The 288,358-nt window shown below is 45.3% G+C and overlaps 5 protein-coding genes and 1 long non-coding RNA gene across 18 annotated transcripts; 3 read left to right on the forward strand and 3 right to left on the reverse strand.

The window, feature by feature from the left end:
* Nucleotides 1–2,419: 2,419 nt before the first annotated feature.
* On the reverse strand, nucleotides 2,420–64,897 carry LOC135908303 (zinc finger protein 319-like). Of its 6 annotated transcripts, none has more exons than XM_070541269.1 (5): nucleotides 64,534–64,897; nucleotides 43,874–43,946; nucleotides 38,545–38,638; nucleotides 37,565–37,720; nucleotides 2,420–3,957 (listed from the first exon to the last, which is right to left on the reverse strand). In XM_070541269.1, the coding sequence occupies exons 1-5, from the start codon at nucleotides 64,792–64,794 to the stop codon at nucleotides 3,936–3,938; spliced, it is 606 nt and encodes a 201-aa protein (XP_070397370.1). In that variant the 5' UTR covers nucleotides 64,795–64,897; the 3' UTR covers nucleotides 2,420–3,935. The 6 variants fall into 6 exon arrangements, with proteins under 6 accessions (XP_070397370.1, XP_070397368.1, XP_065296130.1 ...); XM_070541267.1 differs by lacking the exon at nucleotides 64,534–64,897 and adding an exon at nucleotides 63,663–64,490 and having other exon boundaries at nucleotides 2,424–3,957; XM_070541268.1 differs by lacking the exons at nucleotides 2,420–3,957; nucleotides 64,534–64,897 and adding exons at nucleotides 33,093–33,138; nucleotides 63,663–64,489.
* Nucleotides 64,898–68,385: 3,488 nt separating this feature from the next.
* Nucleotides 68,386–94,827, reverse strand: LOC135908302 (protein krueppel-like). Of its 7 annotated transcripts, none has more exons than XR_010566279.2 (4): nucleotides 94,653–94,827; nucleotides 93,430–94,564; nucleotides 80,265–80,383; nucleotides 68,386–74,034 (listed from the first exon to the last, which is right to left on the reverse strand). XR_010566279.2 is itself a non-coding variant. In XM_070541270.1 (4 exons), the coding sequence occupies exons 1-4, from the start codon at nucleotides 93,372–93,374 to the stop codon at nucleotides 71,811–71,813; spliced, it is 486 nt and encodes a 161-aa protein (XP_070397371.1). In that variant the 5' UTR covers nucleotides 93,375–93,613; the 3' UTR covers nucleotides 68,386–71,810. The 7 variants fall into 7 exon arrangements, 2 of the variants coding, with proteins under 2 accessions (XP_070397371.1, XP_065296127.1); XR_010566277.2 differs by having other exon boundaries at nucleotides 93,289–94,564; XR_010566275.2 differs by having other exon boundaries at nucleotides 93,178–94,564.
* On the forward strand, nucleotides 93,947–105,756 carry LOC135908301 (uncharacterized). The gene is made up of 2 exons (XM_065440054.1): nucleotides 93,947–94,555; nucleotides 104,414–105,756. The coding sequence occupies exons 1-2, from the start codon at nucleotides 93,947–93,949 to the stop codon at nucleotides 104,711–104,713; spliced, it is 909 nt and encodes a 302-aa protein (XP_065296126.1). The 3' UTR covers nucleotides 104,714–105,756.
* Nucleotides 105,757–110,313: 4,557 nt separating this feature from the next.
* On the forward strand, nucleotides 110,314–124,964 carry LOC135908299 (THAP domain-containing protein 1-like). Of its 2 annotated transcripts, XM_065440052.1 has the most exons (7): nucleotides 110,314–110,706; nucleotides 112,322–112,478; nucleotides 112,579–112,659; nucleotides 112,737–112,766; nucleotides 112,856–112,936; nucleotides 113,016–113,075; nucleotides 124,738–124,964. In XM_065440052.1, exons 1-7 carry the CDS (start codon nucleotides 110,545–110,547, stop codon nucleotides 124,815–124,817), a joined length of 651 nt encoding a protein of 216 aa, XP_065296124.1. In that variant the 5' UTR covers nucleotides 110,314–110,544; the 3' UTR covers nucleotides 124,818–124,964. The 2 variants fall into 2 exon arrangements, with proteins under 2 accessions (XP_065296124.1, XP_065296125.1); XM_065440053.1 differs by lacking the exon at nucleotides 113,016–113,075.
* On the reverse strand, nucleotides 124,334–127,767 carry LOC135908300 (uncharacterized). Its single transcript, XR_010566274.1, has 2 exons — nucleotides 126,143–127,767; nucleotides 124,334–124,977 (listed from the first exon to the last, which is right to left on the reverse strand). It is a non-coding gene; the product is annotated as an uncharacterized lncRNA (long non-coding RNA).
* A 90,140-nt stretch (nucleotides 127,768–217,907) lies between these two features.
* LOC135908341 (uncharacterized) lies at nucleotides 217,908–218,818 on the forward strand (the record flags this gene model as incomplete). The annotated part of the gene is made up of 1 exon (XM_065440094.1): nucleotides 217,908–218,818. A coding segment is annotated over one exon (798 nt), but the record flags the coding sequence as incomplete, so codon positions are not given.
* Between the last annotated feature and the right edge of the window lie 69,540 nt (nucleotides 218,819–288,358).

Genomic DNA, 288,358 nt, shown 5'->3' on the forward strand with positions numbered 1-288,358 from the left:
TCAAAGCGGTACAAAAGCGCCTCTAGTGAATGCGGTGTTGCCTTAGGAACGAGCTGTTTAGGCTCAGGCGTGCGTCGCTTGCTCAGGCGCACATTTCATAGCCGCGCCGAACGCTGCGTTGCTCGACGCTCACCGCGTCCAATGCGGGGCGCGTAGTCGCTGCGCCGTAGCCCATTGTCTTACACCCCTTGGCGGGTCGACGGGAACGCTGTCGCGTTCCACTCTTGAAGGCGAAGCAGAGTAACGCATGAGTTGTTTCTTCGTCTAGCCGAACCAAATATAGCCAAGCAACAGCAGTTCACCAGGCTAAACAGTGGTTCAACAACTAAAATAAAGGCTAGTATGCTTCGCATCCTGGGCTTAACCTTAGCTAAGCCACAGCCATTTTTAGCTGCCACGGAAATATTCAAAAACTTCATCCGAGTTTCTAGTCAAGAAAGGGTCATTGAGTTGAAGAAGCTGCAGGGATTTTAGCAAAAGACTACTGACTTGATATTGCCACGTGTCCCGTTCACTAATAATCGTTCGGAACGGGACGCCAACCTTATGGGTCTTGGCACTGAAGAAAGCTCTAAGAGAATCTTTTTTACTCTTTCTGATCTGTTTAGCTAATCTTTCACAGCCAATTTTTTCACAGAACGAAGTAATGGTTTTCTTAATTTTTGATAAGCTGACTTTCACAGGCTGAAAATTCTTTTTGATTGCCTCTAAAGCTTTTTCGTTGAAGGCTTGCCTAGGAAGAGCTACAAGAGCGCCTACCTTATCGGACTGCATTAGACAGAGTTCATTGTGTTTGAAAAAAGACACCACACGTTGCAACATTCGCACCTGTCGACCCGTTCCGGCCTTGGGGGCAGCTCTCTGTAGGCTGTCTACAACATCTAGCAGGCAACGCTCACGCTGTTCCTGAAGCGCTTTTCTTGCGACTTGCCGATTCCATGTCAGAAGCTCTTGTGCTGGAACCTGGGGCTCAATCCGTATTTCGGTCCCTTGTTGAGAAGGTTGACTATATAGTTTGGAATATTGGTTTCACCAATAACCATCAGTCTCTCTGTCCGCTTCTTCTTTGTGGTGGTTGCCACGTTCACACTCCTCAGTAGGCAAGATAGCATACTGTTCCATGTGGTTTCTATGGCAGTACTCACTACGTTCCGGTAGTCTCTTAGTTTTCTTGTAGCAACCCACGCAGGGAAGTTAGTGTAGCACATGCATCTGAGAAGATCGTTGAAAAGCCGGATCTGACGGCCCAGCTCCGAACGTAGAATCCTGCAAATCCTGTGCGTACCTCCCTCGAGGTAAAAAAGAATTGCTACCATATAGACTCAGCGCACTCTAAGACTGTGCGGCGTGGAATCGCCTTACTTTGCCTGGAATCGGCTATGCGCAAGTCATGTGTGCATGTGATGCAGGCGAGTTTTTGCCATCAACTTGAGAGACTTCTAAAAGCAGGCTACCCTCAGTCTGCCTTAAATGCCGCGGTCGAGTCCCTCCTACAGAAGCTAAAAACTACCGCTGCGAGTGGGAAAACGCACTCGAAGGAAAGGGAGCGAGTAAAACCAGAAGTAGTATCTCATGTGCACCGTGTGAGCCATAACCTCAAGAAGGTAGCTACCAGATATGGCATTCCGGTTGTCTTTTCGGCTCCCAACAAGTTAGCTCAATTGTGCCACCGGATCACACGCGAGGGGCCGCGGGGCTGCCAGAAGCAGCACGCCAAACATTTCAGGGACTGTGTTGAAGGGGTAGTCTACGAAATACCCCTAGATTGCGGCAAGTCATACGTCGGGCAAACGGGACGTTGTATTAATGACAGACTGAGGGAGCACGCTAATAGCATCGGTAAGCGTGACAAGGCGCATCCTCCTGCGCACTGTAAAGCCTGTCGTTGTACGCCATGCTTTGAACAAGTATTGATTCTTGGCAGAAGTAGGGACCAAACTAACCCGCCGTGGTTGCTCAGTGGCTATGGTGTTAGGCTGCTGAGCACGAGGTCGCGGGATCGAATCCCGGCCACGGCGGCCGCATTTCGATGGGGGCGAAATGCGAAAACACCCGTGTACTTAGATTTAGGTGCACGTTAAAGAACCCCAGGTGGTCGAAATTTCCGGAGCCCCCCACTACGGCGTGCCTCATAATCAGAAAGTGGTTTTGGCACGTAAGACCCCATATATTATTAGGGACCAAACTACAAGGGAGTTGTTGGAAACGTTTTATATTAAAAAGAAAGGGTCTGATTGTGTCAGCGATACATCTATCGCATTATATTCGCAGAAATGTGCTTTATCCAAAGTATGTTATCACGACCATGTTGTTCAGTGACACCTTGGCTCCCTGCGCATGAGCGGAAGTTGTCTTTTCTTCTATACGTTTGCTTAGGCTGTCATTAAACAGTTGGTAGTTTGGCGCTTCACTGTCTTCCTTTCTTCTGTCCATTTTCAAAAAATGTATTTTGCGCCACAAGGTATACCTAGGAAACCTAAGCACCAACTTGCCCAAGAAGAAGTCCTTTTGGAACATCTGGGTTACATTTAACAGGTGGACTTTCGGAATGAGTAGTATAGTGAATCAGCTGCTAACTGACAAAATCGTGCCAACTATCTTCTTAATAACTTTAATGCACATGTTGCAATGGTGGAAGTGAGTCCGCTAACGTACAGGGCCTATTCAGTTGGAGCCAACCAGTTTCAACATATACGTCAAAGTATACGTGAAGAAAATGCATTGGTGTCATAGCTATTTTCTTGTTGCACTGCCAATATATGTAATGCTTGTGGAAAATAATCAAGACACCGACTCATTTTGCTGACTGTGACTTCGTATATCTTGAAACTGGTGCTAGTTACACAATTGGTTCCGAGTGAATAGTTCCTGCACGTTCACTGCCTCTAATTCCGCCATTACAGCATTTGTCTTAAAGCGATTGTTTAAATATATAGTTAGCGCGATCTTTTTCAGTTAGATGCTTCTGCACTTGCGACTTATTCAGAATGTATTGTCCACCACATACATGTTTAAGAAGCGGAACACGCTGGTATCTGTGACAAAAGGCCTCACAAAATCGACATAAGAAAAAGCACCCCGTATACATGACTCAAAAAAGAATAATGCAGAATGCATAAAAAAAAATGGCGGCAAAGGAACGCTGGCCGCGGACAAGCCATGCCATTGCCGTAGTGGGAAAGTCGCCGGCCCGTGTGTTGGCCGAACGCGGTCACGATGATTTAACCGGCGGTCATCACGCCGGCGTGGGCTGTCCACGTGCAAAAAGCGAGCTCGGTGCGACCCAGATGGTCGAGACCGGGCCGCCTACTTTTTAACAGGCCATGGGCGTCGGCCCTATCTTCTGCCGAGCTCATATTCTTGCTTGGGCAATTGACGGTGGGCTGCTTTGATGAACACCCACAATCGCTAGTACAGCTATACACTAGCACAGCTACGACTCCATGTGCTGCTGCATGTGGTTTTTTAAGTTATGCTTTCGGCGAAAACCAAGTGAGCAGACGCTGCACTTGAAAGGTGCATCACCTCCGTGCATGAGCTTATGTCTACGCAGGTTTGCCTTGCTTTTAGCTCGGAATGGGCATACGGTGCAGGCAAAGGGCTTGGCGTTTGAGTGAGTTCCTCTGTGCTCCAACAGGCACTTCCAGTAAACTGTCCAATATGGGCAAAGGTGGCATTGAAATAGCTTTTCCCCTGTGTGTTTGCACATGTGGGCTTTATAGCACTTCAAGCTCTTATACGCCGCTGGACAGACTTCGCACTTGAACGGTTTCTCTGTGCTGTGCGATACCAGGTGCGACTGTAACTTGCCAAGCCTAGGTGATGTGTACGGGCAGAGATGACACAGAAACAGCTTCTCACTTCCCTTTTCATGCACGCACAGCTCTTGGTTCACTTTTCTAGCCTCGTTCCAACTTGTTCCTTTGTCAGTGTTGTCACCAGCTGTCGCTGATGGAACTGCAATTTGTAAAGGAAAAGATAACACACTGAGTTTACTATGAAATTTTCATTTCTTAAAGCAATTTTGTCTTTAGAAACAAAAGAATCTACAGCTGTACTTTTTAGCGATATTAGACAGTTCTAGATTAACGTTAGCGTAATCGCGGAGTTGAGGTAAATAGCGCTACTCTTCCGCTAAAGAACTTTGCATAGTATAGCGTAGTTTACGTGCAGGACGCTATTCCATTACGCTTTGGAGTTCGCATACATAGTGCACATAATTTTACCTGCGTGTACGTCTGGAAAGTGCGAGGCAGCGCAATGGAAGTCAGGGGCACATTGTATTTGTACTTTCCATGTCCAGCGATCTGCGGCAAATAGTACAAGCAGTACCAGCTGCCTACCATAGCCTCTGTGATATTCCAATCTTAGAGGCCATATTCCGTCGTCGCACCTATTTCCCGACATCACCAATAGGTGGCGAAGGCATCTCTAAGGCTTTCATCAGCAGCAGCAGCAATAGCCTGTTCTTTGTCCACTGCAGGACGAAGGCCTCATCCTGCGTTCTCCAACTACCCCTGTCCTGCACCAACCGATTCAAACTAGCGCCCGCGAATTTCCTATTTTCATCGCTCCACCTAACCTTTTGTCGTCCTCGATTGCGTTTCCCTTCTCTTGGTACCCATTCTGTAACCCTAATGGTCCAACGGTTATCTAACCGGCGCATTGCATGACCTGCCCAGCTTCATTTTTTCCTCTTGATGTCAATTAGAATATCGTCTACACCCGTTTGCTTTCTGATCCAAACCGCTCTATTTCTGTCTCTTGGCGTTATGCCAAGCAATCTTCGTTCCATCGCTCTTTGCGCGGTCCTTAACGTGTTCTCAAGCTTCTTTGTCAGTCTCCAAGTCTCTGCCTCATATGTCAGCACTGGTAAAATGCACTGATTGTACACCTTCCTTTTCAATTATAATGGTAAGCTTCCAGTCAGGCGCTGGCAATGTCTGCCGTATGCGATCCAACCCATTTTTATTCTCCTATGAATTTCCTTCTCATGATCAGGGTTCCCTGTGATTAATTGACCTATAGGTAAACGTAGTCCTTCACAGACTAGAGGCCGACTGGCAATCCTGAACTCTTGTTCCTTCGCCCGCCTATTTATCATTATCTTTGTCTTCTGCATATTAATCTTCTACCCCACTCTTGCACTCTCTCTGTTAAGGTCCTCAATCATTTGTTGTAATTGGTCTGCATTGTTTCTGAATAAAACAATGTCATCGGCAAGCCGAAGGTTGCTGAGATATTAGCCATCGATCTTTACTCCTAAGCCTTCCCAGTTTAATAGCTTGTATACTTCTAAGCACGCAGTGAAAGCATTGGAGAGATTGTCTCCCTGTCTGACCCCTTTCTTTACAGGTATGTTCCTGCTTTTCTTGTGTAGAATTAACGTAGCTGTGGAACCTCTGTAGATATTTTCCAAGGTATTTAGGTAAGCGTTCTGTACTCCTTGATTACGTAATGCCTCTAAGACTACTGGTATCTCTACTGAATCAAATGCCTTTTTGTAATCTATGAAAGCCATATAGAGAGGCTTATTGTACTCTGCGCATTTCTCGATAACCTGATTGATGACATGGATGTGACCCATTGTAGTCTCTCCCTTCCTGAAGCAAGCCTGTTCCCTTGGTGGACTAAAGCCCAGTGTTGCCCTTATTCTATTGGAGGTTATTTTGGTAAATATTTTATATATTACTGGGAGTAAGCTAACGGGCCTATAATTTTTCGATTCTTTAACGTCTCTCTTTTTGTGGATTAGTATAATGTTGGCATCTTATCAGTTTTCTGGGGCCCTTGCAGTCAATAGACACTTCGTATAAAGAGCCGCCAGTTTTTCAAGCATTACGTCTCTTCCATCTTTGATTAAATCGACTGTTATTCCATCTTCTTCTGCCGCTCTTCCTCGTTTCATGTCTTGTAAGGCCCTTCTGATCTCATCGCTAGTTATAAGAGGAGTTCCTGTATCCTGTTGATTACTGTTTTAGGAGGTTTCTTTCGTTAGGCTCGGACGCGATCAAAATGAGAAGTGATCTCGAAAGCCCCGCAAGATTATCCAGAATACTCTGCCGTCAGAACGGCCTGAAACTAAGAGAAAGCCATATACGCAGTCACTTGCTACGAACGAAGTGAATTCTACAAAACAACGCCAAATTCAGCTCAAAGCGGGCAGCCGGGACTGCCGCCATGTTTTACGTAAACCACGCAAATACGGTAACGTTAACCCTGAGAAATAGCATGTGTACACCAAACGGTATGGGTCGGTTAGCATTCTGTGCATGCGCATTTCAATTCCGCTAAGCCGGCTATTACGCTAAACACGCTAAACAAACACTCAATTACCACCTCCATCATGATTTCGTGTGCGCGAATTAACCATGTCTTTCCTTCCACTCTCTCTCTCCCTCTCCTCTCTCTATGCCATCTTTCTATTCCCCTATTTCCGTCTGCCAGAGCAGGATAGCCAACCCAGGGTGTCTACCAAGTTGACATTCCCAAATTCTCTGAGTTTTCCAGGTTTTCCCTTAGTGCCTTTGCAATATTCCCTGAGTGATACAGAACTATGTTTTATGTCAAGACGGGCTGAAACCATACCGCCCGATGCTGTCACTCTCTAGCAAGCATATGAAAAAAAAATTTTAAAGACGACTCAATCCAATATGAATGCTAACGAGTAGTGTTTATGTTATTCAAAAAGAGAATAGAAGGGAGCGGTTAGTAAAATGCACAGCAAATAAAATGTCCTCAAAAAACTTGCAAATGGGGTCAGACATTCTCAAATACGAATGAAAAGAAGATGCATAAAGAAGCAAATATTTTCGAATGTGAGCTATTTCTGTCAACTGATAGCAAGCTCAGTGGTATAACGCCCGAACTTTGTCACAACTGAGATTCTCTCTCAACAGGTCGTAAGTCAACCTCAACTGTCCTAACATACTCTCAGCCTGCAGACGACGCCTGAGTGTTGTGTTTCACTGCTTTAACGAGTTTACTTTGGTTTGGATAAGGTACACCTACACCTAGGCATCAGCCAACACTTTTTTTCTTAGCTCAAGCTCCTTGAAAACGGCGGCAGCACGCTTCCTTTCCCGTTCATTCCTCAATGCGTAGGTCCTTTCTGTTCTTGTCCTCCTTCCGCCACTCGTTCTCCCCACGAATAATTTGAAGCATCTTCTTGGTCAGTTGCACAGTCCACGTCCGATTTTTTCGAACTCCCTAAGGGTCGCGAAAAGTTCCAAAAAAATCGGCCAGTTGGAAAAAATAAGTGCATGTGATTTACTGCCCTTAGGGGCTCAAACCGCCACAGGCACATTGAAAACGCTCTGAAGGCATGTGAGTACACGTATTAGGCATATCGGTGCTCGTACTGTGACAGGAAATACCGGGTGCACGCGTGTATAATTAAGAAATACATACTGTGTGCCGTGGCGATAGCCCCTTCCCACGCTTGTTATGTTTCACTGCAATACTTTTACGTATGCTTCACCAAGTAACATTTCTGTAAAACGGCGAAGCTAACTTTCGGGAACCGGAATTATGCAACGCACCACGCTTTCCAAGCTTCTAAGCCAATCGCGAGGACTACAAGGGCGGAGTTCGTGCCATTCTGACAGCAGAGAATTATTTCAATAAAAAACACGGCACCCAACGACAAGAAGCTCCAAAGCTAACGTTTAAGCAGCTAGGCCTAGCGTTGCCGCCGTGGTGGGTACGGCTGCCAGCGCATGTACGTGCGTGAGCGCCGTTTTGAGGCGGCGGGGTAATAAAAATGGCAGCGGTGGTGGCTTTGATTAGTGCCGTTTCGGACCTGCTGTCACGGCAAAACGTTCGGAAAATCCGACGGCGAAGAGTTCTTGCGTCCGTAATTTCAGACGTCCTGATACATTGACTCTGTGGAGTACGTGGTGGTGCCGCGAAGCCGTCCAAATTATCGGGAATCCAGAAAGTCGGTCGTTGACTGCACACTGGCAACTCCTCCAGCCGACGACATGGCGTCAAAGAGAATTGATTACGATTCCTGTCTGTTACTCGAGCCAGCATTACCGCGACTTTCAACCCTTTCAATAAAATTACAGCTAATTTTCCCTGATAGAGGCACAAATTCCCTGAGTTTTCCCTGAGTTTTTCCAGAATACTCAAAATCCCTGAGAATTCCCGGTTTTCCCGGTTGGTAGACACCATGCAACCAGACGCTTTTCCGACTAAAATCCCTTCCTCGTCCCATTCTCGCCTCCTTCTGCTCCTTGATGCCCATAGCTGGGCAAAAACCTCTGGCTAAGTATTAGTTACGCTATAAGAAGGCCTCCACGAATTTTTAATTTTCACTACAGCAGTGTTGCTCATAAATTACAACAATAGAAGATCGACATCTCAGCTTGTGTTGCATCAACCGTCTTTACGTGCTAGGCCGTAACTGATGACATCTCTCACGACTTAGCACATGCATGCTTGAGTATAGTAAATATCAGAGGACAACCCTTAGAAAAGTTTCCAATTTACACCAAGGTTACACTGAGGAATGGTAGACACAGCTGTCTAAAAGATTTCGACTCCATGAATTCCAGTTTCAGCGAACTGACTTTATAACAAGTATGCATTTTCTTTCTATTTAGACACTGCTAGACGGAATCTCTAGTCTCGAAAGGAACAGAAAATACAAAGACTGCAATTACAGTTTACCGAAGCCCCCGAAAGCTGAGTGAGAAACAACACATTCAAGAATATAAAAGACACATGAGTTAAGCATAACTGCCATGCCGGTTACACCTTTCCGGGACAAGACAAAAAAGGAGAGAACAAGAACCAAAGGAGCGATCTGCCTCGAGGAGAAATCACTTTGAAACGAAAACGGTCTCTCTCTGAATAAGCCACCCAGATTGCATTATCATGCGAGTAATACAACTTTTATGTACCTAGTCATATTGGCTCCAAGTAGACACATTAGACTCTACCTGCGTCAATGTTACTAGAACAATGCCTAAACGACAAGAAAGGGGGTTAACCGAGGGGCCCGATCTTTATAGTCACATCATAAGAAGCCAACAAACGCTGACACCAAGGACAACATAGGGGAAATTACTTGTGCTTATTAAATGAAATAAAGAAACGATAAATTAATGGAAATTAAAGTGGATGCAAAAACAACTTGCCGCAGGTGGAGAACAATCCCGCAACCTTCGCATTTCGCGTGCGATGCTCTACCGATTGAGCTACCGCGGCGCCGTTTCACCATCCACCTTCTTGGGTATTTGTTTCGTAGTAGAACCCCCGGGTGTTAGCGAGCGCCACCCCTCACAGACCTTGGCGGCGGATGTACAACATCCTTTCTGTCGCAGGCGTCACGACAACGTGATATTTTTGGGTGAAGGCAACCGGTCAATAAACCCACACATGCTACCTGAAGGCGTCATTGTTGCCGGATTCCAGACCCTGGTTATGTAATAAACGAGAAGAAAGGGGGTTAACCGAGGGGCCCGATTTTTATTAGTCATATCATAAAAAGCCAACAAACACTCACACCAAGGACAACACAGGGGGATCGTTGTGGGATCGTTCCACAGCTGCAAAAAGTTGTTTTTTCATCCACTTTCATTTCCATTAATTTAACGTTTCTGTACTTCATTTATTACACACAATTTCCCCTATGTTGTCCTTGGTGTCAGGGTTTATGGGCTTCTTAGGATATGACTAATAAATGTCGGGCCCCACGGTTAACCCCCTTTTTCCTCGTTCATTACATAACGAGGGTCTCGAATCCGGCAACATTGACGGCTTCAGGTAGCATGTGTGGGTTTATTGACCGGTTGCCTTCACCCAAAAATATCAGGTTGTCGTGACGCCTGCGACAGAAAGGATGTTGTACATCCGCCGCCAAGGTCTGTGAGGGGTGGCGCTGGCTAACACTCCCAGGGTTCTACTAGGAAACGTAAATACCCAAGAAAGTGGATGGGGAAACGACACCGCCGTAGCTCAATCGGTAGAGCATCGCACGCGAAATGCGAAGGTTGTTGGATCGTTCCCCACCTGCGGCAAGTTGTTTTTTCATCCACTTTCATTTCCATTAATTTAACGTTTCTTTACTTCATTTATTACACACAAGTAATTTCCCCTATGTTGTCCTTGGTGTCAGGGTTTATTGGCTTCTTATGATATGACTAATAAAAATCGAGCCCCTCGGTTAACCCCCTTTCTTTTCGTTTATTGCATAACGAGGGTCTCGAATCCGGCAACATTGACGCCTTCAGGTAGCATGTGTGGGTTTATTGACCGGTTGCCTTCACCCAAAAAGATCACGTTGTCGTGACGCCTGCGGCAGAAAGAATGTTCTACATTCGCCGCCAAGGTCTGTCAGTGGTGGCGCTGGCTAACAGTCCCCAGGGTTTTACTAGGAAACCTAAATATCGAAGAAAGTGGATGGGGAAACGACGCCGCGGTAGCTCAATCGGTAGAGCATCGCAGGTGAAATGCGAAGGTTGTGGGATCGTTCCCCCCCCCCCCCTGCGGCAAGTTGTTTTTTCATCCTCTCATTTCCATTAATTTATCGTTTCTTTACTTCATTTATTACACACAAGTAATTTCCCCTAAGTTGTCCTTGGTGTCAGTGTTCGTTGGCTTCTTATGATAGAACACTGCATAACATGCTCCAAATATGGGGTGAATGCAACAAGGCTTACCTGTTCTAGTGGTTAAAGTATTGGGAAAGTGAATACAAGGACCCGAGTTTCAATCCTTCCAGGGGAGCTCCCCTGGAAGGACCTAAACTCGGGTCCTTGTATCCTTGTATTTTCGGAAACAAAAGGCATGAAGATAAAAAAAATACGCTAGCGTATTTTTTCTATTTTCATGCCTTTTGTTTCCGATAAAATCAATGACCGTTACAGTTAAAACTGACATAAATTACGAGCAGTAAACAGCGAAAACAACAGGACGGAGAGAGAGACACAGACCACAGCGCTAACAACGAAGTGTCTTTATTCTTTCAATCAGCATACATTGACACGTGTACTTGTTTATCTTTATCGGATGACCACGTTTCACCGCCTAACAAATGTTATCGCACAGCGCAGGACGCGCCTGCATGTACCGGAAGTTTCTGAAATGTTATCGATGGTTCCATCCGCTGTCTGTCACCGAATCTTGTGTAATCTGATTGCATGTATACGCGATGCGAATAGTGTAGGTCTTTGTGGAAGACACGCGGGTCCCAGCGATTACACTGGAACGTTCGACGACTGATGTATAAAATCCAACACGCTTGACCCACTGATCAGATTTTCGACGATCGACGACTGTGTTCGCCGCTTTCGTTGAGCTCTGCGTGTAGCCTACTTTTTGTTGGCACAGGTTCGCCCAATAAAGAGTTAGTTTCGCCATTCAGTTTTGTTGCTGTGTCCTCGACCGTCACTATACCACGTGACATCTGGTGGAGGTGCTAGTTCGTTCATGTACCGGACGCCCCCTACAAGCCGCGATCCAAGCCCAGACCGCAATCATAACACCAACATCGTCCCGAAATATCGAGCAAGCCGCCAACTGCAACAGCTGCCCCCGGAGCACGGGGGCAGCTGATGACCAAGAGCGTGGCCAAGACAACACCAATGGCTGCCCCAGCATCCCCCATTCTGCTGCAACATCCTCGGGACCCACCTTCTTTCCGTGGCTCATCGACTGAAGACCCGGAATCCTGGCTATAGCGAGCTACGAGCGAAGCGCGTCTTTCAACAACTGAGACTCCGAAGACAAGCTGCGGCATGTATACTTCGCCTTAGAAGACGCCGCCAGAATGTGGTTCGAGAAACGAGAGTCGACCCTGACAACGTAGAACCTATTCTGTAGCGGCTTGCGGACTTTTACGACCATGGTGCGCAAGGAAAGGGCCGAAGCTATGCTAGAAGCCCGAGTATAATTACCCAACGAGACCATAGCGATCTCCACTGAGATGACGCGCGTGTTCCCCCACGCCCACCTGAATATGCCTGAGGTGAAGAAAATTCGGTTCCTCATGGGTTGGGTAAAACAGGAGCTCTTCAACAGTTTAATACACAACCTGCCCAGGACGGTTGCTGAATTTGTTTCCGAAGCAACAGCCATTGAGAAGACGCTCGATATGCGGACAAGGCAGTATAATCGCCGAAACTACACCGATGTTCAATCACTCGGCCGTGAAAACATGCGAGAAACCACCAAAGCGGTCGTTCGCGAGGAACTGCAGAAGCTATTCCCTAGGTCGCAGCGTCAAGTGGCCTCAATAGCCGACATCATCAAAGAGGAGGTTCAGCGATAATAGGGGTTACTGAAGTGCAAACGTCATCGCCACAGCCCCAGTCGGAAACGATGACTTATGTCGCCATCGCTCGCCGTCAAGGTCGCGCCAGGACCCTGTAACGCCGCAATTCCGTCGTCCACCGCGGCCAGCACACCCACCCGTCGCCAAGCGCAGCTACCCGAGGAACACAGACATTTGAGGAACCCCTGACCACCGCCCGGCTACTCTGCTATCACTGCGGAGAATCCGGCCATGTGTACCACCGATGCCCATACCGCGACTTGGGACTCCGAGGGTTCGCCGTCAACGCGCCGCGTCCACACCATGGGGAGCGAACTAGGGTGGCTTGGGGAGCGCCCACGTGACATTGCCGACTACCTCGCCGCCACTCAGTGGAGTTATCGACGACCGTCCCGTTCGCCATCACCAGGCCGCGCTACCTGCCGCCGCAGCGCCGTCCAAACACTGGCCCAGCCCGGGACCGCTCTGCAAGCACATATCCGGAAAACTAAAAGCAGCAACCGATGAAGGGCGGTTGCAGTTCGTTGAACTGACGGAGATCCTCCTACGCCGCCGAAGACGCCGATGAGACTAGCTCGACGACATAACAACACGCTGCCGTCCCGACGAAGTCTGGAAGCAAAGAATACACCGACGAAAGAGGACCTGATAATGCTACGTATCTGCCACAGGTCAACGCGACGCAGCCGTGGTGCGATGCCAAAACCTAACTATAATGCAAGACAAAGAACCACCGACCTGGTAGTGCTTCTCGACGGCCATGCAACCACCGCCTTAGTGGACACAGGAGCTGCCCAGTTGAAGAAAGACTGCATGGGAAGGCCCTCAAATTTGTACTTCTGGAGGGCACCTCATTACGCCAACTGGAATCTGCACGGCAAGAATTACCATTCATGACCGGACTTATACCCTGCCACCTTCGTTATCCTCCAAGAGTGTTCACGAGACATCATTTTTGCCATGGGCTTCCTAAACCAACACGGCGCAATCATCGACCTGAAGACGAAATCAATAATGCTGTCGGAAGATCAAGCGATATTGCCGGGAGAGCTCTCGTAGTCACCACACCTTGAGTGTGCTCGAAGGTCAAGTGGGCATCCCGCCGCGCTCCGGCATCATTATTTCCGTCGGCACCGAAAGACTCGCTGACGTTGAAGGCGTCATCGAGGGCTACCAACGTCCAGTGCTCAACTGTGAAATGTGCGTCGCAAGAGGGATCGCTAGACTCCACGGTCGAACTAAGAGGATGAAACCACCTTGGTCATTCGTGAGCCTCGATTTTTCGCTGACAATTCCTCACGTTCGTGCTAAGCGGAGTTCACCTTTGGCGGCAACGCATTCGCTGGGACTGGACCATCTTGAGACTGAATATGCACGTCGTCAGTGGCGTAGCTAGGTCGTCTGGCACCCGGGGCCGATAGCTCTTCTGTCACCCCCCCCCCCCCCCGAGTGTAGTCGAGGAAGGCGAGGATATAGACAATTTGCGGGTGTCGTCAGACACATATGACACCCCCCCCCCCTACTGGCCCCATGCACCCGGGGCCCATGGCCCCCCGGCCCCCTCTGTTGCTACGCCACTGCACGTCGTCTTCAAATTTTTACTGATGGCTTTGTGGACAAGGTCAGAGTATCTAGTGCAGCTGCTTTTCACATTCCCTCTTTGAAGTACGATTGGCCTATTCGCTTCACTGCAGTCGTGTCCTCCACAATGGCCGAAAGCATTGCCATTGAGGCAGCTCTAAAGAAGCTACGGTTTTGTACGCCTCAACCTGTTGTCATTCTTACAGATTCAAAATCTACCCTTCAAAGGTTAGAGCACGGGTTCCCTACTGATGCCTTATGTCTTAGCTCCCTACACTCGGTGCACAATCTCCATATCAAAGGCTTCTCCATACGTTTCCAAAGGGTGCCCTCGCATATAGGTATCATAGGCAACGAGATGGCAGACAGCCTCGTCCATAGAGCACTGTCTGGGAATCCATTGAGGAAAGTGCCTCATGAGGACAAGAGACTCTTCAGGGAAGCAGTGTTGTGCCACTTCAGTTCATTGTGGAGCTTACCTCACAGGCCATGTGTGATCAACGGTCTCAAAAGAAACCAAGCCACTTTACTGCTCCGCATTCGCACGGGCTCTGCTTGTACCCCTGCGTGGATGTATAAGACTGGCCTGGCGTTGTCTCCATTATGCTCAACGTGTGGTGTGTGCAGTGATATAGAACATTACCTAATGTGCTGTACTCTGTATAACGCGGAAAGGAGTGTGTTATTCGGGTCCCTCAAGAAGACAGGAGTTCCTCACAGTTCTCTTCAGGACATTGCTTTCCTGCGCGGGAACCAGTTGTGTAGGAAGGAGGTTTTTCACCTTCCTTTGAATTACCTGCAGGACACGGATTTGGCCTCCGCATGGTAACCTTAGGAGTGACCATTTGTAATTGCGAGGTTTTGTATGATTTATGTGATTTATTTATTTGAAGTGTTGCTACGGTGGAGAAATTGCCGGCAGCAACTGCAAGGCTAATCCCACCAGTAGCCTACAACCACTCAACTCAACTCAACTCCAAGGCGGGAAAGCGGAAGTGATGCTAGCTTCAGCCAGGAGTTCAAGCACATCGACAATGGCATGACAATCACGTACATCGCGGAAATCGTGGAGACTAGCAATGCGTTTGTCCTCTCGGATTCTGCCGCATCTACCTCAACGACCGTAGTTCCCGAACCAGACTTTGACATAAGTCTGGTTCGGGACTTCAAAGTCAAAGTCAAAGTCTCCCCATTAGTAAGCAGCAACAGCTCGGAACTCTTCTCAGATGATACAAAGACTGCTTTTCGACGTCATCGAGTATTCGACAAACACCAGTTGCAAAGCATCACATAATAACCGAAGAGTGCAGTCAAACATTCCGCCACAGCCCTTCCCCAGTTTCGACACGAGAACGTGAAAGCTATTAGGCAACAAGTCAACGAAATGCTGCGCAACGACATGATCCAGCCGTTGAAAAGCCCGTGGGCATCTCCTGTAGTCTTGGTAAAGAAAAAGGATGGAACCTTACGTTTCTGTGTCGATTATCGTCGACTGAACATGATCACGAAGAAGGACATATACCCCTTCCCACAGATATACGACGCATTGGATCAGCTTTGCAACACTAAATACTTCTCCTCGATGGACCTCAAGTCTGGCTACTGGCAAAAAGAAGTCAACGAACGAGATCGCAAAAAGATCGCCTTCATCACGCCAGACGGCCTCTATGAGTTCAAGGTTACGCCATTTTGACTGTGATCGGCGCCTGCAACATTCCAGCGCATGATGGACACAGTTTCAGCAGTACTGAAGTGCCAGATCTGTCTTGTGTCTTGTGTGTGTAAGATGATGTCATCATCTTCACCGGAAATTTTGACAATCACCTTAGAGAATTTGTGACAGTACTAGAGGCCATCAAGTCATCAGGGCTCACTCTTAAGCCGGAAAAGTGCCACTTCGCTTACGATGAGGTTCTGTTTCTAGGCCCCGTCATCAGCAAATCTGGAGTCCGCCCTGACCCGTAGAAGACAGTTGCAATCGCAAAGTTCCCGCAGCCCATCGACAAGAAGGTAGTGCGTAGATTCCTTGGCACATGTGCCTACTACAGGCACTTTGTGGTCATGGGCTTTTCACGCATCGCTGACCTGCTGACACATCTAACCAAAAGTGATGTCGAGTTCAAGTGGGAAATGCTGCAGGCCGACGCCGCCAGTACTTGCGCACTTTGACGAGGACGCCGATACCGAAATCCACGCTGACACCAGTAGCCTAGGCCTCGGTGCTGTTCAAGTCCAGAGGAAAGGCGGACTTGAATAGGTGATAGTTTACGCTAGCCCATCACTGTCAAAAGCGGAAGGCAATTATTCTATGACTGAAAAGGAATGCCTCGCCATCATTTGGGCTGCAGAAAAATTCCGCCCTTACCTATATGGCAGGCCATTCAAAGTCATCAGCGACCATCACGCGCTGTGTTGGCTGGCTAACTTAAAGGACCCATCAGGACGGCAAGCACGGTGGAGCCTCAGGCTGCAAGAATATGACATCACTGTAATCTACAAGCCCGCACGAAAACACTCTGATGCTGATTGCCTATCACGCGCCCCCCATTGACCCGCCATCACAAGACGACGAGGACGACAATGCCTTCCTTGGAATAATAAGTGCGGAAGACTTCGTTGAACAGCAATGAGCAGACCCAGAGCTAGAAGGCCTCGTCGAGTATTTAAAAGGGAATACCAACATTGTCCCTAGGTCATTTAAGCTTGAATTGTGTTCGTTCACGCTTCAAAACAATCTGCTCGGGAAGAAGAACTTCTCACCAGACCGCGCCAACTACCTTCTTGTTCCATCAGCGCTGCATGCAGAAGTACTGCATGCCCTACATGACGATCCGACCACTGGGCACCTCGGATTCTACCGGACGCTATCAAGGATACAGGAAAGGTATTATTGGCCGCGCCTGACCGCCGATGTCGCCCGTTACGTCAAGACATGCCGAGACTGTCAGCGACGCAAGACACCACCGACAAGGCCAACGGGATTACTACAGCCGATCAAGCCTCCTTACCGACCTTTTCAGCAGATCGCGATGGACTTGTTGGGACTTTTTTCCGACATCAACTTCCGGAAATAAGTGGTTCGTCGTGGCGATGGACTACCTCACCCGCTTCGCTGAAACTAAAGCACTGCCGAAAGGTAGCACAGCCGAATTGGTGAAATTCTTCGTCGAGAAGGTCCTGCTGCGGCATGGTGCCCCAGAAGTCCTGATCACCGACAGAGGAACGGCCTTTACAGCAGAGCTCACCCAAGCCATTCTGCAATACAGCCAGACAAGCCATGGGAGGACAACTGCCTACCACTCACAGACAAATGGTCTTATGGAGCGCCTGAATAAGACCCTCTCCGACATGCTAGTAAGGTATTTTGACATCGAACACAAGACCTCGGTTGCCATGCTGCATGGATGCTGCACCGCCGTTTTGTAACCTTCGCTTACAAAACGGCGGTGCAAGAAACAACACAGATCACGCCGTTCAAGCTGGTTTACGGCAGGAACCCGACGACGACCCTCGATGCCATGCTACCGCACGTCACCAACGAAGAAAATATTGACGTCGGCACCTATATCCAGCGCGCCGAAGCCCGACAGCTCGCCCGCCTATGAATCAAGAACCAGCAGCGTACCGACAGCCGACACTACAACCTCTGACGACGCTACGTCGAGTACCAGCCCGGCGACCGTGTTTGGGTTTGGATCCTGATACGCCGACGAGGACTCAGTGAGAAACTATTGTGACGCTATTTCAGACCCTACAATATCATCCAACGTATTGGCGAACTGGACTATGAGGTCATGCCAGATAGCATTTTGCATTCACAGCGGTGCTGCGCAAGATATGAAGTGGTCCACGTGGTGCATCCTAAGCCCTTTTACACACACTGACGAACTTCCTTATTTTATTGCTTCTTTGCTACGGGTTGTTTTGTTTCTTACTTTGGTTTGTTTGCAGCATTGGGTCACTGCTTTTTAAGAGAGGGGTGTTGACACGTGGACTTGTTTATCTTTATCGGATGACCACGTTTCACCACCTAACAAATGTTATTGCACAGCGCAGGACATGCCTGCATATATCGGAAGTTTCTGAAATGTTATTGATGGTTCCATCTGCTGTCCGAAACCGAACCTTGCGTAATCTGATTGTATGTATGTGCGATGCGAATAGTGTAGGTCTTTGTGGAAGACGTGGGTCCCAGCGATTACTCTGGAACATTCGACAACTGATGTGTAAAAGCCAACGCGCTTGACCTGCTGATCAGATTTTCGACAATCGCCAACTGTGTTCGCCGCTTTCGTTCAGCTCCGAGTGAAGCCTGTTCTTGTGGGCACAGGTTCACCCAATAGAGTTAGTTTCGCCATTCAGTTTTGTTGCAGTATCCTCGACCGTCATTACCATGTGACAATATATACTGTTCTACCGCTATCTCAAAGCACAAAAGTAACAGAAATTCAGCATGTGCAGGGACAATAAATCGCATAACCTCTAAAGTTAAACCTCGAATAATAAACCTCTCTTCGTACTGTTGTTTAGCGCTGTTTGCTGCTCGTAATCAACCAACCAGCCAAAATACGTACTCTTCTGCCGATATAAATTAATTGCAACTATTGGTACGGACTTCAAGAAGTTACTAGGTGTCTTGTAACGTGATGTGAGCACGGCTACAGCAGTTTTTCAAGAAATTCACATTCAAATATTGTTTAAAGTGAGACTTCCTGCAGACATTGTGATTATCCATTAAAGGGCCCCTGAAACGGTTCGGACAAATTTTGTAGACGCGTAGCGTACAGCTTAAGTAGAACATTCGCACCACAATTTAAGTGAAGCGTTACATATTAATGGAGCTACAAGCGATTAGAAGTTACCCTCCTCCCCAGCCATGCTTCTCCTCCTCAACTCGTTCGCCAAGCGAGCGGGGCTAAGCTCCGCCTTCACTGGTCCTGCGTCACAATGCGACGTCACATCGTCCACTTCCGGTGGTTTTGGAGCCCGCCCCCGCCCGCGCGAAACCTCTCCGCTAGCCGCTCGACCCCAAGCGAGAGCCATCGAAGCAGCGTGCGTTGCGAGCATTCTGTCGTAGCGCCGAACATGTCTGGTATTCCGTTAACCACAGGCAAGCTGGTCATTTCGGCAAATGACTGGAGGCATAAACTCAAGCTGATGAAGAAACTTTGACGTAGACGTACGTGAGCGGCCTGATCGGTCTGCACGGCGCAGCGCTTAACCAGCCAAACAAAGCGCTAATATTGCTCTAACCAAGTGTAAAACATTTTAAATATTTATAAAAACAACGTGTTGATGATTACACTCCTACGAAAAATAGGCACCAGCAGCAAAGAAGAATACGCTTCGTTGCTGCGACTGTGTATGGTTGAGCTCTATGCCACCAAGTGGCTGCACCGTGCAGACCATTCACATTTGCCCATCTGCTCATCTCGGCTCATCCCGTTACGGCACAGTTAAGCGGCCAGATCCTGTCCCCTTGCGCTTACGTTTGCCCTAATACGGGACTCGCGAAACGCTATTGCGTTAGTAATCTTCCGGTGTAAAGTGACGGCCACAAACGCGCAAATCCTGGCGCCGATCGGATAGCGGCAGTCCGATGCGCAGCAGCCAGTTCGTTCGTACGCTGCCTTGCAGAGGGACACGATGTCACAGCTTCACATATTGTTAGTCGCTACGTTTGCAGTCCACAAGGCAACAAAGTCGAATCATAGTGCTCGCGAAAAGAATGAGACCAACTCTGACCGCGGAGCTCTCGTCAAAATGTAGTACGTTGTAACACAAGCAGACGACACTTGCTGTGTGCCGGAAGTGCTTAAGTGTACTGAAAAATTGTTCTTGTGCATTCTCTTTATGCTACATTCTTTCTATAAAAACAAATTAACTAACATTCCAACTATTACGAAGATCATTTGTTTACCATAAAGTTGGAAAAATTATTGATCACGCGCCCTGGTCAGCCAATCGGATAGCTCGCCCCACTGACGTCATATGGGTGATTTCGATCATATGGGTAGGGGCGGCTAAAAATTCCGCTGAGCAGTGCGCTGCGATCGGCAGCGATGTGCATTTTTAAAACCTTGTAATAAATTACACGCTTTATGCAGAGCACTTAGATGTGTCAATTAATGATCAGAAGGACCTACTCTAACGACTCAGTACGTTTGTAGAAAATCGTCAAAAGCGTTTCAGGATCCCTTTAACTATGTTCTTGCCACTCGGAATGCGCTCATTTTCAGTGCTGTGGTTTTAAAATCTAATTTCAAGATGTAATATTAGTCTCAACATACACCGCGATACATAAAATAGCATCCGATCGGTGTTCTGAATGGATGCGACATGACATGACAAGAACTTTATTTGAGGACTGAGATCTAGGGTAGCCGGAGGCTTCCAAGATCGAGTTGATAGCTTCACCCACGATAAGACCGGGAGACGAAGTCCCACCTTAATGTTGTGGGCCCTCTGGACCGCCTGGAGTTGAATGTGGAGATTGCTGCTCTTTATAGATTCCTCCCATTGTTGTTTCGTGATGGGTGGACAGGCGTTAAGGGCTGTGTTCAAAATAGCATGAACTATGACCACATTTGGGGCACGACTGAGTAATCAGGGTCTATATCGTTAGATCGAAGAGTGGGATACAAACAGGTTTGCAGAAGTCCGAGTGTGCTAGCCTGAGGTTTGTTCAATTAAGGGCGGGAGGGTGGAAATGTCCTCTAGCCCAGTCAATAATGGGAAACAATTTTGTGGAAAGCACATAATGGATCTTCGTGGATGTTGACCTCGTTGCAAGCCTGGCTACCCGCGACAGCATGGTACGTGAAATCACGTGCTCTCCGGTAGGCCTGCTTGTTAGGATTACGTTCGCGCGGGTTAACTGAGCCATCTCGATTGGGTGGGAACCACGAGATGTGGTATCCTTTTTCACTGCTCTCCTGAGTTCTTTGAAGTGCTTTGTTCACAATAGCATTCGCATGTTGAGACACGAGGGTGGAAGAGAATGATCTAAGTGCCTTGCGCGAGTTCGAGAAGACGATAGGGAGAGCTTTTGAGTTGTGAAAAGCCAAAATGATCGCCGCTTCCTGTGCCACATGGGCAAACTTCGTATAGACAGAGGCTGCATTAACCAGGTTGCCCCTAGGTCTCGAACCGAGACAGTGAACTTATCCCCACTGTCATACCTGGCAGCATCGACATGGAGAGCATTTAGTTTCTGCTGATTGATATTTTTAAGGATGGACTTGGCTCTAACGAATCTTCTACTCTCGTTATGCACTGGGTGGATGTGTCGAGGGACGGGGTCAACCATGATGCGAGTTCTGGTTTCCCCGGTCAAGCCAGCTTTGGTCGCCTTTTCATGTCTGGATTGGATACCCGCTTCTCCTAAAATCTTGATTTCAGGCTTAGTGGATGATAGCTTCATTATTTGAGTCGCTGTGTGAGCTTCTATTAGCTCATCGATGGCGTTGTGAAGTCCTAGCTGCAGCAGCTTCTCGGTGCTCGTGGACTGCGAAAGGCCAAGCATGCGCTTGAGGCCAGTTCTGATTAGGGAGTCGAGTTTCACCTTTTCTGCATTACCCCAATTAAGGGACAGTGCGATGTAGGTAACATGACTTAGTGAAGAATGTCTGATAAGTTCTGAGCAGACTGTCCTCTTTGAGACTGGCTCTTCGATTTGAGATGCGGGCTACAAGTCTTAGGACATTACTAGCCTGTCCAGTGAGCCTGCTGAGGGCCGTCGAGTTACAGCCCCTAATTGATTGTAGGGTTTTTGGAAATGCTAAATGTTATGTGGAACTTCGATGGAATGCCTCACGAAGCAGGAAAGCAGGAATGAAACTAATAATGTGCCATTTTTAGCATGAGCACTGTAATTTAAAAAATTGAAAATATCCAAAAAAGTTGACAGCCACTTTAGCATACGCTAAAGAGGATGAAGATGAAAGCCTGCCTGCTCATGAGACATTTATTAAATTACTTGACTGTTGTCAGGACAGCGTTGCCCTGTCCGTTTCTTCTTACTTGTGCTTGCGTCCATACTTACTGGAACCCCTTATACGTTCATCATGCACCAACTGGCCCAGCAAACCACACTACTAAATTACTTGACATTTTCATTTGAATGCATTGTAACTTCCTAATGTTTTCTTCCACCAAAGGTCGTGGGCTCAAGTGCCTTAACTTTGCCCTAATTAAGACCAAATGTCATGGGTTTGATGCCTACAAGTTGTGGGTTCGAATGTGTTAATTAACTATATCTTAATTAATTTCACCTTAACACTAGCAGCCGTGGGTTGGACTCCCATCAGAGGTTGTTGGTTCAAGTGCCTTAACTATAGCTTAACCAATTTTGCCATACCACCAAAGATCATGGGTCCGACTCCCACCAAAGATCCTGGATTCGAGTGCCTTAATATACTCTATCTTAATTAACAGTGCCTTAATTAACACCAAAAGTTGTAGGTTCGAATCCCACCAATGATTGTGGACATGGGTGCCACTTCTTGGTGGCACACAATTTTGGTGTCATAACACTAGACATCAGATTTTTCGTCCATCTAAGGCTTACACTTTAATATGCGACTTCCTTCTAGTTTCCAACTTCTTGAATTTAGACCACGCGCAAAAAAATTACGGCAGAAACTTCACTGGAGTTGTCTAAGTATGCATAAGCATTGTGCCATTTGCTCATCTCCACGCAGCTCAGTGCCATTATAAATATCAAGCTTGATCCGACCAGCATGAATTCGTAGCGGTCGTTATTAACCTTAGCGGGCTAGAGCCCGACCCTTGCCAACCCTTATTGCTTGTTCTCAACCTTGTCAAATTCAAGCTGACCCTTATTAACCCTTATCGGTTCTTATGAACCTTATCAGACTTGATCCGACCTTTACCAACCGCATCAGAATTGTTCCGAGCATTATAAGCCCTTATCGCTCTTCGGCACCTTATTCATCCACGTCTAACCACTATCAACCGCGATCAGACCCACATTACCCCTCATCACTCCTTACCATCGTTATCAATTTGCTCAATTCTTATCAGTGTTGCGTAATGCAAAGCGCATGAGCCCTCAGAGATCGGTGGCATTTCAGTCAGCAGAGAAACACGCCAATGAAAGGCGTATCTCGCGACCACTAAAATGCACCGAGGATGTGGCATGTTTGGCATTTCCGCAATTCAACTAGGCCAAACTGAAGTTCTGACGCAAAATCTGAATTTTCCTAAAATCTACAATGCTCCAAGTCGGGTCTGTGTAGGGCCTCAGACATGGCTTTTATTGCCCAATGACCAAATTTTTCAAGAAAGCCTTTGTAGAAACTGTTCTTTCTTTACATTTTTGTACCGCCTGTGCAACACATTCGTATGGTTCAAATATATTGACCTTCTGCAAGCGTGGGTGCTTAGCCCACTGGGTAAAACACTCGGCTTCTGAGTGTGGGGTGGTAGGTTTAAAACTCACCAAATTTCTTTTCTAATTTGTTGTGTTTTACACTTTACACAAATAGAAGTGTTTCCTTGTTGGGTAGGCACTGAAATTCTTACACATTTAAATATATTATCTAGATTTGCTGATGTGAATATTACCCACAGTGATGTCTGTGCTACACAGGAAAGCCTTGGCATCGCAAATGTGAAAACAGATATGCACCTAATGTGCAGGTGCATTTGTGCAGGAAGCTTGCTACAACTTTTTACAGCAAGCATACAATTCATTTTTTACTGCACTCTTTAGACTCTCGAAGCAAACATTGTCACGTTGAGGAGCATCTACAAGCAAGTCTCCTTATACTTTACAAGTTTGAACAGCTTTTCTATGCAAGCAAGCTGGTTTAGTCATGCACCTTGAACTGATGCTGGAGCATTCACATGCTTCGCGCAGTACTAGTACAGCACATAGTGTGCCGTCAACATTTCATACCATGCATGGTGTTGCTCGTTAAAGAATTGCAACGGCAATGTTTGTCAACATGTTGAAAACTCTTGCTCAAAGTGATCTATTTATTTGCACCCGGCATGGAAAGAGTTGAAGTATTAAAGATCGTTTTTAGTTATTTTTATATTACGTGGGCTGTGAATGTCTATCCGAACAGACCCACCAGAGTGTCCGCACAATTCAGCGTGCTTTACAACTTTGGAGCTGCGTGCATTGGGGACACACAGCCGACAAAAGTAGTGCAGCAGAGCATGGTGGCTAGAAACGACTTTTTGTCATCACTGCTTAGGTGTCATTCTCATGATTCCGAGCATTCTTTTTTTTTTTTCACTAGACCACGATTGCCACTCAAAGCTTTGTGTTAGAGCTTGTTTTCCTCCTCTACACTTATAATATTAGGCTAGTCCTTGTGTAGGCTATCTCCACTGTTTACTTGCAAGGCACTCAAAGGTGCAGGTGAACACTGGCTGTACTGAGAGTTAACACATCGTCTCCTAGTACTGCCATGGCCTCCAAGATTCATAGCACCTGAATGTTGCCCGATCGCTACAACGTCCTCTTTCCATGATCTCCTCACAGCACACTGCATCTCATCTCCTAAGGTATGCAGTGGTATTACGAATTCGACAGCTCCAGTGCCACTGGCATTGTTCACCAGGGCACGGTATAGTTACTGTATACAGAAAGCCTTGGGCAAGAGAAGCTGCATAGAACAACCACCCCACAGGTATAGGCAACACAAAAAGCGAGAAAAATACATGTTTCAGTTGGCCTGCTTTTATTATGCTTCAAATCACGCCCAAAATCCCCCACTCTTCCTGTGTGCAACTAGTGATTAGACAACACACAGATCTCAATGCTATGACTGCCACACAAAACCATGATGGCAAAATGCTGTAATGTGGTGAAGGCAAAAGGTGGATGAAGTTCACATCACCGGTAGTACCAATCACAGGTGGCTGAAAATTGCAGCAGAGGGCAACAACAAAACCCCAGGATAGCACAGGATCAATAGCACCATCACTGTGTGGACAACTCTCTCTTATAGCCAAGGTCCTTCACTGCGAAAAGTTGAGCTCGGTGGTGATGCGTGACTAGACGCAAAAGCAGCGTACATGATGCACAGGAGTAAAAAATACCTGGCGCAATGTCTCTCCACTCCTGTTGCAACTGTATCCCTGCACAGTACACTTCTCTTGCAGAACCCATGTTGGTGGATGCCGCTTGCATGGCCATCCACAATTTTTAGTGCAGCTTTAGTCCGTGTGCTGCTGCTGCATGTGTTTTCGTAAATTATGCTTTCGCCGAAAACCAAGTGAGCAGACCTTGCACTTGAAAGGATAATCGTCTGTGTGCATGCGCTTGTGTTTAGCCAGGTTTGAACGGCTTTTAGATTTGTATGGACACATGTTGCAGGCAAAAGGCTTGGCATTTGAGTGACCTCTTGTGTGCTGCACCAGACACCTCCTGTAAACAGTCGAATATGGACAAAGGTGGCACTGATAGAGCTTCTCCCCTGTATGCTTGCACATATGGGCTTTATAACAGTCCAAGTTCTTATACGCCGCTGGGCAGACCTCGCACTTGAAAGGTTTTTCGTTGCTGTGTGACACCAGGTGCGATCTTAACTTGCTATGTCTAGGTGATGTGTATGGGCAGAGATGACACCGGAACAGCTGCACATTTTCCACGGCCTTGTCTGTACCATGGAAAGTTTGCTCCTCGATGGTGCGACCAGCTGTCGCTGATGGAACTGCAATTTGCAAAGGAAAACAATACGCTCTGAATTTACTACGAAAGTCACCTTTAGAAACAAAATGATCTGTCGTGGTTCTTGTCTAGTTCTATCACAACCACCATCCTGATTATATTTAGCCTATTTATATGGCAGTGGCTGACCAACAATGGCTTCTCGCAAGGTATGTGCTGCGAGATAACAAAGGAGGAGTCATGGCAATTTTTGTTTTTCATTACAGCATTGTTGCTAAAAAATTCCAACATCATCTTGTGTTCCATCATCAACAAAACTGATACGCAGCCATAGGCCATCACTAATTTGTCTCACGACTTAGCATATACAAACTCGAGTTTGGTAAAAACCAGAGGACATCCTGACTGAGGAAATGTTTCTGCATGACAGCAAACTAGCATTCATGAATAGTCGACACCGCTGCCCATATTTCGACTTCGAGAATTCCAGGTTCAGTGCAGTGATCTTACAATTATTAAAGATCACTGCACTGAAACGGGAATTCTTGGAATCGGAGTGTGCATTTTCAATGACTATGGACACGGCTTGACGGCAGCTGCAGTCTCGAAAAGTAACAAATATACACAAACTGTGATTACCGAGTACCCATGCAATTCAAATCTCGAGTTAGAGAGAATATAGGGGATGAAAAACAGAGAAGTTAACCACAATAGCTGCCCAGTTGTGCCCGCTGTTCTGGGGAGAAGGCAAAATAGTGGTAAACATAAGTGGAAAAAACAAAGGATCTGTGCCAAGGCCAAATCTGTCCAGAACGAAAAATATATCTGAATGTGTCTCCCAAATTTTTTGATCATACAAGTAATATGACGTCGGTCTTTTCGCAGTCTTGCATATAATCAAAAGTACATGCAACATTAGACTCTTCTCTCATTGCAAATGAAAAGTCTGCACCTCCATAACGCTGCATAACTTGCTTCAAGTATGGCGTGTATTTAAAGAGCTACTGTAGTGCAGTGGTTGAAGTGTTCAGCTCGTGAACCAGGGGAAACATGTTCAAGTCTTTCTAGGGGGACACTCTTTTAATGCGTAACTTCAGGTTAAGTATGTAGCGACCGTCTGTCACTTCACTGTGCCATGCCATGAGAGTCCTTACCCATTGCTCAGGAAATCCAGTTTGCACTGCCATGAGTCGTCGTGGGGGTCATTGCCCCCTGCTAGTTCTTGGAACCGAAGCAGCTGCCCGATTCGCACGCCACCACAGCCACTCGGCAAACCTGCTTTTACTTCTGAATAAAGCCAGTCAACCCACCGTTCTCAAGCTGTCAAAACGTGTAGTCCTTGCCTCCACCAAACCGAGCTCACAAAAAGCGATGACCCAGGAAATTTATGTTCTTTTTAACATTAGCAATGGACGACGCTGCTCCTACACCTGCTCACAGAGACAATGCTGCGATTACATCTCCTGTCATCACCGTAGAGCTTCAGCTTCCCAGCTTCTGGCCCAAAAATCCTCGAGTTTGGTTTATGCAAGTAGAGGCCCATTTTCAACTCTGGCGCATCACTTCGAAGACAGAAAAGTACCTGCACGTCATCGCCATGCTACCCTCTGATATTGCCAATGCCATAGACGACTTGCTACCACGTATGCCTTGGGCCACAGCATACGATGACCTGAAACACACAGTCCTGCAGCATCTCAAGCCACCCCAGCAGAGTAGGCTCCAACAGCTCCTCTCTGAGGAACTTCGCAACCAACGACTGTCGCAACTCCTACACCGGTTGCGTCAATTATTGGGTGAGCACTCCGTAAACAAGAACCAGCTTCCAATTTTGCACGAACTCTTCTTGCAACGCCTCCCACACTCTGAACGCATGGTATTGGCTGGTTACGACGGACTCCGACGCTTGCACGGATAGGTGTTTGCGGTTGCCGACATCAGCTTCGACATACTGGGAGTGGCCTTCATCAGCCATTTCAACCTAGATGTGAGTGTTCGCGATTGGCGCCTAAAGGATAATGCCATATCCCTTGATGTACTTGGCCTGCAATACAACCTCACCTCAACTGGCATCCGTACATTTGGCCAGTCTAAGCATATGACAACACACTTGCCGAGTACCCGCAGCTCACAAAGCCCCTAAACAATGCGCTGCCCATGAAGCACAAGGTGACGCATCATATCACCACCACTGGCCCACATGTCGCTGCCCCGCCACAGAGGTTGGCTGGACGCAAGTTGGAAGTCGCCCGCCATGAGTTCAAAAATGTGCTTCAGGTAGGCATTATTCTTCCTTCCTCCTGCAATTGGTCTTCTCTTCTCCATCTGGTTCCAAAGCAGGACAGTGGCGACTGGCAGCCTAGTGGTGATTACCGAGCTTTGAATGCCATCACTACTCCGGATCAATATCCCCTTCCCCACATACATGATTTCGGCACCCTTTCCACAGGAACCAAATTACATCAATCACTACTCTATTTGGCCTACTTGAGTTTGTCCGTATGCTTTACGATTTGAAGAATGCAGTACAGACTTTTTGGAGGTTCATGGACGAGGTTACACATGGACTCTCATTCATTTTCATCTACCTTGACGACATTCTCATTGCAAGTTGCACAGATGAAAAGCACAAAAGGTACCATCACCTTCTATTTGAGCAAATGGATAAACACAGCCTAGTCCTACAGCCTCAGAACTGCATTTTCAGAGTTGAAACCCTGGATTTTCTCAGCTATTGCATTTCAACCCAAGGCATCAAGCCACTGGAATCATGGGTGAGAGTAATCGAGGTCTTCCCCTCTCCAACCTCCTTACAAAAGTTGCACGTGTTTCTGGGGCTCACAATTTTTCAAAGGTGCTTCATACTACCCTGTAAGCAAATTCTTCAGCCGCTTACCGACTTGCTGTGTCGCGACCCCCCCCCCCCCCCCCAAAAATACGTCTTTCATTTTTCATTGCTGAGTTACAGAAATGTAAACTTGATAGGTTCGTTTTCTGGAAATTAGGGATTTTTGCCAATTTTTGTAAAAATTGACGACCTAAATCAAAAATTCGAAATGAACAGTCACTAGATATTAAGTGTTTCTTTTAAATGCAACAAACCTTGTTGAAGGAAGTCGCGAAAACACAGTGCAGCACGGACTTTGTACCCATTGCAGATGGCTTTCAAGATCAAGCGGCCTGGCCAGGTGCACGCGGCCACCCAGGTCGCCCAGAGTAGAATGCATCCCCCCCGTCTCACCCTCCCCCCAAAGCCTTGCGCATGACAGAAGGCAGCACACTTCCTCCCCGCCTTCCTCCATTGGGTGCAGAAGATTGAGCTGTGAACGCCGGCTCACCCTTGCTCGTTTTCTTTCATACAGCATTTGGCACGCAGCAACAATTTTATCGCCTTTGTACTTCATACAGAACCTTACGGCAACACCTACGCCGATGGCAGAAATGCCTGGAGCGTCCATATAATTGCTACCTGAATAAAAATGCAAAATAGGGCAAAACTGTGCCTCACCGCTGATCCTCACTTGGCAGCAGCGGCTGTGCCGTCCGGTTCACTAGATCTGCGCATTTTATACACAGGTTTGTGCAATCATTTGTAGCCAATTTTTTATTTCTTTTTTCCCTGCCGCTGCTGCCGAGCTCTTGTACAAGTGTTTGCTGAAGTGCTAATTTGAAATGCCTTCTGAAATGACAAAACTGTAAATATTTTAAACAAGAAATGCAAGATATGCACAGTGCACTAGAGAAAGAACTTCGAAAAGAATATAAAGACCTGAAAAAATCCGTAGATTTCGTTAGTGAGCAGTTTGATGCTATGGCTGAGCGCAGTGCAAAATTAGAGAAGGAAAACTCAGTGCTAAAGAAAGAAAATGCCGCACTATCACAGGAATGCAAAAGACTGAAACAACAACTATCTGACCTTGAAGACCGGATGACAAACCAATAACAGTACTCGAGGAACCGGAACATTGAGATTAAAGGTGTTCCAGTAAGCGACAACGAGAACTTGCCTTCAATCTTGAGCAAACTAGGCGACGTCATAAGTGAACCCATTTCTGATTTCGATGTAGACATATGCCACCGTGTGCCAAGGAAAGACAAAGGACGTCCTAACATTGTCGTGCAGTTCCGCTCTCGTACGAAACGGGAAGCGGTGATTGAAAAGGCCAGGAACAATAGAATTTTAACCTCTGATTTTGGTTACCAGAGTGCTGATGGTTCCAGTTCCGGTATTTATAAATGAGCACCTTTGCCCCGCCTTGAAGAAATTTCTTCGACAAGTTGTTGAGCGAAAGAAGGAAAACGCATGGAAGTACGCGTGGACAAAGGGCGACAAAATTTTCATGTGCAAAACAGACACTTCGAATGTACTGCGCATATCTTGCGCTGCGAACATCAATAAGGTGAAATGAGGATCCAGGAATTGGAGAATTTTTCCAACTGCCATTCACATTGATGGCTAGTAAATCACTGAACCCTGCGGATGTGACTAAAATTTATCGTAAGAAGCCGTGCACATCTTTCTTCTTGTTAAACACTCAGTCAGCGCGCAATAAGTCTGATGAGCCTTGCTTTCAAGTTTTGGCTTTCCATTTGATGTTATTGTGCTTTGTGAAACATGGTACCGACACGAACACGAAGTAATAACAGATCCCGGGTTACACAAGACACTACTTAAGTCGCTCAGTCAAGAATGGTGGAGGAGTACTTTTCATGGCCAGAGAAAGTTTTCAGTGTGATAAAATCGACGACTTTACGGCGGTCACGCCGGACTTTGAAATTTCGACTACCATTCATAACAAAAGTATATTTTCTGTTTTATATCGCCCTCCAGGCGGGAACGTGGCAAAGTTTTTTACATATATGGAAAACTTCTTATCCTGGATAAATGAACACAGTTATGAACTCGTCCTGGGAGGTGATATAAATATTAACATGTTGAACGAAACATAGCTACGTACCGATTTCAGTCGACTATTAGAAGCTAATGCATGTTTTAACACAATTACTGCTCCAACTCGCATTAGCAACGACTGTGAAAGTTTGCTTGATGTTTTTATTACAAACATTGAATCTCGGACTATTAACTCCGGAGTAATCAGCGCTCATATTAGTGATCATTTGCTAGTATTTCTTCTCTTGGAATCGTATGTCTCGGCTAAAGAACCGAAGCAGTGTCCCCCATTGACTATTCAAGATATTAATCCGTCTACACTTGAGAAGTTCGGTACAAAAATGCCAAAAATAAATTGGCTCGAGGTGTACAATCAGTCTGACGTAGATGCCGCGTACAAGACATTTCTGCGTCTTTTCAAAAAGGCTTACTCTGAATCTTTTCATCCTAAAACACTGAAGCCTAGAAAAGCTAGAAAACTTTGGATAACCAATGCACTTCTGAAACTAATCAAACAAAAAGATGCTCTATTCAAACGTTTTTTGGACACAAAAGACACATGCCATCTATCCAAATTTAAGATATTTCGAAATAAGTTAACTGTTACTCTCAGACAAGCCAAGAAAGATTACCTTCATAGTTTGTTTAATCCTGAAGCTATAAAGCGAACGGATATCACGATGAGAAACCTTAGCACAGTGCTTAACATTGGATGTCAGCATTTATAATTAATGGGGAACGTTCATCAGGCGTGCATTTAGCATGCGCTTTTAATAATTATCTTGTGTCTCTTGTATATAGTTTGCATGATCCACGCTCCGCTGAGTACCTCAATTCCAGAAATTGTGATAGTGCTTTTTTACTTCCAACTAGTGCCAAAGAAATTTATCTCACGTTCTCTGCTCTGCGAAATAGTAAAAACTGTGATATTGATGACCTGGAAATACGCCCCGTAAAACCCGTTTTAGATCTGACATTCCCAGTTCTTGAGCATGTGTATAATTTGTTCTTTGTAAACGGTATGTTTCCCAAGCGCATGCAGCTCGCAAAGGTTACAGTGCTCTTCAAAGCCGGTGATAAAAACAACCTGTCTAACTACAGACCAATATCCATTTTTCCTGTATTTTCAATATGCCTAGAAAAATTAATAACACTGAGAATGACCGCTTTCTGCGAAAAACACAATATTATTACTGACTGTCAGTTCGGTTTCCGAAAGAGTCGCTCGATAAAGTTAGCTCTACTAACACAAAAGGAACTAATACTACAAGCATTTGAGCAAAATTTAGTGACACTAGGCATTTTCATCGATTTTTCAAAGGCCTTTGACACAATTAACCACACCACTCTGCTAACAAAACTTGAAATTTACAGTTTCAGGGGCCCATTCCTTGGCTTAATCAAAAGCTATCTGCAGTTCAGGTGTCAGAGGATTTCAATAAATAACTCTATTTCCGACAACTTACCCATTCATTCTGGTGTACCTCAAGGAAGCATTCTTGGACCTTTGTTTTTTAATATTTACGTAAACGACATAATGAATATTGACACCACTGCTTGATTCATCATATACGCTGATGACACAAGTCTGTTCTTTACATCTGGTTGTGCAAGGGACCTGTTGGCTCTTGCGAACGCTGCTTTAAGTGAACTTAATCAATGGAGTTCATTGAATTCACTGTCTATAAATAAAAACAAGACAAAGGCTGTACTTTTTCAAAGTAAAAACAAAAATGCCCACATTGACGGCCATTTGCAAAGGGGTTCCTCGATTATTAACTTTGTGCCATCCATTAAATGCCTTGGGGTCGTATTTCAAGAAAACTTACTTTGGAATCTTTATACAGACTCAGTTGCTAACAAAATCGCTCGTGTTGTGGGAATACTAACGAAACTTCGATTTTTTCTTCCTTTAGGATCAAGAAACTGCTTTATAACTCTCTCTTCCTGTCCCATCTGAATTACTGTCATTTAGTCTGGGGAAACACCGCAATGTCTAACATCACAAAACTTCTTCTATTGCAGAAGAAGGCAGTGCGCGCTATCGCCGATTCTTCATATGACGCTCATACACAGCCTCTTTTCAACGCCCTTAATTTACAACTGGTCACCTCCATATATCATAGTATTTTACTCAAGCGTTTCACTACTGCGAAAACACAGAACACGAAATTTTTTTAGCATTTCTCTCTATTGACAATGAATTCTAACATTTACAACACACGTCACAGAGAAACATGGTACGTTCCTAAAGCACGCACTAACTACGGTCAACAAATGTTGCGCCACGCACTGCCATCTTTGTTAAACTCTTTAGAAACTCAATAGACACCTATCTCTCCTTTTAATGGGCTCATTGTGGATTCTTTTTTTTTTTTTTGCTCTGGTATACACTGACGCCATGAATGCTTAGCCAATTTTCTCTGCTTGTAAATAACTTATTATTTATAGATGTGAATTCCAAGGCTGTATTATTTGTATCATTTTATACTATTCATTTTCTGTAATATAATTTCTTGCAGCATTCTATTGTTGGTTTTTTTACCCTTATGCATTTCTGTTAAACAATGTTCACTGTAAACTGTATGTTTTCTGTAAACAAACAAACGTTCACTTTTTTTCTCGTTTATCCATTATTGTATGTTTGTGTTCTCTTTATTGTGCACAGTGCCATTTCTGTAGGGGGTACATACCCTGTCAAGCCGAATTCACTTGGCTTTTTGTCTGTACTCCTGTCATCTGCACATGTATAGATGCAAATAAACTTGAATTGAATTGAACTGAAAAGTTGTGAGATAACTATAATGGTGGGAAAGCTAGTTCCCCTCCCGACAACCTTCCTCCATCCGACTGCTGACTGTGTTGAGCTGTTTAACTGTTTAAATCTGCTTCCCCCACACTCCAATCGCATCTAACAAGCCGTGGATGTTGGCATTCAACAATGGCACTTCTATAACAAATTCAAAAAGGCAACACAGGCGACAAACGATACGCAAGCTCCACCAAGGCATCGCTTTGGTGGCCCCAAAAGGGGCCTTTTAAGTAATGCGAGAAGGTTGTCATGGCAGCCTCTCAGCTTGAGAAATCCAGAAGAAACACTGGGGCAAGATTGCCACAGGTATCTCGCCACATAAATCTCACTGGCTTGCACAAAAAAAAAACAAGTTCATTAACCTTGCTTGCTTTACACGAAGCTTGCCAGCATCCTTCTCCAAGGCATTCAGGTGCTCCACATACTGCAGCAGAAGGTCCCTCATGAAAACAAAGCCCCAGAGGGAAATTACCTGCATGGCCAGGCCCCTGCGAGGACAACCATGAGGCAGCCTGCCCTATCGCGTCATAGCTGCCATCATCGCCGTCGCTATCCGATGCAAGCACATTCATGATAATCACCTCATCATTTAGAAGTTATAATCATCAGTTAGAAGTTATATGTTTCTAATGTGTCGTCTGCATGTACAAACACTTCTGAACCCTGAAGCATCCTACTTGACTGCAGACAAAATTTCAGGCATCACTTCACCGGTGGGAGCTTCGCAGACTTTGCATAAGCCTGCCTCGGTGAAAGTATGCTTTCCTAAAGCAGTTCTATACCATATAAGCACTTACTTTGGACCGCACAAGAAATATAAACGGCACGGCTATCAATAGATTGATCTTCAAGCCTCATTCCTACCTGCTTGTCTGCGTGGCCATGTCCATCAACAAGACTAACTCATTCAGGAAGCAGCCACGATACATGACCTTAAAATTGGCAATCATGCTGGCGTCAATAGGCTGCAAGCCTGCCGTGCTGTTCGACGGCAGGAAAAAAACTTCCACACTTGAGAGCTTAGGCATGGAGTCGTGGGCACTACAATTATCAAGGATGAGTGCCACCTTCCTCTTAGATCACTCGATACGTTGATTGAACTCCAAGAGCCACTCACGAAAAAGTTCTTGTGTCAATTATGCCTTGTGGTTGTGATGGTAGCATAATGGTATCCTGGCAGCACCGCGGAAGCAGCGGCGATTTTTTTAATTTCCGAATGACGCCGTTCCCATCCATGTTGGCACACCAAAACACAGTGAGGCAAAGCTTGCTGTTTTTGCCACTTTTACACGTCTTCATTTGAGTACATGCATATTGGACAGCAACATCTGAAACAACAGTTCTGTTTCGTTGCCATTATATACACCAGTGTCCGTGTAGTTGTTGAGGATGTGGGGCAGCCTTTCCTCCACCCACTTCTGCTTCACCTCCACATCAAGCGAAGCTAGCTCGCCGGTGACGGTTTTGTAAACAATGCCGTGCCTCTCTTTGAAGCACTGTACCCAGCCGCTACACCTGACTATAAATCCACACTGTTGATGAGTTGAGTAAAGTGCTTCCCTTTTCTGGCCAGAATGGGCCCAGTGATGGGCAAGTTCATGGCACGTGTACTGAGAAACCACTCGTAGAAGGCCTCTTCCACTTCTTATAGGCACCTTGTCGAATTCGTTTGCGTCGGTTGCCTATCAAGCAGTTTTCTTTGTTGAACTTCTCTGCCAGGCAGATGATCGTCGATAATGTTGGTTACGATAGTCCATAATTCTTCATCAAGTCACACATTTTTTACCGTCCTTGTAGCCCTTCATAATACTGCACTCCCTTTCCCAATCTGGAGCAGTGCACTTTCTTTTCACGGGCAACATTGTGCATTGCCAATGATCAGCGGGCAAATCAGCCATCTCCCATTTCGGCGATGAGTCAAACGAGGCGGAGAAGCCATGTGGCCATGAACGACTTCAATGCAACCAACAAAGACAAGCACGAGCAGCCTAATCCGTTGGCACAACTGAGCAGAATGATCGGTTAGCGAGCAATCTGGCAGAGCAGTGATGTCAGCGCAGTTGGCGCGGTCCATTCGTGTTTAGGAGGGTGGTGTGGCATAGAGGAGTGGGCGCTATTAATGTTCGGAGGGGCGGAAAGCCAACAAGAGAGAGCTGTGCGAGGCTGGCGATGTGGAGAAGGCTGGAAAACAGGATCTATACTTTGAGCGCGTGGTGGCCATTGGGGTGGTGGGCAAGGGTGCAGCAACTTGAATTTCTCTTTTCTTTTCAAGGATTTTGTATTCCATTATGTTTTGACATGGACACCCAGCAGCCAGACTTCACCATTATAACCGCTAATACTGAATGAGGGCATTGTAGTAAGCGGGTCATTTCAGCAGAGAAAACATACAAAAGTTTACAGTGCAGCAGCTTCTAATTGCTATAACCAACATACTATTAAAATTGATATCATTATCCAAGGGTTCGACTGCAGCACTTTTTTTATCAAAAGCATAGGATGAAATGCATAGGTATAGTGGTAACATCCATCATAAATTGCAGATTGCCTGCAAGATTTTTACAAGTACTGGGTCACACTTGAACATGCATCACAGTAATGGATTGCAAGTTACTTTATGCCAAATGATATGTATAGATGGGTGCATAGCAAACATATGGCAAGTTCCCATGGTTAGGCCACAAGGACAGGCATTGCAGTAGTCGACTGGTCCATTGGACCCATACTCCCTAGTCTACCCAAAAGCATTCCTGTTGCAGTTTGGACTAGCAACTGCCTCCTGCTCCCTTTTGTTGTGCTAAGTGATGGGTTCTCAAAATGGGTTCTGCAGAACCCAGGGGTTCCACAGGCCCCTCCTGGGCTTCCAGGCGTGTTCAATTAAAGGAACATCCATTACACATGCCCGAGTGTCAAAATGCACATCACAGTGCGTAACCGAAACGCACGAACCACACAATAAATCCACCAGCAGCTTGTAGCCATCCAGCCTACGAAAATGGGCAGCACACTTAAGTTTTTGAATCTGAATCTTGGAGGCCGTAACTTACCACCATGCACATTTCTGCCATGTGTAGATAGGTGCCACTAGCTTGCGCGCTGACGTATTTGTCTGAGGATAAAAAAATAAATGCGCAGAGCAGCACAACCTAGTTGGTTCTCATATGGTAGATCAATGAGCGTGGAGTACCACAAATACGAGGTGCAAAAGAGCAAAATAGGCGCTTGCGCCCAACCAAAATTAAGCAGTGGAGTCCGCAACACGATAGTCATCAACGGAAATCGTACATGATATGTGACTGGCAGGAATGCCGGAATGCTTCGTGCCTAACTGTGCCCTTTTTATTTTTGCATTTATCCCCATGCATAACACCGCTTTGGCAACTGGCAGCTTGCCTTCATAACTGCGTAGTCACCATCCATACCGCAGTTTTGTCAACATTTCTTGCAGCAAATGGTAGTTTCACTTTAACTTGCAAGCAGGCATCGGCCGCATGCCTTCAGGACCTTCTGAACCGTCAGGTCACCGTCCATGAACACACCAACGGCAACTGCGTTTTGTCTCCAGCAGTTGTGACAAACAGTAGTTCCGCTTTGACTCAGTGCAAAGCCATTGAAGATTAAAGCACTGGCTATATCATGATGGACAGGCGATTTGTTGGCGGCCAGCTCACTGGCGCAAAAATAATCGAGATTTGCATGTGGTAGTGAAAAGCCCGTCTCAGATGAAGATATACATTGCGAAGGAACTCTCAAGACGACAAGAATTGCAGCTTTCAAACCACTCTTGTGCAAAATAGAAACATGCTTTGCTGATTCATTCAGTAAATAAAAGCGTGTTGACGTAATTAGCATTTGTTCATTGTTTTCTTGATACCCTTGATAATTCAACATTTGGTTAATTCTGATATTTTTTTTTTTCAGTCCCATCAAATCTAAATTAACAATGCTTTATGGTAGTCAAAGTAAAGTCGACACTAATTGTAAGACCTCTTGTCATGAAATGTTTAATTGTCCCAGTGTGATAAGCACTTAAAACTGTCATTCTTTCTTGGCATGTCTTGGCTGCGATGCTCTCGTCTTGGCTCATAATGATTACACCCAGTTTGTACCACGTTAGTTGCATGTTGCTGTCAAAATAGCCTGCCCAACTACACCATTGGCCCCAAATATGTTGCATGTTACGCCTAGCCTCTCTATTCGAGGGGGGTGGGGGGTGGGGGGGGTGATTTCTTGGCGCTTCATGGAGCTTAGCAGGCTTCCCTGGGAGCAACATGCTTGAGAACTGCTGCACTAAGTGAAACCCTCACCATTCATAACCCTGTGCCTGCTGCCCTGACTAAACATGGTACGTACAGATTTCCATTGCAAGGGGTAGAGGGGGCATCCATTGTAAGCCGCACTGGATGGACACCTCCCTGCGCACTTTCCAACCTGGAGCCTGGCTTCCCACATCCGTGCTGACCACTTGTCCACAAAGACAGCTCCTCTGCAGCACTCCTGGAGCAGCCACTGCAGGTCATTTTCATTAACACAATTAGATTGGTGTAGGAAGACATGAGAAACTTATGCCAAGATTACAACGGCAAAATCTAGCACATAGTGAGTTCAAGTAGAGCTGTTTATCAAACAGCAGAGTTAAGGATCTAAGCTTCACCCTCCTGGTTTTAAACGATACTGGGGCTTATTTAAATCTCCATGAAGCTAACCTGCATCCTAATCTCTATCTCTATCATAAGGCTCATTCAGCCTGTAATTGCTACCTTTTGACAGTTTTAAAAACACTACAGGAATCATAACGTAAAAAAACTATTCGCTTAGGGCAAGTATTGCTATGCAAATGTAAACACTAAAACATTGAAATCTATGCTACAATGTCAGTAAAACTTTGAGTAAACTTCTCCGCTGTATTGGATCCCCAGATACAAGTAGCCTATTCACAGCAGATTTTTACATCATTAGTGACATTAACCCTGTAGTACCAAGCACAGTTCCACAATCATTCCAGGAGAATTGGAACAACTTCACCATTATTTCCAGCCATGGAGAGAAAATTTCTTATTTGAGCTATACTTATTTAGTATGGTAATTCGAAACTTTGTTTATAACTATTATCAACTGAAATTTGATTCCTGCATATAAATATTTTTTAAATGTTACTTGAACTTTGTGTTAAGTTTTCCATGTGTAAATTATCATTTTGAGGCACCAAACTCAGCGTAGCATATATAATATGTTCGCCATTACAGGATTAAAATATGTATGTAGGCTGCTATGTTGTACACAAAGCGAGATTGCAAAATAGCTCTTCATATGACAGTACGTGGTTTGCTCACTTCAATGCAGCATCAGGAGCACAGGACCGATTTTTGCCACGTTGCCCATGAACCAGTGGGGAAAGCGGAATAAGCAAGTCCAACGAATCACCGCCTGTTCATCAAATGACGAGAATTCAAGCAAAGCTTCAGAGCTGCCTATCCGTGACCATCAGGTCCACATGGCCATCACACATGCTGCTAGTGCCAGAGCGCCAACAGTGCTGAGCCTGAACTATTAAAGCTTGTAATTGCACAATGCAAAGCAGCCAGACAGTAGAGGACAGGCGCTACGATCTACACATTTCAATTCTGTTATTACCAGCATTGAGGAAAAGGGTCCTATTCAGAACCACGCTAGGTCGCAGCACTAAGGCAACAATGGAGGATCATACTGCAACAACTACATCCACCCTTAAGGCTGCTCACCTGCTGCCAAAATAGACCACTTCACCACATCAATATATCCATATGTATGTTCAATACCTCATCTGGACTAGAGAATAGTTAGCCATCGTCAGCTTGGATGAAGGCTTCAATAAAAGGGAGCACTCAAATCTTGCGCCAAATGAAGGCTTTAATTACTTTTAATATTAATATGGCTCATGAGGCAGAAAATCCAGTGTAATTGTCGGCGTTGGCATGACCACTAATGGTCCAAAAGTAATTGAACCCTCGACTTTTGGTGGGAGGCCAATCCATGACCTTTGGCATTAATTTTGGCAAAGTTAATTAAGTTAGAGTTAAGGCATTTGGACCCACGACCTTTGGTGGGAGTCGAACCCACAAGCTCGCATTGTGCCATAATGTCTAAGCATCATCCGGTGGTCGCAATGCTTTCGTATTCATTCAAGTAGGGATAACCAAGTGCCCCTTGAATTTTTATGTATGTATGCTCTATCACAAATCATCACATACATTTAAAAAAACAGCATGATCTCACAGCATAATTAAGTTGAAAAAATAGTAGCGAATAGGAAGCAGTGTGCAGTAGCAGAAAGCTGCTTGAGCACCATGTGTTAAATACAGAGCACACAATATCCAACCTTGCACTTCTTCCAGGTTTTCAACAAAGTGCCTAGAAAGCTCTGTAAGATGGTGAATGTATGGGTACCTCTGTCATGTGCTTCACTAAAGCTGGCCTTCAGCTGCACCAAAAAGTGTAGCTTCATTAACACGAGAGCATCAAAGTGCTGGGCCACCTTGTCAGCAAAGAGGCCATTCAACCAAACTCTGACAAAGTTTCCACGGTACTCACCTTTCCTCGCACGCAATACTAAAGAAAGCGACAGAATCCATCTCACAATGACTGTCGACGGTAATGTGTTTGCACTGAATCAATATAGCGACCCAATGTACTGCCACTGCTGGAACAAGTTATGTACAAGGCGTGTCCAAGGTGTGACTACCCAGTGACCCAGGTAGGTGGGAAAACGGTTAGATACAAACACACATACAGACATACGCACACACATTATATACATAGCCCCAGAAAGTATGTGAAATAGCCTAACAATGCTAATGCATTAAAAAGTTGTGCAGCTTCCTGGGTATCACTTCTTATTTTTATTGCTTCATCAGGAACATAGCGACCATTGCAGCATCTCTTCACAAGCTGCTAACTTCTAGCATTCACTTCATGTAATCAGCCGAACGTAAAACTGCCTTTCAAGACGTTCAGTGGGGCCTGGCATCAGACCCTGTCCTGTGTCACTTTGATGAGCTTGCATCAATACTTCCACATACCAATGATAGAGGCCGCAGAATCAGCAGTGTCCTCTTGCAGTGCGACAGTTCTTCTGAGGAGAAAGCTGCTGCCTATGCTAGCCACACCTTGACCGCAGCGGAGCAACACTACACCCTCACTGAACCAGGATGCTTTTCTCTTGTTTGGTCAGTAGGGAAATTTCAGGCCCTACCCAGCACCTCCACCAGTTATGTAGGACTGTTGTTGAACTGGCAACTAGCGCTCTTGATTCTCTAAGCACACACAGCACACACCAAAGAAATCAACGAGAAGAATTGATGAGTGTGCAAAGATGTAAAGAGTGGTGGCATGGTGCAGAGTTAGAACACCGAGCTTCTAATCAGACAGGATGAATCCTGTTTTTGCAAAATATTTTTTTTCATTGATTATGCTTATTTTCAGCGTGTTTTGTGCATTTAGATAAAAACTTTAAAAATGCTGTTATTCGTATGTGCTGTTATTAAAGGGCGAATATCTGGTTCCCGTAGCTCTCGTTCATATTATGGAAACACAATTTGAATACAGTTGAACTAACGCATGAACCCACAATGCCATTTTTTTACCACTTATGAATGACCCGAATAAAAATTGCACATTAGCTTAGTAAACTTGAGGCAGTACATCCAACATACATGGCCGCTCAGAAATGATAGCTTTAGATTTAAATATTGCAGTTCACTATCTTATGAGGCTTCACATGTTAATTTCAGGTAGAGGCCTCTTTCTCTGAATTTCTTTTTGTCTATCCTATTTCTAGTTGGCTCTGCAGTATCAATGAACACTAAGTAATTATCAACGTAACAGAAAAAGCACTTTAGAACACTACTTGCATATTGGTGAATCAACCAGTCTACTAGGCTAAGCAAAATATCACTAAGAACTCGCGTTGGTTTGGGTCAATACATACACCAGATTTTTTTATAAAACGTTCTCATTCGAAGTAACGACTGTTGATTGCAGATAGAATTCCGAAAGCTCTAGAAACCCTTCCACCGAAGTCTTGCATTTGTTGGCAAGCTTATGTTCATCAATGTCCTTAATATAGCACTTTTTAACATACCTTAACATGGATTTATGTGGAAGAGAATAAGAAAGAGCAACATTTACACTGAAAACAAAACAGCCTTCACAGTTCTGCTTCATGAAAAATCTCTACAACTACTGTACCTAAGAACAGGGGAAAATGAACAGATACACTGCTTGTAAGTCATCCAAGTGTTTTTGTAAGAAACTAAATACAGCCCATTGCCAGGTTGACCTTAAAAATGGTTAAAATTGTGTAAATGGCATATTTATGACTCTTAATAATGAAAAACAGTTGCAATCTATATTTCTCGGCCATTTTTTACAGTTAGCACCAAGCCTCACATATTCAGGCAATTCAAAAGGTATAGAGCTGCAGCCTCCACATGCAAAGCATCTAAACTAGCATGCTTACTGTTTGTTCTGACGGACATTAGGAGTGTGGGAGGCAGCGCAATGAGGTAGCTACCATGGCCACGGTTTATTTAGGCCAGCCATCCATGGTGCCATGGGATCTCTGGAGCGGCCAACATCCAGCTGCTCAGGTCAAGCACACTGGCGTGTTCTATCTCGCGCTACATTCACGTGAGCCAACTTCTTTGTCGGCTGTGGAGGATATAGTCATGCCGCTACAAGAGCACCCTGATTCAATGCAATGGACTCATTGTCTGAGATGACCGCACACAGTCCTTGTGTGCACACGCAAAGAACTGCACAGTCCATTATTGGCAAGGTAATCCCCTTTTGTGGCAATGCATTCCACAAAGCGTGGTTGCAGTCCCTTTATCGAAAAATATCTGTTCATCACAAAGTTAAAAGTGCATCTTTGTAATGGAGGCACGAAAATGGAGGCATAAAAAAGAACAAGCACATCAGAATTACCTTTGAGTTGCCCTCCATCAAAAAAAACTTGGGTATCTTGAATGCCAATATTGTTATCCATGCATTGTAAGATGTGTTTCTCTTTGTTTTTGATATGTTGGCACTATTTGGATACTTCATGCAATTTCTGGGGGGCTATCTATGTGTGTATGTATCTAACCATTTTCCCGCCTACCTTAGTCACTAGGTAGTACATGGTCAAATGGTTACTGCAATGCATGAAACTGCTGTGCTGAGGCAACAAGAGTTCAAAAGCAACCATCGGACCAGCTTGGGTCACTGAGTATGGGCAGTGTCCGCATACATGCTGATCTTCAATGAAGCTCTTTCAGGTTGACTTGGGTCACTGTTTATGCGGGTCTGGGTAAGCACTGCTGTTGGAAGAAACTGAGTATGTGCCACTCAGTCAGCGCTGGTCTTCAATAAAAAAAGATAAATCAATTATGAGGTTTTGCGTGCCAAAACCACGATCTGATTATGAGGCACAATGTAGTGGGGGGGCTCCAGAATAATTTGGACCACCTGGGGTTCTATAATGTACACCTAAATCTAGGTAAGGTACACAGATGTTCTTACTTTACATCCCCATTGAAATGCAGCCGTCGTGGCTGGGATTTGATCCCGCGATCTCATACTTAGCAGCCCAACACAAAAGCCACTAAGCAACCATGGGTGGCCTTCAACAAACCTCTTTGATGCCAACTTCAGGAACTCGGTATGTCCCACTGGGAATGTGCCACTCTACAATGATGAAAAAGACCTCTTAGGTTTCTCCAATGCTGAATGGGACTGAACCAAAGTCACAAAGGTTCCTCAAGGACAGGAATTTGATGCACGAAGAGGCTGTCACACGAATACAGTGGGTATGTGCAGCTTTTCAATGAACGCCTTTCATGCCAAGGCTCTAGAGAGCTTCGCCATGAATGCACTGGGTATGTCCTGCTCTTCAATGAACCTCTCACCAACTTTGGTCACTCTGTATGTGCCACTAGGTGTGCGACAAACAAGGGAATACTTCCCAGCGTTTACATGCACCAGCGCTCTATGCACTCAGAGGAAATGCACAGACTTCTCAACAGCGCCACTAGATGGCTCAGCATGTGCAAAAAGAAGCGCGAGAGAGGAGCCCGTTTGCCGCACGACACGTTTCTCAGGCTTTGCGTGCACAGGTGTGCCATGATTTCTGAGACCACGCGCGAGCCTTGCAGTGGCAGCGCTAGATGGCGTCGAGTGTTCTTAGGGAAGTGTAAAAGAGGAGTCCCACTGCAGTACACACCTCCTTCGTTACTTATTTCAACAGTGGCAATACAATGATTCACTATAGTGATTCAATGCTAATGCATAATCATTGACATTCACCATGAGATGGGTTCTGCCACTATTTTTTCTGGCTCCCCTTATTTTCTCTTTCATTCCAGCTCATAGCGCACATGCACGATTTCTTGTGTTATGCAGCCACTGTTCTTCCAAGTAAACTTTAGTCTCAAGTAAATGCTGCTTGATGTCGTCTTCCACTACCCCTTGTCGCTTGTGCAGTTCATTTTTCTGTAAGGCTGTATCAACTTGCCCCGTTAGCAATTCCAATGCAAGACTAGTGCGGATTTTAGGATTCTTGTTGATAAGTTGCTGCATACAAGCATGGCTGATGAAATAAAAACAAGCGCACTGGTTGACCGAAACAAAAAAAAAATCACCAACCTGTGTCTGGAGGTGTGTCAGCGACCTCGCGTTTCAGTCCGATACTGTCACCTGCCGTGGAACCAGCACACACCTGTCAAACAAAAACATCAAGAAAGGCTAAACTTAAAATCAGCCTGACACCCTGTCCTTACAACCACTGAACAATATATGCAGTTACTCTGCATTACTGCAAAGGCTTCTAGATTGTATGTGAAAGGCTATGCAGATGCAGCAGCTCTTTTTCACTTCACAGCAACACGGGACACCCCAGCCACACAAAAGTAGACTATCGGCAACCTCAGAGTCTATTACTTGTGCTGGCAACGCTGACGAAACAAACAAAGATGGCTATGACATCCAGGCTCACGGCGGCTTTCACTTGATGCTGCACTCACACGTTTCTCATTCGTGGCGTCGAATCGAGGTGTTTCGTCGAAGTCAAAAGGGTATTTGCTGCTAATTACCTTATTTTGATCAGTCTCGAGGATTTCACCTTTCTGTATGATTTCACTGACGAAACCATGGTAATTATAGCGCTGTGCATGCCAACATCCGGCCTGCTCAACGAGCCACATCATATTTTTATTTTTAATGACAAAGCCTTTTAAGCGAGCCAGAGATTAAAAACGGGAGATGTTTGTGCGTAGCAGGCCTATGAAAGGTGCAAGCACTTTTTTGCAGCATTGCTCCAGTGCTACAGGTACGATACTTGACTGTTTTCGATCCTCATTGGCAACTCTGCGCTGAGACTCGTGTTGCAGTATATCGTATATAGACCTTTTCATCGGGTGAGGAGGAAGGGGTGTGCAGCAAGGCTTTCCTCTTCTCTGGCTTGTGTGAACCTGCACAGCGCTACTAGAAAGCATTGCTGTAGTGTACTACGGAACGATTTCAAGATGTTCTAGATCGTACTGTGAAACTTACGCAATGTCCGTTCATATAAGGTTATCAGGGAAGCCTTTCGATGCATCGGTAACTACAGTATGCAGAACTATCTCTTGGGGCCACAAAGACGCGACACGCATTATCAGCCGCAGTGTGTGTATGTGTTGCAAACTACTTTGCGTATATCGGTTTTAATTCAACGAAATTAACCGAAATGAATGTCTCTGTATTGCCAGTATGAAATGGTAAATCTGCTCACTATCTGATCGCTTGGCACAGGGACTAAAACATAAGAGCGCATGCTCGTGTACAGCTAACCTAAGGCAACCACAATACATCTAAGCGACAGGCGCTATCAAATATTTGGGATACATCGGCATCATTCTCACGCATTTCAAATCTAGTAGGCTTGAAATCACTATATGTCTACATTAGCCTCCTGCATGAGGCTGATGGCGGTGCTCAACACAACGATCACTGCGGGTGGTGAACAAGCATCATACATATATAAGCTATGTGCTTCGGCATTGCCTTTTTGCCCTGTAAAGCCATAATATCCGAGAAGGATCGCATAAAAAGAATGTGATGGCTATTTTTAAGGACAAGATTTTCGTAATATGTGTGAGTGTGTCGTAGAGAATGAAACGAACACAACCGAAAAAAAATTTGGTTATCATCCTCTTTTTCGAAAAAAGAAAGAAAAAACGGACTAACGCCGCAGTACGACCTCACATAGTCACCCCGCACAATGTTCATATATCTTTAAACGTTGATGCCGCATGCTTGGACCATGCACTATATAGAACAAAGATATCTGTAATCCAGCACCTACTACTGCTTAGGATGCCTGCGCAGTTCATAAACGGTCACTTTGCTGAACAAGTATAGTTCACACTGTAAGGTATGCTGTTATTACTACCCAAACTCTTTTATTCATGGGTGGAAACCTCATCCACCTAACCAAATAGTCACGTAATGTAATCTGCAGCTAACAGTTTGGACGATTGTCAAAGCACAACAGCACAGCTCCTATCGCAGCAGAACGGTACCCGTGCTGTTACGATGGTCAAGTATGTTTCATTGCTCCTAAACCGCAGCTTAGAACTAGAGGATAATACTGCAATAAGGTCACATTAGTGACTGGTAATTTCGAAAATACACAATTGCTCTCCGAGGCTGATTGTAGGCTCAAACATGAGCTCACACATCGCGCTACGTGCTCCGTCTGCCTCAGCGCCAGCAGAAAGTCCGGCCGTGCTGACTTGAAGCACCGCAGTATGTCTCACAGAACCATTTTCCATGTAGAAGATGCCACGTCATACTAAATAGACTGCACAAGTGCGAAAACAACACCGTTCCGCCAAGCGTATATCTGCCATGGAAAAAGGAGCGCTCACCCAAACCAGCATGCTGACTGTCCATAGATGGTGCCACTGTATAGCACTATGGTGGTGCCCATGAAAGAACTGTCTATAGCATCTCACAATATATAGGCAGTAATGTCTGTCTAGCTTTCGGAAGCTAAATACAGATATCTTGCACTGAGGCTAAAAACTGCAATGTTACCTGGTCAGTATGTCTTGAGATATAAACAAATGAGAGTTATGTTTGTGAGTTGGGGCCACAACTTTCTTTTGATAGCTGATACGCGTGAATAGGCCATCTGCGTCCGATGACTTGTGCTGTCAGTGGTTGTAGTACACAGTGTTTAAGGTAGGATTTGGTATTGTATATTATATTTTAGTACTTTGTTCTTTTGGATGGCACCAGGGGGCACCCCCTTGTAGATATATAAACACCCTCGATGCAGCCGAGGGGTAAGTTGGGCGTGGTTTGGAACTAGTGTGTGTGTTGTTCTTTTGGAGCCACCAACGGTGCTCGGTGCCTCCCTTCGCAAACACTACAATGGCGCAGCTGACATGTGTCCCAATTGCCTTTCACTTTTTGCCGCTCATCAACTGCAGCCAGCAGCCACAAAGCAGCTCATCGCCACCACCAGCTGCGACAATACCCATTTGGCTCATTTTCAGCGCAACAAACACCACTTGCTAAAGCAACCCCTCATCCTCCATAGCCATTTATGTCGCACATCACCGGGAAGCTCAGCAAAATGCCTGGTGGTGTAAAAAACGCACAACCATACAGCCCCAACTATACCAGCTTTATAGGAAGGCCCCCCTTGTTTTGGAACCATCCAGGAACACCAGCAGTACCGTGGAACCGGTGCCTTCAAGAGTTTGAACCATATTTGCTTGTCGCTGGCGCCGAAAGTTTTTCTGTGGAACGCAAAGCTTTCCAAGAGCACAGTGAAGGGTCCCACAAAACAATCACTACAACGGTATGATTATTCATGCCCTATTCCGCTACCCCAAACACACCGCGTCACCCATACCATCGCATTCAAGTCTGCCAGAATTTCAATCCACTCAAGATGCACAGCCTCAGCAACAAGTGGAGTCACTCGAGTCACTCCAACAGACGTCGTCCCTCACATCACAACCTAAACCACCCCAGCAATCAGTACGGCCTCAACAAGAGTGCCGAACGAGGCACCTGGATGATTACGTGTAGTGTAATACTGTTTATGTTAAAGGGAGGAGAAATGTAATTATATTTTAGTACTTTGTTCTGTTGGACGGCCCCAGAGAGTGCCCCACGGTGGATATATAAACACCCTCGCTGCAGCCGAGGATAAGTTGGGCGTGTTTTGGAACTAGTGCGTGTGTCGTTCTTTTGGAGCCACCAACGGTGCTCAGTGCCTCCTTTCACAAAAGCTACACTCGGGCTTTCAAGGACAACAGATAACTGCCACTATTGAGATTCTCAAACCCAAGTGAAATGCAAGAAGTGAATAACCACCAATCAGACCAAGTTGAGTTTCTTACAACAGATTCCCAAATTTAAGTCAAGGTTTTCTTTTGGGCAAAGTCACTTGGATTAGTGCAAATGCATTCTGAAAGCTGGACATCTGCGGCTTAGGTGGGAAGGCATATGGTGTTCGGTTTGACTCAATGCAGTGGTTGGCATATTGCCAATGCCTCAACGGTGTGCTGCTGTATGTTGCATAAATGCAAGCAAAAGAAGAAAATGGGCGCAAGCTATCTGCTGCGTGAGCATGGACGGTTCACCGTGGAAGCCGACAGCCAAGTCACCTGTGTGTAGTGGTCACTTTTGTCATTATACGCCTCAGTGATCTTTTGGCCAGATTTGGTGAAGGGGCACTTGACCTCTAATAAGCCAACTTCTTCACAGTCTCTGACCGGCTGATCCAGTGAAGCAGCAATGAAGGGATAATCTTCGAGAGTATGAAGGCCTGTCTCATATACTTCGACGTCCTTGACAGAGTACTGAAGGAATTCAACATATATTTCAACAGTTATACCCTCACTTTCAAGGCCATATAATCTTGGGTCTTCTGCTTAAAATGGGAGCTGTTTGCAGGGATATAAAATATTTCTGATGAGCCCCTCAAGTTTCACACAGTGAAGTATTCTTCAAGAAGTCGAAGCTGTGAGATGACCAATTCTCACAGTGGTCTGCAACTGGTCATTGCATTAGCCTGCGGTCCACTGACGCAGCTTGACTTTGGGTAGCTGTGAGTGGAAGTTGCTGATACTGCTGATGTTTCAGATAGGCACTGGCTTTGAGTTGCAGTATCAATTCCAAGATAGAGAATCTGCAGCCATGTTATAAACGGCGAAAGCGATACGGGCAAGACATAGCTGCTGCTTTCTGTGAATGAACACATGGCGCGAGATGTCGCCGAGTGTTCTTCGAGTAGTGCAAAAGAAGAATCTCGCTGCTGTACATGCCTCACACACAACTTGTTTTGATGAGGGAAATGCATTATGTAACTAACTATATTGATTGAATGCTAAAAGCATTACCGTTGACAGTCATTGTGAGGCGATTTCCCTCAAAGTTATTTATTTATTTATTTCACATGCTTTCAGGGCCCGAGGGTATTACATAAATGAGTGTGGGTAAAAAACAAAATGCAGTAAGAATATTAACAAAAGGCACTCTGTGCAGCAGCCTTTAAGTTATTTGTGTCAGTGATGAGTGCGACTGATGCGGAAAAGCGATTCTATTCCACACTTTTCTTAGGGTTGAAGGAGTCACTGTAAAGGCTTGTATGGCATGTTAGCACCCCGTCAGGTTGTGGTCAGTGTGGACGAAATGTGAGACGAAGGGGCAAACAGAGTTTCTTTAAAAGAAAGTTGAAATGAAAAACTTCATAAGAAAAGGTGTGGACGGAGAGGTACTGAAAGGTGTACCAGAGATACCATAGTCTACAGCAGATGGCGCCACTCCGATTTTGTCTTTTTTTTCCTTTACAAAAGCTCTGTTTTTGGAATGAATGACATTCGTTATTACAGAAACCTAACTGTCAACCTACCTCAGCTTCATATTTTTGTTCGAGTGTCCCTTTAAATTTGCACTGCATTCCGGAGCGTCCAGGTGCACGTCTTTGCTTACTCCTTATACCTCTGTGCTTAATTTTTGGTGCACCTATGTTTGTTATGTTATGGACTGTTACCGACTTTCTCAAATCACCACTTGGTTATGTGCTTTTATTGTTAAGCAATCAGTACACCTACCTTGTGATGGCGCTATCCATCCACAAGGGATATTGTTGCATGATGATGTTTTAGCGCCGCAAAGAGGGAAAAGGAAGGCAGCGGTATGCTGGCTGTCTGGCTCAACCTACAATAGACACACACTATTTCCTTTTTGTAGCGGTGTTTCAAGTGCAGCCTATTACGAAGTGCTCCGTGCTTGACTGAAACCAGACCTCTTATGTACTATGCATTGCATAAATGTTCTGTTATGCATGCCTCCTACTTCGCTGTGTACTACTTTAAGGTAACACTGCTTACTATGTGTAATGGAGAACAACTGTATCAATACTGCAAACTCTATTTTGCATAGACTCTGCCACACTTTACCACTGAAATGCCAAGCGTCGCACACTATGCACACATGTCGTGTGTGCCCGGGTTTGCTTTATGCTACTCTTATAATTAACTGTCTTTGCCATGAGCATTGCAAAAGCATAAAGCAGCTGCACCTGTGCAGCTCTTCCCATGCCACCATTTACATTTGGTAAAACGCCACCGAGAATTATGTTTACTGCGCACTTATATTTATAGGTTTAGGCATGAACCTACATCTAACATGGAAAAAATAATACAAGTACAAAATGTTAGGTCAGCACTTTTTTAACCCCTTAACCGTTTGATTTTTTTGACAATTTCTAGGCATGAACTGATTATTCCTTAAGAATTTGATATTGACTATTTTTCTTCTAAAAAGCAAGTTTTTGATGTTGAAAAAAAAATTTAAAGCTGATACTAAGTAAAATAAACAAAATAAAATTTATTAGTGCTCATGCTAAATGAGGCCAGCTCTCTGCTGGTAATCAACAATAAAAGAACAGAGCAAGAGTGCAGTTCAGAAAGCTTTATCATTCTGACAGTGCTTTACCAGGCATGCCTAAACATGGAAACCGAGGAGGCTTCATGGGAATGTAATTCATGTCGATGCGCCACCAATGATGCACACTGGCAATAGTATCTTCTGAGCAGTCTTCTTCATCTGATGAATTGTTATTTCGAAGTCATCGGCTATCGCTTTCGCTTCCAGAAATAAAGTAAACTTCGGTGCCTGAATCATTGTCTGAAAAGCTGGACGACAGTGAAAAGCATTTTTTCCGCAACAATGGACCAGCAATACGTGCGTCGCATCCACCAGATGCCATTTTTTGAAACTTGAGTTGCCTTCCTAAGAAGTTTGAAACAGTGGTTGAAAAAGAAATTACCTGCCAAGTGTTGCCATCTCCGAAGTGACACACTAACTAACCTGCAAACGAGTGTGTCTCATTCGAGACGCTCAAAAGGAGATATTATCTCGAGTGGAAAAATGTAGGTCGTCCACTCGAGACAGTTTTGGAACAATTTGGCAAAGGTGAGCTGTGCTCGTTCAAAATGGCCCTTTGCAGCTATGTGTTAGGCCCCTCCCAACATATGAGAATATGTTCCGGTAAGATGTCAAGAAGCACCCGAGACGCATGTGTGCTTTCATTTGCTGGTTATTTGTGTTAGTAGCACCAGTGTTTGGGAACTTTTTCAACTAATAAGTGCACTTTGCAACATCTCCAGGCGACGACGGCGCTTATTTTCCTCCTCGGTGCTGGAAGGGATGTTCGTGCAACGTATGGCATGAAGTGCTGTCAGGATGGCAATGTTTTCTGTGCTTGCATTTTATGGATGAAATTAATGTGAGTTCAGTGAATCAAGATGATTTTAATGGCGTGGATGAATATAACTTGCCTTCAGATGTTCAGCTAATGTCCTCGGATGAGAGCACTTTAGAAGAAAGCGGCATTATGGAGCATGAGACTCGCTGCAAATCCTAGCCTTCACCCAGGAGACTGCTTTGAGTGCTACGATGCAGTGTGCAGCTACTGTTGAGAGCCTGTACAATAAATTTTATGAAATAAATGATTTGACATGTACTTATTCAGATGAGCATGCTTTCTAGTTGGTGTCTAAGTGCAAAACAACCCCTCACTAGAGCCATAAATTATGTAAGTGTGCATGGCTGCAAAGGGTTAAAGGTTGCATGAGTTTCTTGACACTTCGGGAGTTAAGATGTCTTCAAGTATGTGCTGATGACTGCTCATACAGTCGGCATACATGAAGGGAGTTTCAGATTGCTGTTTCCAGTAATTGAGTTAGATTAAAATAGTAATGTGGTATCTACTGGAAAATGATTTATTAAGATGCTATAAGCAGAGCTTCTCACAAAAATCTAATGGCGTAATCTAGTGGTGACTCCAACTAAATTCTCGCCCCCTAGCTGCTGTGCCAAGAAAGAGCTCATCCAGGTTCAAGCTTGAAGTGAAAGAGGGCCTCCTATCACGGCATGCGCTGAATGCCTTGTAGTTCTCAAATCATTGTGAAGGCACCCCACAGAAGCCCGAAAATGAAAAAAAAGAACACGAATGTCAAAGGACTTTTTGTGTAGCATTATGCGGGTTATCATGGTGGAAAGACAGAAGTAGAAGTTTATTTCATGTACAATACAGAGCAGCAATGTACAATTTCATGTTTTTGTGAAAAAAGCTGACGACATGTATCGAAGAGCGACTTGGATAAGAAACTTCACATTTGGAGAAAGTGACGACTGATACTGTACCTTTTTTTTTTTTTTGAAACACTAAACTCAGGTCGACTTCTTTATCCGGGCGAGTAGGCCATTGCTTTTTTTGTTTGTTTGTTTAAGTATCTTGCTGGCGTTTCAAATCACCGAGTGTGTTTTGTTTAGGCAGGCGATTTGCTAAATTATAGTGATTTACATATAAGCTTCATTTGGTTGTGCTTGTTTATAGCTTTCTGCCCCAACATTAGTGTCATTACTAATGCACTTTTGTCTGCAGGCATGGTAGCAGGAATGCTAACTGCCTTGGAAGGTCAAAAGTTGATCATGACACATGTTGTGCTGTGAGCTGACATCGTTTCCATAGCATGCTTTACCTTTGCGGTGCAAACAGAAGATGCTTTTTTCTCATTTAATATGTTGAGTTGTCAGTTTATTTGCTCATAAGAAATTTATAAGCAACAGCAAACAGTGCTTGTTCCAGCTTTGGAGCGTTTTACCGGTGCAAAGTGCTGCTAGTTTGCTCTCTGACACTGTTAACACACCTAATTCCATTACAACTTGTTCAGTTCGTCTACAACTCGTTCAGTTCAATGCCAACCACTGCATTGAGTCAAACCAAACACCATATGCCTCCCCGCCTAAGCCGCAGATGTCCAGCTTTCAGAACTGTACGGAGAAAGCCGCCAAAAGGCATGGCACGCATGTTGTCTCCCCACATGCACAGATGACCCCCTTGGGAAAAGTCCACTCCCGAAACACAGAAACTTTTAAAAATGTCTGGAAACGACAACAAATTTCTATAGAAGTCTTGGTCCATGGGAAGACTCAAAGAGATGTTCTAAACACAACCTAGGAGCCCAAAGTATATTAGTATATCTTTATCTGTGGTAACAACCCACTACTCGTGTCACCAGAATCCATTTAGGGAAACCCATTCAGAACGTCTAACTCAAGAACTTTTAACCTTAAAGTGCATGGAGCTCCAAAAGGCATGTTAAAGGTAGGGTGACCGATGGTGTTAATGAACAAAAGTTGCCATGGACAAAATGACCTCACGAGAAGCAACATAATAAGCTGGAAACACCAGAACCTAATTGGATCAACAATCTTGTATCAACAATCAATGGTAAGCTATTGTTTTCAGCCCAGGGCACACACACGAAACCTCACAACCATTATCCCATGCTCGCCCAGCACAGTCTGACAGCAGTGGATGAGCGCCATGAGATAAGGAACAAGCAAGCAAGCAATGCTTTCTTTCGAATATTTGCCTTTACCTCTTTCGGTATTTTGATGGGGGTGTTCAATTATTCCAGTCTGACCAATCCCCCTCGTGAGTACTAGTCATGTTTCGAGGCAACAACAAGCGAAACACCGGTGGCACACAGTGCCAGTGTGCTGCAATTAGCTACGTTAGTCAAGCAGACACACTCTAAATTTGTCAGGCACTTCATTTAATTCTGGAAACACTGGGGCATGCAACGTTCCAGTCGGGGGCATGGTTAAGTATCTGATACTATAGTAGGATACAACTTAAAACAGCAGCTGGCAACCAAGGCACACAGACCGTCTGGGGGTTGTGTTATTCCACCAGCCAATCACAGAAGCAAACAAAAGCGTCATCATGCGACCTTTTCAAAAAATGGTGCCGTACTTGATGCCACCGGAGTGTCTGCTGTTCTTGAAGAGCCTTTCATCGGCGATAGCAATGAAGTGTGCAACAGACATGGACAAAATGTATGGAGTCTGAGAATTTCACTCTTCAAAAGTCCATGGCACAGTTCATTTCATTGCTAAACCTGTTTTGCACATGGAACTTCACTGCCAACTGAAGTGAAACTTGACAATAAATACTTGCAGTGAAGCAAGCGTTTTATTTCACTTCAGTAAAGAATTCAGCTTTCACCATTCTACTATAATAGACGAGTGAAAACGTATAAAATTACGAGCTAATAATTTTATTTTTGTGGTTACTGCCGTATTTAGGTAACAGGGAAAGTTTGACGTACAAACTATTTGTGTCCTCGTGGAGGAACAGTGGCTGGCGGTTATGAGGGCATGGGTGGGGCTTCACTGCAGACATAAGTTATATCCGACTATAGTTGCGTTCCGTTCTCATCTGTTCTGTACAGTTTACAGATATTAACTGGCATCATTTAGCTTTGTGCATGTTGTTTGCCATGTGTTTTGCTTCAGTGCTTCATGTAATAGGCTCTGTTGTGTGTTTTCACCAACAGCTTACTATCACAAAGGCAGGATCTGGATTCACTGCCACCATTGGCCTTGATACCTCTCTGTACGTTGTATGTTCAGACAACACTTTTTTTCAATAAATGAAGTTCCTCGTACTTGATTTTTCATCAGTAATGGCTGAATATTTTAGCTGTCTCATAACTAAAACGTTAACCATGACAATTATTGATCACCAGGCTTCTGTACCCTACCAGTTTTAGTCATCCTTATCTTTCGCCCGAAGATTCCACTTGTTTATGTTTAACCTGAAACCACCAGAGGGAGTGAATTCAGCCGTAATCCTGAACCAGACTGAACTTGCCCTGCGTTGTCTTTTCTTCTTTTTTCATGGGTTACAGCTTTGCATGCAGGCATATTGCAGCGTTCGCGCTTCATAGCAAAAAAAAAAATTACTGGAATGCCGAGTTGTGTCATACCACATCAAATGCATTGGTCATTTACCTAAAAATTGCATTGGTGCTTTGGTCTAAATAAGCTACACTAGTAGTAAGTGTGTCATCTGTAATCTGTTTATTAATGAATGTGTTTCATTTGTGTATGCAAGTCTGTCTTTCAACCGACTCAATGCTCTCTTGTTTTATTCTTTTCACTGTACAAACAACTCATGCAGCCAATCTTTTCTGCTGGTGCTACCAGGATGACGGGGCCTCATCATGATCAGCGTAAGTCAAAGTACTGCACCCTGTCTGGTCTTCACAGTGCTCTATATATGGGTTAAAATTGGGGATCACATTAAGATGATATAGCTAGTTGGTATCTTACAAACAGGCACTTTTTTGCACTGATTCCTAATAAGCTGCGACGATTATTCTATTTTTCAGCACCACAGTGGAGAGATGGTTTACTTCTACTACTACTAGTTAGTTTCCGAAAGCCCTAACAAACTTAAAAACTGTCACTAGTCAATATTTTGTAAGAACTCACAAATTAACTCTGTTTTGTCACCACTTGCAGTATTCCATACATGCACAAAAAGTCGCTATAACAGAGCATGTTATACCTGGCTTCCATGAAGCACAAATGTATTCCAGTCAGCATGTAATAAGTTCTTTATTCTAAAATTCACTGTGTGGTCTAGTTTAAAACATGGGCCAAGGCCTCCATACAATAATGAACTTTGATTTTGGCTCTACCGTTACTGCCACTATGTTGGCACATGCCAAATGAATCACCTCAGGTAGGTTGTGCAGATCGCTTTTTGCCCTTACTGGAGACTAACTCAATTTGCGTGCGTCCTTGTGAACCATTTCAGAGCAGTGCACGATAAGTTAAGAAATTGTGTAGCTCAATTTCTGTGGTGCAGGCACAATGCGACACTCAAAACGGAGGCCGCGATGCAGGCGTTATGTTTTGTCCAACTAATGTGCACCGGGTGCATAAGTTTGAGGTTTCCCGAAGCAGAGGTATGATCAGCTCCCGAGGCATAAATAGACCCCGCGGTTGTGCAAGCAAGTAGGGTTTCAGTGGAGCTTTTGCTCAATCATATGCTGTGCCACCTGCTGCGGTGCTGCTTCGCACTTGTATGTGTACACCAAGTCAGCACCAACAGAAGAGGGGGCGCAGCAAAATCGTGCACATGTCATGCACCTTTCCTGCACCTTTTGAAACAAATGCAGTGGTTCAGGGAGCACCACTGCTGCACCACTGAAACAAATAGCAAAGTGCAGTACCTCGTGAACTGGTTCAAGTGGTGCACACAAATGGAACAGACCTTGTGAGGATATTATACAATGATATGCGGAGGTGCATACGTCTGGCATACAGATTGTCTTATGTCACATGTGCATGCAGAACAGGCATAATGCTGCTGATTCCAGCAATATGGAGGGGTGCTTTTCAAGTTCTGTCATAACTAACTTCCCTGTGCATAGGATAACTTCTTGCACTAGTTGGCTGCTACTTGATAAAACCATAGTAGCACAAATAAAAACAAACACAAAGAGCACAAAACAAGACTGCAGCAGTCCCAGGGTGTCTGGTCTTGTGTTCTTTACGTTTCTTTTTACGTGTCCCGCAATGGCTTCATAAAGCTTGCAAGTGCAGTTTTTTGTCATGTATTTCAACAATATCAGAACTTAGCAACTTATTTGCTTTGGCCCTCTGATTAGGCTGCCACATTTGACACTTTGCTAGGTGTGCCTCTGTGTGCAATTGTTCAGCATGGGCCACAACTTGAATACAGTTTTTGGTGTTTAGTGGTTTCTCAGTAGCTATATAGTCAATACAGGTGCTCAGAATTACCAAGCTATAGATGCACTGATGAGCTTGCAACCTCTACAAGCCACTTTGCACTTTCTGGCCCAACCAGCAAGTAATCACTGCCCAGACAGAAGGCAAAATTATTTTTTGATCATGTCACGAGATAGTTTCAATTTTTGTATTACGTATCATCTAGTGTGACACCTTACTGGTGATGGTCTTAAGCAAATTAGCGCCAACACGAAATGACATCGACAAAAGTGACTGACCAAGAATACAGCCCAAGAAGTATTGCTTTGTTATACTTTGCCGTAAATCCTATGTATGGTACCTGCATACTCTATATTGTAAGAAGCGACAACTGGACAGTGGAAAATGTCAAAATAATGAAGTACAACTCATAAAACTTCCACAATGTGATTGCAGAGTTAAAAGACTAGTGTACCGAAAATCAACAAAATCTATCTGGTAGGCTTTTCTTGGGCCTTAATGGGTTAAAAGGAAGTAGTGCTTAAATTTATTTGTAATGTGAGCCTACCCTCTTGCTTGGCACATATTGCTAACTGAAGTTCCGATTTGGACATCTTCGTTTTCTCTCTTACTTTTTTCTCTTGTGTGCAGATTTTTCTTGCCTGTGTATGAACCTTCACACATAGCCAATGAGAGCAAACCTTCGTGGGCAGCCACTGCTCTCCTAGTTAAAGGGAAATTTTCCTGCGCAGCCTGTCCTGCTATGGAAGCAGCAGCTATCTTCAAAATGCATGTGTTCTCACCTTTGCTGCTATTTGTCACTTTTCTTAATTACATGTTCTCCATCTTTTCTAATTTATTATGCAATAAAATTTGAATATGTCACATGGGGTGAAGTAGATGTCTTGCTCCATTTTAGGCCTGCATTCATGCTTTATGCACTGCACTTCATGAGGAGCTCATCTGTACGAAGAGTGTCAAAAAATTTATAGCATATTCTGACTTACTTTTCAGTCTCTATAAGGTGTCCTATGCTATGGAATTTACTAATGGGTGGTATGGCGACGAACTGGTTATTTTTGCATGATTCTATGCAAGCTTAAGGCAATATTTTACAAGGGGCACCCACAGAGTAAGTTAAAATTCACTTTTAAATGCACGAAAATCAGAAAAACTAAATTTATATTGGCAGATAGAGTGATGCATAGACTCTTTGTCCAGATGTGAACCATCTACATTTTTAGGAATTCATGGTAAAACAACATTTTGTTTTATCTATGCTGGTGTCATGCTTATTTTCCATATGTAACTGAAATGAGGATGTCCTTTCTGCTCGAGTTGCAGCATCATTGACAAAATGTCTCCTTGCTAGAAACTATTTCAATTCTCAGGATACCCAGCAGAGCAACGTTTTGCAAAGAAAGATGCGTTTCATGCAGAGGTGACATCCTTGTTTCGATCAATACATGCACATTATCATATCATCAGTACACAAAACAGATACTTTTATTTCAGAAATAATTCATTGCTACAGCTGACATTCAATTAACTGGTCTAAGCAATATGTGCTTGTTGACCAGTCAGGCTATGCTACAATACTGCCTTGCTACACCTACTTGCTAAAAAAAGTATGGTTCACACCTGTGTGTGCATTACTATCCAACAGTACAAACATTTTTTCTGATGTCTGTGCCTCATTTACCAATTTGCAATGTTAGCAAGGCTTACTGAAGTACATGAACCTCTAGACGTTCACAGCTAAAAAATGTACTGATAAAGACGGCTACTATAATTTTGAACTATCCGTTCAAGAGATCTCCATAATACTAATAATAATAATAATAATAATAATAATAATAATAACAATACCACCACTAATACAATATTGGCTGAGGTTAAACTTTCGTAAACCTAATTATCACGAGCAAAAGCTCTGTTTGGCTTGGTTTTACAAAGACTATGTGCATAGTGGGCATAGTCTGCTCCGAGGCCTCAGAAGGTGTTCTGGTTGCCAGAGCCAGCCAGAGCGCCTTCGTTTTTCATGGGTTGCTCCGCCCACCACGCCACGCACTTCCGTCAGGCATTTGTTTTACTCGGGCTGGACAGTTCTGGCTACCTGCAGGCTGCCAGAACCAGCCAGGGCGATTTTGGTGTGGCTGCTCTCTGGAAGTGCTCTGGCAAGCGGACGACTAAAAGAGGCGATGATCGCTCGCCGCCATCTTTGTGGGGACTTGACAGACTGCAACGTGGGCGCTTGATGACTTATTTATTTCCAATACCCTCAGGGTATAAATACATTACAGAGGGGAGGGGCATACATAATAAAAGTGAACACGATAAATAATAACGCAAGGAACGAAGCATTATACAGAATATTTACATACTGCCGTAAACTACACACGAGAAAGTAATGTATGGTACTACAATAAGTTTGATAGAGCATTTTTAAAGGCAGTTGAATTAGCTATGCTTGTTATGAAGTCATGTAATTGATTCCAGTCCCTTGCGGTTAAGGGGACAAATGATTGCGAGCCTGCAGCAGCTGAAAAATATGGTATGTTAACCTTATGGGGATGATCAAGCCGGTGTGAGTGAAATGGTTCTCGTAGGATGAACAAGGATCGAAGAGCAGGGTTGTGGTAGTACATTTTGTGAAAAAAACAAATGCGTGACTGCTTTCTATGGCTGGCTGTGGAAGATCAAGAGTAACTTTCATTTCCGTTACGCTGGCACTACGCTGGCATTGCTCAGCCAACTGGCTATGGTCATATTCAGATTTCGTTACTTCTAGCGTTATCTTCTTGGATTCTAACGCACTGTTCCACATTGCAAAGTGCTGTAATATGACTTGCAGTGAACCATTTGAAGCTTTTGTGTGTCCCATGAAGGCTTCTCCCAGCAAACAGCATGCTGCGCTCTCATGCACGCATGTTATCTGCATCGTGTTCCACGTAAGTTTTAGATGCTCGTTCACACCCATTGCAGTACATTTTTGGTTCTTTCTCTGGTGGTGCTCCTTTTCACATATCTTGCATATGTATGTGACGATATCTCTTTTTTCTGCAGTTAGAAAACGCGTTGCAGCTAGCCAGTGTTTGCTCAGTATCTCCGTTGTATGCTAGGGTGGCAGCTCGAAACCGTTATGTGTTCGAGCTGCAGGCAGTTGACATTAAGAATAATCTGGTGGAGAATAGGCACACAAACATTAGCTTATTGCTCTCATGATCGCAACCAATATTGTTTTTCATGTGAAACTTTTTCAGTCGTCACAGGCAGTGTGCATTGTTATGCACCACCCACATCCCCAGCTCCTTCATCATCATCATCATCACCCTGTTTACGCCCACTGCAGGGCAAAGGCCTCTCCCATACTTCACCAACCACCCCGGCCATGTACTAATTGTGGCCATGTTGTCCCTCCAAACTTCCTAATCTCATCTGCCTACCTAACTTTCTGTCATCCCCTGCTATGCTTCCCTTCCCTTGAAATCCAGTCCGTAACCCTTAATGACCATCAGTTATCTTCCGTCCTCATTACATGTCCTGCCCATTTTTTTTTCTTGATTTCAACTAAGATGTCTTTAACGCGCGTTTGTTCCCTCACCTAATCTGCTTTTTTCTTATCCCTCAACGTTACACCTATCATTCTTCTTTCCAGAGCTCGTTGCGTGGTCCTCAATTTAAGTACAACCCTTTTCGTAAGCCTCCGGGTTTCTGCCCCGTACGTGAGTACTGGTAAGACACAGCTGTTATACACTTTTCTCTTGAGGGATAATGGCAACCTGCTGTTCATGATCTCAGAATGCCTGCCAAATGCACCCCAGCCCATTCTTATTCTTCTGATCGTTTCACTCTCATGATCCGGATCAGCAGTCACTACCTGTCCTAAGTAGATGTATTCCCTTACCACTTCCAGTGCCTCGCTACCTATCGTAAACTGCTGTTCCCTTCCGAGACTTAAACATTACTTTAGTTTTCTGCAGATTGATTTTTAGTCCCACCTTTCTGCTTTGCCTCTCCAAGTCAGTGAGCATGCATTGCAGTTGGTCCCCTGAGTTACTAAGCAAGGCAATATCATCAGCAAAGCGCAAGTTACTAAGGTATTCTCCGTTTACTCTTATCCCCAATTCTTCCCAATCCAGGTCTCTGAATACCTCCTGTAAACACGCTGTGAATAGCATTGGAGAGATCGTATCTCCCTGCCTGACACCTTTCTTTATTGGGACTTTGTTGCTTTCTTCATGGAGTACTACACTGGCTGTGGAGCCGCTATAGATATCTTTCAGTATTTTTACATACGGCTCGTCTACACCCGGATTCCGCAATGCCTCCTTGACTGCTGAGGTTTCGACTGAATCCAACGCTTTCTCGTAATCAATGAAAGCTATATATAATGGTTGGTTAAATTCTGCACATTTCTTTATCACCTGATTGATAGTGTGAATATGATCTATTGTTGAGTAGCCTTTACGGAATCCTGCCTGATCCTTTGGTTGACGGAAGTCTAAGGTGTCCCTGATTCTATTTGCAATTACCTTAGTAAATACTTTGTAGGCAACGGACAGTAAGCTGATCAGTCTATAATTTTTCAAGTCTTTAGCGTCCCCTTTCTTATGGATTAGGATTATGTTAGTGTTCTTCCAAGATTCCGGTATGCTCGAGGTCATGAGGCATTGCGTGTACAGGGTGGCCAGTTTCTCTAGAACAATCTGCCCACCGTCCTTCAACAAATCTGCTGTTACCTGATCCTCCCCAGCTGCCTTCCCCCTTTGCATAGCTCCCAAGGCTTTCCTTACTTCTTCCGGCGTTACTTGTGGGATTTTGAATTCCTCTAGACTATTTCCTCTTCCATTATAGTTGTGGGTGCCACTGGTACTGTATAAATCTCTACAGAACTCCTCAGCCACTTCAACTATCTCATCCATATTAGTAATGATATTGCTGGCTTTGTCTCATAATGCATACATCTGACTCTTGCCAATTCATAGTTTCTTCTTCACTGCTTTCAGGCTTCCTCCATTCCTGAGAGCTTGTTCAATTCTATCCATATTATACTTCCTTATGTCAGCTGTCTTACCCCTGTTGATTAACTTCGAAAGTTCTGCAAGTTCTATTCTAGCTGTAAGGTTAGAGGCTTTCATACATTGGCATTTCTTGATCAGATCTTTCGTCTCCTGCGATAGCTTACTGGTATCCTGTCTAACTGAGTTACGGCCGACTTCTATTGCACACTCCTTAATGATGCCCACAAGATTGTCGTTCATTGCTTCAACACTAAGGTCCTCTTCATGAGTTAAAGCCGAATACTTGTTCTGTAGCTTGATCTGGAATCCCTCTATTTTCCCTCTTTCCGCTAACTCATTGATCGGTTTCTTATGCACCAGTTTCTTACATTCCCTCCTCAGGTCTAGGCTAATTCGAGTTCTTACCATCCTATGGTCACTGCAGTGCGCTTTACCGAGCATGTCCACATCTTGTATGATGCCAGGGTTAGCACAGAGTATGAAGTCTATTTCTGGTCTCGCCGTTCGGGCTCCTCCACGTCCACTTTCGGCTATCCCGCTTGCGGAAGGTATTCATTATCCACATGTTATTCTGTTTCGCAAACTCTACCAATAACTCTCCCCTGCTATTCCTAGTGCCTATGCCATATTCCCCCACTGCCTTGTCTCCAGCCTGCTTCTTGCCTACCTTGACATTGAAGTCGCCCATCAGTATAGTGTATTTTGTTTTGACTTTACCCATCGCCGATTCCACGTTTTCATAGAAGCTTTCGACTTCCTGGTCATCATGACTGGATGTAGGGGCGTAGACCTGTACAACCTTCATTTTGTACGTCTTATTGAGTTTCACAGGAAGACCTGCCACCCTCTCGTTAATGCTATAGAATTCCTGTATGTTACCAGCTATATCTCTCTGCTAAGCCCCGGTAGCAAAGGACGTGCCCGCTTTTTAGCACTATATATGCTTCTTTTGGCCTCCTAACTTCAATGAGCCCTGTTATATACCATTTACTGCCCTCTAATTCCTCCAATAGCACTGCTAGACCCGCCTCACTAGATAACATTCTAGCGTTAAACGTTGCCAGGTTCATATTCCAATGGCGGCTCAGCTCCTTAGGATCAAAATAAGATACACCATCAGCCGAAACAAACTTTCTGAAATCAAAGCCCAAGCAGGTCAGCACAAAATTTTACGCATATAAAACGTGCCGATATCCCGCTTTTTCACGTCTTGTCAAGTGACGACACAACGCCAACTCATCCCTCTCGCCGGCAGGCGACATGATCGCTGCAAGCACAGATCCTCGAGCGATCATTTTCGGGGATAGAATCACTTACGCGCTATTTCGCGTCGGTTGCGCTGTCTAAACTGAGGTGCCCAGTGCGCGTCCTGTGCCGAGTCGTGCGAAATCTCGCGAAAGTGATCGTATCCCTGAATGCAACTATATATTTTCAAGCTGACAACACATAAATGGACAGTCTACGCCGAGCGCGAGCCAGCCTCGCCTGGTGCTGCCATGCTTGTTTACATTTATCCCACGGCCAGCTTCCCCAGCGTTCGACTTTGCAAACTTCGGGCAGCTCCGCGTTGACTTGGGATCCCAGCCCACGACTTCCTATAAGGACCGGAACTAGTTGGCTGCGGTCTGGCTGCCAGAACTGCGAAAATCGAAGAGGCCCTGTAGTTTCATTAAAGTTAGGCTTTCTTGCAAATTTGACGGTGTGTCATGGTGTGTTTGTTTCTTGACCGAGGCCACAGCAGTTATTCGGCCACATCGTTCAACACAGGCAAGCCGGCAAGCATAGGCGGGTAGCCATTGCTAACGCTGATGAGAGGCACTTTCTGCTTGACAAGAAATTGCCTACACGTGCGACACATTGGCTGAATGGACAGTCTCTGGCTCCCATTCGGGGAATGCCATCTCTAGCGTAGGATTTCGATTTTGCAAACTTCGGGCAGCTTCGCGTTGACTTGGGATCCAAGCCCACATGACTTCCTATCAGGACCGGAACTATTTGGCTGCGGTCTGGCTGCCAGAACTGCGAAAATCGAAGAGGCCCAGTAGTTTCATTAAAGTTAGGCTTTCTTGCAAATCTGGTGGTGTGTCATGGTGTCTGAGTTTCTTGACCGAGGCCACAGCAGATATTCGGCCACATCGTCCAACACAGGCAAGCCGGCAAGCATAAGCGGGTAGCCGTTGCTTACGCTGACGAGAGGCACTTTCTGCTTGACAAGAAATTGCCTACACGTGCGACACATTGGTTGAACGGGCAGTCTCTGGCTCCCACTCGGGGAATGCCATCTCAAGCATAGGATACATCGGCTCACTCACCGCAGTCAAGTCATTGGCGGGCCGCGTCCTTTCACCCATGTTACCCACGCTGCCCAACGGGTTGTCCGTGAAGTCGCGGTGAGACCTGGCCGTCGCAGTCGAGCCTGCCGCCAGCCGAAATGTGTTGTGGGTGCCGTTGCTTGTATCAATGGGTTCGTCTCTTTGTTGTTCGTGTTGCTGACCGACGGCGGCGGTTGCAGTAGCTTCGGTCTTGCCACGCTTCCGCGCTTGGTAATATACCCTATAACGTGCTAATCTGGCCTCCCTCTGCTCCGGTGTTTCAGCAAGCAACTTTGCCTTTGCTTGAGATTTTGCAGCCTGCCGTCTAGCTACATCTGCTGGATGGGCGGATTCAGCCTGTCGCTTGCGCTGAAGCGCACGCACGGATAGCCCAAGTGACGCGCTATCCATGGCGGGACTGAGCACATAAAGAAGGCCGGCGTTGCGCGCACCCGGTCATTACGAGCGGCTGTCTTGCGTTCATTGCTGTTCTCGCCATGTTATTTCCTCGTTCGTGGTCGTCATAGTGGTCGTGCTCCTCGCTGCGTTAATTGCCAAAAAAATGATTTGGCTTGGCTTCCTTTGGATTCTTAAAAGACTGTAGCGTGGGCGCTATTTCCATAGAGTTTCCCATAGAGTTTATGGAGTTTTCTATGGAGTTTCCTACAAAAATTGTAGAAAACTCAATGGCTATTTCTCACGAGACGTTCATGTGAGGAATAGCCAGCAATTTATGCGCAGGCGCGAGTAAAAGCGGACGCGAAAGAGAAAAATTAGCAGAGGCTTAGCTAGGCTGTAGCGTGATCTAAGGTTCAACTGATTATTCTTAGCTTTCCTGGTTGTCTACGATTAGCCTGATTATCATGCTTACTCGGCGAGCCTTGACGTCATCGATGGCGTCTTGTTGTTGTTGCTGCTGAGATGGTCGGGCACGTCGCTGAGCCTCCTGGCGACGCCGCTTTGCTAGACGTTCCTCCCTTTGCTCCGGTGTCTCCGCAGTACGTTTAGCCTTCTTCTGCTCGTTCTTCCTACGCTCAACCGCTAATTGCCAGGCAACTACTTCGGGATCCGATGAGTTAAGCTTCTCCGCTCTTCTGCGCCGCTGAGCAGCAAGTTCGCTCTCCTTCTCCATGGCTATGCCACACTGGCAAGCGTCCCGCTATATGTATACCCCCACTGATACCTCTGCGCATGCGCACAAAATGAGAGACGCTCTCAAGCGGCACCGGCGTAGCGTCAGACCTGGCTACTGCGCAACGGAGGCGCACAGCTGCGCACGCGCCGGCGCCAGCGCGTCTGTGACGTCACTCTTCTGGAATGCGCAGACCAGCGAGGCGCGCGCGGCGGCGGTTGTATGCCGTGTGACGTCACTGCTCCTCGCGCATGCGCAGCACGGCTCTCCAGGAGCCACGCGAAACTGCTCAACCTCGGCCAGTGTAGCTCACGCTACAATATCTGTGGGCTTTTGCTTTTGCTCCTTGACTCTGCCTAGGCACTACGGCGGAGGTTTCTTATCGTGTGTTGTAGGCGTTTGTCCCTAGCATTGCGGAATGGGGTCGAGTTGTTTAACGCTTGGACGGCTCGGACTCTGGCTGCCGGCGCGGTAAAATAAGTGAAGCAGCGGGCACTGACGACCGCTATGGTGACCGCTTTGGCGACCGCTATGTAGGACAGACTGTCTCGCGCCTGCAGTGCATAGACGCATAGAGTTTCTTACAATAATTGCTGTATGAAACTCTATGGTCCGATGTATACCTGCAGAGGCAAAGTTCTAACTGGTGTTGCAGAAATCGCGGAGCGCGGTAGTGCTGCACTTAGAGTCACAAGTTGGAGGCTAGACATAATTATGTTTATTCAATCGTGTTTTACTAATCGTGACGTGTCATTTCGCATTATTGGCGGTGCCTCCACGACAAAAAAGCTAGAACCCGGACGCGTATTAACCCAGACTAGTCTGAGGGTTGGGGCTCACCGAGGCCTGCACGTGCCTGGGGTGTATAAGATGGTATGTCCACTATTGCGGACAGACAATTTTTTATGCAAACGCCCTGGCACGCTTCGGCCTCCGTGGCCCCAAACCACAGGCTTGACAGGACATGACATACATGACAGGAGGGAGTAAGAAAGGAAAGACGAAGCTAAAAACTTGTTTTCACCCCACCGCGTCGAATGTGCACAATGCCCTCTAAAGCTCCTTGGCCTTCACCACAGCTTTAATTATCCATGACTCCCCTCAGAACCATTGCAGAAACCACAGTGCTTCCCTTTCTACTAAGGTGAGAGTCCAGAGGGGATATAGACAAAGCTTAGGAAGGAGGGAGGAGAAGAGGCAGTTCCTACACGAGGGAGGGGGTGGGGGGAGGTGACCAGAGAAAAGGCAAGCAAACCCTACTGCTATACGACAGACATTTTGGGGGAAACTGGATAAGCTTAAGTTCAAGGTACGGTATAGTACACTGCTGCTATTTCTGAAAAATAAACACCATGGAAATACGTGAAGTGGACAAACCACGCAAGGCGTACAGAATTAGAGCCGCATTAATTAAAGCGCACCACAGGGTCCAGGCTACACTACGGAAGCGGTCGACCGTCAACACTTCTGACAAGACGTTCAGCGCTAGAGAGAAAAATCTGGGGCTCCTTGAATATATGACTCTGCCTAGTCACTACAAAGGAGGTTTCTCAGCGCCTGTTGTAGGCGTTTGTCCCTAGGCATGCTGGTATTGCGGAGCGGGGTTGAGTTTGTTTTGCTCGGATGCAGGCTGCCAGAGCAGTAAAATAGGTGAAGCAGCGGGCACTAACGCCCGATTTGGCGACCGCTGTGTCAGACAGACTGTCTCGCACCTGCAGCACTCATGCTAAGACAGTCGTGGTGGATCATTGCTTTCTCGCACCTTACGCCAATATACCTTGTCAATAACATCACAGATGTTTCTGTGGGAGCAGTACAGCAACCGTGGTAGAGGCCGGGTCGCATATATTGAAAATCTAGAAGCAGTGACCCTCTGCAACTGTGCTTGAATGTAAGTGGCTGAAAGGTCGTCGGCAACGATGACTCAGCACCAGCGCTGCAGGCGTGAGGAAGTCTGTCTGACATACCTTCAGAGGCAAAGTTCTGACTGGTGTTGCAGAAGTCGCGGTAGCGCTGAACTTAACATCACATGGTGGCAGCTGGATGAATTATACTTATTCAATCGTGTTTTTTTACTAATTGTAACCACGTTATTACGCATTATTGGTGGCCCCTCCAGGATACTAAAGCAGCAATGGGGACACCAAAGCTTGAACCCAGACTGGTCCGTGGGTTAGGGCTCGCCGAGGCCTGTGCGTGCCAGAGGAGTATATGATCAGCTGTCCGCTATCATGGAGAGCCACTTTTTTATGCGAACACCCTTTGGCATGCTTCGGCTTCCACGGCTCCAACCCATGGGCCGCCCTGCTTCCAGCTTTGATCCCCCCCGTTACCCCTTGGGTGCCCTGAAGATCCTACGCTGCCTGCTTTATTATAACCTCAGGTGCTCTCCTGAGGCCGCCGTTTGCCACTTACATGTGCCCTCATGGTGCAGTGCTTGTAATAAATCCAATCTATCATTGTGACGAAAAAAGCAACCCGCGACTTATACAACATCAGTCAGAACCTTGCCCCTTGAAACACAGCAATCACATAATGGGGCATCCGTGCCCACTGCCTTGCCACGCGGGCAGCCAGCGGCAGAGCGCAAGCAAACTCAACCACACTCTGCAATGCTAGCATGTCTAGGGGACAAATGCATACAACACCTGCTAAGGAACCTCCTCTGTAGTGCCTAGGCAGAGTCATATATTCAAGGAGCAAAAGGGTAAAAGTCCCCAGATTTTCTCTCTCACACCCGCTCTTGCGCATAAACGGCTGGCAATCCCTCAAATGAATGTCTCGTACATTTCTGTGCCCGCTGCATTAGCTTTGCGGTTATGGCATTGCTAGAGGCCGTGGATTTGATCCCAACCACGGCAGCTGCATTTCGACGATGAAGTAGAAAACACACCTGCACTTGGCTTTTGAGACACGTTAAAGAACATCACGGTGTGAAAATTAATGCGGAGTTCACCAGAGCGGCTTGCCTCATAATCCGATTGTGGTTTTCGCACGTACAGCCCCATAATCGTTTAATACTGCTGCCACAATGTAATGTGCCATGTGAGGCAATGACTATGCTCAACCCTCTCCGAGGTTATGAAATATGCGCACAACGACGCCTCAAGCCAACACCTCTCCCTGTGTGTTTCATGTACTACACAGACAAACAGCAGTGGTGCTTGCAAGGTAACGTCTAACATCAACTCGCTCTCGTGTTAGACTAAATGTTGAAGAAATTGAGCTTCAGCCGTCGACGTCACATCGTTAATTATTGTCAATCAAAGCATCCAGCATGGAATGCTTCATTTACATTGATTCCCAGAGTTTGTGGGATCTGCATAATGTTTTCCTTGTTCTCATTATGCTGACCCACTCTGCTCATTCCCCCACTCCCTCCTCCAATCCCATGCCGTGCGCACAGTTTACCGTGTTGCGGTTGCCTGCGCGCAGCACATTTTTTTTTTTTTTCTCGTGCTACGCTGCGCGCTGGCATTGTTTGTGTACTCGCGTGTGGTGCACTGTGCATTCTTCGTGTGTTAGCATACATGTAGTCTTGTCCACTACTGCGATCGTTTCAGCATGTGTCTGAACATTAAAAAATATCAATTCCACTTGCAGCACACCAAACATACGGTGTCGTTTTATTGACTTCGTTTCCGAAAACAAAGACTTTTATATAACATGGTTTGATACATGCTGAGAAAATGAACAGAAGTGAAGATGCATGACGTGGTCATGACTACTAAACAACAGAAGTTCAATGTAAGGTTTAGAAATTAAAGCAGTGAAATACAAAAATCGAACACAATAAAATGCAAAGGCCATTTCATGTGTACACATATAAAAAACAAGATCTTTATAACATGTCCTAATTACCAAAGAACAGAAGAGTTTCTTATATATGCACTCAGATATAGCACAATACTGCAAGACGTGCATTACATAGTCGTAACAATTAACTATAAAGAACTCGAAAATTTACTGGCAATGGCAAAAACAACAAAGACATGCAAAATACCTAAAATATATAATAAAGCAAACATCGTTTTATGGACAGCCATACCAAATGAATATAGAAAATAATTATATGATGGCTCAGATATTGTACAAAAGTACATCAAATGCATGGCATGTTCATTATTATAAACGAAATGAAAAAGCAGACCTGGCAGAATAAAAATAACATTGTACTAAAAATGGAAGGACACATTATTTTGCACTTTGCCTCAACTTGAGTACTAGTGGCAAGGGAGAGCAGAAGAGCAGCACCCGGCTAGGCCAACACAAGCACTGCCCTGGTCACTGCACCTCCAATGCATCTGTCGCAACCCACATTTCTTTCCTCCATGGCTGCAACTGCTGCTGCAGCTACTCTGGCAACTCCAACACACATGACGTCACAACCACAGAAGCACGGGCCACGTGCACAGGCGCTGCCGTCACGCTCTTTCCCCTCTCCCCTACCCATCTCCATTACTATCCACATGATGTGTCCCCAATACGGACGTAAGCCACCCAAGGCATCCCCTCTGGCAACGCACGTGATGTATGCATACGGCAGCTAGAGGTAAACAGCTTTGCTGTAAAATTTCAGGGGGGGTGCACAATCCCAATGTGCCACCGACTATGTCACTGCCACGGCGTACTGCGGCCTCACCTCATCTGTTCGTCTCAGCTGTGGCGACGGTGTTAGCAAACCGCTCGAGAAGTGTACCCGATGACGACAAAGTAGCAGTGTACGTACTTTGTAATGTATTTAAAAGGAATACATTACTACTATGGATTTCTTTGAACTCAAATGTGTATATATGTATTTATGTATGTATGTAGGTAGCTGACTCGTACCTTCATGGCAGCCATGTTTGGCAGCAGCGTAGGCAAGGGGGCATGGCACCCCCTTCCTCCCCGAAATTCCTGTTCCTATGCAGCCTGTGCAGCGACACTATTACCCTGCCCAGCTCTCCAAGTGCGTGCCTTCTTCGCTTAAAAAAATATATTCCACTGCACTGCCTATCAGGGATGTTTTATCCTTATGTACAAAAAGTGTTTGAGTGCCCCTTTAAGAAAGGTGAAAATGATTGCTTTTTCTTTGTTTTCTTTCATAATAAACACTACAGGGCATATTCAGTTCTGGCTGAGAGCAAAATACCTCTGCAGGATGTCCAGAGCTTCTTGCTTATGTACAGTGAGGTCCGGTAATCACTCGCATGGGGTTTATGAACGCGGTACTCAAACTGCACGTGGTGGCTGTGGTGGCCCACGATTTTTGCTCCACCAGTGAGTGCCAGGCAACATCATTAGCTGGGTGCTCATTGGGGGACCCCAAATGTAATCATAAGGTCCTAATGCATGTCACAAAGGCCTTCACTTTGATTGCATACAATACACCAGCTCGGTGTCCTGGCTGATGTAGCCTGCGAGCGTAAAAAGTGATTACAGCTATGAGCTCCAAGAATGATGTTTAAAAAGCTGAGCACTGCACACCCTTACAATTATTTAATTGAGCATCAACAGTATGGTGCATCAGTGGCCGCAGAGTCGTGGCAAAATATCAGCAACAGCCCTGCGTGGACACACAAGGCGATTTACAGTCCGAATGGCTACTTGCTGCACTTTAACTTCAGGAAAGCCACTCACCATAACAAGGCCGCTGACACAAGGGCACATGTAGGTGTGTTCACTTCGTTGGTGTGCACCGACGATTAATGACAACCACGGTGTGGGTGCGCATACCCTAGCTGCTACGAGCAATGCACGCTTCTTTTGTCCAACATATGTGATGCCACTGATTTCTAAGAAAGCTTCTAACAGCACTTGATTTGCCGACGACTCGTCTGTAGCTTCTTCAAACTGTGACAAGCTGTGCATCTAGCCAGGGCTTCCAAGGGCACAACCAATAGGATGGGCTCATCCCATCCTCGTTGCCACCAAAACGACCATGCACTTCAAGCAGATAGCTAGGGGAGGGGGCATGCCGAGCGTAACCCATTGTCTTAATGTTGTTGTCGTCCCACTGTCGTCATTTCACAATCGTCATCTCACTGTTGTCCCTTCGACATCATTCCAGCATCACCGCATCACCATTATACCATCACGGTCAAGTTTGACCCTGGCCAGTGAGTGTCATAGCAAAGCGGGCCAATCTCAAATACAGTGTATTGTGCCTATAACCAAAGGAATAAAAATCTCAGGGTGACCAATATAGATTCTAAATAAGGGATTCTAAGTACAGATTCTAAATAAATAAATCCTTCTGTTATATAATATGTCACTACATTGCTCAAATTTTAATCTCCTAAACTTCGACAGTTGCTGCGAGGTGGACTCAGCTGCAATCTTTATTTTACAGAGGAGCTGTCTTAGGCTCGTTTCCAGCATTTCATGACATGCGTAAGCAAAAACGATGGCAGCGTCTATTGAGCTAAAATAGCTTAAGCATAACACAAAATCATATCATTGTATGTGTCCCAGCTGCATTTGAGGCCAGACGTGTCAAAACCGGTGATGGATGATGGTTTGATGCGTTACGATCTACGCAAACAATGAGCCACTGCACCCTATGCTTTACCGACGATGGGCAAGAGCCTTGCCATGGAATGTGCCGACGCGTGTGCCTTACAGACTGGGGACAGAATCGTCGCCACTGTATACGTTCATCCTGGAACGTCAAAGAGGGACCTTGAAAACCTTATGATCTACACATTTAGGTGAATCCTCCCAATGGACCCCAATCCCATCATCATTGTGGGCGACTTTAACGTCAATGTGTGTCATCCCAATGGAAAGTGTTTCTTGGTGTTTCTCTTGGAAAGGTTCGGCCTTTAATGTTAAACCAAGACCAATGTCTCGACGACGTGCCATCGGTTGTGCATAGACCTAATGCTTACTAAGAACATCTCAAGTGCCATCACAGAGCTCATGGCCATCTATCATAGCGACCATAACGCCATAATTAGTGTGGTCACAAGATAAACGTAACTACAGATAAACATAATGTGCACATTCAAGTTATATTGTTTCATTGTTTTATTTTATTTATATACAGCTCCACTGGTCATCCACATGAATGGCTCTGAATTTTTAAAATTCTTCAGTCTGGTGTGGTGCACTGCACAAAACAGAAAAGACGAGAACGAGTGCCACATTTAATGGTGCCGATAGGAATGATGTAGCCAATTGTAGACTTATTTCTGTTATTCCAGTGTTTTCCGAGGGTTGGGAAAATATAATTTTTTCTTTTATATCAGGATTTTTTGAAGCTAAGAACATTTTAACTGCACAGCAGTTTGGATTTATGAAGGGCCACTCTATGGAATCAGCTGCCAGCAGTTGATATTTTCAGTGGGAGAAGTTCAATGGTTTCGACTTGTGCCTCAAGCATGACTAAGTGAGTTGAACTGATTCCAGTTGGTGTAAATTGTCAAAGACAAAAACTAGTTGACTCCACTCAGCCTTATCAGTGGCCCTCTTCCACTCACAAGTTCATTTGATAAGCCACATTACAACGGTAAACTCTCACTGCTACTACCTTTGTTTCAGAACTTGCAAATGTGGGAGAGTAGAACAGCTTTATGCCTCCAATGTTCATTTTTAGGCCATCTCCTGAACATGACTACCTACGTTTGCCATATCAGCTGGTGTATTCTTCTAGATGAGTTTGGCATAGATAGTGAAAGGAAAAAAGAAATGAGATAAAAAGAATGAAAGAAACACCCATAGCTATGTCCTTACTTATATTTAATGTAACACCTTACATTACAGGCTCATTAAAAGGCATTTAAGGAAGAAAGGTTAAAATGCATTAGTTTTAGGAGCAAGTAATGTGTACCACTTTCAAAGCACACAGAAAAAAAATTACTGTTGCATTTAGTAAGTTGCGACATGGGCAAGGGAGCCCGTGGTCCAAAATCAGAGAATGTTCAACCGCACCAACATACAAAAATTAAACTCGACGCCATACCAGTTACTGGTAGCGTTCCTTTCTACAGCCATAATCGTAGGTTTAGATATCCTTCGGGCTTTCAGACTGACTCCAACCAAATAAGTGAATTTTATTAGCCTGACATTTCAGAGCCTATTCGGCTCCTTCTTCAGGGGTTGTTTTTCGGGGTGACGGTGTGCAGCTTTTATAGGGTCTTTTGTAAATAAGGCAGGGAGAGTACGGAAGGTGGGGAGACACTTCAAAGACGCGAAGGGGGGGAAGCGAAAGGGTGAGATGACTGCAGTGGTGCTGGTCGGCCGGGATGACCGGTGCTGGGGGAGCTTGGCTCGCAAGTGCTGTTGGTGAGAGGTGGGGGGGGTGTTACAGGGGAGCGCAGACGTTGTAGTGTTGGTGACTCGAGTGGGAATCTACCTGGCTGGACACCCTTTTCTTCTTTTCGTCATGCCACCAAGGCCATGGATATACACTGAGGGTAGGTTGCCCTTCACGTGGTTTGTGTTACCCCCCGTATTCTGGAATGTCAGGCTAATAAAATTAATTTATTTTGTTGGAGTCAGTCTGAAAGTCCTAATCATTTTCCCAACCAGTACATGCAAACATTTACACATTAGCTGCCTGTAATAATAGGAAAGAAAGCTAAATAGAGCAAGGAAAACATGACAAGTTAATGTAGAAAATTATGCAACATACTATTTCACACTGTTTAATACTTGGACTTTTTGTTTTTTTGTCGAATGACCCACTACCAACTTGTAAGAAACCGCTGCGATCCCAAGACCAGGCTAGAAACCCCAAGATCCCATTTCAGGACGACGTGTTCCCCACGTAAGTAATCTGGAGTGACGAACCTCCCTTGACATCTCCACCGTTATGCTTAACGATCATGTGGTCACGGAGTTTACATTTACTGAAATATTTACGAGAGCACACATTGCACTGGAATGGCGCCACGCCTGTGTGGGTCCGCATGTGCTCCCTCGCATGGTGCTTCTGGGTAAAGGTGCGCGGGCAGACGCCGCACTTGAACGGCTTTTCACCTGTGTGTGTCCGCATGTGCCGCACCATGCTGTTGGTGAAGATGGTTGTGTATGGACACAAGGTGCAGAACTGCAGCTGCCTTTTGCTAGCGTACAACGCGACGTTCGCCCCAGGTTGCACGGAGGCGTGGGCAGCTTGGTTGATGCCTGCCACTGCTGCCTGTGCGCCGTTGGCACTGCCCGAAGTGTTGCCATCGTCGGGGGATTGGTGGGGCCAGCCTGGTGGCAGCTGAACGGCTTGGAGCACTGCAACTTTGTCTGAAACGAAAACTATGCCTGCGAGAAAAGCACAGGCGTGGCAGCCATCAGAGGAACAGCACTAGTAGAATACTAGGCAATAACCTACCACACTTATCAAATGAATTTAATATATTGGATAAGGCTACTTCACTGTTTAGACTAGCTGATTTGGCTGCACCAATATTCTACGAGTGCTATCTAGGCACTTTATGTTGGCACCCTGTGAATTTGTTTCTTTGAAGTGTTAAAGAATTTGTCAAACTTGGAGCTTTATATGGTTGTTGTTGCCATTGCTCAGCTCATGTTGATACGTGTGCACAGTATGCTTTAAATAAGTTTGAGCAATCATTAAGCACATGTGTCTGTGGTGATTACCTTATGTGTGGTGACATGCGACACCTTTATATTGGCCTATTTTTTTTAGTTGACCGAGTGCGTTTTTCTGCTCTCCCTCACTGTCGTATGCTGTCAGGGGGTTGAGGGTATTTCAAGCCTTCTTTCTGTGGCTGCTTGCTCGCTTTCCTCCATGGTTAAATGGGAAAATAAAGATTTATTCATTCATTCATTCTTTTGGGCGACTCATCAAAGTACATTTAGCAACGATGAAGCACAAAACATGGGACCAAAGAAAGATGGGACAAATGGAACAAGCTGCATAAACTGAAAACAGTACGAACATATGGTACAAAATTTAAGATGCCCGTTGATGCCTGTAACATTGTTGTCTTTGCATAACAGTGTTCACAGCGCTTGTCCTGCCCATATCATCTTGCTTTCGTCCCATGTTTTGTGCTTTATCATCGTAAAAAAGAGGTAATAATCCAGCCCAGAGAGGTGAGACATTCCAAATAATAGATGGCATTTCCTTGAAGCCCAATGTCAATTTAGTGATGTGGGTGACGATGATAAAAACAACAAGCAATTGATAATAATGGCCATTAGGTCAGTCATTCTCTTACACCTATGTAGATGTGAAGTACATAATTTTTTTGTAAAGGCACAACAGAAACAAAAACTACTGAAGTCTTTAGTGAACAGCGTTATAATGCTGGTGGTATAACAGACTAACAATAGACTAACAAGAAAAAAACGTTTACCAATTGTTACTTTTATTTTGTTTTTTAGTATAGCCAACTTAACACAAGGATGTACAAGTGGGAAGCAATGCAGGACTTTCGCAGCTGGTCAAGGAAAGTTTCTTTAACCGAGATTCAGATTTGCAATTAACAACAAGCAAAAGGCTGTAGTCCACTTGCACTACTTAAGAACATATTTTTATGTGTGCTATATGTGATCACAGTTCAATAGAAAAGGTACAAGTGTGTCTGTTACTGCCATGCTTTTGAACATGCTATAAAGCATGTACAATTTGAAATGTTGCAGTACATACAAAATGCCATGCACTCAAGTCTAGCTCCATTTGCTGCTAAACTCAATATCCAACTCGTATCTGCTATACCTAAGTCTTTTTGCTTTGGAGAGTTCAGTTAAGCTATAATTTCAGTTCACTAACAAAAACTGAAGCGTTCCAGGCAACATTAAATGGTTTTTGCTTTATTGTGAGACGTGGTGCACATTACGGGCTGTCAAGTAGCACACTTCACACACTGCTAACAGTACATCAATTATTGTGTGGAAACTGTTCTTGTATTAAGCGATTGTGTGTTTAAAGTGACAGAACCAAACAGACTCAGTGCTGCAACAAAACCAAAATGACAAATGTTTAGCCTTGGCACACGACAAAGCGAAGCCAGCATTTCAGCGATATTGCTGCCACTGAATACAAGTTGAGCAGTGCACTGAAATCTCCAAACTATTTCACAACTTGGTCTTAACATTATTTCAGGTTTTCACACTTTTACACTAATATCTGTACTGAGTGCGAGAGTAACATGTGGATCTGATAAAAGCAAAGAATAAGCTCAGATTAAATTAAAGAAAACAAAAATAAGTGCATGTAAAACTGTGCAAGTCACTAAAGAAACAGTTATACCACTCACTGCAGGAAGACAAACCCTTAGTAACACCTCAATTTGTGCTAGTTCACAGGATAGTAAAATGACTAGCAGAGCACAGGCAATTATTTTATTGTGCTGTTGCCCACATGTGTGGGTTTAATATTAAAGACGGTCTTGAGTTTATTATTGGGCTCCCCTGGTTCGTATCTCATGATGCCATCAGATAGTTCCTACACACAAGCAGTGAATAATTAAAGTGTTAGCCACGAGAGATAAAGAGGCAGTTGAACATTTGCGTGCACAGGTTCAATAATTAATCAGAGGTGTTTGCTCACCGATATATACAGTGTGTCCCACTTAACGTGCATCATAGGCTTTCTTTGTTCACATTAGAAGAAGAACACACAGCCATGCAAAAATAACCTTCTGCAGTTAATTTTGCACCGTGAAAAGCAGTTCAAAACTCATGCTTAAGAAGTTTCAGATCAATGCTAAAATCTCAGTTATCATTGTCAAGAAGGGTTTAAGTGAAACCATCTCCTCTTTAAACACTTATTATTCAGACAAAGGGCAAGAACATGGAAAGGCCAATGACAACATGGAAAATGCTGCCACCTTGACGTTACACAAGTATTGGTAGCATCATCTTGTGGTGGCCCTGCCAAGCTGATCATCAATATACAAAAAATTAAAGCAACCTGAATATCAAACATGGGCATTTTGGCAACTCTTGCCTTACAGATTCACTCCTATCAATGGTTATTGGTGGCACTGTTATGTACCCAAGAAGCTAAGTCATTTGAATTAATTAATCTGTGTTCAAATTCAATTACTTGGAAATAAATAAACACATACTGGGTCCTAACATTGTTACAATTACTTGACTTTTGAACTTCCTGAATTTGAACTATTGAGACAGGAGTGTGTATGAAAATGGGAAGGCTGCACACAGTTTTCCAGAACATCTGGCAGCAGCAAATAAGGGGCAAAATCATTTAGGACTGGCAGCAAGACAATCAACAAATATGGAACACTGCAGCTTCCACGAAATAGTTATCTTGAGTGACATAAAATATATACACAGGAAAGGATGGTGGTACTACAGGGCAGAGAAGAGTAGACTCTCAAAATAAAAAGGTTTCTGGCTCTCCTTGATTCTATAAAATGCCCCACTTTTTACTGATCACCTAAACAAGCCCATTTGTAGCACAATAGGCCTTCAGTGATGGGTGGGTTGTCTTCCCTCTTAACAAAGCCTATCAAACATTAAAAACAAACAGGCAGCATAAGACAAAGCAAAAATGAGATCTGCCAGAGATGAGGCCGGCATGATCCTCTAGCAACCTGTATCACCAAAACTGTGTCATATATTCTTCCATAAAAATTGAACAACTCCGCAGGGATATGCACGCTTGCCGCAAAAGGTAAGCCTAAAACGACACATTTCAGTTTGTTCTGCATGCGTGATAGTTTCAACAGACATGCTGTCGTCCTACACTTCACAATTTCATTTGAAGGCTGACTTCCACGCTCCGCTGCATATGTTACATTCAACTTGTGACGCACACTTTCTGCTAACTTTTCAAGGAACATGACTGCAAATGAATGTTTGAAGATGGAGATGTATTTGGACTAGATGGTTAAAGATTATCAATGCAAACAACACTCAACACAGGTGAGAAGCACAGCACAAGTATAAGCCACAGGGATTTCATTACATTGAAACAAGAAATGCAGAACAGGGGATGATGAACACCACAGAGAAATTGCACCGCCAGGCTTACACATAGGATGGGACGAGGCTGAGGTGAGCTTTATTTAAGACTAGACTTTTTTTTTTGTAAGTAATCTGAGCAGACTTTTTTTTTTGTAAGTAATCTGAGCAGGACTGTAGTCTACACCAGTGGTTCAACTTTCAACACACTTTGAGACTTTCTCCCAGATTGTTCAGAGATACTTTTCAAACACTCTTTTCGACGCAACAGTAAATCAATAAAATGCATCAACCTGGAGCAATATTAACTAGAAACACATATTTGCAGCTACCAAAGTCAAGTTTCCGGGTGCTTTGTATGTCCTCACATTGACACAAAGTGCAACAGTACCTGATGGAAACAATAACTCACTCACATTCTGCCGAAGGTGTTTGATATAGCAACTATAAAGCTATCATAATTCTGTTTGTTGTTTACGATCCTGTCAGGTGCAATAGCAAGAATGCACCTCCATAAAGCCACGTTAAAAATCTCTCTAGATGCAGCGACGGCTTTTTCTAAGAAATGGTTGCGCATGATGCACCATTGGAAGGGCGCCCACAAACCCCCAATGAGCTCTCCTAGTGACTCCATGGGGTCCACAAACTACAGCCTTGTAGAACACTGCCCCATACAATGCCTAATGGAAATGGACAATATCTGACCTTTCATTCTTTTTTCCTTCATGTCTTTTGTTGCTCATGTAAGGTAATTTTTAATAGTGCCACACTAACACATCATGTTATAGCACCTTCACAATTCTTTCATGATTCAGATTACAGAAAGGCTTGTGGTAATGAAAACTTAATGATGGACATTTTTGAAATGAACTACAATTTTTCCTCATAGATGATGTTATTGCCAAGCACCTGTCTGTACGTGTGCATGCGTGTGCGCGCATGTACACATGTGGATAATTTTAAATTATCCCATACTGCAGCTCACTCAGCAATCAAAGCAGCACACATGGCAGGCTACAAGGAAAAAGTTGATTTTGGCAGGTCATGTGGTTAAAAACAGATAACCGGTGGCCTACGACAGTAACAAAATGGTAAAGGGTGTCAAGTGAAATGGTACAGAGTCAAAGGCAACAAGGAATTAAGCGGCACAATGAGGTTAGACAAAGCACACGGTGGGGTTTGGGGACACAAGAGAGATCTCTTGAAAGCCTTTGTCCAAAAGTCAAAATGGGTTGGTGGTGGTAGTAATTATGCAAGTATTAATTCTCTTGAAATAACATTAAACAGTGTTAATGCTAACAAAATAAAACACAGGCAGAATGCATTGACTAGCATGTGAGTCTGCGGGCATAAGTAGAAGCCATCATGCTGTTTCTATTACATGCAGCCAACCACTGATAATGCAACAGTGACAGTCACAGGACTGAACAAAAGTGGGACTAACTTGCAGCTATAGCTGGACTGTCAATTAGTGAATTGAAATAATTGGTGAGACAGTGAAGTGTCAAATGGGTGATGACGCTGGTAATTCTGTGGTACCCAGTTGGCACAACCGACTAGTAGCTGCATGTATTACAAAGGAGGCTTCACTCACACTCACTATGCCAAAGCCTGACAACTAGCACCAGTGTCAATACATCAGAATGACATATTAGTTTCCTTTAAAATGAGATTCAAATCTCGCACATGTCAATGTGTAATTGAAAGCATATATTTGTGCACCACAGATTCACATCATAAAAAATAACAAGACAGACACACATACGCGCACACATAAAAAGGCTGTATCTTAATTCTGTCAAGGCAAATGAATTTACTTATGAAACTCTCTAGGTAGTGGGACTTGAAGAATGATTGAAGGGGCTGTGGTATCAATGATGCAACCGTGGAAAAAAGTGTTTAGCTCACTTTCAACATTTCCAATGATTAAAGGCTTTTCTCAAGGCCAACATAATTCACAACAACGCAGACACTTCAACTTGCCGCAGAGATATGTGACATCACTCAGATCCCCGCAGAGAGCTGCATTCTACAGTTGTGCATTGGTGTGCTCTCTTCAACAGAGAGGTTCTCTCCTGCACCGATTACCAAAACCTCAAGAGCCGAGGCAAGCAAAGTGATGTTCTGCCTCAGCTGTCTTTCCCTTGCTTATGCACCTGCAACCTGTGACGCACCATGGCAGACTTCTGAGTGAACTGACGCAGGCAGATGCTGCGCCAAAAGGGTCTCTCTCCCGTATGGGTCCGCATGTGGTCGGCCAGGTGCACACTCTTGTAAAACGCTTTCGCACAGACGGTGCACCTGAAACACCTCTGGTCATGGTGCTTCTGAAAGTGCTGCAATAAATGGAACTTGCTGGTTGCCGAGAATGGAGACAGATCACAGCGCGGCGGCCGCTTGTCATGACTAGCTGTTAGCCATCCCTGGCCTTTGCCATGCACGGAGCTGTCCAAGTATTCAGGTCTCTCATCTGCACCCTCATCGATGCCACCATCAACCATGGCATTTTCCAGCTTGGTTGCTGTGCTCAGACTAGGAACAGCCATGTCACACTTTCGGCGAGCAAGATCTGTACATTGTGTGTCACCTGCTACCTGATGACTTGCCACATAAGCTGTATTGCATGCCACCGCAGCTTGAAGGCCCCGTGCATAAAGGTTGGTGCAGTGGTAAGACTTCTCCACTTGAAGACTTGCCATACTTGGAAATGACACTAAAGAGAGGAAGAACACAAAGAATCGGTCAATATTTGCAGGCATAAGTCTTTTCTCATGCACAATCTCTTCGCATCTTGAGTACAAAACTCACCGCACCATAGAATTAGGCTGGTGAAATGAGAGGCAAAAACTGGTTAGAGTATATGTTGACATATAGTGAAGCACACAGCTTTAGCACATGAAACAGCCCCATTTGACCGCTGAATATTCAGCTAAGAAAAACAGTTGCTTGCTAACATCGTTTCATTAGTGAAAATTATCTAAACTTCTAAAGCGTCACGACGACTAATAGTATACATTACGCCTTTGTATTACATAGGGTTCCTACAGGCAAGGCACATGCCCAGATGACAATAATGCATTCCATCAGTTTTTTTCTTTTGACTACTGGTGCTGGAAGAGCAAGTGTTTTAAGCAAAGCTTTACCCCTGTGGACTGATTCTTGTTTTGACTGGGCAGTGGTAACCAGAACCAGCTAAAGCATAATTCTTTGAGTAAGCGACTAGTCCCAAAACACGTCCACAACAGCAACTGGTAGCACTGCCATCTTGTGTTTACCTTACCTCAAGGAATGCTTGATCTAGTAATATTAGTCAAAATGAAGACAGCAGCTTGCAAAAGTCTATGCTTTGCTCACACTATGACAAAGCACTATGGAGAGCTACTGAATAATTTCAATCACTTCAGTGGTTCTCTAGCTAGCACCAAGCTCTGCCTACATGTGTGCTTTAGCACTTCAGACCCATCAAAATGCAAAAAAAGCTACCAAGTGAACGAGCAACTTTGCAATACAAGCACTTAGCCATCAGGCTATCATGACAGGTCAGCTGTCTGTAAGCAGATTTTCTTCATTTCTTGCATGTTCGAAACAAGCAAAAGTAGCAGAGGAAAACTGCACAGGAACTGTGGTGCCACAGTTAGCAAATTATCTGACAGTGGCAAAAATTTTGCATGACATATCCACTATTCCAAAGTGTAAGTGTACTGGAAATCCAAATAGGAAATCTGTGCTTCTCCCTTGAATCAAGTATTCTATGCAATTATATTATGTTCAATTTCTTTAAAGTGGTTGACAAGATGTATGGCTACTGCATTTATGGGAGCCTTCCTGATGTGGCAAGGAGACCACACATAGTGTCCACCAGCTGCTTCAAGTGCCTGTTCAGAAACAGTACCTAGTGAAACTGCATAGAGCTAATAGAGTATTTCCTCATTTACAAACATACCACAGTTCAGCAGTATTCCAATGGCATTGCATGTTTTGAAGGAAACAAACTAGATTTTGGTAACATGCTTTTCCTTCCCATTTCTTTATGGTTTCATACGAAGTCTGCCTCAAAATTCACGCATTAAGTAAGCAAGAAAGTGGCAACATGTTGCGGCCCTGCTCTCTACCACTAAAAGTATGTTGTTGACCTCTAGTACAAGCTATGCTGCTATACGACAATGCATAATTTCGTGCACACACTTTTTTGCCGGAATGGAGACCAACAAATAGATGGAGCGATAGATCAATATCAAATTCCTTGTGAAATAGAAAAAGAATGATGCAGAAATTCATAAAATGTTGCAAAATGCCTATTGAGAGGATGCCCTAAAGGAAAGAACTGTGTTCAAGTGGGTCCAGCATTTTCTGGAAGGCTGTGGAGACCCTAAGCACGATGCAAGATAGGGCACCCCCGCACCTCATGCGAAGATGAAAACATCAATCGTATGGATTTTCTTGTGGCCTGTGACCACTGAATGACTCTTAATGTGATAACAAGAGCATTTGGTTTGGAAAAGTCGTCTATCAGACTTTGACTGTAATTTTGGAGATGAAAGTCTGAGTCAAGATGGTGCTGAAACTGTTGACTCCTAAACAAAAGTTGTGAGGTAAAGAATGTCGCATTGATTGGAAAACTCTAGACCATAGCGATGAATTTATCCAGAGGGTCGTCATAGGCAACGAAACTTGGATTTATGAATACATCGAGCAGAAGTTGCAGAGCAATGAGTAGAAAAACAAAGATGATTCAAAGCCAAAAAAGAAAGCACAGAAAAACAAAGCAAAAAACAGTCATGTTGATTGTGTTTGTTGACTGCCGTGAGGGATTGTGCACTACGAATTTGTACCCAAAGGTCAGACTAAATTCAGCTTTCTTTGTGGAGGTTCTGAAGCTTCTGAGAGAACATGTGCACTGCGTGCAACCAAATTTTGAGAGACTGGCAACACATTTTGCATGCCCATAATGCCCCTGTGCGCTCTGCATTGATAGTATGCGAGTTTTTGGCATGCAATTCTATCCTTATACTGAATAAACCTCCCTACATGGCAGATTTCACCCCTTGCAGCTTTCGTTCCTCAAATGTGAACTGGTGCTCAAAAGGAAAGGAAACATTGATGCAGAAGTGCTCAACAGACGACGGCTTCAAAGGGAGCTTTCAGCAGTGGAAGGAGGAAACCAGCATATTTTGTCTATTGAGGAGTATTTCGAAGGTGGCCACATTGATGTATCTGAAGTTTGTGAAATTAATTTGTTTAAACATACTGCCCAATCTTCTCGGGCAGACCTTGTGTACGCATACATTATATGTATTAGGCCCATATCGTTCTGGAATCTTGGTATTCAATTCAATGAAAATGTTTAAACTTTCACATACACCTACTAACAAAATACAGCTAAACCTCGATATAAGGAAGCGGGTAAAATTGGCAATTTGCTTCTATTAAAAGTCAACCTTTTATGCAACTAAGAAAACTCACTGATGGATTTTTTTCGCTTCGAAGGGGCCCAAAATTTTCCAAAAGCAAGAATGGTTTCCAGAAGAATGCACTGATACGGACAGAAAGGCATGATGACACACACTGGACTAGCAACTGAACATGAAAAGGACGTGTGTCGTCATCTCTCTCTGTCTGTGCATTCTGCTGGAAACTACTTGTGCTATGTGTAATCAACAAGCTCAGGCAAAAACTGCTCGGAAAAAGCAAATTTGAATGAGAAATCAATTTCACTTTGCTGAATTTGAGAGTCGGTGATGAGCTTTCATGCATGTCAACGATATCTGCACATTGGCAGTACAGAAGCGAAGCCAGCCATGCTTTCACGTCCGCTCCGCCACCGCGGCTGATAGCGTCTCCTGCAGTGGGGCAACACTATCATGAAGAGCACCGGCAGTGGGGAGCGAATACTATGTCTGCCTCTCACTTCAGTGCGTCTTTTAAACTCAAGATAACACAAACTCCAGTAATAAGTGTGCGGGAGGACAATGCACATGATGCCACGCCATCTGGGCATGCCCTCTCTTTGCACACACAGGCTGTGAATGTGCGCCCACAGTCATGTGCGGCCATGGTTGCACCAGAAAAGGGGATGCACCCCCAACCTGCCCCCTCGCGCACACGTAATCGTGTTGCTGCGAGCTCGCTCTGCTCTCCCCTTTCTCCTTGCTCGCACAGGAAGACTGCGCTCATCAAGCCATTCTCGTTCTTGGCTCACCTTTACACACTTGCACTGACACCCAAAGCATACAGCGTATGGAGCGCAATAGTAATCTTATCGCGCTTGGACTTCACAAGAACATGACTCTGCTCTGCTTTGGCATGGTTCGCCAGGTTTTAAAGGTGCGCTCACAAGCGGCCGCTTGTAATTCAACCATTTGACTATCTACGTCAGTGGAGGTTGCTACTTATTGTCTCAGTATTCCTTTGCGGCGGCAGTGACATTTCGTTATATTCAAATCATGTATAGACACACTTTATTATACTGAGGTTCTAAATACATGTTCTATAGACAAGAACTTATAAAAAGTTGAATAATTCATTATATCGAGAATTTCGTTATATTAAAGTCATCATTCCCATGTTTAACTGTAATAATGAAAGAGTATGCACAACGTTGTCAACATGTGATAAACAAAATTGAAATACACTGAACATGAGAATAATAGGAGCACAACACAAATGTGATGCAAGCCAGTGCAGAGCAGCACATGCCACAACGTCCGCTCAATAATTTCACAACTGCTTAATAGCACATCAGCTGGAAGTTTCAAGTGAAAATGCACAAGAAAGCAAATCTGGGCAATCGCGCACATTGACATTTGTGTTGAGTGAACACAACTGCAAAATTTCATTGAGCATGCGTCTGAATGCCAAGAGTTTGCTACAGCATAAGAGTGTGTCAGTACGCTTTCATCAGCATGAACATACATATTATTTCAAGTGCGATTAGCACATTTGAAATTATGTTTGACACATCTTGTGTTATTGTAGCTAAAGAGGAAGCACAGGTAATACATATTCAACCTATGTTGTTATCCAAGTACCATGGGTTTAAGTAAGGTGTAGCTTTAGGCGAGCAGATCCTGCATTGCAACGACCAGCACGCAACACAAAGGACACCGGGAGGAACACATCAGTCATCTTTTTTCATCCCGTGTCTGTTGTCACGCGCTGGTCGTCACAGTATTGTGTTAAATCATACCTGCACGGACAAAACTAACCCTAGCTGCAAGAAATTTTAAAAAAAGCGAAAGAAAGAAAATTGTGCATTATTCCACTGCTGTGAAGTGGATTACTAACGAAGCTGTTTAGCACATGACATCAAGGTGACACATAATTTAGATCAAAGCTATGAGGAAATTTTATTTCTCTAGAGCAGTGATGGCAGTCAACCCGAAGAAAGGCACCTGCACACGCACTTTTATTTTGATCGGCGGGACATGAACATGCACGTATTTCCTCATCACCGGCACATACACACATTTATTCTAAACCGGCAGCACATAAATGCGCGCACAAGTTCTCTTGATCGCTGTGCCTTGGTCAGTGGTCTTAATAGGACCGTGTTCATATAATTCGCTTCATTCTATGCAAAAGTTTATACGTCTTATCACTTGGATATGCATTTAGTGTCCTGATCAGTGGCCATCGTGACGACAGGCACACACGCACATTCTCATATCACCTCTGTTATTAAATGCATAACCATTTCTATGCCCACTGAACTGAATGAGAAGTCTGTCATGTGAGAGAATGAATGGCTCATAACCCCTTAAGCAATGGCTCATACCCCCATAAGCAAGAGAGAGAGAGAGAGAAACGTTTATTAGACGAAACAGTGTCCCGAGCGAGGCCGGGTATCACCAGCAAAATTATTTACCAGAGAGTCTACTGACTTTGAATATGGTGCCTATTGATAAGTAATCTACTGAAAATGGATATCCAAGTGATGAGATGTATAAGCTTTTGCATAGAATGAAGCGACTTGAAGGGAGCTGAATTTTTACACATGCAGACTTGATGACAGACACAATAAATCCATGGAACCCTAGCCATGGACAGCTTCGCTGTAAAAGGTGTGTTTGAAAACAAATAAGCTTACAGGCAAGGTCACATATTCTTTCTAAATCATGCTATGCACATGGAAAAAAAAATGTCCTAATGACTACCAAGGTAACATATTCTTCCTAAACCAAGCAAGAATAGAGGGAGCACATGGCAAAAAAGCATATAATAGCTTGTGTAGGAGCAAAGAGAGAATCAAACCATATGCAATGATAATCAACTGGTCTTTAATTAGCTTAGTGCTACCACTTGTGATAAGTTTAAACCATGAAAAATGTGGCACGAAATAAACCAGCTGCACAAGCTTGAAAATTGACAGTAGACCAGCTGAATTGGTCAGTTATGTTAACCAGGAAATGCATTGAAGACACCAGAGCCCTTAGCCACGAATACTATGATGATAAATACAAGAAGCCCTTCATCACATGAAATCCACCAGTGGATGGAGGTTTGCTGGCAGCTCTACCAACACGTTAGAAAAATGAATATGTGAATGCACAAACACTGGTATTTTGCTACAGCTACTAAATAAAACTATTAAGCAGCTGTTAGAATGAGCAAGGACTCTGGAGATTGTAAATGAGGTTCCATTTCATGTATTTTAAATATGTACTGCATAGAGCTCTATCAGCATGATATTTGATTATAAACCAGTACGAGTGGTACACTGCTGGAACTTTAATTGCGCCTGCTTGCATTCCATTCAGTGCATTACATTCACATTATAAGGCATGTTCAGACTTCAACATGCTGATAAGAAAACAAAAATGGGCATTAACGCTCAGCCAAGTCAAAACATGTAAACACAAGTTAATGAAAACAATTTATGTAACATCGTTAATTAAAACTGCAACCATAATAAACAAGCCCCAAATCAATGTCATGATGGCATTGTATTAAGGTAAGGCAAGGTGATCCCACAAAAGCTTTCAGAACAGGAAATGATGGCACTGTTAAATGCAATGAAACAATGTTGCAAGAAAATGTGCAGAAAAAAACAGCCAGCCATAAAAACAATGATGCACTAACATCCATTAAATGCAAGTAAAATACAGAAATTCAGAATGTCCAAGAAAGACATTAGAAATATGTACTTGTCCAATCGTAAATAAAAATTGAAATGCTTTTAGTATAGGAATTGAAGCCAGAAGCTTCCCCCATAATATAGAGATGCTCAATCATACTGATTGTCTTCAAATTGCACAGTCACCTCCAAATTGCAAATTACAGAAGCTACACATTACATTTTGTTGCAATATGAAGGTGCTGCATATGGAATTGCAATTCATCATACACACAAGCAAGGCAACATTCCAACACAAATTAACACTGCTCAAACATATAACCATCTGATGAGCATCTTCTTGATAGTGACAAGGAACACTAAATGGTAACAAGGAATCCTGTTATCTTTTCTTCTCATGGCTGTAGTTTTTGCTCGTAGTCTTTGCATCCTTAAATTTAGAATTCTACAACTTGCTTCTTGGGGACTTTTGTGTTTCATGGGTTACATCTCTTTGTTGTACGGACATCTTGTGATCACATAGCCCCAAGATGCACGAGTTTCATTTTTGTTTGCAGAAAACAAAGAAACCTCCCATGAAGATGCTTTCTTTCACTTTGCAGTGCGGAGGACATTTAGTGACAATCTGTAGCTCTTATATCACCAGCGTGTGCATTGGAATGTCCAAGAATAATCTCGGAGAGCATATGAGTGGATAGGTTTAGTTCGATTTGTCGCCGATAGCCCTGCCAATGCGGTGATTGACTGAGTGTATTAAATGTGCTAAAGCAACACTGGGACTAAGAGAGATGCTACAGTGGAGGGCGCTTAAGTTTTCAGCATGCATCTGAATCCAAGTGCACCAGCGTGTCCCCATTCCGTTGCATCAAAATGTGGCCACCACAGTCGGGAATCAAAGCTGCAACCTCATGCGCAGCAGCAAAACACTAAAGCCACAGATCCACCACAGTGGGTCTGCTAATAAACTAAGGAATGCCATCCTCCGTGAAGAACGCTTGGGATTTTTCTAGTGCTTTCCAAATGTCTTGCCACTGCTTGGAGGAATTGAGAAAAACTAGGCCAGAACTTGGAACACTAACTTCCCAAGTATGCGACAGCATATTTAGAATGTGACGACTGCAACGTCTCCCATATACATGTGCACAATAGGAGGACTCACGCTCTCTTATTTATCAAAGTGATATTTCTGTACCTTGCATCTCTTAGACTTGTGATTTCATGTGCAGTGTGACCTGCTCGTGTACGTTCAATACACCTCGAGTTTTCTGTCAGGTACTTCCAAACTGAGTGAAGTCCACCCATAATGCTATAAGGAAAGGTGTGTACAATGGTGGAATTGAACTTGTCTCCCAGCACAGCAGGCCATGATCGCACACACGCTTCTGTCGTGCCAAGGTGGCTTTTTCAAATGTCCAGCATGTGCGTTATGCGCCAGTTTTTAACATTCCTTCTTCGTGAAAGCTAGTGCTTTGAGATGCTTTGTTAGGCGGCACTGTCCTCAGGATCAGCCCACATTTCTCGTCAGGAATGCAATACCTCCAAAGTGTGATCATTTATGGAACTCGCAATTATCCCACCTCTGTAAAAGGCTGCGCGCAATCTCCTGTGTATTGTATAATATGTGATGTCTTATGCCAATCTCCATTCGAAAAATTATTGTCTGTGCTTTAGTCTACAGTGTGCTACGTTATGGCTTGACTGTGTATGCCTATTGTACTCTTTGGTGAAGCTCAAGAATTCATTCAATTTTACATTCACTGCTGTCAACAGTGGCTTATGATTTGTGTCCAAAGCAAGATGCAGACGTCTTAAGGTTGTTGAATTTGCCAAACTTCACATCCCTGATTGTCGAAAGTGTTGTAATTAAACACTTCTGGAATAATGATTTTAAAAACACGATATGCGCCTGTCCGCTCCTTAAGACCGAAGGAACCCTACGTCATCCCCAAGACTGCGACAAAGTACGGAAGGAGAAAGCGACAATACTATGTTTCAGCCATATTTAATAAATTGCCAACGCCTGTGTTAGAAGCAAATACAAGACGTGGGGTTAAGAAACTACTTAGAATTTTCGATGTTTAATGTAACATTTTGTATAACTGTTCAACATTTTGCTCCGACCCGCTAACAGTTAACTCCGCTATTAACCCCGTGCACTTTTCTGTGACCCGACTGTCAGGCACTGCCAGTCAAGCCCTCCGAGGCTTTGGTAGGCCCGCTATATATACTTTGTTTTCTTTATGCACAATAAAGATTGTATTGTATTGTGGGAGAAGACTGCCTATTATGTTGAGGCATTAAAAATACACACATCATTTCACTAATACGAGCGTTGTTTTCTTCATTTGTCTACTTCAATTGAATTAGAGGCTTGCCGGCTGACCACGGTTGTTCGTATCAGGGCCATGGAAGTGCCAGTGTTGTTTCCTCTCTCGTGTGTGTGTGTGGCCTTGGCACAAAACTCATTATGTTGGATAACCAACTAGCCCTGAGGTTCACTATTCTAAAGCTATGGATATGCTGGCTTTGCAGCACCCATACAATGAAAGGCAAATGCACAAGTGCGCAGACTCTGGCAGAACTTGGATGGCTGAAGCGCAATATCTGAAAATGAAGCGAGAAGAAAAAGAAAGCAAGGCTGCATTAAATTCCAACTGCAATACTATATTATGAGTGAAAAAAATAAGAATTGACAGATTTAATGTTTTAGTTAGTAAAAACCACGTGAAGCCAACGAACAGTGAAGTCAGGGAAAGCATAAACAAAGTTAACAGCAATTTTAACGGACATGTAGAAATAATTACAAAAAATAAAACTGAAGTGGAAACACTTGGCGGCAGGAACTGAACCCAAAACCTCCACATCATCGAGTCTTTTACAAATATGGCTAGCGGGAACTCCAGTGCTGCAGTCATTTAGCAAGCATGGAAAAGTACATGGATTTATTATGCAAAAAAGAGGCGAGGCGTGCAGACAGGACACAAGAGTAAAGAAGTGGACAACACAAGGTTCCGAAGAGGGTGGTTGTTGATACGTGTTGTCCACTTTTTACTCTTGTGTCCTGTCTGCACGCCTCACCTCTTTTTTGCATAATGAATCCTTACCAACTAGCTCAACTTTGTCGTTCTGCATGGATTTACATTAATCTTTCAGATTGTGGCTTCAGACATTCTTGTGGAATTACTTAATATACTTTACTTTTTTTTAAATTTCTAAGCAACTAATTTATTTTAAATGCCCAAAGGAAATAAGTTTCTGCACACATGCATGATCCCTGCAAATTTTTACAAGTATAACACAATATCTTGTTGAAAATCATCAAGTTGCAAAGTCATAAAGCCGTTTAATTGCGCAAAACCAGGAGCAGGGCTTCTTCGCTGCCAGCCCCCAATCACTCTCTGCCAACTAAATGAAAGCGCCATAAAGAATTAGTAGCACGCAAAGGGCAAGCCAGTTCTAGTTACATAGTGGCTATCATTCCTCATTGGCTGACCAATTGACAGCTTTCACCTTGGTTTCACCGGACCCTGCTGGCCAGCAGGGTCCGGAATTTTTTTTCACTTTGTGGCCACTCCACTGCACGCAACACTGCCATGGTCGCAAAAGATGATCATTGTGATGTACTACACTTGATGTGTGTGTTTACTAAAATGTGTCAAAAATATCAGGGGTGGCTTAGGACATTTTATTCAACAAAACAAATTAATGCAGACAGGTTGCCTCTGCTACAATCTGTGTCTGACCCAAGTTTTGCAAAAACATTTGACACTTGGCTTGCTTAGTGCTCTAACAATGTTTTTCACTATTCTGTAAGGTAGGCAGCTTTTCCTGTCATGTAATTTTTTGCAATGGGTCACTGTCACAATGAATGCAGAAGTGCATTGATGACAGCAGTGCCATGATACGGCATGCAAAAGCAGTGTGCCTGCCAAAAGCACAAGCTCAGCTGTCAAACAAAGAGAAAGAGGCAAAAATGAACTCTGGAAGAACTTGCAGGCGGGAGGACGATTAACAAAGCAGAAAGCTCGCACCAACTACACGTTTTAATGACATTTCGGCAGATACCAGCATCACCTATCAAGAAAGAAAACAAGAGGTGGCACAGTTGATGTAACCTTGGGTCAACTGGGAGTTGGTTCCAGTGGTGTCCTAGAGGAGATGGACTGCTGGCATTGCAGCTCAACACTTAAAGGGGCGAGGACATGGTCGTCCATCTATTCTCAGTTTATCACTTCGTCCAAGTAGAGGGGCCAATATGGTTACACACACAGAAAGGAAACTGGGCCCTCACAGCATGTTTAACCCAAAATTTAACCCTGTGCAGCAATGACTTCACTGTTGCATTGCACCCCCAATTCATTTACTTGCACGGTAAAAAGAGCACAAATCATGGAATGCCAGCAGAAATCATTGTGAGTTGACTGCGGAAATGCGCATGCAAGAATGAAGCCACATGTATAATGTAGACACAAGAAAACTACTTTCTCACAGGAACTACAATTTGATTTATGAGGCATGCTGTAGTGGGAAGCTACGATTTATTTTTACCGCCTGGAATTTTTTATGTGTGCCCAATGCACATAAACTGCAAAAATGCTCGTGTAACATATGAGCATTTTTGTATTTCGTCACCAATAGAATGTTGCCACCACGGCTGGGATTGAATCCACAACCTTGAGCTCAGAAGCACAGTGCCATAGCCACTGGGCTACTGTGGCAAGTGGATATAATGTGGACACTGACCATGGAGAACACACTCTATTTTGCCACCCATCAGTGTTGCCAGTCTGCCAGTTCCAGTGTGATACATTATACATTTCAAATACAAATTTTCCACAGCAGCAACTGTGCTTAAATTTTGTCAGCTTACTCTGGGATGTGCACACTTTAACAAGCAATGCATAATTCAAGCTCAAAAATTTGTTGTCATGGCCCCTTTAAGGCATTGAGGTGAGCCAGCTCCAACAAACCCTCCTGGACTGTTTCTTTGCATTCTGCAGCTCTGTGTCATGGACTCCAGCATCGAAGCTACTTCCGCAGTCAGTGGCGCCATCTTGTGCTATGGATGCAACCTCCTGGCCTGTATTTGAAGAATCAACAGGTCCCATCCCATGCTACGACCGCTATCTTTGCTAAACAACCTGAATGTGCCAACTGTCAAATGCTAGCACCTCTCTGAACTGTAGCACCTGAGCTAACAAGAATTGCATCAGCAAATCCCTTGCATTCTGAGTTATCTATTTTTATAGTTAAAAGGGGTGTGTGAACATTCAATGCTTTCAAATAACAAATTAAATATTGTCCTATTCATTTCAGGCCTCAAAACGAACAGTGACTAGTCGATTTGGTCCTTGAGTAGAATGGCAACTATTAAAGGATAAGGATATTTTTTAAAATTGTTTAATCTGCAACCTGAAGTCTAGCAGTGCAACACCATTGCCAATGGGCTACTGTGGCATGTAACCGTCATGCAGTGTATGAAATTGGTATTTGCATTTCGAAAGCAAAGGTTCAGCACAGGTCTGTGTGAGCATATCAGCTTTATATCAGATTAATGCAATACCTATAACCTAACCCAAACCCTAAATTGTAGGGCTTAACATCCACAAACTTACACATCAGCTAATTAATTGAGGGCTCTAGATTATCTTGACCACCTGCAGTTCTTTAATGTGCACCCAAAGCGCAGTATACATGTACTTTCGCATTCCACCCTCTTCGGGATGCAGCCACTGCAGAATGTGCGAGTCATGTATTAGATTCCCCATTTGAAACAACCTGAAACCCTGTTCAACTAACGCAATATACCTATATGGCTTACACATAATGCCAATAAACAAATTCGAATTCATATTTGTACAACTGTTATCGTTACGGCACATGCTGAGCACATGATCAAAACAAGTTGCTTTGTAACAAGCAGTTGAAGCAAGGTGGTTTGAAACCAAGGCTTTTTGCCTCTTGCCAACTGCGAGAGCCTGGTACTGGCTCTAGTCGCGGATTCACATAGACCTACCCAGATCTGAACAAAAGCAGTGCACGAGCAAAGTTGCTTCTTATTACCAACCGTTAGCAGTTGGTATATGCCCACTCTTGAATTCACAACATTGCACCACGTAAGGATGGGCTACTAATCCTGACAGACCAGTCCGTTTCCACCTAATTATTTCGAATATGGCATGCACGCACATTCTAGCAAAGACCACTCGTTGAACAGGCGCTACGCAATCATTAAAGCACGTAATATTTTTTTGAAGTTGCCGCTCTTTAGACTTGGCGTTCAACAGGCGCTACGCAATCATTAGAGCACGCAATATCTTTTTGAAGTTACCGCTCTTTAGACCGAGTCAATTTCAGTGATATAGATATCACAGAAGCAGAAATCGGCGCGTAAGCAACAGAAAGCGCAAGGAGTGCTTGATGCTGCATATTACTGGAAAGGAAGCCCACGATGTGTCACATAGTCAATAGTTCTCTGTTTAAACGTGCATTAAATGCTCCAACAGCATGTCAGACCGTGCAGGCAGCGCTTCTAATAGTCGCACCCGCTTTTTGTCAGACACGTAAGGTCCCACGCAGTAGTTTACTTTTACTCTGATGAAAGCACTCGTGCGCACCACACAGGAAGCATTGTCCTTTCGTCGAGAGACTTCTCCGCTGAGTCAGAGCTTGGTCTCTGCTCTTACATTTTACAGACGATTCAGCATACGTGCTCCATCAGGGAAGCGCTGCTTCAGGTCACCCAGCACACAGCATTTCCTTGGTTTGCGGCGTTGCACATAACGATTGGTTTCACTACAGAAGTTGCACCGGTTGCACGATGCACCTCAGGACGTTGCACGGCAGAGTTCTGAACGAGACGTTCATTTGAGGCAGATTTGAGGGATCGCCAGTCGTTTGTGCGCAGGCGCGAGTAAGAGCGGGCGCAAGAGAGAAAATTTGGGGGCTTTTAGGGCACCTCGATGCCAGCGCCGCCACCGCCACCCGATTCAAAGGGTTGAGCCTCAATCATCCATCCATCTATCCATCCATTGCGCCTTCTAAAAAATCCTTAAATGATCGTGTCCCTAGGCACCTAGGGTCAGGTCACGTGAAGGATTTTTGTACGACCAATTTGGTACGACATTTAAAATTTAGACGCACGCCAGCGCACGCGGTGAGAAAGGTTATGCATCAGGTTCTTTGTATACCGCCCAAATAACGATGACGACAGTCGACCTGACGCTTTTGAAGTCGTGGCTCGAAGAGTTGACCATGGCCCAACTTTACTCCCTGGAGGATGCCGGCCTTCCTTGGCTACCGCCGCTGCAGAATAAGAGACGTCGTCGTGCTGTGAACGATATCATTCGTGCTTTGCAAGATGTGACGGACCGGAGCCAGCGTCTGCGCTGCGTTGCTTGGCTACACTGCTGGCTGCTACCGCGAAGAAGCAACCGGCCGTGGCATGTCATTCGCTTCGAGACAGCTTCGGTTCTTTCCAACTTTTGGAGGCTGCTGTCACGCACGGCGACGGTACTTCAAGTTCACGGCGGCGAGGTGACGCTAGCGTGGACTGTAGACGATGGCACCGTGTTCGCCTGTCTGCTCGTCCAGAACCTGGCGGATCTGTCTCTTGACCACGAGGCGTCGTACATGGTCCTGTGGCCCGGGCTGCCGATTATGGCGTTGTTTGCTCCGGATCAACGTGGAATACGCCGCTTGCTGCTGGCACTTGACAGGGCAATGGCAGGCGCACCGGTGCAGAAGCTGGACGTGCCGTGTGGAGACCTCGAGACGGTATTCCGCTCATGCTTCTCGCAGCTACCAGTGCAGGTATGGTGTCTGTAGTCGAAGGTAACACAGTAGAACGTACTTCAGCTTTATATAGGAGATCGTGGGTCTTGTACGTGGCGCGACCGCCAAGACTCACCTACGGTATGGGGGACGCCTTGAAACGCCACGGGAATGCCGCTGTAGTCTCGTAGCGCTGCATCGCATTCTACAGTGATGCTTTCTTTGCCAATTCCTTCAAATTTCCCACTACTGCTACTGCTGTCGCCGTCTTGCACGCCGCGTCGGGAGTTGTTTCGGAGCGTGCATGTACGTACGTGGCTGGAGCGCGGCACAAATGGAAGGCGACGCCAGGAACTCGTTTGGGCCTTTCTATCGCGTCGCATGTGCACGGTGCCCTCTGGAGCTCCCTTGGAGTTGCCACAATACCCTACAGAAACGGCGTCGCTTACCTTTCTTCCAACGTGCAACCGTCCGGGGGGAAGTAGATAGAATGGTAGAGAAGAGGCAGGAAGAGGAGGCAAAGAATGGGTTAAACCGACACAGCCACAAAACGATTGAATGGCAGCCTTGCCACTCTTCGCTTGTAGTTCCTATACATAAGGGGAAGGCAGGTGAGGGAAAATGCGGCATGAGAAGGCAAGGAAACGTTTCAACTAGACACGACAGCGGTTGTGGACGAACTGGATAAATTTAAGTTCAAAGTGCAGTACATTTCCGCTATTTCTGAAAAATAAGCGCCATGCAAATTTGTAAGCAGACAATTGATGCACCGCATGCTGACACAAAGCCGCATTAAGGCACCATAGCGTCTAGGCAATACTACGGAAGCAGATGCATCTCAAATCAATACTTCTGTGCCCGCGTGGTAGTATTGTGGCAACAGCATTCCTTGAGGTCGCAGTTTCGATACTGACCGCAGCAACCACATTTTGACGAGGGCACAATGCAAAGACACTCGTGTACTTAGATTTATATGCTCGTTAAAGAACTCAAGGGGTCAAAACTAATCCATAGACCATTACTATGGTGTGCCTCATATCTAGTCGTCATTTTGGCACATATAACTCCATAATACAATTAACACTTCTGCCACGATGTGATGTGCCGTGCGAGGCAATGACAATTCTAACCTTCTCGGAGGTGATAAACAATGGCACCCAACTCCTCAAGCAAACATGTCTCGCTGTGTGTTCTTCGTACTACACAAACAGGAGTGGTGCACTCAAGGTAACATTTACCATCAACTCGCCACTCTCGTATTGGACTAAATGCTGAAGAAATTCACCGTTAACATCATCCCTAATTACTGCCAGAGCAAACAGCACAAAGTTTCGCTCATGTTGATTCTTGCAGGGCGCGGGATCTGCATAATTTTTATAGTGGCGCTGCTTTGGAATTACAGAATCGAACCATTTGTGCCTTTCATGCCCAATGCAAACAAGTCAAAGTGGGACGTTGTGCTCAAGTCAGCTGGTAACTTTTAGTTTCCAGTACTAGTGGTACAAAGCAAGACTTCCCACTTAGGCTCTCTCCTGGGCCGGTGTAACATAAAAATATTCCAATATGTTTTTATTCCAAATCTGCCATCAGCTCTACCAGATCAATAAAAATGGCTCCAGTTGTGCCCATAGGGGCGTGTAGCGCCTGCCCACATGGGCTGGACCCCTACCATTCTGGCTTATCAGTGAGGGCTCAAGGTGGATTTGGAAATACAACAGATTGGAATAGCTTTACATTATGCTGACCTTGGTTTCATGACATAGGATGATATGAGACCAAGGATGGATGTCACCATGGCTTGATAGTGCGTCAATTGATACAAGACCAAAAGAAAAAAAGGAAATTGGTGGAGTGCTTCATTCATATCCACCACTTCATCCTTGTGTCTAATCACATCATAGCTGGTTACGATGTGTGAAGGTGACTGGCTGTTTGCCACCAGGAGGGGTGTTCTGAATTCTCTCCAGACTACCGATATTAGTTTTTGTGTACGATCCCAAACTATGCATGCATATTCAAGCTTAGTTCTAATTAGGAAGAGGTAGCATAACATTCTAATGTTAGAAGGGGCTTTCTTAAGTTGGGGTATCAAAAAGCATATTTTCTGAAGGCTGAAGCACAAGTGTTAGTAATGTAATCATTTCATGATAGGGTATTGTTAAGGGTCACTCCTTGGTATTTATGACTAGTGACTTATGAAGAGGTGATGAATGTAACTGATACATATAAAGCAGGGGTGATTTCTTTAGTTATTCACAGTACTACAGTTTTATCTTTATTTAGTGTCATTCCCCAGCACCTGTGCCATCAGAGAATATTATTTAAACTACAACATGAACTAGTATGGCCATGGATAGAAACAATATCTTTTTGCATCGACTCTCCAGCTGTGAGCACGGCGCCTGCGAGAAGGGCAAAATGGCATTCGGTTTAAAATTTCAGCTCTTTCTGCAGCGCATAGCGATGTAATACTTTGCAGACATGTTCGTTAGCGCGCATTGTATGCATGGTGCTTGACAGCTCAAAATGGCCAGAGCTGGTGAGGGGCCCTAAAAAAGGTAAGTTAGAATAAATAGGCACATTCGTGCACCGCCAAGCGACAGAAAAACACTACACATCAGACAAGGCATTAAGACGAACAAGCTGAAGTTGTGTTTGGTTAAATAATCATAGAATAAATAGAATTACTGATAAATTGTATTGCCTCATGGATATCCTGCCTGAAATTTTTTTCGAATCCTTCAAGCACAAGTGAAGTTAGTAGTTATTAGACCAATAAGCAGTTTTCTGTCTCCTTTCATTTGCACTGGTGCACTAGAAGCTACACAGGTGAGACGGCAAGGAAGCAACACACTGGTGGCGCCACCCATTGGTTGAGCACAAGTCAGCTCGTGGCGATACCCATGGCTGCAGTATCTACGCTGTTCTTTTCATATCGGAAGCCACATGTAGCAGACACAGCAATGCGCATCTGTCATGTTTAGATGGGCCCTGCAAAAATGAAAGATTTTTTTCCTTTTTGATGTCATGCACATATATTTTTAACTCAAATGAACACTAATTTTATTACTAGGATTGTTCTCACAATCACGAAATCAGCCAATGGCTGTTTGCCGAGTCCAGCAGCATGTGATGATGCTGCATGACAACATTGTGAGATTGTAAATTTCCTGCTGCGTGCAGTGCAGTAATATTTGGCTCGCATGTTAACAGGAGCATTCTTCATTAACAGATCGGCAATTTTTTCTTACTATCTCTAAAAAGCGTCTTGGGGCACCTTTATAGGGGCAGTGCACTGAAGTGAAAAAGCAATTCAGATGTTATGGTAAGTTACCCTTCCATAATACCAAAAAAAGCCACTCTTTCCATGAAAGAAGCTTGGTAGGCCTAAAAAGAAGCAGCAATAAACAGAAAAAGTGGCTATGCCGCCTTGAAATGCCTACACGAGCTAGCCCTGACGTCGGGGATGTTGAAAACGCTTGCTCCAGCTTATTGAACTTTTCGATGATAGAGCTTGGCTATATTTTCTTCCAAATGAGGGAAATGATTTATGAGTTTAAAAAACATTTGAGCCAAAATGGCTCAAACACGAAAAGGTACCTTAATGTCCATGATGTTGTACTGCCCTATTGGAACTGGGATTTTGGCATGAAATTCGAAAAAATTTAACATCTACCTTAAGTTCTTTTCTGCTGCTCAACCTCTTTCCCAAAATGAGTGAAAATTGTTCTGAAAGAATTCCTTATCACTCTAAGCTGATTTCTGTAGTGTCCTATAATGCAAACCTACCAACTCACTTGAATTTTTCATAATGTTTACCACTTCGGGCTCATTCGGTGATTTTATGTACATTCCATGAAGTTTTACAAAAAATAAGTTTTATTTGCAAATATGGTCTTAAGCTATGGCACGTCCTGAACCCTTGCGGGTGATGGACACGCGCTGCCAGGACCTTGACAGCATGGATTTTCATGACTCCGCTGCTCACAACCTCACGACACCAAAAGGACCTAGCAACCAGAACGCCGGGACATAGAGCCAAAGTCAAACAGATGGGGATTGACAGGTGGTCCTCACGCTTTGGCAGAGAAAAAAAACAATGCGAAAAAAAAGACCAGAGCACTGAAATATTTGGGGACCTTGAAGAATCAACAAGTTTCCGCTGGTCAAGCAACTGTAAAATCTAAACACAAACCAGCATACAGGCGGTTACCTCCCCCCCCCCCCTGCTGAAGAACAATTTCAAGATAGTGGTGCGACCGCATCAAGGGCTACCGATCAAGAACCTGGCTAGTCTACTACTGGCGAATGCCGTGATTGCTGCATGCAACGGGCAACTATCGAGTGAGCATTTTCTGCTCAGAATCAAGCCGGGCTCCAACATCTTTATCGTGTCCATGCCGCACCAGACAGTGGCGGTCTGTGTTAGACGTATTCAATGCTAAACATCAACGGCAGGCCTCACTCAGTCAATGCCTACATAGCGACAGGTGATGGGACAACCAAGGGTCATTCACGGCTTGGACCCGCATACGCACGCAAGGGGCTCAAATTCTCCAAGCGTGCATGTTCCGTAACACTAAAACGGCCATTATCACCTTTTTTGGAGGTATTACGCTGCGGTACGTCTACTACAATGGCGGAGCACTTGCTTGCTATCCCTACAAAATTACCACTCAGGTGTGCAAAGTGCGTCACCAAATGGGTCACCGATCGGACGTCTGTCCCCAGCCGGACACTCCAGTATGTGGTATATGTGGACAACGGGACCCTGTAGCCGGACATGAGTGTGCTCCCAAGTGTGCAGCCTGTGGGGAGAGTCACATGATAGGAGACCGAAGTTGTAAAAAACGACTCAAACCCCAAAGCAAAAGAAGGCCGTGGACTGGTGTTCAACGGACTACCCGGAAGGACAGCTCAATGAAGCCACCTCAACGCCTACTTTGGTTCAGTTCCGATGATGGAGAATCCGCATCGGATCCCTTGCCGGAGGTATCAGGGACTCGCCGTCGATCCAGGTCAAGATCGCAGACCCAAAAGAACCCCAATGCCAAAAACCCACCTCATTCCCAATCACCAAAGTCGCCTAAATCGGGAGCTCTCGGCACTGTGACCAACCAAGTGCCACAAGATAACGCAGTAAGCTGGGCACGAGTCGTTTCTCCTACTGCTCCTGTAAACGAAAATCCTGAATATCGGAAGATCATTAACAAAAACAAGCTTCTCCGTGAGAGCTTGGCAGAAATTAAGTGAGAGTTGGCCTCCCTCAAAGCTAGTCGCTGTACCGAACTGAACAAAACAGCACATACTAAAGCAGCAGGCACGCCTCTCGAGGTTATAACGACACCGAATTCCATGGAGGTCACACTCCACCAAGTTGTGCATCAATCACAAACTATGCAAAGTTTTCAGCAGCAAATGTACACAGAATTTCAAAGTCTAAAAACTTAAGGCGATGAATCCGTGGCCAGTCTAAATAGCGCGGTTCGTAAGTAAGCCAGCATTAGCCCCAGTGCTCAATCTAACCGCTGTCCGCAACCCATACCAACCTCGGACAGTGAAAGCACTATTCATGGTGAGTAGAACGCGAGCACATCACGAATATCTTGAAATTTGATAATGGAACTGCCGCACCTTCCACAAACGGGCAGCAGCTCTACAGAAATACATTAACACAGTGCCAGTCAAACCTGATGTTATTTCTTTGCAAGAGATTGGTAACAAGTCGGTTAGATTGACTGGCTACTACACGATATCCCACCCAGACTACCCTAAGGTTGCAATGATGGTGCTCAAGGACATAGCAACCAGTATAGATTATCTGGAGACTAGCAGCATCAACCACCAAATCATAACAATACTACCGCAGAAGTGTAGCAAGGCAAAAACCATAATCACGAACATGTATAGCCCTCCTAAAGAAAGGAGGGCCGATTTTGAGGCCCTCATTTGGTACGTCATGTGCCACTCCGGCACCCAGGATATACTACTGCTTCTTGGGGACTTCAATGCCCCTCACACCAACTGGGGTTACCAAACAGACACCCCCAAAGGCCGGGAGCTCAAGCGAGCGGCCGAAGCATATGATCTCCAACTCGTCATTCTCCCTCAAAACCTGACGAGATTGGGTAACAGTGTCAGTGCGGACACCTTTCCAGATCTCAAATTCACAAATAATGTTGACGAGGTATTCTGGACCAATCTAGGAGAGAATCTAGGCAGTGACCATTTCATCATCAGCGTGTCGATAGGCTCCCCGAAAATTCGGCGACCCTGTGGCCAGGTGGTAATCGTGAACTGGGTAAATTATCGCAATATCCCCATGCTGGAGATATCACCTGAGAACGTGGAAGAATGGGCAACGCACATACGAGACGCTCATAAAGCAACATCGAAGAAGCTAGCGCTCACAGCTAAAACGCCGGTAGTGGACAACCATCTGCTACATATGTGGGAAGCCAGAAGGGGGCTAACTAAACGATGGAAAAAACAGCGACATAACGCAAACTGTGCCACAGAATTGCTGAAGTATCCGAGCGGGCAAACGCTTACGCACAGCAGTTAGAGGCAGCGAGTTGGGCGAGTTGTTGTGACCCACTTCGCGAAACCTTACACACCTCCAAGACATGGGTAATACGTCGCAGCACAATGGAACCAGGAAAAACAAAAATTGTCAATAACCGCACCCTTCAAAAACTTGCCGGAGAATTTTCATGAACAGATCAGGCCCTCCTCACTAAGCTGAAAGAGAAGTACATGGGAGCAGTAATCACTCCCCCATGCACCTTGCCATACCAAGGGTAAGAAAACGCGGTACTAGACGCCCCGATAACTAAGGCAGAACTCTTCGCGGCAGTGCAAGCTACGAAGAGAAATACTGCTCCAGGACCAGATCAGCTCACAAATGCTATGATCCAGAACCTGAGCGACGAGCACCTAGAACAGCTTACTCGATATTTTAATGAACAGATATGGGAGAGGAGCATAGTTCCACAACAGTGGAAGGAGGCCAAAATCGTTCTTATTCCAAAAGCAGGAAAACCTCATGATCTACAAAATCTCGGACCGATATCACTAACCTCCTGTCTTGCCAAATTATTTCAGAAGGTGATCTACACACTTCTCGCGTCTTACATTGAAGACCGCAGCCTATTTCCCAAAAACATATTCGGCTTTTGTCAACATTTGTCGACACAAGATGTTTTCCTGCTACTTCGCAAAGAAGTTCTTTGCAACATCACGGTTGGCGCTGAACATCTTGTCCTAGCTCTTGATTTGAAAAGCGCATTCGACACGATTTCACAGGAACTTATCTGAGCTAAATGACATCATTTGTGGACAAAGAATCTATGACTACACCCGCCCTTTCCTGACCTCTCGCATCGCGACAATAGGCATCGGCACTACGCGCTCAGAGGTACACCGCAAGGGGTGATACTCTCCCCCCTTCTTTTCAATATCGGCATGAGATGCTTAGCCAAAACACTCGACGTCATACCCGAGCTGGGGTACGCGTTATATGCAGACGATATTACCCTATGGGCAACTAGTGGCTCGTTAGGACAAAAAGAACAAATCCTGTAAGAAGCAGCGACTGTTGAAACCTTCGCTCGCAGCAGCGGAATGAGCTGCACTCCCGATAAATCAGAATTTATCAGGATCCAAGGTCGAGGCCATCAAACTCGCGAGCCGGTCAACCTCTTTCTACAAGACAGCCAGATAAGGGAGGTCCAGAAAATGCGAGTCCTCGGACTGTGCCTGCAAAGCAACAAACGAGTAGACCACACTATTAAAACCCTTAGAAATACGGTGAAACAGATTTCCCGTATGATTCGTAGAGTAACTTATCACCGAAAAGGTTTCAAGGAAACGGACAATCCGGCTCGTTCAGGCTTTTGTGCTAAGTCGTCTCGCATATAGCCTCCCTTTCCAGGACGCCACGAAAATGGAACTAAAGGCCCTAGATGCGTTGATCAGAACGTCGTACAAGGTGGCTCTCGGCCTACCACAGGGAACCTCTACTGAACGCCTGCTGGCCCTCGGGATTCACAATAACTACGAAGAGCTACGGACAGCGACGCTCATATCTAAACGGGAGAGGCTTAGCTTAACCTCCTCTGGCAGAAAATTACTTTGCGTGTAGATTACCGTACTCATCCACAGTATGCAGGAGAAGAACTCGAATCTCTGCCCAAAGTCCTTCGTGAAAGGATCATAGTAGCCCCAATCCTTAAGAACATGAGTCCAAAATACCACCGGGGTCGTAGAAGGTTCGAACTTGAAAGTTAATGCAGCAATTCGGTGGAAACCCGAATACAGTCTACACAGATATCGCTCGACGTGGTGCTTACAAGTACGCCCTCGCAGTAGTAGGAGCGGCCGCAGATCAAGGGCTTGTGATTTGCGCCATGGCTAGAGTTGCATCTGTGAATACCGCAGAAGCTTCAGCCATCGCGCTAGCTATTAAATCTAAGGACGCTCTGGGACAATCATCGATAACTCTTAAGATTCCCAAGTCGCATGTAGACTCTTCCTCACCGGGAGGCTACCACACAGCACCACTCACCTATTAGGATCCAACCTAACGCAGAAACACATGATCATCTGGTGCCTGGGCCACGCAGGACTCGAGAGAGCAGACGGCGCAGCTCGTGTTTTTGTCCACCGAGCGGCCGATCGCTCTGATGAAAACCCCTTCTTACCATTCTTACCACGAGACATCCTTGAGCACCAACGGCGCGAGCGAAGAGTGTACAGTCCACCACACCTTGACCTATCCAGGCGGGGCTCTTATGATTGGCGCCGAATAAAGACGCACACATTTCCAAACCTTTATTCGAAACATGCCATTCACCCAACGCTGTACAGCGTTTGCTGTCCTTGGTGCGGAGGCTGGCCAACTCTCGCCCACATTACGTGGGATTGCCAGAACAGGCCACCCAAAATTAATACACCAAAAATAGCCGGCAAACGTTCCGGAGGGGAGCAGTGGGAGACGGCTCGCCAGTGAGGATCGGGAGATGCAACTAGCACTCCTTGACCAGGCACGGCGGACCGCTCAAGCCAGTGGGGCCCTGGACTAGGGGCCACTCACTCACTTTCTGCACTACTTTTTAATAAACATTTTGATATATATATATTCTTAAGCTATTAAAAGATGGGGAGGCACCATATTGCAAGAATGCATGCAACAAAGTTGTGATGCACAAACTAATATACAAGAGTATTTGCTTCTACCACGTTTATTCAGATAGGTTCCTGAAGCAGGCGAATTCAGCAGCAGTAAACGTGCTGAAAAAACTGACTAATAGTCAAAACAATGGTTAAAAGGGTAAACAAAAACCCGGGGCACTTCGCCGACCAAATAAAGATGTAAAAGAAAAGAAGACGTTTCGGCTCCCACACGAGAGCCTTGTTCACAGGTAAAATTTAAAAAAAAAAATTTTTTTTTTTTTATTTTACCTGTGAACAAGGCTCTCGTGTGGGAGCCGAAACGTCTTCTTTTCTCTTAAATCTTTATTTGGTCGGCGAAGTGCCCCAGGTTTTTGTTTACCCTTTTAAGCATGTTTCATCCCGACCAGACGGGCTTCCGTCAAACACTGAAAGTCAAAACAATGTTGACAGTACCTGGTATTCCAAGTTTGCTTACTTCTATGCTGCAGCTATACAGGTACACCATCGTTATTAAAGTTTTTACTTATCCAACAATGTGTGTGCTTGACATAAACATTTAAAATATGCATGTTGTACTCCCCCAACATAAGATTTCATGTCTGTGCGATGCTCATGAAGTATAAATTTCACAGGTTAGCAGGTATGCTGTAATGTATCCTTGTCAGTTGAATGTGTTGCTTGCCTACATGACTCCTCAGCGTTAATTTCTACATTCTCATGCAGGTTGAGCCTGGTACCCTCAATGTTCCAAAAGTGACAAAAGATCTGCGTGACCCACCAGCAGGCAACAAGGATTCAGAAGAGCGTCTTAACATGTGGAGTGCCGCTCTAGCCGAACTTGGGCCTTCTTTACGACCTGTGGACAGCTCGTACACTCTCACTGATGGGAAGGGGACATGGGTGCGCTTTGAAGGCCCTCAATTGCTAGACAAGCTACGTGATCTCTACGTACGTGGTTTCGATGCAATTATCAGCAAACACATGCTGCCGGCTTTTCTGGGAAGTGACCATCACATTGTATGAAGTGCCAATGGTACGGATTCCGATTGGATCTGCTTTGTATATATTTCCATTTGTTATGTTCTTCATACAGTGCTGTTTCCTCGTTTGGTGGTTGCTCCTCTGGTTTGCACTGCATAGCTTCTCATTGCAAATAAATGTCATCACTTGTTATCAATGTTATCATGCAAAGCACTAGGCATAATGATGGCCAGTTGTCTACCGCATAATTATTTTATTTTGTGTTATGACGTATAGAAAAATTATGCAGAGACTGTATGGGCCTTTTAGCTGTATTTACATTTTAAGTTGATCTCCTTTATTCGTGCTAGTAATTGCTAGCACTTGCTATTATTTCATTATCGGTGTGCTGATCTTAGAACTACTGCTGAGGCAGTTTTTACTACTGTATTTGTCAATAAGTTGTGCATTTTCCTGATGTTATTGTACCACACAGTACAAGGTGGATGTGTGAAATTTGAGCATAAGACAAGCCAGCCGGATATGTTATGTTCCATTTTTACGTTTTAATAATTGTGACATATCTGTAATGGCAGCAAGAATCTGCAGGTTTTAAGGGGGGACGCAGCTTTCGCATCGCGATAAATAGCTGAGAAATCGATTTCTTGAAAATCACATTTTTAGTTTCTTTAACTCTTTTTCTATCTTATTTCCAAATGTCATTGCTGTAAACCATGTAGAAGTGCTCTAAAGAATTTGTTTTATCAGCCATGGTGGCGAAAAATCTCACGCAAGTCAAAAAAGCTATCTCCTCCTCGTGTTATTAAAGAATGAACATGCTGCCTGATTCCATTGTAAATATTCACTCCCTCGATGCCTTTCTAGAATGTCTGAAATCTTACCTGGATCGTAGTACACCAATGTAATAGTTGTACCTCAGCACTTGCATGCGTTTTCTTATCTACTGTTTGATTTTTCCTTTGTCTTTTGTGTCGATATCGTAGTTGTGAAATGTACCTTGTTTCGAATGTGAATTTATTGGATTTCCCACTCCTGTAATAACCTGAGAAAGGCTGACAGTATCAATAAATGAATGAATAAATGAATGAATGAAAGAACAGCATTTTTCAAGCCATAACATCTCCGGAACGGCGCCTCTGAACGCCGCCATTTTGGTCTTGTTGGAAAGTGCATTTATCCGTATTCAAATTTGCCACTTCAGCTATCTCCTCCTTACAGATACAAGCACACAAAAAGCAAATGATTAAAGGTTGTGCCAGAGTTTGCAATTAGCCGCGCCTGCCATGTGACTCCAGTACGGTTCGCCATTGGTCCAGTGCTCGCGTCTGCTCGGCTCCTTGCACCTCGTGTCATTGCTTGTGCGAACATGCCAGATTCGACGTGTGAAAACAGGCGCTAAGCAGACATCGCAGTAGCGGGGCCGATCTCTACGTTTTTGGGGGTCTCAGACCCGCGGCGGAGCATTCTGAGCATCGGCAACGCAGATATAGTGACCGAGATTCGCGTCCGGAATCCTCGGACCCGCAGCTAAGCATATTGCGCATAGCAGTCTCTGAGTCGGCGATCAAGCACATCGCGCACGGACATCTCGGACCCTTGCCTAAGCATATTGTGCATCGGCGCCTTCGACTGCGCGACTAAGTACATCGAGCGTCGACTCCTGGGCCTGTATTCTGAAACATTCACCTTCCGTGAAACTATCGCCTTGGCCACGCCTCCGCCAACTACGCGCGCTGATTGGCAGTTTTAGCAAAACCGGAAAATTAACAGCGCCATCTAGTAGTTCTGGCCTGCGTCATTTTAGCATCATGGTGTCTATGGGTGCTCTTGACATTTATTGAATAAACGAACATGTCTTTTGGCGTTCAGTTGGTGGTGGAGGGTAGTAGAGATAAGATAGGATGTAGTCTGTAGTAACCTTTTTGGTGGAGTCTTACACACATTCTTTCGCGTCACTATTTGTTGATTCATTTAAAATAAAACCTTTCACACTTCCTTATTCAGTTTATTTTACTTAATGCGGCTGTAACCAGCCGTAGTCAGTGTGCAGAACCTGAAGAGCAATAACCTTATTATAGTTTTCCACTTTGAAAAAAAAAAATGACTACAGGAATCTGTTTTATCCTCCTCGCAACCAAAGAAATTCAAAGTTGAAAATTCGAAGCAGTGTTTTTTTTTACTCACCGGTGGAGACAGCCAGAGGCTGCAAGGTTAATCCGTTTTCTTGGATAGTTTCCAAACAGACTGTGCTTGGTTCCAGCAACGAGTTTTCACACTAGCTAGCAAATTTTTTTGAAGCTACCCGTCATTACGTGGCCAGACGCAGCAGATCACTGACGACGGAAGCCGTGTATGTAGCCATTAAGCCAGTAAAACGCCAGTAAAATGCAATTAATCTAACTTTATCAAAGGAAGTATGTCTGCCACTAGTGTGCAGTGAATTTATCACAGTGTATGATTTATGCAGAAATAGTCAAAACTATTTATTATTTATGCTGTACTCTGTGTTAGGAATTTTAGCAACGTGACAAAATAACAAGAACCTCATTTGAATTGCCATTGAAGAACAGTAACCTCATAATAATTATTACTTTCCACTTTTACGAAACGATTACAGGAATCTTTTATCCCCCTCGCACGCAAAGAAATTCAAAGTTGAGAATGCGAAGCCATGCTTTGTTACTCGCCGGTGCACAAGCCCAGAGGCTGCAAAGTGAATCCGCATTTGTGGGTGGCCTCCAAGCAGACTGTACTTTGTTCTAGTGATGAATTTTTGCGCTACCTAGCACGTTTTTGTTTTTTTTTATGCAACATGTCATTACATGGCCAGATGCAGCAAATTGCTAATGATAGCAGCCGTGCATCCATAATGCCTGTAAAATGCAGCAGCTGATGAAGTTCCGTCTAAACAGATTCGTTTGGTGGCAGCTATCAAACATCGGACGTATAAGCTGGCTGAGATATTATTGTTATCTAATTAAAACAAACCTGTGTGACGCTGCTCGAAGGAAATGAGCACCCCGTTCGCGAAAATTACCACAGAACGCCTATGATATTAGAGAAGGGAAACTGTACTTTTCACAGTGCAATGGAAATAAGAGTAGCGGTGGCATGGTGAATTAAAGTATGCGACCGAAAGATGGTGCTGGCAAAATCAAAATTAACATCATCATTACGTAATGAGAAATGTGGCTGCCACAATAGCAACTGGTGGGGCTCGTTACGCTGCTCGCTCGCTGTTTTGGGGCGTTTTGCTACTGCTTTCCGGGAGGTGTTCGTGTGTAGGGTACTACAAAATGACTACAGATACCTTTATTATATCACCAGGTGACCGACAGGCCTCAACTGGCAAAAAAGCACGTCAGACAAGTAAGCTTACATTGTTTATTGTCAGTCGTGAATAAAGCAATACATGGGCACATTTTTGGTACAGGACAGGTGGAGCTAATGCTCTGTCACCGAGTTTACAACACACAGATAATAATCTATTTAACGGAATTTAAAGCTAACATCGAGCAAAGTTTTCTCATCGTGTTTGACGTGCCGCTAAACTAAGGAGGAGGAAGCTTCAGACAACGATATTTGTGCTTGGCTGCACTCGTACTTGTATTGTGTACAGTGCTGTTTGACGCATTTCTTACTAGACGTATATTGTTCGCCTTTGACGATTTCAGCTAGATTTAAAAAAAGAAACATAAGAAGTGCTCGGCAAAGATGTACTATCAGTAAGGCAAGCTCGAGCTGCAATGTCGCATTGTTTTCATAACATATTTGTGATAGGCACAAAGTGTAGAGAAATAAACAACAACGTTATGCTAAATTTTAGATTACATATTGCGTGTTCTTGATATTTCTACTGCACAGTTAGGGTTCAGGTGCAGCAGTAAAGGCTTTGACACAAGTGGGGTACTCATAGGGAAGCGAGGAACGTTATGGAGATCGCAGTGCTTCCAAGGACCTCTGCAAATTTTGTGTCTAAACAAGGACACTAAATAAACATCTAAGTATACCCAATTAATGCTCACGGATCCTTGGAGAGTGCAATTTACGGTTTAATTTTGAAAAAACATCTCGGTTTGGGTCTTCGAACAAGTCAAAGAGGTTGCAAGGAGACGAACACTTCATATGAGCAACAGAGGTGAGCAAGGGAAGCCTCAGCTTGTAGCCAACATTTCAACCATCAAACATATTTGTGAGGGCTATGACGAAGACAGTTCCCACGTGGAGGTGTCCCTTGCTCGTAGACTGTTGATTGGCTGAATGTTAAGCCAAACTTCGGGTATATTTCAAAAACTTTTCGCGAATACACTGTCCTCAGGTGTGTCATCTGCTGTTTGAAGAGAAAGAAAAATTTATTTTATTGGTTTGTCATGTTTGAAAAGTGTGGAGTAGGCCGGTTGTGTGAAGTTGCCTTCTTTAGCTACCTCTTTCAGTGCAGAGCTAGCCTAGTTACTGATTTTATGCAAGCTGCACAGGCGCCGACAAAAGTGGTATACTCCGCGCAGTAGGAGCCGGAGCAACGGCAAACTAGTGTTCCTGTATATGCTCCCGCAGGGAGCATATACAGGAACACTACGGCAAACTGCATAGCAACGCCATCTACAGGCAGCATCTGGGATTGAGACAGCCAATGAGTGCCCTTTATTATCTGCAGGCATGTCGCTTGACTCGTGTCAATGTAGATGGCGTCGCGATGCAGTGTGCCGCAGAGTTACTGTATATGCTACCAAAGGTATATGTGTTACCTTTGGTGGCATATACAGTAACTCTAGTGTGCCGCTGCTCCGGCTCCCGCTGCGTGGAGTATACCACTTTTGTCGGCGCCTGTACATGAGCCTTTTGTATTTAACAACTGAAAAATAATGCAATATGCAGATCTAATTGTAATCCAGCACTTTCCAAACGACAGGCACTTAATTGTGAACTGTCTCGCTCTTTCGATTCTGATCGAACGTCTCCAAGTATTTTAAGTACACATATACATCCGCGCTGCACTGTTAGCAGGGATGCTTGAGGCCTCCTACGATTATGCTTCATTTTATTTTATGTTGACGTACCGCTTCAGAAGCGTTACGGCGTGGCTTTGCACTTACCCATTTTGCGACATCAGACTACAGCCAGGAAGCAGCAACCTTTCCTGCCACAAGCAAGTTTGTGTTCGCAAAGTCCTAAAACACGCATTTCAATGAGCACGTAAGCGAGCAATGCACAATGAAGCCCTCAATAAAATTTGATTGCAAAGTCACTAGAAGTGCAACTATCTATGTCTTGTATCAGTAGTACGTTCTTTTTCCTATTGTGAAGTTTCATAAAGCACATAACGCTACAGTGCCAACCTGACACACATAACAAACCAAGATCCGAACGGTCAAAACATGTTCTTCCAACGTTTACGATGCCGTCGCTTTCTCGTCAGGGCTTCGACACCACCCCGCGACACAAACATCGTCCCAGCCGCTGGCTCAGCGCGCTATCGCCACTTCGAGCAACAGAACAAAGGCAGAGAGCTTTGCGTTGCACTGTCCCACTGCAGATTATAGCAATTGCGCTTGGAGCGAAACCGAAACTGCTAAAAATATTTGTAGACTAGTTCGCCAGTCAACAGAATGCCTATCCGTAGCCGGTATTTTCCATCATTCCCATCCCATAATGGTTGAACGGTCGCAGCGCCAGATTTCCCTCTAGTTATACGAATACGAAACCCTATGGTCAAACCTGGTCTGGACATAATCTCCTAATATAGGAGGCTATGGTTGGAGAGTACTAGAGGCTTGTTTCGCTTGTGTTTTTCTTTTTAGTGAGCGCCATTTTTCTCCTTAGCTTGGCTGGGTCGGCGTTGTGGACGCTGTGGCTGTAGTTCCTGCGCTATCGCTATGCCGTGCTGTTGCGCATATAACTGCAGCAACAAGCCTGAAGATGGTTGTGCAGTTTTTATGATACCCACAGGAAAGCGTGATGGTTTGCGCAGGAAGCAGTGGCTGCTCAACATTGGCCGAAAAGACTTTGTTCCGACAAGGAACAGTGTTCTTTGCGAGGTAAGACGTCTTACTTATTGCTCGTATTAAAGCATCCCCGAATGCTGTATTTCTGCATCAGCTCTTTTGCTGCGCCAATTTTGCTGAATGTTCTGCTGGGACTCTATCACCTCGCACGTCCCAAACTCCACGAGAGCGATTTTGTGCGCGTCAGCGACGAACGACGAAACGGGCCATCGGGCCTTCGAAGAAGTCGCTCGTTCACAGCGTTACCCGCTCGTTCTTGTCGCACGATCGCTCTGTTCTAGAAATCTAGAATTTGTCGCTCGTCTCCCGGAAGTGCCATGAGCGGCTAGCCAATAGCGTGAAGCCGAAACAGGGTGTACACCCTTGCAATTTCGCGCGAACGTGCGAAATGCACCCCTAAGCGAACAGCGCCGCCGAATACATTCGAACTAGAATTCGCCTTCACGACGGCACAGGAAGTTGCCAATCGCGCCGTCCCTCGCCGCTACAAGGCCGCTGACATGTTGTGCGGTCGACACTCGCGTGATGTTCAAAAATTGTAAGGGTGTACATCAGTCAAGTACTACCGATTCTCGCACGGTACGAGAAAACACGTGCAAGGATAAGAACCTACTGCAAGGCCTTCAGAAATATTTTACGCTGCTCCTTACAGTAAAACACAACTACTTAAATTAATAAAGCACGCGCCACGCCAGTTTCGCGCGCAAGGTCGGTTCGGAAATGCAGCACTATATAGATTCTGCTTTCCGTTGTGAGCAATTGTGTGCGAAGGTACAGCCTCTCGATCGCACTTTTCGGGATTGTTAGGATCCATTGCCTGTTTCACTGAAAATAGAAATAGTGGCGCATAGAGGAGCCATTCTTTCCATTACTTCGATGTGTGCGTCACTCACTTAAGGTTTGCGTCACTCAATAAGGTTTTCTTATTCAGAAAAAAGGTGCACGGCACCTCAAACGAAAAAATGCAGGTGGTGCCGGGCTGCACTCATTCGCTGCAAGGTTCAAGGGTGCAGTGCACCGTGGCGGCACCTTGCCTTACACCCCTTTGAATCGAGCACGGGGGTGCAGGGTGCACTGCTGCACCTCGGGGAATCGAGGGTCTAGGTGCAGTGCACCCTGAATAGGTGCAGAAGGTGCAGAGAAACTTGGCTGAATCGAATAGACCGTTAGATACAATGAATGGAAGCCCGGAAAAAATTAATGGCAAGTATGCCCGCTGTATTGTGGGTGATGAGCGCTAGCTAGTCCACATTGCCATTTTTCAGTTCTTGAATTTGCTTTGAATTGGGCTGCCACATATGCATGAGTGGACGATGATTATCATTTGGTTTTCTCATGGATAAAGGCAATGAGCAGGGGGTATTTATATGGTAATGCACGCTTGCACTTCATACCGACTTCTTAGAGCCACCTTTCTGTGATTTTGTTCCGTGGGAAAACTTTTCCCATTGATGTAATACAAGCCGATTGCATCAATGCACTTTGATTACGAAGGTTGAGCACTCAATAATGATTACGGTTATGATGTAATGCAGGGAACATTCTGTAGGCAATAATGTTTAGCATTGCAATGTATTAGCCATTTGTAGTTGTATAAAACACGTTTTATTCATCCTGCCTGATTGATTAACTCTGATAAATGTTCTAGATACATTTCACTGAAGACCAATTTGAGCCGCTAATATTACGAGAACTTGGGAAGAAAAAGCTGAAGCCCAACGCAGTTCCAACAATTTTCTGCCGCCAACCTGTCGTGAAGCACAGGAAGCCCCCTCGACAGCGACATGAACCTCGAACTGACAGTGGTAAGTGAATCCTGCTGCTTGTCCTGCCTCAAATAATTTCAGCAATAATGTTCTCGGTGGCTTAACAACGCAGTCAACGACACTATGATCCTTTATGCAGAGCCTGTCACTGTCACATGTTTGCCTGCAAACTACGATACGTCTGCAATAATGCCTGCCACTTCTTCAAGTGAACCCTGCTGTAAGTCAGTGTCTCTTTTCATACACGAATTTAGTGTGGGGCCGTTCACTCATGAAATAACTTCATTCCTCCATCAGCACCATCTCAGGACTGCTGTGACTTATCTGGTATGTGCCACAAACCAGTTTTGATCAACGGTAGATGGTACCTTTTATTCATTCAATTCCATCTAATGGCATTGCGCTCTTTTACACAGCACCTGCGGCCACTGCATGGTTGCCCGAAAGCAGCAATGCGTCAGCGATAGGGCCCGCCGCTTCTCCAAGTGAACCTTGCTGTAAGCTATTGTTTCTTTAGGTCTTAACGAAGTCAGTGAGCGGCCGTTTGCTCATGCAATAATTTCATTCCTCCATTAGCATCATCTCAAGACTGCAATGACCTTCATGTTGCTTTCCATGAGCCGGTTTTGACCAATGGTAAATGGTACCTTTTATTCATTATGTTGTGGTAGCCAATGGCACAGTGATCTTCAAAGCAGTCTCCACTGTCACCAGACCTTTCTTGTAAGGGTGTGCAAATATTGAATCGAATATTCTTGTATTTGACCCTGTAAACCAATCAAATAGTGAATGTTCAAAGTTATTCAAAACGAATCTAATTCTTTCTCAAGTTTTTAAACAATTGCCATGAAGTGAGAATAGGGTGTTGCCCAGTTTTCCCGATGACTGTTAAAAAAAAGGGGGGGCCCACTTCGATGTCGCACGACATTCTGTCACAATCTGGCAGAAAGGGGCGTTAAGTACTGCAATGCTGTCCGGTCACCTCAAAGCTCCTTTTGCATCAGTTTGTCCCATTCACATGGCTTAAAGAAAACAAAACAATCTCCTCATAAACATTACCTTCAGCATTCTCGATGCTGTTCCCACCATTTTAAAAAATTTTCTACACCATTAGGGCATGCAACTGGCCTAAAATTACGTGCCTCTATTTGATGCTGCGGCCCATCTGGGGGAGCCAAGGAGAAAAAGCGTGCTGTGAGCAGCTGGCGCGCTAGCAGAATCGAGAAGGAAAGCGCTGCGGGGAGGAGAGTGTCACTACATTCAAATCATTAAGGGGCTTTATTTATCACATCAGGCTGACAGTGATGCAACCGACGAGCGCAAGTTGTTGTACTGCGACAGGCTTTCATGTCGGAGGCACCAATAATATCAGCGTGCTGACCTTTTGACTGAACCTTGCGTGATTGGCCGTTGAACCGACAATGCGACAGCCACAGCATGTTCGCTTGTATATATAATTAATCTCACTCAAACTGAGTCAAAGCATCCTTACGAAGTTGAAATGCAAATGCTTCAACCCACTCAAGCTTTGCACATGAGGTTTGAGCCAATGTTGATCCTGTTCGGCAGAGGTTAGGCCTGGCGCCATTGAGTTCGCTACCGGCAGACCTGAACTGAAAAGTAAGTGGTTAAGACGAAGGAAACTGCCCTATTAGTTCAATTGCGGCCCTACAACAATTTGATATCAACTAGTCTTCACTTGGCAAGGGACGTACAATGTAAGCGGCGACACAGAGCAGTGCCAATATCTGTATGTCACTGTTTTTGCATAGCTGCGGGTCGCATTCGCTACGTAGATGGGTGTGTCTGTACGTGCTGTCATGCTGACACATTTCTTAGTTCTATAGATGCACTGTTTACCTCTGCGTCAAAAACGAAACAAGAGACAGTGCATTTGGTACAGCAACATAAACAACTGCCTTGCCCAGTTACACCAATGGTGTGTCAGCGATTGCATCTGCATTTTTCGCTAGAGAACAACATGGCCTATCTATGAGCAATTATGCGAGCACAGTTTTCTCTAATAATGCTTTATGGCATGCGCAAACTGCAAGTATGATGAAATTCAAGAAACACGAGAATAAACAGCCTGTAATATATGTATCTGGATCATAGTTGCCGTTGTTTAAGTGGCTCGGCTACTCATATTGACTCGTCTCAGGCTGGAACAATGAGTCTCATATGCACAGATATTTATGGTTGGCTACGTTTTGACATTATTTCATATTTGCGATGCACCTTCTTCCCACTATTTGATGCTAACAACGACCTGTGGCAGTGGATATCTATGTACGCAAGTGCACCCCTTTTGTAGATTTGACACAAAAGGCTGCACTCGAAGACTTCTTGAATATGGAATGTGTCGAAAGAATGTGTAAAAAGAATACAAAAAGTGAGGCGCAAATGCAGAAAACCGCGACAACAAACTCCAAAGCAGCCGCATTGGCAGACAAAGCTCGGCGTGCCTTTATCAGCCAGTGTTAACAAAATGCACTGTGTGAGGAGGCCGCATTCAGACCTCCTCACGTAGTAGTCGGTGAGTGCTACATGTATAGGCACCGGCTACGGGCCCCCTCCTCCCCCCTTTCCTCCTCAAATGGCATTACCAGAGTTGTGTTGCCCACACCATTCGAGGTTTTTTTTAGTTGCCTCAGCCTTCTCAGCTAAAATTTTATTGTGACTAGAAGCTTACTGGCTGATTGGTGGCACGAACATGCATGGCTTTTAATTCACATTTTTGCTTTATTTCTGCAAATCCTGACAATAGGAGGATAAGCACATTAAAGCACCAGCAGTGGCTACCTCATATGAATTTTTTTCACTTCAACCTTTTTCCATTTTCACTGTGGGCACCATGCACAGACACAATATATGTAAATATAAACAGGACAAAGTTTATTATATTTTTCAAAGAGAAGGAACTAGCCTACTAACTGTATTTTTAATGGTATGGATAGCCTATGCCTAGCGAATTAATAGTTTGCTGTATGGTAACCCAGCTTCAAATTGCCTTGCGTGCTTTGTTGACCCTGAAAAAAAAAAAGAACCCTGCAGATTCTAGTGACCCCTTTGGAAGAGTCTTCTCAACAGCATGGGAAACACGTGAATGATATGTGTCTCAGTATTGCTTGTGTTTCCAGTAGGCAATGCTAACGGCTCATGAAAAAACAGAAACCTACTGATTCACAACAGTTATCAGGGATGGAAACATCGGCACTTGCATGCGGATGTTATAAATATGTCCAATTCTCTTACTAACTGAAATGGGGCCAAGCCGGATTCACTCGAAATTAGAAGCAATAGCAGTCATGTGCAGTAGCGCTTATACTCGTACTCGCAGTAAAACAAAGAAAATTAGAGAAATAAAAGAGGCTACAGTTTTGCCGGAAAGGCGAAGCAGTATTAATGATAGCTTCGTATAAGACAATTACACAAAGGAAGCATACACCACCGAGAGACGCCAGTCTCTTGATGATGCGAGGGGCCTCAGATTGTGAAATAGACCTCTCCTGGCGTAGGTCACACCGCCCCAGTGATATCACAGTGTGGCGTCACCGGCACATGTGCAGTGACCCTGGTTGGCAAAACACAGCTGCCAGCGGCTTGCTGTGTAGTGCAGTTGCGCAGTGCTTGGTGTAGGTGGGCGCCACGTGGACATGCGTTTCTCTTTTCTGTTTTTATGTGAACCTCCACGATTCTTTCGCCAGCTGGATTAGCAGTATTGTGTGTCGGAGAACACCAGCTTGTCGTAAAATGCGTGATGAAAATCTGGCGCTGCTGGCCTATTTACTTGCGAACTTGAACCACATGGTGGTCTTTGATGGATTGTGCAATGAAGAGTGTCTGCTTTTCCATGGAGATGTGCCACATTTGTTATGCTGTGGTAAAGCATGTGGCGAAAAACAGTGATGATATCGGCTCATCTTTGCGTAGAGAAATGGACCACAGTGCGTGTGCGTGTGTGGCGCCTATAGAGCTTCAGGACCCATAATTATTGATCTGGTGAGAATGAACGAGACGCGATGATTAGTGAGCGCGTGTGTATCGGTGCCATCTCTACTGTGCGCAGAAAAAAAGAGAAGAAAACACTGAAAAATAATCTATCGACTGAATGATAAAGCTATAAATGAGCTCCTAGCACGTTTTGACCACTGCCGAAGCTGCATGTATACATTTTATTACTGGGAATGACAATATGGCAAACCACTGAAATAATCGCGTTTTAATGCAGATCTCATGTGACTTAAGTAAAACAGAACTGTCTTCTTTTTATTTATTGTTATACTCACCTTTATCTAGTTTATAGTTTATCTATAGCTTATCTTTGTCATGTACAAGATGAGGTGACCACACAATTGACACATATTCAAGAACAGGACTGACCAGCGATTCATAGGCTGTTAGCTTGTATTCTTTAGTCGTGCCATTTAAAGTGCCTAAGTAACCTATTTTGTTAAACGAATTTGCACAAATAAGGTCAACATCAAGGTGCCTTAATTCCTGGACTCTTTCTAGTATGTACTTTGCATTGCCATACTTGAATTGCAAGGGTCGTTGCTTATTAGTGAATTTCATTATCACCAGTTTCTTAAAGTTACTCTCAATTTGCCAAGTTCTGCTAGTCATAAGAAGAAAACGCATAATTTAGTCAAACCTGATCAGTGACACTACAGACATTAGAATACAAAAAGCAGTCATCCACGTATAGACAAAGCTTAAGTGGAGTGTTAGTAACAATTTGAACGACATGATTGATATAGATAACTAATAAGAGGGGTCCCAATACAGAACCCTGTGGGACACACGAAGAAATGTGAACCAGTGATGACTGCTGGCGATTGTAGTTAACAAACTGAGTCCTAAGGCACAAGTAATCTGTAATCCAGCCAAGTAACTTGTCAGCATTCGGCCTATGGCTACATGACTTCCAGGAATGACATGCTCTCCTGGAGAAGCCATTAATAATTATTTGCAATCGATGAAACGCACAACTGATGAGCACACAACATGGGTGCAAGTTCACAAATCAGCTGACGAAAGCCCTGCACCCTTCCAAAACATTTTCATGCAGAGTGAGGCAGAGGGCAGCACAGCAGAAATAAAAATGCAGATTGTTGGACGTGTATGTTGCTCGCAGTGGCAGTTGAAGGTCAGTCAGCTTGCTTGTTTGCTGTAACCGCAATGTTCATCTGGTGTTTTACATGCCAGTATGCACTGATGTGTACGGTTTTGCTTTTCTAGCCAGCAAAATAGTCGTTTATCGTCATTTCTCGACTTACCCTCAGACCCAAAGCTACAGGAATAAGAAATAGGAGCCAAACTCGAATTCAAATAACTTGGCCGTGTCCAGCCTTCATTTTCTCCAAACTGACTTTGTTTTGACACTTAGCAATTAATGTGCTGGCCTTCTCATGAACATAATTAAGTTTGAAGAAATACTGGTACCCCTTTTGTCAGCTTGGCACATCCATTCTAGGGTATTGGCCACGAATGTGCACATACCAGCATCACATTAGCAGTGGCAATGTTGCCTGTTTGAGAACATATGCTATGACTCAAGTTGTCTAATAGGCCAGATGGAAGCCAGCCGCAATTACCATAAAAACCCGCATATAATACGAACCCATATATAGTATGAATTGAAATTTCTGGGACGCGAAACAGAAAAAGAAGTTTAATCCGCATATAATACGAGTGAGGAAAACTCAACGAAAAAATTTATTTAAATTGCACTCCGCACTTCAATCACTGTCTTCCTCAGCTGTGCTCCCTTTGGATAGTTCGTTGTCGGACATATCCTCCCAGAGGTACTCACCCTCTGTGCCATCGAGTGCATTCGAGATGCCGCACTTCTTGAATGCGCGACGCACAAGGTCCTCTGGTATGCTGGCCCACGCGTCCACAATCCGCTTGCATAGCGCGGCTGGCGAAGCCCGCTTCAGCTGCATGGTTGGTGTACCTGCAGGCTCACCTGCAGGTTCATGCAAACATCTGCTCACCTGCAGGACTTGTTCATGCAAACATCTAAAGGCTGCAGCTGAGATGTCATCCCACCCGGGATAACGACGAGTTCAGGGCCAGATTCATGCAGCAGCCTCTTCACTGAGTCGGCCAAATGGCAGTGAAATGTGTCCAGCGCGAGTATGGACGGGAACGACAACAGTGCTCCGGGCCGCCTACACCAGACGGATTTTATCCAGTCGAGTACGACAAGATTCTCGTTCATCCAGCCTTTCTCATGGCATCTCACGACCACATTTTTTTGGCAGCTCCTCACCTTTAGGCACTTTCTTGTGCTCAAAGATGACATAGGGCGAAGCTTGCCTCTGTCTGCCGTGCATGACAACATGACGGTAACTCACATTTTCTCGTTGCCAGTGGACCAGACATAAACTTGCTTAGAGCCCTTTTCGTGCATGATGAGGGCCGATGGCATGTCCAGATAAACCGTCATTTGGTCTGCATTGCTAATTTGCCCTAGCTGGAAGTTCTTGGACTTGCTAAGCGAAATAATGTGGTGCTGGGAAGCCACAAGCAGCTCTTCGAACGATTCAGGCAGCTTTTGCGAAATCGAAGTTCAGCGGTGTAAGGAAAAACCAGCACGGCACACGGAGCGATAAATCCAGTGCTTGCTCGCTTTGAAGGCAGCGCTCGGTAGCCTTTTTCTCTTGCAAACTCCTTAGCTTTTGTTTGTATAAGCTCCACCCTCGCACCTAGATGCGCAGGTTGCTGTTGGCGTACGAACTCCGTCAGGGTGAGTTCGATTTCTGGGAATGTCCCACTCTTCAGGCCGTGAAAGCTTCTTCGCGTTCCGCTGCATGCGAGAAGGGCTTCTTTTTGTTGACGACGTCCACGAATGCACCCCTCCTTGACGCCAAACTGCCTCCCGGCCGCACTGTTGCCGATGTCCTGTGTAGCTAAAATAACCTTTTTCTTGAAAGCAGCCGAGTATTGTTTTTGTGGTCCAGACATCTTGGACCTTCAATGTGGAATAAAAAAAGATGCACTTCGCGAAGCGTGATTTGCACGTGCGCTGCCAAGGTGCACACTCAACAATAAAGAAACGATATAACAAATACAAGTCGTAGCCATGCAGCAATAACGAAACCAAAACTTCTAGCCCAAATTTCTGACTGAAATTTTCATTTGGATCCGCATATGGTACGAGGTGAAAATTTGTGACGCTAATAATAGGAAAAGAACCTCATATTATATGCGTGTTTTTACAGTAAGTTGCCTATTTGTACACACATACAGTGGCACATAGGTAATGGCACAGGATATTCTGCAGTAGACAACTTGGGTCACTGGTTAGCCTATATGAAAGAGGTTATATGCATACTGCAAATTGGGTGAAGCTCCCAAAGAATACTAATGGCATAAAAAATAGGTGAGTGCCGCGTGTGATTTTTTTAAGGTGTGCTCACATCTGGAAGCTGCGCTCACATCTGGCAGCCACGGACATCACGGCAACATTGTGAGCCTGTGAGCAATGGCGTCCTGTGAATCCACCTCCTGGGTACACCAAAACTGGTTCGAAGAAAGAAATGTTATAGTAGTAAATTACTCGGGACACTCTGGTGTTCGCCAGTATTTCATTGCGATTAGCATTCTTTGGGAACTTAACCGAGATTACAGTGTGTGCGTGTGCCAAGGTTCTTAATAATAGAGAGTTCTAGATAGGGGCCCCAAACCTTTTGGGGCCCCAAAGAAATAGCGTCGAAGCCACTGCGCATGCGCGAGACGCGAACTGCGTTTGTGTTTTGCGTTGGGAACACTATTTCACCGATTTAGCGGGAGTCCAAATAGCGGCCCCAAAAGCTTTGCGTCGGCAAACATAGTGGCACCCATCGAAGTGACGGCTCTAACCTAGCACTAAACTGGGTTCGATTTGTGGTAATGCGTGTAGTTCGCAAGCTAGGAAAATTGACTGCGGTTATCGCTTTCTCTCAACTAGCATGTGTTATGAAGATTGATTCATTAGACGCCGCTGATTCCGAATTCGATTGTGGATTTTATGGTTCGTAGGCCTAACATGGCTAAGCTTGGCACGTAAAGACACGTGCTTGGCACGTGAAGGCACTTAAAGTTGGTTTGCTCAAAACTAAGCGCAACTAATTGTTTGCTACTTACAGAATAACCTCTAAATTGTAATTAAACGTGAATACATGCAAGTCAGAATTACTATTCCTATCATAAAATGGTATATTTTTAAAAATTATTTCTAATAGCTTTTCTTTGACACCGTAGTGGCACTGTCAGCGCAAGATGCTATCCGCAAACGTAAAACCTTATTCTAAAACTCTTCACTTCTGCGTGCCCCAACGTGAACACCCGCAAAGCTCTTTGGGGCCCCAAACTATTGGGGCCCCTATTCTAAAACTCTCTTATAATCATAACATATAGAACATATTGCCACGAGCATAACAGTTAGCTGTGTGGTGAGTTTTTCACTTCTGCAGAAGCTGAGGCCAACGACGATGAAGACGCATTCTCGGTGAAAGTGTCAGATGGGAACTGCCTGCTTCTGTTAGATTAAACCTAATAGTTTTTATCGTATATATATAGTAATGTGACTAGTAGAGGTGCGGGGTAAACTGTTTCATGCACTGCAAACAATAGGAAGCTCCCAACTTCGATCGCGACACTTTCGAAGCTGACCTTTGGCGAAGCCAGTGACAACTAGGACTACCACCAGAACTAGGCCCTCTCTCAGTAAAGTGTACAACCATGACAACCAGTTCGAGTAGTCAGACTGGAAAGACCACCACTCTGCCTGCTCCGTGGATTTTCAACACACCGCGAACCCCAAGGTCACTTCAGGGTGACGCATTCGAGGATGTTGAAGGCCTGGCTGGACCACTACAGTCGCGTTGCCAGTGTCAATGAATAGGATGACCACTGGAAGCTCCAGTATATCTACTACGCCCACGAGGATTCGGTGTGCATCTGGTTGGAAAACTACGAAGCGATTTTGGCAACCTGGCAAGAATTCTGTAGCCAGCTGCGCAATACCTATGGAAGTGCAGACCGGAAGGAGCAAGCAGAACATACTCTCAATTCCAGGAATCAAAGACCAAATGAGAGTGTCGCCATGTTTGTTGAGGACATGTCACGACTGTTTCGGCACACTGATCCTGGAATGACAGAAGAAAGTATGCTTGTTGATGCGGGGCATGAAAGAGAAGTTGTTTGCAGGTCTAGTGTGCAACCAACCAGGTACTGTAGCTGAATTATTCGATGCCACAACAATGATGGAGTGTATGTTACGGTAGCAGTCGTCGCAGTACGAGTGCCCAAGCAACTTCACATCTCTCTCTTCTCGTCCATGGCCACGCCTGATTTGACAGCACTAAGGGAGCTCGTGTGCAGTATTGTATGCGAGGAGCTGCAACAAATTCACGCAACATTTCCTCAATCCCACTTGACCGCTTTAAGTGATGAGCAAAACAAGTACTAGGTGAAAGCAGGAGCCAACGTTTCGACAAGTGGACTTGTCTTCTTCAAGGCGGTATATGCTTTTCTCACCAGTTTATATAGGTGGTGTTCTTCTAAAGGGGAGAGGGCGAAAGGCGGGTGGGTGTGGCAACGAGTGAGGGTGTGTTAGCGGCGAGGGTGTAGAATTGAGAATAAAGGAGTGCTGTGTACAAGGACTGTGACACGGTCGCCTGTCAATCACATGTCAGCGGCCGTGTGTCAGCCGGCGTGTGAACAGCATGCACAGCACCCCTCTATTACCTGTTTCGCTGGTGGTCATGGGCTATCATGTCTCTGAAAGAGATAATAGGAGGAGTGGCAGAAACCAATGCTCTTGATAAAAGAAAATTAAAAGAAAATACTGAAATGGAATAAATAAACAAATAAAAGAAAAAAACATGTAAAGGAAAAAAACACTAGGCAACCAAACTAAGTGTTGTTGCCTATAGCTTGAAATTTAGCCTAGCCAATAGATTCTAAAGCCTTCTTCGAAATGTTTATGCTTATTGGTTGCAATGTCTTGAACTTATGGATAAGGTATGATTCTCTACATTTTCTTTATCGTTCAGAATGGAAATTTCACTGTAAGATGTAGAGTTCATCAAAGTTATGACATGGTTGGCTGAAATGCTTAGCGACGGCTTTAGAAAGCTTTTTAGCTGTGTCTGTGTGATGACCGTTTAATCTGACATTCATTGATTGTCCCGTTTCCCCGATATATTGTTCTTACGGAAGGAACAAGTAAACCTAGATTTGACTTTGTGTGTATAACTATTTGCGGTGCTTTTAATTTTAATGTCACTTTGAAGGTGCCTGCAGGTTTTGCACCTGGGACGACAACATGCTTTTATTACGGGAAAATGATGTTGGCTGACTTTTGCATACACTAACATGTCTTTGAGGTTCCTGTTGCGGCGATAGGTAACCCTTGTCACATCCGGCAATGCTTTTCTCAGACGCTCGTTGCTTGATAATATTGGGCGGTATTTTCGTAGGATGTTGTTTATATTTGGGAGTGCATTAGAATATTTTGTTATAAAGGCTGACTGTCTATCAGATTCTGGTGTAGACTGTTTCTTCGCTAATTCCGACGGTTTCCCCAATTTTGACACGACATCATAAGCTCTATCGAGAGCAACTTGTGGAAAATTTTTTTTCTGCTAGCATTGCTTTAAGGTCATTTAGGTGGTGGATATAATCGTGGTCTTCACTGCAGATTCTTCTTATTCATTTCGCTTGTCCAACAATAATTCCTTGCTTGCAGTGTCGTGGGTGATCACTGTTGTAGTCTAAATATTGCTGGCTATCCATCGGCTTCCAGTTAAAGTGTCGTTCTCAGTTTTTAATTTTCTGTGTAGACCGTCGTGTCGAAGAAGTTGATTTAAACAGGAGAGTGGTGAGCAGTAAATTTAATACTCCGGTGAAAGTGATTGAAATGGCTAATTAAGTCGGTTAACAAGTCACAACTATTATAGCAGAGTATTGAATTTTCAGTAATTATTTTTGGTAAAAAGCGGCGTAATTAGATTCTGTGGCCTTTTTTGGCTTTTTATATGGCCGATTGGTCTCGTATTTGATAAAAATATAAAAATCTGACATTCAAAGTTAAAACTATGAATAAAAAAGATGGTTTTATTGTGGTTTGTAGGTAGCACATGGCACCATTTGGCAAGCCGCACACGAGCTGAGGCTTTTCTTATTCCGCAGATTCACATCTGAGCGAAAAGTAATGATTAGACAAGAACTTCCAAGTGCGTCTCCTGAATTGCTTTTGCAGAAGCTATCTTTTTAAAAAAAGTTATGGGGTTTTACGTGCCAAAACTGATTATGAGGCACACCGTAGTGGAGGACTCCGGAAATTTCTACCACCTGGGCTTCTTTAACATGCACCTAAATCAAAGTACACGGGTGTTTTCGCATTTCGCCCCCATCGAAATGCGGCTGCCATGGCCGGGATTCGATCTTGCAACCTCGTGCTCAGCAGCCCAACACCATAGCCACTGAGCAACCATGGCGGGTAAATTATCTCTTGCTTACCAACATACACATTGTTACGAAGGTTATGGGAAGCAAAGGACATGGACATGGCAAGATCACTTCCATGTCTGCACAGTGTTGCATGTGGTGAGCCTGTTAACATGTTTCTTGGTGTAGTGAGGTGGCAAGGTCGGTGCTGGAAAGTCCTCCACCCCCACCCCTGGCTACAGGCCTGATTCTACTGTAGATCAGGGATCAGGACCCAAGCATGACTGCAACTATGCACAGAAAGAAGGATCAAAGATGTGCACACTTTCTTTATTTTACAAGTTTTCCCAAAACTTTAAATGATTATACATACAAATGCAGGCTGGCTTCTGCAATATAGTGTGTCAGTAGTGCTTAGTGGCAGAGCCCATGAAGCTAGAAATCATAAAAGCACTTTTAAAATGTTAATTTTTATTTCGACGTATCACTCGGAATGTTTCACACAGAAAACGAAAGAAGCTCGAGTTAGTGTCACCGAAGTCGCAATTTTTAGTTGAAGGAAGCACAGGTTTTACATGTTATCAGGGCCTGTATAACATTTCATTTTCCATTCTTTCATAAGATCAGCACATGTAAAATAGCCTGAGGATCTAGCGATGAACTGCCCAAAGATGGAAAATTGGTGAGTTGGAACTTATCTATGACAATAGCGCACAGAAAAATGAAAATGCAGGAAGAGAAAACGACATTATAAGAACTTGCAGTGCCACTGTGTACTTCTAAGCTTGTTCTCAGCCCATTTCTTTTGTGTTGTGTTTTTTGTGCTCATTTACTGTGTCCTTTTCTTACGATGCAGCATGCCGAATGGCCGATCCGTGCGATGACAGCGGCGTGTCGATCCATCTGATGACGAAGGCTAAAAAGAATAAAAAATGAAACAATGTTTCAAAACACAGCCCAAGGTGGCGTCACCACTCCTGCTGTGCATCTGGAGCACATAAGGGTGTTGGTTTCACAGGCTTTTTCTCTTCCTCATGCCAGTGGTGATGTCTTCAGCTGTCAGCAGAGAAAACCTCACGACCATCTTCAATGGGACCTGCGACCAAAAAAAGCATGCAGCTATAAAATTATAGCCACTTCCACCCAGATGCTTTGGTAGAAATGTGAATTTTTCAGGCAAATTATTGTCACCGTTGTCGCAGTGCCCGTGATATCTTGTAAAAAGTGAAAAGTGAGGCAACATCCCATCAGCATATGCTGTGAGTGCGAGGGTGAGCTACAAAGGATGGCGGCTTGATGTATGCAGTCTTCCTGCATGCCCAATGTTCGAGGTCATGTGGTCAAGTACACTCTAGCCTCGCACTCAAGCATACACTAGTATGTTGACATTCCTTACTAATCTTGCTGGATAAGTATCTTGGCATTCCATTATGATGGGCTGAGTTGTTTCCCAACTTTTGTTGCATCTGACACATGCCTGATCCCCTTTATTTCTTGCCATACCATACAGACTCGTGCAATTTTTTTCCACAATTATGACGAGATGTGGCCCTTGCACAGGTCCGAACCTCTTGGTCAAAATGCTGCCGGCGCAGCTGATGGCTTGTGCACACTGTGGCTTTAGCCATCTAGTAGCATCACGGTATGTGCGCAGTGCATAAAAATTCGCCACTGCATGCGTGCGGCATCAGTACATCGAACATGATTGCTTCTCCAATAGAAATTTTTCCCCCCAAATCTTGGGCTGCCAAGTTGGGGGTGCGGTCCTTACATGAGTTTATAGGGTATTTGTGAATTGCCACGGTCTTTGTTTCTATCCTTTGGATCCAACTGACCTGTTTCCCTGACTTTTTTTCCGATTACTCTGGTGTCAGTTGCCTCTTTTCCAAGAAGTGCCCTGTAGTAGCAGAGCATCATATCACTCTCTATTGAGGCAGGGCAGCATTATTCTGAGTGCTTAATACACAGGCTAACTGCTTATGATTCTGAATAATAATATGGCTAGTTATAACAATCTTTCAATTATGAGGGCCACATATGAGTTGTAGTGAGAATTTGAGACGGCAAGCTAAGCCCAGATATAGCTGCAGACTACTCAACATTTTCTGAAATTATTGCATTAGTTATCAGTTGATTTGTCTGTATACAAAGTTCAAGCTTAATTTAACAGGGCTACGCGCTTGCTGCTGGGATAAGTGCAAGCAGTCGCACCAGCTTTATGGTAAACTCTGCTCACTACACCAGTGCAATGGTGCACTGACCTTTGTTTTCTCTGTTCACATTAGTTCCACACTGTGAACAACATGGAGCAGGCACATCTTGAGGGCTTGCAGGGCAAATCGCATCCCAATGTAGTTCCAGGGACCAGCACCAAACGGCTGGTACGAGTAGTGTTGCATGGAGCCAATGTTCTCGTCACTGAATCTGCGTTTGGCAGAGGTCGGATTCACTTTGGTGGTTCAGAGAAATGTGACCCACAAGGAAAGAAATGGCTAAAGATTTACTTGTTTACTTATACATTACTGATAACCAGAAAAAGACCAAAGTAGTTTGTATAATGCGACAACACATAAATGCATTTAAGGGACCAAGGTTAGGTCCACAAAGAGCAAGTTGGCGAGTGAAAGACTCGAGAACCGTTTAAACCAATAGCAGGAGCAGAAGCAGCTCTCTTATTCCCTTTTTCTTCTAGGCTCGCAGCACGAGGTACGAGACACATGCCGGAGTGTGCCATATATAGAAGGCAGCCGAGAAAGATGATGACTGCTGTAGAAGGCTCCCCCTCATTTTAGGAAAAGAGCAGTGGTGGCCAAGAAACTGCCTTTGATGCCAGATGGGTAGATGGTAGGTAGGTGGTAGAAACTGCCTTTGATGCAAGATGGGTTAATACGGTAGGTAGGATTGGGTAGAGTCGTCATTTAAGCAGTTGTAAAGTCGTTGAAAATGAACAATGATGGTGAGGTTGTGCTGGCTTGACCCTGTCTATCGCCACAGCTTCTTCACGTCCGTTGAGGTCGGTGGTAACAGCTTTTTCTGTCTGCTTAGTATCTTGAAAGGGCCGTCATAGGGAGGCATAAAAAAATGATTGCATGCTTTCACGCTGTATGAAAATGTGGCTCGCTTTAGACATGTCTATGCTGACAAAAACATTACTAGAGGATGAAACTCTGCTACGGCAAGGACGCAAGCATGTAATCTGGAAGCAGAGCTGGTGAGCATAGCTGCTTGGGTCGGGCGTGGCAGCAGTAGCTGGTTCGAAAATTCACCCGGCAACCACAGTGTTGTGCCATAGACCACACCGCAGCTGTGCAGCCAAGGTCTTCTGAGAAAGAGGAATGCACGCCTAGCAGGACGAGAAGAAGGCCTTCAGCCTAAGAAGAGTGAGCCTGATGGGCCATCAAGGCAGCTTTAAGTTGATGGTGAAGGCGTTCAGCCATTTCATTTGCTGATGGGTGATGCACGGTAGTAGGAATATGGCACACGCCAAGCAGTTACATGAGTTCGCTTAAGAGATCACATTTGAACTGTCGGCTTCGATGGGTTGTAACAACGCTGCAGCATCCGAAGCACGAGATCCAACCAGTGGCAAAGCCGCAGCCACTGTAAGAGAGCGAGGCATTCACGAGCCCAGCGGCACATGTCAGAGTTCACATTCGGCCACATAAAGTGGGAAGTAATTAGGCGCTCGTTGGCATGAACTTCGGGATGACTTGTGCGGTGTAGCTTGTCAAATAATTGAGGGCGGACTCTGGATGGAACAAATGAGTGTGTTCGACCACCTGATACGTCGCAAATGATAGTGCCTGAAGAAAATGAGAAGGGGCCGGAGATGACCTGCAAGTGAGCTTTAAATCTGCCAGTTTATCCTTATGCGAGCGTCAAGTTCACCTAAGTGTATATAGACTGACGAAATGGGCAAGTGAGAATGGTTTCCAGTTTAATACGGAAAGAACAACATGCATACTGTATACAAGAAAGGCCTGTGCCATCCATCCATCCATCCATTGAATTAAATGAACACCAAGTTAGGGTGTCTAGATAGGGGAGGTGTGATGACCGCGGCGCCCATAGAGTTAGTAGAACAACTCTAGAGGAAAAGCTGGGCCGGAAAAGTGGGAACCTCTAGGGCGCCGCCCTGTTGCTACTGGTCAATGTGGCCAGCGCAATTACTATTGAAAGAGCTGAGAACAAGTACAGGTCACCTTATGCTTTGTCACCTAAAAACGCATACCTGATGGCTTTATGAAGGTGCTACGTTAATATTAAGTTTACAGAAAGCGATCGCTAAGTCCGTGACTTATGTAAATCACGATGTACGCATTCATGCAATAAAGGATGACGCGAATTTCGGTTTCGAATCTGTTTTTTGGATGCGTAGTAGTTTCGTTTGACATGCGATCGCGCGTCGACATCGGACGCTATGACACACTCGTGCCTTATGTGCCACCGAAGCCCCGAAGTGGTCTGGCATATACCTTCACATGTAAGTAAACGAATTTATCTCCTTGTTGAGAATATCACGCGAGTAGGCAGATCTTGTGGTACATCACAATCGTTCGAGAAGCGTCACAATAGAGCATTTTTCTGCATGCGGAGCGGTGTTTTTATTTGCAGGTTTCCCTTCAGTAGGAAATTGCTGGACAGGCGGACCAGCGCACCGGAATTGTACTGGCGAAGCCACAAGCAACTCAAAGAATCTGTTTAATTGTTGCACTTTGAACAATCATGCTTCTACAAAGGCCACAGCAGAAAAACAGCCTGATGACCGAGTATTTCTGTGCCACGAAGTAATCAAGAGGCGAGTGCCTAATGCGGACGAAATAGAGTGCATCGAGACTTAGAACGACAGAAAGCTGAGCTAGTTCGTAAGGATTCATTATGCAAAACAGAGGTGAGGCGTGCAGACAGGACACAAGAGTAGAGAAGTGGGCGGCGCGCGTGTTGTTTGCTTGTAAATACTCTACTCTTGTTTCCTGTCTGCACGCCTCACCTCCGTTTTGCATAACGGGTGCATCGAGCCACATATTAATAGCTTAGGCGTTTTATTAACTGTGCAATATTTTCAACACTTCCTTGCATGCCATTTCATGTGGCATATCTTTTCTGGTCACAAATTTGTGCAGCGAATCTATTTGCATGATCGACTCCGGGCCTTTGGGACCGTTCACTTGCACTTGATGCTGAGTCTTTTACATGTACCCATAAACTGCAGATATGCACGTCAGATCCCTGCGAGCACTTTCAAAATTCAATTATTTTCGACAGCAGGCACATATGCAATACTGACATAATCCGGAATACCACTAAGCAGCTGGGACACATTTTTGTTGACCATACTCGCAGGTAAAATAAGTACATCATGTGGACAGCTCCAGCTCATTTTCCTTAAGTCAGTGTGTACAAGGGTTATGCAAAAATAATTTTTTTCTCGCGCACCGATTATTTTGCTTTATAAGCAAGAGAACCCACCACGTTAGTGTAACGTATCTTGTGCATCACACTAATATGTGCTTTCATTTACCAAGTGAGATGAGTTACTTTTATGGCTCATTCAGTCATATCACACTGCAAGCTGCATTCATCAATCTTCAATGGGATTTTGCAAATGTTTAATGAAACATGTTTCCCTTTTATGCAGATATGCAATGGCAAGCCCTTCCGTGTGTTCCAAAGGTAAAATTTAAGCTCTAAATTAAAGAAGACATTTCTAGTCAGAAACAAGCAAAAATAGTGAATGCAGAGTATCAGAAGCCCAAGGTACAGAAATTATGAGAAGTGTCGAATGATTTTAAGGAAAGAGTCGTATTTAAAAATGCAAGACCCTTTAGTGGAGGTCAAGCAAGTCAATATAGGTAGAATACTCTGCAAAATTATGCGAGTGAGGGGATGTCAAACAATGGGTCAGGAAATGCATTGTTTTTCTGCAAAACAAAAGCTGATTGCCATTACATAAGTCACTTTAGCATCATGATAAATTCAGAAATAAACCAAAAAACAAGACACGCAAAAATAAACAAAACATTTAATGATATTTCAGCAGAACTTTTTGTTGGGCTAGTTGGTGCATATTACTGAAGTACTATAGCGCCAAACAGACGACAGAAGAAGAGACACGGACATAAGCGCTCGTCCGTGTCTCTTCTTGTGTCGTCTGTTTGGCGCTATAGTACTTCAGCCATTTAATGATGCTCTCTCCACACTGGGATAAATAAAAACAAACACATCACATCTAATGTGGACATATCAGATGCCTTGTGAAACAATAAAGGAACAATTCAGTTTCGAGCTATGGCACTTGCCGCATAGATGTGGGGGGGCCTTGCACCAATAGTGATAGTTACCACTGCATTTAGAAATTGAAAGCATTCGTGCAGACAAGGATGATTCTTTATATTTTTGGCTACCACTTCAAATGCCTCCACCAAGTGTTACAATGCTGCACGCAGCCATACTAAGGATCTCGCAACAACACCTGCAGGTAAAAAGCAGAAGCAGTCAAAGTGCTGGTGTGTTCTGGACACTATGTTTGAAAACTTTTAGGCAAGAAGAGTGCAAGAAGCAGACATAACTGCATTTATTTCCATAATTCCCCATTTAAATGGCCTTTTCTTTTTGCTTAGACAATGCCTACGCCTAGCCACAGCAGCTCCCTCATACAGACTCTGCAAACCAAGAGGCCGTGGAGGCAAATGCAGTTAAGAGGCAATAAGCAATAGCACTGGTATCGACATTCGTCTAATTTCTTTTTATTTCATTTAGGCAGCCAGCACACCTCGAACAGCCACCTTGACTGCAGGTGTGTCACCCTAGTCGCCAAGGAAACATTTGAGGGAAAGTGACAGGCAATGTGAACAGCCACTCCTCCATGTAAACAATACTCTTTCTCTCGGATGACTCCTATGCCTCACCACGCCAGCACACTTGTGCACAAAGATGCCGCAGAGGCACGTGCAGGTCAGAGGCAAGAAGCAGTGGCACTGGTGTCGACATTTACCCAATTTCTTTTTCTTACACTGAGGCAGCCAGCACACCTCGAACAGCCACCTCGACTGCGGGTGTGTTAGTTGATCCCTGTTGTACATATGCTCATAATAAACTTCAGTAAACTTGAACTTCATAATAAACTTGAAGGCAAATGGTACATTGATGCATTGTATTTTTGAACATTTATTGTACACATACAATATATGTTATACTTTGCAGTGCTACAGAGCGTATTTTGAAGCTTCCCCCTATATTTTGCACCTTTAATTACGTATGTGTTGTGTGGCCCTCAATGCAGTTCATGTTGTAGCAGCTGCTTTGTCTGTGTATCGCACATTGGCTTAAGCTCGTGATATCCACATACTTCTCTCACATATACAAAATAAAGTTCTATGTAGTCCTCAGTGTTACAACAAAAAATGAAAGTAAACAATCCGATCGTGGAATTATGTTTATTACAGTGATTCCTACGACAGTTACTGACAAGTTGACAAATTGAACTGGTCAATCGGTCCATAGCCGCCTCTATTTTTCAAAAATAAAGGAGGCTATGATCCGTCATGGCAAGGAATTGTATGTATACATAAAAAAAGGGGGGTATGTATGTGTGTGTTTGTAGTGGGGGTATAGGATTAGGGCTGTACGAAAAAATGTACCAACACCGTCCTCTAGACCCATTCCGTTGAGGTACCGTAACAAAACGTATTATGCATAAAGTTCATACAACCAACTCTGATATTACTACAGACGCCAGGCGACGCGAGCTACATTTGTCATGATGCATTCGCGACTGCACCGGATGCCCTCCACATTATTCTCGTTAATCGTGCTCACTGCGCCGAGGCAAAAGAAAGACCATGGGCGCAGGTGCCTTTAAAGTATCTCGACCTTGCGAGGCACGGCTGCGCGTGCCAGGGGAGCTGTCCGTGCGAACACTCCCTGGCACACACCTGCCTTGGCGGCCCCAACCTACGTACCGTTCTGCTTCGAGCTTTGATCCCCCCACTGTCCCTCGGGTGCCCTGGAGTTCCTGCGCCGCCTGCTCTACTACCATCTCAGGTGCTCTCCTGAGACTTCCGTTTGTCGGTTACATGTGCCCTACAGCTGGATCATTACTTATAATAATAAAAAACCCGATCTATCGTCACGACGATAGATCGCGAAAGCGGCTTTTGCAACATACCGCGCCCGTGCGAAGATAATTACGGAACGCCAACGAGGAATCTGACCACAGCTTCCAACTCGTAACGTCGTCGAGTGACACTCCTGCAACAGGCGTGACCGCTGAAAACCGCATACCGCCAGAAGCTTGAACAGGATCATCCCTCGGTTGCATAACTGCCAGCTCTACGGCCAACATGGACCACACCCACACCATCCCGCAACATAGAATAAAGAACCGACTTATGAAGCCCAAACACACGGCTGCACGCACACATCACAACACTTCAAGCGAGACGCCGGATGGATGGATGGATGGATGGATGGCGGCTATACCCTTTGTAACGGGCGGCGGCTGGCGCCACCTAGCCTTTTGCTCCCCCCTCCTATTTTATTATTATTCTTTTTTTTTCTATCTTTATATCCTCTTTTTTTTTCAACCTAGTTTTTACTCCCCCCCAAGATAACTATCTAAAACAGTAGAGGAAACATTTTGTCCCCGATTTATGTTATTATCTATCCCTTGACTTCCTCCACCAATCCTCTAGCCTCCCCTTCGTTACTGCCACTCTTTTCTCGTCTATTTGCCCTCGTTCCCCGGGAAAACCTAATGCCCCTTCCATATCTGCCTCTGTTCCCTCTGCCAGGGTCGGGCGAAGGGCTGTGCATCTCAGCACTATATGTTCAGTGGTCTCCATTTCGGCTCCGCAAGCTGCGCACCCAAGGTCCACGTCTTCAAATTTATCCCTGTATGTTTTCGTCCTCAAAACCCCCGTCCTAGCCTCGAATAATAGTGAGCTGCCCCGCGAGTTATCAAATAAGAGCTCTCTCTTAATCTCCTGTTTTTGTGACCTATACATTGATAGCGATGGCTTTCCGAGAATTCTTTCTTCCCACATTTTTCTTTCCGTCTCCTTCACCTCCTTTCCCACACTAGAACCACTTTGGATCCCCTCCCTCGGCTGTAGGTATCTATTCCTCAGCTTCCTCGTTCGGAGTGTCCACTTTGTGTTCAAACTTTTCATGTACAGATATTTGTACACTTTTCCTGCCCACCTTTTTTCCTCCAGTGCTGAGAGTCTCTGTTCAAATTTTATTTTACTTATTGCCTCTCTACCTTCAAATGACGTCCATCCCATGTCCCCCTGCACTCCCTCATTAGGGGTGTTCCCGTGTGCTCCTAAGGCCAACCTGCCTACACTTCTCTGTCTCGTTTCCATGCATGCCTGAACTTCCGATTTCATGCACAGTACTGAATTTCCGAATGTGAGGCCAGGTACCATAACCCCTTTCCATACGCCCCTAACCACCTCGTACCTATTATAGTTCCAAAGTGCCTTGTGTTTCATTACAGCCGAGTTCCTTTTCACTTTTTCAATCATAGTCCTTTCCTGTTCTTCCAAGTACTTTTTGCCCTCGTTTAGCCATATGCCCAAATACTTGTATTTTTGAACATGATCAATCTTAGTGCTTTGTATTTCCAATGGTTCCCCCCTTTCTGCATTGTATACTAATACCCCAGACTTCTCTCTACTGCTACGCTGCTACTGTTGCCGGATTAAAACTGACTACTGTCACCAAGTCTAGCAAGCGTCTCAGGAGCTGGCAACCTCGGCGCGTAGCAACATGGCGGCGCTCTTGAGGTTCCGATTTTAATGCATGGGCCCTATGGGTAGCTTGTCCTCTAGAGTCAGTATAGTAACTCTATGGCGGCGCCCTTCCCATAGAGAGGGGTGATCCCCTTGCGCGTGACTGCCGCTAGGGCAATACAGAGCGCTGCGGCCCGGGGCGCCGTGTGCATTTCCGCGGAGACAGCGCAGAGAAGGCAGCGAGTCCGGCTAGACAGCGCCTGGGCGCCGGATGTTCACGGTGTGTTTTGCTGCAGATTGTTGCGTGTGCTGCTTATTTATAACTGCTGTGAGCTGACGAAGATGTCTTCAATTCAAAGAAAAAAACTCAGAGGTGGTGCTTCGTGCCAGGGTGCGATTCCGGTTATAAATCTTGTTCGGAAAAAGTGTCCCTTTTCCGTGCGCCGACTTGCCAAGAACTGTTTTTGAAGTGGGCGCATGCCATTCCAAGGGCCGACAAACCGCTACGTGTTTCAATGCATTCCACAAAGGCCCTCCTAAAGTACTTAACCAAAAAGGTCGGCTTCAGATACCTGATGACGTCGCACCTGAGCCAAGACTGCCTTGAGCGCTCGTTTGGGATAGTACGGCAGGCAAGTGGTGCAAATGATCACCCCACCCCGGCTCAGTTCATCCTTTTCATCAGGTACTTGTATATCTTTGGCTGTAAAAATAATTTTGCTGAACAGCTTCCTGTAATTTCAACATTTGCAGGTGCTTGAGCTTTTACAGTCTTGCAAAGAGCCCTAGAGGTGGAAGAGTGTCGCCAGGACTTCTGGACTCCGTTCTTTCTGCGGAAGAGGCACTCCTGGAAAATCAGAAACAAGATGATGTATTACCCATGGAGGCTGTTGAAGTGGCCGTGGACCATGTGGACTATGTTGAAAAACGAAGCGATGCTCGCTTGGTATACTACATTGCAGGCTACGTGGCCAGGAAGCGTGTGCTCTCAACTAGCTGTGCAGCATGCAGGGATGCCTGCCTTGTGCCGAGGGACTGTGTCCCAAAAGAACTCCCAGCTGATGCCTCCAAAGAGTGGGACTTGGGTGGGCTTCTCTACCCGTCGGAGTCATTGTATCGTCTGATTCAAGCTCTTGAAAGCAGGCTAACACATGAATTTAGCAGAACGCGTCTGCATTCTAAAGCTGCCTTCAGCATACTCAAGAAAGCGAGTACAAATGTGCCACAAATTGGTTGTGTGGAGCATTGCCTGGCACTTACAGAATCGGTGGTCAGGTTTTTCTGCCTTACCAGAATCCACTTTCATTTGAAGAGCCTCAACCAGGAAATGGATGAGAAAAAAGGCAAAAGAACGAAGCCTTGCCTGATGTGAAACAAGCAGCAGAATTGGAAGAACATTCTGCTGTATGCAATAAAGTTTGCTCGTCCAGAAACATGTTGCTTTTGTTTATCTGGTTTTTGAATTGCAGTGAGAATGAAATGACTCCAGGACGTTGCACTACAAGGTATGTCATAGTTTAATGCTGATTTGGCAGGTGTAAACAAACTTAAACGCTTTCGTACGTAATAACGCCCACAACTAAAAAAAAAAAAACGGGTGGCGAAAATGAACATTCCGGGGGATCCTAGCAGTTATCGCGTTGACCTCGGAGAAGAAAGAATACGATTGCATATAAATCGTGCAAATAGCATTCTACGATAGATAAGCTCCCCGCTGATTTAGTGGCTTTAATATGGAATTTCTAAAATGCGTGCTCGCTTTCTGCCAGCAGAAAACTCGGTTGTGTTACCCCGTATTCGAAAACCGCATGATAACGGTAGCGCAATACCATCTTTGCGATGTCTAAGGGACTGCAGTATTAGCTAAAATTTCTAAAACTCAGTCAAATGCGTTTCCACTACAGCATTCCCTCTAAACACGCAGCGGACGGCCGCGCGTGCTGACGGCGCCCCTGACAACAGCGCCGCCCCGCGGCATTCACGCGAACGGGGGTCAGGTTTTCCTGGCCGGTCATCACACCTCCCCTATCTAGACACCATAACCAAGTGACAGTGAAAAGCCAACATAAATTTCTCGGTGTCATTTTTGATAGCAAACTTGCATTTACTCTGCACGAGGAGTTTAAGACTAAAGTGCTTAAAATCGATAAATATTGTAAAGATCCTTGCCCATTATTCCTGGAAAACGGACACACAATGTCTGCTAGGACTCTTGCAATAGTCTTGTGAGGTCCCAAATAGACTGGCAGCATAGTATTTCAGTCAGCGTCTAAAACAACGTTAAAGATGCTCTACCCCATATACCATTTAGGCATTTGGGTAGCCACTGTTGCTTTTTGGACCAGCCCCATTTAAAGCCTCCATTCAAAGTCCAATCAATGGCCCTTGGTGTATCAGAGAACATATGCCCTCAACATACTAGCTCAGAGGGAACACTAATGAGTTATTGAACATTGGAACAGCTGTATGCGAATAGGCCATCATTACCTCAGTTGTTTCCTTTGGCTATCACAACTGTTGCCGAAAAAGTAAAGTTTAATTTCTCAAATCTCCACGAAACTAGGTGTAGTTATCTTATTGCTCCTTGGTACCTCTGCCCATTTCTGTGTGACATGTCCTTTAAAGTGCTTGACGTGAAAAACTTGCCGCGCAAGATTTTTATGCAACAATCTTTATCACTGAAAGACAAGTACATCGCGACGTCCTTTTTTAAAATTTTCATTCGCCCCAAAGACGGATAAGGCAGTCCCATGTGCTGCTGCACATAGTCTCTGCTATAGTAACTCAGAAACTTGCAATATAAACTGCAGCACATTCACTGCAGAAGCATATGGCATTCGACTGACTGTGGACCATATACAACAACATAGCATACAAAAAGCTATCTACCCACACATAGTCTCTGCTATAGTAACTCAGAAACTTGCAATATAAACTGCAGCACATTCACTGCAGAAGCATATGGCATTCGACTGACTGTGGACCATATACAACAACATAGCATACAAAAAGCTATCTACCCAGGTGCACTTAGTGTCATAACTGCACTAGCAGTGAGAGAGGGGGTGGGCGAAAACCCTGTTTTTAATTACCTGCTAAAATCTATCTATGACGCCTGCAAAGAAAAACTTTCCCTCATGGTATGCTGGGTACCGGGGCATTGCAACATAACACGAAACGAGGCGGCAGATGAAAATGTTAAAGAAGCTGGTGTACGTAGTGACATTGAAGTTACTAAAGTCCCTAGTCAAGATACTAAACGTTCCGTTCGTAACTGACTACGCCAGCACTGGCAGTCCCAGTGGGATCAAGAAACGGAAAACAAATTACATGCAATAAAACTACAGCTAGGCAAATTTTTCCAGCAAAATGTCACAGACTGACAGAAACCACTCTCTGTAGGCTATGTACAGGACGTGAATGCGCAACACACATATGCCTGTTAACAGGCACACCACCTGTACACGCTAAATGTGGAGAACAACTTGTAGTCCGGCACAATTTAACTGAATGTCCAAGACTTCTACAAGTAAGAGCACAGCATTTTAAAGAACTTTACACACAAAATATACCATCTCGCCATGCATTATTTTTATCCCATGACTGTTATGTTTAGTGTTAACAGAGATTTAAGTACGTTGTCGATGTCCAGTCATTAAACACTACTAAAATCTAAACCACCATGCTCCATCACATACGTAAAGAACCTGAGGTATTCGTATGCCCCGAGGTCTCGCAGCATTTCGCTTTGTAACAAACTTGGTGGACGGCTTTGAGGAAATAAGTTATTGCTTATAATCACTGAAATCTACAAATAACCTGTATAACATATACATAGCACATAACATAACAAGTTATCATTCATAATCACCTAAAGCTCTATATAACCCATACACAGTTGAGATGTCTGACATAACAGTAGCACCATTGTTTACACCCATACCATATACCCTACTACACCCTTGTCACTTGAGATTTTTGCATCTTTATGTAGCACAACACAACATACCTAATATTCTTGTCCGACCCTTGTATTTAATTTATAAGTCATTGAATGTAATGGTAGTTTTAGCACTCTTTGGTCAAAGATTTCCTTTCGCCATTGAAACCTATCAATTACATAATACAGTTAGTGAAGTTAGAGGAAAGACGGTGTGCTAAATGTGTAGGAGAAGCGATGGTGAGCAGAGAAAGAATGGTAAAAAACTAAGGACATTTTTTTTGTTGAGACATCATGTTGATGCGACAAATGCACCACAAGATCGGTGATTTGGCACTCCTGTTCATAATTGCCAGGTTTTACTATTTTGTGCCATACTGGCTAATTACGAATCCTTCCGGCTACTAAAATTTTTGTCTCTCTGGCTGACTGTGCCTAGTTCCCAAAGCCAGCGCCCACAAATCACAAACAAAAGTGTAAGATGCGGATATTCGTTCAGAGTTCAGAGTTGGCAGACCAGCTCTGGGCCATCCGGTAAGCCAAAGATGCCGCCCGAGTCCAAGGACTTCGAGCCGCCACCTGAGGCCACCACAACGAAACTGCCGGACCATTCATTAATAAAGTTTCTTCTCTCTCTCTCCGCTCTATTTGACTATGTTTTGGCTACACATTGTATCGATAACATCAAGTGTCACAACATTGTCAATGCCAAGTCCCGCTTTAAAGAGGTGCCTCACTTTTTTATTTTATTTTGCCCTGGGTTGCCACATGGCATAATTTCGGAATGAGTGAAATATAAAGTCAAACGTGGATATAACAAAGGTGTACTTGCAGTTTTTCACTGCAAGTACACCTTTTCATTAATCTCATTAAATTTCATTAATCCAAGGTTTTGAAGTAGTTTTAGCACTAAAAGCAACTTAAGTTCCCAGAGAATTCCTCTTGGATATTACCTTGTCAGTAAGCACTTATAACCAAATCTCGAGAAGCTCGGGCCATAATTGTGTGGTTAAGAGAGCCAGTGTGTGCGTTGCTGATTAAGCCGAGAGCAATGCATTGGCGTCGCTCGCAATGCCCGAAATTTTAGAGTGTTGCTTCGCACAATGGCATGGCTGACTGTGCCTAGTTCCCAAAGCCAGCGCCCACAAATCCCAAACAAAAGTGTAAGAAGATGCGGATATTCGTCCTGAAAAAAAAAAAGCATTGATCACCTCTGTCTCTAACAAACCGTATGACCAATGTATTATTGTCTACTTCCCCGCAGTGAGTTAACAGAATCAAACCATGTAATCAAACCATAAAATCCATGTAAGCTTCGTCCTGAGCAGCGTTGCTTGTGTTGGCCTCCCAAATACACGCACAGACGCCACTGCTCTCAGAATTTGTGTAGAGCGCAGATCTTTTGCAGTGACTGCACAGCGCTGTTGTTTCGCAAGTGCTTACGCGTCGTCGGACCTTTGTTTCCGTTCCCGAGCGGCTTACGCTTCCGGACACGGGCCTTTTTTTCCCCCCGAATGTTGAAGAAGTTTCCCTCGACTCTTTATATTTGCGTCAGCTTTTCTTTCCATGCGTGTATGTACAAGTGTGCTATCGTAAGAGGCAAACAAACAGTGACAGCAAGGACAATGTAGGGGAAATTACTTGTGCTTAATAAATGAAATAAAGAAACCATAAATTAATGGAAATGAAAGTGGATGAAAAAACTTGCCGCAGGTGCGCAAGGATCGCACAACCTTCGCATTTCGCGTCCGTTAACCCCCTTTTCTTCTCGTTTACTGGTGTGCTAATGAAATATAAATAGTGTTCGCCATAAGTTAGATACATAATTTTGTGCAGTAAGGTAAAAAAAAAGAGGGTTGCGTGATAGTCCACCGGCTAGGGTACTCGACTCCCAAGTGCCCTTTGCTTCAGTGACGGTGAAGGTTCTAATGGGCATACTTTCTTTTTCTCATCACTTTGTGGGAATGGCGAAGCTATTGGCGGCGAGGAGTTACGGAGTCGCCATCTATCGGAAGCGCCTCGCTGGCGTAGTATGAGGGATCACGCGGCGCGCTCCTCATAGGTTTTGTTGTCAGCGCTCACTGAAAACACCACGCGCGAGCTCTCCCGGACATTTCTGTAAGTACTTTCGAAACGAGAGAAGTTTCTTACTGTCTGAATAATAACCTTGGGCAAACTGAACGCACACAATCGTTTACAGACGCTATCTCTTTACCGAATACGTACAGTGAACGCCACTGCGCGCGGTCGCCGTGATGGAGTCTCCCGAACCGGCTTCTTGCGTGAAAGGTAGGTAAACGCTGAGAGCAAACTATGTGAAATATGTTCTTATAGTGTTTGTATTGGCCTCGAGCTCCACCACTGGAAAAGCTGGCGCCACCGTCGGCGTGACGTGCTAGGAGGGATCACGTGGACATAGCGGCCGCGTCGGCTGCTTCGGGAGCGCCGAAGCGAGCTGAAAACGAGAGTTTCAATTCCCTCGTACGCAGCGGTCCTCATTTCGTGGCGAAATTTTCCCGCTTCGAGTGTCTCCTTTACAACGCTTGAAAGCACTACAATAGGTAGTGGCTACCTTTGAAGGCGCGCAACATGGTAGGCTACTGCTCGGTGCCACAATGCCGGATGTACGCAACGGAGCGCGCAGTCAGCCTTATTCGCACGTAGCCGCAGGACAAGCTGCGTGAAGTTTGGCTCGCGAAACATAAAACCGGCAAACATCGGCTACAACTCGGGTATGCAGCAAGCACAGACGCGAGTAAGATTTCTGCTACGGCGCGCGCCCGGTCTGCGATGCGATGCTACAAAAAAAGAGCAGCGGGAAACTGCACGCTGAGAACACCGATAAACATACAGTGCGACGCAACCCGAGAAATATTGAAAGGTCAAAGAATTTAGAATAAAAAAAAGATTGAATCGTCGCGATGGAACATCACAGTCCCCGTAGGCGTCAAAGTCTCTACAATGAAGTTATTTTTGAACAGCTCTGATAGCACCCACGCAACAATGGTTGCTTGTATACTGTCAAATGCTCATATTCTGCGACCTAAAGCTCATGGCACGGTGCGAAAACGCGCGCGCGGAGAAAGCGAAACAGTGCGCGGAAGCATCCAGACGCCCCGGTCGCTGCATTGAGGCTTAGTTCTATTACGCTCCATTTAGTTATACAAACACTATAAGGACATATTTCACATAGCTTGCTCTCAGCGTTTACCTATCTTTCACGCAAGAAGCAGGTTCGGGAGACTCCATCGCGGCGACCGCGCGCAGTGGCGTTCACTGTACGTATTCGGTAAAGAGATAGCGTCTGTAAACGATTGTGTGCTTTCAGTTTGCCCAAGATTATTATTTAGACAGTAAAATACTTCTCTCGTTTCGAAAGTACTTACAGAAATGTCCGGGAGAGCTCGCGCGTGGTGTTTTCAGTGAACGCTGACAGCAAAACCTATGAGGAGCGCGCCGCGTGATCCCTCATACTACGCCAGCGAGGCGCTTCCGCTAGATGGCGACTCCGTAACTCCTCGCCGCCAATAACTAAATGGAGCGTAATAGAACGAAGCCTCAATGCAGCGAACGCGCAGATTCGCAGCGACCGACTGCGCGTCTGCATGCTTGTCCGCGCACTGTTTCGCTTTCTCCGCGCGCGCGTTTTCACACCGTGCCATGAGCTTTAGGCCGCAGAATATGAGCATTTGACAGTATACAAGCAACCATTGTTGCGTGGGCGCTATCAGAGCTGTTCAAAATAATTTCATTGTAGAGTCTTCCACGCCTACGGGGACTGTGATGTGCCGTCGCGACGATTAATTCAATCTTTTTTTTTCTTATAAATTCTTAGACCTTTCAATATTAATTCCCGAGTTGCGTCGCACTATCGGTGTTCTCAGCGTGCAATTTTCCGCTGCTCGTTTTTTGTAATCCAGTGCATTAATTCATAACAGAAACGTGACCATATGCCATGATTTTTTTAAATGTGCTTCTTACCGCTGCCTTTCCACTCCACTGAACTAGCCAGTATCTATAGCATCGACAAGTTCATAGACCAAACCGTCATGACAGTCAGGTTGCGGACTCGGGCGAGCGTCTCAGTGCGCGTTTTCAGAACATCGCAGACCGGGCGCCGTAGCAGAAATCTTCCTCGCGTCTGTGCTTGCTGCATACCCGAGTTGTAGCCGATGACTGTTTGCCGGTTTTATGTTTCGCGAGCCAAGATTCACGCAGCTTCTTGTCCTGCGGCTACGTGCGAATAAGGCTGTCACCGGCTTCCGTTACGTGCGTCAGGCCCTGCGGCACCGAGCAGTTGCCTACCATGTTGCGCGCCATCAAAGGCAGCCGCTACCTATTGTAGTGCTTTGAAGCGTTGTGAAGGAGTCACTCGAAGCGGGAAAATTTCGCCACTAAATGAGGACCGCAGCGTATACGAGGGAATTGATTAACTCGTTTTCAGCTCGCTTCGGCGCTCCCGAAGCTGCCGACGCGGCCGCTATGTCCACGTGATCCCTCCTAGCACGTCACGCCGACGGTGGCGCCAGCTTTTCCAGTGGTGGAGCTCGAGGCCAATAGGGACGAAGAGGTGGCCTAACCACACACACACACACAAAAAGAATCGACGGTACGCGTCACTGATGAGAACAACAGTCGTCGACGTCGACGACGAACCCCGGGCAAGGAAAACTCAGTTTCGAGCACTTAAATATGCTTTCGCAGTTGAAAGATCACATAAGTTACCCAGCGCAATTTAAGGAGCTCGGCAATCGCCGAAAGAAAGGTCGTTAAGACGCTCTTTTCGATTCGTTTCTTTATTCACATATACACGTCACTCGTAACAGCCATGGGTCTGTGCGTGTTTTTTTTTCTTTTTTTGATACAGAGTGTATAGCGGCGATACGGCAACGTCATCTGCGTTTCCGCGTGTATACTCTTTTTTTTTTTACGGCGTTTCACATGCATGCCGGGCTTCTAGCAACACCGCCTAGACAGAACAAGGCCTGTTCACTCCGATCCATGACGTCATGCTACTTACTGGCCCGACGTTTCCATTGCCAAGGCAGGCGTGATGAAAGCGGTGACGTCAAAATCACCGCGGCTTACTCGGGAACATACCCATTAGATTCTAGGGCAGTCGGGCCAGTGGCATGACGTCATGAATGGGAGGGAACAGGCCTTGCGCTATCTAGGTTGCGTTGCTTCTAGGAACCAAAAAAGAAAGCGGTGCCATGACAGGAAAAAAAAAAGGTATTCGTATACGGTGAGTTGGTGCCCTGGAGACGCCTCCGCTGGAAAGGCTGAACGACGACCGGGACCTTGACACGCTAAACAGTCCAGTGCATGTGACGCGCACGTTAGTGAGTGGCGCTGTTGTTCCTCATTACTGCGCGAATGCGTGAAACTCGAGTCGCGACGACGAGCCTGTGTGTACACCCGTGAGCAAAAGTATACCGGTTCGCCGAAAAAACTGTATTTCTTCGAAATTAACACGCGTAAGCGTAGACTGACAAGTGCATTTGAAAATTTGTAGTGCCAAGTTTGGACTAGAGTCTTTAATTTCTAGTTTCGTTCACAGACAGAGGAGAAAATGAGTTTTATCGCGAAATCCCTGCACCGTATACTTTTGCTCACGGGTGTACGTGCTCGAGAGGCTTCGAAAGGTCGCCTTCCCTGCCTGGCTCCTTAAGCAACCACCGAGGGTCAAGTGCGTGAGGGCGATATGTATGCGAGTTGATTAAAGTCACCACTGCCGACTTGGTGATCGTTCGCCTTGTTTCAGCACGGGCACACTTTCTTCATCGCAGTGCCTGTGCATCGCCTGAATCGTTCTTTTTTTTTTCTTTTGTTGAGGAAAACACGCTTAGATTTGTTTCAAGTCGTTTGTAGTCTTGCCGAAAAACCCTCCCAATAACGTTGTAGTCCCCGACACCACGTTACTTGAGAGAAAGCAATTATTCTATTTTATATAATTGTCCAGATGTGAATTAGGCGGTTGTTGAGAACCGTAATACAGGTACAGAATGGTTTGCTTGTACTAAGGTATGCAGATAAGGCGTTTTAATTCTTTCGGCAAATCGACAGAGCTCACGAGATATGAAAAACACCACGTCGCTGCGCTACCTTGCCCCTCTGAAAAGCTGACCCCGCTAAACAGCCTCAGTGGGAAAGCAATTATGTTCATTTCGGAATCGCCGTTAAGGGTGGCGCATCATTTTTTTTTATCTTGATGTGCAATAAACCTCGGGAGATGTTCTCCTGTCGTAGAAAGAGCATACTCGGGATATATTATCCGCCCCACTGGGCCCAGTCACAGATGAACAGTTCGTTGCTATTCCACTGTGATTTTCCAGACCATGCAGCTGGAGCTGCTATCTGCTGCGCACGTTGTGTGCAGTCACGCGTTTTTTTTTTCAAGTTTTGGGGGCTGTGTTTAATTAGCTGGAAAAAAGAAATTAAGCATGCGGCGTGCAGATTGCAGGAAACGCCTCATTTTTGACCTCTCTAACGACTCTCTAGATCCTCATAATTGATATTTGGACAATTGTAATCAAAATTTAAAATAGAGCTTCTTGATAATGTTCACTCATTGATTCTGAGCGACCAAAAAGTTTATTGGTGATTTCTTAACAAGGCTATGAAAAGACATTCACTCGTCTTATTCGTGTAAAACATTCCGCGCATTTTATAAGGCAACACACCCACACAAACACACACCCACAAACACACACACACACACACACAAACACACACACACACACACACACACACACACACACACACACACACACACACACACACACACACACACATATATATATATATATATATATATATATATATATATATATATATATATATATATATATATATATATATATAGAGAGAGAGAGAGAGAGAGGGAGGCCGACAAGACACCGTTCCCTGCGAACGCCTGGTGTACTTCTCCCTCGTAGTTGTTTCTTGCAGCGCCTATGATTGCTAGGCCTCTGCGGTTGCCACACATGCCTCTGAATAAGAGTCTCTGGAAAAAAAAATAAACGAGATCAAGGTGACAACAACAACAACAACAAAAAATGTCCCGCAATAACTTAACAGTAACGGAGGATTCATTTTTGACGGAAGAAACAAAGAACCATCCACTTGCGAATCGTATACAACAGCTGAAGAGCCGGGATTCCGTCTAGACCATCCGGTAAATGATTGAGCTGGCTTCATCGGAGAGTGGCATTTGCGTCGCACGCACAACAGCCTACGTGGGCGTGGAGAATATGTTGCCGCAGGCAACCCGTTATTCTCGCACTGCGACCCTCCTGAATCGAGACCAGCCAGCCACAAATGAGCAAAAGACGGACATCGAAATACGCGAACTGTCACTACATGCTGCATGTTTTCTCCGCCGATACTGGCACCGCAGCAAACAAGTCCTGGCTGGGAGTAAGGAAAACTTGTGGCCTCGATTCGCGTCACAGGTATTTGCGTTACCATACTATCGCTAACGCCCGACCAGCGCTGCAAATCACTCATAAAGGCTTCACAAGTTCTCTAGCAGTTCAAGGTGTTTTCAATACTCATACTTTCATTTTATGACTGCTGAATGGAACAAAACTAAAGCTTCTGTAACGAATTATTCGTCTTAGGCACTTTTCTGGCATTGCTTGTCATAAAAAAGGAAGTATGTGAAGCTCAGTTAAGGTACCGACCAGTCTACTTCTTGCTGATCTTGAATGTTTATTTGATCGTGCGTTAAATTATTTGACTGCGTATTATTCGTGATGTATTACTAGTTTAGCTTACATTGCAAACATGTTTAAGTGCACATGACACAAGTTAATCTTTTTCTTTTCCCACTCGCTCTCCTCCCTTCTTCTTGCCCTTTGTCCTTGCCTCGCTTTTTTGGGCTTTTCGCGTTCGCAATCGTACGTTTATGTTCGCGCTACGCATTTTTTTTCATTTGCTTTGTGTAGTTGTCCAGACATGCTAGACAGATGTTACGGCTGATACAATGGTTAATATTTTGCAACACTTACCTTCATGTTACATGCCCATGGCCTCATGACTGTTGAATATATTAACATATGAATTGTTTTTTCTTTCTTTTTTGCAATTTCCTGAGCTAGAGAATGCTTCTGTACGCAATCTTCCTGCTATGATCTCTCATGTAAGCGGGCAGCATTGCGAAGTAATGTGTATAAATAAATATTCTCTTGAGGCCCACAATCAGGTTAGGGACATAATTATCATTAGGCCAGTTCTTATTCCTAACTTTTCTGTTAGGAATGTTTGCATGCTGCAAAAATTGTATATCGTATCATAAACTTCGAATTCAAAAAGTGAAGGGCTAGACAGAACAATCATCGTCTTTTTTTAGTCTTATGCTTGTTGTTGTTGTGTCTAATACTTTCTTTTTTGTTTCTAAACAAGCTTTCACTTGGCTTTCCTATTCAGTCAGCTGATGCTTAATAACTTTAAAACAGCAGTACTTGAAAGGGCTGGCTGCCCCAAGGCGCACTCAACAAATACTCACGTTGTCCATTTATCCATTTAACACACATGTGCGTACTGCAGAGATACAAACGTACGTGCATTGCAAAAGACCTCTAAATTTTATCAAAACCAAATAAAGTTGACCAGACGAATGTCTCATATGAACAAGTGCTGTGGATTAGAAGTTCATAACGTTCAGTAATAAAAATACTGTTATACCATTGTCAATAGTAGTATGGGGCTTCTACACTTCTGTAAATATGCGCTAACTTTCCTTTCGCTTCATCACAAAAGATATCTGCCATGTGCAGAAAGCCTTGGATTAAATGGTATAAAATTATTGTTTTCTTCCCCCTAAATTTACTCTACTATTTCTAAATCTCCCCTAACGATAGAAACAGCCTGATATTCCCTAACTGTAATTACCAAATTCAATTTACCATAAATTGCTTTTTATTCTTCTTTTAGGGTTACGGGGCACTTTCATTTTTTCCCCGAGAAATAAACTACACACGTCATAATGAAATCTGATTATTTGGGACGCGTTCAAAAGGATCCTGCCACTGTCAATGCATTAATGGAATCACTATTATAGTTTATGCCTTTATTAGTGATTCTGCAGAGAAATAACTCCTTTCCGATAGCCGGTAAGATTTTTGGCGTCGTATCCCCAGCATCTAGTAACTGGCTCGAGCCGTGGTCAGCTAGCTCTTTATGCTAATGACATAGTTTGTTCATGTAGCCGCCACGCATGCTGATTAATGGTGCTTGCTTGTGCGTCAAGAATATTAAGGGGGAAGAAAGAAGTCGCGATAGCTAGGGGCTTTGCAAACCTTCCTCAACTTGATTTTCCTGAGCAGCTTTCTCCTCATTTATCCCCTGCATACGTGTTTGATCCGATGCGCTTGCTACAACGAACAGCTATCTCTGTCGCAAAGCGCTCGCTCAGCATGAAGAAATGGAGGCTATATTTGCCTCTTAGCGCCGTGGCCGTGCCCTCGTCCTTGGGCTGTCGCACCTATATCGCGGTCACGTGTCAAGTTGTGCGAGTGTGTATGGCGGCCCATTTGCAGCGACATATTGTGTGACAAACGACGTCACATGTCTTGTTAGAGGGGGCGCCCGCGTTGGTATCACGAAAAAGAGGGAAAGAATATGAAGTGCATAACGTAGTTTGCCGCCGAACTCTGGCAAGTGTCTTTTGCTGAATTGCGGAAACATTAGGTTCGTTTTGCGTGACCTGTGTTGGAGCCTTACTTATTCGATTGGCATTCGATTCGTAACACGGGTGGAGCACCACTCGGACCAACTGACGATGCACGAAAAGCATTTGAATTGGAATAGAATCGGGTGTCAGGTCCCGTTGCCGCCGAACTTGTGCAACAGCTGCAGCAAGGACTGACCGATCGATGGCAAGGCGTGTTGGCCTGCCCCCGTGAAGCCGTAGACGGATCTGCTAAGCGGTATGCAACATTCATGAATATTACCGAATAGTGCACACTGCCATTTTCCGTGCCTGAACGAAATTTTTGCTCGAATGATCGTGGATCAACGGGGAAAGTCCAACTGACTGAGCGAGAGAAACAGAGAGAGAGAGAGAGAGAGAGAGAGAGAGTAAGCGGGAGGGTCTCTTGAATAAATGGTGGAGAGGTTTGCCTTGCTGCATGCTTACCCACTTACTCCAGATGGGTTTGATGAAAAACGAATATGCACAGTGCACTACGTTTATATGACCTACAAAACACACGACCACATTAAAATTCACAGGGCCTCTCATTTCATTTCATTTCATTTCATTTTATTTCATTTCATTTTATTACCTTAAAGACCCACGAGGGGTATTACATAAGGGGTGGGTACATATATTTTGGTGAGCGAGTGTTAACAGAACGAAACATGACTGGTAACATTATTGGCAAAGTTGGATGAGCACGTGATGACTGCGATGTCGTTGGGTAGGTCGTTCCAGTCTGCTGCAGTACGGGAGAAAAATGATGCGGCAAAAGTGGTAGTTCGGGCACGAGGTCGGGAAACTTGTAGCGGATGACGAGTGCGATGAGATATGCGGGCTGGAGGGACGATGTAGGGTGCGCGACCTAGTGAACTATGGAAAAATTTATGAAACAAGCAAAGGCTGGCAATGCGGCGACGAAGTGATAAGGGCAATAAGTCGGATTCAGCTTTCAAAGCTGACACACTGATGTCGTAAGAATATGATGAATGGATGAATCTGGCTGCTCTGTTTTGGACTGATTCGAGTGCATTAAGCTTGGTAAGCTTGGTGCGGGTTCCAAATGGGTGAGTCATATTCTAATTTTGGTCTGACAAGGGATTTGTACGCTAATAATTTCACATGTTTAGGGGCTTGGCGGAGATGACGTCTTAAAAATCCAAGTGTTTTATTAGCGGATGAAATGATGTTCGTAACGTGTGTACTCCAGGACAAGTCGCCACACAAGGTAATGCCTAAGTACTTGTAGGATAGAACCGGTTGTACAGGGACGTTAGCTATGACGTATGGGAAATGAAGTGGGTTACGGCGACGCGTGAAGGACAAGATATTGCATTTTTGAGGGTTAAGTTCCATTAACCAATTGGCACACCATTCCTGAATGCGGTTAAGGTCGTCTTGAAGAGATGTTTGGTCAGAAGCGTTATTAACCTTCAAAAGAAGCGTTATTAACCTACAAAACACACGACCACATTAAAATTCACAGGGCCTCTCATTTTATCGCTAAGTCGACTTCAAGGCGAAAGCCCAAGTGCCATTGCATTAACGACGGACGCCTGACGTACACATCCCCCTTAATTCGTTTAGTCTATTCCGCTTAGTCATCCATCTTAATTCGCTTACTCATCCTCTTAATTCGCTTAATGTACTTCGCTTAGTCAGCCGTCTTAATTGTAAATGTCGAGGGTTCGACACCCACCAAACATAGTGGATTCGAGTACCTAGCTGAACTATATTTGAATTACCTTGGCATCAGTAACACCAAAGGTCGTGTGCTCGACTCCCACAAATCCTGGTCGCTTGACTCCCACTAAACGTCGTGGGTTTGAGTGGCTTAGCTCTGTCTTAATTAACTCGCCTTTATTAACACCAAAGGTCGTGGGCTCAGCTCTCACAAATTGCCGTGGTTAGATTTCCGCCAAAGATCGTGGGTTCGTAGCCTTAATTTGTACCAAAGGTCGTGGGTTGTACTCCCACCAAAGCTTGTGTGTCCGACTCCCCTCTATGGTCGTGGATTCGAGTGCCTTAACTCTGCCTGAACTTTGTCTTAATGAACACCAAACGTCGTGGGTTCGAAACCCAGAAATGGTCGAAGGCTCGTACCCTTAATTAACACATAAGGTCGTGAGTTCGACTCCCATCAAAAGTCGAGGCTTCGCAGCCTTTTTGCTCCTTTCTTGTCGCCGACGTGTTTTCGGTCAAGGTCCACTGACACATAAGACATCTCATGCGTTCGCCTTAATAAACTGAAGCACCTGTTTCAGATCAGTGTCTCATAGAAAGGCGAGGCACTAGTATACATATAGCGCTAGTGTGTGGGCCAAGGACGAGTCTTAGTTCAAGGGATAACAGTCTTTGATGAATGTTCAGGGCGAATAATCGAGGCGATTTTTCTCTAGCGTAAATAACCTGCAAGCGCAGATTAAGCGGGCTGTGTTGTCCAGTACATTGTACGCAGACCCCAGTGTTCATCATATTCCTTTGATATTAAATTGAATATATATAATTGCTATTCGCGGCACTTGGCCCGAACGTTGTGTAGACACGGACCATCGCACCTGTTATTCCAACACGGTGTGCGAAACTAGCGCGTAAGGCCACAAGTGCAAATTGTTTCGTGCAGCTGCACCAAGTCGGTCCAGGCCGCAGGAGTGTCGCGCCACGTAAAAGAGGACGCGGGAGCCGATTCTTCACTCCTAGGTAAAGGATAAGGTCTGAGTGATGCAGCGTGGTCTACGGTAAGGAGCTTCTCGTGCATCACTACAATAATGAATGCTCCTGTATTTTCACGTCACTCTCATGTTAAATCATGTGCAGTTGACGATGCATGGTACTCGAAAACCATTCCCATGAGAAATGGAATTTGCGAATTTCAGCTATTCGGTTCGAGGACGAAATTGCGTGAAACAAGAACCACACAATTATTAGGAATGTGCCATATTGACTCCCACCTACTATTATACTCGCGGACAACTTTCTATGGCAATGAAGAGAAAGCTACAAAGGCAAGGCGCGCACAAGTGAAAGTGCTTCTGAAAAGAGTCCAGCGTTTTAATCAACGCTAGTTTAGGCTGGGGAAGAAAAAACCTAAACACCTTGTTAGTGACAGTTAAATAATGACAGTTAAATAAGACAGAACACACCTCCGAGGGTAAAAGTTTACTTATTTTGAGGCTTTTCCCTTCTGCGTCTGGGTAAACGCGATACCGTTGCACGTGGCAGCTGCGTCGATTCAGCGTCTGTTTCGAGCATCTGAAATAATAATAATAATATTTGGGGTTTTACGTGCCAAAACCACTTTCTGATTATGAGGCACGCCGTAGTGGAGGACTCCGGAAATTTTGACCACCTGGGGTTCTTTAACGTGCGCCTAAATCTAAGCTCACGGGTGTTTTCGCCCCCATCGAAATGCGGCCGCCGTGGCCGGGATTCGATCCCGCGACCTCGTGCTCAGCAGCCCAACACCATAGCCACTGAGCAACCACGGCGGGTGAGCATCTGAAAGGAGTGTCAAACGCTGCCGGACTACTTGGCGCCGTAACACATGTGCAGCAGCCACGCGCCCATAGCTTTCCTTTCACAGGCACGGAAAGTTGTCCGCGAGTGTAGTGCTTTCATTCACTCGTGCTTCAGATAGCCGCATACACTCTAAGTGCCCCTTCTGCCACACAACGATAATCGTCATCTACCTTGATGCGTTTCCTTTCTTTAACGCAGCGAGCCCGGTACTTTCCAGTAACGAATGGCACGCGCGTTATCAATGACATGACGTCATCCTCCCAGATGACGTCATGTCGCGTATATTCGGAAGTTTAGGAAATGTGGAGCCTGTGAAAAATGGTTGAATTTGCTGAACAGTTTGTGCCAGAGCCGCTTATAATTACGCCGATATACAGCGTCATACAGTTCAAAACCCAGTTGTGACTACTTTGGTTTTTCCAAAGGCATGCACAGAGTCCGCCTCTTTATAGTTTGGTTGAAAAAGCAAATAGCCCTAAACTTTTCTAGAAATCTTTTTTTTTTCGAAGCATCACTGTTTGTTTTGTTTCAAGATCATGGTTTCATGCTGTGCTCGGGGCGTATGTTTGGACGATCACTTTCGACGATACTGTCGCTTTCGCGCGACGTTGTGCTCATTCAGCGTACACTGACAGTGACATCGCCCGAAGCGACCGTCCTAGAATGCGTCCCCTGCAGTGAATAGCGTTTACGCGTATAAAGGCTGCCACAGCAAGCGAAAAGATTTATCGACATTGTTCCAGCATTGCAATTGTGGTAAAAAGATGAACGCAGATTTTGTAACACGTCAACTATTTGGCTTAAGTTACAGTGGGGCTCTACGTGACCTTCATCGAGAGCGTCGTTATACTTACTCTGGCTTCAACGTTGGACTTCGTAAGGCCTGACTGCTGGGAAACATCTCAAGCATATCCCACGTTTACGCAGATTTAAGCGAGGAAGAGGAAAAAAAAACTTTATTGAGTAGTCAACTGGAGTTATGGCAGGTCTGGGTGGGAGCCTCAGTCCAGGGCCGCACGGGCTCTTGCGGCTCGCCGAGGTAGGTCCAGGAGGGCTGATTGGCTCCTCCATTCCACACTTGCGAGCAGTGCCTCCCACTGCCGTATGAAATCTGTGACCTTCAGAAAAGGTAAGTTGACGTTGCTTGTCCTAGTCATACATTCCTACGTTATGCAGGCCAGCGTGGGTTTTGCGACACACGACGAGCAGGTGTCTGTGTAATATGTCGGGTGCTTCTTGTGTAAGAGGTTTACGTGTGGGTATGAATTGGTCTGTATGCGATGCCAGTCCTGTGCTTGCTATCTGTTTAGCTTGGAGGGTGGAGTGTCGCAGGTCGGTCTCTCCCTCCTCAGATTCTCTAATATGTCGCGCACTGCGGAGGTAGGTTCCCCCAGGGTCTAGGTTCCCCCAGGGTAGGTTCCCCCACGGTCTGCCCTTTCGCTCCCGTCCAATCCGTTGGGTGCGGGGCATCACGTAATGCCATGGTCCAAGTCCAAGCGTGAGCCGAGTATTCTTTGGGCGCCGCGCGGTAGCATTCCCCTCGTGATGAGTAGACACGCTGCCCGCGAGTGTGTAAGCACATGGGCCGACTGACCCTTAATGTCGGTGTCTCGTATCGGCAGCACTATTGCCGCTGCCTCTCCAGTACATACGGAGGTAGTCTTGACCGTCGTGGTTATCGTGGTGACTCTGTTGGTTACGGCGATGGCGAAGTCCCTGCGAGCGGTTGCACTCGCCTCCGTGTAGTAGGCGGTCGGATCCTTGCCGAATCGTTTCTGCAGAGTATTCTTCCTGGGCTGTCTGAGGCCTGCGTGGTACCTGATACTCATATTTCTTGATAGGGGTGAGACCTGTGTACGTGCTTCCACAAATATCGAGACAACAAGTCTGTTTCGTCTGCGCAGAACAGTGGTGGAGTGTTGTATTCCAGTTTTCGGAGAATAGCGTGGCCCTGGGGCGTGAAGCTCAGCCTTTCTCTTTGCGATATCAGAACTGCAGCGGCATGTTCTTCATATTTATTGTAAATACCCAACCGCTCCAGGCGCTCCGTGCTGGCCGTGTTCGGGAGTCCCAGAGCAGATTTGTGTGGCGTTCTGGTAAGTGTGTCAAGCTTCTTTATTTCAGTTTGGTTAAGTTTTTGAAACGGAAGGCCGTAAGCGATGCTACTCTTCGCGAATGCGCAATAGTTTCTTCTTCCGCGAGCTCGTTGCGGTTGCGTCGCACTCGCCATATCGCGCGTGCCACACTCTTAACGGTTGGTTTTAAGCTCCGAATTGTGGCATTGACGCTGCCGTTCTCTTGGACAAGTAAGCCAAGCACTCTCATTTGGGTGACTTCACTAATGGCCCTGCAGTTGAGCTGTGAGTCTATCCTTGGTGTAGCAGCTTTCCTATGACGCTTGCTGCGTACTCACATGAACTGTGATGTCCGTGGGCCAAGGATCTGTCTTAGCTCAATGAATAGCAACCTGTGATAAATGTTCCGTGCCCATATATGTTAAGGCTGTTCTTTTTTTCTAGCCTAAATAGCCTGTAAGCGCAGAATAAGCGGGCTACGCTTTATGAGCACTGCGCGCAGGGCACAGTGGTGACCTTATATGTTTGATATTAAAGTGATAATAATTGCTATTTCTGGCAATTAACCCCAGTGCTGTGTAGACACGTCCCATCGCGCCTGTTATTCTACAGTGCGTGAAACTCGCACATAAGACCACAAATGCGAATAGGTTTCTACAGCTCTGCTAAGTCGGTCTAGACAGCAGACGGCATGCGCCACACAAAAGAGGGAACGCAAGCCGATGATTCACTACTAGATAAATAAGGTCTGAGTAATGCAACGTTGCCTACTAAGCAGCTTCTAGTGCATCACGACAATAATCAATGCTCCTGTATTTTCACGTCATTCTTGTGTTGTATCTTACGCAGTCGACGATGTAACAGTACCCGAGAACTATTCCCGTAACGATTTTAATTTGCGAATTCTAATTATTCGATTCGAGAATGGAATCGCACAGAACAACAACCACTTAATTATTTCGAAAATATCCCATATTGACATCCACCTACTATACTTACTGACAACTTTATGTGGATAAGAGAGGTAAGCTACGTGCTGCTGCTCATGTGTTACCCCACCGTGCAGTCCGGCAGCATTTGACAGTTCTTTTGGCTGCTCGCAACGGACGCTGAATCGACGCAGCTTCCACGTGCGACCGGTTTCGCCAATAATCAGTCGCAAAGGGTAAAACCAGCAAGTAAGTGAACTTTACACTCAGCGGTGTGTTCTGTATTAATTAACTGTTGCTAATAAAAACTAACGTGGATGAAAGGGCGAGCCTCTTTTCAGATGCGCTCTATGTTCTTCGCGCTTTGCCTCCGTAGCTTTGAAGGAAAAGCTACGGAGAGTTGTCCACCAGTATAGCACTTTCATTCTGTCATGCTTCAGATAGTCGGATGCACTGTTGAGATGAATACTTCGTTATATAACGGCCAGTTATATGGGTCACGTGATGACACTTCGCGAGGACACGGCGCTTCTATGCTGCACTGCGAGTTGCGACTGCGCCAAGTTTCCCCGTTCTCACAGATGACATCATGCCGCGTACCGTCAGACTTTGACGGAACGTGAGCTCTGCGAACAAAAAACAAAACAAAAAAAATATAGGATGAATATGCTACACACTCTGCCAGAGCCGATGAGGCTTGTGCTGATTATACTGCGTCTTATACTTTAAAACCTACTGGTGACCACTTTCCCTCTTCTGATGCTATACTCAGAAGCTGCCGCATTATAGCTTGGTTGAGAAACCATGCGGCAACTCAGAATTCTGCAAAATCGCGGTTCGATCCTGTCAATAGCGTTCTCGTGTCTAAAGGTTGGCGCAGCAAGCGAAAAAATTTATCGGTAAAGCTGCAGTGTTGCAATTGTAAGAAAATGTGAACGCATATTATGCAACATGTCAACCATTTGGCTTGAGCTACGGCGATGCTCTGCGTGACCTTTATGGGGAGCGTCGTTCGGCATACCTTGAATTAAATAGTGCACGTATTGTGGTGATATGTAAAGGGGAATTTCTCAGGCATCACAACATTTTCGAAAATATTTAGGTGTGGGAGGCACATTCAAGCACCGAACTGGTCTTTCGCAAGGTCCTCTTGATGTGCTGCAATATTAGAAACGCTTCTGGTGCACCGAACTCAAGTGTGCGTCTTTTCATTCTATTGGATCATATCGGGGCACTCGAGGTGCTTTTGCAACGTCACCGTTGGCGCCGCCGTTGGAACCGTCGTGCCGTGCTTGCGTAAATGGTTCATGCTCGGTCCGCATATGGATGGGTTAAGGTCTCCAGAGGTGTACTATCACTTCACCATGACCTCTCACGTCGTAGCGCATTCTAGCGCGGCCGTGCACCCCGTTTGCCAGCAACAACTGAGAAGCCCACTGGGCGCAACACCAGGCCAACGCCCTCTAGACAAGTTGCTGAATTGTATGTCACGTGACATAGCGTCAGCTACGTCAGCATGCACTGGCTGTATTGGAATGCTAAATGCTAGCGTTGTCCCTGCGCACGCCAGTTGATGCGGCTCGCTCTAGAGACACAGACAAATGAATACCAAAAAAATTAATCTCACCAAATATTCTTACCAGATAAGCAAGGTATAATAAAAAATTAGGATATCTTGATGCAACACTGGCGTTTATTGAAGCCTGTAGTTATTTGTAGATTCGCAATACCTTTAGGCGTGCTACTACATGCAATCCTTACTGTGGGGATAAGCATGGTATAATAAAAAAAGGAAATTGGGATATCGTGATGGTACACTGACATTTATTGACACCTGTAGGTATTAGTAGATTTGCAATACATTTCAGCATGCTGCTACATGCAATCCTTCCTATTGGATAAGCGCAGTATAATAAAGAAAAGGAAATTAGGATATTGTCATGGAACACTGGCCCGCATGTCACCGACGCCAGAAGAACACATCAAAATAATCATTCTACCACGAGGTAAACTGAATTTGGAGAAAGTTAACCTAACAGCGGTGGGCTAGGCTATCATAGAAGCGGCAGGCCGCAGTATTGAGCAGGTTAAGGAAGATGTTATCTGCCCTAACTTTATGCAAGACATCTTGGTGGCTAGTACACCAGAGAAAAGCAACGCTGAACGATATGTGAGACTAGGGTCAATCAGAATGGCTAACAAGGTTGTTGAAGTCAGTGCGTACGAGACGGCCCCACACATTATGTGTAAAGGGATCATTCGCAATGAGGACACTAGGATGGCCCGACGACACTCGAGCAGAACATCGTTTACGATCGCAATCCGCTGGCTATGGTGGTCAAACGAATCAAGAGTACAGGATCAGTTATCATTGTTTTCGGCGAGTTAAAAGTGCCAAATTTTGTCAGATATGGGCAACCCTGGTCCGGTGTTTCCTGTATCGAAAGCAGTTGGATGTATGCTATGTGTGTGGCAAGCTTGGACATCGGGCGAATGTCTGTCCGGTGCCCGATTGTTTTGAATGCCGAGGATTCGGGGCTCGGAAACCTACGGAGGCTCACAACTGTGTGTCTTGTTGCAAGTTTTGTGGCGGCCGATACCTGACCGCGGATAGACAATACAGACAACAGTACCAGCTTCCCTAGTGTCGTGCGTGTTCGACGACAGGAGAGAGCCACGGCGGAGCTAACGGCGGAACAGGAGGCAGCCGAGATGGTGCAGCTGGTGAGCGCCTGCCAACGCTCTTAAAGGCGCTCCCACTCTAGGAGCCGTTCCAGGTCGAGGCAGCGGCCATCGTCTGGGACTCCAACGACCAGAAGCCGCTCCGTTTCTAGGGAGGCGCGGGTGCCCTTTCCTGCAGCTGGTGGAAGCGGCGGCGCAGCTGGAGGCCAGACTACCTGGGCTAAGAAGGTCAAGGGCGGCATCAGTGCCGTCCTAGCGCGTGAGCAGCGCCAGGAGCATGTGCATAATAATAGGGATAGGATTGCGCAATTGGAGAGAGAGAATCATAGCTTAAAAGCAGCCATCCACAGGCTTATCAAAGAGACAGCCGAATTTAGGAGCGGCTTAGCTTCCCGTAACAGTGGTAGCTTAGGACAGGCTAGCAAGCATGATTACGCGGTTGAGGTACCGATGTCTGTGGAGGTCGCAGTAGAGAACATGGCTGACGAGGAGACGCCTGCTCCGAAAAAGAGGGCCCTATCCTCGACGGTGCTGATTTAGGGCAAAGTCGGTTTGGAGCTTAAAGCAATGGTTGCGACATTGCAAGAAAGTGTAAATCAGATCATTAGTAGACTGGAGCGGATAGAAGAACGGGAAAATATCACTGATCAGAGATTAGGCAAAATTGAAATATATCTAAACGAGACGGTGGTCCCTGTCATGGAGCGGGAGTGCACCCGGCCGCTAGCCCAACAGGGTAAGTCGCCGAGTGAACTTGAGCTCAAAACTAGTTCACCAAATTTCCGTGGTCAAGATGGCTGTATTAAATAGTTCATTTAGTATTTGGCAGTGGACTTGTAGTGGGTTCAATCATAAGAAGGCGTCTCTGCAGCAGTTTGTTAGAACGCATGGTGTGAAACCTCAAGTTATCATGTTACAGGAAACACTGACCTTTAACGTGACCTTAACGGATTTCAAAGCGGAAGTTAAGGATAATGAACAGGGCAGAGGACTCGCTACTTTTCAATACTAGGAGGTTGGCGTATATTAGACATGATCTTCACATGGCGGATTGCAAGATTGAATGTATTGTGGTGGAGGTAATTTTAGGTAGGCAAAGGTCATTTCAGGAGAGCGTTTACCTGCTTAACCTGTACAGTAGCTCCCGGGACACGAAGCAGAGTTTCAAATCTCTCTTGACCAAGGCAGCCAAACTGGCTAAGGATGCGCCGTTGCTTATTGGAGGGGACTTTAATGCACCCTACCATGTTTGGAAGTACGTTTACAGCCTTATTAAGGGGGAGAGACTATGGCAGCAGGCACTAGACTTGAATTTAACTCTGATTACAGACCCTTCGCATCCCGCCAGATGTGGCACGTCGACATGTAGAGATTCGACATCTGATCTCACTTTTGTTCGGGGGGTGGTGGATTCGTCCTGGTCCAATTCTAATATAGATTTATGACGTGTAATTTCTCGTATGTGGCAGAGGAGGAGGAAAGAGAAAAGCAGAAGGCAGGGAGGTTAGCCCGAATAACGTACGATTGGCTACCCTACACCGGGGTAATGGGAAAGGGGAAAACAAGATGTAAGGGAGAGAGAGGAGAGAAGGAAATTAGTGGTGAGTTCGCTGACGCGTCTGGTCTAATAGAAATTGCACTAATAGTAACAGACGTTCACACAAGCCCGTCGTTCTCAAGAAGCACAAAAGCGCCTTCACCGCTTTATGGGCCGACAAGCGATGGGGGCGGTGTTCCAGTGGCACCTGCACAGAAAGCGGCCGATTGTCCAGTTTTTGGAGAGCGTTAGCAAGTTCTTGTCTTTCTGAAGCATATTGTGGACAGTGGCACAGCAGGTGGGCGGTATTTTCTTCGCTGCAGCAGACCTCGCATGCTGCACTGTCGGTCACCCCAATTAATGTAGAGTATGCCTTTGTGAAGGCAACTAACGAAAGGCGACAGAGAGGCGTAGCTTCACGCCGACGAAGTGCGAGTGGAGGCCGAAGTTGCAGTGAGGGGTTTAATCGATGCAATCGCGTAAGTTTTAAGTTTGGTGAGTTCCACTCGGTCAGTGATAAACTGCGTGCCAGGTGTCGAAGCTGCCTTGCGGCGTCTGTCCTCGAAAGCGGAATTGGAACACTGTGCTCTTCTTTAAGTGCTGCGCGAGCAGCGTTATCGGGGGAATCATTCCCACTGATTCCACGATGGCCAGGTACCCACTGAAAAAAAAACCTCGTGACCTTTTATTTGGACGTGATGGTGAAGCTTCACGATTTCGTATGCCAACTGTTCATGCCATCCGCGTCGGAGAACTGACTGCGCGCACTGTGATGCCGGTTTTGATTCAGAGAACACAGCCCATTTTCGAGGTCTTTCAGAATCAATGAATTACAGTGCACGAGGGAAAGCCGTTCAACCGCCGTTGAGACCGTGATATGCGATGTTTTGAACCGCAGTGTTATTCCTCGCGTTGGTACATCCACCGCACCACCAGAACTGGACGACGTAGTCGATTCATCGGTATAGATGTGCACGTGGCTGCTGTTCTTTTCATGCAAAAGAAGTAAGCTCAATTGTTTTAGAGCAGGGGCTGGTAGATCTGTCTTCTTCTTTAGTCCTGGAATCACTATATGTACTTGTGGATGGCTCAAACACAACGGAGGAAACACTGGCTTGGCTGCAGGTGCGTACCCTGAAGTAAATGACGCACGACGTGCATTGTCAGTGGCGCTAAATGTCGAGCAGGGCCTTTCAGCAGTGAGGCTCGCCAGGTGGTGGGAAGTGGTCCTAGCATTATGTCCGAGATGAGAGCCGTCAACGCTGCGCTTGGTCTGCCTGTGGCCGTCAAACGATATGTTGTTACGACTGCGTTTGCATAATACTTTGGATCAAATTGTCGAGGCTCAGCGTACGGCACAGAGAGAGCGGTTGCTAGGTACACCAGCAGACGGGTATATATTAGAGTCAATTCAACAACCAGTGGCTGTTTCGCACGATAGGGCGCCCCTACACGAGTTGAACGTGAACCTTAGGGCCATTATCATGGTTCGTCCGTTTCCGCGGTATGAGCACCCCGTGCACAATATAGGGAGGCGGGTCGCGAGAGCTAGGGCTTTGTTGCGAGAGGCAAATGATCAGGAGGAGGAGTCTGCGTTTGTTGATGCCGCATGGATTAATGGTAAAAATGCTTATTTGGTGGTGGAGGTATATGGCAAATGGAGCGTTAGAAATGGCGCTTCCGTTTATACCACAGGTTCGGAGGCCGCCGAGCAAGTGGCTATTGCTCTAGCACTAATTTATTCAGGAAAAGTTTTGGTGTTTAGTGACTCGCGATCTGCGATTAAAGCCTTCTCGAGGGGACTTGTTGCGGAACCGGCTGGCAGACAGCTGCAGGGTAGGGATACCACTTCTCATACAGTTACTTGGTTCCCGACGCACATGGGGACAGCGGAGGGAGCGCCGCGTAACCTTGATGGGGTGGCGCACAGGGAGGCATGAGGATTACTATGCCGTGTACTCTCTGAAGGAGCTGGTTCTCCCGCTCCTGAGTTCAAGGACCAGCTGTTTACCTACAACGAGATCACAAAGCATTATTAGGGCGCAAGGCATTCCCCCTGCCACATTCTAAATGAAATAGGCCACATGCGGTTACATTAAGGCTTTTGCAGACATGAACGTACCCTAACCCTGTCGTCATGAATAAAATTAATCCGGATTGCGGGGTTTCAGCATATTGTAGTAAGTGTGGAGGTTTGCTCGATGTCGACCACATGCTTTGGCGCTGCTTGGCATTGGCCGGCGATGGTTCTCAAAGTGAACAGTGGTGGCAGCGGATGCTGTACCGTTAAGTGCTGGCGTACCAATTCAGGGCTGTCGATAGGTCCGTGTAATGGTAGAGGGGCTCGGCCTCCTTGTGCCGACGTGGGAGGGGGCCCGCATCAGTCCCAGAATGATCCCTCAGGACCTTAAGTTCTTACTCGTATCGTACTGGCGTTTATTGAGGCCTTAAGGTATTAGTAGATTTGCAATACCTTTAAGCAGGCTACTACATGCAGTCCTTATAGTTGGTTGCGTGTTGTTATTCAGGTTGGTGTATAGATATTTCATAACTGCGCTGTCAGAATTTTCAACCACAATGCCCCACAAATCAGGCAAGGTGCATGGTGACAGAAATATTTATTCCACAGGATATAATGATGCTTGGAATCTAAAAAGAACAAGCAGCAATTTCTATAAAGTAATTGCAGCAACTTTCAGTGCAGAAAAGAGAGAAGCGTGACTTTACAGAAAATAGGAAAAGCCGTAGAGATGAAACACGGCACACGTGAGACATGCACCATGTATGCAGAAGACTCGCTCAGGGTGAAGTGGTGGCTATATTCGCATCTTGGGGTCGTGGCCGTGCCCTCATCCCATGCGCTGTCGCGCTTACATCGCGGTCACGTGTCGAGTTGTGCGCGCGTGTATGGCGGCCCACTTGCAGCGACATCTTGCGCGTCAAACGACGTCACGTGGGTTACACGAACGCTCGCCTTAGTTTCCCGAAAAAGAGAAAGTGAGATAAAAAAATACGGTCGTGAAATGCGCAACTTAGTTTGCCGCCTACCTTGGGCAAGTGGTATGCGGAATTGCGGAATGATGATGAAGCAACATTCACTGGGCCCGAAATAAATCGGTGGTGCACGCAGGCACCAGACGGGGTGGTTCCCTAGTTACGGGACCCATATGTTTCCAGCAGTTCCTGGCCCCTGTCCGTCAGTGCGAGCTGAATCGGTAGGGCGGGGCTGGATAACAAGGTCTCCCATCGCTCAAGGGGTTGGGGATTGGGGGTGTTGGTGGGAAGGGGAGTAGGGGGGGTCTTGAGTTTTGTGCACTCTGCCAAGACGTGCGGCAGGGTGCCCCTTTCCCTTCTGCAAAAAGGACAGAGCATATCGTATTCCGCAGGGTACATGCGGTTCATCAGTACGGGATGCGCAAGCGATCCCGCCTGCGCTCGACGCAGGATCGTCTGTTGTTGCCTGGTGAGTTTGGGGTGAGGTTCTGGCAGTCTGCACCTTTCTTCTCGGTACATCCGGGTAATGTCCCGAAAGCTGGTAACCGGGTGCGGTAGCTCTGCCGGCTCGTGCTCGGCCCGGATTGACATTTCTCGGGCATGGTAGTCGGCGATGGTGTTGCCTGCTACCTGCGAGTGAGCCGGGACCCACATGAGCTCTATGGCTCTTCCCGGAGGCTTGTGCTTGGCTAGAATGGCTCGGGTCGCGGAGGAGATTACCCCCCTGCGGAAGCTTCTGTAGGCTGTCTTTGAGTCGGTGACTACGGTGTCCACGCTCGGCTGTGCGAGTGCGAGGGCTACGGCCGCTTCTTCGGCAACTGCGGGGTCTGTTGTCTTCAGGGACGCGCTGACGATCAGCCTCTCTTTTGAAGTAACCACCACGGCTGCACGGTCACTGTGTTTTCGGAGCGAGGCGTCCGCGTAGAGGACCCTGGGGTTTTCTTCCAGCTTACGGGCTAGGGCTCTGGCTCGCGCGGTGCGCCTCTCGTCGTCCTTGCCCGGCGTCATGTTCCGGGGAAGGGGTTTTGTCTGAATTGTCATTTTCCAGTCTTCCGGAAGGGCCGTCTTGATGGGTACTGGCTCGATCTGCCATCCTATCTTGCGTAGGACGGCTCGTCCGTGTTCCGTGTGACTGAGCCGGATTCTCTGATTAGAGAGGTGGGCTTCGATGAGCTCCTCCACCGTGTTGTGGGCGCCCATGTCTAGCAGTTTTTGCGTGGACGAGTATATGGGCATACCCAGTGCTTGTTTCGTTGCCTTACGAAGCATCGTGTTTAGGGTGTCCCTATTCGCCTTCGTCAGCTGGAGATACGGGGCGGAGTAGGTAACCCGCGACACGACGAACGCGCGTACCAGGCGCATGGCATCGTCCTCTTTAAGGCCTCGGTTTCTGTTTGATACCCTCCGAATCATACCAAGTATCTGTTCGGTTGTAGTCTTGATCTTTGTGATGGCGGCCTGTGCCTTTCCGTCGCTCTGAAGTAGTAGGCCGAGAATCCTAATCTGCTGTGTTGGCTTGATGGTCGTTCCGGCGATCGTAATAATCACGTTCGGCGGCAGCTCCTTCTTGGTTTTTCCCGGTTGGATAATGAGCAGCTCTGATTTCTGGGGAGCGCAGCTCAGTCCGCACGACTTTGCGTACTCGTGCACGGTCGTTGCCGCCCGCTGCAAGACTTCCTCCATCCAGGCGTCGGATCCGGCTCGGGCCGTCCACACCGTAATATCGTCGGCGTAGAACGCGTGGTCCACGCCTTCGATTTGCTTGAGTAGATCGGGCAGAGGCAGCAGGGCCAGGTTGAAGAGCAGGGGCGACAAGACCGATCCCTGAGGGGTGCCCCTATCGCCGAGCTCGACAGGGTCCGACTTCTCTTCCCCTATCCTGATAGTCGCCGTTCGGTTTGACAGGAAATCTTTTATGTAGCCGAATGTCCTTCTGCCACACCGGGTTTTGTTTAGATTCTGCAACACGCTCGCGTGGGACACGTTGTCAAACGCTCCCTTCAGGTCGAGGGCGAGTATCCCGCGCGGCGCGTGCCTCGTTGCCGGCTTGACGACCAGTTCGTGGAGTTGGATCATCACGTCTTGGGTGCTGAGATGTTGCCTGAAGCCATACATCGTTTCTGGCATCTGATCCGTTTCTTCGAGGTGCTTCTGCAACCGGCGAAGGACCATGCGCTCCATCACCTTCCCCACGCAGGATGTGAGGGAGATGGGCCGCATGTTGTTGCGGAAACATTAGGCCCATTTTGTGGCCTTCGTTGGTGAAGCAACAAAAGCCGTTGGGCCAGCTTTAATTTAGATGACATTCGTGGTGGTAACGCTGGTGGCGCCCCCTTCTGAAAGTGCGAAAAACATTTGAATTGGAATAGAATCGCGTGTCAGGTCCCGTTGCCGACGAAGTTGTGAAGTCGCTGCAGCAAGGACGGACGGACCGCTGGCAAAGCGTGTTGGCCTGCGACCGTGAAGCCGTAGACCAAGTTCAAAGGCCAAGTTTCAACATTAATAGTACCAAATATTACACGCTACCAACTGCCACGTCTGGGCGAGATTTGTGCTCGAATGATCGCGGACTGGCCGGGAAAGTTCAGCTGCGCGACACGAGTGAAAATAAAAAAGGGAGAGAGAGAGAAGCTCTTCAGTGAATTGCGGAGAGGTTTGCCTTGCGTACACGCATTATACCCGGCTACTCCAGATGAGTAGGATGAAAAAATGAAACAATATGCCCTGCGTATTAAGGTTATACGACCTATACAGAAGACATCATCATCATCATCATGGCTACGCCCACTGCAGGACCAAGGCCTCTTCCATTCTTCTCCAACTACCCCAGTCGTGTGCTAATTGTGGCCATGTTGTCCCTGCAAACTTCTTAATCTCATTCGCCCACTTAACTTCTGCCGCCTCCTGCTACGCTTCCCTTCTCTTGGAATCCAGTCCGTAACCCTTAATGAGCATCGGTTATCTTCTCTCCTCATTACATGTCCCGCCCATGCCCATTTATTTTTCTTGATTTCAACTAAGATGTCATTAACTCGCGTTTGTTCCCTCAATCAATCTGCTCTTTCCTTATCCCTTAACGTAACGCCCATCATTCTTTCCATAGCTCGTTGCGTCGTCCTCAATCTAAGTAGAACCCTTTTCGTAAGCCTCCAGGTTTCTGCCCCGTAGGTGAGTACTGGTAAGGCACAGCTGTTACACACTTTTCTTTTGAGGAATAATGGCAACCTGTTGCTCATGATCTGAGAATGCCTGCCGAGCTCACCCCAGCCCCATTCATAGTCTTCTGATTATTTCAATCTCATGATCCGGATTCGTGGTCACTACCTGCTCTAAGTAGATGCATTTCTTTACCACTTCCAGTGCCTTGCTTCTTATCGTAAAGTGCTGTTCTCTTCCGAGATTGTTAAACATTACTTCAGTTTTCTGCAGATTCATTTTTAGACTCACCCCTCTGCTTTGCCTCTCCATGTGAGTGAGCATGCATAACAGTTGGTCCCCTAAGTTACTAAGCAAGGCAATATCATCAGCGAATCGCAAGTTACTAAGGTATTCTTCATTAACTCTTATCTCCAATTGTTCCCAATCCAGGTCTCTGAATACCTCTTTTAAACACGCTGTGAATAGCATTGGACAGATCGTATCTCCCTGCCTGACGCTTTTCTTTATTGCGATTTTGTTGCTTTCTTTATGGAGGACTACAGTGGCTGTGGGGCCGCTATAGATATCTTTCAGTATTTTTACATACGGCTCGTCTACACCCTGATTCCGTAATGCCTGAATGACTCAGACCAGTATCTCTGAGAAAGCTTAGAGGTGCCTTCGCTGCGCGATTTGCTCATGCAGCGCTTGTCTGTGGGCCAAGGACGTGTCTTAACTCATAGAACTGTAATCTTTGATGAATTTTCAGTGCGCATTATCGAGGGTGTTTTTTTTTCTAGTGTAAATAACGTGTAAGCGCAGACTAAGCTGGTGTGTTATCCTGTATGTTGTACGCAGGGCACAGTGTTCACCTCATTCCTTTGATATTAAAATGAATATAATTGCTATTGGCGGCACTTCGCCGAATGCGGTACAGACATGCCCCATCGCGCCTGGTAATTCCACACGGCCTGGAAAACTCACGCATACGCTCACAAGTGCAAGTAGGTTCGTCCAGCTGCTCCGAGCCGGTCCAGACAGCACGCGCTGCGCACCACACAAAAGTGGAGAAAGGAGTAGTTGCTTCACTCCCAGATAAAGGTGTTGCCTGGGTGATGCAGCGTGATCTGCTAAACAGCTTCTCGTGCTTCACTACACGCATGGAGGTTGTTGCAATTTTCACATCTTTCTTACGTTTGATCATACGCAGTTGACGATGCAAAGTACTCGAAAACCATCCCCATAAGGATTTGAATTCGCGAATGCTAACTATTCGTTTCCAGGATCGAAGAACTTAGCACAACGGCCCCTTAATTATTCGAAAATACCCCGCATGGGTGTCTATGTGGGATACCTACTAGAGCGTTCATTCACTCATGCTTCGGATAGTCGTATGCATGTTGAGATCAACACTTCGTATGTAATGGTGAATTCCACTGGTTGATCTAGAGCGAGGCGTTGCATCCACGAAAGATCAACAAAATCCGTCACGGGGCGACCCAATCCAGATCGGCCGGCGAAAAATAAACGTGCTCCGGCAGGGAGTCCAGCGGAAAGTGGGCGCCCACAATATCCGCCATCCATATCGCGATTTCATCATTTGCACCATAAATACCATTTCGTAAAGCACGCACAACACGTCGTCGTTGCTGCTTCTACTTTCCGAGGAACTACAGCTGCTGTCAGAATCGCTCAAGGCAAGAAGCACTGCCGCAGGATTGAACGACGCCATTTCAAGAATGTAAACTGCAGAAGGTTGCCAAACAACGCCTCAAAAAAGGCGGAACACAATGAAGCCACATGGCCTATCCCGAAGTGACGCCGACGCGTCGTTGGAGTTCCGGTAAAAACCGTTTCTGCTCGGCGGATCAACGAGAAGCGCTCCGTAACAAAGCCAGTCGTTCTCTGTCGACCAGTGCAAATTGCAAACTTGCACTAAATTGACCAGTGTAATTCAATTTCTTTGCGACGGAGCAAGAAAACGTGCTCCAGGTCGACCAGTGGAATTCACAATAAGTTCCAGGTGCGTGCATCACGTGATCAGCCTCGGACAGGGCGCGGCACTTCCGCAATGCACCGCGCCTTGCGAATGCATCAAGCGTCGCCATGTGCACGGTCGGAAGTTTACGGAATGTGGAGCCAGCGAAAAGCGCTTGAATTTGCGGAACAGTCTGTGCCACCGGTATACAGCGTAATATTGGCCTCGAGCTCCACCACTGGAAAAGCTGGCGCCACCGTCGGCGTGACGTGCTAGGAGGGATCACGTGGACATAGCGGCCGCGTCGGCTGCTTCGGGCGCGCCGAAGCGAGCTGAAAACGAGTTTAAATTCCCTCGTACGCTGCGGTTCTCATTTAGTGGTGAAATTTTCCCGCTTCGAGTGTCTCCTTTACAACGCTTGAAAGCACTACAATAGGTAGTGGCCGCCTTTGAAGGCGCGCAACATGGTAGGCTACTGCCCGGTGCCGCAGGGCCGGACGCACGTAACGGAGGCCGGTGTCAGCCTTATTCACGCGTAGCCGCAGGACAAGAAGCTGCGTGAAGCTTGGCTCGCGAAACATAAAACCGGCAAACAGTCATCGGCTAGAACTCGGGTATGCAGCAAGCACAGACGCGAGGAAGATTTCTGCTACGGCGCCCCGTCTGTGATGTTCTGAAAACGCGCACTGAGACGCTCGCCCGAGTCCGCTGCCCGAATAATGTCGTGACGGTTTGGTCTATGAACTTGTCGTTTCTACAGATACTGGCAAGTTCAGTGGAGTGGAAAGGCAGCGGAAGAAGCACATTTAAATAAAGCATGGCATATGGTCATATTTGTGTTATGAATTAATGCACTGGATTACAAAAAAGGAGCAGCGGGAAATTGCACGCTGAGAACACCGATAAACATACAGTGCGACGCAACTCGAGAAATAGTATTGAAAGGTCAAAGAATTTAGAGCAAAAAAGATTGAATTGTCGCGACGGCACATCACAGTCTCCGTAGGCGTCGAAGTCTCTACAATGAAATTATTTCTGAACAGCTGTGATAGCGCCCACGCAACAATGTTGCTTGCATACTTTCAAAATTAATGCTCATATTCTGCGGCCTAAAGCTCATGGCACGGTGCGAAAACGCGCGCGCGGAGAAAGCGAAACAGTGCGCGGACAAGCATGCAGACGCGCAGTCGGTCGCTGCGAATCTGCGCGATCGCTGCATTGAGGCTTCGTTCTATTACACTCCATTTAGTAATACAAACACTATAAGAACATATTTCACATGGTTTGCTCTCAGCGTTTACCTACCTTTCACGCAAGAAGCCGGTTCGGGAGACTCCATCGCGGCGACCGTGCGCAGTGGCGTTCATCGTACGTATTCGGTAAAGAGATAGCTTCTGTAAACAATTGTGTGCTTTCAGTTTGCCCAAGATTATTATTTAGACAGTAAGAAACTTCTCTTGTTTCGAAAGTACTTACAGAAATGTCCGGGAGAGCTCACGCGTGGTGTTTTCAGTGAGCGCTGACAGCAAAACCTATGAGGAGCGCGCCACTTGATCCCTCATACTACGCCAGCGAGGCGCTTCCGATAGATGGCGACTCCGTAACTCCTCGCCGCCAATACTTGAAAATCTACTTGAGACTACTTTGCTGTTTCCGATGGTATACCCTTTTGAGTTTGGCTGAAAAATCAAATAGCCCTAGATTTTTTAGAAAGCTTTGTTTCTTACCGCTGCAGGAATTCAGAGTTCTGACAAATCGCGGTTTGAGTCCTGTCTTCGGGACGTAACATTGAACTATCACTTTCGGCAACACTTACGCTTTCGCGCGATTTTGCGCTCCAGACCAAACAATCAGCGCGCACTGAAAGTGATATCGCCAAATGCAACCATCCAAAAATATGTATTCTGCGCGGAATATTGTTATTGCGTATAAAGGTTGTCGCAGCAAGCAAAACACTTTGTCACCAATGTCTGAGCGTTGCAGTTGTGGCCAAATATGAACGTAGATTTTGGAAGATGTCAACCATTTAGCTTGAGCTATTGAGGGGCTCGGTGTAACCTTTGTCCAAGCGTCGTTGTACTTTTCTTGGCTCCAACCGATTAGAGCATTTGGTCTTGCAATTGCTAAATGAACCAACAACTCAAGCATACCCCCCCCCCCCCCCCCCAGAGTACGTGGATTGTAGCAAGGGTAACACTTTCAAGTGCGTGAAGTCGACTTTGACAACGTGTTCTTGAATATAAGAAACGCGCCTGATGCGCTGCACCCGCGTATGCGTCGTTTTATTGTGGTACATCACATCCGAAGCTCGAGGCGCTTTCGCATCGTCATCGTTGGCGCCGTCGTCGGTGCCGTCGTGCTGTCCTGGTACAAAGGGCACATGTGCGACTCGCACGTGAATGAGTAGAAGCATCGAGCTTCCTACGATTGCTAGAGAGAACTCCGGCGCTGGGATCGTTCAGCCACTATGGGTGGTACACGGATTTGTCTGATCTTCGTGCTTTGGGCTTCGATCTTTCTTGTGGCTTCATTGATGACTCTTTACCAAGGCTTGAATCGACCTAAATTTCAAAGACATTTATACTTTTTTTTTTAACGCAGAAGGTGAGAAGACTCGGAAAGCGCACATAATCGCTGCTAATTTAAGTGGTTACGCTTGTCCATGCGTTCGTGGTGCAATAGTTTCAGTAACCGGCTTCTGCGCTAGAGGTCCTGTGTTCCAATACTGCCATCGCAAAGTTTTAGTGATACTCACTTAATTATTTGACACGCAGAAGAACTTTCTCGAAACAGATCAGTTGGCCAAGCCACAAAGCCGTTTTTTTAAAGCCAGAAGCACGAAGTTTAGGCGTATCCGCGTACCTACTCATCATTCCCCTGCTGGCCGAATCGCCCTGCTTGCATGTAGCCACTAGCGCCACAGCTCCCTCTGCTAATTGTATGCAACCCTGTGGGTAGAAGTTCTCCAGAGATGTATACTATCGCTTCGTCACGAGCTTTCGCGTAGTAGCTCATACGGGCGCGATAGTGCAGTGCGTCAGCATCACGACGAAGTAAAGGTTAGGTTTGGTTAAATTAGACGGAACGTCTTTTCCGCTGTCGGATGTATGCAGGGAGATAAATAAAAATAAAGTTGGCAGCATGCTACACTCCGGTAACACGTGAAGGGGAAAGCCTGCTGCTCACGTGGTAATGCATTAAGTTGTACGTTCGGAGGGGGGTCAGACTTCTTGCAAGACATAACGAGCCGCCGCGGGAAGTAAACGTATTGAGCTGTAGGTCGATTTTCTCAACGACACATGCGAGCACCTAATCCGCTACTTAAGGGTTCTTTCGTTCTCTCTTTCTTTCGTTCTTTCTTTCTGTCGTTTCTTCATTCATGTTCAGCTATTGCAGCTTTGCTTGCTTACGGGAGTATGAGCCATTTCTGAAGACGATATCTTATGCATCGTATTTTTGGCATCATTGGACTAAATGCCGCTTTTCTTTTTCGAGTATCAGCCATTGCAACGAGCCACTTCAGGCTTTTGCCTTAATAAACAGAAGTGAAGGAAGGTTAATCACATTGCAATATATGGTTTGCTACTCTGCAAAACAGAAAGAGGAAAAGCGAAGATAATAGATAAAAGAAAATAGAGTAACACCATCGACCGGGGAGGGGAAAGCATTAATAGAATTAAAATGAATAGAATTAAAACACGCTTCACTGTGCATTTCCTCGGACAGGAACCTTATTCGAAGGTAGCGAACAGCCTGTTATGCTGACGATCAGTGAGTTCCCTTTTTGCATCCTCCGTTCTCAAAGTGATGGCAGAGAGAGGAGCGTCGCTCAGCTCGAATGATTCTAGCAGTGCCCAGAGTGCACCGAGTGCGCGCGTATTTGCTTTTGGTTGACGTAGCCTTTCTCTTATTTTTCATCAATTTATGGGCTCATTGTTATCTTTGACACCATTTAATTTATATCGCCCGGGGCAGGTAGCACAATTATACTTCTTGAGCTCGATAACTGCAAAGGGTGAACATTATCTTCACAAAAAATCTAAATGCATGGTGTTGTCATTACCGAAGATCCTCTAATTAACATTTCAACTGATTACTTGACAGCACGTATTGCAATTTTGAATAGTAGTCGGTGAGTCCGCAAGACTGATCCACATAGAACGAATTCTGCGGCTGACGTACACCTCGCTAAACATGTGCAGCTTCCAAAGTGTGCAACAAAATGTACTGGTCTCCCAGCTACTTGTCAACTCCGGTGCTTAAAAAGACCAATTGTTTGAAAAAATGTGGGTTGGTACAATGGTGCTTTTTTTTACTGGAAGTTTAACAGCGCGTACCTCAAAGCTGGTGCCAATTTCTAAATATGTTTCCTGTGGACATGCCCTGTGATATTACTGCCTTCCACTAATAAATTTCTTTACGTTGGTTCGTTAAAGCAATCGGTCTTAATTTTGGGGAACAAAAATTTACGAATTCATCAATTTTTTATTTTCATTTCTTGCGCAAGTCATACTGCCTCTTTCGGCCGTTCAGCTCAATGACTAGGTGTGTGCTATAAGCCACCTACAGATAAAAAAAAAGAAATTATTTTAACGTAAAACAGAGCATCTGGGCTCATATTCACGAAAAAAAAGCAAATACGTTAAAATGGTTTGCAAGAAAAAATTGCAGCAATCCCGATGCTAGATAAATTATTAGCTAAGCCAGCCGGCCAATGGCAGAAGCACTTACAAAAGAAACGGTTTGTGAACTCGGCCTCAATCACGTATAGTTTTCTTTCCCATGTGCTGTGCTACTCATTCTTTCGGTGGCACAAACGCGATCCGCGAGGGAAGTCTATCTAGCCCCCGAATGGCAATATCACTTGTTCGTGCTCGAGACAGTTGATACTTGGTGAAGCCATCGTAGCGCAAATAAAAAAAAGAAAAAGAAAACACGAGGGACACAGGATCAAACACCAGCGGCCCTACACTCACATTCTGACTCATTGGAGTTTGAAACCGAAGAAAAACTAGCAGAATAACGCGCATGCGGGCTGGTGCACCACGACAAAGAAGCATCACCGAAAAAATAAAAACCTAATCTCTCTTCCAAGTAGGCCGATAGACGTGTCCCGAGTGACCGTGATATCTGTTCCTCTGTTTCTTGGGTTTGTCGATTAATGAGCTTAAACTTATCATCATCATCATCATCATCATCATCATCATCATCATCAGCAGCAGCAGCAGCCTGGTTACGCCCACTGTAGGGCAAAGGCCTCTCCCATACTTCTCCAACAACCCCGGTCATGTACTAATTGTGGCCATGCCGTCCCTGCAAACTTCTTAATCTCATCCGCCCACCTAACTTTCTGCCGCCCCCTGCTACGCTTCCTTTCCCTTGGAATCCAGTCCGTAACCCTTGATGACCATCGGTTATCTTCCCTCCTCATTACATGTCCTGCCCATGCGCATTTCTTTTTCTTGATTTCAACTAAGATGTCATTCACTCGCGTTTGTTCCATCACCCAATCTGCTCTTTTCTTATCTCTTAACGTTACACCCATCATTCTTCTTTCCATAGCTGTGGTTGCCAATTCGGCGAACAATGCTTCCCGCAAGTCGATTGCGCAAAGTGGATATATATATATATATATATATATATATATATATATATATATATATATATATATATATATATATATATATATATATATATATATATATATATATATATATAAGGGAAGGCAGGAGCATTAACCAGTCAAGACTCCAGTTGGCTACCCTACTCTGGGCAAGGGAGAAGGGGAATAGATAGAACGAGAAAATAGATAGATAGAGACGTGCACGGGCAGCAATAGAGAGTCACAATCCGAGTACTGAAATGGGTGAAAGAGCCGGAGAAATGACTTCGTTTTTTTTAAGGAATGATGCACAACACTGTGGTGTATTCATTGCAGTGAGGATATTTCAGTACCTTTTGTTGTTCCGTCGCGTAATTTTGCGGAGGACGAAAGAGGTGGCTGTAGCACCTCCCTAGCGGCTTGGCACAAGGTAGTGTACAAGACAGGCTATGCGTGTTCGCCTGCCAGCTCCATGTGCACTGTCCCGCTGTCTCGTGTTGAACCGAATCTGACGAGCGATGACGTATTTTCTGCGAATGGGACGTTCGCGGGAGACCCCTTGAAGATGTGTTTTCGCGGTAAAATAACTCTATTCTGAACGACAATGAACTTAGACTACACCGGCCGTAATAGAAGTCGCTGTTGAAAATTCTTGCCAACTTTGACCACACGGTGTGCTCCGAAATATCTGCGCCGATAGTTTGGCAGCGGTACCTGTTGGAAGCTTATTTTACGCCGCTTTTTTTTTGTTGTCTGCCGTTTATGGCAGCTGTTGTTCCGTTTACTTGCCAATAGATGTCAGGACACCAGAACGCTTGATTCGTCCCCATAAAAGATTCGATTTTACTCCTCGAGGGTGACGTTATCAACCACGTGACAAACTGTCGCATTTTAGGGTGGAATAATTTCTTTTTACTGTTGCACCACCGTTTGGCTCACTCACTAAGAAATTCTGTAGAGTGTAAGTTTTGCAAATGGAGGGCAGTTTAGTGCTAATGCTACTCAACTGTCACGGGAACATGATACTGCATTGTAACGCAATTTGCACCCCCAGAAGTTAATAAAGGTGAAATTATGTCTATGGGAGGAGGAGGAAAAGAAGGAAGGAAAGGTAGGGAGGTCGACCAGACGCATGTCTGGCTTGCTGCCCTGCACGTGCGAGGCGTTTAAGAACAGAAAAGAAAGAAAGGAGAAGGGGGGAAGAAGGTATTATCAGTGTGAATACCTGCGGTTGCCCATCGCGTCTATAATCGGCCACTGTGGTCAGTCGATTTCATGAAACGTAGCAGTTCCCGCGTCCCTTTGTAAGCCCGCGACGCGTGGGAACATGGTCTGAGAATCTTAGTCTCTGAAACTGGTCTGTTGTCTAATCGGTTTAACACGCTACGAAGAACGTCGCTCACGATGTCATAGAGATTACGAAAACAGAGCACGTACTCGATGGTCTCTTCATTGTTGCATGAGTCACAGATTGGTGCGTTGGACATTCCAATAAAGAATGAGTAGGCTTTCGTAAAAGCCACCCCCAACCAGAGGTGTATAGTAAAGTTGCATCACGGCAGGAGAAGTTCGATGGAACCTGCAGCTTCAATGTATGATCCAGCCGTTGGAGACGGCTGTTGGAGAAAAATCCGAGTGTTCCACAAAACAATGTGTCTATACTTGACCTACATGTTTGCACCCTTTTTGGGGGCAAAGATGTGAGTCATAGACAGATTTACACCCTTCGTAATTTTTAGGGGTGTAAGTTATCTCACAGTGTGGCTGTTTAGGTGGTGTTGATTTTACAGCTGAAGGCCTTGCCCGTCAGTGTAAGGGAGCGTGAACGCAGTTGTATTCTTGCCTTTTCGCTATCGTAATTCGGCAAAAATCTTCAGGCTACGAACAAGCTTTAAAGCTACACGTGCAAGATTACGATTCCTAATTAACAAACGCTTAAAGATAAACTCTTGGGAAATGCGCACAGAGAAATAATCTTCAATTATTAGCATGGTGATGACATTGATAACGTTATTGTGAATGCTGTATGCTAATTGTCGACGTCAAAGAAGAGTCACGACTCAGCCGTCACCATACAGGGTGTTCCACGAACACTTTAAAAAATCTTTAAATGTTGCCCGTGGTAGGTATCACAATTCTGGTTCATGACCTGGCCTACTCCAAGCGGTAGACAATACTTGCAAGAAATGGAGATGCAGATCTGAATAATTAATAAAAATCCATTAATTAGGTTTTAACTAATTACATTATCGCCCATTTTGCTATTTACAACTTATCCATATGGAACGAATTTTCCAGATGACAGCAGTTTCGAGATGTAAATTCCCGAACTTTGCGGAGAAATGCATTGGCGTTCCAGTTAATTTGTTAGCAAAACGTCCTTTGATGCACTGACGCACCCAAGCAACTGGAACGCCTATGCATTTCGCCGCAAAGTTCGGGAATTTATATCTCAAAACTGCTGTCGTCCTGAAAGTTCGTTCCAAGTGGATCCGCCTTGCGAAGTCCTCTTCTAGAATTTGTAAATCGCAATATGGATCATAAGATAATTAGCTAGAAGGTAATTAGCGAATTCTTGTTGATTTGCCAATTTTGCATTTTAATTTTTTCTGCAAGTAGTGTTCGTCGCTTTGCGTAGACCGGCTGATCAACTAGAATTGAGGTATCTGCCACAGACAACCTTGAAAAAAATTTGAAAGTGTTCGCTGAAACACCCCGTATACTGGCTGCAGTGACAAATAAAGATACACGATGTATTACAGGCAGTTAAAAATGAGTAAATGTTGGCGAACATCTACAGTATAATAAAAAAGAAACAAACATATGAAAAAAAACCGGATTCTTTCAATGTACTTGCGGCATAGATTCATTTATAGCTTACAATTTGCGCCTGGAGGAAGGCTTTGAAGCTTTCTATTTTCAATGAGTATGCAGTGGCGAGCTTTCGGTATGAGGTGATCACGTACGTCATGCAGTGCATGCAAGCTACATCCATTGTTCGTACACGCTGTAAATCATACGTATTCTATTTCCCCCACTATTCTAAACTGCTGTCGCTATTGTGTAAAGTATTTGTGAAACTGCCTTTGCGCATTCATAACGACAGCTTTGGTTATACCTGTTTTTGTTTCACTGAGCCGATTTCGAGCTCGACAACAATATGCTTCCCTCTTGTGTTAGGGCACTTATCGCAGCTAACATCAATTGAAATAAACCCCGAGTACAATCTTTCCATTAAAGAGTCATTGTTATGTTCCAGGATTGTCACTTGGGGCTATATTTTACGTGTCTACTCAGATTATGCTGCTTGCTACATAACAGCCATGCACCACCTTCATGTGGTGCATGGCTGGTGCATCCCTCGGCGAAACAACTGAAATTGGTTAACTAATGATAATAATATTAAATTATGGAGTTTCACATGCTAAAACTACAATCTGATCGCAAACTTTGTGCGAGTTTTTAAGAGTTTTTGCCACCTGGGGTTTCCTTATTGTGCGCGTAAACTCAAGTACACAAGCGTTTCCGAATTTCACCCCCATCCAAATGCGGTGGCCGCCGCCGCGGGGTTTGAACCCGGGACCTGCAGCTCGGCAGCGCAGCGCTATAGCCATTAAGCTAACACTAGTGTTAAACTAAGGCAGTGCAAAAGTGCCCATAAGTGTTAGTGTGGCGCCGATTCAGAACATTAATTGGAGTATTTAAAAAGGCTTACCAAATCGATAAGAGCCACTCTGTCCATTAGGCATAACTGCGCGTGCGTGTTGCTTTCAGATATGTTGAGCTGTTAAGCTATGACTGATCAGCCTGAAAAACGACCCTTATGAGGAAGGTAAGATAAGAAAAGAAGTTTGTAAATAGACACGGCAACAGCTCAGGGGCATAATCGCTTTTCAATTCGGCTATTATAATCCAAGGACGTGTAGAAAAAATGAAAACTCCTTAAAAAACAGCTAGATACTAAAAGCAACATTTTCATGAACGTGGGCAAGCGTAACATACCATGCATAACAAGCATGCATATTTGTCACTTTCAAAACCGCATATCTTTCGCCAAGCGCGGCCATGAAGATGCAAATGGTGGGTTTTCTCGTTCGCGCTGCATTATAGAGTTTTACGTCGTATCGCATTATTCAAAACTCACCTCACGGTCACATTTTGTACTTCGGGACGACAGAACAACCTACGTGAAAATGGCGCATATTTTCTCCAACCCTGGCCGGAATGAATGAATAGAATTTATTGATAGGAAAGACAGAGAGGTCGACCTGAGCTAGTGCGCTCTAGTCTGCTACTCTGTACTGGGGAAGAGGGAAGGGGAGTGAAAGTATTGGGATGGATGATGATGATAAGAGAAGTGGTGAGTGCTTATGTACATGAGACAGTTGCCTCGCTAGAGCCGCTCGTCGAGCTTGGTGTCCTGCAGGAACTTCAACAATGTTTTTGTGGCACGCATTGAAATTGCAGTGTCAGGCCATGGACCGAGAATAGCTTCCTCCGACAGTAGTTGTCTGCCAACGCTGGCTAGGAAACTCTCTAACGTCCTTCGCTCCAGCATATATGCTGGGCAGTCGCACAGTATGTGTTGCAGTGTTTCGGGCATCTGGCAGTGTACACAATCAGGGCTGTTCGATTGGCCGATGAGGTGTGAGTAGCGACAGGTGAAAGCAACGCCGAGCCGAATCCTGTGTAGCAATGATGTTTTGCTCCGTGTAAGCTTCGGGGGCAAACAGAATTTACCGTCTGGGTCAATCATACGTAAACGTCTGTGAATGTTATCAGAGTGGGCTCTGTAAGCCTTTGTAAGGTCCTGCATGAGTGCCTTGATCATGGAGTTGGTGTCAGGTCGCGAGTAGGCAATCCGTACTTCATCACATGAAGGGGAGGCCGATCTTGCCTCACTGTCAGCGAGTTCATTACCAAAAACACCACAATGGCTAGGCACCCATTGAAAGGTGATCACGTGGCCACTTAACTCGGCACTGTGATAAAGTTCGACGATTTCCAGCACGAGCAGATAGTATGGTCCTTTGTTTAAAAAGTATTTTAGCGCCTGTAGCGCTGATTTGGCATCGCACAATATTGTCCATTTATGGGGTGTCTGCGTTCTCATAAAACGGACAGCCTCCCGTATTCCCGCAAGTTCCGCTGCCGTAGATGTCGATTTGTGGTCTAATCGAAATCGTTGAGTAATTCCAAATTGTGGGATGACAAATGCGGCCGTTGTGGCAGATGGCGTGACCGAACCATCGGTATATACTTCTGCAGTCCCACTATATAAAGTAAATATATGGGACAGGGTGAGCTGCTTCAAGCCAATGGAGGAAACGTGAGATTTCTTCCTAATTCCGGGTATCTGAAGCCTCACTAGTGGTCTTGGCAATGTCCATGGAGGTGTCGCGGGGATGTCCGGAAGAATATTACTAAACTATTTGCATGCACCTTTCCCGTCACAATACCCTATATTTCAGGGATGACTATTTTACGCAATCTTTCCCGAGGCAAACCGAAAAAAAAAGAAGAAAGAAGACTGATGAGGTGCATTACATTGCCCATCGTGTCCTTCGAGAATACACCACTTGGTCATGCCTCTTTTTTTCTGCAGTAGACGAAGAGGCCGCGGCTTCGAATTATTCTTTCACAAGAGCATTTACAATTGTAACGTTCCTTCACTGAACGTATGCGACAATTAATCTGTCTTGCATATAGCTGCATATAACTTATCCTGAACGTGCCGTTGATCGCCGCAGAACGTTTCAGATAAGCATTGTCATTGTCGTTTCAGATACATTGTCGTTGATCTAGACTCTTGAGGATAGCTGTGGTGGTGGGCGACTCATCCGAGTTACTCGAAATAACTGTCTGACTTTTCTACGGCGTTGAGGGACTCGACACGCACTGACGGCTAGCACAACGGGGATGCTGCGTAGCGATCGAAAAAAATTACATATAAATTAGACGCCTCGACATTCCTTTACAGCGTCGAGACTGCAGCGATGATTCTCGGTGCCTTACGCTATAGCTAATGATAGCGTGAACCGTGAAAAGTCTTTATGCCAATCGCGGTCACCGCAATTCATGCTATGTCACCCAGAAGCAACCGAAACCTAACTTCTTCAATGCTAAATGGGCTTTGGGCCAATTAACGGCACAGTTTTGCGTTCCACCAGATATCCACGCAAATCGTCGCGTCACTTCACGCGATCCAGTTATGGATGCCGCCTAACAACGTTGTCTAAACGAGACTGCAGGTTTTAAGCACTTTGTCCGACTCGTTTAAACATCCACTTCCGAACTTCAGGAGAGCCGGTATCTGAGCACATTCGTTAGGAGAGCGTTGCTTGTTTCAGTATTGCCGGATCTTCGCATGGCCGAAGCGGCCCTGGAAACGAGGGAGTCGTTAAGACGGGCTGATTATGAAACACACACCGCACCATCATTGAGTTCGTGTTTGTTTCCGGTTGTGTTACCCCGACCAAGAAAGAACGATTGTTATCAGTTATACAGCTCACAATATTTGTGTGTTGCTATTGACCGTATCAGTAGTGCTGCACGTTGGCCCAGACACGCTTGAGCTACTCAAGTGCGTGACTTTCCTTCCGGAAGGGCTTGTCGTTGTCAAATGGGTAGAATATAGACATTCATTAATTCATTTGCTAATCTGAAGGGTGAGGTATATATAGGTGGAGTCACTATATGGATGAATACAAATCCACAAGAAGCAAAAAGTGCAGCGGCTGTGCATGAACGATATATATCGCGGAAGCGCTTTTGCTCAGTCTATTACTGTCGAAATTTTATTAGTATACAATCTGTAAGGAATTGCGAAACTTGCGATGATAATTTTGCCATTCACGATACAAGCAGCCGCATTTTATTTAGTTTGCTCGTTTGTTTTCCGCGGGTTGTTTAGGAGCCCAAAGGCGAGCTACTATAGCTGCTTGAAAGTTTCTTACCTGACAACCTCCATTAGGAAACGATCCGTTGATACTTCGACCGCGCCCAGCTCCCTCTCGGCCGGTACATCCGTTCAGGCGTGAATTGAGCTAGACGCCGTTGGGCGACGCGATATCACCCTGTCTGGAAGGACGGCCCAAGCTTGTTAGCCACGGTACATCGCAGCCCCTCTAATTGCGGCCAATTTTGGACATCTGGAATGCGTGTTAGGTAAACCAAACTGTGTGAAAAAGGGGAAGAGGGGAAGGGGGAGGGTCGAGTGGATGCATTCTCGCAGGCATGAGTGGCGCGTTTGCGTGATGGGGTAAGTCGATAACGTAAGGTCGACCACGAGCCCTGGGGATCTAACGCCGCCCTCGAACCGACCCGCTCGCCCCCTCTGCCCTGCTCACAAGGGCAATATGCTTCCTGCATGGAGCGCGGCAGGGTAGTGAACCCACGATCGTCCTCATAACACAGCCTTCGCCTGAATGCTGCGGCATTCTTGAGAGCGAGATGGACTAAAGTTAAAGGCTTAATTAGCTGAGTGTTGCGATAACCAATCAGGATGCCCTTTAATGTTTTAAAATTTTTTCTTGTTCTCGCCCAAAGGTTACACATACAAACGAATAACGTTGTGGGGCCCTATAGCCATCACGCGTACAATCGGTCCAAGGAACGAAATACACTTTTCTATATTTCTTTTGCAGTGGAACGTGAAAGGCGTAGTCAATTTCTCCAGAATAAGAAAAACAACAAGAAAAAGAACACAGGAATTTGATCACACACGATAATAGCCATCCACATATTTATTTCAAACCTCTTTAAAGCCGCTAGAAAGATTATTTGCAATCGAATTCTGAATTAGATGATCAAATTTGATTATTCTCTTTCCATAAACATTTCTGCAGACAGACAGGTTGAAGGGCCCACTAGTGTATACGCTCTTACATACGATGTAGGTGATGTAAATATGGCTAACATAAGTTAACCACACGTGAAATCGAGCTGATGTTGGAGGAAAATCTGCGTGATAATCTGCGTAGAATTTGGTTCTTTGTAGTTTTCTTCCAGCTGTATATGTGCGTGGTTATTCCTCTCTCAGAGTGATTGCGTGTGTCATGACGTCAAGTGGCATGCGCGAACAACGAAACCACAGTCAGCGACCATAGCCACGTGTAGCTGGTCATGACACGCAGCTAAAATGCCAAAAAAAACTAAATGAGGTACATTTACAAACCTGAGGTGCTTTACATCAGCCTGTGCTTGTTGTTGTTATCTCTACAGTGAAATGTCTAATTCTATACTTCTCTTATAGCGAGCGTGATGTCCTATACCTGTAAAACCGGTCCATTACCCCCTTCGTCAAGGCATTCGCATTTGCTGACGGTAACTATATTTTTTGGCAATTCTGTACAGTAGTGGCAAGAAAAAAAAATATCACTAGAGGTTTAGCTGTAATTGCGAGACGTGCGCTAGAATTACGTCGCACTTCTTTGAGGTCTGTGTGTATGAAGTGTGGGAAGCCGGTCACGTGATATATATATGCCACTTGACTGGCTTCGCACACTTTTTTCCCTTTCCTGATGCTCACGCACTGCAAATCACTCGCATTGGGCAACTGGTCAATTGATCCCTCTGCTCGCCCAATGCTTTCCAGTTCACTTCAGGCTGCACAGTATAGCTACACGTCCACACTTTGCTAATGGCACTACAATGTTTAACGGGATGTCCCGCGTGCTGCAATTCGTCAAGAATGTTTAAGCGGTGGCGTTTGCTTCCTGTTTATGCTTGTAGACAGTAATTACTTCCCACATTTCGCTTGGGCCGGTAAAAATTAAGCACCGACTGTTATCGGCCTCAAAAATGTGAAAATACAAAAGAAAGGTGAAAGTGTACCCGCCGTGGTTGCTCAGTGGCTATGGTGTTAGGCTGCTCAGCACGCGGTCGCGGGATGGAATCCCGGCCACGGCGGCCGCATTTCGATGGAGGCGAAATGCGAAAACACCTCTGTACTTAGATTTAGGTGCACGTTAAAGAATCCCAGGTGGTCGAAATTTCCGGAGTCCTCCACTACGGCGTGCGTCACAATCAGAAAGTGGTTTGGGCACGTAAAACCCCATAATTTAAAGGTGAAAGTGTCGGATGGCCCTTTTAGCAAAATGACGAAGTTGTTCAATGCGCATGCTCCTTTAAAATACGTAGCATTAAGAACACACTGAACACGTGGAAACTGAACTTTTATCGAAAGCTGCGTCACCCGTTTCCCGTGGTGTTTATGTCTGTACTTTAAATACTTCCATAGGCTCACTGCAAAACATGCGACCTATGAACAAAATTCAAGTGTGCGAAGCAAAAAAATAAAAATAAAAATAAAATGCTTTAAAACAACGTCAGCGCACTCGTGCATCGAAAAAAAATGAACATAAAAAAATTGTGACAGTGGAACGGTAACAGAATGCTGTTCTGCCACCGTTTCTATTACAATACTGTCATTATTTTCTTTGTTTCTCACTCTGTTCATTGATTCCACAAAGGCAGTAAAGAGGAACATTCCATTGTCTAGGAGGCTAATGAAAAGTCCTGACAAGAGCTACCTCCCAATGAATTTGTCGCATTTATCTCCACATATAATTTCACATACTAGCAGATCAGAAAAGAGAAACGAAGCAGCTTGCTAACGGCAAAGCGAACTCTGAGATTGATTTTGCCACAATGCTTGCACAACAGCAATATTGAACAACACCTACAAAGCATTCATTGCAGAGTAGTAGAGAGAAAAAAAATAGGCACACTCCAGTGACTCCTCTGGTGTTAAGCTGTTTATGCGACAACAGCAAGCTCTCACAGCTAGCACAAATCTCAAGAACAACTGGCTCACTCTTGTGACTTTCATATCTCCGCACGTGCATTATTTTATGAGTGTGTAATCATTCCTCATCTGTCTACCTGCTCATTGCAGACTGCGTTGCAGCCGCTTGTCTATTTTTGTCAATGTCTACGAACTCAATGTAGTACGACTCGCCTTTGTATTTTATATCTCTAAGTTCGCGTGTGTTGTGGATATTTTGACTCTAGGACGTTGCGTTTCTTTTTCTTTTCTTTAATACATCTTTATTTCTTTACATTTTTGTTTCTGCTATGCGGAACAGGAGCAGCCGTCACCCTTATAGGGTGACTATACATCTCTTTCTTTTTATTTTCAGTTCGATAAAAAAAAAATATTTCTTTGCTACGAATACGCGCAAGAAGTTAGAAAAAAAAAAAATGAATTTTATTTCATGCCTTCTTTTTCAGGCGCGAGGTTGGCTATAAGAAGTGGGGCAAAGGCAGAGTGTTTCTGGGTAAAAACAAAATACAATAAACAATTATTTGGTTGATCGTGCGAAAAGAAAACACGAAGGAAAAATAACTTGCGCTCAGTTTGTAAATTACGCTTCTACGGTACAGAATTAAGGCCACTCTCATGTCGAATTCCAAAGGCGGCGTCGGAGCGGGCGGCCGACTCCGCACCTGCAACACCAGCCCTGCCGCCAGCCCAAGGAAGCGCTCGCGCGCATCATGCTCAGGTATACGGCTACCCAGCGTTCCTTGCGGGCCGGTTTGCCTGCGTCTCGGCCCGCCAGCGGCGGCTTCTCCGTGGTGCATCGTGTTCCGTACACTACATGGACCCAGAGACAGGCGGCAACACAATCCCCAGCCAGCAATGGATGATTTACTTCCTCAAAACCAAGGTAAAAGCACCGTATCGTGAATTTTTTCAACGACAATGGCCTTCGACTCCTGCAGGCCAACAAAGAAGGAGGGTTTGTGGCCATGCCGACGGGCATGTTTAACGAAAAGGCTCTACAAGCCATCCAGAAGAATTTCAAGGTAACAAAACTCAAGCCAAGTAAGGAAAAGAGCCGTGCCATATCTTTGTGTAAAGACCTTGGACTACAGAAGCTCGCTAATAGCGTCCACAAATGTAGGAAAACATGTTTAAATGTATTCTTTACTGCAAAAACGCACAAAGATGATATACCATTCAGATGTATTGTGAGTGAAAGAGCTTCCTGGCAAAACAACGTTAGCCGCTACCTTCTAAAGCAGCTTAACACGTTGGTTATAGATGACCCATTCATGGTAAAGAATAGTTTTGACATCATAGCCTTTTTACGTGAGTCCCAATCGATAGGATGCTCGTTTTCAATAGATGTTGTTTACCTTTTTTTTATTCTATTCCGCAAGAAGAATTGTTAGCTGTTGTCCTGAGCTGCATTGAGATGAACGGGCAGGTATCCTTTCAGAATACCGCAGGAATTTCCGTGGATAACTTCATGACACTCTTGGAGTTTTATTTGTGCTCAACAGCTGTGTGTTTTCAAGGCCACTTTTATGTGCAAAAGAAAGGAATTTGTATTGGCTCCTGCGTGGCTCCCGTTCTTTGCAACATTTTCCTTGCGGGCGTCGACAGAGCGCTATCGAAGGTGTTTGACGGAGGCAAAGTGGTCAAGGTTTTTAGGTATGTTGACGATTTTTAAATTTTACTGACGGAACGATCTCCCATTACTTACTCGCATACTGTGCAGGGCATTTTAACTGATCTTAAACAGCAAGGAAAAGGCTTAGATTTAACTTTCGAACTAGCCAAGGATAACAGCTTGCAGCTACTGACGAAGGCTCCCGGTGGATGTACTGACCCCGTGCCCGCAAAGAATTGTTGCCGTATGAGTCTACACACTCCAAGACTGTTAAACGTGCGACTGCCACTATGTGCCTCGAATCCGCGCTGAAAAAATCGTGCTGTCATAAGGCACAAGCAAGCTTTGACGACCATATTTCGAAGTTGAGGAAGGCTGGCTCTTCTTGCTTGGTTTTAAGCGCAGTTTCGGAGGCGTTATTGAAAAAAACTGAAAAAAAGAAAGAAAAAGAAGTGAAGAAGGTGAAACAGCCGAAAAGAAAGCTAAAGCCGTGGTGATACCATGTTCTCATAAAGTGGCGCATAATCTGAAACACGTCGCCGTGAAATACAAAATTCCTGTGTTTTTTTCCGCGCCGCGAAAACTTGCTACTTTGTGCCTTTTGATTGATCCGGATGGTTCTAAAAAAGTAGGGTGTTCTATTAACCATACGAACCCCTTTGTTAAGTGCGAAGAAGGGGTAGTATATCAGTTACCACTGAAGTGTGGAAAAGAGTATATCGGCCAAACTGGCTGATGTAATAAGGAACGCCTGCGGGAGCATAAGCTTTCATTGAAAAATGGATATGGTTCAAACTTGCCGCGTCATTGCTAGGCCTGCGGGAATGAGAATGAACAAGTATGTAAAGCAAGGCTTCATACAAATACAAATACAAATACCTTTATTTCAACATCAGGGATGTTAGGGGTGCACCCAAAAAGCCTATAACTGGCTTGACAGAGGGTCGCACCCCCGTCATACATGTGTCATACATGATACCGCAATCATGTATAAAAGTAAAGGTTTAGTTGCGCGTGAATTGTTGGAGGCCAACGAGATTAAGAAAAGAGGGGACAACTGTGTCAGTACCCCGTCTTTGAATATATACACGAATGAAAGCATGTTCTTAGATAAGTTTTAGATTTAGATTAAGCGTGATTCCCTATATTTTTAGTGTTCTCGCACGTGCGCATTCACATATTCAGTGTCCCTCTTTTTTCGTTCCCCTCTCCTCGTGGCTATATAATCAGCCACCTGTGACTTCAATAAACAGTTGAAAGTAGCGTGTTGTCCTGGAGGGGGGGGGGGAGGAGGTCTGTATTTCTTCTTGTGTGCCGTCACTATTGGCGCTTCACCTATCGAAAAAAAAAAAGCGAGCGCTCAAACAAAAATGCGCACAGAAAAAAAAAGTTAAGCTTTTTGCAAGATTGCTGACTTCCGCTTTGGGGCTTGGCACGTACGGCTGTCTGTGAAGAAAAGGAGACACACTCGAAGATAACACGTAGGGGTGCAACTGAAGCTACGACATGTGCTAAATGCCTAATGAAACTCGTAAGGGGACGGGGCTAGCAGATAAGCGCAGAGGGGAACGGGATACGAGGCTAATGGGATGCGTTTATGGGAACTGCACCGTTGTGCACAGTTCTCGAGTGCCGGATTTCCAGAAAGCTACATGGCACTGCCGAACTGGAAAGTCACTAGGAAGCGAAGCCAGCCTCTCTCTATGGGACGTTAAAAAATCAAAGGTTGTCGAAGGTAATACCGAGTCCAGCACTATACGGCGTGTCTTGTAATGAGCTCGTAATTCTTTAACGTAATATCTCACATTTTTTAAAAGAGAAGGTTAACAGAAACGTAATTTTTGAGCTTTCAGCTTGTGCGGTGCTAACTATTCCAAAACGCGTTATACTTTCTACATCATTAATATGGCGCTACATTGACACGTGTACTTTATATCTCCTTCTACACGCGACACAATGTTAAGAAACAGTCGTAATGGCGGTGGCGCTAGATTTTTTTTATTTCTGCGGTATTGTAAATTATATATTCTTGGTGCCCAAGCTGAGAAACAAATTACTCGCAGCCTGAAAAAGAGGCGCATGCTCTTGCTCTTGTGTTTGGTGTCATCAGTATCTGGGACTGCCTGGCGTACCTTTCAAATTTGTACTATTATTAACTAGCGCATCGGTCCACCCTGAGGGAGAGAGAGAGAGAGGGAGAGAGCAAAGAGAAAAAAGGCAGGGAGGTCAACCAGGTGAGTGCCCGGTTTGCTACCCTACAATGACGGTAAGGGAAAGCAGGAATAGAGCAAAGCGGGATAGAGTGAAGGCTGTGCGTGCACGCACCAAAGACGCCCCACGTGACGGCACACACTGCCAGGGCTCCCACCTTTCCTCTCCGCTGAGAGGATGCGGCGAAACGAAGAGCTGCGACGACTGTCACTTCGGCTCGAAGAATCGGCGCGCGAACGCGAAAAAAAAAAAAACGGGTGCTTTCCGAACGAACAGCGATCTACTTTCACGCGGCGACTCTTCAGGAAACAACCTGGCGTTGCGCGCATGCGCATTGCCCGAAATAAACACGTCACATGATGTACAGCAGTGTTGTGGTGTTATGAACCATGGTAACACGCGCGAATTCTCGCTGCGGGCTATGTTGCTTGCTCCCGCGGCATTGCGTCTGTCACGCTCACTTGGATTTGGAACGTAACCGCAGCCATTGTTCGAGTGCAGTACGGCAAGCTTGATGAAACTTATTTGTGCTTCAGAAGGGATTCGATGGGAGCTGATCAGCTATGATATGACTCGAAGCTAAATGGTTCGCTGCTGAGATAAACAGCACAGGGACACTGACGCTTACATTTTAAATGATCACAAGGCACAGGCGGGGACAAAATAATAATGAATCTGTGAGCGCCGTGCCAAATTGCATTTTTTTTTGCGCCCTTGAACGAAGAAAGCGTCTTCTGTCGGAACGGGGCACTGCGAATGCGCGCACTCAGGCTCGTATTGGTGCGCCTTCCCGCAGGCCGACTCTTTTGCCAGCCTACTGTTAAATACGATATGATGCAACTGAAACATGTCTTGACACCTGGTGGAATACTACGCAACTGAAATGCAAAGTTTGCACGTGTCGACGCTACGAGGCATGTATCTCAGATCGCGTGACAAGCGGCATCACAGCTACGGCTGCATCCCATTTGAAATGGGGTGTGAAAAATAGTCACCTAGTGTGCTTTATTTCATCGGCTGCGCTATACATGTTCTTTTCATCCTAGAATTTTTGTGTACATCTCCTTAAACTTTTTCTTCCTCAAAACTTCTCTATCTATCTTGTACCGCTAGCTATGCAACCGCTACATGGCGTGACACCTGGTGCAATAATATGCAACTGCAATGCAAACTGTGCACGTATTCACGCTACGCGAGGCGCATTTCACATGGCGTGACTCCTCGCGTGCTAGGATGCCTGTATAGGGCATGTTTCCGTGGCAGATTGCAAGCGCTGCCGTGGCTCAGTTCTTTCTCTTCAAAAATACAATCACCAATGCACTGCAGGATTTGTTTATGTTATTAGAGCTCTCCATTATGCAGACGTTGCATGATCTACCAACATACTGAGCCACCTCGTTCGACAAGGTCTGTCTTACGAGAAGAGACTGCTCAAGTGCGGAGTGTGGTTGGAACCGTTCCTGAGGGAATTTCGCTTCTTGACGCTTGTGTTTGTTTGCCGGATTTTTGAACGTTTGTTGGACTGCGTACCATGTGTGCATTTGTTTTTTATGTGTGTCCTAGATGTGATTTCGTTTCATTTCACCTCATTTTACTTGTATTACCCTCAAGCGCATACACATCGGCTGTGGAGTGATTCCTACGGCGGCGCACTTGTCTTGCTCAATATTGTGCAATGTTTCCGGATACTCAACACGTTTCACCAGACCAGTGGCGCCGTTCTCGCAAACCTTCTCAGAGCGTAGAACGCTGTATGATTATTGGGCGATCGTATGACCGTCCATCTAATGATCGATGAACTTTGAACGAAGCTGACTATTAGAGGTGCAAGCCTGACTGTCAACCAACAGCCCCGATAAACGAGGTTTCCTTCCTGCTGAAGTCAGCTGTATAGCGTTCGTATAGTCTTGCACGCATTTGGTGCGACAGAATGTGGAACGGAAGGAAGTAAATGCACGCTGTAGTGTGCAGCAGATGCTTCAGATTACACCAGAGCACGCAGGTTGACGTGATCCGCTTGGCCGAACCGAGAATCGCTACAGACGGCTCGATTGTGCGCGCCAATGTGGATATATTTTTGTCATGCCGCTACCACCATAAGCAGTACAGCATGCGAAAAAAAAGAACACTTGGACGGAAGGAACCATACGTTCCGCATCTTGAGCTCGCTGAAGAAGCTCATCCATCCGCAAAGTATGGAACACAGAACTCATTACGGACGAGAACCGCGAAACCTTCCTTGCCAGTGAAACTCCTATCCACAGAGCAGAAAGACGTCGTTCGAGTACCGCATTGACCGTAGGATAAAAAAAAAAGCCTAACTGGCTACAGAACCAACGTAACGGCGACATTCATTCGAATTTGTCGGAAAGAAGTACATTACGAGAAGCTTTGGGCGAACATCCATGCCAAACGCAGTCTACGGGCCTTTTGCCACACGTCACTGAATAGTCGATGCTCGAGCGTTACCGTAATGGTTGTTAACTTCAGAGGTGCACGCAACGGCAGATCCGCACAAAACCTTGAAGTTTTCATATTTCCATAGGTGTGCATGCGTGTGAAATATTAGGGAGAGACGACTAAACCAAGAAAAGAAAGCATTAAAGCAGCTGTTTATGCTGAGGTTCAAGATTGAGATGTTTCTTTCAGGGATTACAACGAAGGCGCCAAATAAAACAACGGACGAAGGAAGGAGACACGAGACAAACACATGGCGCTAAGCGCCTACGTGATTGTCTCGTGTCTCTTTCCGTCGTCCGTTGTTTTATTTGGCGCCTTCGTTGTAGTCATGCATAACCAATTCGCCCACCAGCACGCACTCTTTCAGGGAGAAAAGTGTGGCATGACTTTGTTTGCGAGCGTAGAGTCCACGGCGATTAAGTTCAATGTCGTTGCTTGTAGCTTTCACATAAATGAAACATCATACGACGCTCAGTGACCGAAAATTGGGCATAAAACCCTCTACAACAGGCTGGCTAAATTTTCTTTTTCTTTTTGACAACCATGTTTTACATAAGAAAGCCTGCCTATTAGAGTGTTTGTCCGGGGTAGGGGGATTCTCTTCCAAAACAGCTGAAAAATCCTAACAGCAGTTCAAGGAGCTTGACAGGCATATAACGAGCGCAATGGGCCGAATTTTAGGATATAGAGCTGCATATAGCTGGGAAGGGTGTTGGGATTGACAGCTCGCTAAAATGACAGGTATAAAAAAGTGATCATCTCTTGAGCTGACTCCGAGAACTGCTTTATCCTTGCTTCGATAAGAATGTACAGCATTAGAGGGTAAATAGCCTTAACATTCCAGAGGCAGTTTTTCAAGACCGCTCATATGTTTAGATGCATGTGAGCCGAAATCGTATTTTCTTTTTTTTTTAATTCGTGAAAATACAAACCAAACAAAAATCATCCAGAGGAGAGTATTCCTCAGGACCAGGAATTGTGGACATTTTTACAATGTATAATAGCTATTTATATCGCTAAGCTTTGATCAGCTTCCTATTTGTCTGTACGCCTTTTTATTCATCGCATGAGTTATCGAAAAATATGTCTGACGTAATTATCTTAGTTTATGGTACCCGAACTTGTTATGAAACTGCTCGTGCAATATGCACACTTAAACACGGTTGCATGTAAAGTTATATATGGAAGAATGTTTCAGGTAACAGTGGCTGTTTTACTGAAACACAGTTTCACATATATAATGTCACGTGCTTTTGAGAAAAAATGTTTATTATATCGAACAATGTTTCATATGTAAATTAAGAGTTCAGCAGTGTAATACAAAGGCACTGCGTCCGCACTGCCTGCCGTTTGATTGATGTGTTCTTTACTAGTGTTCTTGCTGTGATCGGTGATAACCCAAGAAAGCAGTGGCAGTAAGGGCCAAAACTCAAAGAGGATTTGAATGCGTGCGCCAGCCATTTAGGTTCGCTAATTTACGTGACGTTACAGAGGAGGCCACAACTATGTCTTGGAGCGCGGAGGCACAGATGGTAGTTGCAATACAGTTTCCTACAAAGATAACTAGAGAGAACTTTTGTGCTGACATCGTTAATCTAGCATGGGAATGATGGTTACCACACGGATTAGTTTGATCTTTGCGTTTGTGACTTGTGATGTTCTTGCGGCTCTTTTTACTACACTTTATCTACCTTGATTGGACCAAATGTTTTGAAGGCAGTATGCCTACACACGGACCTTTTGCTCAGTGCTGGCCTTCGGCAATTGCTGGACTTGGGAAACTCGGCATTCTCGGATGATGTATTGCATTGTACATTTGACACGTTTTATGATGCCTTGCTTTCTCTGGAAAACTGTTATGTGTTAGGAAAAAAAAACAACGCGTAATAATTTGAAGTTACGTCGCAAGAGCGTCTGTAACGTCAAACACGAATAATGCACAAATTTGTAAATTAACCATCATTCATATCTAGCAGAAAATTCGGCGCATCGGAGTTTCCTTAATAATTTTTATAGGAAACAGACTCGGAGCGCCAGGGAACACGGACCCACGCTGGAGCTGTCGCAAACGTGCTTCTTTCGTGCGATCGAAGAGCGGGCCTTTCTCTCTGCAGCGGTTTTACACGCAAAGTTTTTCTCGCGGGCCTGCCACGGCTCTACCATGCAATAATACTGTGCATCACATTGATATTACCCGGTCTGGTGATCCACCATTGTCGCTCCAAACAATGCGTTATCCAACTCATCTTTATCGCGTTTTACACGGTCATTGAAATTTGGAAACCCGTCAGTACTTCAGCCAATGCACATCGACCTGAATTATGGGGAAGGGGAGGGGGGGCAGCGGGAATCGGTTAAAATTAAATCATGACGTTTACCTTTCTTAAACTGCAAATGGCTTCATTAAGGGCGCCGTAGTGAATGGTTCCGGATTAACTTTGTCAACGTAAGTTTTTTTGCCATGCATGCAAAGCGCGGTACACGGATGGCTCTCCGTTCTGCCCCCATTGGAATGCGACCGCGATAGGAAGGAATGGAGACTATAATCTTGTGCTCGGGATACAAACACAAATGCCACTCAGTCAAGCAGGGCTGGCACAACAACGCCCTTCAACCCTTCTCTGCCTGTATCCGCATGCAACAAGCTGCGTTCGTACCTTTGTTGTTGCCAGCTGGTTTCAAACATCTCGTGCTCTTTCTTGAATGTAAGATGATTCGTTTCGTTTCCAAAATGGAACGGCAGAAAGATAACTCATTTGGAGGAAGACAAAGAAGTCGGCTGGAGCTAGCGCCCTCTACCCTTCTAATCTGCACTGGGGAAAGGAGGAAAGGTACGCAAAAAAGAGTCTCCAAGGCATCGCGGGAACAGGCTTATTGAATGGAATTGAGCAGCAATATATCGAGATTTTTTCTTTTTTTTGCATTGCGCTTTTCGTGTCACACAGCCTGATGAACTCTGTAGACCCGCCTTTCGGGGACAAAATATTTCGATAGTGTGTCCCCTGGGCAGATCAACGAAGTCAGGATTTACGCTCGGAGGTTATAACGAGTTAGAAGCTGATTGTGTTTGTTGTTGCTGTAATCGCCAATGCGGGGGGCCTGCGGCTTTGTTAAGCTGTCGAAGTGACAGCTTTTTCCGCACGCCCCTTCGTATCATTACACCGTATTGATGCAAAAATAAACGTCATTGTCATTTTCAAGGAACATCCCGGCTACAGGCGTTAAAGATAATTTCAAAATGCGTTCGCTACATCGCATCACTACGTCGGCGCAGCTGGCGACGGGGTGCATCGTGAGCAAGGTACAGGCTGGCCGGCCAGAGCGGGGCCAGGGTTCCTAAGAGTGTCTGGTCATTCGGCAGCGACGATTGGCGGGGAACTTAGCGTAGCTGGCACGCTGGAGGTGTGGCTTATTCGATGTCCGGTTTCGAAAAGATTGTGGCTTGTCTCCGTGGCGGCGACGGCTGGCATGTTGGGAGGCAGCGGAGTGGGTAAGGTGTAGAGCAGACCCTCCGACTACCGAGGCTGGCTCAGCGGCCGACGCGGACGAATCGGGTGGAGAGCTCTTCGTATAGGGGCGCGTGGCAGTCGATGGAACGCTGAGACAGAGTTGGGACGTGCGGAGCGGCGCAGCTTCGGCGACCGGCGTTGCAGGCTTCCGGAACAACAATGCGCGCGACCTCCTTGCGCATCGGGCAAGCGCCGGCCATCTTTGTTGCACTGTTCTTCTGCAGCCGGCACCAAGGGGCCGGCTGAGAACGCCGATTACAGCGTCCCTGCGTGGTGGCGTCGGTGGACGCTACGCGCTATGCTCATGTTACGCACATTGCAGTCTACGCTATGGAACGTAAGCAAGAAGTTCGGTCATGAAAACGTATTACCCCGCGCGTTCGGTCGATGCTTCGCTGCTCGCCAAGTGCGTTCGCTCGCGCGAGCATGCGCGTGAGGCTCCTCGCGACGTGTTGCAAATAAAAAAACCGAAAAGAACAACAAAAATGAAAAATGATCTTAAACAGCGATTTAGCAACCTTATACCGCAGATGTGTTTGTTTCTAAGGATTAAACTTTGCTTCATTCAATAATGGGCCTATGTAAAAACAGTTGCGCATAATTGCGGTCAAAACAAAAAAACTTGCACCTATGCCCAAGTGCGAACGAAGCCATTGCAAGAAGTCTCTCTAGCCTCGATAGCGTTCACTGCTATTTATGAAACGGAGTATAATTATGTATGAAATCAAGCAGCGGGTACGATACTCAGCACGTGTGTGCAAAAAAAAAAAGAATGAAACAGCTATTATTTAATATCTAAAACGTTCAATATTTCCCCTACTCATTCAAATAGGCAGAAGTGAAATCTTGCTAATCCCGCAAACGACATCAAGGTCTGAGGCAGCACGCATTTGGCTGAACTCCTTTTGTTCCCTGCCAAGAAGAATTGGATGAAGTCAGGCGGAAAATTTCTAAGCCAGCTTTTGAATATTTTGTGGTCTTCAATTACCTACCACGAGTTTCATGCGCTGATGCACTAAAATACACGTTCTCGTTCCAGTTTCCTGATTCATCTATTTCGGAGTTAGCGCACTTTAACTTCTTACAAGTGCGCTAGGCTAAGTAGCTCGAGTTATGCTTACTTTGGCTCCTACTACTGAGTGTGTCGGTGCCGTGCGTTTACTCAGCTGAGCTCAGTCGGGCGAAGCATGACTCCGAAAAGGTTTTATTTTGTGCGTTGTACGAGAAATGTCGTTCGCTATTACCTGCGAATAAGGCTATGCCTTCTGTGAACCTAGCCAAATAATGTTACACGTGCCATTTAATAAAATACACGCTTCGTTTTTTTTATGCAAGTAACAAACTGCAGAACGTCGGTCATGTCGGCTATCCCTATTTTATTTTGTTTGTATACCTAAACTTCTATTGCTCCCTTCATATTTGTCTCAGGTAAGCACATTTCATTGCTTGTTTCGGATTTACTTCTCGTAAGAGGTAAAGATGCGTTCAGCAATCTCAATACACATGGCATGCATGTTGCACAAATTTCTAACGGGCTTTTGCTTCTTTCTTGCAATCAAGCTTTTGTAAAATTTGCAGCTGTACTCTTGATACTAATTTACCCGATTGTATTTATGGTAAAACCGTAACGGTGAAAGGAAAGTTTTCTGCTTTGAGAGCACATGACGTAACCGCGTCCCTAAATAAGAATAACAAGTTCGTGTCAGTATGTTTAAATGTTTCTTCATTGTTTGCATCTCAACAACTGCAACAGAACACTAACAATCATTATCACTGCCAAATGTCACTCGGCCCAAATTTTTCTTCTTAATGCTGTAGCTCAGTCCCTATAAGCTAGCACTGTTTACTACGGAAATTTGACTCTACATGTCACTTGATGCACTTCCAGGGAATTCGGTTTGCTGACACGCTTTAACAACAACAAAAAAACTTCGCCAGAGCGTTATACTTAATCGATCCGGTATTTCGATCGCACGTAATTGATGGGGCGATTCCTTCGCACAGACAAAGAATTACTTGCTTGAACGACGTTTCCAACGACACAGATATGCGTTTTACTAGAGTATGCGTTGTTTGTATCCCATCCCTTCACCGCTGCCAATTGGCGAACAGGATTAGCAGTTCGCGCATCACGTCACCTTAGTCACAGACAGCCGTGTATTTGAATCCAAAACGGCTTTATATTCATATCACGAGAAGTTTTGTACCTTAAAACGAAAACACAAACTTTTGCTCTCTTCGGTCAAGAAAACGTTGAGTTGTGACCGGTTTTGTATTAGGAACACTGCATTTCGTTTAGCGTATACGGGGAAATCGAACGCTAGAGTAAGGAATTTACACATGCTTTATGTAAAAAAATTTACTGCCTCTCGTATAATGTATAGGAGATATATCTGAACCTATGGAAACACAGAAGTCAATGAAGATGATGCATTGCCACGCGGCGTAAAAGATGTCGTAATGATAATCCAGTGGTGCAGTCAGCATTTCTGTACTCAAGCTTTTCGTAAAATTTTAGAGTAGGCAGAATTTAGTAACGGAAGTGAGGGGGGTGGGGGTGTGGTTATAGAAGCTTTTCGGGCTAAAATCAACTTGCTGTAGCCTTAGAATAGGGCCAGGAGACGCATATGCGTAGCAATTAGACATTTCCCTGTATTATTAGGTATCATTATGCATGTATCTGACAGAAATCTGTTAACAAAACTGTAACACAGTTCATGCATAAGCGCACTAAACGGCGTACGCCTCTATGAATACGAACATCTTATGAAATATCTGCGTGAATTCACATTGCACATAGACGCATGCAAAAAAAAATTGTCAGTTTTGCTCAGCCACTTCAATCCCATGATCCCATGGCCAGAACATGGTGAAAATGCCATGGTACAAGAATGGGCACATTGCTTATGTTGTTTTTCAGACTTAGCTCAACTGCAATTACGGAAAATATCTAACCCTCAATTAGAGCGGAACGTGCGGGAATGTGTGCGAAAGTGGGTTAGGTGCATTACTGTTGAAAGCTTTCGTGAAAATTCTCACCAATTTGTTCTAGGTCGTTGTATTGTCCCAGGCGAAGAACGGCAACCATTAGACACACCTCGATTGCACGATTATACTGTGAGCTGTCACAAAAATAGAGGTTGCTGCATCAAAAAGCCAACGTACCACGCGATGTTCGATCTGCATCTATGTCCTTTAGCCCATAATAAAAAAAAAACAAAAAAGTTTTTTATGACAAGAATCACAAGGAGATGGTTACTTTCTTCATTTACATGGAGACGGTGCCTCCTGCATCTAACTGGGGTATTCAAACAAGAAAAATGGGTTTTCCCGCTCATAATTGCCGGCCGCTAATAAGAAGCAGCTTCCAAAGTTATTTTGCCCCTCTGAGGGCTTCGGGTCCAATGAGGTTCAAGGCGAAAGTACTCAATGCGTTAGCATGGTTTAGCGTTGCGCCGAAGTCGTCTCAGAACGTTAGCTTAATGAGAAGCACCGTTGCAGGCGTCGCATCTCGATGGAGCACGAAATGAGTCCCAAATGAGTCAGCGCCAAAGTAAAGAATAAGATAGGTTTACCTTGACGTTTACTGTCCGTTCCCCTTAGATCAGTATACGCACTTCGGTGCGGTTTGTGCACTGATGTTGAGCAGGAAAGCCCAATGCGTGTGGGTGCACAGCTCTCATGCGAGCAGCATAAAAGCGATGATGATGAAAACGTTTTATTTAAAGAAAAAAGGGAGAGGGGAGTTAGGAGAAGGGTGGTCGGATTCCTATTCCGGAATTCCGTTGACTAAGGCCGCCGCCCTAGCTCTTTTACAACTTGCTTTAGGTAACCATACTATTTAGAAGCAGTGGAGAATCTGCCCTGGCTGAGGCGGAGCCAACTGGGCACATCGGAAAGGTGCCTCCACTTCGCTTGGCCGCTTTCGCAGTGAAACGCACTGCGCGTTCTCTGGATGACTTGCAACCCTCCAGGCGCGGGCCGAGCGTACGCGTCGGTGCCGTGACAGCACGGCGACGGCGCGAACTCGCCCGTAGCGTCCGTATAGCTGTTATCGCAACACAATGTCTTGTGGCAAACTTGCGTTTAAAGCGGAACGCAGGAGCACACACACAAAACCAAGCGATTCATGCTTTTCAAATGCACTGTTTGGAACAAGATAGCCGTTACGCCCTGAATTAGCAAAAGGCTGTAGCAGTTCTTCTACGAAAATTTTGTGTTGTGGTTGTATTCATTGAATGAAAATTAGCGATGTGGCTTACATAATAACAATTGTGTACTTTTGTCGTAAAATTCTCGCAGAACTAACAACTCCCCGCGAATTCTTCAGAAGCTTTTCATAAAGTTACTTAGGATATGCGGTAATTCATCGTTTCGAACGTGGAACGTTCCTATACTGTAAGCTACATTTCGTTTTCTTTAATGAAAGTAAAGCAAATTGCGTGTCGCTTAAGCGTATGTTTTGCGTTAGATCACTAACGTACTAGAAGAGCGTATGCATTATTAGCCTCCTGTGTTGATTGCTCTCTTCGTATGTAGTTGCCTAACTAAAGATTATAAGTTTTTCCTTTTCACTGATTTCTTCTATGCATGCTCACGGTGAAAATGATGTGGGAATTTTTAGAGGAAGCGCGAAGAGGTCGGAATTGCTGAGCGTTATTAAGCACAAAAAATTTTTCTTTTTATGAGAGCATTGTTCGTTTATACTTCCACTGTGCATCACAGGCGATACTTGTGGGGCTCGCATTGTTGCTTCAAGTGTTTCTTTCTAATGTCACTGTCTTATGTGATATTGTTTTATTCGGTACTATTGTTTTGATAGTTTCGGTGTAATGTGATGTATTTTTGATTGCTGTTTGATAACGTATTTGTGCGTGAAGAAACTGTCCTATTCTTTCTCTTACAACACTACGCGAATATGAATGAATAGTTGACCCCGTGTTTGTGCCCCAACATTTTCTTTTATTATGTCAATAAAAAAAAAAAGAGGTTGACCGGAGCTGGTACGATCTGGCCTGTTATTCTGCGCAGAGAAAGAAAGGGCTCAAAAAACAGCGATGGAAGATGCTGATGTGAACATGAAAAAGAGATGTCTATAAAAATAAACCTCGTTATAGTGAACTTCAGTGTAACAAAATTCTCGATATAATCAACCAAAGCTCTGGTATTACAGACTTTGCTGTAAGGACATATAACTGTATACAAAAACCACATTAGGCACTTGTTTCCTTGAGGTCTAGAGTCTATTCCTCTGCTTTTCAAACAGTCTATAACAGGCCTCGTAGCTGATCTTGCTGCTGTGTGGTAAAGCATTGCGGTCAAAATAGCACTTTCCGACAATGGTTCCGCTTCTATGCTTGCCGGCATAGCACATGTAGGCGCTTCTGAAATTAAAGGCAAACAGAGGCTGAAGGCCCAATACTGGAATGTCGATGTCACAGTAGCAGCAACATATTCGATAGAATTCTGCAAGCGCTTAGAGACCTCTACCAGAAATATCAGGAACACACTTTTTTTGTATTTGTAGCCGCTGTAGTGGTCCTTATTGACAAGGAAGCTAGCAGCTCTCGCAGCTTTCGTGGGCTCGTCTATGCATACCAGATGAGACACACGGCGAGTGGATCTTCTGCATATTTGTACCCGACGCAACTGCTAGCAAACAATGTTGTCGTCATTCCGGCGCACAGAGGAATGCATTGCTATGCGAGAGCATTACCATTCTGCGCGAACGCTCCTGCAGAGAACGTAGACGTAGCATAGAAGGAAGAAATTGCAGTCCCCTCCCTGATCTGTATTCGGAGCAGCGCGAGCAGCTCCATTTCCTGCGGGACCCCATTGGTTTAAGAGTTCGAACGATGCGAAATCTTCTCGTCTGTTGGGTCTTTTCTGTCGTCTGCGTAACCAAAACCGTGCACCGCATTCCATTCGCATGCTTTACGTGTCAGTAATCGCCAGCAAAGCTTTTCGGCGGTTACAAAGATGCGCTGCGAAGATGCATGAACTGCGTTCACTTGACATTACCTAGTCACATTGTTCTGTTGTTAGCCGGTATGTACACAATAACGGCCCTTCGAATTCGGCGCCTAGTTGACTGCAGAACCAGTTTGCACAAGCGCTGCACCGTATTAAGGTGACTGGTTGGAAGTCTCAGCTCCGTGTACACTGGCATGTATAGTTTCTGTTGAACTGCAGAGTACAAAGAATGATCGATGCTGAAGCGTGCGGTACGAACGCTGAGCCGGGCTTGGCTTCTAATTTGTGACCTTGCAAGACCACGAAACGATGTCCTAAGGTCACTGCGCAACGGCTATCGCTCCTAATTACAGGCTTCAGGTGAGGTTGCTCGCTTCTTTATTGTTCACATTAGCTCGTGGAGCATGACTGCTAAGGCTATTTTGCCAGACTACAACAAATTTTAGTGTTACGAGGTGTTCAGCCATTCCTGTTTCTCAATGCCCCGTTTTTGAAGCAGCTTTGCGTGGACTCTGCAAATTTGTTTGGACTGTTATTAGCTATTGAAGATGCATTACTACAGTTCCTTCTTTGTTGGTGTCAGAGGTTGTGGCGGCTTTCGCAAGTCCTGATTAATGTTACTTTTGGAAATACAGATACTTTTGTGGTTTCAGTTTTTCCTTGTGTTTTCTTCTTTTTCCATTGTGTCTGTCAACTAAAGCGATGATAATCACTCTCGCGGAGAAAAAATTCACAGCCTAGTTGAGGCCGCAAAGAAAGCCAGCGAGAAAGTCGAGCTGAATAACAGCACATCAAGCAGTGTTATTATTAAATTTCATTTTGTATTGCTTACGGGCCCGGTAAGCATAGAAAGTGCACGACAAATCATTATGGGAGCGAGAAAGCTGAGCATAATTGTTGATGCGCCCAGCTCTTTATAATTAACTTCTGATTAAGGCGAAAGCCTTAAGTGCCTCGTTGCAATGGCTTATACGCGAAAAAAGCGGCGCGTAGTCCTGTGAAGCTAAAGAATATCTTCACCAGGATGTCTCATACGCCCGTCCATCGGCCATTGCAATGATGCAATGGCCGATTAGGAATGAAGGAACGAAAGAAAGAAAGGACAAAGGAAAGAAAGAAAAAAAATGAAAGTACAAACGAAAGAACAAGTAAATAGAGAACAAAAGAAAGAACGAAAGACCCTTTAAGTGGTGCAATAAGTGCTCACAGGCGTCGTTGAGGAGGTCGGCCTACAGCTACAAACGTTAATTTTACACTGTGGTTCGTTATGTCTTGCAAGAAGTCTGACACCTCCGATTCTTTAGCTTAATGCATCACCACGTGTTCAGCAGGCTTTCGCCTTCACGTGTTACAGGAGTGTAACTCGCTGCCCAACTTTTTGACTTTATTATATTAACGTCAATGTGTTAGATGGGGAGCTAGTTTACTCCGTCACTTACGTCATAGTTTTCCGTGATCTGCGAATAGGCTTTATCAAGTACTTATATATGGTACCATAGTTTTCGAGTGGCCTGTTCCTAACTTTTGTTTTGTTTCGCTGGTTCGAACTTATTCCTTTTACATACGTCTGTCTTTGTCTATCCCCACGTCGAAGGCAGGCAGGAGACTTGTTTTGCAGCGAAGCTTTTAGCCAATCGTTGATCGGCAATTTTTGTGTCCACGTTCATGGGCAAAAATATGGGCCAATCCCGGAGGTCGTGCAATACCGGGCCGACTCGCGGCGGAGGTTTCAAGCATTCAGCAAAGTGAAGCGAGATGTGCATACAGTCTTTGCAATCACGCATACAACATAGAGAACATAGAAGAGCATAGGCTTGGGCTGGTTGATAATATATAATTACACTGGAAGCATAGCACGGGAAGTACGATCGAGAAAGACTAGACTAGACAGGACAAGCGCTAAACGAACACGGATCAGAAGAAAATGAAGAGAGTGAAGGAAGGCCCAATGTACAAGAAATGGTCTTCAGAAGAGTATAAGCTTTGGCTGGTCGGTAATACATCGTTACACTGGAAGCATAGCGCGGGAAGGACGATGGACAAAGACCAAACAGGACAAGCGGTCACATGCGTCGTTGAAGGGGTAGCTCTAATTATAGAGAACACCTCTATAATGAGAGCTGCCTCCTGTTCTCCATAGAGAATACCTCTCATTTTAATAAGGAACAGGCACAAAACTGGCAAACGAACCACATAATTGATGTTAAGGCGCTTCAGATAACAATGCGAGGTGTGTAGCGCTCCCCGCGCACGTTTCCCGGTAAAGATTATGTAACGCAAGTTGCCCCGACGACGGCAGCTTGCGACGTGGGGAGTGACGTCACTAGCCTTTCGTATAAAATGACCAGCCTATCAATTCACTTTATTGTTACAGCACCGCTATGGTTAGGCAACGCATAGTTAGGTCTCGCGAGGAGCCGCGTGATTGCGAGGAGTGGCAAAGGGAAGAGGAAACCGCAACACGACCAGCGGTGGCATGCTGTCAAAATTACCCTTATTGCCATCCCTACTATTAACCGAAATTACCATTACTGCATAAATTTAATGCAATAAAGCATTGCATACCCCCCTCAGCAGTTGTGGTGGTGGTGTCCAAGAGCTTCGCTGGGCATCCATTTTCGCAGGACCGGGATGGCGAACCAAGTTTCTTTTTTTCTGAAGACTGTGGCTTGGCTTTCTCGATGTTAATTGTTTTGCCGTGCACTTGTTTGTTTCTGATAGCTATTTATTTATTAAGCTGTCCGCGCTGACACGTGGGTGGTACACACCTGTCGCCTTTTAAATACTTTTGCAGAGACAGCTAGTAGTAAGAGATGAAATAATAGTCAGGAGGCTAAAGAAGCTGGCCACCCATTTCGCTACCCGACACTTGGGAAACAGAAAAGGAGCAAAGAAAGATTTAGCGCGCACAAACACGCATAGGAGCGCTCTGCGACATGGTCACAGGTACTATTGCATTCGAATCAGCCTCAAGCAGTAACGTTACTGAGCCGCCATCAGCACGTCAAACCAAAGCTTTACGACACATTTGTCAGTAAGCATTGATGTGTTGGCGAAGCTAGCGTGCAACTTCAGTTGTTTCGAAGCATTGAAAGATAGGGATGCGCATGAAGGAAGTTTGAAAAACAACAGCTGCCACCCATGAATTGTTTCTTGACGTAATAAAAAAAAATGTGGATGAGAAACGTGAAGCGAAAGTTTGTGCAATGTTTGCGTATACTTCTATTGATGTTCGCGCTTGCATTGGTTGGCATGCATACGTTTAAATTCATTATTGTTCGTGCTTTGCATTGGCAGAGACGTTAATGAAATGAGTGCAAGAAGCGTTCGAGTAATTCATTTATTTCTCATTGATGAGGCGTTGTGTAGACATTCGTTGTACATCTTGGAGCTGATGAAGAGCACTGAACAATTTCATAACATAACACACAAGACGTCGTAGTGTTGAGGTTTTTCAAAGCTATGCCACGCCGACCACGGACAACGGACGCTGTATAGCCCTGGGAAGAGGGGAAGAAAGCATTGCTCAATGACGTTTAGGTTTAATACTTGTCATGTTACGGTGAAACATTCATTAGTGATTAGCCAAAATTGGGTACATATACCCACTGATCCATACTCAGTGCCGAAGTTCTAATTTATGACTCGTGCTTCTTGTGTCGCAACAATCACGCAACTATTCGGGAGGATTGATTCAGAACGAATACGTGACCAGTAGCACACACCAAATTGCACACTTGCACATACCTACTGCTACCCGAGTTGTCTACTCAGCAGCACAGCAGCTGCCATATTACCTGTGGCCCAATTGGTGACATGGCCAAAGAACGCTTCGCTTAAATAAAGGCGTCGTACTCTCGCGCCAAAGGTGAAGCATTGATAGCGATAGCAAATTGGTAGACAACTACACGTAGTACGGTTCAACGTCTGCAAAAAGACATGATTCTGCCTTGCGCCGTTCTAAAGTGAGATATTAATTTGTAGATTTGGTTCTACTGCGTCAAACAATCATTTGGAAGTTCTAATTTCACGCTTTTTATCCGATTGTTTTATGCTGGTGACATGTGAATTTACTGTAGTATTTCGCTCACATGAATATTCTCTTCTGAACAGAACAATATTCTGATAAAAATGAGCTACTAATTCTGACAGGGGCAGCGCAACAACCCTGTATGTTTTTTTTTACCCAGGGCGTCTTTCTTTATTTATTTCGCCGAGGACAGATGCTCGTGGAGCAATGTCTCGCATTTTCAGCTATGCATTACCTGTCAGTTTCCTAAGTAAAATCTTTTTCTCGCTATAGCGGCCTGATGGCACAGTTTAAGACGCAAAATTGGTCTAACCAACAGTTTGCAAGCCAGAAACGCAACGCGAATGATTACGCCAGCCCACGAACACAGAAGACACTGCTAGAAGTCTGAAATGCATGGAAATATGAAGTAAAACTATGACAATATGAGGTACAAAGCTCGAGGAAGATGGCGCTACAAATGTGGAACGTTTTAGTCTGTCAGAAATTTGTTTTTTTATATATATTTAGCAACTTAGACTCTTTATTCTGGTTCTCAAAATGAAAGTGTGATCCATTTTTTTTATTACCCCAACAAAGATAAGGTTCCATTCAGTCAAGAGTTTCTCTTGAAAATCTCAAGGCTAATTTCTTAGTAAGTTGGAAAACGAACAACGAATATCAAGATCCACCAACTTTTTTGCATAATGGCCTGTTCTCTCAGAACATAGCCTTGCAAATAGCCAGTTCTTTGTGTGCTTGGCCTTTCATAGGCAATTGTCCACATCCTTGTCATGTCCGCTTATTCTACATCATTGCAATATAAATCAGTAAAGATAGTGTACGTACATAAAGCTTACCACAATTTTCATGCGAATTTCTGAGAACTTTCTGAGATGAAGTCTAAGAAAGAATTGACATCTAGCGTATTTTAGCGATATCGAAAAGAGACAGGACGATACTCAAAAACTACACGCGCATGCTCGTTCGCAAGAGAAGGACACTGCACATCTCTCGCCAGGAACATGTCGTTGGGAACAAACTGCACCAATAATTTATACAGAACACTTATTTCTATTGCTTTGGAAGACGTCTGCACTCAATGCGGCTTGTCACTTGGATACGTCTCTCGCTAGCTTTGTTATTTTGCACGCTGCCGCAAACCAGCTAGCTAGTAGAAAAAGCGTTGTGTATCAAAGGCTCCATTACACAGAAGTCGTTCTTCGATGCGCAAAAAAAAAGAAAGTCGTGAGCTGTCGCCGGTAGAAGAATTGCGATTCGTAAAAAAGTGAAACCAATGGTTTCTACCGAGGAAGCCTTGAAAAGGGGGGAAAATAAATTGTTCACATATTGCTCGCGGTGACATTTTCGCGACAGAGCTTTTATTGAAAGAGCTGAACACGCCTGAAACGAAATAGTCGTGCCAGTAGTAAAACAATCTATACAGTTGTGGAAACAAAAGGAGAGGCTCTGGCAAACTAAAACTTCTCAGAAATTTGAGAAGGAAGTGCACATACGAGGGGAGAAAATTGTTTGCAAATGAATTTTTGGAAATATAAGTTTCCATTTCAAGACCACCAGGCGTCCCTACCAAATCATTATGCAACACGTAAACAAGCAGGAAGACGAGAGGAATACCGCGAGAGGCACCACTGAAAAATGCATCACCAAGAAACGTTCTCAAGGAAGGAAATTTGGCCTTCGAAGTGATTGGTAAGGAACGGGATTTCTGGAAAACACAACAAGATGCATGACTTCATTACTGCGCTCCTAGGAAATCAGGTGAGCGCTCTTTCCAAAGGTGTGTAGGACGTGGGAAAAAAAAAAACAGCACGTTGGACAACGCTAGAATGGTAAAAGTAAAGACAAGTCCTTCTTTTCTGTCTGCATAGAAACCTCTAGTTGAACCAAAAACAGTTTTCTGTAATGACGTTCCAGCGGTGTAAGGAATTAACAAATCGCAACCGCGGGTTCCGATTTCGCTATCATGCCGCAAATAGAAGAACATAGCTAAGCGAGGAGCATCAGAAGTACGCATATATTTCGTCATGCAAAACTCGCGTGTCGGGGCTTCTCAGTCAATTTTGAATACGCGTGCCTACGTGCTTGTGTTAGTGCAGTGTCCCTTTTTCTTTTTTTGGGATGTTTGTTACCATGCTTAGCAAGTTTTCATTTCCGGTAAAACGCAACCTGTAGCGCTTCCCTGATTGCGTTGCCGCTGCGCCTTCAAATGAGCTTACGACGAGAACGTTCAGTTAGTTAGTGGGACAAGAAAGCCAAGAAAAAGAATGCCGGAAGCCGTGACGGAGCTTTTCTTGCGAGGTAGTTCCCATCAGCGCCAATGTGCTGTCCCTTTGGTTAACACGTATGATCGTTAAACAGATTAAAATATAACATCAACACATAACGACACTGTGTTATTAGGGGCTGTGCTGTCTTCTCACCTTCATCTTCAGTTCTATTATCCACGCATTTGGATGTCATGTGGCTGCGTTTTTATACATCCGCCGTCCTTATGTAGTTCTAATACTTTTGCGTTTTTGTTAAGTATGAATATTATTGCGTGTGCACCTTCCTCGTTTACCCTGTGTTTGCAAAGAGCTTAACTTAGGCAGGTTCTCAGTTACTTTTTTCTATTTACGCTATTAGCCTAGCTAAATTACGTGATTAAGAAAGTTATGCTGCTGAAGTATAACTAGGAAAATTATGACGACGGAAATTTATAGCAAATGCAGCTGGCGAATTCGCCATGAAGGAGGAAATTTGTGATAACGAAGCGGAAGTCCTCGCCCTCTGTACGTCCTATATTACATAGATTGTCGAATTTTCGATGACGACAAAACGAACCACAGTTATTTAGCCCTAGCTAGTGAATAGCACACTTGTGGTCACCTTAACGCCATCTTCTGTAGTTGATTTCACCATTTCTGCACTTCGACGACATCGACAGTTAGCAACACGAAGAATACAAAAACAAAGTGATGAGGTTGACAGAAAATGTGATAAGAGACCCGGTGGCTACAAAGTGCGAGAATAGTAAATTAAGAATTTCCCCATCATTTTCTTCTTAATTGTTTATTTTGTATGTATCACAGATGACTCACATGAAGGAGAAAACTTGAAAAAAAATCACAAAAGCAAGGGGCGAAAGCTGCCATCCACGCGACCATAGCTTGAAGACGTCATGTACCAAGGAGACCCGTACGGATCTCCCAGAAAGAAAGCTTTGAAAAACAGCTAACCAGGGGGCTAGTAGATCGCAGCGCTAGGGCCGAATTAATCGACAACTCGAAGCAAAGGGACGCTCTGTGAGAAACCCAGTGTGGATTTCTTTTGCAGGGAGAGCATATAGTTGGTCTAGTTGGTTGAAATGCATACTGAACAACATTGCGCGGAGACACGAGGACAAGCCGAGAAAGAACAAGGACGAGCGCTTGTCCTTGTCGCTTCTCGGCTTGTCCTTGTATCTCCGCGCAAACTTTTTCAGTATAACCACTTTTGCAGCTTCGTGATCACAGTCGGGTGGACGACAATTTCTTTTCTATTTCGCGAGCCTTCATTCACCTCGCAGGCTTCCGCGGCACTGATTTACCAGAAGTCATTAATTGTAGGCGGACAAGGGAGCATTCTGGCTGCGGTCATCGTTTAGACGACGGCGTTTGTTTTTTAGTAAAACGAACAGTGGGTCAAGACCTCAGGTCAAGGCTGCCCTGAAGTGTGTCCATTCTGCGGCGTCCTCTTGTCGAGGCTTTGGCCCGAGGCTGAAACTTCCCATCTTCGCCTGCTACGGACCGTTAGACGCGTGATTCGTCCCGTAAGCTGTGTTCCCTGCGACATTGTAATGCGTTGTTGTCGGGTATGCGCTCGCATACTTGTCAGACGCTGTGTCATAACCGTCACACAGTTTTTAATATTACACTTTTTACTTTATTCGCGCCAATTGTGCGGATAATGAACCATTACGAATCGTTGCTCATTTCGCGTTTTTATTTGTGCACATAAATTCTGATGAAAACAGCAACAACAACATAAAATAGTTACGAGGGCTGGCACATAGCCTACATGAACAGAAATCGGAAGTGATTGGTACTGCTGATTGTCCCTCATATCGTTATGCGAGTTCCCCGTCATGAAGTTTACTAAATGCGCAATAAATTGAACGGACACATATTTTTTTTTTTGTACGAAGACAGTTCTCGCACGTGGTGAAAAACGTTCCACTTCTCACTTTGAACTTTCAGTGTAGCGAACGTAAGTAAGGAATAAAGCCCGAAACCTGTTGCTCTCTGAAAAGGCAATGCATTGTATAATAAATTGATTTGAGCACTAGTTACAGGTAATAAATTTTATCTAGTCAACTTCTACACGAAGCTTCTGTAATATCTTCGAGTTGATCGTGGTTTTGTCGAAAAACGGCAGACACAATCCTTCGCAAACGCATGCAGAGTGAAGGCATACTCACCGAGAAATTGTTTCTCGTTTTTGCAAATAAAAGCTTAACTGGCAAGCTTTCGTTTTGTGACATCTTCGGTGTTACATTAGGTAGCAATGTTGTTGAAGCTGTTGCTGCAGGGAAATGGCGAAAGTAAAGAAGCCGAAATGGTGCAGAAGGGAGTGTAACATCCTCTTAACATGTACCTGATACCATAGTACTTTCTTATATGTGTACAGACCCCTGACATATAATTTCATCCACCGCGGTGTGTCAGTGGCTGTGGTTTTGCGCTGCTGCGCATGAGGTCGCGGGATCGAATCTCGGCCACGGCGGCCGCACTTCTGTGGAGGCGAAATGCAAAAACGCTCATGCACTTAGGTTTAGGTGCGCGTTAAAAAACAGCACCAGGTGGTGAAAATTATGCCGGAGTCCCTCAATGCGGCGTGTCTCGCAGTCAGATCGTGGTCTGTTTCGGCACGTAAAAGGCCAGAATTTAGTCCTTTTGTAACACATCTTCAAACGGAATGCAGTTGTCTTTCTTTTTCGTGAAGATTTTATTCTTCTACTTGCTTCCAGATTCGAGATAGTTCCCCGCTTTGTAAGTACGCGCCATAATTGCGGATCATCATCATCGTCATCACCATCATCGTTGTCATCACCAGTTCAAGAGCGCAAACGAGCCATCTTAGTCCCGCTGGGAATCTTTTGAAACATGTATATAGTTGCCCTTCCATTCAGGCCCTCCACACATGGCTGTGCTCACGCGTTGCTTCCGTAAAACAGCACCTAAAAATGATGTTTACTGGGAAGGGTCTCCTCCTGTTATTTACAATTTGTTTCTTTGCCTTTTATGAAAGAGCAAAGGCTACTTGAGCCTTTTAGTAATTTCTTTTTCTCGTGCATCCGTGTATACGGTTGTTAGCCATCTGTGTGGTAGAAACCGATTCGGATGACCTCTAAAACTGTGCCTTTAATTTTTTTTCTTCAATTCTTGCAGTCACGTGCCGCTTATGCCAAATAAGAAGTAAAACGTGCCATTCCTGAACATAAAGCTTTAATGGGGCCACGTGGCGTGGTCACGGTTGAGTTCGCGCTGAAAGTTACGTGCAAAAGAACGAAAAAGAAAAGTCGCTGGCTTCAAACCGCACCGGAAATTTTTACAACAGCTTTAAGGCTTGAGTCGAGTACCCGTGACCCATATAGCCACGTGTTAAGGTGAAGTTCTTTTAGTAAACATTCCCGGAGCTTGTTTAAGAGAGAAACGTTTTCGTCGGTGCGTTTTCTACTACTACGAGAATTCGGGCATGAGGAAAGTGTCTGCAAAATTCGTACTGAAACTGTTAACCTTGGAACAGAAGTAACTGCGTCTGGAAATCAAACAGGACCTGCTATACAATTGAAAAAGTAACACAATCTTTCTGCAGACCGTGATCACAGGCGATGAGTCGTGGGTTTATGGGTACGACTTAGAAGCCAAGATGTAGTCGTCACAGCGGAAACATCCGACAATCCCGAGGAAAAAAATATGGCTTGTCCGCAACAATGGCAAGGTCATGTTGATAGTTTTTTTTTTACTCCCGTGAGGTGGTGCACCATGAGTGTGCAGCAGAAGGCCAAACTATCACAAAGGAATACTAACAGGAGGTCCTTCGTCCCATTCGTGGTGCTATTGGGTGCAAATGACCGGATCTGTGGGAACCGAAAAACTTAGCACCTCTATCATGGTAACGCACCCGTCCACTCTGCACATTCGAACGGAGATTTTCATCGCCAACCACAAAAATGCTCTGGTTCGTCAGACTCCCTACTCCCTCGACATGACTCCGTGCGACTTTGGCTATTTCCCAAACTTAATGTGCAGCTGAAAGGAACCCAAGCTGACTCAAAAGAAGATACCATGTGGAATATGACGGCCTTGTTGATCGCCATTCCAAAAGACGCGTTGCAGAAGTGTTTCTAACATTAGCAGGTGCGTTGGGAGAAGTGTGTGCATTACAGAGGAAACTGCTATGTACGGGATTACGGGTTTGTACCTCCTAATCATAAATGTATTTCTGCTGAACAAAGGTTTCATACTTTTTGAACACATTTCGTATATATGTTGCGCGAAAAGAAGGTCTACAATTACCGTCTGGGGCGTGTTTTAACGCGATAGCGTTAAGGACTCCGTGTCTCAGAAAATTCGGCGTCGGCGTCGTAACCGTCATTGGCGTCCTGTGAGTGAAAATTGCCGTGTATATTTATGCATGTGTATATGCCATGGCTTGCTATATGGCATGCGGTATATACGGATTATATTCCCGCAGCGTTCTATCACTAAAGTTCCTCACAGCTTTCCGTACATTCTTGAGAAAGTTAGTCCTTGGTATTTCGAGAATTACAATCTACAAACAAATGCCATGAAACGAAACACAAGACGGCGCAGGCCTTTTATGTTAAATAATCTCAGACTGAAATAATAAAAGTGCGCGAAAATAACAGAAACGTGAAAAATGATGTAACTATTTGACGAGGCTTCGCCCCATCTCCGCGATCGGTGCACGCTGAAGACAGCGTTATTACCAGAAAGCTCGCTTTCGTGCATAGCAGTCGCCGCCAGGGTTTAACGGTAACGTTTGTCTGCTATCACTTTCCACTCTTAAAGGCGAAGCTGAAGTGCCCTCCAAATGTTTGTTGACCTGACTGTTCTTATTCTCCGTCATTCCACGTTTCTTAAAGAATACGGACCCGCCGCGGTTGCTTAGTGGCTATGGTGTTAGGCTGCTAAGCATGAGGTTACGGGATCGAAGAGGAGTCTAGCATCGTAACTAGGTCCAAAGGGCACTGGATGCAGTAGCAGTGTTATAGTGAGGCTCTTTGATGAGTATTGGAGAGGGTTTGACGTAATAGAGTGTGCCTTTCGGTACGCCTAGCATATTCGTACAGAAGGGCATGTTGAAAATTTAAATTATATGCACAGAGCCTGACTGAGGAGCACATCGTTCAGTATACACATCAGAACACTCGGCATAATAATAAACCTCGTCGAACTAGTGTATTTGAGAAAATATTGAACGTAGAACTTGCCCAGCACCTACAGAGGACCATTGTCACACCAAACATCAAACATTCCGGCCACGGCGACCGCATTTCGATGGGGACGAAACGCGAAAACACCCGTGTAGATAAATTTAGGTGCACGTGAAAGAACCCCAGGTGATCCAAATTTACGGAGTCCCCTACTACGGCGTGCCTCACAATCAGATCGTGGTTTCGGCACGTAAAACTCCATAAATGAAAAGAAAAATCACCGCCAAAGCACTCGATAGAGGTGATTAACCAGCGAAGCTGCAACGTGCGGCCCCGGTGTTTAACACTGGGTTGGTCCCGACGCTTTATTAAACAACGGTTTCGTAGACTGCCGAATCCTCGGTACATTCAACACCACCTAGACAGCACAAGGCATTCTCACTCCGATCCATGACGTCATGTTACCTGGCCCGACTGCCATAGAATCGAATGGGGATGCTCCTCAGTAGGCAACAATGTTTTGACGTCATCACTTTCATCACGCTAGCCTTGTCAATGGAAATTTCGGGAATGGTAGTATGACGTCATGGATCGGAGTGAACAGGCCTTGTGCTATCTAGGTGGTGTTGTCTAATCGCGCGGTTCTTTCTCTCTTTCATTTTCGCGTATCCGCATGGGGTAGCGCCGGAGGAGTTTTCGGCATAAAGGCGACCGACAGACGGACGGACGGACGGACGGACGAATCGGCTAGCCATATACAACTTCGTTGTAAAAAACAGAAACCCGCTAAACACCATTGCCTCAAGCGAGCACTGCTTACTCCAAGCAAACTCGCTCTACTGCTCAGAATTGCGCCGTACGGCGGCCTCAGTGTGTCTATATATATGGCGGTGCATTCTTTGCAGGGGCACTTTGCTGTACGGTTAGCATTGACTACGCTATATTGGCGGTAATTCTGTCCGTCCTATTAAGGCTACCTATTGTGCGAATAATTATTGCTTCTTGTCTCGTAGAGACCAACCTTTCTATACGTTTTGCGACTCGCTACGACGCTCTAAAGGCGCGAGGTGGCAATTGTTTTTTGGAAGTGGTTACATGAGGCATGAATCAACCAAAAAAAGCTAGCCATGAAAAACATAGAATTCTGGATTCCCATACCTTTGCCCGTCCTTCAGGGCGTCGGGCACCCTTGGTCACATATTGATGGGGTTTCCTAACTTCGCAAAGCCTGACAATCAAGAATATGAAGACAGAGAAAGTGGAACCGAAGACCGAAGCTGCAAAGGCCGATGGCTACCTCTACGGAAGAGGCCACCCGCCTGTGATGAAAAAAAGAGCACTCCTTCTCACTGGTTCCCACTATTAAACTTTCATTCTCTCTCTCTTCTGGCATTTTACGGGTTATGACTGCGGTACGATTAAAAGGCACGCCGTAGTGGGGGATTCCGGAAATATTTTGGACAGATGTGGTTCGCTAACGGAAAAATCGTCTTTCAGTGCTGGGTTATAATAGTAAATTCTAGGGAAAAAGGCAGAGGCGAGGACACCTACTAGGTTGTTGAGATGTCGCGTAAATTTTAGGTTCTTTACATGCCCATGACGCAGCGTTGATGTGAATAATTAGTAAGAATGAAGCGGACAGTGCACTTGTTACTGCTTAAATGATGATATGGGAAGTTTTCTGGCGCAAAAAAAAAATTAAATTATGGAGTTTTACGTGCCAAAACCACTTTCTGATTATGAGGCACGCCGTAGAGGAGGACTCCGGAATTTTTGACCACCTGGGGTTCTTTAACGTGCACCTAAATCTAAGCGCACGGGTGTTTTCGCATTTCGCCCCCATCGAAATGCGGCCGCCGCGGTGGGGATTCGATCCCGCGGCCTCGTGCTCAGCAGCCTAACACCATAGCCACTGAGCAACCACGGCGGGTTTCTGGCGCAAGGGCCAATATTCGCCAAAGAGCACCAAACAATTGGGTGTGAATGATTTCGAATGCCTTGATTAGACCAGGTTTGATGTCGGGATTCAAATGATCAAATTTGTTGTAAAAGTAAGAGATATCCATGCTTCAGCACACTATTGTGTCAAATGGCTCATCACTTCCAAGAAACGATAGAACGGTTGTTGCTAATTATCAGTTTGAATGAAACCGACCTCAATAAGTAGCTGGCACCCTCACGTATATTAAGGGCAGTGGTCATCGACTTTCCGAACCTTTAGGTAGGTAATTCGAAACCGAACCTTTCTAACCTATAGATGAAAATTCTTCGCGCCTGTAGGTGGTCGCCACGTTTGTTTTATGATAAATTTTATTAATATGGGCTGTCACTGACGCGATGAAATTTCAAGTTCTTTCAAATTTCAAATTTCAAGCGCGAGTCAACAACAATCCCTCTGAATCCGTGCACCTCGACAACGCAGTGTAAACAGCTGGGACTTCAGTGGCCATGGCTGCTTGCGCAGCAACTTCGGCTTCACCCAGAAAGTGTCGGACTGGATGAAAAAGACACCCATGTGTCTACAGTGGGTCTATCATCCTTTCTGTGCTGCACTCAGTCCTGTCGGTAAGGCCGCCTAACGAAAAATAGAGTCAGGAAGACGGCATGCATGGTGAGAGACAACTACGCCGATAGGATGAGATACCCAAGCTGCTTCGTCTGCTTAGAGCTACGAGAAAGGAGCAATAAATATTGTTTCGACAGTAAATCTCGAGGGAGGCAAAATGAAAAAAAAAGGAAGAGAAACATAACAGGGGATCGAAATGGCACAGCCGCAGGGGAGACATTGTACACCTTGCTAAGTTAATACAAGTTCTGGCGGAAGCATTGCAAGTAAATATAGATACGCCACCAGGCGAAAGTAGTGGAACACGTAATTCGGTTGCTGTAGAGGTGATGCGTATCAGTGAACGCGCGTAGTTGGGTCAGCCCTTCCTGTTTTTCCTCTTAACTTTCTTCACATCATCGGCGTCGTGAATACATACCGGGTGCTCGGGCAGGAGTGCATCACGAGTAAAGACTGTTTTACCGGAGATGGCTGCCATCACGCTCAGCGAATTTTACGAGGTCGCAGCGTCGACACACTGTCGATGTCAAGAAATTGATGGTATGTGACACGACTGCATAGCGACACCATAGTGCACTTCCGGCATACCACGTTTTTCTTCTTTCTCCTTTTTTTTTGCGACGGCAACTGTTATCAGTTCACTTCCCCTAGTATTTTTGATGTGTACTGGTGTCAGTCTCTCGATTCCCAGAGTGCTTTGCAATAGCTTTAATGAAAAAATTGGAGGACGCTTAAGCTTCGCCTTCAAGAGTGGAACGCGATAGCGTTCCCGTCGACCCGCCAATGGGTGTAAGACAATGGGCTACAGGGCAGCCATCACTTACGAGGCGCCCCACATCAGACGCGGTGAGCGTCGAGCCATATGGTCGAGCAACGCGGCGTTCGGCGCAGCAACGAAACGTGCGACTGAGCAAGCGGAGCGAACCAAAGAACTCGGTAACCCGGAGGGGGAAATGATGCACGCCAGCCAAACGCCGTGATCGGCACGGGCAGAGAGATAGAGAGATAGTGATCTAAAGAAAGGAAGGACGCTTGATTCTACAGAGGGAGCGAGCCGCGACAGCTCCAATGCGCGCGTGGCGCGCCATCTGTCGGGGCAGCGCCGTACATGGAGAGGAGGGGGTCTTCTGTGTTTGCCGCAAGATGGCTCTCCGTGTGCGGAAAGCGCAGAAGAAATGCAGCGAAACGCGCTTCGCTACTCGTGTAATTGCGACTTCTGTAAGTTACATGTTCATAATTACCGATATACACCACAGTATAACTTTCCACGGCTCGTTTCGAAGGCAACACCGCATTCACTAGAGGCGCGTTTGTACCTTTTGGAAGCATCGAAATCGTGGCTGAGTGGTAGCGTCTCCGTCTCACACTCCGGAGACCCTGGTTCGATTCCCACCCAGCCCATCTTGGAAGTTGCTTTTTATTTATGGAGTGCATGCCGTGATTTATCGCTCACGGTCAACGCCGCAAAACGCTGACGCCGACACCGACGCCGACACCCGACACCGACGCCGACGACACCGGCTTTTCTGCGACACGAGCTCCTTAACGCTATCGCGTTAAAAAAATGGCAGAGCACCGGGAGTATTTCATTTCCGGACTCGCAGATTGCCAGTGGAAGAGTAAAGGATGTTGCGCCTGGACAGTACCGCTTCTCGTCATTTGAGCGCTCGTAAAATCATCGCCTGACGCCATGTTCTGCCCGCTTATTCACAGAAGATACAAATGAAGCCAGTGAGGACGAGCAAACTAGTAGTATTTAGCTGTTTAGTTAAACGAATGTATGAACGAATAAATAAATAAATAAATTCAATAATTGGTTATTAAATTATAGAAAACGAAGAAAATAAAATTAGTGCTGACCTCAGTAACCATCTAGAGCAGTCTTCTGATAACATGCCTGAACGCTGGTCTGCGATTGTGAGGAGGGGGGGGGGGAGGAGACTTGGGGCGGGGAGGTAAAATGGCAGCGGAGAGAGGATAAAAACGAGAAATTTTACATTGATGCAACAGGGCGACATGGCCAAATCATCCGCAGTTCCTTCATTTAGTGACTTTCTCCAGAGAAGTTTGTCACGTGCGCCCACACACTGGCACTGTTAGGTCACGTGGAGCAGCCGGGCATCGGTGCTCGTCCGCTCGATGAAGTCGCAGAGCGTTTCGTGAGCTTCCTCCCACGCGCGAGAAGGACCACTTGACCGCAATAGCGCATCGACGTTAACGGCTGGCCACACCGTGCTATCAGCAGAACAGCCAAATGGTTTCTTCCTCGCAAGCACAGCACTGCAGGAAGGAGTGTTCGAAGGTCGCCGCTTCACCGCACTTGTTGCAGCTATCCGTAGGTGCCAGTGAAGGGCAGGATAGATAGGGAGGGAGAAGAAAAAAAAAGATTCTCGTGTTTTTTGCCTTCACCACTAGGGGACGCCACCTACATGAAAGGCGATGACTCAGACTGGAGACGTCGATGAATAAACTTTTCTTAGCCTCTCGAAAAGTAAGACGAAAAGGAAGACGAGGCTGCCTTCCTTGCCGGTTATTCACATCATTTCTTTCTTCAGGCACTCTAAGCATGTAGCACAGTTTAAACGCACTCAAATAAATTATTAATGCATCGTTCGTAGCACATGCCGATTATTTGGATGGTTTCGGTTGAATAAAAATTAGCAAAAAGCGGAATTTGCACCCCTAATTACGAGTCTTCATTAGAAGAGAGCGCAAAAAAACATCAAGGAATAGCGTGCTCTTACGGAAACAGCACAGTGTGATGTTTTTTATGAATGACTGATTGAGTGAATTGTTCGCAGTTTCACCCTACAACTGCGAACAATCTGAAACTGGTGAAACTGCGCCTCAACAGTGAAAACAATGTTTATAGTGTCACATTTCAACACCTCGGGCTGTGTTCTAACTAAAGTCGGGACAATATGTCCCACCTGCGCGTTTATGTGGCGCAGGATGCAAGTAAACTGCTGTTTCACTTAAGAAACTGCCCCCGGGTAGCTACCAGGCACCTCAACGCTGGCGGGACGAGCGCCAGCGGTGGCGTTGCTGGCGTCGCACCTTGATGGTGCACGAAACGGGATCGGCGGGAAACCGCGGGTGAAGGTCAGCGCCCAGCTACCTATTATGTAACTCGAGCTTGACACTTACTGCCGGTTTCGCTCAGTCCAACCCACACGCACAGCACCTCAGCCGGAACGCTAGTTTCTTTAATAACATGAGCGCGCACAACGCTGATGCCAGCAGCAGAAGGCAGAACGCTGCCCCGCCTCCGTCACTGAGCCGAATCGTCGGGCCATTGACGGTGGGTCCACTTAGCGCCCCGTAGATTGCAGGCCTATGCATTCTTCATTATGACCTCGTGCTACTTGTACCGAAATCTCCATTACCAAGCCCGGCGCGACGAAGCGTCCCCCTTATACTCCATGGCGGTTACCCGCCGTGGTTGCTCAGTGGCTATGGTTTTAGGCTGCTGAGCACGAGGTCGCGGGATCGAATCCCGGCCACGGCGGCCGCATTTTGATGGGGGCGAAATGCGAAAACACCCGTGTACTTAGATTTAGGTGTACGTTAAAGAACCCCAGGTGGTCGAAATTTCCGGAGTCCTCTACTACGGCGTGCCTCATAATCAGAAAGTGGTTTTGGCACGTAAAACCCCATAATTAAATTATTAACGCGACAGCGTTAAGCAGCTCATGTCGCAGAAAAAGCGGTGTCGTCGGTGTCGACGTCGGCGGCGTTGGCCGTGAGCGATAAATCCTAGCAGGCACTTCATGAATAAAAAACAACTTGCAAGATGGGCTGGGTGGGAATCGAACCAGGGTCTCCGGAGTGTGAGACGGAGACGCTACCACTGAGCCACGAGTTTTTTTTCGTTAGTTACTCGATGCTTCAAAGCGGTACAAAAGCGCCTCTAGTGAATGCGGTGTTGCCTTAGAAACGAGCTCTTTCAAAGGCTCAGGCGTGCGTCGCTTGCTCAGGCGCACATTTCGTTGCCGCGCCGAACGCGGCGTTGCTCGACGCTCAGCGCGTCCGATGCGGGGCGCGTAGTCGCTGCGCCGTAGCCCATTGTCTTACACCCCTTGGCGGGTCGACGGGAACGCTGTCGCGTTCCACTCTTGAAGGCGAAGCTTAAGCGGCCTCCAATTTTTACTATTATAGGGAACACAAGCTCAAGTGTGGGCGCGCGACGACAGCGCGTGCTGCTGCTCTAGCGGGCGAGCCGTGCGAAACTGGGGATAGATGGCGCCCGCGCAGCTGCAGGCGCAACCAGTTTGCAGGTGGCCACTGCACGTGCGCGCTCGCGCTATCCAGTCGAGACAAGGCGCTGGGGCGTCGCGCCATTAGTTGGGTACGTTGTCAAAAGGCTTGTTGCGCGAAGTTGCGTTTCCACAATGGCAAAAGTAGCCCCGCCGAACCGAAAGCGCGGTCCGAAGTACTGCTGTGTCGTGGACTGCCACAACAGTGCAGACAACACTAAGGAACGCGCTGATCCTGTGAAACTGTATCGATTCCCGGGCAGGTCGTATGAAAAAGAAAGGCGACAAGCGCGGATCACCGCCGTAAGGAGAATCAAGTAAGTCCTAGTTGAAAGATGTTCCGACCGTTTCACTTCTTCGCTTTGGTTTGGAACGCAGCGCATGCACGCAACGACAGTAATGGCATGCTCGTTGTCTTCTCGCATCGCTAGTGTTGTGAAAGCGCAGCTACGGCTGTGTGGTGCAACAACTTTGCATTTTCATTACTAGTGTTTGTTCGACTTCATTGTTCAAAGTTCACAAGCCACGTGGTCGCGCGGTAAGCGTTGCCGTGTTCGTTTAATCAAATAAGCTACGCACGTTTTGAAATGTTCGGCGCTCGCAATTTAGGCGTCGGGAAAGTAGCTTTATCGCGTCGGAATGAACGTCTCTTCCTTTCAGCAGAATTTATCGCTTGCTTTGTTTTTGTGGCTTTATTAAGGCGGTATTTAAGACTGCGAATCTCACTGGCACTTAATACGTGCTATGCTTGAGGGACACGTGGGTTTTTTCAGTTGCCATTTTCGGAGCTTGTGTGATTCTCTTCCGTGTACGAGCGTGTGCGTGGGTATGTGTGTATGTGCTTGCGTGTGCCATGGCGGCTAACAAGCAATTGCTGTTCTTTCTTACACAGTCCCGATGGAACTTCGTGGTTGCCCAAAGAGCATACACGAATTTGCAGCACTCATTTCGTGGGCAACTGCAAGAGCGACATTAAACAGCACCCATCCTACATCCCGTCCATTTTTCCGCCTGTCTACAGAAAAAAGGCACCTGACAGGAACAGGGCGCAAAGGTAGGAAAGCAAAAATGTGAAGCTCTTAATGGAAACTATAGCAATTTGTTTTCTAATAGATATATGTCGTCACACTTGCCTGATTCATGAAAAGTTTGCATGCGTGGTGCAAAGGCTGCATGGACAAGCACTCGGTGCTTTTATTTCATTACAGGTTTGGTTGTAGCCTGTACAAGATTGGCATTGATCTTGGCGTTTGTTAAATGCAGGTGGCAAACACGTTTCGACAGGGCAGTCTCATCTCGGAAGCTTCATTCAGGAGATGAGGACCCATCCCAAAGCACGGCTGATGGAGCAACAACAATGCAGGATTCAGAAACCTCCATTCTGGATGATGTGCCTCCTATAACGGATTTTAGTGATGCATCTGTGGAAACATGCTCAGCTAGTCCTTCGCATAACGGCATTGCTGATTCAGATTCGTTGGTACATGATGCAGCAGAAGAAAGTAATTGTGCTCGAAAAAAAAGACGCTGTAAGGAGACATTTGATTTTATTACTTGTCTTCGAGCTACTTAATGAAGCACCAAAAAGCTGTCTAAATACCACAACAATGTCTGTGTCCCATTCTTTCAGACATTCCAAACAGAGGAATTCATGACTCCAGCAAGGCTGTTTATACTTCTCTCAGCGACAAATGGAACGGAGGCGTCCACTCAAGTTGTGCACACAGAAATGCGTCACAAGGTTGGAAAATAATGATGTTGGTCCTTATCTGCTGTGCTGAATTGTGACGATGTCTTGCTGTTAGCATTCAAATTCTTATTTAATAGTAATTAAAGTGCATTATTGGGCAGACTTCATTTTGTTAGTCCTGCCTAACACTCATATTATAGTGGTGTTACTTATTTCCAGAATGAATGAATTTATTTGCACTAGAGTGCAATTTAATTTTTCCACTTTGTATCCCTCGTACCTATTTCTCTTTTTTATTTCATCATGCTGCGTTTTTTTCGTCCTGAAGGTTGCAAGCACGGATGGGAATTGGAAGCGAGACTGTGGATTTCGGGGCTTTGAGTCTCTAAAGGAAAAGCAAGAGGCACTGCAAGATTTGTGTGGTGTGACCCTGCAAGTCTTCAGCCTTCTTTTGAACATGTTGCCATCGCCGAGGTACAGGTGCAATGCAATGTCAAGTGAAGACAAGGGGTGCGATCTTGTACGCGTTCCAAACTCGAACGGAGGCGGTCCGTTCTTTCCGTCGCGAAATTGGCGGTCCGTTCCATTGCGTTCGTCCGATAGCAGACAACACGAAATTATTGACAGCAGATATCACTTCACAATTGACGTCATGGCGTTCGTCACCGTTCAAACTGACCAACTGTGTGCGGCTCGATAGAACGGACCGCCTCCGTTCTATTTTGGAACGCGTACAAGATCACACCCAAGCTGTGCTTGTTCCTGGCCAAGCTGCGTCTTGGGATAACGTACAGTGCCCTAGGTGCAGTATTTAATGTTACAGCCACAACAGCATCAACCGTGTTAAGGCAAACGCTTGGTATTCTGAGCATTGCCCTGAAGAACTGCGTCTTCATGCCTTCCCGGGAAATAATCAAGCTTTCTTTGCCTGACCCATTTAAAGAAAACTATCCTAATTGCACCTTAATAATAGACTGCACAGAGATTCGCACAGAAACACCCTCAAATCCTGATTGTCAGCACATGCTGTATTCACATTACAAAAGAGAATACACACTGAAGGTCTTAGTAGGCATAATTCCTAATGGCATGATAATTTTCTTATCCAAGGTATATGGTGGACGACACACTGATTCGTTCATAACACAAGACTCTGGCTTCCTGCAGCTTCTCAAACCAGGGGACTTAATTTTAAGTGACAAAGGATTTCCAAGCATCCGAACAACTGTAGAGGGGAGTGGTGCGGTGCTCCTCATGCCGCCTTTTAATTCAGGAGGCGGTCAACTGTCTGCAGAAGACATAGAGATTACATACAAGATTGCTTCTGTGCGCATCCATGTAGAAAGAGTAATCCAAAGGTTGAACATTTATCACATTCTAAGGAACAGAGTACCGCTAAGCCTGGTCCCACACATGAACAAAGTCATTTCAGTATGTGCTGCCCTTGTAAACATGCAGGCACCCATAATCAAGAAATAAGTGCTTTGCTTTCTGTGATGTCTACAAATTGGTTTATTTGCTTGCATTAATTTTCTACAGTTTCAAGTTAGCCTCAAAGTGACTTGACAACTGCAATTATGTACTGGTCAATGAATAAATGTCTACATTATTTGCAGCAGTAAGTGTTCTTTGCTGAAATTAATTTAGTGGCAAGATGTTATACAACTGTCATCTTGTGTTTTGTCACTGCAGATGCATGCATTTGCCTTCTTATCTTGCTTGCAAAGCAGCAAAATGCTGAAATGGAAGCACTGAATACAGGCCAACGCATGGTATCCGAAATATAACACAGCATTTAGCTGTGTTAGGTGGCTGTTTCCTATACAACCACCCACGGGGCTTGTGCGGCGTCCCAGGTTGCTGCCAACCATCTTTTTTGCCATTTAAGAGTACACAGACACACAGACGTGATTTCGCGAGGTATTGTTTAATGGGGCTAGTACACCGCTCAAATACACATATAACCTCATGCTTAAATACAAGATGCAAAAGTTGGTTTCACTACAGGATAATTGCGAGAACGAATATGCAAAAGAATTTAGTTTATACAAATGCGCAAGTTCAATTTCAAAAAAATATCATCACCAGTTCAGAAAAGAAAGCACAGAAACTTACAACAATGACGGAATAAAAAATTTGAAATAAAAACGTTCCAACTTGGGTATAAGGTCCCAAAGAAAAGCATCGTCCCGATTTACATGCACTATTACAGAGTGCTTGGGACTGTACACATAAAGAAGAGCCCTCTGCGAGTTCAGGACGTACATTTGTACCTGAATTTGTGTATAATAGCTGTGCGTCGTGTTGAGAATAATCAGGCCCCCACTGAACTCTATATAGGGAAGCAAGCTTAGTCTTTCTTCGTATTTGACGAAAGGTTCCTGTTTGTACTTGTATGTGCACTTAATTTCGATAAGCACAGTTTCACCGCCCATTTTCACAAGGCCATCTGGGCTGCAGCACAACCACGGCTGCTCTGGAAGCACGATGAGTCCTGCCTAGAAAATGAATAATTAGGATTAGTACTTGAATTGAAATGAGCAACAGATAGGAAACTAGGCATGCAAGAAGCACCTCATGCAATATCAAATAGTAAGCAAAGTCACCTGCACTATGCGGATACCAAGCTTTTGCTGGAGCTCGTCTCGTGCTGTGGCTTCTGTTTTGATGCCTGGCAAAACATTTTATCTTATTAATTTTTAGTTCAAAGGAGTTATGAACATAGGGTTTGCATTCAAGCTTGCTATGGCGCAAGTGAGACCAGTGTTGTAACTCTGTGACTAAGCACTGCATCTTTCATTTAAATAAAGTTATACGTCGCTGAAAAACATACCATAACGCATTGCAGCACTCGTGTATGACGATCTCCTGCAAAGCTGTTTGGCAGCTCTCTCTGGTCCTTCATCATCCTTTTTTTGTGCGGATGGCATGTGCTCTGGTGCTGCTGATTCGAACTTGTCGTTCCTCATGCCATCTGCAAATTGTCAAAATTGCAAACATGACGCCATGAAACGTATGTGAGATTTGTTGGCTATCATTTCTAGTTTAGTTCCATACCGTGAGCAGTTCGCCTGGCCTATGGTTCGAAAGCACATTTCAGTTGGTGTTTCTTTAAGAACTACTTTTGTAGTGTACATTGTGGCCTTTTCATCGTCCATTTCGGTGACAAAGTTTTTGACTTGTGTGCTATTATTTTCCAGAACATCCAGGTACCTGTACACAGGTCGGTGGCTCATTGGCTGGAGCATTTCGTCTAAAATTTCCATTTCCAATTTTTCCGATACTTTCTCAATAATGTTATTCAGCACATCTGCACAAATGAAATCTTCATGAGCTCTGTTCTGGAGCTCCAAAATCTCCTTCAGTGGGCACATTATCTTCGGATAGTTGAAAACAACATTTGGGTCAGCGGGTATTGTTTTGGGAGTGCTGGTGTCCTGGCCTGGTATGGAGGATCAGACAAGAGGCAAACAGATTTTTCACTCAAAAATGCCAAATTGCAGCTTCAAGGTGTGACACGTTGTGTGTTAAGAAATGAAAAAACTAAACTAAACTGTTAGAGGCCAGAAAGCATCTAAAATGTTTAGTACTGGTGCATGTTAAGAAAGCCGACAGTCATCGAAGTCTACGCAGGCACAAGAGATTTTGTTTTATTTCTGGGGATGATTATTGATCTATTATTGGTCTAATCACTTATCTGAAACGAATATCTGAAAACGAATAAGAAAGTACAAGAAAAAACAACCACGTCGCTATTGGGGACTGAACCCATGCCCTCCGCATTTTGCGTATGGTGCAGGATTTCTTTCTTAATTTCTGGGGATGATCAATGACTAATTAATGCTCTAATCACCCAATAGCTCAAAATATATATTAAGAAAGAAAAACAGCCACGTCACCATTAGACCAGTAATTGATAATTAATCATCCCCAGAAATTAAAAAAAGAAATGCGGTGCCTGCCTAAACTGTCGACTGTCTTAATATGTATATTGTAACGAGCCCCAAATTCTCGTACCTTCAGTACTGGTGCAGTTACTTCACTGAAGCAGTGCATTCAACAGCATGAATGTTTTTCTAACTCACTTGGGAAGAGGTCCGAGACATCTTGATCTAGGCGTCTCTTTGGCTTTCCGCTTGGCTTGCCCCATTTCTGGGGCTGGCTGGTGCATGAATTTACTTGTTTATTGTTCACGTAAGTGCACACCGCAGCTGCGTGCTTGCACTGAGCCGTAATGCCAGCTTTGCAGGTGCATCTGCCTTCTCGAACGCAAAAATGCCGCTTTTCATGGCATGACCACTGCAGCTATGAAAAAAAAAAGGTGAGACAGTGAAGCCATTTGCCACTACTTTTCAAATGCAGCTGCCTTCCAAACTTGCCTCTACAAATATTTAGCAACATGGCATGGTGCACATTTCCAAAGCTAACTCCAAGTTTGCACTTCTGCCACAATACTCCAGGCTGCCGTATAAAGCGAAAATAAAGACAACATGATATGCTTACGTTTGCTAATATAAACACTCAGCACAGTGTTTCCACTGTGTGTTCACTAGCGCGCTAATTACGCGAGTGCATCACGCGCACGATACCACATCGCGCCTTTAATTCTGCACCACTCACACTGAACCGCGTTCGCGCTGCAGGTTTTATGCGCCTGTAAAGCCGATACTTTCGCAAAACTCGAGTGGAGGCATGACGCGATCGCCAAAATAAACGAGGTGTTGAACTGGCTTCGCAGTGCTTAAATTTCAGCTACCTCACCGCCGAGTCAGTGGGTGATGCTCCAACGGGCGAAGTATAAGTGCTGTATCTTCCCAGGCTTTTCAGTGGGTGGCCGTACAATTTTTTGTTTTCGCAGGCCGCAAACGTTTGTCCCCGACAATACGCGACAACCACTGTAAGGATGCCATATCAAAACAACTAAATCGTATGCTTCATATTCGACAACGAAGAACATCGACAGTGCGCGGCTCCATTTCGCAGTGTGCATAAAAAATCAGCATATTTAACGTATGACAGAATGACACTCACCTCGAGGTACACGTCGTACACGATGTTGTCGCTGACTTGGGAAATGCATTTCGCATTGAGCTGTGCATCGTTGCCATTGATTGTCTGCTCCACAGAGTATACATGACTGACGAGTTTTCTCCCTTTAACAAGTTGGCTTTCCTGAAATAGCTGTCCAGCTGGCCGATCTTTTTGAAGCCGCATTGAAGGCGATACATTGTGACGCGCCGCACGTGCAACGCGAGGAGAGAGCCCCGCACGTGCGCAAAATGCGATCAGCTGCAGCGCGGCGCAGCAGAAATGCGCAGTGGATATTCCCAGTTTTGATTTTTCTGCCAGAGATGGCGCTACTCGTCAGGAGCAGTGGCGCCGCTCGCGGTGCTTGGGTTGCCCATGGCGGTCGTGCTAGGTAGCATAACGTCACGGATCGCAGTGCGCTGGTCTTTGTGCTATCTAGTAGGCATTGGTCCACATTAACGCCTCGTAGATGGTCAACTTCACTTCGGCAATTTCGCTGGCCAACGCACTCCGCGTCTATGCACACCCTCAAAGCCTATCTGCACGCGAGCGGCACATGCGCTGTGGATAGTGGTACAGCACGAAGGCGTCAGCGCTCCTTCAGAGTCTGTATAATTGACATCGCAATGAAATTAGAGTACCACGCTTTATAATACTATTAAATACCTTATTAATGCGTAGATCTACACAATAGCACTAACAATATCAAAGCATCGATATGCTGTCTGTCTAAACGTATGCAAGCGGCAGTAACGGAGTCTCGGGAGGAAGTTTGCTTCGCAACCAATGGGAGATTGGATTACCAGATATATAATGCGACAGCTATAAGAGCTCAGTTTTTTATAAATATGTACAGTTCAGGCACCGAGTAAATCTTTTGTAGAATCCTGAAAGTGTTGCCGGAAATTTCCGAGGTTTCACACCACTGCATACGCCGCCTAATAGCTAACACTCCTTTGTTAAATGGTCTGTAAGTTCTTCGTTGAAGATATCTGAAATTTATGAAAGTGAAGCACACTGTCATAAGAACTGTAGCGGATAAGTTAGGTATAAACAAAAGCAAATTGGGACTAAGTCAAAACAGATCGGCAGCAGCAGCAGCAGCAGCAGCGGCGGCGGCGGCGGCGGCGGCGGCAATGCCACTGACGTGACGATGCCTTCTCCCTTCAGACAACACCAGGCGCGCTAACAGCAGCATCTGCAGCGCTAACGCTGCAGCAGGTGTTTCCTTTCAGCAGCTTCTCTGCCAAGGCCTCCTGATAGCACAAAGCCTGCGCCACTCCGATCCCTGACGTAATACTACCGTGCCCGACTGCCATGGAATTTAATGGGGATGTTCCGAGTAAGTCGCGGTGATTTTGACGCCACCACTTTCGTCACGCTGGGCTTTACAGTGGATATTTCGCTTCAAACAGCACGACGACATAATGCAGAATGTACAAGCCTGCTATATAGGAGGCGTTGGCTCTGCTTCAGCGAGGAGCGCTCGCGCGGAAATCGAGAGTGAGGGTGACGTGGTGCCGCGTAGATGCGCTCTCCGCTCAGCAGCTGGTGCATCCTTTCAACCGCTGAGGCGTGCTCGGGATGTCAGCCAATGACAGGGCGAGTTTAGGTGCCGTTTCACTGCGACAAATGACAGACCCCGGCTCTTTCGCTCAGTAGGCCATTTTGCACTGGCGAATCACAATTATAGGTTTTGACTCGAGTCAAAGCGCAGTAAGCGATACGAACGGTCAGCGTTGCGTTTGAGCTGCTCGCATGGTGTTCTAATATGGCAGCGATGCGACGTGGCGCAACGCAGCCCGTCAGGCAACTTCTGCCGGGTAGAAAGGACAGCGCTGTGGCAGCCACTAGACATCTCACAACGCCCACGTATAGGATACGTTGACCCCAGTGACGTCGCTTAGGTTAGCGGCGCCCGGTGCGGCTGGCTGGTGTGTCGACCGCCCTTCCCTCCACCCCCTCTTCTCTTTCTCTTACTACCTGCCTCTTAGTTCTTAGCGTATATTTTATGTACTTTTGTGTACACATGAAATGATTTGAAAGGGCAGCGCCCCTATTAGCGCTTGTAAACGCTACATTCATTTCCGTGAAAGATGAAAAACAAAGATGACAATTTGGTAGCAATTTGACATGTCACGTTTCGTAAGCGTTCTAGAAATTCAGGCGATAGACACCCCAAAATCAGAGCCCACAGTTAGCGGCCCACATTAAAATGACATTAGGCAAACAAGGTCCTGCACGATAAAAACAGTGCTCACCACAAAATATAATTACTATTCGTTATAACCAAAAAACACTTACTTTCCTTAAAAGATATTAAAGGGAAAATGAGACATCCACCCAAACGTAGCTAAGTGCTACAAAGGAAACCCGCACGGGCTCCTCGAAAGGAAAGCTTCGCTGCTCAAGAAAAATGCGTCCTGGTCGGGGACGAAATGATGATCGAATATCAAATAGTGAGTGAATGCTTTCAACGAAACTTATTACAGTTAGGCTGCATTTTCATTTGTGCAATATTTTTCCTTATACATTAGCACACATTGAATAGCCCGCCATTAATATATACCTTTTACAATGGGGTGAAGATTTTCACGAGTTTTACTCACGAATGCGACCGTCGGGGTTTCATACCACCTCTACACACGGAAGCACAACACTGAGCACGTGTATGCAGTTTTCAGTGACAGAGTAAGCAAATAGAAAGAAACGATACATTTGGCGGTCAACCTCGCTTCTTCCTTAAAGTTGGAGCGGATGAAGTTTTGCGTTTGCAATCTCTGTTCCCCCCGGATGCTTTTGTTTAAATATCATGAGTGTCGAAGTGGAGTGTTTCTTTAGAAGGATCAGACACAGAACCGGAAGCACGAAGCCACATGTGTGCTTCGCTTCTCATGTGACGCAATCCCATGCCACTTGTCAGGCTGTTACGTCACCACTTCTCTAGCTCCAGCCAATCCTTTTCGTTGGCTTATTCAGCTGCCCGGTGCACAGGCTTTAACCCCTTTCAGCTAAAACCCGAGGAGATAACAGAGGTTTGAGTGGCGATCGCTGCAAAGCCGCTGCTGAGCGGGATCCAACCCAGGGGCTGACTACCAATATTTGTAACACCTGAAATCACTATATGGCTGTTTATCGTCGCTCACGACGCCAAAGTACCTAACCCGTATCTAATCACATGCCTGTTTGAAAAACCAAGCTAATAATACTCATCATCTACGCATCTTAGCGTAAAATATTACTCCGCCTATTTCTGCCCTTCCTGATTTCGTGCAGCGTTGATAACGCATGCTTGTATAAATGTCAATGTCGAAGTTTGAATGTCTTTGCTGTGCAATTATGTGCAATGCTTCGGATTATGCTAGGAAGTGATAGTTTCGTCAAGCATTAGACTTGGCAGTTCCTTCATTTGCACTGTATCGAAACTGTGTGTGTTCTCCAGTTGTGTTTTTTTGGGCTCGAGGAAACATTACGGATAACCGCAGTACCGGACTCTGCAACGCTACGGTAAGTAACGTTCTGCAAAGACTGTAGTAAATGTAAGCTGAAAGAAAATTTATCTCTCGTAATTCAAAATATCTTTCCTACTGAAACGAAGTATGAACAACGTGTCTCGGACAGTTCACGGAGGAGACCGTTTAAAACTAACTACGCACATCGTACACTCTAAAAACTAAGAGAGTTCCGGGCACTCTCTTTGAGGGGGTATCTGCTCGTCTCATATTTCACTCTCTTTTAGAGAGTAGATCGACCCTTTTTGAGAGAGAGTAGGACAACTCCTGACAGAGTTTTGTTACTCCACTGCAAGGGAGTGCTAGTACTCTTCTGGACTGCTAATACTCTCCCCACTGGGGTATTATTCCCCCCAGACAGAGTGCTTCTACTCTTCCAAGCCGAGTGTTTCTACTCCTCTAAACAGAGTGATTGTACTCCTTCAGAACAAAGGGCTAGTACTCTTCCCGTTAGTGTGAAAGCACGATGTAGATCCATGGTCACGTTAGAAGGGATTCGCAATACTTACACGTGGGGAATATTTGCTTTCTTCATAAGCAGCTCCTGCACTTGTGCTTGGTGAATGGGATGAAATCTGTGGTCGCCGAGTTACTCAAACGAAACATTTTCTCTTAAAAAGTCAAAATCTTTATTAATCAGTCACAAGACAAACTAAATAATACTTTGAGAAACATGCTGACAAACACATAAAATCAGAATACAATGATGCCCATGAACATTAGAACACATCTTGGAATCTAAACCTTTGGAATTGAACCTGCAACGTTTAACGTTAGAACGTTATCTACTGAGGCGAGTCTAGCAGTGTTATTGGAGGAATTAGAGGGTAGTAAATGGGATATAATAGGGCTCAGTGAGGTTAGGAGGACAAAAGAAGCATATACAGTGCTAAAAAGCGGGCACGTACTGTGCTACCGGGGCTTAGCGGAGAGACTAGAACTAGGAGTCGGATTCCTGATTAATAGGGAAATAGCTGGTAACATACAGGAATTCTATAGCATTAACGAGAGGGTGGCAGGTCTTGTGAAACTTAATAAGAGGTACAAATTGAAGGTGGTACAAGTCTATGCCCCTACATGCAGTCATGATGGCCAGGAAGTCGAAAGCTTTTATGAAGACGTGGAATCGGCGATGGGTAAAGTCAAAACAAAATACACTATACTGATGGGCGACTTCTATGCCAGGGTAGGCAAGAAGCAGGCTGGAGACAAGTCAGTGGGGGAATATGGCATAGGCTCTAGGAATAGCAGAGGAGAGTTATTAGTAGAGTTTGCAGAACAGAATAATATGCGAATAATGAATACCTTTTTCCGCAAGCGGGTTAGTCGAAAGTGGACGTGGAGGAGCCCGAATGGTGAGACTAGAAATGAAATCGACTTCATACTCAGTGCGAACCCTGGCATCATACAAGATGTAGACGTGCTCGGCAAGGTACGCTGCAGTGACCATAGCATGGTAAGAACTCGAATTAGCCTAGACTTGAGGAGGGAACGGAAGAAACTGGTACACAAGAAGCCAATCAATGAGTTAGCGGTAAGCGGGAAACTAGAGGAATTCCGGATCAAGCTACAGAACAGGTATTCGGCTTTAACTTAGGAAGAGGACCTTAGTGTTGAAGCAATGAACGACAATCTCATGGGCATCATTAAGGAGTGCGCAATAGAAGTCGGTGGTAACGCCGTTAGACAGGAAACCAGTAAGCTATCGCAAGAGACAAAAGATCTGATCAAGAAACGCCAATGTATGAAAGCCTCTAGCCCTACAGCTAGAATAGAACTGGCAGAACTTTCTAAGTTAATCGACAAGCGTTAGACAGTGGACATCAGGAACTATAATATGGATAGAATTGAACAGGCTCTCAGGAACGGAGGAAGCGTAAAAACAGTGAAGAAGAAACTAGGAATAGGCAAGAATCAGATGTTTGCGTTGAGAGACAAAGCCGGCAATATCGTTACTAATATGGATGAGATAGTTCAAGTGGCTGAGGAGTTCTACAGAGATTTATATAGTACCAGTGGCACCCACGACAATCGTGGAAGAGAGAATAGCCTAGAGTAATTCGAAATCCCGCAGGTAACGCCAGAAGAAGTAAAGAAAGCCTTAGGAGCTATGCAAAGGGGGAAGGCAGCTGGGGAGGATCAGGTAACAGCAGATTTGTTTAAGGATGGTGGTCAGATTGTTCTAGAGAAATTGGCCACCCTGTATACGCAATGCCTCATAATCTCGAGTGTACCGGAATCTTGGAAGAACGCTAACATAATCCTAATCCATAAGAAAGGGGACGCCAAAGAGTTGAAAAATTATAGACCGATCGGCTTACTGTCCGTTGCCTACAAAGTATTTACTAAGGTAATCGCAAATAGAATCAGGAACACCTTAGACTTTTGTCAACCAAAGGACCAGGCAGGATTCCGTAAAGGCTACTCAAGAATAGACCATATTCACACTATCAATCAGGTGATAGAAAAATGTGCAGAATATAACCAACCCTTATATATAGCTTTCATTGATTACGAGAAAGCGTTTGATTCAGTCGAAACCTCAGCAGTCATGGAGGCATTACGGAATCAGGGTGTAGATTAGCCATATGTAAAAATACTGGAAGATATCTGTAGCGGCTCGACAGCCGCCGTAGTCCTGCACAAAGAAAGCAACAAAATCCCAATAAAGAAAGGCGTCAGACAGGGAGATACGATCTCTCCAATGCTATTCACCGCATGTTTACAGGAGGTATTCAGAGACCTGGAGTGGGAAGAATGGGGGATAAAAGTTGATGGAGAATACCTTAGCAACTTGCGATTCGCTGATGATATTGCCTTGCTTAGTAACTCGGGAGACCAATTGCAATGCATGGTCACTGACCTGGAGAGGCAAAGCAGAAGGGTGGGCCTGAAAATTAATCTGCAGAAAACTAAAGTAATGTTTAACAGTTTCGGAAGAGAACAGCATTTTACGATAAGTAGCGAGGCACTGGAAGTAGTAAGGGAATACATCTACTTAGGGCAGGCAGTGACCACGGATCCGGATCATGAGACTGAATAATAATATTTGGGGTTTTACGTTCCAAAACCACTTTCTGATTATGAGGCACGCCGTAGTGGAGGACTCCGGAAATTTCGACCACCTGGGGTTCTTTAACGTGCACCTAAATCTAAGCACACGGGTGTTTTCGCCTTTCACCCCCATCGAAATGCGGCCGCCGTGGCCGGGATTCGATCCCGCGACCTCGTGCTCAGCAGCCCAACACCATAGCCACTGAGCAACCACGGCGGGGCTCATGAGACTGAAATCACCAGAAGAATAAGAATGGGCTGGGGTGCGTTTGGCAGGCATTCTCAAATCATGAACAGCAGGTTGCCACTATCCCTCAAAAGGAAAGTGTATCACAGCTGTGTGTTACCAGTACTCACATATGGGGCAGAAACCTGGAGGCTTACGAAGAGGGTTCTGCTGAAATTGAGGACGACGCAACGAGCTATGGAAAGAAGAATGATCGGTGTAACGTTAAGGGATAAGAAAAGAGCAGATTGGGTGAGGCAACAAACGCGGGTAAATGACATCTTAGTTGAAATCAAGAAAAAGAAATGGGCATGGGCCGGACATGTAATGAGGAGGGAAGATAACCGATGGTCATTAAGGGTTGCGGACTGGATTCCAAGGGAAGGGAAGCGTAGCAGGGGGCGGCAGAAAGTTAGGTGGGCGGATGACATTAAGACGTTTGCAGGGACAACATGGCCACAATTAGTACATGACCGGGGTAGTTGGAGAAGTATGGGAGAGGCCTTTGCCCTGTAGTGGGCGTAACTAGGCTGATGATGGTGATGATGATGATGATATTCTCTAAAGTTTCATCAGTATTAGTGTAGAAATATCATTTAATTTCAATTGGCTGCTTCTTTAGAAAAATAAAGCATACAATGGAAAGCTAAACAGAACAAACGTGTGCAAACTCACAAAGTATTGACACTATGATCCAAGAGAAATAAGTGACACATTACTGGTAGAAAACGCGCGCACTTGCATGGGGCTGGTGATGTAGATAAATTGTGCAAGAAACGTTTTTGTGTGCCATATTCTAAGACAGTAGCTAATTCGATAATGTCCTGTAGGGCATATGGATATTCCTCACGGAGAGTATAGTGCATTTAGAAATGTGTTGTGCATTCTCATGCGAGGCCACAGGTCTAGCTAGCTTTGCTTATATTTCACATAAAGTTATTCATGTATGGGCTGCACCGAATATTTTCTAATTGTGGCTTGTCGTCGTTCTGCAGCAGTATCTTGCCGGTCTCAAAGCGGTACAAAGGCGTATCATATTTCCTATTCGGTTCGCCTCCTCCCGAAAGTAGCTTCCTGGTGCTGTTGGGATTAACGTGTTACACTTTCACAGAAATAAATAAAATTAAATTTATAATATTATCTAGTGTGTAGCAAATGAGTAGACAACTGCAAGGAGCATTGGCATTAAAATATAGCCCATAAGATTTCTTGACATATATGTCCAAAATCAAGAAAGGGGCTGACAGAAGGAATAGCACACTGTAGTATTAAGTTTGTAAACAGGGATAAGGTGCCTCAGAGGCACCTTATCCCTGTTTACAAACTTTATACCAGTTGTCATATATGATAGCTTTTCATTCCCATTGCGGTAAGAATGCTATACTTCTGAGGAGGAGCTTGCATAATTACATGATTAATTATTGTGACTCATTGAATATGCAATCTAACTAAAGTATAGCATGGTTTAAGATGTGAACCAAAAATCAGATATGATGATTATGATGCATCAAAGGCGACAAAAGCTTATGTACAGGCAGGGAAGTGCACGAAAACGACAAACAAAGAAGCAAAACATAAATTGAGAATGGCACCATTCTGTTTAACATAAACCTTCCATGCGCGTGGATTTTGCATGCGACTATGTATATACTTGCACAATGAAGGAACTACCTGAAACCAAAGCTTTTTCTCCTACTGAAGTGGTTAAGATGCGCTAAAGTAAGAAAAATGATCCCACTTCATAGAATCTTCGTCTCAAAACAAGCACATATGTGTCTGGGAATATTAATACATCGCCTCAATGTGCACTCTATCTTAGAGTGCACAGTCCAGAAATTAACCATCTGCAAAAATGCTTTATTTCATTTTGCCTTACAAAAATTATGTCTACAGAAGCCATGAAACTAAGAAACTTTTGCTTAACATTATATGTTCACATCCGCCAATTGATGAACAAGTGTTCTACTCAGATGCTCTCAGTTGTTTGGATTGAACGCATCTCTACCTCCACAAGTATACTTGGTTGGCAAGAATTTTGAGTCACCCTAATCAAAATATCAAATACCTGCCAGAAGCTACCATACGATTATTTCAAAGAAGGAGAAACCACAATTTCACATTTCAAGAATGATTTTCAATTCCAAGTGACTCTCGGGCTTCTAAGACGTAAGGTGCGTACCACGGCGTACACAGTTAAAGGCCTTAATTGTTCCTTGCTTTCGATTCGGGAGGCACGAGTGGTTCTAATGAACTGTTTTCTTGAGCATGCACATAAACGATAATGACTTCTTAAACATGGAATTATCTTCCCCCAATGCTTCCTCTTTCTGGAACCTAAAAGGAAACCATACTTCTAAAAGTAGGTTTAAAATACATAAAAGGGAAAACATGAATATCTGTCTACTTCATGTGAGCATATAAAATACAGAATCACAGTGGTTCGTATTGGCACTTTTGAATTGACTTGCTGGTAAATGTAAGCTGTTAAAGCTGTTAAATGTTAAATGTAAGTAAGCACCTAACCAAGCATGAGCTGTTGCTTTTTATAGTGAACACAGGCACCGTACTCATAGCCAGTATGTATCATATCACTAAGCAAATATGCACTTTCATTGTACCTCTATTATTTATCACATGGATATATTTATTGAAAGGCAAGACAAAAAGCAGTCATTCTCACAAAATTAATCATCTTTTTTAAACACATGTCTAACTTTTCAATGACACTTCCTCCTATGTATTTGTCTACAGAGAGCATACTTGATTTTGACTTTCCCATCAGAGACATTACATAAGTATACCATGTTAAGATGAGTGCCTAGAGCACGTGAGAATTTTCATCTTGGTGTGACATACTGTATTTTGATTTTGTTGAGATTTAGTCAAATAGTGCATCCAATATACCCACATTCTAGTTTTCTCGTTGAAATTGCATGGCGATGTATTGTGATTCTTTGGCGTCCGCTCCTCTGCACAACATGGAGTCGCGCTGAGCTGACTCTTTGACACCCTTGTGTCCTTGCAGCTGCCTTGTTGCGTTCTATAAGGCGGGTGCCTGAAAAATATCGTGTGCAAAAGTCAACACGAGGACATGGTGTAAAACAACATCAAGAGAGTCAAGGTCATGGCACGAAAAGAAAGTTGTAGCGCTTAGTCTTCCTACTGAACTACACGCGAAACATCTAAATAACTGCAACAGTCTACTGCTGAACTAACATCAATTTTTAGATTCAAACAAAAAAGAAGTAACCGAAATTTCATCCTCATTGAACACCAATGTGAAAATACTCCTGCTAATGAATAGAATATTGGTCATTGTCAGATGTCATAAGCCTGTCATTAGGCTGGCGTGTCGCAAACACCACCTGTGACACATCCTAAGCACTTGCCCAGTGTGCCCCCCCCCCCCCCGCACCATCTCTGGTTGTGCCGCTGCTCAAGCCATAACTTGAGGATCATATCTACAAACATGATGCTCAGTAGGGATGAAAATATGGTCCTCCAGTTCAATGGATATGACTGGATGTGCCTATAAGAAAGGACAACAAAGCTTGTAATGGCAAGATTACTCACATTTCAATAATAACAAGAAAGTTCACTGCGGCCTGCATCTAAGCTTACTTAAAGGCATGAACTTATTTTCATTTATGAGGTGCGCATGGAGTTTTTTTCACAGACTCGACTACTGCTGCAGTTTGTAATCTAGCTTTTTACATATTTGATACAACTAAAAGTGTCAGTTAGACCGCAGTTAGACCCACTCTGTACTTTGTGCACGACAGACAACTGGTAACACGTAATCAAAGCAAAGTTTTATTTTGATGCTTTATTTCTTCACAAAAATATTACAGCGAGAAACACATTTTCATCTGCCACGCAGTATATAGATACACACATTACACTTGTAACCCCCAGAGGAAGGGCGATTTAGCTGTTCGTATAACATAACACTGAAATTCCAACTTACATTAGCAAATGCACAGACATGTCAAAAACATTGAGCGTATGCAAAGCGCCCCTGCAATTGTAATTCCACACAGCATCGGTAATATTCGATGCCAATGCATAACTCGCTGCTTGACAAATTAACGAGTTCTTTGACATAAGCACCCTTTCAGATTTGGACCCTGCTGGAAAACCGCAACAGGAGACATAAAATCAGACATGCAATCACACCATTTCAATGCATGAGTAAAAACAGTTCAGTCTTAGGGCTAAACACCATGAGAGTGATTTAGTGCGTGAAGGCGTCGAGCGACGGCTTCGCGTGACAAAACGGGCCGTCGCTTGAACACAACGCTCGCTTCTGGAAATCTAGAATTTGTCGATCGTCGCCCGGAAGAGCTATGAGCGACTAGACAATAGCGCGCGAATACTACCGATTGTCGCGCGGAACGAGCAAACGATCGAATTTTTATACGCGCAAAGAACCTACTGCAAGACTTTCGGAAATATTTTATGCTACATTTTACAGTAAAATAAACCAACCAAAATTACTAAAGCACGCGTCACTCTAGTTTTGACGCGTATTTGCAGCCCTCATACCGGCAACACCGGGCAGACGTCGCTCAAAGTCGTCGCTCGCACGGAGTACGACTTGTAGGCGACGAGTGAACGAGACAGCCATCTCAATCGCATCGCTTGTAGCTGTTGCGCGCAAGATTGCTTATATCGGGTTTGTACTTTATTCACCATAAAACATGAATTCCTCATGTGTTTTCAGTAATTTGAAGATAACGCGCCCAACTGACCTCTTACAGCATGCAGCTGAATCCCTGCGACAAAGTTTCTCACTAGCACTGGCGCTGCACTTAACTTCTGTGGTCGTAGATTATACATGGGCAAGACACTGTCAAGCGCATGGCATATCTATAACGAAAGCACGCCGCACGCAAATTGACGCCTTCTGTTATGTGCCTCTTTATTTCAACAGAGTTCCGTGCGCAGTAGACTGCGAAAAGGAATAAATTCAGAGACACAAAGCGCACACGCTCCGCCTAGACTCAGAATCATGGGCTGATGAACGAACCATTTTGAGCGTCCTCTCCCCTCACGTCTTATTGAGCATACCATGGTTCTGACAGCGTTTGCGATTTTGAAAGCTCTTAAGGACAGCGGCAAGTGATAAAATCACATGCAGTTATCGCGACGACTGGCTTTTCAGACTGATATCGAGAAACACAGCGCGCTTGCCTAGTCCATTGTCAATGGCGTCGGCTGAGCGCCGCGGCGACTAATGTGCACCTAAGTTAGAATTCAGTTATCGTGGAGGCTTTGATGTTATATGCAACGAATAATTGTCGTGTTTTCGCGGTGACACCAGATGGCTGATACACGATCTCCCTTGGATGGCCTTCGTTGCTGCTTGCTGGACGGATCACCTTTCTCTGGTGCTGTGCTGTTCCGCGATGTTGAGCGCGCGTGCGGTGGAGCAATTCCGAGTGAAAAAGGAGAGCGCTCGCTTCGCGTTCCTTTGAACTGTGGCTGCCTGTTCTCATAGAAGCAAAACGGTGTGTTCTTTGCTCAGCGTACATGAGTGATAGATTGCTATGTTCGGGGCCAGCCTCCTGCAGCTGAAGCAGAAGATTACATTACGTTTCGTTCTCTGTTGCCGCAAGGGTAGAACGGGCATTCTACGCTCTCTCAGAAGGGCACAGTGAAAAGTACATTTCATCCTCTCGTTGCTGACAGAATGAGCAATGCATTTCACTCCACTCTACATTTTGCTAGAGTAAAACAATGCTTTGAAGAGTAAATCGGCCGCCTCATTCCTGCGATACCCTCCCTAGTTTTGAGAGTATGATGCACAAATATTTGGAGAAGGCGAGTATTTGGTGAATGTTTTTGAAGCACACGACCCCAACCCACTGCTTTGGAGCCGATGCTTCAATAACGCTACGTGCGAGCTACCTTACTGAACCGCCGTAATAACTCTGGCAACACTTGAGAATTTTTATGAAATGCCGCATCAGCAATTTTGCGGACTGGTTCAACGACAAAAACTAAGAGAGGATTTCCATCACACCTTGTGTCTTTTAGTTCAACAATCTATTATTTTAGCCGAGAGACGTGTAATTAAGTTTACGTTTGAAACACATCAACCTTTGCATGGACGGTTAATACGTAGGGGCACACAAACATAAGAGGGACGGCGCGCCGTTGAAGTTGTGCTGCACTTGATTGATTCGAAGTTTCGCCCGATGGGCGATGCCTTGACAGGAAAAGCAAGGTCAAGCATTTGCTAGAAACTCTCGAACGATGTTGTATCTGTATGTGCGAGCCACATGTTTCCGCGAAGCGGCATGCGTGGCAAGTGATGCTGGTCACAAGGAACACCGTCCCGGCTATCGCCAACGTCATGAGCGCCGCCATTGGCGTAGCAGGTGTCGCACTAGTAACTATGAAGCTTATCAGCGGGAACGCGACGGTATATTAAGCAGTGTAGCAACAAAGAAGGTTAACCGCAAGTGTATAGTGGCTGGGGATTACCTAGGCTTTGGTAATCATCTAGGCGCTGGTAAGAAAACCGGCTATGAATAACTAAGAAGTAAAAATGAAACTAAGAGAGAAACATTTTTTGATAACTCAAGAGAAATATTTTTTCGTAGCAAGGTCAGGATGCATTAGAATGCGCAGTTATAATGTGAGATACGCCAAGAAAGAAGCAGCATGCGCTTGCTGCGGTAAACCAAGGGAAGCGTTGGAACATGTCATATCAGAAAGCGAAGATATCTACCCGGTTGTAGGTTTAGGTACCGCTGGCATTCTTGATGAGCTGGGGTTCAGGGACAGCAGCAGAAAAGTAAACTTGTCGGCCAAAGAGTTCAGCATAAGGCGATTGGAGGTGTATTGGCAGAAACGTCGGGAGAGCAGAAAAAACTGAGGCACAAGAACGAAGTTCCCTATAATGGAACAGGAAGCTTGACGCCACCATATTTGTCGTCTTAAGGTAGTTAAGACACACGACAAAATAAAAAAATAGAGATTTTGTACCAGCATTAAGTTGTCCCTCTTTATTTTGTTTATCTTTTTTTGAATGGTGCCTTTCCGGCAATCAGAAACACTTTCTATTTTGGCACATTTGTTCAGCGGAAACTCATAAGATGGAGGACAGTACATTGAAGAGAAAATGATGGATGAAAATTTTTATTTCATTGAGTTTTCTGTTTTATTGTTTTTTATTACCGTGTTGCTGTGGAGGAATTCACCAGAAAATACTTCGGAAACTCCACTTCTGTCGTAAGTTAACAATTATAGAAGATAGATGCTTTTATGTGCTTCGACTTTCCGTTGATTTTACTACGGGAACACTCTTCCAGCAGTAGTTAAGGACATTTCTGTAACCGCGTGTAGAGCAGTTCGGTGATGCTTCGACTCATCGTGCTAACAACCTTACCTTGCATATATGCATGTTTATTATCACGAACTCTTTCATTTTCTTTTTTTCCTCTCTACTGGGCATCGCCAGAAGCCTCAAAATCTCCAAGTTTTTTGAGCTCACTTTAGCATGAAGTATGTCCCAACACGAGCACAAACTCGAAAGTATTTAGCTTGCCTCCTCAAAAAGAGAGGTTTCGAATCGACGAAACACTCATACATGATAACTTCTCTCTCTTCTTAGTTTTCTTCCTCACCTAAATCTTTCGCAGCCCACCAAGGTTGACAGCTTTCTTTCTTATTGGCTATGTTGTTGGGCTGCTAAGCACGAGATCGCGTGATTAAAACCCGGCCATGGCGGTCGCATTTCTACACGGGCGAAATGCGAAAACAGCCGTGTACTTAGATTTAGGTGCACGGTAATGAACCCAAGGTGGTCAAAATTTTCGGAGTCCCCCACTACGGCATGCCTCATGGTTGTCATATGAAGCTGCTGGCGTCATCACGCATCGCATCACGTGCACAGGTGATCCAAAACTCACACCACGCGCGTTGTTACGTCACCACTTTTCTAGCTCCAGTCCATTCTTCCCATCTGCCCATTCAGCTGCCCTGGAGGCAGATGTCTACAGGATTCGGTTACGAGCCACGGAAAAAACAAAAGGCTCTATTGGCCACCACAGCACAGACGCTGCTTAGCGGGCTCCATCCCCGGAGCGGATCGCCAATTGGTGTAACAGCTGAAATCACTACGTTAGGGACGTTTATCGCCGCTCACGATTCCGAAGTGCCTAAGGTGTATTTACATGCGCGACTGTCACTAAAACCACGCTAATGCTACTCATCGTCCACGTATTCTAGCGCAAAAGATTTCGCCGCGTATTCCTGCACTTTTTGAATGATTACAGCGCTCATAAAGCATCTCTGTAGATGTCTGTGTCGAAGTTTGAAGTTCTGTATCGTGTACCTATATGCAACGCTGAGGATTAGGCAAGGAAATGATAGCTTCTTCACACATTTCGTTTAATATTTCCCCCGTATTCGTCGAATTGGAACTATGCGTGTTTCAATGTACCCTGATGCAACTCTGGAAAACATTACGGGTAACGGTAGTACGGCACTCTGCAACGCTTGGAGAAATAATTTGCTACAAAGACTGTAATAAAACTAACCGGATGCAAGATTTGCCGCTCGTCACTCACAATATGCTTCGTTATTAAACGAAGTATGAAGAACGTGTCTGGCACAGTTCATAGAGAAGACCGTTTAAAACCAACTACGCGTCTCGTAAATGACGCACGAAAGTTTGGAGAAGGCGAGCATTTGCTAAATGTTTTTAAAGCACATCATTATCCAACAGGCTTCAAACTTCAGAAAGCGTCTCATAAAAAAGCGGCCCCTGTTTCCACTTAAGTCTGAAATTTGTGGTATTTTCTTAGATTTCTCAGATGAGCAGGGAAACGTTGTAGCCATTTTGCATAAAGCTTCTGAACGAGCCCAAAAGGAGGGTTCGAAATTTTAGTTCGTTTTATAATTAAGAGGCACATACTTTAATCTTTTCCTGCATACTGAACCTAACACACCCCACATTTTCTCAAAGATATGAACTTCCTGAGTTACCTAGTGCTTTAAGAAACCGTGAAAACCAGGCATATGACGTTGCACAGCGTTTATTGTCGCATTAGCTGCTTTGCTGTAATAACACATGGATGACACAATATTAACAACTCCGCACAACTTTATGCATGGCCCCCCGCAGGGGCGTCTGCGTAAGCAGGCGTTGGGTGTGTTGCGACACAAGGTACCCGAGCACAGGGGGTTTGGATCGTCCGCCGTGTAGCAGAGCGTGGCCTAGCCGTGTCTGGGGGTTGAGCCCATGCCGGGTGTTTGAACCTTTAAGGCCCCCTGGCGGACGCAACACACCTCTTTGGCCTCTGCTTCACATAAACGGCACCTCCAGGCTGATCACCTGGGGGAAATCGGCAGTCGCCTTTTCCTGTCTCTCTCTCCTCGAATCTTCGTCTTTCTCTCTCACCTTCTGGCCTTTTCTGTCTTCTTCTATTTTCTATTTACTTCCATTTTCCTTGGCGGCAAGGGTTAACATTGTGTGGCTATCCTACCTTGGGTACACCATATTTGGTTATAGTGACGGCGTACGACAGGCATCTTGCAGACTTGTACACAAGCTCTGCCGCGTCCCCGCGTTGGGCTCCATGGTGGACGGTCGGCGCTTTTGCCGAACATACACATTTTTATCATGGCAGCGCAAGCCTTTGTTGTCTATGATCGGCGTCTGAAAAGGTGCCGCACCGATGCTACGTTCCAGTTCTCTTTTCGGAGCAAGGAGCAACGCTCCATCATTTCTGAAGCTCTATGTACTGTACAGTGAAAAGAACATACCATTAAGAAAGCTCTCCCCTTTCCTAGTGACGAAGTGTCCAGAAAAAAAAATTGGACCTACATACAAAACCTCAAAAATGTCCAGCGGGGACCTTCTCCTGGAACTAAATGACAAAGATGAAGCGCAAAAGCTCTCAGAACTTACCAGTATTGGTAACGCGACAATAACTATTTCACCACACAGAACACTAAATACAAGCAGGAGTGTGATATCAGAGGAAGGTGTTATTGGCTTGAGCGATGAGGAACTGCTGGAAGCTTTCCAGGTAACAAAATATTACCAAAGTCCGAAGAACTGTCATCCGCAGGAACGACCAAGAAATCCCGACAAAACATGTTATGCTCACCTTCGGAACAAGTTTAATGCCTACCCCACTGGATGCAGGTTATGTAAAGCCAAATGTTAGACCATATATTACGAACCCCAGACAATGTTTCAACTGCCAAAGGTTTGGACATGCTTCCCATGCATGCCGAGGACAAACAACTTGTGCTAAATGCAGCTCCTAGGATCACCAATCTGACAGTTGCACCTGTTCCCCACATTGTGTTAACTGCAAAGGAGATCATCCAGCTTACTCGCGGTCTTGCCCGCGCTGGAAAAAAAGAAAAAGAAGTAATTGCACTAACTGTCACGGGAAAAATTTCGTTCTTTGAAGCGAGAAAGCGATTGTCGTACCTTTCCAGAAGAAGTTATGCCGATGTGGCGCAAGTGCGGGCAGTGTCACAGAGGTATCGGGAGTCCTCCGAGCCCACGCATAGTGGTCCCGCAGTGACCCCTCCCGTCCCCGCGGCGGAAGCAGCCAGCGCTGCTCCACCCTCTTCCAAGGCCTGGCAGATCGACACCAGTCTCGCAGGGCCCTAAAATCAATAGAACTCCAAGGTCCGAGACACTTGTCTCGGCGCCCGGTCCTCCAGCGCTTCAGAGAGAGCGATGGAGGTGGACCCAAAAACCCTGGTGTCGTCGACGCCGAAGGACAAGCGCTCTATCGAGCGCAGAAAGAAGGACAATGTCCCAATCACCACGTTAAATAAGAAAGCGATAACCTAAAGGTTATCACTCTCCGTATAAGCATTCTTTATACCTGTGTCACCTAACATCTTTCTTATTCCTATTTACTTTTAACGCCATTTTTTACCTTTCAGTTTCAAAATGGCTTTTATTATCTATTGAAATTGTAGAGGGATTTTACATAACTAAGCTCACATCAAATACATGTTAAGTAGCTTCTCTCCTGTGGCCTTGTGCTTACAAGAAACAAACTTAGGCGAAAAGTACAGCAAGATTTTAAAAGGCTTCACTGTTGTACGGCGCGACCGTACTCAGGCGAACCGGCTTTCGGGTGGTTTAGCCATTGTTCTGCAGAGCGGCTTTGCAGCTAGAGAAGTTGCCATTAATACTCACTTAGGAGCCGTTTCTGTCACTGTTTTAGGACACAAAACCATTACCATTTGTTCAGTATACATTCTACCACATTCACATTTTACTATAAGAGATCTGGAGTTAATTTAAAACTAGCTACCTCAACCTTTTTTTTGGCAGGTGATTTTCACGCTTAGAACATAATATGAGGTAACAAATCAACAGACACCTGGGGACAAACACTTGAAGATTTTATCCTGACGAACGACATGTGTCTTTTAAACACTGGTGCGGCAACTTACTGCTCCCCAAGCACAGGAGCTATGAGCTGTCTAGATCTCGCGCTGTGCACTTCATCACTCTTTTTCGATTTTAAATTGAATGTTATTGACAATCCTTATGGTAGTGATCAAATGCCTGGCATTGTTAAAACAACATCTTCTTTCCCTACAGTACCACTAAGATCTCCCCATTGAAAACTCCATCTAGCAGACTGGCCTCTCTTCAGCGAAGAGGCCAGTCTGAATAACATAGACGAAATGAATGATAAGATTATCGCCTGTATACTTGCTGCAGCAGAACAGACAATCCCACAATCCTCTGGCTTCCTAAAAAATATCTAAAATCCTAGTGGACGAAGGAATGTAGGCAAAAAAAAAACAAAACAAAGCGTGGGGTATGTTTTGACGATACTCAACACAAGATAATCTGCTCTCTTTCAAGAAAGCAAAAGCGAAAACCAAGTACACAAGCAGACAAGCCGAAAGGCAATCATAAAAAAAATATGTCTCGTCAATAAATAGCTCGATAACATCCAAAAGAATGTGGGATCAGCTTCGTAAGTTTAGAGGCGACTACGCTCCTTACACGATTTCCATGCTCTCACCCCCAGGTAAGCAAACGAATTTAACAGGACAAGTAAACATATTAGGGCAGCATTCCCATAACATATCAAGCTCAATAAACTATCCCACTGCATTTCAAAAATATAAGCAATCAGCAGAAAAACAAAAGCTTCTGACAACAGGAAGTTCCGAGAGATGATATAATGCCCGCTTAACACCTGAGGAAATCAATAGAGTGCTCACTGGCAAAAAAAAAAACAGTGCCTTGTACGGACAGAGTGCATTACACAATGCTCGCACACCTATCTCCAAAAGCAGTTAAGACCTTGCTAAATTTCTTCAACATAATCTGGGAAACAGGAAAAATGCCAAATGAGTCGAAAAAAGCCTTTATAATCCCTTTCTTGAAAGCTGGGAAGCATCCTACTACAGCTACCAGCTACCGACCAATAGCACTCACAAGCTGTCTTGCCATGTCTTATGAATCCATTATAAACACAAGATTGACATACGTCCGTGAAACTGAGAACCTGCTCGATAATCATTAGTGTGGTACAAGAAAGGCTGCTTTACAACACATCATCTAGTTCGGCTAGAACGCGAGATACGTGCGGCCTTTCTAGACAAGCAATACTGTCTCATGGTTTTCTTTGATCTTAGCGGATTTAGGGATCTGCGGTAAAGTGCTCAAATGTCTAGCCGGTTTCATGTCCGAGCGAATATTCCAAGCGTGTTTAGGAACGGTGCTGTCTCGCGTATTTATTCAGGAAAATGGTGTGTCACAGGGACGCGTATTAAGCCCAACATTGTTAGAAGTGAAAATGAAGTCGGTTAATAATGTAATTCCATCCTCCGTTATGCATTCATTATACGCGGAGGATCTAAAAATTGCGTGTCGTGCATCGAACATGGCAACCTGCAAACGGCAAATTCAAATTACGTTAAACAAACTAACGCTGTGGGCATCTGAAAGCGGCTTTTGCTTCTCAAGTGAAAAAAAAATATTAGTGTTGTTTTTACGCAAGAAGGCCTACAACCAGATCTCATCCTTAAGCTACAGGAAGCCACACTACCGGTAAAACAAGAACACAAGTTTCTGGGTGTTCTGTTTGATAAAAAGTTGAACTTTATCGCGCACATAAATAGTATTAAAATTAAAGCGAACAATGCACTTAACATCCTCAAAGTCCTCTCCCGGAAACGCTGGGGTTCTGACCGTAAATGCCTGCTACGCATCTACCGCACTTTAGTACGTAGCATATTAGACTATGGTGGTATCGTATATGGTTCAGCGAGACAGTCTTACATCAGGCGACTTGACTCAGTTCACAGCCTCGGCCTACGACTGGCAAGTGGCGCTTACAGAACATTACCTGTCCAGAGTTTATGCGTCGATTGTAATGAGCCTCCTTTACAGCAGCGCAGAGTGCTACTAACTTTTTCCTACATACTCAGAATCCAATCCTCACCACAACACATATGCTACAACATCGTCACACAATGCAGCACGCGCTTACATTATACAAATAAACGAAACATGATTAGGCCACTTATCCTGCGATACGAGTAATATTGTCGGGATTATGACATCCCCCGGGAAGTCCTCCAGGTTGCCAGAAAGCCAGAACGTTTGCCCCCGTGGTGTGATTTCACACCGTTATGTGACTGGACACTAACACATTTAAAGAAAAGACACGCACCACATGAACACATTATACAAGAATCCCGCGCTCTTCATGACCAAGTATAAAAATTACATTCAATTTTACACTGACGGCTCTAAAACTAAAGAACGAAAAGAACACGTGGGTGTGGAGGCCGTAACAGAAGATTGGGAAACAAGTACTCGACAACCACAGCATGCCACTGTCTACACAGCCGAAGTATACGCAGTATGGACGGTAGTTCAAAAGATCCTCGCTATACACAGATTTAGTAAGCGTACTCAAGGCTCTACACATGAAATCCAAATGTGAACCTGTGTTAGGCGATATCTTAACCGTATTACCGTTAAACAAATACGGCAGATCAATTAGGTTTTGCTTAAGTCATGTTAGGATACTGGGTGACGAGGCAGCGGATGAATGCGCACCAATAGCAGCATAAAAACATTAGAAATACAGCACATCCATATAAAGACAGTATCAGTGTGACTCGGAAGGCCTTGACGTGAATATGACAACGCGATTCGGACCATAGTTTAAGCAACAAGCTACATCTCATTAAACTTGTAATTGGCGAGTGGAAATTATGCAGTCACCAGCGACGGTTCTGTGAGGTAATCTTGTGTCGACTTCGAATTGGACACACACATCAGACGCACAATTTCCTCCTCCAAAAAAGAAAACCCGCCAACTTGCGGAAAATCCCATGAACTTCTTACAGTTATACACATCCTAATAACATGTTCACACATCGACACAGAGAGATGGAAGTTTTTACACTGCCTGCATAATTTGCAAACTCCATTACACCCTGCCCTATTACTAGCAGATGGCCCCCTAGTGCCATTTATTAACCTGTTAGACTTTTTAGAGAAAGCTGCTTATTTACACTAACTATACCATAATGCACAGGTTTACCTATTCTAACGTTGCGTTTCATTTTGTCTTGTGACTGGCGCAGCATGGCCTTAGTTGCCTTTGTGCCACTAAACCCAAACTAACCAACCAACGTTGTACATGGCGTTCGTTCGCAGAACTTTTCAAATTACTCGCGCTTCACAGTAAGCCAAATACATCGGCGACTCACTGCTTCACAGCCGACGCTTGAATAATGCTACCTGCAAGCTACCTTACTCATCCGCCGTAACGACTCTGAAAATAGTTGAGAATTCTTATCAAATGCCGAAATGCCGAATGCCGAATATCAAATGCCGTTATCAAATGCATCGCCCGACAGGCGATGCATTTGATAACAGCAAAAGCAAGGTCAAGCGTTAGCTGTAACTTCTCGGACGATGTTGTACCTGCATGCGGGTGCCACGTGTCGGCGCGTAGCAGCATGCCTAGCAAGTGGTGTTGGCAGTAGGAACAAAACCCAGGCAGCTACCCGCATCGTGGGCACCGCCAAAGGTGTAGCAGGCGTCGTACTAGGAACTAGGAAGCTTAGCAGCCAGAACTCGGCCGGCATAGTAAAATGCATATAGCAACGGAACCACAAAGTGAGAGTGGCTGGGGACAATAATTTCTGCGGACGCAGTGGTAAAGGAATAGGCCATGAATACCTCATGAAATATTATGAAACCAGGAGGGAAACATCTTATCGTAACTCGAGGAGGAGCTCTATTCGAAGGAAGGTCAGGGTGCCTTAGAATGCGCAGTTATAAAGACAGATAGACGAAGGAACTGGTTTCCTGTCTGCACGCCTCACTTCTATTTTGCATAATGAATCCTTACCAACTAGCTCAGATTTCTGTCGTTCTAAGAAGAAGAATGCGCTTGCTGCGGTAAAGCTAGGGTAGCGTTAGACCATGTTATATCAGAAAGCGAAGATATCTACCCGGTTGTAGGTTTAGGTGCCGCTAGCATTCTTGAAGGGCTGTGGTTTAGGTATAGCAGGGGGAAAGTAAACATGTCAGCCATCGAGCTAGATCAGCAAAATGTGGCTGCAGGTGTGTTGCCAGAAAAGTCGGAAGACCACAAGAACCATGGGGTACAAAAACGAAGTTCCTGATAATGGAACAGAAAGTTTGACGCTGGCCATATTTGTCGTATTAAAATAGTTAGGATATACGGAAAGATGAGATAAACAGATATATTTTATACCAGTATTTACTTCTATCATTTATTTTAATGGTGCCTTTCTGGCTTTCAGAAGTACTTTCTGTTTTGGCAAATCAGTTCAGCGGAAACCCGTAGGGTACAGGACAAGCGATTAAAAATAATATGGTGGATGACACTTTTATTTTCATTGACTTACTTGTGTGGTATATTTTTATTACCGTGTTGCTGTGGAGGAATTCAGTAGAAAATATTTTGGAGACTCCATTTCTGTCCTGTATGAACAATTATAGAAGTTAAATGCTTTTCTGTGCTTAGGCTTTCCATTCATTTTAGTACGTGAACAATTTCTCACCAGTGGTTAAGGACACTTGTGTAACCGCGTGCACAGCAGTTCGATGACGCTTCAACGCACCGTGGTAACAACCTTAGCTTTGATATACGTATGTTTATTATCACTAACTCATTCATTTTCTTCTTCCCTCTTCACCGGGCAACACCAAAAGCATTAAACCTTGCTAAATTTGAGAGCTTAGTTTACCGTGAAGCACGTACCAACACAAGCACAAACTCGAACGCATTTGGCTTTCCTGGATTCTTGAAAGGACAGGTTGAATCGGCAAATCCCTCACAGACATGCTCTTCAATCTCTTCTTTATTTTCGTCCTCATCCATATCTGCCGCAGCGCGCCATGCTTGACAGCTTTCTTGCTCAGTGGCTATGATGTTGGGCTGCTAATGACGAGGCCGCGGAATCGCATCCCGGCCGCGGTGGTCCCATTTCGATACGGGCGAAATATGAAAACAGTGGTGTACTTAGATTTAGGTGCACGTTAAGGAACCCCAGGTGGTCGAAATTTCCGGAGTCCTACACTACGGCATGCTTCATAATTAGATACTGGCCTTTGCACATGAAACCCCATATTTAATTTATTCGGACAGCTTTCTGAATTTTCACTCGAGAGCTCAATTTTTCGCAAGGTCACCAAGATTACAGAAAAACCAATAAATATGCGGTAAACGCTGGGGCGAGAAGGTGTTTGAAAGGATGTATTCTGATAAGCACCATATTCTGCTTGAAGCCACATGCCGTCAAATAATCCACCTACGTGTTGTATGCTCACGTTGCGTAATCTGAGCTTGAAGAGGGCACAGTGTATAAAACAAAAATTTCCTACCTTGAATTTGTACACTTCTTACGTGGCAGTCGCATTAGCTGCTTTGCTGTAATAACACATCAATGACACAATATTAACTCTGCACAATTTTATAGAAGGCATACGTTCGCAGAACAGCAATTAGTAACCCAAGCACTACGGAAGACAAGTGCTCTGGAGCCAATGCTTGAACAATGCTACGTGCAAGCTACCTTATTCAACCGCCGTAACGACTCTGGCAATACTTGAGCATTTTTATGAAATGCCGCACCAGCAATTTGACGACTGGTTCAAGGACGAAAACTAATAGAATATTTCTATTACAACTTTGGTCTTTTAGTGTAAGAACGTATTATTTTATTCCATAGACATGTAATAGGGTTTCCGTTTGAGACATATCAGCCTTTGCTTAGACGGTTAAAATGTAAGAGCACACCGACAATAAGACGGACAATGTTGCCTTAAAGTTATGGTGCAACAGATTTATTCAATGTTTCGCCGGACATCGCCCGATGGGCGATGCATTGACACCGATAGCAAACACAAGCGTTTGCTTGAAGTTCTCGGGCGATGTTGTACCTGTATGCGGGTGCGACATTTTTGCAGAAGCAGCACGTTTGGCAACTGGTGCTGGTCAGAAGGAACAGCACCCCGGCAGCTGCCAGCGTCATCAGGGCCGCCACTGGCGTAGCAGGCGTCGCACTAAACTAGAAAGCTTAGCAACCGGAACGCGGACGGTATAGCGAACAACGTAGCAGCAAAGAAAGTTAATGACAAGCTTATAGTGGCTGGGGAGAATCACCTAGGTAGAGGCGGTGGCAAAGGAACAGGGCATGAATCAATAATTAAGAAGTGAAAGGGAAAACAAGAGAGACACATTTTACAGTAACTCAAGCGAAAGCTCTTTTCGGAGCAAGGTCAGGATGCCTTAGAACGCGAGTTATAAAGCGAGATACACCAAGATAGAAGAAACATGGGCTTTCTGCGCTGAAGCTAGCGAAACGTTATAACATGTTCAATCAGAAAGCGTATATATCTACCCGGTTGTAGGTTTAGGTACCGTGGGCACTCTTGAATGGTCGGGGTTCAGCGATGGCAGGGAGAAAGTAAACATGTCAGCCATATAGATCAGCAAAAGGTGGTTGGAGACGTGTTGGCAGACACGTCGGGGGACCACAAGAACCGTGCGTACAAAAACGAAGTTCCCTTAATGGAACAGAAAGTTTGACGCTGCATGTGGTTATCGTCTTAAGATATTTGAGAAATGCGGCAAAACAATAAAAATAGAGCTCTTGTACAAGCGTTCACTTGTACTGTTTTCTTTTAACGGTGCCTTTGCGTCTATCGGAAACACTTTCTGTTTTGTCAAATAAGTTCAGCGCAAACTCGTAAGGTGAAAGGCAGGACATTAAAGAGAAAATGGTAGATGACAATCTTTTTATTCAGTTTTGTGTTTTGGTGTCTTTTCATTACCGTGTTGCTGTGGAGGAATTGAGTACAAAACACTTCAGAAACTGCAGTTCAGTCTTAAATTATTAATTAAATAATTACGACCATTTATGTTATTAGACTTTCCGTTCGTTTTAATATCTGAACGATCTTTCACCAGTAGTTAAGTGCATTTGTGTAACAGCGTGGACAGCAATTCGATGATGCTTCAACGCAGCGCGGCAACAGCCTTTTCTTTGATATAGGTATTTTCATTATCACAAACTCTTTCATTTTCTTTTACCTTCTCCACTGGGAAAAGCAAAAAGCGATCAAACTTATTTAGGTTTAAGAGCTCCCTTTAATATGAGGCATGTACCAACAGAAGCACACACTTGTTGAGATTCTCCAAAAGAGAGGTCTAATCGGCGAAGCACTCACAGATGTTCTTTTCCCTTTCTTCTTTGTTTTTCCTCTTCACCCAAACAGGTCGCAGCGCTCTAAGGTTGACACCGTTCTGAATTTTCCCTCGAGAGCTCAACTTTTTGCAAATCTCTAGGATTACAGAAAAATGCAAGAAACGCGAGGAAAACGCTGGAGCGAGAAGATGTTTGAAAGGAGGCATTCTGGTACACATCATGTGCTGCTTGAAGCCACATACAGCCAAATAATTTGTTTAACTTGGGTGTTGTTTACTCACGTTGCACAATCTGAGACAGAAGAGTGGACTCTGTATAAAACGAAACATTTCTCCCTTCAGTTTGGACTCTCCGTACATGGCAGTTATATCAGCTGGTAATTGTTTGCGTTCTTCTATATAAGGTAGAGATGCAGAATATTGTTACAATTAGGCGAAGAAGAGAATGGAGACGGTCCTGAAGACGACGAAAAGGAAAGACAGCCTGGACGTTTTTCCTAAGTTCTTCAAACATTATTATTACGAAAGCAATACTGCTCGCACTTTTGGCCCATCGGTGGTCGTGGCGCCTCCTTACACAGCTGCGCGTCACGTGACCGTGTCACGTCACGCCAGACCAAGAAATGGGGCCCCAGCTCACGGCATCGATGGTGGAGGCGAAGCCTTGCGCGCCGCTGCTGCAGCGCTACCGAGAGAGGGCGCTCGCTGGTGTGACGTCACGCTAGGAGGATAAATGGGGCTGCAGCTCGGCTCCTCGCAGTGGTCGGCACGCTGTCTTGCACTATGTCGGATTATGTATAGCCATTTTTTATCCGTTTCCACATGACAATTTTACCAGTTTTTGTGCTACTAACATCTTCTTAATACCATCCAAAGCTTAATCAATCCTTGGCCAATATACTAGAAGGATATCCAATTCAATCCAAGCCTGGTTGGACTCCCTCCTATCTCCGCCAACGTTCGCTCTTTGTAAATATATTGTGGATAGCTTTGTACGCGTTCGATTTGGTTAAGTGCGGGGTACACGTCTTCTTCACAATGGAGCTCAGCAGTGCACGTCACATCCAGCTTTGGACAATGCCTCCTGGGGAAGACACGTCGTCTACGCCTGCATGGGCACCGTCGGATATCCAGACTAAGTACGTTGCCCTTCCACATCCGCATGACCCCGGCAAATTCTGCGGCTTCGATGGTTTGGACGTGGAAGAATGAATCGGCATGTACGATCGCGTCAGCAAGGGGAACAGGTGGGACCCTACAATAATTCTAGCCGATGTCATCCTCTATCAGGACGGAACTCTGCGCGTTTGGTTCCGAACACATGAAGAGGGACTTACTAGCTGGGAGCTGTTGAAGTAAATGCTTTCCGACCCTTTTAGCAATCCCTCCGGTCGACCGCTAGCCACCAAAGTGCAGCTGGCTACCCGCGCCCAAAGTCCTATCGAGTTATGTGTCTTCTACATTCAAGACGTTTTCGCCCTTTGTCACAACATCGACACATCCATGGCAGAGTCCGACAAAGTAGGACATATTCTCAAGGGCATTGCGGGTGACACATTTAATCTCTTGGTTGGTAACAACGTTTATACTGTCGACGCCATCATAAAGGAATGCCGTCGCTTTGAGCTAGCGATGGACAGCCGTGTCGCCCATCAATTTTTCCGCCTGCCGAATACCGACGCTACATCGTCTCGCATCGACCAAGACAGCCTGCCACCCTCATGAGACAACGTGACTCGTATTGTGCGTCCCGAACTCGAAGCTGCGTTTCCCGCCTCGCCCAAGCAGACCCCCTGGGACAACCATGCCGCAACAATATCCTTGATCCAGTCCGTGTTTGCTCAGGAAGTTGCTAACCTGGGGCCGTATTCTGTAGCGGTTCCTTTGGGAACCGGTTCCTTTTGGCTGTTGCCATTGGTCGGCGCTTCGATGTCGTCATCCCTGGTGGGCGGGACGACAAATTTTGATGACGTCACACAGGTTGCCAATCATCTGGAAAGGAACCGGTTCCCTGCTAGGAGCGGAACCGCGGAGAAGTGGTTCGTTTGAGAGTCGCGCGCGGGGGCGAGCATGATGTCGAGGGTTGCTAGGGCAACCATGGCTGCCGGCTAATCTCGCGCCAGCTGACGAGCCGGCACCTAGACGAGACGAGACAGAGACGGCAATGGCGGCTCCCTTGGTTGGGCTGCTGGCGAGTGCCGAAACACAACGACGCGACAAGAGGCAACGGCGCGACGCGTTCGGCATGGCCGAAGAAGAGTTTCGAAGGCATTTTAGGCTCTCCAAAGACATAGTGCGATGTCTTTGCGATGAGCTGGAAGGACATCTCGGACCTCAAAGATTGCGTGGTGTCGACACTACGATGAAAGTGCTGTGCGCGCTGCGGTTTTTTGCCACCGGGAGCTTTCAACAGTGCGTCGGGAATGAAGAAGCGCTTGCACTGTCGTAGCCTTCGGTCAGCCGGATCATTGCAGCCGTCGCCAAGGCCATTACGGTTGTGGGCAAGGAAAAAGGATGGGTTAGATTCCCATCCACGGCGCAACAGAAAGCCGCCGTCAAGGAAGGCTTTCTTAGCCGTGGAAAAATTCCAGGAGTTCTAGGATGTGTGGACGGGAGTCTGATAGCCATCGTTCGCCCTAAGAAGCTCGGCCCCGGCGAAACGGAATCGTACTGGAGCCGTAAAGGGTATTACGCCCTCAACTGCATGGTCGTGAGTATGGTATGGTATGAGGAACTTTATTTGGTCCTGAAGGTCAACCATAGGCTGACGCGGGCCGCTCCCACGTTGGGACTGTCAGGCCGAGCCCTTCAGCCACATCGCGGGCCTTCTGGACTGCCCGTAATTGGTCAGACAGTGATTCGCTATGTAGCATTTGCCGCCACCATTCTTCTTCCTTGTCGCAGTCTGTGAAGACCGCGGGGCACTGCCAAAGCATGTGGTCAAGAGTAATGATGCCATTGCACTTATTACAGTTGATTTGAGTTTCCCTCTCAGGATAGATCCTGTTAATAAAATATGGACTTGGGTATGTTCTAGTCTGTAGCAAACGTAATGTGACCGCTTGGGCTCTGCAAAGCTTACCGTGTGGCAATGGGTACTCCCTTCTGCTTAAATAATAATGCTTCGTGATTTCGTTATATGTTAATAATCGATCCCTGTGTTCCCCGGGTGAAGCGTAAGTTGCTCGGTCTTGAAGAGCACGGCTAGAAAGTCCTCGTGCTGCTTCATTTGCCACCTCATTGAGGTTTCTCCGAGCTCCGTCCACTACCCCCAGATGTGCAGGAAACCAGCGGATTTCAATCCTCTCACTGTTGACCTTCTCTAGTAATTTTGTTGCTGTCCGTGTCACATATCCGTTGGTAAAGTTGCGTATGGCTGTTCTAGAGTCGCTGTAAATATGTGTCCACCGATTAGCCCGAATGGCTAAGGCGATTGCTACTTGTTCTGCTACTGTTGGGTCCTTGGTATAGACGGTGATGGCATCCCGTATGTTACCTTGAGTGTCTACAACAACAGAAGTATACGCATCCTTATTTTTAACCCAGGCAGCGTCAACAAACACCGCCTGCTGCTTATGTTGATCTATGTCTTGAAGGAGTGCCTTCGCCCTTGCCTTTTGTCTCTCGAGGTTATGTGTCGGGTGCATGTTCCTAGGGAACGGGGTCGTCTTTATTGCTTCTCGTAGTCCCGCTTGCAATTGTGTTAGTAATTCTCCTTCGTTGGTGTGGTTGTTAATTTCTACGCCAATTTCTTCAAGTAGCGCCCTCCCAGGTCGTGTCCCCATTAGTCTCTCCTGGTGGGCCACCTGCTGAGCCTCAGCTATCTCTTCTAGTGTGTTATGCAGCCCTAGGCGCAATAAGCTATCGTTAGCCGTGCTGATGGGAAGTCCTAGTGCACTCTTTATAAGTCGTCTGATTAAAGCGTTTAGCTTGTACTTGTCAGCCTGTGTCCACTGTAGCATGCCAGCCACGTACGAGAAGTGGCAAAAGGCGAATGCATGTACCAATCTTATGGCACTGTGTTCTCCTAGCCCCTTATGCCTGTTGGTAACTCTACGCAGAAGCCTAATGACTTCTTCTGACTTGTTAGATATGTGTTGTATCATCCTGCAATTAGATCCATTCGCTTGCAGGAGAAGTCCTAGCACTCTGATAGTCTCCACCTGCCTGATTGGTTCTCCATTCTTCGCGTATATGTCAATGCGGGGTTCTTCCACTGGGATATATCCGTTCGGTTTGCGCCCACGCTTACTGCTCCGTAGTACCAATAGTTCAGATTTCTTAGCAGAGCAGTTCAGTCCCATACCCTCAAGTGTTGTTTCCACGACATAAATGCTTTCCTGTAGTTTGGTCTCTGTTTGTCCCATATTACCTTCGGCACTCCAGATTGTTACATCATCTGCATATATAGCAAAATGGATACCCTCAATCTGCGCGAGACCTCGAGCCACTTTTGACATTGCCAAATTAAATAACATGGGAGATAGGACGGACCCTTGTGGTGTCCCACGATTCCCAAGTTCCAGAGTTGTCGATTGGAGTTCGCCTAACCTGAGACAAGCAGAACGGCCACCGAGGAAGGCTTTAACTATATTGTGCAATCGTTTACCTAATCCCATCTCCGAGAGGATATTCAATATGGCCCTGTGCTTGATGCGATCAAAGGCCTTTTCTACATCTAGGCCTAGAAGAGCTCTCGTATGCAGCGGGCTAGCAAGAATAAGGTGATGTTTGATTAAAAGCATTGCATCTTGAGTCGAAAGTCCAGGACGGAAACCGATCAGGTTATGCGGAAGAAGATTTCTGTTTTCTACATAGTTAGTAAGTCTATTGAGTATGACATGCTCCATGGTTTTGCCCAGACATGATGTTAACGATATGGGTCTTAGGTTATCTAGATTTAGTTGCTTGCCTGGTTTGGGAATAAGAATTGTGTTAGCAATTCTCCATTCCTTTGGATAATCACCATTTTTCCAGAGTTCGTTGAAATACTCTGTTAAATATGTTATAGATTCATCGTCCAAATTTTTCAACAGCCTATTGGAAATGCCATCTGGACCGGCAGCAGATCTACTGTTGAGGTCGTACAGGGCTGCGCGAACTTCGCTTTCTGTGAAGTCTTGATCCATAGGCTCACAGTCTTCCCCTGTATATTCAGGCGGGTCTGTACTCTCATTGCTATCCTTAAGCGGTAAATACTTAGCTGCAAGCCGATCCAGAATGGCCTCCTCCGTTGTGTCCTGGCTCTCACGATGGACGAGTCGTGCTACTGCTGTTCTCCTATTAGATTTCGTGTCGTTCTCATGAAGCAAATGTCTAAGTAAATTCCAATTTCCACCACGTCTGATTCGACCATCTATGGAATTGCAAAGCTCATCCCATTGTTGTTTCTGTAAATTTCTGGAGTGTTCTTCAATCTCCCTATTCAACAATGATATGCGCTTCCTGAGTCTCCTGTTCAGACGTTGCGTTTTCCATCTTTTTAGCATAGATTGTTTGGCTTCAATCAAGTGCGCCAGCCTACTGTCCATGATTTCGATATCCTCCTCTGTGGTAATATCCTTCGTTGCCGCCTTTACATCTTCCCTGAGCTGAGTGGTCCAAGTTTGGAGTGTTTTCTTTTCTCCTGTCTCTGTCTCAGCTCTGCTTTTCCTTGCTTTCCGAAAAAGATCCCAGTCAATGTAGTTAAAATGCTTTATCTCATTACCTGGTGTTTCCAATAGTATTTGCAATATGTAATGATCGCTACCCAGGTCAATATTGGAGTTATTCCAGCCAGCGTTCGCTAAATTTGATACAAAAGTAAGGTCTGGGGTGGAGTCCCTGCATGTAGATGTACCACACCTAGTGGGATAAGCTGGGTTTGTGATGAGGGAGAGATTAAGATCTGTAGCTAGGTGCCAGAGTCCATCCCCTTTCTTAGTATTCCAGCGATATCCCCAGGTTTGATGTGGGGCGTTGAAATCTCCTCCAATAATGAGTGGAGCGTGCTTAGTAATAGCCATAGTCTTATTAAGAAGTGCCCTGAAACTCTGTTTCATGTCGCTAGGGCTGCTATAAACATTAAGACAAAAGAGGCTTTGCGGTTTGCTTCTATTCCTTTTCAGAATTATTTCCACAAGTAAGTATTCTAATTTGTTTTGTCCAAGGTGCAAATCATTGTTCTATGTAAGGTATTTTCTTATCTACGGGCGTGGCTAGCCCCCTACCCGGCTCTTCGCCCCTGCATGTCGCTTTGTATCCGGAGAGGCTAATGTCATCCGCCAAGGTTTCCTGCAGCATAATAATTTTCGGTTTGTCTGCACAGTTTTTTATTAACTGCATGAGAGGTGCTTTTTTGTGATAAAATCCTCGGCAATTCCATTGCCACACGGTAAAGCTCCCCCTGCTAGCCATTGCTTATAGAACCCGCCTTACTGCTACCCGCTAGAGTACGCTTCGTAGAACCCCCCGACGCGCCAGGGAGTGATCTGACGCTTTCTGCTTCTGAGGGTAAGTATTCGTCGTCCTCGCCTTGCGCTTCTACTTTGGTAAGCCTCTTTTCAGCCGTCAGTCTCCATTTCCATAACTTATCAACTTTGAAGGTAGTTTTGTCTATGGCATCTCTAAGTTGTTTAATCGCCTCCTTGATCTCTTCCAAAGCCGAACACACTGTCGTTTCTACTGGGCTTATTGCCCGCTTCTTTGGAGCTGGTGTGTTTTCTTCATCCTGACTGTTGTCATTATTCACCGGTTTGGCTATTGCTACTTTTGTGGAGCTAGTCTGCGAGTTCTTGCGAAGTTCTACAACCTGCTTAGTAAGTTCTTCATTTGCCTTTCTGAGATACGTTACTTCTTTAATTAGCTGTTCTACCCTGGCATCATTATCTCCGACCGGCCGCCCCGCACCGCTCTCCGCGGTCCTCACAGTACCTTTCACTTTGTCGGCCCAGGTTGTTCCAGATGTCGTCTTGTCGCCAGGCGTCTGCCCTCCTCCTTCGAAGCGCACCTGCACTTCACGTGATCTGGAGCGGCTTCTGCCCTTCGACGGCGAGTGGCGTCTTGACAGTGTGGGGCTCCTTGAGCGCGTGCGCCCCCTGGTGCCCGTTTGGGCATCCCTTTGCAGCTGAGGTGGTGTCGCCCCCGATGCAGATCTGTTGCGTTCTCGTCGTCGAATTCGCACCACGTATGGAATTTGGTACCGCTGTCGGCAAGTCTTGTCCCCAGTTGGGTGGTCCCCTCCACAGAATTTGCAGTTAGGCACACACATGTGATTGTCCTCCGGGTTTTGAGTTCCACATCCTCTGCACGGTACCACGTCCGGTGTTGGACATACATCTGCCCGATGTCCAATCTTTCCGCAAGCATAGCAGACATCAAACTGCTTCCTATACAGGTAACACCTTACAAGGGTCGACCCGTATCTGACATAATTGGGCACCTTGAGCCCATCAAACAGAACGATGACCGAGCCCGTGGATTTAATGCGTTTGGCTGCCAATGCCAGTGGGTTAAAGTCATGCACAATGTTCTGCGTTAACGTGGCCTGATTGTCTCTGAGGTCAACTCTCCGAATCACCCCTTTACACGTGGTATGTGGAGCTGTCTCGTAGGCGTTCACTTCATATTCGGTTTCCCCTATAACTATTGACCTGATTCGCACATACCTGGCAGCATGACTGGGGTCTGGTGTACTAACCACCACGATGTTTTGCGTGAAGTTAGGGCAAACGACATCCTCTCGGGCTTGTTGCGGAGTCAGGCCTGATGCTTCAATAATCGCCACGCCTATCGCTGTGGTGCTCACTTTGCTCAAGTTGAGACCTCCTCGTGGACGGATGATGATCTTGCTGTGCTCCTCGGGCAATTGGGGCATCCTTGATGCCTTGACAATCCGATTTTTGAACATAGTGGTTGTAGGTCCCTTGTTCTTGCTGCTGTTGCCTTGCTCTTGCTGGCTCTGCGGCGATGTTTTCCCATCGCCAGCAATCCTTGTGGTGGAGCGAAATTTTCGGCTTGTCACAATTTGCCAACCAAGATCTTCCTCATTCTCTTCTAATCCGGTAGCGTCTTCATCTTCCATGCGCGTGCCCGCCATCGCGGCCCGGCGGGGCCAGTAGGCCTACTTAGGTCTTGCGCCAAGAAAGGCCAGTAAAAGTCCAAAAATGGAAGTCCCACCTTAAAGAAAGGTGTCCGCGAATTCTCGGTGACTTCACAAATCCAGTGATGTGCTTGAATCCGTGATGGCGGCAAAGACGGCTGCACAAACATTCAAAAACGACGGAGCCGGTGTGAGGGACGTCCGCACCTCGGCTTCTTCTTCTTCCTTGTCCCCGGTCGTGAGTATCGTTCATTGACAAATATTTTCGATATGTGTTTGCGCGAGTGCACGTTGCAAAAAACTTCGTTTCGTTATTTTTCATCAATTGCCGGTAATACTTGCGTTCCTATTAGAGAAAGTAGCGTTTGTGTTTTATGTGTAATGACGACTTTGATCTTTGCATAGAACACGGCCGCACTTTTTCAGTGCTCTCCGATCACAGTTGAATAGCCTTTTCGATGCTACAATGTAAACACATTACGCGCGACTTAAACCGGAATAGACGCCGTAGCAGTGAAGGGAATCTTCGTCTGCGAGCGATCCTAACAGAAGACGAGCCCTTGTGATTCTTATTCGACGTAAAACTAAAGCATTGTGGCCAATAGACTGTAAACGTGAAAAGGGGCATCCCATCAATGAAAATGGTGTGAGGGAGAATGAGAATGTGTGGACACCCATTTGCTCTAGCTGTTAATACGGCACATGCTGTTTCCGCGTTCTTTCGCTTGTAATAGGCACTTTGTCTGAAAAAAAAAAACCACAGGTGGCACTCTTTAGCAGAATCTTATACAATATGGACGGAAGAAACCAAAGGAATTGTTTTGCACATTGTGTTGTTACCGCACGCCATACATGAGCATGTGAACATATGCCAACATTGCATTTGTAGGTTAAGATGACATTGTTATCATGCTGATCATTAGTTCAACTGCCTACTGCGTATGTTGATATCTCCTTTTCTGTAATTGTGTTCACTGACTTAACAGTAACTGATTGGCAAGTAGTGTTGTAAGCAAAAGGTTGTGCCAGATATTTGTTGCAGTGGCACTGACACCTTCTCTTTGCTTTCCCTTATGAGGTGTGCGACGCGAAGCTGAATATCCTGGAAATTGACCCACGGTTTCCGGGATCGTGCCACGATTCTTTCGTCTGGAGGCATTTTGCATTTCGCCGCCGCCTCACTCGTGGCCCGTTACTTCATGGAGAAGTCTTTCTTGGTAAGTGCACCTAAAGTAGCAGTGCTTCTTCCACATGTAAAACATACACAGTCAAATAGTTTTGCATCCTAGCAAGCTTTAAGAAAGCGTGATTTGCTAGAAATGTGTTGTGAATGCAGCAGTACCTAATGAACCTGCAGCGACTATCGGGAGAAACAAGTCCCTCTTAAAAGGCAGATATTTGTACCAGCATGTATACAACAGCTGACATGTTATGCTGTTTATTTATTAATTTCAGTACACTGACTGCCACGTGGAGCACTACAGGCAGGGGTGGAATTCTACAGAACACGTCGAAATGGCAGTTTTCAAGTATGGTGGAAAAGGGTTGGTGACAATGGACTCGGGGACCTGGTCCCTGTCCTTGGAACAAAGGAATAAGCATGTGCGTGAAACTTTTGGCATCGACGTTAGTGATCGGTGTAGTATATATTGTAGAATGGTGCAAGTTGCGCTATTTTGCTTTGTGTCGCAATGTGTGCGATTTTTGTTGTTGCAGCGACATGTGGTGCTGGAGTGATTAGAAAGGATCAAACGGGTAGCTCGATTTTGGGTACCTTCATGAGAAGAGGTACGAAAGGTAGAGCAAGGATCCCAGATACTGGGAGCATATTCTAGAGTAGACCTTAGAAGTGTTTTATAAAATAACACTTCTGAAGAGAGAAGAGCTAATAAGTTTTAGTGGAAGATGTACATTTAGGGAGGGGCAAATGGGATGAACGGAGCAGAAAACCACGAGTATGAAATAAATATTACATGTCCAACTTAACCTGAGAATGAGATTTGCAGCCAAGACAACAGGTGAAATAGGGCTTTTCTTTAAAATGAGTTGAACTTTCTTTACAACTTTCCGGTAAGGTCAATGTTTGATAGATATTGCAACAATAAATCCAAGACCCGCTCCTGTTGTAAAAGGGCCCTGGCGTAGACTGTGTTCTTGCATTGCGCCTTAATGTATCCATTTCGTTCACTGACATGCAACACTTTACAGGAGACTCTGGGTACCCGCTAGCGCCATGGATCGTGACTCCTGTGCCTGGTCACCCAAATCGCCTCACGGCAGAGGGGCGCTATAATGAGGCACACGCATCAATGCGAAATGCCGTTGAGCGGTGCATAGGAGTCGTCAAGAGCCGCTTCCGATGCCTGCAGATGTATCGGGTGCTCCACTACTCGCCTCAGAAAGCAGCCACTATTGTTGCGGCTTGTGCAGCGCTGCATAACCTCTGCCTTGCAGCAGGCGTGCCTCTGCCAGACGACCCAGATGATGACGGTGCACATGACGACAGCGCACAGGGGCCAGCCCAGGCACAAGTGCCGCTTCAAGTACAGGTGCCACCGCAGGCGCACCCTGTACAGCCTTCTCGAGCTTTGTTTCAAAGAGGCCGTGCGGTGCGCGAATCCATAGTTGGTGTCTTTCGGCTGCCCAGAAATTTGCGCATTGCCTACCTGCAAAGTGTGTGCCGGCGCATTCGCTGGCAAATGAGGCGGAGACATGTGCTGGTGTAACATCTTTTATTTTTCTTTTCATGAAGTAAATAGGCCGTGCACTTCAACATAACACATTGCGTGTGCTCACAAGTGGTTAATCGTAGTATGCTGCATACTGCGGTAGTGAAAAGCACATGATTTGTCTATGTTGAGCATGACAGATACACATGCAGTGACAAATAGCCATGTGCCATTATGTTACTCCTTTGCTTTGTTCACTGCGCTTTTGAATATTGTCTCGCCAGGGAATTTTCTTTAAATAAAGGTTATTTCCAAGGTGAATGGCAACCAATCTTGCATAGTTGAATATTGCTTTGCGATGCCTATTTTACTGTGCAGTATGCATTGTTCCAAAGCTGAAGGTGTCTGTTCATGTGTGACACACAAACACAGCACAAGTTGCACAGCAACTGAAATGTCGTTCAGAGCAATCTGTATAGCACATATTGAAACGTATAGCAACAAACGAGACATGCCAAGCACTTTTTGGAGCAGGATTTCTTTACATAGCAGACACTCATGCTTACTACTGCTTTGCTTAAACTCAAGAGTTGCTTCAACATTGCATTTCTTGCACGCATGATTTCACATAATGCTCGTAATTGCTGCTTAACAAGGTGCAACTACGCTATAACACAATATAAACAAAATCATGACAATGAAACATTTCTTTATTTTATTCACTGGGTACCTGCTTCGCCATTCAGGCATTACAGCAGGGAGGGTACAACTCATATAGATGAACACTCAAAATTGCATTCATAAAGCATGGAAGAAATCATCATTTGAACAAATACAGACAGTGTCAGGTGGTAGAGTATTTCAATCCCTTATAGTACGAACATAGAAAGAGTAGCGGAAAGCGTCGCTTTTAACCCTCTATTGCATGGCGTCTCATATTTGGCACATACCAGTTACCATTCTTTTTCGCGTGTGTGAGATTCCCAGTTGAGAATGTGATACCATCAGAGTAAATCTCATAGTTACGTGCACTTATTATGGGCAAGTGCTGCCATCTCTTGAGCGATACGCAAAACAGAGGTGAAGTAGATTTTGGGATGCAACGTGAAACTTGGAGGGGGCAAACACGAGCAACTGTTTTTTTTCCTCTGAAAATTTCGACCGCAGAAGCATAGAAAAATTATTTTGGCATATTTTTTGGTCTCGACAATTCAAGGCAGTTACTAGTTCTCTCAATTTTGCCTGCAACTACAGCACAGAAACCGAAATCGGTGTGTGCCATATTTGGCACAGTATGAACTTGAAATACAAAATATGGTAACGTGCTGCCATCTGTTCAATAGCCCGAAGTTGCAGGTCACTCTATCACAAGATGGAATTTTGACGATCGGTACGGTAAGGGCGCATTGTCTACCAAACAGCCGCCTGAAAAGCGAAAAGGAACTGAAATGTAAAGGACGTGGTGCTTCAGAGGCACTCACAAGCGCAATAGATGACGTGGAGTTTTCGTGTGTGCGTTGATACGATAACCGCGCAGTGACATTTCTGCCGAGCTTTGTTGGGAGAGAGAGAGATAAAGGCAAAAGGAAAGACAGGGAGGTTAACCAGAGATTATCTCTGGTTGGCTACCCTGTACTGGGGGAGGGGAAAGGGGAAGCGATAGGTGAGAGGGAGAAGGATTGAAAAAAAACTACACACACACGCACGTACACACAAACTGTTTCTGTGGGCACTGTCACGCAGCCCGCAAAGGCGTTCCTACTGTGATGCAGTGCACCGTACAATCCTGAGTCACACAGTGAAGTCACAATCTGGCAGAAAGTCCAGTGTCTTTTAAATACCGCAGCAGCGCCTTCATAGCCGATCGCGCTGATGTTCGCGTAGGCCAGTGTCCAAGGATCTTGTTTTCTGACAGTGGGCGCTTGTCCAGTTTGTCTAGGGTGGTTGAGAGGACTGCTCTTTGCGGGTTGAAACGAGAGCACTCACAAAGAAGGTGCGCGATTGTTTCATTGCACCCGCAGAAGTCACAAAGTGGGTTGTCGGACATTCCGATAAGAAAGGAGTACGCATTTGAAAATGCTACTCCAATCCATAGACGAACTAGAAGGGTACAGTCGCGTCGTGGAAGCTCGGGCGGAATACGGAGTTGTAAAGTAGGGTCCAGGGTATGAAGTCGTGCACTTGTGAAATCGGATGAATTCCACTGAGCCAATGTCAGGTCGTTTGCCAGTACGGCAAGTTTTTTCGCTGTGTCGGCTCTCGAAAGAGGAATGGCAACGCACCTGACGCCGTCATGGGCAGATCGGGCAGCTGCGTCTGCTCGATCATTGCCGTGTATGCCACAGTGACTAGGCAACCACTGATATATGATATCGTGTCCTTCGTCAACTATGCGATGGTGTACTTCTCTGATCTCTGCGACGAGCTGTTCATGTGATCCATGGCGCAGTGCTGAGAGTACACTCTGTAGGGCTGCCTTGGAATCACAGAAGACTGACCATGCATGCGGTGGTTCCTCCTGAATGAAATGGAGAGCCGCACGCAAGGCTACCAGTTCAGCAGCTGTCATTGATGATACATGCGACGTTTTTAGCTGTATTTCGATTGATCTTGTTGGTATCACCACAGCAGCAGCTGAACTTGCAGATGTGACTGAGCCATCGATGTAAACGTGTACGCGGCCGCTGTGCACCTCATGTATAAGTTGTAATGTGGCCTGCTTCAGAGCAAACGACGGTATGTTAGCCTTTTTAGTGATTCCTGGGATGGTGAGGCGTACTTCAGGTCTGTGCAGGCACCATAAAGGTGTGGATGGTCTTGCTGCAGGCATGTAGTTCATTGGCAATGAGGTGCGATTGGCAACAATCATACGACTGATAGCTGCGTGTGGCCTTTCTGCGGGTAGAGCGGCAAGGTGGTGAGAAGGTAGTCGGGCAACGTGGCGAATATGCGCTCTGAGAGCGTCGGTTACCAAGTACGTTGTTATTGGGTGATCTCGAGCTATGACAATCGTTGCCGCTGTAGACGCACACCTCGGAAGACCGAGACACGTCCTTAGGGCTTGAGCTTGTAGTCCCTGGAGTACACGCAGGTTTGTTTTGCAGGTGTTCCCAATCACAGGGAGGCTGTATCTTGCGAAACCGAGGAACAAGGCGTTATACAGCTGCAGCATTGACCGCACCGAAGTGCCCCATGACTTTCCGCCTAGAAATTTGAGGAGATGTATTATTGTCAATAATCTCTTCTTCAGGTATGAAACATGCGGGCTCCATGATAGGTCTCGGTCAATAATTACCCCTAAAAAGCGGTGTTTCCGTGCATTTGCTACTGCTTGCCCATTGACCTTTACACTGTAACGCTTCATTTCCTTCCGAGTGAATGTAAGAAGGCAGCATTTCTCTGAAGACAGCTCTAAGTTCTGTTTTCGCAAGTACAGAGATGTTATCGTAGCTGCCTTTTGGAGCCGTGCTCGTACCTGCAGTCGTGTTACGGCAGACGCCCAAATGCAGATATCGTCGGCATATATTGATACCTGAACTGTGTTGGGCAAGCATTGGACTAGGCCAAGGAGCACTACACTCTAAGAACAGTTTACACCCTTTGGCTTGCCCCTTCTGCCACACAAAAATAATCGTCATCTGCCTTGATGCGTTTCCTTTCTTTATCGCTGCAAGCCCGGAACTTTCCAGTGACGAACGGCACGCGCGTTATCAGAAGAGGCACTCCAAAGGGTGTAAACTGTTCTATGCTGATAACGCGCGTGCCGTTCGTTACTGGAAAGTTCCGGGCTCGCAGCGATAAAGAGAGGAAACGCATCAAGGCACATGACGATTATCTTTGTGTGGCAGAAGGGGCAAGCCAAAGGGTGTAAACTGTTCTTAGAGTGTAGGTTGAATAGCGTCGGGCTCAACACTCCGCCTTGCGGTACTCCACAGAACGTTTGGTGTTGAGTCGTGGCGCCTTCCTCGGTCATCACGAAGAAATGCCTGTCGGTCAAATAACTGCACAGCCACTGAAAAGTGCGGCCACCGATCCCTGCTTTAATCAGAGCCTCTATAATGGCATAATGTGCTACATTGTCATAGGCGCCTTTTATGTCAAGGAATAATGCCGCAGTGAGTCGTTTCATCCGTTTTTGATGTTGAACATACGCGACCAAATCGATGACATTATCTATGGATGAGCGCCCACGCCGGAAGCCAGCCATAGCATCTGGGTACACGTTGTAACTTTCCAGGTACCATTCCAGGCGCGTCAAAATCATTCGTTCCATTATTTTCCCTATGCAGCTGGCCAGAGCGATGGGGCGGTACGATGACAAGTTTAACGGTGATTTACCAGGTTTGAGAAGTGGAACCAAGCGGCTGCATTTCCATTCACGTGGAACCAAACCGTTGCGCCAAGACTCGTTGTAAAGGTTTAGCAGCATGAGGCGTGCATTCTGCCCAAGATTGGCGAGCGCCGCATAGGTAACGCCGTCCGGCCCAGGTGACGAAGAGCGCCTGCAAGTCGCTAGTGCCGCTTCAAGCTCCTCCACCGAAAACATTACATCCATGCGGGAGTCCCGTGGCACAGGAGTGGCACATGGTGTAAGGGCGCGTTGAGGCTGCGAGCTGGCAAGTCTTGAGCGAAATTCTTCGGCAACGTCTATTTCGCTGCGACCTTGTTGCAAAGCGAGGCACTTAAAAGGAACACGCTGTTGCGGTGATACACGAAGTCCACGCACAGTTCTCCATATCTGAGATAATCGCTGACGTGGATCCAACGACTCGCAGAAACGTTTCCATCTTTGAGATTGAAGTGCATCAATGCGGCGTTGAATCTTCTTTTGCATCCGCCTTGCCTCTCTGAGATCATGGATGGATTTGGTTCTCCTGTATCTTCTTTCAGCCCGCCGGCGAACTGCTCGTAGTCGCTGCAGTTCGGCTTTAAATTCTTCGTATTTCGGGAAAGGCTGAAAAGCACGCGTAGTATCTTGCATGGCTTTTTGAATTTCGTTTTCCAGACTTGAATGGTTCCCTAGCTGACATACTTCCTCCATGTGCGACCGAAACGCCAACCAGTCAATTCTCCGGAGTGTCGTGGAGGGACATTTAAATAGTCCCTTGATCTTCAGGTACGTCGGAATGTGGTCGCTTCCACGGGATTCGATGTCTGGAAACCATTGCACGTTTCTTTCAAGACGCCGAGAAACCAGGGTCAAGTCTAGGCAGCTGCTGTATGTAAGCCCGCGTAAATATGTTGGGCTACCATCATTGAGGCAGTGAAGGTCGTGCTGTGTGGCAAAGGATGCTAGTCTCCTTCCCTTGGAGTCCATCTTCAAGCTCCCCCAAAGCGGATGGTGAGCATTAAAATCTCCGGTGAGAATCGTAGGGTGGGGTGTCGCTGATAGCACGTTGTGCAGTCGTTTAGAGTCGAATCCGCGTGAAGGAGCAAGGTAAACAGCAACGAGTGTGAACGTAAACTTGTTCGTTTTCACAATTAAACAAACGTACTGGTTGTCGTCGTGCGGCGGGACTGGGTGCAACACGTATGTCAGATCACATCTAATATATACAATTACCTTGCTTACATCACCACAGGTAGAGGACATGAATGCCTCATAGCCAGAAATGCGTATAACATTCTGCACGTTCGGCTCGCTAATCACAATTATGGGAAATCGGTTTTCGAAAACGTAGTGTCTGAAATCTGAAATTCTCGATTTGAGACCACGGGCATTCCACTGCAGTAAAGATGCTTTCTTGACTTCCTTGTGGAAGGGCAGAGAGGGGCGGGCCATGGTGCTATGCGATGCTTTCAAGTACTGGAGTCAGCGCGTCCAGCACTTGCAGTGCGCTACGAGCAGCCGGAGTGTCCATGTTTGTCAGTAGTAGACGCATGACATTCGTGAGTGATTTGAGCATAGCAATCACTTGTGAATCCTTGTCTCGCACTTGGTCAACTGAAGTGACATTTGACGTTAAGTGGCGAGTCATGTGCTGTGGCTCTGGCGCGTGGCATGTCTTCGGCAGTGCTGGCCACACCTCACTTGATGAAGCAGGAATAGCAGGGTCGCTTTTATCGTTGACATTCGTGCTGTTACTGGAGACAGATGGAACAGGAGGTGGCGTTGCCGGACGAGACTTTTCCCTTGAACTGAAAGAGGATGTCGTAGACTTTCGTTTCCGAGAGTGGTGTCGCCTTATCGCTGCAGAAGCATCTCTGTGTGATGATCCGTCTCTGGCCATTTTCCGCAAGATTTTCTGCTCTTTCTTTAGGCGTGGACAGTCTTTTGAGGATGCGACGTGTGGGCCTTGACAATTAGGGCACTTGAGCTCTGTTGCACGGCAGGTGTCCGTGTCGTGTTGTTTGGAACATCGTGGGCATGTCGCTGTATTTCGGCAGACAGCGCTCACATGTCCAATTCTTTGACACCTTCTGCACATAAGTGGTTTGGGTACGAAAGGTCGTACCACGTGCCGAAAGTGTCCGACCTTTACATGTGACGGTAGACAGTCACCTTTAAACACGAGCCTTACACAGGTCGACTTGCCGAGGCGCCGAGCTTGTAGTAAGGCAACACCATCAGTGGCAGGTTTGATTAAAATTGGCAGGTCGCTGTCGCTAATCGATGTGTCAATATCATAAACGACACCAGCCGTGGTTTCGTTGTCCTGTGGAATGAGGTAGTGGACGTTGATGTTGCCCAGGAGCTTTACTGCCATCAAAGCATTGATTGCGCTTTGGTTATGGACATCAATAGCCAGGACGTTCTTTCGAGTATTAATTCTGATATCCTTGATTTCTCCTGGGACAAGAGCCTCCAGAGAAACGGAAATCGCTTGTCTATTAAGGCGGTTGAGGTTGTCGGCGGGTGTGTCCGGCACAAAAAGAATAGTGTGTGCAGACGGCCTTCGCTGTGGCATGACGGTAAACTTACTTGACGAAGACCGTCCGCTGATGTTTCTTCTCTTGGCCTTGCGATGTACCACTCTTTCGAAGCCTTCGTCATCTGAGGCGTCATCACTTGAGCAGGAGTACAGCGCAGTGTCCTCGCTGTCAGCTTGACTCGGTGGGCAATTTCTCTTCCTCGGGCCGGTACCTGCCGAAGCAGTCACGTCGCGGCGGCATTCTGCCGACTCCACTTCCATTGCCGTGGCAATGGGAACGGCGTCACCCAGTAAAACACGGGAAAAAGCCGAAAATACTGCAGCGCGAAGGAACAGTGGTCCCTACGAGAATCACTTCGTCTTCCTCCTTTTTTTTGGGAGAGATCCAGTCCAAAAGACTATGCGCTGGTTTACCTCCGCCAAGGTGTTTCGCGAAATTGATTGCCCCAGCGTAGTAAAGGTCCATAACAGGCACATGGGTGGTGTTGACCTGCTGCACTCACTGTTTGGACTTTACTGCATACATATCAGAGGTCGAAGAAATGGTACTTTCGAATTTTTACGCCTATGCTAGACTTACCGGTAGTAACAGCATGGGTATTGTACAGGAGGGTGCAGGAGCAGCTTAGGAGGAGACAAGTACTACCGCTGGCTCATTTAAAAGCAGAAATTGCAGAATGCCTTACCTCGCATAACAAGTGCCTACCCAACTAGTGACCAGGAAGGACTTCTAGTCAGGACATCGAATTCCAGGTTCAAGTCAAAAAAGCACAGGGACCAGCGGCCGCAATGCCACCCAAAGACGACCAATCTGACCAAGTCGGCCACTGGCCAGAATTTGACGAGAAGAAACAAAGATTTGAGCGGCCACCTTGCACAAACAAGTCGTTGGTAAGATAGAGGAAGTGCAACATTCATCTGTGCCTGAACGCAGCAAACAACTGTTTCATTTCTTTCCCCACATCGCACTAAAAAGACCACCGTCCGTGAAGCTTTGTTTTCCGCCCATGGCAGCAAGAGCGCTCAGCCATCTTCATGGTGTGCCATATTTGGCACAAAGCTTTATCTTTATTTTTACAGTCGTGTTTGTTCATTCAATCAATAATGAAAGCTGAAAAAATGAATTTTCATAATTCATGCAATAGAGGGTCAAAAGGAATCTCACATATTTTTACTTTGTGATCTGGCCTTTGAGAAACATGTGGGCGGCTGAAAATACAATTACCTGGCTATCCCCGCATTAGAGTGGTATATGTTATGAAGAAATTTTAATCTGAGGTTTCGGCGACGGTGTTCAAGAAGATGCCAATTTAATGCCTTTTTGCTTTCTGTCATGCTAAGCATCCTGTCATAATTGCCAAGGACAAACCGAACTGCCCTGTTCTGCACTTTTTCTCGTTTATCTACAAGTTCTGTAGTATATGGACCCAGCAAACACACGCATACTCTAGTGTACTGCGCACATGTGTCAAATACAGTTGCTCCCTAAGTTTCTGTGGCAAGCTACTAAAGATACGTTTCAAGAAACCTAATGCTCCGACAGCCTTGTTCCTAACATGAGTAACGTGTCTGTTTCACCTTAGATCAGCAGAAAAAAATACACCTAAGTATTTATGTTCTGACACTTGTTCAAGAGTAGCATTATTTATAGTGTTACAATTGCTGTCATATGAGGGCTTCCCGGTAAAGGTGACGTGGACACTCTTTTGCTCATTCAGTGACATTTTCCATTTTTCACACCATGTGGCAATCAAATCCAAATCATGTTGTAGTGCTTGTTGGTCAGATTCGCTGTTGATGACCTTGTATACTATACAGTCATCTGCAAGCATTCTAAATATTTATTTATTTATTTACGTAAACCTTACAGGCCTTTGAGAAGGCATAGTGTAAGGGGGAAATACGGTAACATATTAGTATGGAATCGGGAAAGAAATAAACAGCATAATGAAAGGAGTGCACACAGAACATGGAAAATTAATACATTAGCAAACACAATATGTAAAGCAATAACAATAAATGGTAAACAACAACATAATAGCATAATAACATTGTAAACGTTTTTACATGTTATACAGTAGTAAGTACTGTAAAAAAATTGGGAGCGCTGAAATTCTTTAACTTGTAGAAAAAAATGCAAGTAAATTACAAAAGACATGACGTGTTTAGACGGTTGAAACGGCATATTGATTGCTTAGCAGATTGCGAAATGCAGTGTGTTTAGATTGGCATGCAATGGTATCTGGTAGTGCGTTCCATAAACGGACCGCACGGGGCAAAGTTGAAAAATTAAAAGCGTTGTGTGTTGCCATAAATTCGGGTGTAGCTGAACTGATTGTTCAGTCGTTGTGATGTCGAGGATGCTTCTTTCAGGTTTGATAAGGTTAGGCCAACTGTGTGAACAAATCTGTGAAATAATAATCGTACAGAAGATGATATACTGTTCGGCAAGTCGTTAATGTAAATTAAAAAGAGAAGCCCAAGTAAACTGCCTTGATGTACACCAGAGGTGACGTCAAAGAGGCCAGAGGAAAAGTTAGCAACAACAGTGAACTGTTCGCGATTAGTAAGAAAATTACGAATCCATGATAGGGTTAGTGAGTTGAGTTTAACTGCTGAGAGCTTTGATATCGGGTGACTATGGGCTACACGATCGAATGCTTTCGAGAAATCCAAAAAGATGCAGTCAATTTGTTTATTACTGTTCATATGAAAGTGTAAGTCTGACGGGAATTCTAGTAGTTAGGTTTCGCAAGAAAATTCTTTTTGGAAACCATGCTGTAAATGATGTAATGCCCGAAGTGGTGCCATGAATGTGACTTCTGGGGTACCCCAGAAGTCACAGGTACGTATTCAGAGGAGCATCCGTTGAGAGCCACAGACATCTGTCTTGAGCGAAGATACTCGGCAATACATGCGATAACCCTCTCATCCAATTTGTAAAGTCAAAGTTTAGTGATCAGTAGACTATGCGTAACGACGTCAAAAGCTTTTTTGAAATACAGAAATATACAATCAACAATTTGTTTCTTGTCGACTGCTGAGACTAGCTCATGAGTGAATGCAACCAATTGTGTCGTACACGAAAAACCCTGCCGAAACCCATGCTGACTAGGATGAAGAAGGTTATTGTTATCAAGATGAGACATGATGCAGGTATACACATGTGCCATAACCTTACATACATAAAATGCTAGTTAAGGATACAGGTCCGTAATTCTCAACTCTGTCCACTCTTATGTATTGGCACCACTCGCGCTAGTTTCCAGTCACCAGGAACAACGCTGTTATTTAAGAAATTTTGAAATAAGCGACAGAAGTACAAAGATGCCCGAGCAATTTATAAGGAATGATGTAGGGATATCATCCGGACCACACACTTTTGTTCGTTTCAAACTGTAATAATCACTCATGCTCGTCACACTAAATACAACCTCAGACATTTCGCCGGCTCCGACCGGAAAATCAACTCTATTAACCCCCCTAATGTTTGAATGAGTAGACTGAAATACTGATGAAAGGTATTTAACAAAAATGTCGACCTTACTTGACGCAAGCGATAGTAAATAGCTTGACGATTTCCGCTCAAGCTTGGGCCATCTTCTGAGCGGCAACACTAGCGCGCGACCACACATCAGCCATAACGGCGGTGATTGAGCGAATCGCGACAGCACGTCGACTTGGCGTTGACCTACTGAAACCCATGCGCCTGATGTTCACCTCTTCGTCGGGCTCAAAGAACGGCGGGCAGACTCCGATGGCGCTCGCCCGCCCTCGCGGTCCGGGCAGGCTGCCTCCTCCGGTTCCTCTGTGATTAACACGTTTGTTAGAATATGGTGCGCAAAAGCTCCGTCAACGAGTGTGCTTACCTGGCTGCATCACGGCGGGCGTTATACACGTCTTTCTTCCACACGCCGCGCCATTGGGCTGCAGTTTTCACTGCCGGGCCCTCAGCGTTCAGCAAGGCAATCACTTGCTGCGAGAGCACCTCCTTGCGCGCCGCCGTCAGCTGTTGACCCAGCACACACGACGCCTTCGCAAGGTAGGGGTGCTCTTCAACAAATGACACGAGTATATCGCGTTGCCTCGCTGAAACATGAGGACCCAGCCGCCTAACCTTCTGCGAGGACAACGTTATGGATCCGCGGCGCGCAAACTGGCAAGTCCAAAATGTAAACAAAGCGAGGCAACTTGTTTGCATAACGTATGGCGCACCACCTAGCGACTAAATAAGAAAACAACACAAATAAACTTACAACTCCCAGTAGCGGTCTGCGCCGCAAGCTCACATTTATTGCTGAAAATATATTTGCAAGTGTTCTGTACAAACCAATGTTTTTTTATCAAACCAGCAACATCCTTCAATTGCTATACCGTCCCCCAAGTACAAACAAAAATGATGACGTGTTCTTCCGGCAGACCGCCGCTCGTTGATTGGTTCCCCTCACGCTGCCCCGTTCCACTCTTTCTCCGAGTTACGTAATCCAGACGTAACAGCCAAAAGGAACCGGTTCCCAAAGGAACCGTTACAGAATACGGCCCCTGGGCTTCCCCACCGCCTGCTCTGTAAATCCCCCTGACACCAGTATGACTCCTCCTATGACCATGCCACGCCGCAGCCCGCTCTGTCTTTTCAGTTATCAGACTCCACCTGAATGGAGCACACCAGACGACAAGCCTATCTGTTTCTGCTGCGGCCGAATTTGTCGCCTTTCTTGTGACGGTGCAAGTCATTGGACGCCTCCGCCCCGAAACACCTTTTGATATCCCGCCACTTCGACCCGAAGCGCTTCACCCCACCGCTTCTTCGGCGCTTTCAACGTCTCTGGTTGAAACCGCCCTTACGCTCGCCCTCACCACAATTTCGTCAGCAACGTCCACCCCAATTTCGGCGCTCTACTTCACCACCGCACTCAGGACCCAGCCTGCCCGCAAACTAGACGATGCGGCCCCTCGAGGTGGTGCTGCACTGTCCGATTTGCCGCAGAATCATCCGCTGACGATATTAATAGAACACATCCTCCTAGATGTTCAAGTAGATGGCACACCTGTCACAGCACTCATCAATGCCGGCGCACACATCTCCATTATGAGCGCTCACCTTCGCCGTCTTTTGAAGAAGCTTCTCACACCTGCCAACATTCGGGTTGTACGCATTGCCGATGGCAGAATGCTTGGCGTAGTGGGAATGTGTACTGCCAGCGTAAGGCTGGCAGCTGGCAGTACACATTCTTTCACGAGATCCAGTCCAAGATCCTGTCCGAGATTCCGCGTCTACTGTTTGGATTTTAAGTTGTACCACAATGTCTTGTGTGGAGAGTTTCGGCCGGAACCGAATCATATTCATGTTAATATTCCTTGCAACAGGTCTTTCGCCATGCTTATTATGTGGGAACTATTTTATTCAGGTTATGCCTCTGCATGGTATTGCTATTCTATGGTATTAAAAGATAGCACGGAAGGTTCCATGTATCAGCTAGCCCTATCTCTCGTATTGGCAGATATTGTAATGAAGAAATTCTAGCCGGGAAGTTTGAAAGGCGGTTCCAATTCGAACGAATTCTCAGGATTGCGCCAGTTTGGAATATTAGTTCCCCAATTTTGCTGAGAAATGTATTGTCGTTCCAGTTACTTTGGCACGGCAGTACATTTTTACCGCAAGCTTGACGACACATATCTCGTAATGGATGTGATCCGCACAATTATCTTCAAGTGGATATGCCTTGCAGTCTTACACGCTAGAATTTTAAATCGCAATGTGTGCTGTACGGTAACAAGCTAAAAACTTCGTTAATGAATTTTTAATAATTAGTCTACTATGCATTTCAATATTTTGGGCAAATGATGTCTGCCTCTTCGAAGAGACCAGCTCGTGGACTAGAATTGGGCTATCTGCTGCAGGCTGTATTTAAAAAGAATTGCAAGTGTTCTCTCAAACACCCCCTGTGTATTTTGCCTTCCGAAGCATCCGTTCGGACAACTACACCGACGTCGACAACGATGACGAAAGATTAACCTGGAGTGCTCAAGTATTTGCTATGCCAATGAAAAGAAAGCAAGAATAAAATATCAACCAACTCAAGACACTCAAAAAGAAGACAGCGGCACATAAATTGTTTAGGACTGTAGGCTGTTTCGCTATAATTTGTTCGGCGCATTGATTGATAATCGTGCTAATCGAAATAACTGCTGGAGAAATAGAGACCATGCGGACCGGATAGGAGAGGAATGGGAGAGGAGCATCTGTCTTGCTCGCCTGGCCTGTTTTGCCGGTTATTTCTTCTACTCAGCACAGTGATTACACAACTGTTACGTGACTGGCGTCACTACATATTGGCAGTCTGACCGGCAGCATAATCGAGTGCCTGGAACACTCACTCATAACACCAGTCCACACAGTCCCAAACAAGGGCTGTCATGTACGCATATTTTCAACCTCCATATCTGCGCGTAAATATGACCACGGAAAGCACAAGGTTCCCGTGGCATGAAGTTAAAAAATGAAAGAAAGAATGAAGGACACTGCAGGGCACACAAATCACAATAAGGCAATGTCATTTGATCAAACAATGGGCCGCTACCGCACCATGCAGAGGGGGGAATTGTTGCGATTGGTCGCTGCCGGCCTATTTTTGATCAAGCATAGTAATACTATAAAGGAAGAAAATTGGACTACAAGAGAAATTTATGCGGTATAATAGTACGTCAGTGGTGCTTCGCTGCCCTTGCGAAACAAAGCGTGCGATTTTTTATCACAAATGGCAGGTGGGGCGCGATTTGTCTTTTTTTTATTTGTGGATTGAATTTTTCGTACCTGGCTTCTCTTGTCTTTCCCTGTATTTTGGCGCAAAGGGCGTTTACACCTATTGACAGGCAGGCAAAGATAAATTGCAAGTGCAGCGCTGTGCGCGTCTCTTCTGTCGCTCGTGTCGATTGCGCCGGGATAGTATCGGTTAAGATTATACCGCGACACTCTCCAGTGACGAAACCTGAAACACACAGTCCTGGGAGAAATTGCTACGCATATGTGCGTGCATTATAACATAGTTCTCTTGGAGTGCGGCATGATACGTCGGTCTGTTAACCCTGTGACAACAAGTTGACGGGGTTTACTTGCATTTCGCCGTCTTTCGTCTAGCTGAACGATAGTTTCAACTGCCGCAGAAATGCAGTACCTGTGGCCTTTCGTTTCCGATCCCATGGTCGCGTGTTCGATCACAGGCAGCGGTGACCGCGTTTTGATGGAGACGACATGCAGGAACGCTCATGTACTTAGATCAAGGTGCACCTTTAAGAGCTCTAGATGGCCAAAAATAAATACGGAACCCTCAGATGCCGTGTCTCTCATGGCCTCAATTAAAATTTGGGGCGTTAAAGTTCATGAATGAACCAGATCGTGGTGACTTTAAGAAAGTGGAACGGTTCCGAATTTCCCATTTATAAAAGCTTAGGGCTGGCATCACCTTGGGTGTCATGGCGTTCACTGCGGCAACGCTTTTCAAAGTCTCGATTCCTGTGCGTGACGTACCCACTGGTGAGGCACCATTTGAACCTTCCTTAATATGCAGGGAGATGGCGCTACGGTGTGTTAGATCAGAAAAAAAAATTCCCCCTCCGTTGAATTCTAGCCTGACCTGGCGGTTGCGCACAATAGGAAATAAGCCAGACACAGCCGCATGGAAATAACAATTGCGTTACCCATCAGTGGGCCGTGACCTACGTCGCAGTGAATGCTATAATCAGAAGGAATTACCGTGTGTTTGGTCATATTTTCATTACTTATGGAAGAAAAAACTGCCGGCTACTTATACAGAAATATTGACAGATGGCCCACACTGTACTAAGTGATGGTAATGTGTCCGATAGTGCGGTAATTTCATCAAAATGATGGTAATAAGTGGACTAATAAATTAGATGTGAGCACCGAGGTTTATGTCAATAAAAAATTAAGGAGTTGACAATATTTAGCTCTGGTGGGAGGTTCACTGTTGCACCATGTATCACATGAGGCCCAGCACTGCACTTAAGTGTCACGCGATCCCTGCAAGTGTTAATAGCGCCGATTCTAATTTCAGACCTAAGACATAACCAAAACATGGAAGCCTTTGAAGATTTTGCCATTGTTTATGGCAAGGCGCACCACTCACCTGAAGAAATGTTAAGATGTACACCATTTGTAAGGCCTACTCTTTTCAGTCCATTACCTGGTGTTAGTCAAAGCCTCCATAATAGAAATAAAGGACACAGAAGCCCACGGTATAAATGCGTGACTTCTTGCGCCCATGCTTCAACGTAACAAATTTCCTCGAAAGTAAGCTTCCTTAGAGATCTACTGTTTCTAGAAACCATAGAAACCAGACATATAATGCCCCGCAGGGGCCTCTGCGTCAGCAGGCGTTTGGTGTGTTCCGACACCACGTACCCGAGCACACGAGGGTTGGACCCTCCCGCGTGTAGCCGTGCGCGGTTTAGCCGTGTCTAGGGAAAGGGGGATCATGGAGGTTGAGCCGATGCTGGGTGTTTGGACCTTTAAGGCCTCCCGGTAGAGGCAACACACCTCTTTGGCCTCTGCTTCACATAGACGGCACCCCAGGACTGACCAACCCGGAGGAAATCGGTAGTTGCCTTTTCCTGTGTCTCTCTCCCTACAACCTTCGTCGTTTCCTTACTTTCCACCTTTCCTGTCTTCTTCTGGCTTCCTTTTATTCCAATTTTTCCAGGCAGCAACGGTTAACCTTGTGTAAATAGCCATCCTAGGTTATTTCATATTTGGTTATAGTGGTAACGTACAGCTGGCGTTTGCAGCCCGTGTTTCACGGGTCCTGCAGCGTCCTCTTGTAGGACTCCACGGTGGATGGCTGGCGTTACTGCCGAAATCTCACATATCTTTATAGATAGCTCCTTTTCTCCACACTCTGATCGCCCTCAGAAAAGAGGGCGCACCGATGAAGTTTTTCAGTTTTTCGGATGCCAAGTCCACAACTTCCCACTTTTCCATGTAGTTCACGCGGAAACACCCGGAAAACCAGTGCGCACTATTTCACCCTTCCTTTTCTCAAAGACTTTGACTGATCTTTTTGGAGCCGGATATAAAGCAACCAGGATGGCAAGCGGTGATCTCCTCCTGGAGCTCCGCGATAAGAAACAGTACGAGAGACTGCCTAAGGTAGTGTCATTTGGGGATAACCAACTAACAGTAACCCCGCACCGTACTATGATCACCACCCGCGCCGTTGTGTCGGACGATGCCTTGCTGGAGCTCACTGAGGCTGAACTCTTGGAGGGCTTCAGTGAGCAAAATGTTATCAATGTCAGAAGAATAAAGATGAGGTGAGGTGGTAAAGAGATCCAAACCAAGCACTTAATAATCACCTTTGGTTCAAGTGTCCTGCCCGAGTCAATCGAGGCCGGGTACATCAAGCTCCGTGTTAGGCCATACGTGCACAATCCTCTCCGATGTTTTAAATGCCAGCGCTTCGGTCACAGTTCGCAGAGCTGCCGAGGCCGCCAAACATGTGCGAAATGCAGTGCCCACGAACACACCTCTGAAGCTTGTGAGAATGCTCTCCACTGTGTAAACTGTGATGGGGAGCACGCCGCGTACTCACGGTCATGCCCATCATGGAAAAAAGAAAAGGAAATTATAAGAGATGAAGTAAAAGAAAATATATGTTTCAAAGAGGCACGCAGGCGGGTGTCTTACCTGCCCAAGAAAACTTTTGCCGATGTGGCGCGTCAGGGGGCAGCGTCACAACGGCCTCCGGCGGACCACGAATGTGCGGCGTATTCACCATCACAGTTTACACAGTGAAGTGCGTTTTCGCAGGATTCCTTCAGGTGTTGGCCTGCAGTGCATTTAGCGTAGTTCAGTCGGTCTCCGCAGTTCTTGGAAGGGTGGCCGAATCTTTGGCACTTGAAGCAAAGGGGAGAGTTGGGGATGGCCGACCTTACTGGGGTTTCAGGTGACTTACCTGGATGCTTTCTGATGGCGCAATGGAACCGAAATTTTAGGATTCGGTGCATAGTGTAGATTTCTTTCCCGCAATGCCTTATTATGGTTCGTTTTACGTTGGTAGGGCTTTGTTTTTCCATTCTTTGAGATGTTTAGTTGGGGTCAGCTCCATCAAGTCAACATCGCAATTCACACCGGGGATGGTGTTCATAGTGTTGTGTGAGGTCACTGAAAGTGCTGTCCATGTAAGACACTAGGTTGTGCAGTTCTTCATATTGCACCGCAGGGGCGTCTGCGTCAGCAGGCGTTTGGTGTGTTGTGACAATACGTACCCGAGCACGCGAGGGTTGGACCCTCCCGCGTGTAACCGTGCGCGGCTTAGCCGTGTCTGGGGAAAGGGGGATCCTGGGGGTTGAGCCGATGCCGGGTGTTTGGACCTTTAAGGCCCCCCGGCAGAGGCAACACACCTCTTCGGCTTCTGCTTCACATAGACGGCACCCCCGGACTGACCCACCCGGGGGAAATCGGTAGTTGACTTTTCCTTTCTCTTTCTCTCTCAAATCTTCGTCTTTCTCTCACTTTAATCTTTCCTGTCCTCTCTTTATTTTCGTATTACTTCCGGCTTCGTAGGCGGCGAGGGTTAACCTTGTGCACTATATCCAGTCTTGGGCATATGTATTTGGTTATAGCGGGGTTGTACCGCTGGCGTGCGCAGAACTGAATATTTCCGTCCTGTGTCGTCCCCTGGTTGGGCTCCATGGTGGGCGGCGGCCATCCCTGCCGAAAAAACCATACTTCTAATGGCCACTTCTTTTCGCCGACTACCTGATCGCCCTCAGAAACGAGGGCTCATCGAAGATATTTTCCAATTTCTTGGGAACAAACAGCCAAACTTCCCCCGATTCCATGTAATTCATTCAAACAATCCTGAAAAGACCATGAGAATGATTTCTCCTTTCCTCGTATCTAAGTATCTAACTGAAACTCTTGGTACAGGCTATAAAGCAACGAAAATGGTTAGTGGCGATCTCCTTCTGGAACTCCGCAATCCGAAACAGCTTGAAAATCCTCCTAAAGTTCAGTCATTTGGGGAAATCCCAGTAACAGTAACCCCACACCGAACTATGAACACCAGCCGTGGTGTTGTTTCTGATAACGATTTGATGGAGCTCACAGAAACCGAACTGTTGGAAGGCTGGAGTGAGCAAAACGTGATCAATGTTAGAAGAATCATGCTAAGGCGCGACGGCAAGGAGATAAAAACCAAGCATCTTGTATTGACTTTCTCCTCAAGCATTCTGCCTGAGACACTCGAGGCCGACTATGTAATGCTACGGGTCAGGGCGTATGTTCCAAATCCTCTCCGCTGCTTCAAATGCCAGCGTTTCGGCCACAGTTCCCAGAACTGCCGAGGACGGCAGACATGGGCAAAATGTAGTTCCCGTGACCATGCCTCTGAAACGTGCGAAAACGCTCCACACTGCGTGAACTGTGATGGCGAGCATGCCGCATACTCGCGGTCATGCCCGTCTTGGAAGAAAGAAAAAGAAATAGTCACAATCAAAGTAAAAGAAAACATATCATTCAAAGAGGCACGCAGGCGGGTTGCATACCTTCCTAAGGCCAGCTTTGCCGAAGTGGTGCGTCAGGGGGCAGCGTCACAACGGCCTCCGGCGGCTGTCCGACCCACAAGCCGTGAGTCGGCAGTTATGCCATCGTGCAATCAAACACATCGTGCAATCACCCCCAACACATGTGCAAAAGTTGCTGAGCTGATGAGACAAGAATGGATGATAAAAAATCGATGAACTGGCAGAGCGTGTGAACATCAGTCGTGGTTCGGTTCACGCCATAATTCATGAGCATCTCAGTCATCGGCTCTTGTGTGCGCAATGGATGCCCAAGATTTTAAACCACCACCAGAAGAAGGTTCTGTGCTGCCTTGACTCATCTGATCGGGTATCACAATGAGGGCGATCGGGGATGAACCGTGGTGCCACTACTACGAGCCTGAGTGAGTGAGTTACAGCTTTATTTAGGTCCTGAGGGGAAATCAGTCCGGCGGCTCCACCCAAGTCGGGGCCGGTAGACAGAGTCCTTCGGCGACGGCCCGGGCCCTCTGGACAGCCTTGAGCTGAGCGATGAGCTCTGTGCTTCTGAGCGCTGAGTCCCAGGAAGACTGGTCGGGAAAGTCCGTGCTCGCGTTGGCAGGGCACAGCTAGAGCATGTGTTCGAAGTTGTTGCATTCGTAGCCGCAGTGTGGGCATTCAGTAGGAAGGTCACGATGGCAAAGCTTACAGTGGAAACGTTTGAATTCACCGCCCCAAAGAAAGCAAAGGCTGTCATTTCCGCCGGAAAGATGTTGTTTACTATTTTTTTTCGATATTCAGGGCCATTACTGATAAAATTTTCTGAAGCCGGAGAGACTATCAATCGTTTCCGATATTGTGAAACGCCGGATCGGCTGCGTGTCGCAATCAAAAACAAACGACGTAGAAAATTGACGAATGGGGTCATCTTGTTCCACGATCTGGCTATGGTGTTGGGCTGCTGAGCACGAGGTCGCAGAATCGAATCCAGGCCATGACCACTGCATTTCGATGGGGGCGAAATGCGAAAACACCCGTGTACTTAGATTTAGGTGCACGTTAAAGAACCCCAGGGGGTCGAAATTTCCGGACTCCTCCACTACGGCGTGCCTCATAATCGGAAAGTGGTTTTGACACGTAAAACCTCATAATTTAATTTAAAATTTTTCCACATTGCCCGTCCCCACGTCGCTGATGTGGTTAATACAAAACTGGCAAAGTTCAAGTGGGAAACACTGCAACATCCGCCATAACGCTAAGACCTGTCGCTTTGCGACTTCCACATTTTGGGGCAAATGAAAAAAAAAAGCAGTTAAGGGAAGCAGTTTCGTGTCGGACGATGACGTGAAAGAGTCAATTGCAGATTTGTGGAAGCAGCCACCTAAGGAGTTTTATGAGACGGGAATCACCTGACTCCTTAGTCAATGGGATAAATGTCTAAATGCTCATGAAGACTATTTTCAAATTAGGTACCCCGTTTTTCATATATTTGCATTGGCTCACTTTCATTTGACTCGCCCTCGTATATCTTGCCGAACAGCGTTATATAGGTGCTCTCGGTTGGGACAATAATTTCGGTGCAATTACTCAGTATACACGACCGGTGACATCTGCTTCTGCGTAATACATAGGAATAAATGACAGCGTCATTGAGATTTTTCGCTGGCCGCTGCATATGTACAAAAATGTAAACAAGGTTGTTGAATGACAAAGCTTCATTAACACATTTGTCCTCAACTTCTTCATTTCATGGCCTTTACATTTTTCATATCAGTGACATGCACTGCTTTGCTGGTTTCGAACTGATATAGTTCTAAAGATCGTGTCATATTTTCTTTACTTATTAAATAGACAAAAACATGGTAGCATTGATATCAGTTATTTTGAGCACAATTTCTGGCAGATATGAGTATACTTTTTTATTGAGAAATACATATATTACTTGTTTTGACAGTGCGTAGCGTTCAAGAATTCGTTTGCAGCATCTTTGGCAATGGAAATGCAGTTATTCATGTATTTGATCCCTCGACAAATTGTTTAAGAGGAACCTTTAGCTCGGGCCCAACTCCGATGCGGCCCATTAAAATAAATGGAAAACGCAGAAACGCTTTTCTGAGATAACCGCTGAATCACATTTAATTGAACGTGTTGAATTTGAGAAAGTTAACTTCTAGTAACTGTTGGAAGCGGAAGTTCCATTTAGGGCCTGAATTTTGTTTAAAATATTTTGAAAAACTTGGAAGTGCGAAAAAAATAGAAGCACGACGTTTACAAACGAAAAGCTCCTCATCAAAAACAGATATCGCGGTTCATGAAACGGCAGCTATTATAAGAGTCAAAGCGGATAAGTTCGGTATGTCAATTTGTATAGTACATGAATTAGTTACGTGGTGCACAAGGGTTCTGCAAAAGCCGTATTTCGAGAAAGCTAAATTATTTTAGATTCATTAGTAACATATCAATTTTGTCCTCTCTAGATGTACTATTAGATGCGATTCACAGAATTGTGATATTATTTTTCATTGTTGAGTTACTGAGTTTTAAACGTGATAGTTTCGTTTTCTGAAAATTCGAGATTTGTGCCAATTTTTAATAAAAAATTGAAAACCGAAATGAAAAATTCGAAACGAGAAGACAGTAGAATTTAAGTTTTTGTTTTAAATGCAAAAACCGCATCAAATTTCGTGCAGTGGTTGCCGAGAAAAACTAATTCACCTTCTACATGTCTTTAGATAGGAGCATCCGAGATAAAGGTTCCTCTTGAGGAGGAGGCCAAGCTGCAACGTGCGCCCCCCCCCCCCCCCCTAACGAAATTTCTGGCTACGCCACTGACTTAAATGTAACAATTCTCCTCAAAAAATGACCTTCGTTAGTGTCTACTGTGGTGGAAAACCGTGGAAACAAGACGTATAATGTTTGTTTGCCAATGCAAGTCGCATCAGCTGGTGTGCTGTGAAACGCATGGTAATTTAACTAACAAGTGATCAATAGTAGTACCTGTATATAGAGCATATCGTACTTGATAGATGTCACTGCTGAGCACTGATATGGAGCCGATCCTTTAATAATGCTTACTGCACACTACGTCACTCTTCCGCCGCAATGACTATGGCGACACTTGAGCATTGTTGTCAAATGCTGCATCAGCAATTTAGCGAATGTCTCAAAGAGCAAAACTGAAGGCGATTTCTATCAAACCTTGTGACTTTTAGTGCAAGGGCGTATTCGTTTCATCGAGAAACATTTAATTCGCGTAAAATATATCAGCCTTCTGTTAAACGGCTAATATGTACGGCCGCACAAACAACAACACCGACAGCGTTCCCTTAATTTTTCGGTCCAGTTGTTTTCATGGGAGTTTCGCCGGACGGGTGGATCACCGACACTAATAGTAAGGTCTAGAGTAGCGCTCGAATTCCTTAAACGGTGTTGTAACTGTATTCGCGGGTCGGACATGTCGGGTAAAAGCAGCACGCGTGGCCAGCGGTGTTGGCAGAAGGCACAGAACCCCGGCAGCTACCAGCTTCCTGAGCGCCGCCAGCAGCGTTGCAGGCGTCGCACTAGAAGCTAGGAAGCTTGCCATAAAGAATGTGGCTGGTACACTAAAAAACATGGCCACAAAGGACATAAAACGTAAAGTTAAAGTCACTGGGACAATCTCCCAAGTGGAGGCAGGGGTAAAGGAATAGGCCACGAATGAAGAACTAATTATCGAAAATGAAACCAGGACAAAAACACCACTAGAGAAGCAGCTCCGTTCGAATCAAGCTCATGATGCCTTAGAACGCGCAGTTGTAAAGCGAGATATACCAAGAAAGAAGAAGGATGCACTGCTGCGGTAAAGCTAGAGAAATGATTAAACATATTATATTACACTTCGAAGATCTTTACCCGCTTTTAGGTTTAGGCTTGGCTGGCATCCTTGCAGGGCTGGTTTCCAGGGATAGCAGGGAGAAAGCAAAGGTATTGAAAAAAAATATTGACAATATGGTCAAAATACTGAAAATATTGTCAATATTTCACTCATATTCTTTCTCAATATTCTGTCTCATATTCTGTCAATATCCTTTCTCACAATAAGCTGTTTTATTAATGATAATTGCTACTTCAAAACTCTCACCTAATATAGTGTATTTATTCATAAATCACTGACTGCCAACGATTTTTATATCTGGACCTGCATTGCTTGGTTAAAGTTTCAGTGTCCTCAGGTTTCCCCATTGGGCTCGGTACTATGACCCCAAATTTCTTTCTTGTCTATATAAACATTATTGTTGACGACATCCTAGCTAAAATTAAACTATACGCATAGGACTGTGTTCTATATTCCTAGGTTAAAAGCACATCTGACCAGCCGCTCTTAAATCAAGCGTTTCAAATTCGTGTCATGGTGGGAAAATTGGCAATTGTTTTCACTCCTTAAAAAACAGCAACAATAAAAATTACTTGAGAGAAACTCCCCTCATTTATCTAAACAGCATAAAGAACAATTTTCTCGCCGAAGTGACAGAGTAACAAGTAATCTTGGATAGAATAAACACATCGACCAAGTCACAGCAGAGGAAGAAATTAAACTATTTTTCATTTGCAAGGCACTGAAACTATCCGCCTCCACAATCCGTCTTCTCGCGTATAAATCTGTCAGTCTGCCTAGGTTATACATGCCGTTATTATCTGGGATCCATTCAAAAGAACTAATATCGAAAAGGTGAAAATGTTTAAAAAACAGCAGTTCGCAATTATATAAAATTTTTATGGTTGCACATTGATAACAGACTTCTTAACCAGAGCTAACCTGAAACCGCTATTTACTAGAAAACTTCATTCACGTGTAACATTTCTATATCCATTACTGTTGAATAAAGGGAAAATCAGACATCCACCTGTTCGTAGCCATTGCTACAAAGGAGACAATACTGTTATATCAAACAGGGCATGTTAAGGTCGATGCATCTTCAATTATTCCATTTTCCTGCACTTATAACGCAAGTCAACGCCATAATTGACAATTAACACCGCATCATATACATAATAATTGTTCAAATATTCTTTCTCCCAATAACCACCTGTGATTAGCATCTATTAACAAATGGCCAAGTATCGCAGCCATCAGTGGGAAAGTTTCTCACGTTTCTGCACATAAGCCTCGTTCGTCATATGTATTATGTTTGTGTGCTTCACGAACCTAGTCTTTGTGTACATTGCTTTCTATGAACCAAAGCTTTATGCATGTATATATATATATATATATATATATATATATATATATATGTATATATATATATATATATATATATATATATATAGGTATATATATGTGTGTGTGTGTGTGTGTGTCTGTGCCTTTATTTATGTCGCATGTGTGTAAGGCGTATGTATTTCACTGTATACTTTTTTTCTTATTTTCTTCTTTTGTCCAAAAATATTGTTGTAGCAAATCATCTATGAAACCCGACGTAGTGTTAGAGTCGTCTTAGCGTCTTATTGTCTTACAATCTGTTTAGCGATAATTTCGATCAACCTACAGTCACAGCCGTTTTCTGTAACCACACTCCCTCCTTGTACGGCGATGCATTGACAGCACACGGGAATTCTCAAACATTTACAACTTCACTGTGTACTAATTATGACATGTAAATGAGACTCGGCGTAATGATGGACATATCAAAGTGGCCAGTTTCAGAATTTTTTTTTCATGAGCTCTACATTAAATTGAGCGCTAGAGAGCATTCGCGAGAAAGTGGAGACGAAAATGTTTTCGCGTTGACGCGATGCGTAGATGGACAGACATCGACCGCCGCAATGGCGTAGTTATATGCAGTTTCATTGTAATATCCAAGCATCAAATTGCTGTCTATCTAAATGTATGCAAGCGATAATGAGGAAGGCTTGCCAGTAAGTTTGCTTCTTAGCCAATAAGACAATTTGTTACCCGATCTCTATGATAGGAATGAGAGTTAAGGATTTCGCAAATATGCAAAATTCAGGTACTCAGTATATCTTTCGTACAGTCCTGAAAGTGTCCATGGAGATTTCCTACCCCTGCCTAAGCTGCGCAAGGTAAGTGTTTTTTTTTTAATTTGTGTGTAAGTCTTTCATTACACATTTGTACATTTCTGAAATACTTGAACATACAGGGCACTGTCATTAGAACTGTTACGGATAAGATAGGCAAAAACAAAAGCAAATTTGGTTTAAGTCAAAACGGATATAACCGATAGTGAGAGCACCCTGCCGCGACCCCTAAAACCTTTCTTCGTGCATATTTGACGTTAGTCTTTAGTTGACTCAACCTCTTAGGGAACATTGAAGAGTGCCCATCAAGAGAAATGTAAGCTTGATCATCAAAAAATAGCAAATGACATACCTTTGATTTCCAATATGTTTGATACTCGCTTAAAATACGATGAACAGATTATGACCCTTACGCTTCCTTATGTAGCAATCGCCTGCAGATTAACGGAGGCTTAAAAGCATCAAGACTTCCCACGGGCTTTAGATTTATTCAAGATGTATATCTCTGTTACACCGCAGCTATCACACGAATCTCTATTCGAGCGTGAATATAGTTCTGGTAAAATATCAGTCTGCGAGCATTTGTCGTGTTTGCTAATCCCAGATTGGTGTAGACATAATCGGGAAATGAGCTTTGCGCTGCCGCTCTTTCGTTTCTTAAATTCTCCTTTGGGACACTCAATACGTCCTATGAGGGTTATTATTATTGCCTCGTTTGAAGAAGCAGGCATTTATTAATATGTAATCGTAGATGCGTAACCACCCCAGCCTTATGGTGCTCTCTGAGCTTACAAAGCTTGCCACAAAGCTGGCGAGTTCCCACGCTTCTTTTCATCATTGTAACGCAACAACACTAGGAATCAAGAAGGAAAGCAAATGCACAACCCGTCTTTTCGATGCACATCGACTGATTGACTTGGCTTACGGAGCAACGTGCTGGCTGCGTACGTGATCACACAAATAGTAAGTTCTTAGCGCGAAAAAAAAAATTTATCAAGAACCACTGCATAGTGTGCCGGAACGCGTTGTAAATTGTGCCTTGGCCATTATGTTCTATATAAGCAATATTCCAATGAATTGTACTAGGAATTGTCACTGATTTCGACAATGTTTATTTTGTTCTTGTTTTTTTTCAGCTTGCCCCACCATATAAGGGCTCCATTATACTGTATAAATTTCAGCATAACTTGCACACCGGGGCACGTAATATCTGTAAGTGCAATATTTTATATGACTGATTATATGTTCTTGCTTCTTCACTGCAGAAAAAAATGTAGTCATTCGGGAGTATTATATTAAAATTGTCAATGCTGTTGATATTGAGGTCGTGTGTTCGATCTTGTCAACTGTGGCCACATTTCGCCGAGGGCTAAAAGTAAGTACACTCGTGAACTCAGGCATACGTTGCGTGCTAAAACACCCAGGTGATCAATGATAATCCCTCGACCCCGACTGCGGCGTGCATCGTAACAATATTCTAGGTTTGGCATGGAAATTCCCAGAATTTTTTTTTACCCAGGGAAGAATCAAAAACAAAGAGAAGTGTGAGGACACCTGATATCTTCTACCGAGTTGTGAATGCGAAAGCATTTATGGCCAATTCAACTGCACTGAGCGGTTCTTCGACGTTTGCGCTGCGAGTTGTGGGCCGTAGCGGAACGAGCTGTCCGAGCGAGCAAGCAGCGGCAGCTCGAAGCACCAACGCGGTACGAAGCCGACTCGGCGATGCGTTCCTACGTAGCACAAGGCCTGTGCGCTTTGACTTACGACGCCATGCAACCTTGCCTGCTCTGCTGCCACAGAATCCGGAGTAAGCTGCGGTAATTGTGACGTCATCACATTCGGTACGCCGGGCTCGGCAGTCGGAGTTTCTGTCCAAGTAGCATGCGTCATTAAGCAGCGTCTAGAAGGCGCTGGCTTTGCTTCGTAGAGGAGCGCTCGCGCCGTGAGTGACAGTGAGCGTGACGTGGCGTCGCGGCGATGCCATAGGTCTTCACTACTGCGTAAGAACAATATGTTTTCTTACACCGTGCTCACCATTCACGCAACACCTCGAGCGCTATCGCGGCTGAGGGTGTTTCCTTTCGTCCGCTCTCCTCCATCGATTCGCTGCTCGTGACGTGGCGTCGAAGCCAACTGAAATGCCGGTTTAGGAGCCGTTTCGCTGCTGCAGACGACAGTCAGCAGGGTTTTCGCTCAGTGTGCCAATCGGTGCTTTCGTGTCATAAATACCAGTTTTTTCCCGAGGCGAAGCACTGACAGCGATAGCGAGGGTTAGCGTTGCGTTTGAGCTGCTCTGATGGCGTTCTGATATTACAATGTTGCGACGTGTCGGGCACGCAGCACGCGAGCCGACTCTGGCCGCGTAGAAGAGACAGTGCCCTGGCAGCCACCAGGCGTCTCACAACGCTCACGTTTAGGGTGCGTTCAACCCAGTGACGTTACTTGAATTACCGGCCGGTGTGTCAATTGCCATCCCCCTTGCTTTCTTGTCTTTCTGTTGCCACTGCGTCCTATTTCTTAATGCATATTGTGTACAGTGCTTGTGAAATAATTTAAAACGACAAGGCCCCATTTCTGCATGTAATTCTGCTGTTTCGTCGGTGAAAGATTAAAAATCAGAACCAACGACAATATGGCGGCAGTTTGACATGTCACATTTTGCAACCGTTCGAGAAATTGAGAAGATAGACACTGCAAAATATGAGCCCACTGTTAGCGGCTGATGTATTACAGGATAAAGTGAAATTAAGTAGACGACGTCGTCCACGTTATCAACAATACTTACAAGAAAATACAGTTACATTTCGTTATGGCCAGAAACACTTTCCTTTCTTAAATGATCTTCGAATATAAAACAGTGACCGAACACTTTGAAGTGAACTTAGTACACTTGGGGCGCATTTCCATTTATACAATATTTTACTTTATACATTAGCAAACATTAAATCAACCTCTTTTTGTGCCTGTGGGGATAGATTGGATATAGTTTCAGAGGTTTAGTAACGAACTTAACCTTCAAACATGCTCTATACACACGGGAGCGCAATGTTCAGTAGAGGATGCCATCGTTTAGCCACAGAGTGAGCGAATAGAAATAGACCATACATCCGGCCGTCAACGACATCTCTTCACGAAAATGGACGAGAAGTGGGTTTATCACTTGTAGTTGTTGTACACCCCCCCTCCCCCCCCCCCCGCCGCCCCTCGATGATTTTCTTTGTCAGAAGGAGGCTAGCGGAGCGTATTTTAGAATCAGCAGATTAAGAACGGGAACCTCGAACCCACGACACGTTCGTTTGCTGGTCATTAGGTGATTGGGCAACCATTGTAATAGCAATCGGAGAATATTGATAAGCTGCAAGAGTCGAGACATCTTCGTTTTCGAAAAGGCGCATATAAAAGAACAATTCTGGAGGATAGTGTGAGAGGTGCTGCTATTAAAAAAATAAAAGACCACAAAAGCACAGCGTGTAAAAACGTCACATTCCAGGTGCATACATTGATGTGCAATTGTACTTCAACGAAATAGATTTTCTAAAATAATATATATTCGTGAGTGAGCTTGTGTTCTTAGAAAAACGGGGAGAACTGACATATCATGAAGGTATTTTGCACTTGTCTTCGTGTAAGTAGCTTTGCCTTAAAACCAAGGACGACAGAATATTAACTGTTCATTACTCATTACGGAGAACATGTTCGCAGAAATGTTCAAGTCCTCGTGCCGTATCGCACACAATCCGCACTCTCCGCACTGCTTTGGAGCCAAATCTCCTATGACGTTTAGTGCAGGCTATCTCACTTATCCGCCGTTACGACTCCGGACATACTTGAGCATTCTCGTCAAGTGCTGAATCGGCGATTTCTGCAACTGGCTCAAAAAGCAAAACTGACAAAGTGTTTCCTTCAAACCTTCTGCCTTTTAGTGTAAAAAGATGTTTTCTTAAACGATGGACATATAATTAGGTTTCCGTTTAAAGTATATCAGCCTGCGCTTAAACGGTTCATATGTAGAGGTACCCAAACAACATGACGCACATTGTTCCCTTGAAATTATGCTGCAACTGATTTTTTCAAAGTATCCACCGACGCTTGGAGCATTGAGAGTAACAGCAAGATCTCGCGTTGCGCCAGAACTCCTTGGAGGATGTGGTAACTGCATGTAGGTGCAACATGTTGGCACAAGGCAGCCAACCAGGCAACTCCTGCTGCACAGAAGGAACAGCGCCCTGTCAGGTAAAAGCGTTATGAGCGTCGTCAGTGGCAGGCGTCGCGCTAGGATCTGGAAAACACAATGTTTGATGCTGCTTGTATTTGTCGTCGTAAGATAACTAAGACAGAGGAAAAAAATAAGTATTCACCTGTAGCGTTTTTTAAATGACGGCTTTCTTACTGCACGAACACTTTCTGTTTTGGGAAATTAGTTCAGCGCATACCCGCAAGGTGGCGGACAGTACATTGCACCACGAAAACGCTATTTCTGTCCAAAATTAATAATATTAGAATTTACCTAATTTTCTGTGTTTGACTTTCCATTTGTGTTCATACGTGAACAATCCTTCACCAGTGCTTAATGACATTTGTGTAACGACCTGAACAACTGTTTGACGATGCTTCAACGTACTGTCGTAACAGCCTTATCTTTAATATATACATGTTTATTATTGAGCATCACTAACTCTCTTGTAACACTAACTCACCGAAAGCCTCCAAACTTACAACATTTGAGAGCTCACTTCAGCATGAAGTATGCGCCAACACAACGCCAACATGCACCAACACAAGGACAAACTCGAAAACACTTAGCTTGCGGGGCTTCACGGAAATAGATTTCGCATCTATATAAAGCACTCATAGAGGTTCCCTTCCATCTCTTCTTTGTTCTTCCGCCTCAGACAAATCTGTCGAAGCGCGGTAAGGTAGATAGCTTTTTGAATTTTCAGTCGAGAGCTCAATGTTTTGCCAAGTCACCAAGTTTACAGGAAAATAAGATAAATTTGTGGAAAACGCTCGAGCGAGAAGTCGATCCAAAGGAGGCGTTCTTGTACGCACCATGTACGGCTTGCTGCCGCATGCCGGCAGATAATCTGTCTACACGTGCAGCGGTGGCGTAGAGGTAGAACACCCGCCTCGCGTGCAAGAGGTCCGTGGTTCGAATTCCGGTGCCGGCAATTTTCCACCGGATTAAAAAAAAATCCGCGTGTTGATAAAATTGCATAAGCAGGGCTGGAGTGTGGCCCGATCGCGGTGACCAGAACCGGTAACGCACTCCCTCACCAGAGCAGGATTGGTCACCCTGGTGCAGTACTCGGCCACAACCTCCTATATGAACAACACAATCAAACCCCGGCCCTCAGTCCCCAGCAGCTGCGAAGCAACTGACCACGGCGGTGGTCAGACCTGCGGCGCTTCAGAGGGTGCTAAG

Source organism: Dermacentor albipictus, chromosome 6 (genome assembly GCF_038994185.2).
Source record: "Dermacentor albipictus isolate Rhodes 1998 colony chromosome 6, USDA_Dalb.pri_finalv2, whole genome shotgun sequence".
Lineage (NCBI taxonomy): Eukaryota > Metazoa > Arthropoda > Arachnida > Ixodida > Ixodidae > Dermacentor > Dermacentor albipictus.

Excerpts from the sequence above, each read along its gene's own strand:
- LOC135908303 (XM_065440056.2), bottom strand. The coding sequence starts at position 64,073 with ATGGATAGCGCGTCACTTGGGCTATCCGTGCGTGCGCTTCAGCGCAAG. Across the intron at positions 43,947-63,662 it reads CCGCCAATGACTTGACTGCG|GTGTGTGCTGGTTCCACGGC; the intron begins GTGAGTGAGCCG and ends TTTGTTTGACAG. Across the intron at positions 3,958-37,564 it reads ACCCCTTGCAATGGAAATCT|TTCCATCAGCGACAGCTGGT; the intron begins GTACGTACCATG and ends TACAAATTGCAG.
- LOC135908302 (XM_065440055.1), bottom strand. Across the intron at positions 74,035-80,264 it reads CTTATGTGGCAAGTCATCAG|GCATAGTTTTCGTTTCAGAC; the intron begins GTAGCAGGTGAC and ends CTTTTCTCGCAG.
- LOC135908301 (XM_065440054.1), top strand. The coding sequence starts at position 93,947 with ATGACGACAGTCGACCTGACGCTTTTGAAGTCGTGGCTCGAAGAGTTG. Across the intron at positions 94,556-104,413 it reads TCTCGCAGCTACCAGTGCAG|GTTGAGCCTGGTACCCTCAA; the intron begins GTATGGTGTCTG and ends ATTCTCATGCAG.
- LOC135908299 (XM_065440052.1), top strand. The coding sequence starts at position 110,545 with ATGCCGTGCTGTTGCGCATATAACTGCAGCAACAAGCCTGAAGATGGT. Across the intron at positions 110,707-112,321 it reads GGAACAGTGTTCTTTGCGAG|ATACATTTCACTGAAGACCA; the intron begins GTAAGACGTCTT and ends TAAATGTTCTAG. Across the intron at positions 113,076-124,737 it reads TGAGCCGGTTTTGACCAATG|CATGCCGAATGGCCGATCCG; the intron begins GTAAATGGTACC and ends CTTACGATGCAG.